The following is a 288358-nucleotide window of genomic DNA, read 5'->3' on the forward strand; positions in this document are numbered from 1 at the left end:
GTGTGTGTGCTTGAGGACATTGGCTCACACTACTTATGATGTATAGCCATGTTACCTGAAGCAGTACTACTGAGCTTAGAGTATTGAGCTTGTAAATATTTGTAATAAGCTTATAACTTTTGTTTGATAAGCATTGGGGTGAATGCTCTGAGGCCCCCTTTCATTGTACCATGATTTGAATGTTCCTTCTAAAATTCGGGTTTAATTGCCATTGTAACAGTAGTATGAAGTGGGACTTTTAAGAGGTAATTAGGTCATGAGGGCAGAATAGATAAATGTCATTTACTTGGAAGTGGGCTCATTATGGAGAGTGAATTTCTTATGAACGCTGGCTTGACCTCTCTCATTTCCCCCCATATTCTTTGGCCCTTCTGTCCTTCTGCTGCAGAATGAGCCAGCAAGAAGACCTGTGCCAGGTGTGGGTCCCTCGACCTTGGACTTCTGAGCTTCCAGAACGGAGAGAAGTAAATCTCTGTTCTTTATAAATTACTTACTTTGTGACATTCTGTTACAAATACAGAAACTCAAAATGAACAAAGACACAGATAACCTAAAAGCAAAATGGTGGAGAAAGCACTCATCCCACCCAGCTCTGACCTTTGGGGGCAACCATTATCTAGTAACCCTACCTGAGTTATTTGTTCAAGGTGGGTCTCACTTGTCACTGGAGGGGAATATACTGTAAACTTTAGACCATGTCAGTGGTATATTTATGTCACTCATAATCCTTCTGGCAGCAGAGACATTGAGGATTTTGGTCTTAGAAGAATCCAAGAGGATGATAGTCCTCAAAGGGGAACATTACTTATGTGGAGCCAGAAGGATCCTTGTCAGCACCTAAACATTTCAGAACCCAGACATATGTTTGAGAAAATGGAAATGTGGAATTAACTTTAACACGAGTAGTTCTGCTCCTAACCTTTGTGGGGCCCACATAATGCACGTCTGAATATCTACCAGTTAGAAACTAAGCTAAGGACCTTTGAAATGAAATTATTGTATGTGTTCCTTCTACCTTGACAAATGGACCTTCGCAGCAATCGAAAGACTTTGGACTCTGGAGTCTTGAAGGTGGGGTGGTGGTTGTGTGAACTCTCCTTCTGCCTGGCTCCATCTCTCAATCACAAAGGGTCTTATGTGAGTGTGGACACTCCAGGCAGAGATTTCAAAGTTTACTTTTCCTTCAAATGTTATATGAAGCCTGGGGCCATTAGCTCTGGGCCAGAAATATTTGTTCTTGCTTTTTGCCCAAACTGGTCAAACCAGGCAGCTTGCCATCAAAATGAAAGTCATCCAGCCTCCAATTTCAGAATGAGATTGAGAAGGGAAATACATTTGGAAAACAAAATAGATTTCATTCAGAAACAATTCAATTCATTTCTTGAATGATTGATACAAACTGACCAAGAGTTATTCCATAAGAAAACAAGAGCTTGAAATGTATAACCCTAACAAACGATATTTCTTTGGGAAGTTAAAACCAAGGAAGTTTTAAATATGAAATCATATTTGATTATATTTGACTCTGATTAAATCCAAAACATGAAGGAGAAATAATCATCCTGGAGAAAGAAACTAGAATTCCTGGGGAATGGGGAATAGGGGATGTTTGGACATTATTGGCTCTCTACTGGGGTACACAGAGAATGTTTGGGAAGGGACAGTGGGTTGTGAGAGCAGGCGTCCATGATCCTGAAATTCTTGCTACTTAATATTTTGCTTGAACAAGTTCTTGTAGGCTGCACTGAATCTCCTGTTTTGTTTTGTTTTGTTTTGCATTTTGCTTTTTTGAGAATTTATTAAGAATACCAAATAGTGTCACTATTTTACAACACCATAATTTTTGATAATGTATTTGTATTTTCCTTATGCTTTCTGTGCGAATTAACATAGGTTTCCTACGCAAACTTTGATGTCCAAAGTAGCCTTTTATAAATTGTAAAGTAACGAGCATATACTTTATCTCATTTAATCCTTACAATTTTTAATTTCCATATGATAAAAATAAGAACATTTACTGAACACATTTCCCATTTTATCTTTAATTAATATTGTTCCAATTTTGTAGATAGAAAAAAAATTTTTGCCAAGTTGAGTAATTCTCAGCTGGTTTTAGACAAAATATCCCATGATTATGTTGCTGATATAGTTGGAGTTGAGATTCTTTCTCAGGTTTAGTTGTGATTTTTAAGTGTCCCCCCCAAAATTATGTCCAGATTCAAGAGTGAGGAGACAGGTCAAGACCATTAGGACTGTTGGTCATCCGTTTCCAGGCTGTAAAAGCTGCATAGTTTGAGGAGTCTGGGAGTGGAGCCTCTAAGAAGGGAGATATGGATGGCTGTAGCTTGTTTTCTGTTTGTATGCTGGAGGGTGGGGAGTGGTTTCTTCTTACTTCAAGCCAAATGAGAGGATCATTCAGAAAATATGCTATTCAATCGACCTTTTGAACCCACTGGCTCTGCATCAATAGAGTTAGCCAACTTCAGATAAAATATAAATGGAGGGGCTGAGGTTGTGGCTCAGTTGTAGAGTGCTTGCCTAGCATGTGTGAGGCATTGGGTTTGATTCTCAGCACCACATGTAAATAAATGAATAAAATAAAGGTCTATTAACATCTAAGAAAAATTTTAAAAAATTAAATAAATGGAAAAATTGTATCTGTGTTGAGCATTTTTTCTTGTCTTTATTCTCTAAACAATATAGTGTGATAACTATTCACATTGTTTTAGTCAGCTTTTTTTTCTGCAGCTGCAACTAAAGACCTGACAAGAACAATTTTAGAAGAGAAAAAGTTTACTTGGGGCTCATGGTTTCAGAGATCTCCGTCCACAGACAACTGGCTCCATTCCTCCATGCTCAAGGTGAGGCAAAACATTATGGTGGAAGAGTGTAACAGAAGGAAGCAGCTCATATGATGATCAGAAAGCAGAGAAAGACTCCAGTCACCAGATACAAAATATATACCCCAAAGGTACACCCCCAATGACCAACCTCCTCCAGCCACACCCTACCTGTCTTCAGTTACTATTCAATCCTATCAGGAATTAATTCACTGGGTTAAGATTCTCATAACCCATTCATTTGCCCTCTAGACCTTCTTGCATTGTCTCACATGTGAGCTTTTGGGAGACACCTCATATCCAAACCATAACACATATAGTATTTATATTGTATTAGGTATTATAAGCAATCTACAGATGATTGAAAATAAGTAGGACATGAGCACCCTCAGATTTTGGTATTCAAATGGATTCAGGAACCAACCCACCAAGGATACTGGCATAACTGTATAGACTATAGTTCCCAGGACAAAGAGGACCTGACTTTTGACATGTGGCTTTAAATAAATAGAAAGCCAGTGGTTCTGTCTCAAGCAACAGAAAGAAGGAAGAGTTATATTAGAAACAACTTACATGTGGGTCAGATGTGTTCCCATGGGCCACGTATGACCAGCCTGGTCCCACAAAATGCTCTGCCCAACAGGATTGCCTGGAGGGCTTAAGGGACCAAGCAAAATGGCAGGCTGCCAGGTCCAATTGGAAGCTGAAGAGATAAGAGCAATCCAATGGAGAAAGGGCATTGCCTGCAGGGCTATGAGATAGATGAGTTGGCACACGAGTTCTTATCTGCCTTGATCTGGAAGTGACATTTTATTATCTGAAATGAATTACATGACCCCAAACTGGCAGCAAAAGAAGTGGGGAAACAACGTAGTTCCCGGAAGGAAGAGGAAACAGCATAGTAAACACACAGCAAGACCTTTGCAAATGGTTCCTTACCTCTCTCTCCTCCCCGTGCCCTGCTCTAGCACGGGAGGATTTTCCAAATCCTAGCTTAGAGACTGTCTTTTATAATCATGCAAAATCTTGATTGCTTTAGTAAGAACCAGCTTTAGAACTCAAAATGAAAGCAGATTGTGACAATGACCTTGGGCAGCTTGATTTTTGTTGATTAGCAGCAATTCATGCTCATTAAAGGCCACGGCCTAGAATCTGTTTGGATTTTTCCCAGGATCTGTGTATCTTCATACTGTAAGAACCTGCTTGCTCTAAAAAGCACTGATGGCATCTGCTGCTAATTTTGATTGAGGGTATCATGAAGGTACTCCCTTGATATTTTCTTTTTCAGGCAGGATTTGCTGCTTGGTCCTATACAGCACTGAGTCCTAACTGTACATCCTTTAGACCCCTATGGCCATCAGCAGCCTGCTAAGTGTTCTTGCCCATCAGCTTCCGCTCCTGCATATATGGACCAGGGGCGTGTCAGCTTTGTGTAACTGCAGACAACCCTGGAACACTTGTACCTACTTGGCTTCCCACATGGTGATTACATTTTCTTCCAGCAGTATGTCTCTTTGCTCTTGTCACTCCAATTCCTATTAATTTTTTTTTATTTCTATTGTTTTATTTTGGGGGGGAGGGTACCAGGGTTTGAACCCAGGGGCACTTAATCACTGAGCCACATCCCCAGCACTTTTTGTTTTCAGTATTGAGACAGGGTTTTACTAAGTTGCTTAGGGCCTTGCTAAGTTGCTGAGGCTGGCTTTGAATTTGTGATCCTCCTACCTCAGCCTCCTGAGCCACTGGGATTACAGAAGTGCATCACTGAGCCCAGCCCCATTCCTATTTATTGATAAAGATTTCAGATTAAGAATATTTATGAGTGGGGGAGGACAAACTCATCAATACATATTAAATCCCTTTTGGATTTTCTCTCCTGATTGGTTTCCAGTAGAAGCTGGAAGATCCTCAGCACCCCCTTCTAGGGACTTGGGTCATTCCTGATTTTACTTCCATTGCTTTGCTTTCTGGCCTCCTTTTCTTGGCCAGGGTGAGGCTGGATTTTATTTACAAAACTCTTGCTAAGTCTATGAGTGTCTGAATCACAGTTGTTTGTAAGGTATAAAATAGCTCAGTGGTACAGCACTGGCTTAGCATGTGTGAGGCTCTAGGTTCAATCATAGCACTACAAAACATGCACACACACACAAACACACACACACACACACACACACACACACAACTGGTTACTTCTTTGTTCTCTTCTTTGTGTCTAGTTGGCGATTCTGAGATATGAAGAAGTCCCAGTCGGCCTCTTGAATCACAGCTACACCTGTTTTTGCTTCATGGAATTAGATCTGGGGAAACGTTGCAAGCAGTGATGAGGGAATTTGAGCTTGTGCATTCTGAAGTCTTGTCTTTGAGAAGAAACCTTTAAAAAAGCAACAGCTCTCAGTTATTCAGGACTGACTGGATGAGAGCACGTGCTGAGAACTTTATGCCAATATCTCATTTCATCCTTAGGGTAAACTTGGAAGGTAGCTTCCATTTTTTTGAATTTTACAGACAATGAAATAGATATTTAGTAAGATTGAGTAAACTCCAAGAGGATTTGAAGCTACTAAGTTCCCACTTTCAAGTCATGTCTTGGGGACACCCTAACCAAGCTCTTAAACACCATACTGCTGAACAATTCCAGTGTGACTCATTTATAAAAAGAGATGAAGCTATATTAACTCATAACAGCACAGAAAAAAACCCTCTCACATCTCTTCTCTTCACTGGGAATTCCCATCCTCCCATTAAGATTATTCTATTATTAAGAAGACAAATTTCATCTTAGTTATGAGACTGCATCCATCAAAAATTCAAATGATATGAGAAAACATTTATCCCTAATATTTAAAATAAAATGAATCCATACCTACTTAGAAAATTAAGGGAAACTTTAATCAATTCTAAATTAACCCCAAAATGAACTTTTCTCCTGGGATAGCTGATGATTTAATTAATTCCATTTTAGAAAGTAGGATGAATCATTATTATTGGGTTGAAAAAATAAGCTTTTTTTTGGTTAAGCATTTTAAATGATTCAGCATATGAATGTGTCATTTTTAAAATATATTTTTCATTTTTATCTTCATTTATATTAAATTGACACAGAAAAATCATGAAATTGTATACATCAACAGGATAGCATGTGATATTTTGATGAATGTATATATTGTATAAGGTTTAAATCAAGTAAAACATAACATACTGAGTCCCTCAAACATTTGCCATTTCTTTATGGGAACAATTTTCAAAATTCTTTCTTCTAGCTTTTTGAAATATACAACAAAATAGTGTAACCTATCAGCCTACTATGCAGCAGCATGTTGGAACTTCTTGCTCCTATCTTACTGTAACTTTGTATCTATGGACCAAGCTCTCCCCATTCTTCCTGCCCCACCCCACTCTCTCCAGCCTCTGGTAACTACCATTCTACTCTCAATTTTTTTTTTATTATTTATCTACTTTTTAATTTTTTACAGACTGCATTTTGATTCATTGTACACGAATGGGGTACCTCATTCCATTTCTATGGTTGTGCACGATGTAGATTCATACCATTTGTGTAATCATACATGTACATAGGGTGATGATGTCTGTCTCATCCCACCATCTTTCATACCGGCCTCCCTCTCATTTTTGAGATCAACTTTTTTAGATTCTACAGGAGAGTGACATGGTGGAGCCCTCCTCTTTCTCTGCCTGACTGGTTCCACTTAATGTAATCATCTCCAGTTCCATCCATGTTGTCACAAATGAAAGATGTCATTATTTTCATGTGGATGTCATTTTCATCCTGCCTGGGTCATTTGGTTGAAGAGGTGCTCTTTCAGTAAGGGACTAAAGGATGACTCTCACTTTCAGAAAATAGATGTCATGTCCCAAGAGAATTTAAAAAAAAAATTTTTCTTTTTAGTTATATATAACACTAGGATTCATTTTGACATAATTACAAAGGCATGAAATAAAATTTGCTCTGATTTAGTCCCTGATATTTCTTCTTTCCCTCTTCACCTCCCTCCCCATGTTCCTTGCCCTCTACTCTACTAATCTTTCTGCTATTTACTTTTAGTTTTTTGTTTGTTTTTAGTGTCTTGTGGATATACATGATGATGAGATCCACTGTGGTATATTTGTATATGTATATAGGAAAGTCAGGTCAGATTCAATCCACTGTCTTTCCCTTACCCAATCCCTTCTCCCTTTGCCTCACTCCTCTTCATCTAGTCCTCTGATTTTTCTTCTATTTTGCTGGAATTTCCCCATTTCTTCTCTCTCTCTCTCTCTCTCTCTCTCTCTCTCTCTCTCTCTCTCTCCCCTACCCACCTTATTTTGGAATAGCTTCCACGTTTCAGAGAAAACATTCAACCTTTGCCTTTCTGAGTCTGACTGATTTCACTTAGCATGATATTCACCAGTTCCATTCATTTATCAGTAAATGCCATAATTTCATTTTTTTTTATGGCTGGGTAAAACTCCATTGTGTCTATATACCACATTTTCTTTTTCCAATTCATCTGTTGAACTGCACCTTGGCTGGTTCTATAACTTGGTTATTGTGAATTGTGCTGCTATAAACATTGATGTGCCTATATCTCTATAGTATGCTGATTTTAGATCTTTTATATATAAATTGAGGACTGAGATATCTGGGTCATATGGTGGTTCTATTCCTAGTGTTTTGAGAAAGAAGTTTATATGAAACATTTGTTATTCATTTGAATTGTAGTGGCACCATGAATAATACATAGTTCAAAAAGAAAAACACCAGGAACAACACATAAAATTGCATCTCTAGGTTGAACTGCTCTAAGGTGAATATGCAAAGGCATGCAGGAAGAGGGCAGAGTTGCAGAAACAGATCAGTCTTTCTTGTTGGCAGTGTAAATGGTAATTCATAAGTCTTATAGGCTTTTAGTTGGCTCTTGAACTCCACCCATTTAGCAATGATGTGCTGAGTGTCTACCCTATGCCATGCTAGGGACTAGGGATAAACTGGTAGTTCACAACACAAACATGGACCTGCTGAGGGAGCTCAGGAACTCTCAAAGAGAGACACCCATATGGGTACCAAAAGCTGAACCACAATAAAAGATAAGGGGAACTAGACAAGAGGTCATGGTATATAGGGGATATGGACAGAATGACCAGGAAGTTGGGATACTGAGATGAGCCCTTGGAGGGAACCATGGGACACTGGGCTCTTCCTCTCTCTCTTTGCTTCCCAGCCAGCACAAAGTGAACAGGCCTCTTCCATGACATGCTCCCGCTATGATATACTGTGCTGCTACAGGTCCAAAGCAACAGGACCAAGTGACTAAAGACTGAAATCTCTGAACTGTGAGCCAAAAGAAACCTTTCCTCCTTACAAGTAGATTCTCTCAGGTACAAGTGATGGAGAACTAACTAACGAGGTAATTGAGACAAAAGAATTTCAGGGTTTGGAGACTAGAGAGCAAGAAGGAGGTGCAAGAAAAGAAGTGGAAACGAAATAAAACCCATCTGGATGGGTCAGTCACATCTTTGCTATTTTAATTGTTATTCTATTTTCATGTGTTTCCATGTATTTGGGTTCTACTTTCTTCATCTGTAAATAGAGATTACAACCAACTCTCTTGTGAGGCTAAATGTGATAATTTATTGGTGTCTGACACAGAATAGGATATAAAAAAAAATGTTCACTCTTGTATTCCCCTATGCTAGCAAGGAACAATCTGCAAAGGAGATTAAAAAATAATAATTCCATGTACAATAGCATCAAAAAGAATAAGATGCTTAGAAATAAATCTAACCAAAGAAGCATAAAACTTGTATGATGAAAATTATAAAATATTGCTTAACAAAGTTAAAAAACTAAATAAATATAAAGACATTCTGTGCTCATGGATTGGAAGATTTTATATTGTTAAGATGGCAGTACTTCCTAATGTGGTCTACAGATTCAGTGTGATCACTGTTAAAATCCCAGTGGACTTTTCTTGTAGAAATAGAAAAGACAATTCCAAAATTCACAAGGAATTGCAAGGGGATCCAAATAGCTAAAATGATCTTGAAAAAGAAGATGTTGGAGGACTCAACTTCCATACTTCCCAAGTTACTACAAAACCACAGAATTTTGAATCAGTATTGCACTGGCATACAGGCAGTCAGATAGATCAACATAATAAAGTTCAAAGTCTAAGAAATGTAATCATACACACATGGTTAGTTTATTTATTTATTTATTTATTTGCAGTGCTGGGGATTGAACATAGGACCTTGTGCTTGTGAGGCAAGCACTCTACCAACTGAGCTCTATCCCCAGCCCTGGTTAGTTGATTTTTAACAATGGTCATTTAATGGGAAAATGTATGATTTCTTCAACAAATGATGCTGGAATAGCTGGGTTTTCACATGCAAAAGAATGAAAGTGGACCTTACCTTGTACTACATCAAAAGTCAACTCAAAATAGTTCAAAGAAATAAAAATCAGAGTTAAAACTTTAAATTCAAAGAAGAAAACTACTAAAATTTTCATAACCTTGAATTTGGGTTGGAATAATTTCTTTTTTATCATTCCAAATACAAGGAACAACAACAGCTAAACAAAAACAGCTGAATTGGGCTTCATCAAAATAAAAGAAACAGTTTTGTATAAAACCAGAGTATTAAAAGAGAAAAGATCATTCACAGAGAGGGAACATACCTGCATGGCACATGTAATGGAAGTCATCTCCTGATAAAAGTTTGCTATCCAAACTTTGTAAAGAATTCCTATAAATAAGCAAGAATAAATGACCCAATTAAACATGGGCAAAGGACTTGAGTAGACACTGCTTCAAAGAGAATATACAAATGATCATTAAGCACATGACACTAATCATTAGGGACATACAAATAAAAATAAAATGAGATACCACTTCATACCTATTAGAATGGCTATCATTGAAGAAAAAAGGAAAATAGGTGTTAGTGAAGGGAGGAGAAACTGTAACTCTCAAATTACTGATGGGAATGTAAGATGGTACGACTTCTGCAGCAGTTTGATGGTTCCTCAAAAGGTTAAACAGAATTATGTGATACAGTGGTTCCATCCTTAGGAATATGCCCCAAAGAATTGAAAAGTGGTGATAAAAAAAAATTGTACAGGAGAGTTCATAGCAGCCCTGTTTACAATAGCCAAGAGGTAAAAACAATTTACATATTTATCATTCAATAAGTAGATAAGCAAAATATGATATGCCCGTACAATGGAATATCATTTAGCCATACAATTAATAACAGTGACACATGCTAAATCAAGGACAAAACCTGAAAACATATGCTAAATGAAAGAAGCCAGATAAAGAAGGGCTGAAATCATATGATTCCACTGATGAAATACTTAGAATAGTTAAATCCATGGAGACAGAGAACAAAATTACTAGATTAGTGGTTGACAGGGGCTGAGGGAGGGAGGAGAGGAGGGTGGTTTGATGGGTTAATGGGTGTAGGGTTTTTGTTTGGGATGATGAAAATATCCTGGAATTAGATAGTAGTATACAATGTTGTAAATGTGCTTAATGCTACTGAATTACACACTTTAAAATGGATAAAATGGCAAATTGATGTTATGTGTATTTTACCACAATTAAAAAAAATGCAAAAAAGGGTTGGATAGGACTTCATAAATATTGTCCCCCTATGTTTCCCGATGAACTAGCATTTGGATTAGCAGGATAATGCTTCCCTATGACTGCATGAAAGCATCTAGGATTTCTCTATTAGCCTTGCTTTTTAAAAATTGGCATTATTTTAAATTGACAAAATATTTTGCATACATTTAGGGGATAAAAAGTGTGTGTGTGTGTGTGTGTGTGTGTGTACACAAGCTAATTTGTTTATCACCTCATGGCTTATTATGTATTTGATGTGAGACATTTGAAATCTGTTCTCCAAGTTATTTTGAACATATAATACATTATTATTGACTATAGTCATCCTGCTGTTCGACAAATCTCAAAATTCATTCCTCCTGTCTATCTGAAACTTTGCACCCTTTGATAAATGATTCCCATTACCTCACTCCCCAACCAAACCTCTGGTAACCATCATTTACTCTTTAATTTGGTGAATTCAACCTTCTTCGAGTCCATGTATTGGTGAAATCATGTAGTATTTGTCACTCTGTTCCTGCTTATTTCATTTAGTATAATGTCCTCCAGGATCATCTGTGTTTTACAAATGACAGAATTCCATGCCTGTTAAAGAATGAATAATATTTTATGAAGCATGCAGAAGAGAGAAATTGGGTCCTTGTCTCATGCAGTATGATAAAAATCAACTCAAAATGGATTAAAGATTTTAACATAGGACCTGAAACTATAAAATTACTAGGAGGAAACAGGAGAAAAGCTCATAACATCGATCTGGTCAATGATTTTTTTTTTTTGGATCTGACCTCAACACAGACAACAAAAGCAAAAATAGACCAGTGAGACTGCATCAAATTAAAAACCTTCTGCAGAGCAGAAGAAATAACCAACAAAGTACAGAGACAACCTGCAGAAGAGAGAAAAAATAGTTATGAGTCATTCATCTGATAAGGGGTCAATATCCATAAGGAACTGTAACAACTCAAGAGCAAGAAAACAACTCAATTAAAAAAAATTAACAGAGACCTTAACAGAGGTTTCTCAAAAAAAAAAAAAAAAAAGATACTAAAAATGGCCAACAGATTCATTAAAAAATGCAGTAGAATAATGCAAATTAAAATTATGAGATATCACCTCCCACTTATTAGAATGGCTTCTATCAAAAAGATGAAATATCATGTGTTAGGAAGACATGGAGAAAAGGGAGCCCTGTATTTTTTTGATGGGAATGTAAATTAATATAGCCATACTGGAAAGCAGTGTAGAGATTTCTCTAAAAATTAAAAATAGAACTACATATCCAGCACATAATCCAGCAATTCCACTTCTGGGCATGTATCCAAAAGAGTTGAAATCGATTCATTGCAGTGTTATTCAAGGTGGCCCTGCTTTTTGTATGGATTTAAAGACAAGGATGGGCAGAAGTAGTGTGAGTAGAAGTACACATAATGCCCAAGAAAAAAACAGCTACTTTTCCTGGCACCTACACCTTGTTCACAGGGGTGGGGAGTGAGGGAGTGGCGAGCCGGATTCCATGTGAACAGCAGGCTTCAGCATGTTCCAGGACTCTCGGCTGCATCATCAAGATTTGGACAAACACCCAGATTCTGGCTTCAAATATTATTCCTATATTGAGCCAGGGGTACTTTCTGAGGAAATGTCTTATTCTGGGGCTAGGGCAGGGAAAGCACAAGAATGAATTTGGAACATCTAATTGGGTCAGAAAATAAATACTCTAAAAGTGATGGTGATATTTAAGAATGATGCAGAAGTCACCTTGAAGAGACCCCCACTGGCCAAATCTAGAATGGTTTGAACACCAAAATAAATCATGATAGGAGTCCACAGTCCACATTGATACTGAGTAACTAAAACAGTTATAAAATAAATAAGTTCCTAATGGAGGGATCCTGGAAAACTTGCATAGAGTATGTGTGTTAGTAAGTTTTTTGTTACTGTAACAAAATATCTGAGATAATCAACTTAAAAAGAGGAAAAGTTTATTTTGGTTCACAGTGTTGGAGATTTCAGTCTCCCAGTGGTGGGCCACATTGCTTTTGGGCTTGTGGTGAGCCACTGCAAAATGGCAGGAGTATATGGCAGAGGAACCAGCTTACCTCATAGCAGCTGAGAAACAAAGAAAGAGGAAGGTCCAGGGTCCCAATACCCCCTTTGAGTGCATGCCTCCATATGACCACACAACTTCCAAGTAGGCCCTACCTCTTAAAAGTCCACCATGGGATGGGGATCAAGCCTTTAACATGTGGGCCTTTGGTGAAATCTTGCCAAACCACAAGAGAATCAAATACCAATTCATACAGAAAGAATAATAAAGTAAGAAAATCACCGTTTTAAAATCGATTCTGACAAATATCATCAATGGATGTCAACACTTTTGTGTAGAAGTTTAATGGGGAATAGAATATTTATACAGTCTCAAAATATCTCTCCACAGATTACTCATTAATTTCCAAGGGGAAAAATGGTAATTTTATGTAGGAGAGATTTCACATTAAGAAGTAAATAAAGTTACCCTTCTCTGCAGTTATGGGACAAAGTGGCATCAAGTGCTGCATCCTGATGTTATAACTTTAATAATGTCGATGTCCTAAAAGACAAAGAAATCAGAGAAAGAAACACACCCACCAAATACAAAGCCTGAGCCTCCGTTAGATTTGAAGGACACGTGCAATAAAGGATATGAGTTAGTTGAGTTTATGTGCTTACTGAAGGGGACTAAGGGATGGCTGGACACCTGGCACATATATTTTTCCTGGGAGTGTCTGAAGAGAACAGCACTGAAGTGCAGCTGGGTAAGTCTGCTTTCACCCAAGTGGGCAGGCATGATCCTGTTCCTGGAGGCTACAGAACAGAATAAAAGAGGAAAGGCAAATTCACTCTGAGCTGGGACATTCATCTTCTCCTGCCTTTGGACATTATAGCTTTGGTTCTTAGGCCTTCAGATTCAGACCAAGATTGCACAAGTGCTTGCCTCTCCCGTGCTCCCAACCTTCCCTGCCCAGGTCTTTGTACTTTGTGGACTGAATTAACCACCAATTTTCTTGGTCCCTTGTGTGAGAATTTCTGACCTCTCTAATCCTGTGAACCAATGTTTTTGATGAATTTATTTTTCTATCTCTTTCTCCCACTGCTCCCTCTATATCTGAGGCTGAAACTAGTGGTATGTCAAGGCTAAATTTTCTGAATTTTCTCATTTCCCTGTGTCTGTAAAATAATGCTTTTTTTCTTAGGAGATGCATGCAGAAGTACTTTGGGATTGTTAGGGAAAAAAGATTATGATGTCTGTAATGTGATTTCAAGTAATTTAGTAAGATTATTATTCTAGATATCTCTATCTATACACCTATATATCCATATTAGCAAATGGTGAATTTATGTAAAAAAAATATATAGTTGTGTTTGTAACTCTCCTTTGAGTTCCAACATTTTCCCCATACGGTTAAGTAAAAACTTTATACCCCCACTCACTCTCAATGTACAATTTTCCCTTCTAAAATTCACTTTTGGGAAGATGTGGCAGGGTGAATAAGTTATGAGATCATCTCCAAAGTACCTTCCAACCATAGGACTTTTGATTTCCATGTGTCTGCATCTCCCCACAAGGATGACACTGGTCCTGATCCAATGAAATGAACAGGCAAAATAAATAAATAAATAAAACAAATAAGGAAACATAAACAGCCTGAAACCCCATGTACAAACCCCTAAAGAGGTCACCAGACGGACAGGCCAAGGCAAAGGAGCAGTCTGTGGCAGACTAGTAATGACGGAGATGATGATTTTACTTTCAGTTGGAAATATTGTCGATGATTCCATTCTGATACTCATGGCTGGGGCCTGCCCATTTGAGCTGGAAGCTCCACATCCTGAAGGAGAGAGAGAGAGAAAACAGATAATGTGGTGCCAGTTCTCACAGTTGTGGCTGACATCCCCTGACATGCTTGTCACTAACAGAGTCAGATGCTGCGAACTCAGTGAGGAGGGGTACTTTTCTGGTATAGCCAGACTCATAAGCTGGAAAGTACCATTCTGAGCTGCTGATTACTGTGACCAAATGTACATTAGCAGGAGGCTTCTGCAAAGACACAGATCCAAACAGCGATTAATGAAATTTGCTTGGCTCTGTGTGCACTGTCAGTCAGCTGGGTGTCAGCTGTCCAAATTTATGTCAAGGAAAGCCAAATTCCATTAATATGTAGTATAACTTTGCCCTTAGAAATTATAGAAAAGTCTCAAAACAGATTAATGTTTTTTACATGCGAGATTTATATTTTAGACAACTTCATTTATCCTGGGGAATTCATGTTTCTTTGACACTTGAGGTAAGAGGAGAGAAAACAAGAGAATTATGCTGAGAGTGGGAGATTGAATAATTCACTTGACTGAGTCACCCTGCCCTCCGAATTTGACTTCACTAGGTATTCATGTTTCCTTCTCTTTGAAAATAATGTGTATCTTAAAGTATAACTAATAATTAAGATTTCTATGGGAGCATTGATTGGCTCGCTGAAATCTGTTTCTCCCAGCTTGAGATCGAAAAGGTTGTAGCCAGGACTGGTGGTGTGCTGCTCTTCTTGTTCCAGTTTCCCAGGAGGCTGAGGCAGGAAGGTTGCTTGAGTTCAGAAGTTTGGGGCTGGTGTACACTAGCTGATCAGGTGTGCACACTAAGTTGGACATCAATATGGTGGCCTCCTGGGAGCAGGGGTACAACCAGGTCAGATGTGCTGGTCAGTAGGGGGACAGTGTCTTGAATAGGCACAGCATTCCAGCTTGGGCAATGTTGTGAGACCCTATCTCTTAAGAAAAGAAGATTGAAAAGGTTTTTCTCCATGGTACTCTGGTTCCTGCTTAATTTGAACATACAGCATGTGAGTGTATGACATTCACTGATGACTTCAAACAGAAGAGTTAAGCTGAGTGACTGATGTTGTTCATGGATGTTGAAGTAAATATTCAGGTTTAATACTGTTGTATGTGTCCCCATCATTCCAATCAAACGTCAGAAATGAAAAAAGGTCACTAGGGCAAAGCATGCATTTATTATCACCCAAGCCTTACCTATTATCTGTTCCTAATAGGAAGAAATTTGGCATTTTGGGTTTTTTTTTTTTTTTTTTTTTTGTACTAGGAATTGAACCCAGGGGTATATAACCCACATCCCCAGCTCAGTTTTTTCATTTTTGTGTTTTGAAACAGGTTCTCGCTAAGTGACTTAGCGTCTTACTAAGTTGCAAAATCTGGCATTTTTAAATGCCACCTCAATGAGCTGTTTAACTGATTCCCAAGTTTTCAATTCTGTGACTATTGCAACAAAATTGACACAGGTGCATTAAATAAGTTGGAAATCATAATCTACAGCTATGTATCCTTTATTCAGATATTTTCATAAATACGTAAACATGTACATACATTTTCAAATATTCTAATTCCTTACCTATTATGTTTCTCAGAAGAATAGAACTCTAAAAAACACAGTATTTATTTAAAAAGTTATAAAAAGTGGTCTATTTGTTACTCAATTTAGGTTGCAATAAGTGTCCCACTTCTGAGATGATGGGACTTAACAGGTTAAAATATAGGAGGGTTTTGCAGTCAGTGCTTCTAAATACCACTGGAGAAACTTCCCTCAGGTATTGGGTATCAGTGAACGTGGGAGCAGCAGAGCCTGGTGGTTGCTTGCTACCGGTCTCTGGAATGTCTTTTAGTGAATCTAGATAGAGCACCCCTGAGAGGCCTCCAGTCTTAAGATCATTGGTTCACACATGCATACACCAAGACATTCCAAACAAAACATTCAGGCCAGGAAAACTGAATCCAGGAGGACTTTTGACCTCAATCACATTTTGAAAAGAATCAATCCTTCTTCTCCACATTCTCGGGTCTTGTGATGAGGCAGGACATTTCTGTAAGGCAGAATTAAAGGGTGGAAAACTGCTTGGCTCTTGCCCTGAGCTCTTAGCCCCATTACACTGATAGCCTCAATACAGATGCGGTGAGAATGTTTACACCATGGGAATCAGCAAACACCACGATGAGGCCCTCACACTGCTCAGAGCCGGGTGTTAATTTTTCCCAACACACCACTAGACCCACTGCTGAAGATGTTCCCAAGCAGAAAACCCAACTTTGGCATTTCCTGCATAAACCAAATTAAACCAAAGCACATTTTCCTCATATGTTTCTTCTCTTTACTTTGCCTGATGTCTTGCCCAGTGTCCTCTTGCAATATCTACCCAAAAGCATTAGGTTCATAGTGCTTTCTTCTTTTACTATTAAACCTGGGGTCTGGTGTGGTGTCTCAGTTTACCTTGTTTGATGTCTTGGCAGGGTTTTATTGGTGATGGCCATAATGCTGGTTAATTTTCATCCAAATTTATGCCTGCCTGTCATATTATGCTTATGGTATAAAATCACATAATGACCAGATAATTTTATCTTACTGAAGTCAGATAGAGTAAACTGGCCAATCTGTTTTCCACTATTGGTGTATCTGTGCCCCTCCAAAGATCTGCTTATCTTTACTTTTGTTTACATGCTTCTACAGCAATATGATTTGAATTATGTATCTCAATTTAATCTCCACCCCCTTTTCAAAACTAAATTTTCTTTCCTTGGGTCTTCACAATACTTAATAATGAATTCTTCCTGAAGGATTTAGTCATATAATATATAATTATATTTTTGACTCCTGCTGTTCCATTCTTCTTTGCCTAGGATTAAATCAAAGGCATATTTGCTGGTCATTCTAGTCTCTTCCAGCAAATGGAAAGAGCCTTGATTCAATGACTATGATGTCTAGTGTCACATGCTACACACAAAGGGGTCTGTCCCATAAGGGCAAATCTTCTTACTTCCCCACCTTAGACTTGGTGCATAAGCAAGATTGCCAGGTGGACAGGAGACACAATTAACTTTTCTTTTTCTCCACTTGGCTTCTGCTGCAACATGAAGCATACATGGGGTTGCATGTAAGGAAAAAGTTGAGAAAAGGAAAAAGAAACTTCTTTTGTGGCCATCTCATGAGCTAGCATTGGCACTTTATACACGTGGTAGATGGTCAAAGCCAAGGCATCTAGCCCTCTTGGACAAGATTGCATGATGATTCTCCCATGGGTGCCCACCTCCATTCCTCCCCAACTCAAACACACTTTCTATGCCTTGAAACTTAACAAGTCCCTTTTTCTTGACTTGAAGTAAAGAGGAAGTATATCATTCTCTTCCCTTTTAGGGTAAAGTTCTCCTCAAAAGTCCTCTGTTTCCAAAAACACCTATAAAAACAAAAAGCCAAACATTTTCAGTATGCAAAATTTAATTTTTGGCATAATAAATGTGAGTAGGAGCAAAGCTTGAAAATGGTTTCCAGTTATCTTTTTTTGTGTGTGATTTCTGCATATGGTCTTGAACTTCCTTGGGAATTCGTTGCTTGGTTCTTGAGTAAGGCTGATGTATAACATGCTGTTACACTGCAAGGATGTTAGTAAGTAATATGAGTAACTGAAATGTGCATGTTTAATTTTATATAAAAATTGGCATGATCTGAGAGTCATGATATTTATTAGAACTATGCCAACTGTTCTCTATCAATTTTTTATGTGAATTCAACTTAAAATGCTCTGAAAGTTCTACTCTAGGCATCCTGATGGTACTGACCAAACCTAAGTGTTCCAAGTTCATTAAACTAACCCATGTTGTTATGTAAATAATTTTCATGTAATCTAAATTCATGTGATAACTTCCAAATTCCAATTCCATTCACATATGTCAAAATCTGGTCTTTAAGATAGAAGAACGATTGAGGGGAAGGGAGGAGGGATAGGAAAGAGAAGGAAATGCAGAATGAATTTCACAGAATTATACTATGTGCATGTGTAAATATACCACAGTAGATTCAATCCTTATGCATACCTATAAAGAACCAATAAATATAAATAAATGAACCAGGCATGGTGGTGCACACCTATAATCCTTGTGGTTGGGGAGGCTGAGGCAGAAGGGTCATGAATTCAAAGTCAGCCTTGGGAACGACAAGGTACTAAACAACTAAGTGAGACCCTGTCTCTAAATAAAATACAAAATAGGACTGGGGATGTGGCTCAGTGGTTGAGTGCCCCAGAGTTCAATCCCCATACCAAAAATAAATAAATAAATAAATAAATAAGAGGAAGACCAGTGGAGTAGAGGAGGGAGAATAGGAGGAGAGAGAGGGGAAGAGGAGGAGAGGTAACGGGGGCGGAGACTGAAACGGAGTAAATCAAATTCCATTCATGTATGACATTGTAAAAATGAACTGAACAATTATGTATAACTATAATGTACTAATAAAAGAAAAATATAGTCTTAGGAATTCATTCTTAGAGGTAATGTTTTTACAAATTTTAATAACTGCATCAGGCTGCCACAGAGTGGGAATTAGTTGTTTTTACAGATAAATACCATTTCAAACTTAGAGCATGAACTTAGGAAGCAAGAAACATACAAACTAATAATTTAAAAATTTAAATAAAATGTTCAAATAAGAAGACCTTGTAAAAAGAATAGGATTTATAGTACGATGATATTAGGAGGAATAGTATAACAATTGAAAGGAAATAAACATTGTAGAAGTTCGAGGTTCTTATCCTGGGTGCCATAGAAAAGCTGAGGGTGAGTTTGTAGGCTTTCAGGAATCTGTGAACTTCCTGAAATTGTGGTGAGTATCTGTGTTAATGTGCATTTTTCATAAGGAGTGTTCTTAGCCTTCATTACATTCTTGAATTGTACCCCAATGACCTCCATGTAAAGAACCATGACTTACTACATGACCTCATGAAATCCAGACTTATAAATTATTCTTTCAAGAAGTAGGCACACAAAATCGAACTAGTCACTTTAACTTCTTGAGCAAATGTGTTTTCACGTATGCCTCTGCATGAGCTCTAAGTGACTGGTCCTCTGCCACGCACAGGGAGAGATCTAAGTATTGCTATTCTTTCCCTCCAGAATTTGGAATTGTATGAAAAGTAAAACATGTGAGTAAAACAGATGGAGAACAAATTTCAATTTTAAAAACCTAAACTGGGAAATATTGTTTAGATCTGCAGCCAAATGTACTTCCTTATACTTCATTCTGCTACTTTTCTGCTGGCTACATTAATATATCCACCAGAACAGAAAATTTATCACTCAATAAATTTACTATCTGGAGGAACAGAGAATATATTCATCCCAAGGATGTGTTTTTCCACAAAAAAAAAAAAAAGATCCAGAAAGTACTGAACCAAGTGTTTTCAAGTCCTTTTCTCCCCAATCATGCCAAAAAAGATAAATGAGAGAGTTGACAGAGACTATTCCATTCCTCAGCAGTGAACTTTATGAGGCAGAGTAGGAATGTTGGAAAGTATGGAAAAACACTACCCTGCAGACTGATGCAACTTGACCATACAGAACCCAAACTATGTGTAACAAATGACTTGAAAAAGTTATTAGGGGTGGATAGATGTGCGATATTTCAGTAAGTCTAAGAAAATTTAATTCAATCAACCATGATTAAGTCTTGAAATAAAACTTGATGTAATAAATTGTGTGTTCGGTAGACATCTAGCCCTCATTATCTGCAGGAGATCTTTTGAGGATCCCTGTGGATGCCAAAATTCAAGAATGCTCAATCCCTTCTACAGAATGGGGTTGCATTTTTCATGACCTATGCAGTCCTCCTGTATGCTTTAAATCATCTCTAGGTTACTTACAATACCTAATACAATATAAATGCTATGTGAATAGCCACCATACTGTATTGTTTAGGAAATAAGGACAAGAAAAAAATACTAGGCACATGTTCAGCACCCACACAATTGTTGAAGAATGTTTTGAAACTGTAGATGTGGAAGGCAACTATACAATGTACTAATATGGTAGAAATGGAAAGAGAAAAACATGAACCAGAAAGTCATTATAAAAACCATGGTGTTAGGTGATAAGTTTCTAAATTGTTGGCAGTAGAAATTAAGATAAACAACTGTTGTAGTGATTCGTTCAATGCTGGGAATAGGAGGGTTACGGAATGAAAACAAGTGTTTCTAAAGGGTCAGTCTTTAGAAAATGGGGTTGGAATGAATAAGAAAGAAATAATTTTGAGATTAGGTTTTATTTTTCTATTTTTAGTGAAATTTGGTGAATTCTGTCAAGTAATACATATTCTGCCAGTAATAAAACTGAGACAAACATTAGTTATTATGTACGCAAAGTTATAGCTTTACTGGGGCTTTCCAAGTTATCTCAGGGCTACATGATTGTTTTGGTGTTATTATTTATAGAGACATTTTTAGTTTTATGATAATTTATTAGGTATTATATCCCACCAATGTATTGCCACAGCTCCACGTTCACCCTTCATTATCTGCTCACCATAATGAAGCATTTCTTCTTTATGGCAATTCAATATTGAGATTTGCCAATAGGGGGAGCTGAAGAGACACTGTAGGAGGAAGGGGACATCTTTCTTCTCAAGTTGCTCCCTTGAGTAGAACACCAGTTGGGATCTGCACTACTCCTTCCTATTTATTTCAACATCCATAATAACTATTCCTATCTCTCGTCACCTTAATAAAAACTCCAAATATTGAGTCTGAATTAGTGTAGTGCTTTATAATATTAAGAAACAGATGAGGTTGGGCCTGGTGGTGCATGCCTATAATCCCGGTAGTTTGGGAGACTGAGGCAGGAGGATTGCAAATTCAAAGCCAGCCTCAGCAATTTAGCGAGGTCCTAAGCAACTTAGTGAGAGACCTGTCTCAAAAAAAAAAAAAAAAAAAAAAAAAAAAAGGAAAGGAAAAAAAAGAGAAAGAAACGGATGACCACTATTGAGTACCCATTTCTATACCACTTCATGGGAGTTTTTTATCCAAACTAATTTTACTTAATACAAGTTAGTAAGGGAAAAAACAAATAGATATTTTTGAGAAGGGGACCTGATTATATTTTTTGCTCAACCCAACTGTCTTCTTTATGTCCACGTTAGATTTCTGGGACATCAGAATAGAGAGACAACAAACAGAAAGGAAAATATTTGCATATTACATCTTCACATAGAGCCAATGTCCAGAATATATAAAGAACTCCAAAAACGCAATAGCAAACAACAACCACGACAACAACCACAATCAAGAATCTGGTTAAAAAGTGGGCAATAAACAAAAATTGACATTTCTCAAAAGAGGACATAAAAATGGCCAACCCATTCATGAAACAATGCTCAACATCACTATTCATTAGGGAAATGCAAATCAAAACCACAACAAGATATCACTCTGTTCCAGTGAGAACGGCTATTGTCAAAAAGACTAATGATAAAAAGTGCTAGTGAGGATGTGGATAAAAGGCAGCACTTAAACCCTGGTGATGGGAATGTAAACTAGTACAGTCACTGTGGAAAAGAGTGTGGAGGTTCCTCAAAAGTGAAAAATAGAACTACCATTTGACCCAGCAAGCCCACTCCTGGGGACACAACCAAAGGAAATCTAAGAGACATCTGCACTCTCATGTTCATTGCCATTCTATTAAAAGTAGTAAAGAATTGGAAACTGAAGTGTCCATCAGCAGACAAATGGACATAGAAAATGCATATCTGGACAAAGGGATATAGAAAATACATACCATAGAATACTGTTCAGAAATAAGAAGAAGGCAATCCTGTCATTTGCAACACCTGGGATGGATGTAACTGGAGACCATTACCTTAAGTGAAATAAACCAGGCACAAAAAGACAAGTAATGCCTGAGCTCACTCATATGCAGAATCTAAAAATCAATTTCACAGCAGTTGAGAGTAGAATAGTGGAGACCAGAGGATAGGGAGAGTGAAGGGGAGGGAGGCATGCAGAAAAGTTGATCAATGGGCACTAAGTTACACTTAGGAGAAAGAAGCCCTGGAGTGCCACTGCACAGCAGGGTGACTGCAGAGAGTACTTGTGTACTGCACTTTTCAAAAAGCTAGAAGAAGGGATTCTGAATGTTTCCACCGTAAAGAAATGACAGATATTTGAGAAGATAGACATACTTAACCTGAGTACTAATCAAAATAAACATACATGAAACATCACATTATATTCCGTTAGTATACACAATTTTGCAGAGCACAGTGGCACATTCCTGTAATCCCAGTTGACTCAGGAGGCTGAGGCAGAAGGATCACAAGTTTGAAACCAGTCTCAGCAATGTAGGGAGACCCTGCATCAAAATAAAAAATAAAAAGAACTTGGGATGTAGCTCAGCAATAAAGCACTGCAAGGTTTGTATTTATCAATTAAATAAAGAGTAAAGAAAATTTAAATCCATGAAAATTACTGGTAATTAGCTTAGAGCTGCAAGTCACTAAAGCCTTATTAGTTACCCTAATAAATAAATGATATTATGTTCCTTTGGGGTCATGTAACCATGTAAGACCAAAGAATCATGCTAGATTTGGCAAAATGAATACTAGAAATTATGATTTCTAAGCATCTTCTGTGCATTTACCTCTGACAAACATTGTTTCTAAGGATGTCATATCTCCTGTGAGGTTGGTAGATTCAAGTAATTGTTTCTCTTCTCTATATACAATGAAGTACTCAAAGAGTTAACTAAGTTGCTGAAGATCATAGTTCATCTCAGCATCAAAAATGATTAGAATTTTGAGTCTTTTTGATCACAATCCTTTCTATCCCAGGATTGTACTTTTTTTTTTCCTAAATGCCTGACCCATTTTAAACTTGCAGGTTGGACTTGTGAACTGAGGAAGGTGATAATTTGCAGGGAAAGATTTCAAATTCCTATTGATAAGATGAACTGCCTGAAAGTGACATAAAATATCTCAAGAGGGTTTCAAAGTCACATCACAAGGCTCTTTGAGCCTTCTGAACATCAAATGATTTTCACAAAAAGAACAGACTTCTAATCTGAAGGTTAAAGAAAGGAGGGTGAGAACTGAGGAATATTGGCAGATCCAATTCTAAAAAGTGAGGAAGAACACATAAGCAGAAGAATGAATTCATTCAGAATGTTTTCATCTATGTTTTGAATAATTGCATGGTGATATGTCTCCATATACTGATTTGAAATCAACCAGTATCTGATTTCTGCTACATATTTGTGGCTTAGAAGAGCGGTGTTTATTGAAAAACAGAAATAGTGTTCTAGCACCAGTTGCATTTATCAGATTTTTCTTTTAAAAATTCATTCTGACGAGATTGTGCAGAATGGAAGATAAGCTGAGCTTTTTTCAGGCACAGATAAATAAGAAATAGCCATTTATCCCTTTAATTGTTTGTATATTAATCCTGGAAATATCCTGTACACATAGAAGAAAAGTGATCACATAATTCATTTTATCTGTCTTCTTTCTTAATTTTATATGGATGCATGTATGCATGTGTATATGTATTTTATACTTTTTCCTTCAAGATGTATATATTGTTTTAGACAAATATGCACCTATATCTATAATTGTGAGAATAACAAAGATCCAGAAAAATTTACAATTTTAACCTTAGCAGGGTGGTTATACCAAGGTGAATGCCCTTATTTAGAAGAAGCAGAACACTAAGACTGGAGATCAATATATTCCAGTTGATGTACTCAAATGTCTTAAATTACAGTTTCTCAGGCCCTCTGGGCCTGCAGAAGTAAGGACCATAACAGTTTCCAGTTGAACACTGATTCTCCCACCTGGCTTGTAGATGACGTGGACTTCCATCTGAAAGATCACTCACATCCCTTCAGAATCTACTCACTCTTTCCCTCCTGGTCAGCAATAACAAGAAACACTCAAAAACATGGAACCATGGAGTTTCTATGAGTTCTTCCTAAGTGAAGATCATTGTTCCCACTTTGTTCACAGGTGAAGCAGAGTCTATGCTGCAAATCATCCCTCCCCCCCAACAAAGTTATCCCAATATTGCTTCTCAACCACTGGACACACTGCTGGGCTCCAGTAACAACACACCATGCAGCTGGGGAAGTGATGGGCCTGCTAGGGGCAGAAATGTGCTATTCACCAAAACAACTGCAGTGATCAACATGTCCCAGCATGAGCAGAAACAGGATATTTGGATCTGGATCCTTAGGAAGTTGGGTCATGGGGGACAGAGCACAAGTTGGTTAAGAGAAATATCAATATGGGCACATGTTTCAATGATACAGGAGTTAACACCCTTGCAAGGACCTTCTATTTAGAAACTTGAAATAAACAATAGACCATTCTAAGAGCAATACAAAATGACAGAAATGCTATGGGGGGAAAAAAAAAGAAAATGAAAGAATGCTATGGAAAACACAGAAAAAGGGATCATCCTAAGGCCCAAAGAAGGCTTGCTAGAATGGATCTACTACATAAAGCCAAAAACCTAACTAGTCAGTTGTTTTCCATGAGAACACACAGCACATATTCTGCTCACCAGAACAATAAGAAACGTGTCAGTGGGGATGTACTGGGGATGTACCAACATGATTACTTGGTTCTCTTTTGTAGACCAAGACTGACACATGCCATCTTATAGTACTAGAATCTCTAATAGAACTAGATATGAGCGATTCCAAAGTCTCAGAGACTAGGTTATCATAATGAACCATCAGAAACAAGATGGGCACAATTAACAGAATGACCAAGAAGTTAGGAGTGTTAGATAGGGAATTCAAACAATGGAAAGCTGCAGTCTGTCCTGACATAGTCTAAAGAGATCCAGACCAGAGCAAGGTGAACATATTGCAGTACATTATGTTCCTTGATGGCATCATGCAAGCCACAATATTACCAGATTAATTCTAAGTATTAAGTACTTTGGAGGGCTTTCTTTCCACAGAATGGGAGATAAACCCAACAGAAAATTAGGGAGGAACTTAACACATCACTAAAAATTTTAGGAATCCAGTGGTCTGGCTATGAAAAAAAATTCTCTTCCAAAAATAAAGAACCAAATAAATAAATCATTGCATTTTGCACTCCCAGGTCTGTTAAGATTTGTGTGTGTGTAGTGTGTGTGTGGTGTGTGTGTGTGTGTGTGTGTGTGTGTGTGTGTGTGTGTGTGTTTTCATTCTGGAGACAACAAAGACCATACTTTGAAATACAGTCTTAATTAATTTGCCAAGTTACAAGGAAGACGTTCAGTTGAGCTTCAGTACATTCTCAATCAGAAAAGAGATCTGTATCAGGTTCAGGCTGCCAGGCCAGCGGTGCTTTTCCTTAGGTCACATGATCAGACATTAGAATTTTGGTGGAAAAAAGACATCGTGTGGAGTTTATAGAAAATGTGATGTGGAAGTTTAATAAGGAAGACACCTACAGTTGTAGAGCAATTCACAGTGTTTGCTTTGAAGAGCTATAACAATTGCTAGACATTTCGTGGAGTGTTATTTAGCCATTCTGAATATCAGAGTGGAGCACCTGACCTGGGTACCAGTGGCCATGAATCTGGAGCTGCCCATCATGAACTGGGTTCTGTCAGATGGGCTCAATGGCAATTCATTACTGGAAGGAAATGGTATGCTAGGATCTGGCATGAGCAGTGCCAGAGTGAACCTTATATTCTGTTTGGTTGAGGTGGATACTTTCTTAAAGGTAGAACTGAGAAAATACTGGTGGATGCAGAAGAGTTTTTAAATTGTAAACCCAAGGAACTCAAGGAAAGGAATGGAATGATCTGCTCAGATATTCCTTCATGAAGGAGGCAAATTTTCTTCTAGCTGCTGCCTATGTTGGCATTACATTGTGTTAAAATTCCTTTGAATAGTTTATACAGTACCTGGAGCATCTTTTTCTGGAAGTCTGAAAGAACTAGCAAGTATACCAGTATGCGACTAGAGTCATTTTTAGAAAAAAGGTTGATGTATACTGTAAACAGAATAAGTCACCTGAAAACTATTCTTGTGATATAAAATAATTTGATATTGCAAAAAAGGGACCAAAAGAATCCAATGGAATGGACATAATTGTTCCAAAAATTGAGAAAGTTTGCTTTATGGAATACAATCTAATTTTACTTGAGAAATCTGTTTAATATATTTTCTTCTTGAGTCAAATTTGATAATGTATTTTTCTATTTTGTTAAGTTCTAGTAGCTAGTGATAAAAGGAATAATTAATACTATACTAATTCTTGAATATCTTTTATCTCGCTTTTTTGAAAATTTCTTTTATTTGTTGTAGATGGACCCAATACTTTTATTTTATTTATTTATTATTATGTGGTGCTGAGGATGGAAACCTGTGCCTCACACATGCTAAGCAAGTGCTTTACCACTGAGCTACAGCCACAGCCCCATGTTTTATTTCAATTTCTAATTGCATTTATTTGGGTTGTGATTTTATTTTTCCTTGATCATATTAGCTAATGCTTTGTCTGTTTTAGTTTTTCCTATCTCACCTCCCTTCACTGCACACTAACCTCAATTTCCCTGATTGATCTACTGATTATTATATTTTTGTCTTTTAAATTATTTCTTATCTTTTATTTTTATTTAGCTAATGCATATGATGGTTTTCTCTGTGCTGGGCATGGTGACAGGAGTTTTGCTTTTGTCACATTCATTCATTTCTATATATCAGTTTCATTGGGCATACTTTGCTTTTGCTTTCTTCTTTCTAAATTCTAGAGTTAAATATTTATTTAAGATGGCATCACCTCAAAATGTTATTCTTTAGTAAAATTACATTATGAAATACAATAATATAGATTTTAAGTGGAAATTATTGTTTGCAGCAATAATTATATCTATGTCTCTGTAAACATTAGATCTAGTGAGGAGTGGACCAGCTAATTTAATATTTAAAAATCTCCCCTCCAGAAGACTTCAAGAGAAGATAAACAAATTCAGGAAAGTAGCAGGATGGAAGATTAAACATTTATGAATCAATTGCTTTCTTATATTCTAATAATGAATCTGCTGAGAAAGAAATCAGGAAAACTATACCCTTCACAATAACCTCAAAAATATAAAACGCTTATAGTAAAACTATAAAACACTAAAGAAAGAAATTAAAGAAGGCCTTAGAAGATGAAAAGACCTCATGTTCTTGCATAGGCAGAATTAATATTGTCACAATGGCTATAGTACCAAAATCATCATAAAAAGAATGCAAGCCCCATCAAAATACCAATGACACTATTGACAGAACTACAAAAAATAGTCCTAAAATTCATTTGGAAGAATGAAAAATGCAGGATAGCCAAAGCAATTCTGTGGAAGAAAAGTGATGCAAGAGGCATCGTAATACCAGATCTCAAATTATACTACAGATCTATAATAACAAAAGCAGCATGATATTGGCATCAAAACAGATATAAAGACCAATGGAATAGAATAGAAGACACAGAGTCAAATCCACATAGATAGCAGTCATCAGTTACTCGACAAAGCTGCCAAAAACTTATGTTGGAAAAAAGATATACTTTTTAACAAATAGTACTGGGAAAACTGGAGATCCATATGTAGAAGAATGAAGACCCTTGAAGCTCAAGAAATAAAACCAAGAACCAACAAGTGAAATAGCCTTGAAATTAAAAGGTTATTTCAAATTAAAAAGCCTCTACACAGGAAAGAAAATGAGCTTTAAGAGGGAGTCTGCAGAATGGGAGATCTGTGCCACCTGCTCCTCTGATAGGGGATCAATATTCAGAATATATAAAGAACTCGAAAAACTTAACATTGAAAACCCCCAAATAACCCAATGAATAAATGGGCATAAAAACTAAACAGACACTTTTCAAAAGAAGAAATACCAATAGCCGATGAATATATGAAAAAGTGTCACACATCTGTAGCAATCAGGGAAATGCTAATCAAAACTATACTGAGATTTCATTCCACTTCAGTTAGAATGCAATCATTGAGAATACAAATAATAATAAATGTCAGTGAGGGTATGGAGAAAAAGGTACACTTACACCTTGGTGGAACTGAAAATTAGTACAACCACTATGGAAAACCATATAGAGATTCCTCAAAAAACTGGAAACAGAACCATCATATGACCCAGCTATCCAACTCCTCAGCATTTATCAAAAAGAACTCAAATCATCATACTATAGTGATATAGGCCCATCAGTGTTTAAAGCAGTGAAATTCACATTGACCAAGTTATGGAACTAGCTCAGGTGGATAAAGAAAATGTACACAACAGAGTCTTACTTAGCCATAGAGAAGAACAAGATTATGGCAGTTGCTGGTAAATGGATGGAACTGGAGACTATCATGCTAAAGTAAAGTTAGTCAGACTGAGAAAGTCAAAGATTGAATGTTTTCTTTCCTATGTGGAAGCTTGAGCAAAATAAGGGGAGTGGTGTGGGGGAATCTCATGAAAATAGAAGAGGGATCAGGGGAATACAGGGAGGGGATAGAAAGAGAGGGAGGAGGGATGAGAAAAGGGAGGAGTGGAGGAATGAAAGTGACTAAATTGTGCTACGTTCATATATGAATATACCACAGTGAAATTTTCCTGTATGTATATCAATAAAGCACTAATTAAAAAAAAAAACTATAATATAAGACCTTTAAAGTACCGGAAGGGACACAGGCTAAAGGAGGAGAGGAGAGAATGAGGAAGTCCTGGGAACCCAAGTGGAACAAATTATATCCCATATATATATGATTATGTCAAAATAAACCCCATCGTAATGTATAATAATAATGCACTATAAAATTTATTTTAAAAACTCTTTTTAAGAATAATTCTAAATACAATTTGCACTCAATCACCAAATTTATGAGAGTAGTTTCTGTAACTGGAGCTGATGTGAAGAACTCAGAGCTCTGACCATCAGTCTTGTTTTTCACTTCATCGTTTTCATGTAAAAAACAATGTTTTGCTTAATGCTTTTTAGGATATAGTGTGATCTTTTCACTTGTTTTACTTTATAGACATGAAATGGGGATCCAAATGTTTTCTTTCTTATCAAATGCTAATTACTGCATATCATTGCTTAATCTGACTCCTTGTTATCTTCTTCCTTGTATATTTTCTTATACAGTTATGCATGGCAAAATATTTTGGTCAATGATGGACTGCATATACAGCGGTGGTCCCATAGGATTGTATTACCTAGAGTTGTCCTAGGAGTCTCAGCTTGTGATACACACTCCATAATGTTCACACATGACAAGATCACCTAATAATGCATTTCTCAGGGTGTGTCTCTGTTGCAAGGCAATGAATGATGATGTGATAAAATGTCTGAGGAGCTTCCAGACAAATATTTGGTTGTCTGGTTTGGGAACTTTAGAGAGGTTATTGTTCCTTAAAATTTTGCTTATAATTCCTCAAAGAGATTGCATTAATTTGTCACTTAGAATGCAAAATATTCTTTTTCATGATATCTTCCTTGAATATATTTTGACCACAAGCCAAAATTCTATTTCCACAAAAATTAGAGATGGTAACTTGCAAATATTTGCATTTAGGAAGACCATGTAATTATTATTATCGCTGTCACTGTTTTCACGATTACTACGTTAGTAACTTTAATAAGCTGGAGTTCTATGTGTTTTCTATTCAAAGTCACATTCAGAGGAACACTGTCCAACATTCAAAAGTAATTAAAGCAAATGTCAGTATTTATTTGCATTTCTTGACTGTCATTAAACAGTATTCAATCTACAACCCACAGGACCGTAAATCTCAACAAATTTCAAAAACTCCTTTCCTGTTGTAAAATATCAAGTACCCCACATGCTCTGGAGTCTCTCACACAACTTCCTTCCATATTTTTCTGAAGTCTGTGTAGGGTTTGTCTATTTTGCTCCTACTTTCCTGTACCATTATTACCCTCTACCTTTCTGTCTCTATCATTCTTCTGAATATATGTCATCAAATCCTGAGATTGGAGGAAGCAGAGATGTAACACTTTCAAGGCTAGAAGGAGGAAGAAAAGAAATGAAATGAAAAGAAAGCAAAGAAAAGGGGAAAAAAGAGAAAAAATTTCCTTTTCTTCTATAGCATTGGGAGGGAGAGAAGCATGGTAAAACTCATGCAAAAATACTTTTTGCCTTTGTCTTTTAAGCAGTGACAGTAATGTGCTGCATGAGGATGTTTTCATTAATTATGGACTGTATATGTGATGGTAGCCCCAGAATACTATAATGGAGTTGAAGAATTTCTATTGCCTAGTGCCATTATAGTCATTATAGCATCACAGTACAATGTATTACATGTGTGTGTGTGTGTGTGTGTGTGTGTGTAGATGCTGGTGTAAATAAACCTAGTGCCTGATGATCAAATAAAAGTATAGCACATAGAATTGTGTCCAGTACATAACACTGTATAATAATAATCAATAACTATGCTAATAGTTTATGCACTCACTTTATTTTTTATTATTAATGTAGAGTATAGTCCTATTTATAAAGAAAGTTTACTAGAAAATCATATAGCATGGTATACAAGCAGCGGCCATATAAATCTTTGTGTTAACATCTCTTGATTGCATCAAGAGGCTTATGGAATAATTGACGGACACCATCTAGAGTTGTGTAAGTACACTCTAGGATGTTCACACAATAACAAAATAACTGAATGACACATTTCTTAGAACCTATCCCTGTCATTAAGCAGCACATTACTGTCACACACACACAAACACATACAAGCTCATTTAATCCTCCTGGTCACTGGAAGAAGTAAATGTTGCTACTTAGATTTCTATTTTGAGGCTGGGGTAACTAGGATTCAGAGAATTTAGAGATATGAAGTAATCTATTCAGGTCACCTGGCTATTAAGTGATAGAACGAAGCTTCTGATTTTAAACAAATTGCTGCAATATTTTACAAAGTTTATAGATTCCTTGTTTAATTCAGATTTTTTGTTGCTGTGACTAGAAGACCTGACAATAACGATTTTAGAGGAAAAGTTTATTTGGGTCTCAGTTTCAGAGGTCTCAGTTCACCTCTGTTCTTGAGGTGAGGCAAACATCAGGGTAGGTGGATGTGAGGGAGGAAACCAGCTCGGGACAAGAAAATCATGAAGCAGAGAGAGCTCATACTTACCAGGGACAAAGTATAAACCCCAAAGATATGCCCCACCCAATGACTCACCTTCTCCAGTCACACCCTACCTAACCACTGCAGTTACCACCAAGTTCATCCCATCAGATGATTGATTAATGCACTGATTAGGCTAAAACTATCAGGACTCAGTCATTTCACCCCTACACTTTCTTGCAATGTCTCAAACATGCGTATTTTGGGGCACACTGCATATCTAAGCTAAAACACTATAAAACAATTATTTTCCAATTAAAATATATTGTTCTGCATCCGACCCATTTTCCTCTCCATTTCTAGATTTTTAGAAGCATTTGCTTCTAAGTGTATGTTTAAAATGATTCTTCATCAGTTTACTTAGATTTACACATTAAACCATTCTGATGACTTCTTACTTTTGGAACTTTCTTTCTATAAAAATTCTGACCTACTTACTCTAAAGACTTAAAATACATTTTTACAGAAGGGTAGAACTGATTCTTCTTGTCACCACTAGGATATATATATATATATATTTAAATTGATTCTGGTAAATTAGAGAAAAAAGGTATCCTTGGACAGATAAGATTAGTAGGAGAGATCCTAGAGGGCATCAGGGTAAGAGTGCACTCTTCCACCTCTGTAAATCTCAAGCTTCTCTACCACCATTTCTCCTCACCACTCTGCCTGTGCCATTACTCTGAATCTGTATCTAAAAACTTGAGAATAAAGGAAGCAAACACAGAAGACTTGGGGAGGGAACAACGAAGATGTTTTCTTGCCATGGTAAGAGATAAGAAAATGTATAATTTTTTAAAGAGAGGAAATTACAATTCTAACCTCTGGCACGAAGAAGGAAGAAGTGTAATCATTGTGGACACCTGAACAACATCAAAGTGTTCTCTGGGTGGCATTGCTATGTTGATTGTATAATAGACATTGTACATCACTGTCGTTCCGCCTAACGTCTAGTAGGTCTAGTACTTGGTTTGTGATTTAGGGAAGTTCTATGCAAGTATGCCTGAAAATGTAGAAGGTACAAAAAGAAACATTACTTGCTTCCATCTTCTCTTAGGACCTGGAAATTCACGATGAAATGCTTTGAAGGATGAGGACAATTGCAAGCACTCAGTAGCCCAATCAATTCTCTACCCGATTTCATAACAAAGCTAGACTAATGACTCCCATGAATATAGGCAGACAAATGGGAAAATAAATTTTGAAGGGTAAGTGTATGATACCTTTACATCTAAGAAGGCACAGAGTTTTCAGCAGAACTGTTAGTTGTTGCTTCTAAAAGTTATAGGCTCTGTGTTCTGACCATAATGAGGATTCTTCATGTTCTCTACACAATCAGCATGTCTACATTTATAATTCAGAAGGATAAAGAGCATGTGTACTTCTGGTTTTAGGTAAGTGTCTAACACGGGGTACACAGTATTTTGGTCACCCCCTACCTCTGTACAGCTGACTTTTTAAGCTGTGATGGAAATGAAAGAGGCAGGTATTTAATATCTGGTAGTTGCTATGTCCAGTCCTATACAGTGCTTTATATGCCGGACCTCATTTATTTTCATAAGAACTGTAATACCTACAGTCCCTATGTCCCAGATGAAGAAACAAAGGAGTTTAAAGAATATAGTAAGGACCAATGGAACAGAATGCAAGACACAGAGACAAACTCACATAAATACAGTTCTCTCATACTGAACAAAGGTGCCATAAACATACATTGGAGAAAAGATAGCCTCTTCAACAAATGGTGTTGGGAAAACTGGAAATCCATATGTAGCAGAATGAAATTTAACCCCTATCTTTCACCCTGCACAAAACTCAACTCAAAGTGGATCAAAGACCTAGACATTAGACCAGAAACCCTACATCTTCTAGAAGAAAATATAGGCCCAACACTCCATCATGTCAGTTTAGGAACCGACTTCCTCAATAGGACTCCCAAAGCACAAGAAGTAAAATCAAGAATCAGTAAATGGGATGGCATCAAGCTTAAAAGCTTCTTCTCAGCAAAGGAAACAATCAAGAATATGAACAGAGAACCTACAGAATGAGAGAAAATCTTTGCCACCTGCACCTCAGATACAGCATTAATCTCCATGATATATGAAGAACTCAAAAAACTTAATGCCAAAAAAAAATTTAAAGGGCAAGGGAACTGAACAGACACTTCACAGAAGAAGAAATATGAATGGTCAACAAGTATATGAAATAATGCTAAACATCTTTAGCAATCAGAGAAATGCATATTAAAACTACACTGAGATTTCATCTACCTCAAGTCAGAATGGCAACCGTCAAGAATATAAGTAACAATAAATGTTGGTGAGGATGTGGAGAAAAGGTACACTCATATATTGCGGGTGGGATTGCAAATTGGTGCAACCACTCTGGAAAGTGGTGTGGAAATTCCTCAGAAACCTGGGAATGGAACCACCGTTTGACCCAGTTATACCACTCCTCAGCATATACCTAAAGGACTTAAAGTCAACCTACCACAGTGATGCAGCCACATTAATGTTTATGGAACCAACCATTCAACAGGTGAATGGTTAAAGAAAATGTGGTATGTATACACAATGGAATATTACTCAGCCATGAAAAGAATGACTTTATGACATTTGTCAGAAAATGGATGAATCTGCAGACTATACTGCTAAGCGAAATAAGTCAATCCCAAAAACCAAAGATGGAATGTTCTCTCTGAAATGTGGCAGGAGAGGGAAAAATAGAAGTTTATTAGATTAGACAAAGGGGAATGAAGGGAAGTGGGTGAGGATAGGAATGGGGAAGACAGTAGAATGATTCTGGCTTAACTTTCCTATGTACAAATGTGAATACACCACAATTACTCCCTACATCATGTACAATCACAAGACTGGGATCCTAATTAGAATAATATGTACTCCATATTTGTATCGAGAAGCTAAATTATACTCTATCATCAGATATAATTAAAAAGAGCAAAAATTAAAAAAAATTAGAAAAAGAAATAATGAGAATTTATTAGGAATTATTTTTGTCAGAGTTAGAACTAGCCACATTCATATTTGGCTTGCCTTTATTGAATAACTCCTTTAATACCCATGTTGGGGGTCTTATTTATTTTACTCAAGACTTAAAATAGTGAGCAACCCTAACACCCAGATCTTAGTTTCTAATGATGTTCTCAATAAGAGGAACCAGGAATTCTGGGAGAAATGAGGATTAGGAATTATATAAGATAAGACATCTTTATAGCATCAGAAAGTAAGGAAATACTTAAATTCACTTTGATGGGACACAGGAGTCAACTGAAAGTGTGACTGGTGACCACACTGGAACAATTTGAGCAACAAAATGAACCAACAAAGTAGAACTGGATTCTAAGCCAACTTTAATATAAATACCCACAAGTCCTTACTGACATACACAAATGATTTAATTAAAAAATACATGGGAGAAGGGACAAATGTCCCCCAGGGAAAAGTTCCCCAATAACCAATGTACATACCATGTACATACCCAGCCCTTAAGAAGGTCAAACATTACTGCCCATGCTTGAAGTGTGGGCTATGTGCAGAAGCATTTTTCTAAAGTGAATTGTATGGGCTGTGGGGAAAAAGTTTACCTTTATGGTATAGAACCCTGACAAGCACTACCTTTGTCAGGTGACTTCGGTCAAGTGAACATAAAAATCACATTACTAGTAGCTGCTCTTGGCAGGATATGATGAAACTGATGCTTTACCTCTATAATGTTCCTCCTGAAAAACCATAACCCAAGTCTAATCATGAGAAAAATATCAGACAATTCTCAATCAAAGGGCATTTTGCAAAATACCTGACCAGTACCCCTTAACACTGTTCAAGATCATTAGGAACAAGAAAAGTCTGAGACTACCACAGTTAAGAGGAGCTTAGGTGGCAAATAAATGTAATAAGCCTGGAACAGAAAAAAAAAAAAAAAAAAAAAAAAAAAAAAAAAAAAAAAAAAACAACTTTAGGCAAAAACCAAGGATACAGGAATAAAGCTTGAAATTCAGTTAAAAATAATGCATCAATATTGGTATTAAATGTAACATGGATTATACTGATGTCAGATAGTAATAGAGGAACTGAGTATGGGTTACATAGAAAGTGTGCCATCTTCACAATTTTTCTGTGAATCTAAAACTCTTAAAAATGTTTATTATTTAAAAAAATCATGGTGAAGGAAGTGATTTTTCCTATGAAAAGCAAACAGCTTCAGAGAGTTTGAACAACTTGTCCCAAGTCAGGCACTCAAACCATGAGTGATGGATTGGGAGTCTGACCCGTATCTGTATTGTTACACCCTCACACCTTGCCCTAATCCACTTGGTGTCTTTCACCCACTATTGGAATTTCTCTTCCTTCTCACAGAGCTTCCAATGTTTTCATGAGCCGTAGACCATTCTGCTATGAAGGAATAGCAGAAAATGTAAGAATCTGTTTAGTTGAATTTGGGTTGCCTTGAAAGTAATTTTTAAGACAAGAATGTAAATTTGAGAAGTTTATTTGGAAAATGATCCCGGGAGTATAAGGGAGGAAGTGGAACAGGAAAATGAAAATACACTAATGCATGATGTATAATGAGCAGTTTTGCTTTAGGCGACTGGAGCTCAGTTTACATGGGATCCTCCCACAGATCAGGTGGAACATTTTTGAGAATCATCCCCCTGGAATAGGGAGACAGTCTTTTATCCACTTTCATCTTCCAATGATTGAAATTTGCTCAGTAAGGATTAACATCCCCATACTTAGATTTCTGAGTTCTGGAGGAAACTCTCATTCAGGAGTAGAGAGATTTAGACTTTTGAAGTAGGATGCTATCTACCTACTAGCAATGAAGTAGCTCTAGGAGAATTCAGGTTGAAGGGATAAGGATGGAGTCTGCTATACCACACTGAAGTTTGGATGTGTGGCTTTTTATAGACACAGTTCAATTCTAAACAAAGGACAATTTTTGATGCAAAGACATGGGAAGCTAATTTCAAACTCACATCTATGTAGAGTAGTTGTTGATAAACCATGGGTGAGGTGAGCCAAATCTTGAACATTATCCATTCTCATAAAGTTTCATGGTAATGCAATGAAGTTTCAACAATTTATGGTGACATTTGTTTCCCTGTTATTCATGACTACCATTGCACTACAATGGCTTAGCTGAGTTCTATGGTGTAACATAGACTATTTGAGCACACAGTCTAATAAATTTACTATCTGTCCCTTAATGGAAAAAAAAAATTGCTGACCTCTGCTACAGAGCCTAAATGGGAAGATTGTTAGAGAAGGAAGTCCTCCTTCTACTGCACCAAATTTTGTACTGTAGGTAATGATAACTTGCACTTTTGGTAAGATAATTGATGGTATGTAGGATCTTTTGAGCTCTATTACATTGTTGATAGAAAGTTCCCTAATGCTAGTTTGGGCAGTTTTCCCTGAAATGATGATAGATTAAAGATCTCTTGAGGTCCTTTTCAGTGTAAACTTTGATTTGGAGGAAATATACAGTGTTTGCAATGTGAAATGACAGCATACTTCTGCAAGATTTGTTACCAATCTATACATACTTCTTCATATTAGGCAGCTGCTGCATTCTGTGCGAGTAGGGGTGGCTACTCTTCATCCAGCTTAGAATGCATTTGGGAGTTGAGGAATTCATTTTACTCATAAGGAGATATCAAAAGAACCCGCTATAGAGAATAGATCACAATTTATGGGCCATTCCTCCCTGTACCACACAAAGAGAGACAATTTCTAACACTTTACTACTAGTTCTTATTATCTTCAATTTATTGGAGAGGCCTAAGTGCTGTGCAAATACGTAGGAACATCCTTTAGCAGGATGATACATTTATAGCAATGCTGTTATTGAGGGACTCCCACGACATTAGCTAAATTCAGCCCAGTCCAATAGATGCACAGTGGATATGTTAAACCCACATTTTTCAAATCAGGAAATATTCTGCTACCTAATTTGTCAAAGCAGAAACAGAAAATTCATACATCAGTTGCATTATGTCAAGCAAAACTAATGGAGTTGCTTCCAAAATATATTTCTAACTCTTTGGAAAGGCAGTATCAAACTAGAGTCAAGGCACAGTAAGATTAAAGGGAAAAAGAGTAATTCAGTAAGGTTGCATTCTCATATAATGAAATTTTAATTTGGAGGTTTTGATCAGTCATCAACATTTACCAAGAGTGAGGGGTCAAACCAATATGCAGGTTTTCAGAAGCAGTGTTTTAGAATGCATTCCATGACTTTAGCATTGCATCTGTAGTAAGAGCATAAGAGAGTAGCCTTCTTAATGAAGGCAGAGGATTTAGTCGAGAAGGCTCAAGAGAAATTCGCTGCTTTGCCAGGCAGAAAGTAAAACTGATTATCAGGGGCTATCAGGGAAGGATGAATGGGAGTAACTGTTTAATGTGCACAAGGTTTTTGTTTGGGATGATGAGAAAGTGCTAGGAATGGATAGTGGTGGGGTTGCACAGAATAATTAACACCCATGAACTGTGTACTTAAAAATGGTTAAGTGGCCAATTTTATGTTATATATTTTATCAAAATGTTAAACAAGCAAAAGCTGTTTTTGTGATGTGGATTCTCCACTCTAAATGGAAGAAATGGAGGCATGTTTTCTTCCAAGCACTATGAGAGGATATTTAAAGGAACTATTGAAAAGTTTGGTATTTATCACCTTCAACCACCTCTGCCTCCACATATTGGTATGCTAGAGAACATGGTACTTGACTTAAACCCAAGAAAAAGAAAATAGTCTTTGGAAATATGAAGGGGCCTAAAATGAAAATAAATACTGTGAATTACAATAGATACGAGCTTGAATTACTTGCATGAATTCATTTGACCCAGCTCTCCCATTCCTGAGTTTATACCCAAAGGACTTAAAATCAGCATATTTATAGTGACACAGCCAGATCAATGTATAGCAGCTCAACTCACAATAGCTAAACTCTGGAACCAACCTAGGTGCCCTTCAACAGATGAAAGGATAAGGAAAATGTGATACATGTACAAAATGGAATATTACTCAGTCTTAAAGAAGAATGAAATTATGGCATTTGATGGCAAATGGATGAAGCTGGAGAATATCATGATAAGCGAAATAAGTCAGTCTCCAAAAACCAGAGCTGGATGTTTTCTCTGATATGTGAATGCTAATTCACCATTCTGGGAGGCGGCTAGGGAAGAATGGAGTTACTTTAGATTAGGTAGAGGGAAGTGAAGGAAGGGGAGGGGGCATTGTAGTAGGAAGAATAGAATAATAGTAGAATGAATCAGACATTATTACCTTATTTACATATATAACTATATGACTAGAGGGATTCTGCATCATATACAACCAGAAGAATAAGAAATTATATTCCATCTATGTTTGATGTATCAAAGTGCATTCTACTGTCTTGTATATCTAATTAGAACAAATAAAAAATAGTGAGAAAATGCAGCTCTTGTGAATTCATGATTGGAATGTGAGCTCACAATCAGTTGGAAAACCACTTGGCAGTATCAACTAAAAGTGCACATGGCCACACCCAACAATGCAGAAATTCCACTCTTAGATGTACTTCTAATAGCATGACTCTATGCAAAGTGATAAACATACAAAAGAGTGTGCATAGCAGCTCTATTTACAATACCTTCCAAATGGATTCAACAAACAAGCCAATGTAGAGTAAGCACATAAAGCATATTTACACAGTGACATATTATATCACAATGAACTCTATCAACTAACTACAGCCATACAAACACCATGGATGAATCCCTTACCAAATAATGTTGAGTAAAAGAGGATGATACAAAGAAATAGTTGCTATAAGAATCGATTTCATATTTTCTTCTTATTATTTTAATGTCTATAGGAATTGCAGATTTCTCTTCTCTTTTATTCTTTTTTTTTTTGTAACCAAGGATTGAACCCAGGACACTCAACAATGAGCCACATCCCTTGCCCTTTTCATTTTTTATTTGAGACAAGGTCTTGCTAAGTTGCCTAGGGCCTCACTAAGTTGCTGAGGTGGTTTTGAACTTGTGATCCTGCTGCCGAGGGCTCCCAAGTTGCTGGGATTCTGTCATACTTGATATGTGTAACATGGATCTTTCTCCTTTTGTGGCACCCTGGATCCAGAAATTTTAATTTTACTACTATTAAGTAGGCCCAGATTTTGGATCTTCCAATTCTTTCTTTTCTTTTTGGGTTTGCTTTCAATTTAATTGATCTAATTTATGTCTGACATTTATTATTGCCTTCCTTTTGATAGCTTTGGGTTTGATTTGCTCTTCTTTCCTTTCTTTCTCTTCTGCCTTTTAAAGGTAGAAGTTTACTTATGTAAGACCTTTCTTCTTTGCAATATAAACATCTATTGCTACAAATTTCCTTCTAAGACCTAAAATAGGTCTAAAACAGCTAAAACAGCTGCATTTCATAATTTTTATATGTTGTGGTTTCATTCTAATTCTATTAAAAACATTTTCTACTTACCTTTATGATTTTCTCTTTGATGTGGTTATTTAGAAATATATTACTCAATTTCCAAATATTTGAGATTTTTTCAGATAACATTGTTATTTATATCTAGTTTGATTCCATTTGATCAAACACAATCTATATGATTTCAACTGCTTTAAATTGCTTGATGCTTGGTTTCTGGTCCTCAGTGTGATCTCTAAGTGCATTTGAAAACTTTGCATTTTGTTGTTTTGACATGGAATAGTCTGGAAATACCAATTAGGTTAAGTTGGTTGATAACATTATTCATGTCTTCTCTATCCTCATCTATTATCTACATGTTCTTTAATTGTAGATTTGTATATTTTCATCTTCAGTTTTCTTGAGTTTTGGTTCCTGTATCTTGAAGATCTGTTATTAAGTGCATACAAATTTAGAATTATTATTGTATCTTCTTTATGATCAGCCCCCTTGCCATTATGTAATTTTTTTTGGTAATGTCCTTCTTATCCCTTACAATATTTCTCTTTTCGAAACACACTTCTTTTGGTATTAATAGTCACCCCAGCTTCCTTGTAATTAGCATTTACATGATATATGTTTTTCCATTATTTTACTTTTAATTTATGCCTATATTATATAATAACATATATATATGTTCTAATTAGTTATACATAATGGAATGCATTTTGACACTTCATCCATAAATGGAGTATAGCTTCTCATTTGTCTTGTACATGATGTAGCGTTACACAGGTCATGCAATCATATCTACACATAGGGTAATAATGTCAGATTCATTCTAATATCATTCCTACCTTCATGCCCCCTCCCCTCCCTCCACTCCCCTCTGTCTAGTCAAAATCACCTCCATTCTTCCCTGCCCCTTATTGTGAATTAACATCTGCATATCAGAGAAAACATTCGACCTTTGGTTATGCCTACATTCTTAAAAATGAATTTCTTACAAATAACATGAAATTTGGTCCTAATTTTTAATCCTATATGATAATTTAAAAAATTTTATTGGCTTACTTTTATAATTTATAATTAACATAATCTTTGAAATGGATGGGTTTAATTTATCAGGTTATAGTTGATTTTGATTGCATGTTGGACAATGTGTATAGGACAGGAGAGCTTGGGGTGTTCATGCCTAGCAATGGCCTGCCTCTTCTTCCACCAGGCCGTTTGTGTCAAAAGTTGAGCTGGGTTTAGCTTTTCTCTGCCATCATTATCTTCAATACCCCATTAGTTTCAAATTCTTTTGTGTTACTCTGTCCTTAGGTTGGGGGCTGCTAGGTGATTCTTCCTCAATATTTCTGCTCCATTCTCCATTCTTTGTTCATCTGCAACTTGAAGGTGGTTTCTCTTCATCTTTAGAAGACATACTCCATCATTTATGCAATGTTCTGTGGTTACCTAGATCATGCTTATTCAGTGTGGTTGGAGGTGGGTACACAGACATGCATATCGTGTGAAAAGGATAATTGGGCGTCATCTTGGAAGCTGCCTACCAGAAGACTTGAAAAGACTGATTGAACATCTTGATCACTCTACTCCCCATTTTAAAACAAATTAATCTTCATTCTTTTCCAAAATTAAGACTTCAATCAAGATATAAAATTATCTTTTGAATATCAGGTTTTGAACATCATTGGAGCAAAATACTATTCTTTTAACTTAATGGTATTGTTGCTATAATTTCTCCTTATTTGCCAAGTTTTTTTTTTTTTAGGTCTATGAGAAAGGAAAGGAAATATTAGAACTTTTCTCTCCTTTGAGTTTGTACACTGGGTTTGTATCCTAGCTATTTCCATAACCCATCATGAGTAACTTTAGGAATTCATACTTACTAAAGAGCATTACATTATACAATTATTGAACTCTTTATGCCTACCAAGGCACTGTGTTCGAGGAGACAAGTGGATATATAGCTAAGGACATCCTAGGGTTACCTCTAAGCCCCAGAATATTCCTTGCTTGAGTTTTTTTTTTTTTTCTGTAACAGGTTTATGACTTGTTCTTCTTTCTCTATCAAAATTGCCATTATCTATTTCCCTAAGTTCTTCCTGTCCCAATAGAAAATGCTTTCTACATTTTTTCTTTTATCTTGACATGAGCAACTTGAATCTATTTAATTTTTTTCAATATCTAATTGTTATATAATAGTTTCAGGTACCAACAATTAAATGTAAATCACAAAATTAAATTCTGCAACTATAATCCCCAGCTCTTCTTTAATAGGTTTACTTTCAACTGACATGAGAAGTCAATGAAAAATAGTTTCAGATTCCATGCTGAGCTAACTGATGATGGAATCAAAGGTCTGCGTGGTCTCTACTGAGATTCAATTTTTGCTTTGCTTCTTTGTCTGTGCAGTTATTTATTTCTTTTACCTTTATTGATAGTTGTTTGTGTGTTTTGTCTAGAAATCCAGGATTTTTAAGAGAAAGCCTGCATATGCAGTAATTCTTACAGGTTCCATACAATTATGCAAAGATGTTTTGGTAATAGTTTTCAAAAAACCAAGCCATGTATTTATTCATTTATTCATCAGTTAGTCAATAAACATGTGTGATTTGTCAAGCACCTTCTTAAATGCAAGAGATACTGCAAGTGGGACTTTGAGCTGAAGTCAAAGACAATTCAAAAGGAAAGGAAGATTCAAAAGGAAAAAAAAAATAACTTACATCATCTGCTGCAGATATTACACATTTTTATGGATCCTTCCTCTCTTTTTACTTTCTTCTCTCCATCCTCACTCTGTTTCTCTCACACATGCAGACATCCACAGAAATTTTCATATGGAGCAGCATAACTTGAATGTTTCTTAGTAAAATCCAAAGTCAGTCTGTGACTTGCTAGAAGAGATTTCAAACTGGGTTAATAGAGTCTGATATGGAAATATTGGAGGTGGTAAAAATCAGATCTGGGCTTTGCTAGAAATAATGAAAACATGGAAAGTAATATTTATATTTTAGATCCTCATTAGCAAATCTGCTCTTTTTTAGATAACAAAATGGAAACATTAGCAGACTTTCAAAGCAAAACTTAGTAAGAACAGTGTTGGGAGAAAAGTGACCATGGAGATAGCTTAGTTAGCTCTCTTACTCTACAGAGGATTGAGTTGAATCCAGGAGAGAAGTGTGGAGTCTATATTATAATTCAATTCTCTCTGTTGTTCAGTCTGATATGCTTTTGCCAATGACTCCTCCTTGCTACTGCTCTTTAGAAAAATCAAGAGATTAACCCAACACTGTAATACCTTCTGAGTGCCTACTGCGACAGGTGTCCGGTGGGTATGAAGGTATAAGTCCTGTTCCTTGCCATCATGCACAAGCCTGAGGATGCAATAGGCAACAAGTTAAGTGCTATTAGTTTCCCTGTAGGGGGTTCCAGAAAAAAAAATTTGAGATTAGATTACTAAATGGTTTCAAAAACATGGCTGTGTTTTATTTAGTTTCTAGCAGAAAAATGACGCAGCATGGACTTTGCTGCTCTGTGCGACTTGGCTGGCTCAGCTGAAAAGACAACAGTCCTCATGGGCACGTGCCCAGTAATGAGTTTAGTGACCTGAGCCAAGTTTTTATAACAGTTGCTTCACACTGTCATCCATGCAATAATTAGAAGCTCTTCTTTGCTATTGCTGGCATGGCCAGGTCTTGGGTATCAAACAACTCTATTGAGTTTCTCTAAGGGCTCTGAAGGGCAGCAGAGAAAATCATCACAGATGATAACACATCTCAGACATCTTGAGCTGAACACAGAAGAGCATGGGACACAAGCTCAAACAAAGCTTTTTTTTTTTCTCTTTTTTACTTGACATTTTGGTCAGTTAACAAGTGTGAGGTAAAATTATTGCTCTTGATCTCTAGTTAACCTCATTGAATTCAGTTTTTTCCTCTTTTTTTTTTTTTTTTTTTTTCTCTTAATTGCTTCACAGCACAGAAGTTGGGGAATGTTAATTTTGAGAAGTAGCAGACTTTACTCTCCTGCCTTTAATGAGTTTAATTTAAACTATCCCTAATGTTTTCCATTTTTGATGAGCTAATACTACTTGCCTGGGTTTTGGTAGAGCAATGAGACTCCTATTCTTTACTTGTTAGTAAATATAAACAATATTATACTTAGGAGACACATTAAATATTTTGATTTTTCTTTATGTGTGTATTCAAACACAGCTTCTGTTCCAGATTTTTACCTGCTGCACCCATGTGGTGGCAGTTGTGTGAAGCATATGGAATAAAAGTAATAGTAATAAATAGTGAACGAACATGCAGTTGCCATGATCTGAGCCACCCAAACATGAGGAAGATGTGCAGGAATGCCTGCTGACTGCCCTCAACTCACTCCCATCCTGTCCTCTAATGTTGCTACAGGTGGCCCCAGTGAGCATTTCAGGAGGCAGCTGCTCAAGGCCCAAGCTCATGCAGATTTCTGCTAGTAGGGAAAGGACACTAAATTTCAGGGAAACCATCTATGTTTGCTTTGCCGATAGAAATATAACGCAAGCCACATATGCATGATTAAACACTTTTATTAATCTTACTAAAACATAAAATGATATAGATAAAATTAATAAGATATTTGAACCCAAGATATCCAAACACATCATAATAACGTGTAATCTATATAAAATTAAACAGCTTTTTACATTATTTTAAAAAACATTTTATTTTTGATTACCGTGTTAATTATACATATTACTGAAGTTAGGTGATAGTCCCACACATGCATACAAGGTGCACTGATCAAATCCAGCCTCCCTTCATCCACCCCTTCCAAAACTTTCCCAACCTCTGGTAATCACTATTCTATACCACTGCTTTTTAACTTCCACAAATGAGAAAGAACTCGCAGTAATTGTCTTTCTGTGTCTGATTTATTTCCTTTAACATAATGTCCTCCATTTTGCTGCACATGACAGGATTTTATTCTTTATGACTGAACAATATTCTGTTGTAAATATATACCACATTTTCTTTATCCATTCAACTGTGGATGGACATCTAGGCTAATTCCGTATACTAGCTAATATAAACAGCGCTGTAACAAACATGGCTATGCGGGTATCTCTTTTGTATTTTGATATATGGTAGATCTATTTGTAGATTTTAAAGGGCCCTCTATTATGTTTTGGATGTGAGGTGTTCCCCCAAAGCTTATCTGTGAAACAATGCAAGAAGGTTCAGAGGAGAAGTGATTGGGGTTATTGGCCTAACCCGATTAGTGAATTAATCCCTGATGTGATTAACTGAGTGGTAACTGGAGGCAGGTGGGGTGTGACTGGAGGAAGTGGTTAATTGGGGGGTTGGCTATGGAATATATATTTTGTATGTGGAAAGTAGAGTCTTTCTCTCTGCTTCCTGATCATCACGTGAGCTGCTTCCCTTTGCCACACTCTTCCCCCATGATGTTCTGCCTCACCTTGAGCTCTGAAGAACAGAGCTGCCCTTCTATGAACTAAGACCTCTGAAACAGTGAGCCCTCAAAAATAAACCTTTTCTCCTCCACAATTGTGCTGGTCAGGTCCTTAAGTCACAGTGATTGAAAATCTTACTAAAACACCCTCTATACTGTTTTCCATAGTGGCCATATTAATTTACATTCCAATATTCACAATAGTGTAAGAGAGTTCTTTTTTCACCTCATCCTTACCAGCATGTGCTTTGGTTTTTTGATAGTTGCCATTTTAACTGGTGTGAGTTGGTATCTCATTATAGTTCTGATTTGCATTTCCTTGAGGGCTAAGACTGATGATCATTTTGTTCATGTATTTGTTGGTTATTTGTATTTCTTCTTTTGAGAAGGATATATTCAGATCATTTGCTCATTTTTATTTGGTATATTTATTTTGCTGTTGCTGTACGTTCTTTAATACCAGGTCTTTGAAATTTGCTGTTTTTGCACCTACTATACATCTCAGTTCAGATGACAGTGCACTTAAGTGCTAGTCTTCAAGGCTTGAGTGGTGTGGGAACTTTCTGGGGCTTGAGTGAGGGTCCTAAGGTCAAGCAAATGATGAGGTAGCATAAGGTAACATATGTCTCGTTAGATCTGTTTTCATTTTCAACAATTAACTTAGTCCATTTGGGCATGCCTCTTCTTTCTCCTCACTATCTTCTTTGTCTTCCTACTTTTAAATTCTGTCCACCTTTGTCTTTTGCAAAGTCACGCCCTGGAGTTTGACAGACTTGGGTCAAATTACTCACAAATGGTGTGACATCAGTTATTTAACATTTATCCTGCACTGGTTTTGCTTATAAAAGGAAAGTTATAAAAAATACTATACTTTTGAGGAGTTCAGAGTTACATAATATATGCAAAGTACATATCAAAGTACCTGGTACATATTAAGGGTTCAATTAATAAGTTATTGTTATTACATTTGATATGAAAAAGCATCATCATAAATAGGCTTTTATGGGAGTAGGGTTTGGTGGTTGGTAGATTGGGCTTATAGTTATTCAAGTCTATTTTTAGAAAACCTTGTACCTTTGAAGCAGTTCCCAATTTCCTTAATACAGAAAGTATTTTATCACAAACCCTTTATCATTCTGAAATAAAATTCAAAGATGATATAGTTTGCCCACACCTAAAATATTTTTTAAAACCCAATGTAATGTTGCAGTTTAATGGGCAAATATCAGGGAAGACATCTATAATAAAATTTGTATTTTAATATGTTTGCATAGGCACTTCTGCTCCAGAAAGCATAGTGCAGTAATCAGATGGTGGGACCCATACCTGGAGTCACTGTAAGAGAGTCACAGAGCAAGACTGACAGTATTGATTCAAATATTAGAGGTAGCATCATTAGGTAATAGGATAATCTGAAATAGTAACTCTTGGTAATGTCTTCATATGCCAAAGTAACACTTTTCCTTATTTTGTTGCTATATCCCTGCATAATTTGTTTATATTAAGATTGCAAAAATGCTTTATATTTATTTGTTAGGTGGATTTGGACTCTAGACCAGATACTTAGATGTCTCATTCCTACTAATTGTTCTGTGGGATATTCAGGAGTGGCACGGGACATGGGATATTCTTACGTTGTGCAGTGTCTTCTTTGTATGGCATGTCACAGGGCATCCTTGCCCTATTCCTCTGCCCTGCATCTTCACCACCAAATGCCATCCTATCCTCAGACTTTAGTGACAGTCAAAAACAGGTGTATGAATTTTTCAAATGTCCATTAGGGGGTGGCATAACTCTAGTTGAAAAGCAATACTCTACCACTTTCTAGTCTTTTGTTAAGGTCACCTTGTTTTGGAACATGCCTGAGGAAAGCAGCACTTGCCCATTCTTTTGAACTATGGACACCGAAATGTTTACACTACATCAAACACTAAGCCTTTCCTGGGAATACTAAGAGAAATGGGGTGCCTTGCTCAAATCAAACCTCAGAGTTATTTTAAAGGCAGCTCGAATGATAGAGTTGATGTCGTTGCCAGGTCGCGCCCCGGTGAATTAAAATCTTCCTTTTGACTAGATTAGCGCAGACCCAACTCCAGCGTGAAGGGAGGGTGAGACCATCGTCAGTTCTGGACTGAGTTAGGGAAGCACGGTTGCTCACATAGCGGGTCCACCCACGGCCAACACAGTTAAACTGTGCCAATATGAAAAGATGGAAAAGCTCCACCTGTTGCAAAAGCAGCACAAAATCAGTTCCAAAATTCCAGGAAGGCAAATATGCCCAGGGCTGAAGGAAGAATAAATAGACTTAAGGGTGCTGCCATGTTGGTCTTCCACTTTTGTGACCTCTAGAAATACCGCCACCTCCAAACTCCCGAGGGGATGACTGGGGTTACTACTCGGGCTCAAAGAAAACAGTTATGTTTATAAATTCTCTGGGTTATAATCCCTGACCTAATCCTTCCCATCTACCCAGCACACCGGTCCACCATGGAAAGCAAATGTAGGTTAGTACAAATGTAGGTGACTTCATAGCCATGTTGCTGAATCTATCACAAGAGAAAAACAAAAAAAAAAAAAAACAAAAAAAAACACAAAGCACAATTGTCCAGATCAGCCCCATTAGGCAAATCCCACTGCTATCTTTCAGCATTAATTAGAGGGGCAGAAACGTTATTGACCACTAAAGCAACCAAGGCCAGAATGGATGTCCTAAAGGATCGTGTAAAGGAAGATAAAAGAAAACTTGTCAAAAATTGTAGTAGCATTGAGATTGAAGTTTGGGTTAAAGGATATTATATAAACCTGAACCATTTGGTACAGTTCTGTAGAGATGGTGCGTGCCAGCCAGGAAATGTGAGAGGCTATAGACTTTAAAGAGACCAGGTCACTGAAACAGAAGGAAGAGCAAAATAACATTGAAGTATCCATATTCTCATCATAAATATGCTGAATCCCCTCAGTGTTGTGGGGAATAATTGTGAGAAAAATTATTTAAAGTGCTTACTAACCATTGTATAATTTTCTTATTCACTGAAAATATATTTAGAATTTAAAATATTTTTTTCACCTTGTTTTCTGGTAATATGGCTTAGGTCAAGGGTTTTAAAATAGGGATATGCATGGCAAAATTTAAAACATAGGTTCTGGGGGGGTCAATCCCAGGCCTCTGAATCAGAAATCTCAAGAAGAAAGGCCTGGAAATCTGCATTCTAAAACCTCTGAAAATTCCTTTGGTGGTTCTAATGTAGCATTAGTTTTTGCAAATATGATCTTAGGTGACATCCTTACCAGAGCCTAGTATAATTTTGTTTTAGATGGGATTCTGTTGCCCTTTCAGTTACATTCTCAAAGTCAGGATAATTTTTGAAAATTATAACCTTCTCCTACCTACAATTCTTCATTCATTACTAATGTCACTTGGGATAAAATTTAAGTTTCAAAAGTTCAGGCCTGGGGCTACTTCTCCAATGTCTTTCACCTTTTCTTCTTGTTTTAGTTCTTTCCTGCTGTAAGAAAGCACCTTAAACTGAATAATTTGTAAACAACAGAAATTTATTTCTTACAGTTCTGGTGCCTAGAAGTCTAAGATCAAGACTCCAGCAGAATTAGTGTCTGGTGAAGACTCATTCTCTGCTTCAAAAATGGTGCTTTCTTGATTGTGACCTCACAAGGTGGAAGTTTCTCTTAGGCCTCTTTCATATGGTCATGAATCCCATTCAGGAAGATTTTGTCTTTCTGACCTAATCACCACCTAAGGCCTTCCCTCTTCCAAATGCCATCCCTTTTGGGGTTAAGATACATCTCAAAGGACTAACACCATAAAACATTATTTTACCACTATGTTATCAAAATAAGAAACAGTAACTAAACGTCAAGAACACATGTACAAAAATGCATGGTTCAAAGAAATCATTACAACTATTAGAAAATACTAGTAACTGAATGTAAGCACTTGAAATGTATCATCATTTTTGAAATACGGAATTTAGAAATACGAAACCTCAAACCTTGTATCTGAAAAGAAGGATGGCTGAGCTAAGCATCTGTCCTAAGAAGTTTGAATAAGGATAGCAATGTAAACCTAAGGAAGTGGGAAATTACTTGTCATTACAGAACTGCTTATTAAGATTCTTAAATCCCTGAGTTTTTAGGATAATTGACAAAAAAAGAATAGAATGGGATGAGCAGAAGCTTAAGCAGTTCGGAAATGAGAGGTAATAAAGATTCTCTAGCAAGTAAGAAATTCAGCATGTATCATGGGCTTCTCAGCAATCTTTGGTAACAGTAAACCCTTCAACAAGCTTAACATTCTGGAAAAAAATCATTTGTTATTTAGCCAAACTATAAATTGCATCAAATAAGCTTCCATCTACTATGGTTAAAGTGTCAAGGAAAGGGAATGGAAGACTACTTCTGTCCTAAATCCATTCGCCTCATCATTATGAGCATTGTTTTTCTTTTCCCTTGTCCTGCTATCATGTGTATCCTCTGACTGAGTAAAACTGCTTTTGTCTGACAGTGGGATTTTTTAGGCTAAAGCAATCATTTCCAGAGTTCAGAATTGCATAGCACAATATAAATATGTATATGTGTGTGTATGTTTAATTGAGGATTAACATAGGTATGTGTATGCACATATATTGTTTTGCTAGGAAAGAGCATCCTCATTTTGCTTAAAAATGGATATTTCAATTTAACAAAGAAGAACAGTTAAAACCCTGAAGTTGACAAGAAGTGCAGCCTTGCCTTTGTTCTATAATTTGCCATTGCCTGCTGATAATCTTATTTTGGAGGTATACCAGTTGGCAGAGCAGCGTTTGAGACATGCCAAGCAAGAGAGGTTGATGCTTGTTACTGATGTTTGAATTACTATAAGGAAACATCAACTTAAATTAGGAAACTCAGATAGTTTCCTGGGGGTCATATAGTGACCTTGCAATTGCAGCTCTGTTTCAACTTTCTCTACCTCCAAGGAGGATTTGACCTCGGCCATCTCTTCCATCCTTGGTATAAGTATGTATCTTCTTCACACTCTTCAGGTTTGTTTTCTGCAGGTTACCCCTCAGCTCTCTTTGCTGATTCCTCTTCTTCTTCCCAATGCTTTAATTTTGGAGCGTCCCAGCATTCAGTTTTTGTTCTCTCTTTTTTGCATACATTCACTAGATGATTGATCTCATTCACATCCATAGCTATAAATGCTATCTAACTTCTCTTCTGAACTCAGACTTGAATATTCCATCACCCACCTGAACTCTGCATTTGTAGATTTCAAGTCTAATGTATCCATAAGTGTGTTTCTGTTTTTCCTTGTGTAGCAGAGACCTCCGTGGCTGCAGCGCATCCCGTCTGCCCACCGTAGATTCCACCTTCAGCTGCAGCGGACATTTTTATGTGAACTCAAGCTCACTTTGTGCTCACAGTGGCCCATCTCAAGTAAGCACCACATCTTTTCTCAGTTCCCCCTTTTCCAAGGCAACAGTAACTTGTTTTTTCTGTCCTCTGGAGGATTCCAGAAGTGAATGATCCAAACATCAACCTTCAACTCTCAGAGTCTAGGAGTTTGTGGCTAAATATTTCCATATTCCAGAAGGAATGCCTCTGGGAGACATTCAGTGTGCACTGAGAGATAGCACTTGGGATCAAAGCTCATTACCTGTCTCACACTCTATTCCCTCATTCTTGCTTCCATGTATCACCTTCCATATAAATATACATACCCAAAGGTTTAAGGGGAACCCAAAGGGATACAGATTTGTGCCATCTGCTGCCTTCCTTATCTCAGTCAACACCTCCATTCTCTTCTATCCTTAGTTTACAAAACTTGGAATCAACTCAAATCATCTCATATCCAAACCCAATCTGTCAGCAAATCCTGTTTGCTCTACCCTCAACATGTTTTAAAAAACTGCCACCTCTAACCACATTTACTGTTAACTATTGATCTCACTTACACCATTAACCTAGAATACATATTTCCGTTTTTGTTCTTCCTGGTCTGTTCTCAACAAAGCAATCATAATCATCCCAGGCCCAGGTACCTGCCAACTTGGGCTAGCCCCTGCACTCTGAAGCCCACTGAAATTATCCAAACTAGACAATCCAAATCATTGAAGTCATAGATTTTATTAAGTCTCATCAATGATGCCTCAGGATGCCTCTTAAGGAAGTGACTCTGTGGGAGAAAATGAGATCTATGTATAAAAATCTTAATGTGGAGTTTATCTTAGTGAACTTTTTAAAGACTTCATTGCTTTATAACTACACTTAAAACCTCACAAGGCAAAGCAGGTAACTGCTTGTCATAGTCAGTTATTATAATATGGAATTTGTTCTCAGGACTTGATCTTTTTGACTTAATTCAACTTCTAAGTCATAAAACACAAACTTTCATACAGAGGATAAATTACCAGTTGCAAAATGATCCTTAGCATCCTATACTCTAGGATGATGTGTTAATTTACGGAAATTATATTTAAGTCTACATCCCTTAGACGTTTATTCAAGTTCCTTCCTGATATATTATCAAGTTAAATTTCAATAATCTTTTAAGAATATAACAACTTCCTTGGTATGTACAGTCTCAGTCTGAGATTGTATTACTTATGATTTTCTGAATATTGCCTTTACTTTAAGGTGTCTAACCTTAACTAAAGCTCTCCTGGCAGTCTGAGAGATCTCCTTCTTCCTTTTTATTAGCTGAAAATACCCATCCTTAATCTGACTTAACAGACTTCCCTCCTTGAAGTCTTTCCTGACCTTTAATCATTGGACTGAACAACTCTTCCTCCTCATTCCCATAAACATTGCTTCTAGATAGCACTTCTGTTTCTCTGTCTCCCTAGTTCATGCTAACCTTCTTCTGGTTAAACTCTGAGTACATTGAGGCAGAAACTTGATCTTCATCTTCTGGGTTTCCTTTCTTCTGGGGTATCAATCATTGCCTTGGAAGATGTCTGTGAATGAGCTGCCTCATTTTGCAGTGGAGAAGCAATGAGCTTGAGGACAAAGTTAAAGTAACTTCAGGTACAGGGAATTAATCTGCACAGCATATCTGAACATTATTAATGCAATTTTAAATTGATTCTAATTGGTTACTTTTCCAAAGCAAGGAACAATTTGTATTAAGTGGCAAAGAGAATTTTTTTTCTATTTTATTACTAACACACCGCTTAAGGGTCAGGCAGATGAAATCAGAGCAAAGACTATGTCTGATAATTCCATAACTGGGTTGCCAATTTGGAATTTATAGTTAGTCACGTGTGGCTGAACAAGGATTTCATCCTTGTGCAAACATCATGGAGTATGCTGACACACACCTTCATGGTAGAACCCACTGCACATGGAGTCTGTATGGTACAGCTTACTTAAAATTGATTAAAATTTTTAATTTTATTATTTTTGGATTTTTTTTGTTGAAAACTAAGACACAAACACACACATAGTCTAGGCCTACAAAGTCATGATCATCAACATCACTCTGCTCCACAAAGTCATGATCATCAACATCACTCTTTCAGCTCCACATCTTGTCATACAGGAAGGTCTTCAGGGGCAATAACATGAGTGAATTGTCATCTCCTATAATGGTGATGCCTTCTTCTTGAATCCCTTCTGTGACACTGCCTGAGACTCTTTTAACACAGATAATTTTTTTTAATAAGTAGGAATATATTGTATGATGATGATAGAAAGTATAGAATAGTAAACACATAAACACCATTAACAGTTTTCATCAAGTTTACAAAGTGTTATGCACCATGAATTTATTTATATGTGTTAACTTCTATATGACTGACAGTGAAGTAAGTTTGTTTCCACCAGCGTCACCACAACACCACATGGCACCATAACACGTGATTGATGAAACAATAGGGGTTTCCACTCCATTATGATATGGTGGAACTGCCATCATATGATGTACCAGGCTGACCAAAATGTCAAATGGCACATGACTATTGGTTCATATTTACATGTCATGAAAAGATTTAGCTCTGAAATGGAATGACTAAGAATTGTGTGCTGAGTTGGTATTTAAAAAAATGGTCTCAGCAGATATTCCTTATTCTCCCATATTGGAATAGGAGCTCCAATCTCCTTGTGATTTATCTTGATTTACATAGTTGTTGGAGGTGGCTATTACTAATTATTTTGACCTGCCAACTAACCAGCAGGTTCCCAAACTATATACACCAGTTTGTCTTGAATTATACATTATAAAATCTCACCCCAGGGACATTTGAACAACTCTCTCCTTCAAGTTCTAAAGAAATTTCTTGTATATTGAATTTCCAAAAGCAAAATGAATGTAAATGCTAATCATTTTTGAATTATATTTACAATATACTCATTATATAATTTGAAGTCACTTTAAGGCATTCATCCTCAGAATGGCTAGGCTGGGCTATTTACTCCTTCATACAGGAAATAAATAAAAATAATTAGAGCATGAATAAAATAAATCTCACAAGTTCCCACTTATTTTTATTAGCATATGCTCCATAAAGCAAAGGATGAATCTGCCTGGATGAAAATGCAAATCAAAAAAATGGCTGATATACCAGATCGAAACATTAATTTTCAGAACTCAATTTTTTTTTTGCATTTTTTGTTTGTTCTTTATAGTTATACATGACAGTACAGTGTATTTTGACATATGCATTCATGGAATATAACTTATTCTAATTAGAGTCCCATCCTTGTGGATATATGTGATATGCAGTTACACTGGTCAAGTGTTCATATAGGGACATAGGAAAGTTATGTCTGATCTATTCTACTGTTTTTCCTATTCCTATCCTCCCTCCCTTCCCTTCATTTCCCTTTATCCAATCCACTGACATTCTATCCCACCCCCCTTATTGTGTGTTAGCATCTGCATATCAGAGAGAACATTGGGCCTTTGGCAGAACTCAACTTTAGAGCAAAGTAATGAGCAAACTCTGGAACTGAAATCCAGGCCTCGGTGCCTCCCCTTCTCTCAGGATGGAATGCTTCTCCATAGTTATTTTTCCTGCCAGTTGAATTCCTACTTAAACTTCAGGACTGACTTCACATGCAATCCTTCTCTGAAACCAATACAACTAATTACTCATTAATCTGTATTCCATTAAAAGGATTGATTTTCTCCTTCAGGGCTTTCATGAATGATAGGCCTGGGCTTTCTCATGGCGGACCAGACAGACGAATTTGCTCCAGTTCAATGTGAAGCACACCTCTTTACTAATACGTATCTGGTGAACAAGAAATCCCAGATCCTAACATCAATCTACGCAACTCATCTGTCCAAGTCACATCCAAGTGACCATTGTAGACTCAAAGTTCCTTTAACCACCCAATCCTACTAAGTTTTGCCTTCATGGCTCTTCATATTTTGGGACCAATCAAGTGTCCTGATGAAATATTAAACTTTGTCTCCGTTGCTGTCTGAGACTTCCCTCCTTCTAGCTCTTTCCTTCCTTTATTTTCACAACATATGCACCTTGTCATCTTTGAATTTTGCTCACTGAATTCACCACTCTTTTCCTGTTTTCACTTCCTTAATGAATAAAAAAATTCTATGGTTATTTGCAATGTCTCCTCTCTGCCAAGTCCCTTGCATACACACATCCTTGTTCTTTATCCATATCCAGTGAGTTCGCCTACTGGCTGTCATACCAGGTTTGCCAGTCAATTATGGAGAAAAAACTCTACACAAGAATGGGCACTAAACACAGCTGGGCCCTCAGTATGAAAATCAACAATTGTTGAACATATTCCTAGTTATCCTATTTCTTGTTTCCCTTAGACTTATTCCCATCCTTCTGGTCAGTTCCCCTCTTGCCTAGTATATGACTCTCCTTTTCCTAGAAAATTAATTTTGGGGCTATGGCAGAAGCTATACTTCTCATACATCTCATGAAGTTATATTATTCATTTTTTAATTGAAAGAATATAATTGAATATTAAATGACATGAACAGAATCTCCTATCTACCATAGATTAACACTATTTTTCCCCTGGTAAATCAGTGCTATTTTTCTTTCGATTCTCTTAAATGTATTTTGTGCATACATAAGCATAGATATGTACTGCCTGTATTCCGTCTTCATAAATTGCAACTTCCTCTATAATGTAACACACTCTGGACATGGAATTGCTTGTAGTTTTCTAAGCGACATCAGAGCTAATGCCTTCAGAACCTTGTGTATCACATTCTTTTTTGCTGTAATACTTTCCTGCCTTTTTATCCTTTCCATTCTCTCTTTTCCTGGGCAAATCTGCCCTCATATGATAGCATTGCTGAGCATATTACCTGACATAAATGAAACATTCCACACACGTTACACTGATATTATTTTCATTATTATTTGTAGGGGATTAGTATTATTTATCTTCAGTTCTTCATTGGTAGAATTAAGCACTTTTTTTTTCTTGATTAAGCAGCTGCTCTGCAGGCTCTACTGAATAATAGTTAAGAAATTTCCAACAGGATTATATGAAGTATGGAGATATGCCAAGAGATCATTTTGCACAATTGAGGGGAAAAGAGAATATGAAAAAAGAGAACAAAAGAGTAGAACTCCAGGAAACAATGTATAACATCACTTCACTATGAAGAGATTCCAATTTAGGAAATATTTCTGAATTTGGAGTTGGTCATATTGGAGCTCCAGCTGTGTTTTGTTCCTGAATATTCTGGTGAGATTTCAAAATTCTTTAATCAGAAACAAGACTTGACTCTCCTCTGTTCCCCTATGTAGCTGGTACCTTACAAATCCTTCCAGTGAACATGATGTTAGAAAATGATAAATTATATTCCTGGGTTAGCAAGAGTGGTAGTAGCTTTGGAATAGCTATTTAGAAGTATTTGAGGGACAATTTGCTTGGAAGCACAGGTAGCAAGTCTTGTTAAAAGTTATATTTATATAGGAAACATATTGTTTCTATGTTGTGTGGTGATGTTAAGAAGCTAATGACTTACCCGTATCTTAGTCATTCTTTATAACTCCCCAGTTGTCCAAAATCAAGTCATAAAATCTGTTCCTCACTCCAGTTCTGAATTGTGTATGTATATGCGTTCTACAAATCTGAGTGAAAGTTATTTACTAGAATAGTAATTAAAACAGGAAGAAAAATTCTGGAGGGATCATAACCAGAGAAAAAGGTTCCCTTATTTTCTTGTATTATTTTATTTAGAATGTAGTTATGATACAGCTCAATTTTTTTCTTGAGTTTTTATTTTTATTTTTGGTCACCACAGTTAGAAGGAAATATTCATGGATTAGACCTAGTGAATTTTTCTCTCATCCTACAAACACATGCAATCTGTGGGATTCAAAGTTTACAACTTAAAATTAATCTCTCCAAAATACATCTGTACTATAACTAATAGCTTTATTAATAATGAAAGCCATATATCGCTTTGCCACAAAGCAAATTGAACAATGGAACAAAAATCTTTGGGACTTCTGACCTTGAATGTCAAGGTTAGGAACAGCAGCTGCCAGAATGATATTTTCTCCCCACTGAGAGGCACATCCAAAGACCCGCTCCTCAAAGTCCTTGGTAACTGTCTGCTTCTGACACTGTTTGCATCAAATGTACTCCTACCTGAAAACTTTCGATTTTAGGTCAATAAATATACCTGCACATGAAACATGCCACTCACTAAAGACATGTCTGACAAAAATAAACATTTTCAACCCAAAGAGTAAAATATAGCAAACAAAAAAGCATTGAAAATAGTTTGAAGTTATTTCCTTTAATTTCCTGAAAGTCGTATTTTGACAATTTTTTATAAAATAGGCTTTGCATTAAGTGATTTTGCCTAACTGTAGGCTTATGTGAGTGATCCGAGCGTGTTTGAGGTCCTGTGGCACTCTGTGACATTTGGTAGTTCAGGTGCATGAACTGCATTTTCAACTTATGACATTTCTAAATTGCAGCAGGTTTATCAGGGTGCAACACCATCATAAGTCACAGAGTATCTGTGCACTCAAATATATGCTATTTGGGAAAAAAGCGAAGCCGAGTAAAATTCAATCTTCAGCCACTTCCTTATTTGTTAGATATAATTTTTTTCAAAGCCATTTCATCTAATCATAAAAAAAATCACATGGAATTGCTTTCAGGAACACCAAACAAACTCTTTTTCATTAGAAGTAAATACTTTGGTTGTTGAAGGCATTAGTTTATTTAACTCAAATAACTGACTGTTCAAATGTTGCCAATGTATGGGCAGATGATCCTTAAAAAGCCACTTCACCTGTAGGTTTTTGGGAACATTGTCATCAATTGTGATTGGGTTTTTATAAAAGGTCAGGCTATGTGAGGTGAATGAGTATCCTTCAGATTCTGTCTGGCATCTGGGCTCAGGTGTGGAGGGTGAGCTGGGCCTCATGAGTAAGACAGTACACAGGGGCATATAGCAAATGAGCAAAACCAGTAGCTCACTGTTTAATATTATGTTTTTCTATTAAATATAATGTTAATCATAATTTGCAATTAGGCAATGTATTTTTAAAAGAATGATATTAGAGCAATAATATTTAATGTTCTCAGTTACTCTTTTCTTACTTTTTAAAAAAATTCTAATTAGTTATACATGACAGTAGAATGCGCTTTGACATATCACATATAAATGGAGTATAATTTCTCGTTCTTCAGGTCATATATGATGTAGAATTATACCAATCGTGTAATCAAATGCATATAGGGTAATACATTCCACTGTCCTTCCTACTCCCATATCCCCTCTCCTCCCTTCACTTCCCTTTGTCTAATCCAAAGTACCTCTATTCTTCCCTAGCTCCCCTGTTTATTGTGAATTAGCATCCACACATCAGAGATAACATTCAACTTTTGGTTCTTTGGAATTGGCTTATTTCGATTAGCATGAAATTCTCTAGCTCCATCCATTTACTGGCAAATGCCATAATTTCATTCTTCTTCAAGGTTGAGTAATAGTCCATTGTGTGTATATACCACATTTTCTTCATCCACTCATCTGTTGAAAGGCATCTAGGTTGGTTCCACAGTTTAGCTATTTTGAATTGATCTTCTATAAACATTTAAACATTGATGTAACTGCATCATTGTAGTATGCTGCTTTTAAATCCTTTGGGTATAAATGGAGGAGTGGTATAACTGGGTCAAATGGTTTCAGTCCAAGATTTCTGAGGAATCTCCATACTGATTTCTATAGTGGTTGAACCAATTTGAAGTCCCACCAGCAATGTATGAGTGTACCATTTTCCCCACATCCTTGCTAATGTTTATTGTTGCGTGTATTCTTGATAATTGCTGTTCTGACTGGAGTGAGATGAAATCTTAGGGTAGTTTTGATTTTCATTTCTCTAATTGCTAAAGATGTTGAGCATTTTTTCATATATTTGTTGATAGAATCAATTTCTTCTGTGAAATGTCTGTTCAGTTCCTTTGCCCATTTATTGATGGGATTATTTGGTTGTTTTTTTTTTAATTTTTATTTTTTGGTGTTTTTTGAGTTCTTTATATATCTTACAGGTCAATGCTTTATCTTAGGTGCATGTGGTAAAAATTTTCTCCCATTCTGTAGGCTCTCTCTTCACATTATTTATTGTTTCTTTTCCTGAGAAGAATCTGCATCCCATTTATCGGTTCTTGACTTTACTTATTGTGCTTTAGGGGTCTTGTTAAGGAACTCAGTTCCTAAGCTAACATGGAGGAGATTTGAGCCTTCTTTTTTTTCCATTAGGCATAGGGTCTCTGTTCTAGTCCCTAAGTCCTGATCCACTTTGAGTTATGTGCAGCATGAGAGAGATGGGTTTAGTTTCATTTTGCTGCTTATGGATTTCCAGTTTTCCCAGCACCTTTTGTTGAAGAGGCCCTCTTTTCTCCAGTATATGTTTTTGGTGTCTCTGCCTAGTATGAGATAACTGTATTTATGTAGGTTTGTCTCTGTGTCTTTTATTCTGTACCAATAGTCTATGTGTCTGTTTGGTGCCAAAACTATGCTGTTTTTCTTTCTTTCTTTCTTTTTTACTATGGCTCTGTAGTTCTTTAACTGACTTAAAACAGCCTGAGATGACCATGAAAATAGATGTTAGAAGTGTGTTTGTAGATAGAGGTTTAGGGACCTTCTAAACTAATGATAATTTTCAAACCATCCCTCACAGTATTAGTGGCAACTAGGCTTGATCCTTTCCCAACCAAACTCAACCAGGCTATTTCTAAAACCAAAATACAGAGAGCTTACAAAATTAAATTGTCTTTCAGTTGTTGGGCTACTATATCTTAGCCCCAGGATTCCTACCAAGAAATTTTGCCTTTAGATTTCATAGACTTCACCACCTTTTTCTGTATTTAAATCCTTCTGGGTTCTGTCTCTATCTTTCAACAGATTCATTGACTATGAAGTCACTGTGATACCTTGGTTTCTTTTAAAATTTTTTTTTAACTATGATTTCATTGGCCCCAGAAAGGCAGTCCACAGTCTGCTTTCTTGCTATTTTCAGGGAAATCTTTGAAGGCTTGTTTTTATACACTCTTTTTCAACTCAATGCACGCTCTGAGCATGCCAGGATTCTATATATTTCCCTCTAAAGAGTAAAAAGCAGAGGAGGGACCATTGTAGCTCTTCACATTTTCCACAGGATTCCTTGGGCAGGGGAGCTGGGGGTGGTCTTCTATCCTCAAAAGTCTTTTCCCTGACTGGCTGAACTCTCTCCTGACTCTTTGCCCTTCCCAGCTTTGAGCCAGGATGGTTCTCCTTGCCATTCATGGCTGTGCTCTCTCATTTACACCCACAGCTTGGTTTTGAACAAAAGCAGTCACTTTCAAAGGGATCTTAAAGCCTTTCCCAGAATGTCTCATTTTGAAAAATTTTCCCTTTCAAAATTAATTTGTGCAATCATTTATTGACCAAGTAATAGATTTACATGTTTCACAATTCCATGGATAATGGAACTGGAAGGTCTTCCCCCACTCATGTTCACAGCTGATTACTTTCACCGACCCAGGACATCCAAAGGAATGAATATGTAATAAAACATATCCAGTTTGCCTGTGACATCTGTACCAATCAAATTCACATTCTTTCCGTGACTACTAAGCTTCTACATACCCACACCTGACTGCTTTCCTTTGACTTTGTCATGATTAATTTTGTTCATTGGATGGAACAGATCAAGTAAACAATGTGAATAATTGCAAAAGCAGAATACTCTGTAATAAAAGACAATTGGAAAACATTTGGGACTCTAAGGTGCCAGATGAAAGTTTTAATAATAACAATGACTCATTCAGGTGAAGTTGAAACAGAGTAGACAAAAGCACAATAATTTTAAACTGTATACGGAATATATTCTTGTTCTGCCCGCCCCCAACTCACTGTCTCACCTCCCTTCTAATCCACCATCAGCCTGAATGCAAGAGATTTGGTGAGATACAAAGCCAAGCAAACAAACAAAAAACCCACATCAACAATGACAAAAAATACCAGGCTTTTTTCACTTGGTTTGCTGCTCATCTGCTATTCCTCTTCTTCAGTTCTCACGGTTCTCAAATAAACAGACCTTTTGTTACCATCCTAAATAGGATGCTGTAAATATGTTTGCCCCTTAGTGTCCACACAAATTTTGGGATAGTATGTAATAGAAAATTTTGTATCTGAAGGCCTCAGTAAATTCAAGTCCTCACATATTAATGTGATTCAGGGCAATTTATCTTATCTTGTGAAATGCCAGTTTATTTATTCAAGGGTGCTAATGCAAGTATCCATTATATTTGAAAAAAATAATGAATGTAAAATGCCAAGAATATGTTAGGACCAATATATGGCAGTTTCTTTTATACATGGCGATTTCAATTTCAAAAAATTATAGCAATATTTGTTTATGGAAGAACTATAGATACTTTAAATTGAGAAATAATACATATACCATTAAATTCCTATTTTTAAAGTCTGATGGTTTTCTAGCATATTCATGAAGTCTGTAGTAATCAACACAATCTAATTTCAGAATATTTTATCACCTCAAAAGATCCCCATATCATTAAGCTGTCACTCTCTATTTCTCCTTTCTCAAACCAGTCCCTGGCAACTACTAAAGTGCTTTCTGTCACCATGGATTTACCTATTTTAGATATTTCATATAAATGGGATCACACAACATGCGACCGTTGTATCTGACTTCTTTAATTTACCATAAATGTTTTCAAGGTTCATCCATGTACCTTGTAGTATGTATGAGTATTGTAGTATGTATCAGTACCTCATTCTTTTGTGTGGCTGAATAATATCCCTCATGTGGCTATGTCACAGAAGGATATTTGAGTTTCCACTTGCTGGCTATTATGAAAATGCTCCTATAAACATTCATGTACACATTTTGCCTGGATACATGTTCTTGTTTATTTTGGGTAAATATTTGGGAGTGGAATTATTGGATCTTATTGTAACTCAATGATTAACCTTTTGAGGATTTAAGTAAACACTTGAAAGTATAAAACTCCTGGAAGAAAAATGTAAGAGAAAATCTTTATAACATTAGTCTAGACAATGATTTGAATGTGACACCAAAAGCGCAGGAAGCAAAAGTAAAATGAGACAAAAGGAATTATATCCAAGTAAAAGACTTCTGCACAGCCATAGAAAAAATAAAGAATAATTGAGAACGATGTATATGACAAGGGGCCGACTTCCAAAATGTATAAAGAACTCTTATAACTCAATAGCAAAAACAAAAAGAATAACAAAAAATACTAAAAAGTGTGCAAAGAACTTGAGTAGATATTTAAAGGAGGCACGCGAATGGCCATTAAGTATATGGAAAGATACTCAACATCACTAATCCTCAGGAAAATGAAAATCAAGACCACAGTAAGTTATTTCAAACATGGAAGGATGGCAGAATGAGAGAGAGAGAGAGAGAGAGAGAGAGATGACAAGAGTTGAGAAGGATGTGGAAAAATTAGACCTCCTGCTCACTGCTGGTGGAGAGGTAGAATGGAGAAGCATGGCTGCTATGGTCCTCAAAAACTAAAGCTTATAATTGCCATATGACCTAGCACCTCTGATTCTTGGTATTTATCCAAAAGAATTAAAATTGGGAGGGACCTAGAAGAGGCATTTGCTCTCCTATGTTTATTAGAGCACTTTTCACAGTGGCCAATATGTATAAACAACTTCAATGTTCACTGATGGAATAACGGATAAAGAAAATGTGGCATAGACATACAGTAGACTATTTTTTTTTTTAATCCTTAAAAAGGAAAGAACTCTTCCTGTCGGGGTTTCGGCCAGACCCCTGGCCCTAGGTGTGGCAAGGCTAAGATGGCGCCTGGCAGTGAGCCAGAGCAGTTAACTTTTGCACAAACAACTGACATTATTTTGAGGAAGTTCCAGGGATTGGCTAAGCTCCCTGATGGACAGTACAGGTCCACTATATGCCTGCCTTCGCTGCCTGTATCTGTTAATGCTCTCCCCTCGTGCGAAAATGCTGATTGGTTACAAGTACTGTATATATTGGAGTGTAAGTTCCTCAAAGAGAGGAACAAAGGAAGAACTGGGAGGATGGGGGTGCGCGCAATAAAAGGGCCGAAAAGAACCAGGTGTCGTGTCTCTCTGCGGGCAGGGAGCGCGACATCTTCCCATATGCAAAAACATGGATCTGTTTGAGGTCGTTGTGTTAAATCAAGTAAGACATGACAGAAGGTGAAATACTGTATGATTCCATTTATATGAAGTACTTATTCAGCATCATCAAGGAAAAAAATCACAATGGTGGTTTTCAGGGCCCAAGACAATGAAGATAGTTTGTCGTTTAATAAGTACAGAGTTCCAGGCTATTTTGTCAGATATTAGTATAGCTGCTGAAGCCCTCTTTCCAAATACTTTTCTGTCCTTTTACTTACAACCTATTTGTCTCAAATCTAAAGTGAATTTCTTGTAGACAACAAGTTTTTAAATTTGCTCTTTTTCATTATACATGACAGTAGAATGTATTTTGACATGTCATACATACACGGAGTACAACTTCCCATTCTTGTGGTTGAACATGATGAGGAGTTACACTGGTCGTGTCTTCATCGATGAACATAAGAAAGTTATGTCTGATTCCTCCCTGTAGACGACATTTAAAAAAAAAAAAACAGCTATTTTCATTCTGATTGTAGGGTTTAATCTATTTGCATTTAATAATTACTGATCAGATGGGACTTTTGCCTGTCATTTGCTCTTTGTTGTTTAATGCCTTTCTTTATGTTCCTTTGTTTCTTCATAATTTTATTCTTTTGAATACTAATTATTTCTTGTGTCATTTAGTTCCCTGTTATGCTGGTTGTGTTGGGGATTACAATTAACATGTTATATTCTAACATCATAGTTCAGATTAATATCAACTGAACTTCAATAATTACATTGATGACACTATACCGTTCCTCTAACCCTAAATCTCTCCATGTATAAAAAAATGGGAAGCAGAGCAATACATATCAGTAATAATATCAGGTTCATACTTGCTTAAGAATTTGAGCAAGACAGAAAAGGTGAAGCATTATATGCTAACTATTCATTCTAGTATTCTTTTTCAAATTCAAGATAATATTTAGGAATTCAAGTTTTAAATAGACTTAGATTTTAAATTTAACACTTTGGTTTGAGTTAATTTTGCTTCACACATTCTGTGTTGCTCTCTGTCCTTCTGATTGGTCTTATTCTCTCTGAGTGATTTCTCAACTTCTCACTATCTCCATGGACAGTGTTAATCTCCTTCCTTTTCAAATATGGCTTTTCCCCTCTGTTACCATGGCTTACAACAGGCAGCTTCCAGTTTTCTGAGTGAAGTGGAGGCTGATCCACACTAATGGAGGAAAATGACCAGTGGACAATCCTTTAGGTAAATTTGTAGTTCATGACAATAATGAACACAAAACTACCAACTCACTACCATTTCAGTGATTGTTTTATTCACCCAATATGCATTTATCTTGATCAAAGTTAGATACTTTATATTTCACATTCTTTTTAGAAAGAAGTAAATTATTGCAGGATAATTCACTTCCTTCCTAAGAGACTCTACCTAAATCAATTTATTGTGACTCTGTAATGGGATTTAAGTTAAAATAGTGATGTATCATCCTGAGATTTCAAGGTGAATGGCTAACAACTAGACCTAGTGAAGCTTCTTTAGAAAACAGTGTTAAGTGTAGCATGTGACTCCATCAAGCTATGAAAACACAGAAATGAAAGAGAAAGAAATAGTATGAGGCATAATTCAGGAAAAGGGGCAATTAAAGTTGTAAAAATTATTTAAAGAGAATTGGCAATATGAAGTGTTTCTTCCTCAAAGGATTACTCCTACACATGAGTAGACTCAATGGTTCTTTGAAGTCACTCAAGTTATTCCTTGCTTCTTGCCTCTGAGAAGACATTCCTGCCTCCCCTGAATATAAAAAGAATGGGTGTATAGAAATATCACTGATGAACTTATTTGGGGTAGTTTCTCTTTTTTGGATGGGCAAAGTCTGTTTCATCAACTAGAATTAGGAAGGCATAAACCCCACCTAAGTTAAAATACAAGATCCCACAGATTTGTAAAAAAATTCTAGGATTTTGTGTGTGTAAGGAAGGGAAGAGGGAAGAGAACACACAGGGAAAAGGGCAGTAATGATTGTAAGTGGCTCTACTTTTCTAATAACCTCCTCATAAAGGAAACTGTCTGAAAGCTGGCCCTGACCTTGATGTGTGGTCTGACACCTCTCCCCCATCCAACAAAGCTGTCTCACACGTGAAATGATTTATAATCATGCTGGAGTACTTTAGGCCAGTATCAATGTAAGTGGAAATATTTGAGTCCTTTCAGCCACTAATTTCTAATTAGATTCTGGCTGACACTCTGGAACAGGAGTGTCATTGTTTTTGCTTTTGTGCTGTCCAGCCTAATTAATGAACAGACTCTTTCATAAGTAGATTAATGGAAGTTGTCTCATTATCCAAAGTTATTTCAGGCATGACTATATTGCACCTCATTAGAGAAGCATGAATTGAGGCAGCTTTCAATTAGAAGACAAAACCTATGTACAGTGTGGGTCTCATTTTTTAAGAATGGCTTATTTTTCTTGCATTTCCAGAAAAGATTCTTAGCTTTTGTTCCTCTGCCCATTTTCTCATCTGGGATGAAAGAGCTTTTCAATAAAATTGGTGTTGATTTTTTACTGGATTTGTAATCAGAAGTTTTTGGCAGCCCCAGATGTGTCCCTTGATAAATATATGATCTTAGTGAAATTACTTAGAGTATGTGAATACTACTTTTTCACTTGTCAAATTGTACACAATACCTTGGTACCTTATTAACGTGATTGGGTTGAGTGGATGTGAATAAAAGCACTTAATAATCTTCCTCTTCTTCCTCTTTCACATGAGCATATCCCTTCTTCCTGATACTTCCTTTTAGCTCCTATGGTAGCTTTCTGTTCAGGTCCTCCTTTCTTCTATTTGTTCTTTTCTAACTTCAGTATTTAAATCAATGATGCATCTTGACTCTTTCAACACCAGTGAGGTGCATCTCCAACTTCACCTCTTGGCCATGGTCACATACTAAACTTATCATCTGCATAAATGTCTCCAGTGAAAATCTTACCCTTCCTTATTCCAACTTCTGATTATAAACTCCTATTTTATCCTATTTTTAAGTTTCCAGTGCTTCATTTTTTAATCAGGTCATTTAAAATTCTTTGATTTCATGTATTGATTAATGAAGAGCTGATCTTTTCTCTAACACCCTCACTTGAGAGCTGGATGTTCAGATAAGGCTGATAAAAGAGGATTCTGTTTTTAAAAAAATCAAGCAAATAATCTGAGAAATATCATTCCAGCATATCTACTTTGTAGCATTCACTCTGTGGCATTTGGGTGGATTCCAGGATAACTGCTTCTCCTTGCAGGATTTTGGTAACGTGCATTCTTTGACTCCATATTATTATATTTGTTTTGACTCTTTTTTGGTTGTATTATTTCTTACTATTAATGTAATAAAAAATTGAACAGTAGCAAAGGAATTTATGATGGGTAGAATTTATGATAGGCTAGCATGATCACTGTGCTATGGTATTATTACCATGACTTCATTACTTTTATGGCAAAATAGAAATTATCCTGGTGGGCCTAGTCTGATCACATAAGCCTTTTTAGAGAGGATAAAGGTCTAAAGATTTGAAGAATAAGAAGAATTCAACATGCTGACTTGAGGATGGAGGGGGTGTTGTGACAGGGAATGCAGGTGGCCTCTAGAAGCTGAAAGCAGTCTCCAGCTGACAACTGGCAAGGACCTCAATCCCCAAAACAAAAGGAGGTCAATTCTGCCAAAACAGTGAGCTTGAAAGAGGAACCTAATCTCACATGAGAGCCACAAGTCTGGTCAACAACCTTTGATTTCAGCTCAGTGAGACTTTGAGCAGAGACCCTAGTCATACCACGCCCAGACTACTGACCTGCAGAGCAGTGAGCACGTCTTCAACGGGTGGTGTTTTGTACCACCAGGTTTGTAGTGATCTGTAACAGCAGCAAAAGAAAACTAGTAGAAGACTCTAATGAGGAAAGGCAGCTCTCCTCTGCTGTCACTAGTCTTTCTCCTCAAAGTGAACACTTTAAACTTTTCTGGGCATCAGATTTCACATATTTATTCCTACTGGTATATTTTATTTGACCTTAATACACCATGCTTTTGGCACTATTTCTAAATTTTCCTAATTTAGACATTGTCATTTTTTTTAAAATTGCGATTTTTTTTTTTTTTTTTTTTTTTTTTGGTCATAACAGGTTGCATTTAGTGGTTGTTTTATGTACAATAAAAGTAAATTTTTTTCCCATTTTTTTAAAACCATCTTTTATCTCTTTTTAAAATTACTTTAAAGCTTTCCCTCCACCCCCAAAAAGTACATTTTTGTCAATTTTTAAAAAAATCTCCCACATTTTTTTTTTTTTTTTTTTTTGCGGTGCTGGGGATCGAACCCAGGGCCTTGTGCTTGCAAGGCAAGCACTCTATCGACTGAGCTATCTCCCCAGCCCCCACATTTTATAAAGACTCTCAAATACACTGTATGGAGTATCTGCTCTGTGCTCTGTACCCAGCGGGCACTGCCCTGCCCCACTCACCAGGATAGGCCCAGGAGTCCACGGCTGGGCCTGGGGTTGTCTGGGCAGCCCCACTCCACGTAAATCTAGGGTTAGCGTGAGCTCCTCTCAACCGAGATCACAGCGCTGGAGCACTGAGTCCGCACCTTGAGTCTTCCTGCGCCAGCCACCCCCACCTCTGGAGAGCTGCTTCCTCAGCTTAAAGAACTTTAAAAAATAAAGCTACAAATATAAATATCTTTCTTTCTCAAAAAATAGCAATTTTTTTGCTTTTTTGTTGTCGTTGTTGGTTTTTCAGTTTTTCTTTTCTTTTTCTTTTTCTTTCTTACTTTTTTTTTTTTTTTTCCCCTGTTTTTCCTTTTGGTCTGTCTCACCTCCTTCAGTCCTTGGGGCTGACTCGGGCCCCAGGATGAAGGCAGCCTGGGCAGCTGGGAATGTGGTAAGAATATTTAACATGGGATTCAGCCTGTTAAAATTTTAAGTGTAGAATATGATATTATCAACTCTAGGTCCAGTGTTGTATAGCAGATCTCTAGGACTTATTATCTTTCATAACTGAAACGTTTTACTCATCAATTAGCAATACTTTCCCTCCCCTCAGTCCTTGGCTATTGCCATTTCACTCTCTGCTTTTGAATTTGATTATTTTAGATAACTTATATAAGTGGAAGCATGCAGTATTTGCTCATTTATACCTGGCTTGTGTCACATGATGTTTTCCAGATTCAGTCACATAGCATGTATCAAAATTCAGCCCCCCACCTTTTAAAATTTTGGCACTGGGAATTGAACCCTGGAGCACACAATCACTAAGTTACACCCATAACCCTTTTTATTTTGTTTTGAAACAGGTTTCCCTAAGTTGCTGGCTTTGAATTTACAATCCTCCTGACTTAGCCGCCTGAGTTGCTGAGATTGCAGATGTGTGCCACCGTACCTGGCAATTCCAGTCCTCTTTAAACTGGAGCAGTACTACTGTATACATAAACATAAACCACATTTTGTTTATCTGTTCACTCAGTAATGGGCATTTAAGTTCCTTCAACAGAGCTGGCTGTTTGCCTGCAGACTGCCTATGGATTACCCACACAGTGCCTGCGACCCATTGCTGCCTGAAAGTCTATTGGCAAGATACCCCACATTTCGTGACAAGTAGCTATGGCCATCTTGGGACACTGACCAGGACTTAGGAGTCTGGGGCCAAAGGGCCTGCAACTTTGCTGCATCTAGGGGCATGGCTGCCTCAGTCACAGGCCAGGGCCTGGAGATCTATTGTTGGGGTGCCTACAGTTCTGGTTACAACTGAGGTCTTTCTGCTGGATGTGCTAGTGCCTGTCATTTGGTGGCCTCTTTGCAGGGACACTCTGCTGTGTGAGCACAGCCCAGGTGATCTCTCTGCATGTTGAAAGGGCATTGAGATCTTGGGACTGCAGCAAGGCAGAGGTTGGGAAGGCTGAAACCAATGTTCATCAGACTGCAGCTGAGTTTGCATGGGCCATTCTGGGTTTGGTGAGTCTGTGGAAAGCCAGAGACAGCGGGCAGTTCCCCAAGGGGGAGCATAATTTGGAAAAACTAGAGAAAACTGGGCTCTCTCTAGCTCAGTGTGTGAGGACAGGAGTTGGCTACACTGGGTGGGAAGACTGGACCAGGGTATGTGGGCATGAGGGCATCTTGCCATCAACTCACCCAGTGACTGGATCCAGTGCCCACTGGACTGGATCTACCATTAAACTTCAGACGATCCTACCTATTGGTGAAAAAGGGAAGCTGAGAAAAATATTTGAAAGTCACTGGAAGCAATCGACCAATTTTCCATAGAGACTTTCCTTTTTTTCCCCTCTCTCTCACATCTCTACCATCTCTGAATTCAAATATTTTTGTGAATCAATTTATTGAATAGTGGAATGTCTGAATAGTGTTCTAAAGTTTGATTGTATACTCTTGTATTTTTACTTTAAAAAATGTATAATTTTTTTCTTGTACCTATCGGTCTCCCTGGATTGTCTTTCTCACTCCCCTCATGCTAACAGTCAGCCTCTATTAATTCCTCCTTCACTCTTACTATAAGTTTTTACCTCTATCTTCTTTCCTTCTACCTCATAAACATCACATCCTATACTACTTCTGTCCCCTCTTTGTCCATCATTTGAAATTTTAAACCCTTTAGCAAATATACAGTTTATATTGCAGACAATAATTGAACACATCATTTCTGTTTATTGCAATAAAACTGTAGATGACTTAATTGGAGCTATTTGGTTTGAGTTTGTATATTGGCTGCTGTTAATATTGATCTCCCCCTTAGAGGTGAGGTACTGGAAGTCTTCAAGGACATGATAAAACTACATGGTAGAAACTATACAGCCTCAGATCCACACCGCTAGATGGGAAGATACACAAACAACATGAAAAAACAAGGGAACAAAGCATCTCAAACAAACCAAGATATAGCAATAATAGAATCTATAGACAACACAGTAGAAGAAATGTCAGAGAAGGAGTTGAGAAGGTACATAGTTAGACTGATCTTTGAGATAAAAAATGGTTTCAGAGAGAAAATACAGCAAGTGAAAGATCATGTCAATAAAGAGGCAGGGATTATAAAAAGAAATCAAGCAGAAATCCTCAAAATGAAGGAAACAATAAACCAAATTAAAAATTCAGTGGAAAATATCACAAACAGACTAGACCACTTGGAAGAGAAAACCTCAGGCAATGAAGACAAAATGTATACTCTTTTTTTTTTTTTTTTTTTTTATTGTGAACAAATGGGATACATGTTCTTTCACTGTTTGTACATAGAGTAAAGGTATACCATTTGTGTAATCATACGTTTACATAGGGTGATGTTGGTTGATTCATTCTGTTATTTTTTTCCCCTTCCCCCCACCCCTCCCATCCCTCTTTTCCCTCTATACAGTCCTTCCTTCCCCCATTCTTGCCCCCCTCCCTAACCCTCACTCTAACCCTAAAACTAACCCCTCCCACACCCCATTATGTATCATCATCCACTTATCAGCGAGATCATTCTTCCTTTGGTTTTTTGAGATTGGCTTATCTCACTTAGCATGATATTCTCCAATTTCGTCCATTTGCTTGCAAATGCCATAATTTTATCATTCTTTATGGCTGAGTAATATTCCATTGTATATATATGCCACAGTTTCTTTATCCATTCATCAACTGAAGGGCATCTAGGTTGGTTCCACAATCTGGCTATGGTGAATTGAGCAGCAATGAACATTGATGTGGCTGTATCTCTGTAGTATGCTGATTTTAAGTCCTTTGGGTATAGGCCAAGGAGTGGGATAGCTGGGTCAAATGGTAGTTCCATTCCAAGTTTTTTAAGGAATCTCCATACTGCCTTCCAGAGTGGTTGCACTAATTTGCAACCCCACCAGCAATGTATGAGTGTACCTTTTTCCCCACATCCTCGCCAACACCTGTTGTTGCTTGTGTTCTTGATAATCGCCATTCTGATTGGGGTGAGATGGAATCTTAGGGTGGTTTTGATTTGCATTTCTTTTATTACTAGAGATGTTGAACATTTTTCCATATGTTTGTTAATTGTTTGTAGGTCTTCTTCTGTGAAGTGTCTGTTCATTTCCTTAGACCATTTGTCGATTGGATTATTTGTAGTCTTGGTGTTGAGTTTTTTGAGTTCTTTATAGATTCTGGAGATTAGTGCTCTATCTGAAGTATGATTGGCAAAGATTTTCTCCCACTCTGTAGGCTCTTTCTTCACATTGCTGATAGTTTCCTTTGCTGAGAGAAAGCTTTTTAGTTTGAATCTATCCCAGTTGTTGATTCTTACTTTATTTCTTGTGCTATGGGAGTCCTGTTGAGAAAGTCTGGTCCTAAGCCGACATGTTGAAGATCTGGACCTACATTTTCTTCTATAAGATGCAGGGTCTCTGGTCTGATTCCGAGGTCCTTAATCCATTTTGAGTTTAGTTTTGTGCACGGTGAGAGATATGGGTTTATTTTCATTTTGTTGCATATGGATTTCCAATTCTCCCAGCACCATTTGTTGAAGAGGCTATCTTTTCTCCATTGCATATTTTTGGCCCCTTTGTCTAGTATGAGGAAATTATATTTGTTTGGGTTTGTGTCCGTGTCTTCTATTCTGTACCATTGATCTACCTGTCTATTTTGGTACCAATACCATGCCGTTTTTGTTACTATTGCTTTGTAGTAAAGTTGAAGTTCAGGTATTGCAATACCCCCTGCTTCATTTTTCCTGCGAAGGATTGCTTTAGCAATTCTGGGTTTCTTATTCTTCCAGATGAATTTCATAATTGCTTGCTCTATTTCTGCAAGGTACATCATTGGGATTTTAATTGGAATTGCATTGAATCTGTATAGCACTTTTGGTAGTATGGCCATTTTGACAATATTAATTCTGCCTATCCAGGAACATGGGAGATCTTTCCATCTTCTAAGGTGTTCTTTAATTTCTTTCTTTAGTGTTCTGTAGTTCTCATTGTAGAGGTCTTTCACCTCTTTTGTGAGATTGATTCCCAAGTATTTTATTTTTTTTGAGGCTATTGTGAATGGAGTAGTTTTCCTAACTTCTCTTTCTGAAGATTCATCACTTATGTATAAAAATGCATTGGATTTATGAGCATTGATCTTGTATCCTGCTACTTTACTGAATTCACTTATGAGTTCTAAGAGTTTTCTGGTGGAATTTCCTGGTTCCTCTAAGTATATAATCATATCATCAGCAAATAGGGATAGTTTGAGTTCTTCTTTTCCAATTCGTATCCCTTTAATTTCTTTGGTCTGTCTAATTGCTCTGGCTAGAGTTTCAAGGACGATATTGAATAGGAGTGGTGAGAGAGGGCATCCCTGCCTTGTTCCAGATTTTAGGGGGAATGCTTTCAGTTTTTCACCATTAAGAATAATATTAGCCATGGGCTTAGCATAGATGGCCTTTACAATGTTAAGGAACGTTCCCACTATCCCTATTTTTTCTAGTGTTTTGAGCATGAAGGGGTGCTGTATTTTATCAAATGCTTTTTCTGCATCTATTGAAATAATCATGTGGTTCTTGACTTTAAGTCTGTTGATATGGTGAATTACATTTATTGATTTCCTGATGTTGAACCAACCTTGCATCCCTGGGATGAAACCCACTTGATCATGGTGCACTATCTTTTTAATACATTTTTGTATGCGATTTGCTAAAATTTTGTTGAGAATTTTTGCGTCGATGTTCATTAAGGAAATTGGTCTGAAATTTTCTTTCCTCGATGTGTCTCTGTCTGGTTTAGGTATCAGGGTGATATTGGCTTCGTAGAATGAGTTTGGGAGGGTTCCCTCCTCTTCTATTTCATGGAATACTTTGAAAAGTATTGGAATGAGCTCTTCTTTAAAGGTTTTGTAGAACTCGGCTGAGAAACCATCAGGTCCTGGACTTTTCTTTGTTGGTAGGCTTTTGATGACTTCTTCTATTTCATTACTTGAAATTGGTCTATTTAAATTGTGCATGTCCTCCTCGTTTAGTTTAGGCAATTCATAGGTCTCTAGAAACTTGTTGATATCTTCGAAATTTTCTATTTTGTTGGAATATAGATTTTCAAAATAGTTTCTAATTATGTTTTGTATTTCAGTCGTGTCTGTTGTGATACTTCCTTGTTCATTCCGAATTTTGGTGATTTGGGTTTTCTCTCGTCTTCTCTTTGTTAGTGTGGCTAAAGGTTTATCAATTTTGTTTATTTTTTCGAAGAACCAACTATTTATTTTGTCAATTTTTTGTATTGTTTCTTTCGTTTCAATTTCGTTGATTTCAGCTCTGAGTTTAACTATTTCCTGTCTTCTACTACTTCTGGTGTTGGTCTGTTCTTCTTTTTCTAGGGCTTTGAGCTGTAGTGTTAGTTCATTTATTTTTTGAGTTTTTACTTCTTTTATTAAATGCGCTCCATGAAATAAATCTTCCTCTAAGTACGGCTTTCATAGTGTCCCAGAGATTTTGATACGATGTTTCTTTGTTCTCGTTTACCTCTAAGAATTTTTTAATTTCCTTCCTAATATCTTCTGTTATCCATTCCTCATATAATAGCATATTGTTTAATCTCCAGGTGTTGGAGTAATTTCTGTTTTTTGCTCTTTCATTTATTTCTAGTTTCAATCCATTATGGTCTGATAAAATACAAGGAAGTGTCTCTATCTTCTTGTATTTGCTAACATTAGCTTTGTGGCATAATATATGGTCTATTTTAGAGAAGGATCCATGTGCTGCTGAGAAGAAAGTGTATTCACTCTTCGTTGGATGGTATATTCTATAAATGTCTGTTAAGTCTAAATTATTGATTGTGTTATTGAGATCTAAGGTTTCTTTATTCAATTTTTGTTTGGAAGATCTGTCCAGTGGAGAGAGAGGCGTGTTAAAATCACCTAGTATTATTGTATTGTGGTCTATTTGGTTTCTGAGATTGAGAAGGATTTGTTTGACATACATGGGTGAGCCACTGTTTGGGGCATAGATATTTATGATTGTTATGTCTTGCTGATTTATGGTTCCCTTAAGCATTATGAAATGTCCTTCTTTATCCCTTCTGATTAACTTTGGCTTGAAGTCCACTTTATCTGAAATGAGGATGGATACCCCAGCTTTTTTGCTGGGTCCATGTGCATGGTAAGTTTTTTCCCATCCTTTCACCTTTAGTCTTTGGGTATCTCTTTCTAAGAGATGAGTCTCTTGCAGGCAACATATTGTTGGATCTTTCTTTTTTATCCAATCTGCCAGTCTGTCTTTTGATTGATGAATTCAGGCCGTTAATATTCAGGGTAATTATTGAGATATGATTTGTATTCCCGGTCATTTGACTCATTTTATTCATTTATTTGCTTATTTTTGACACGACTTGGTTCCTCTTTATTTGAGAGTTCCTTTAGGATATCTCCTCCCTTTGCTGATTTGCTTCTTTGTTTTTCATTTCTTCTTCATGGAATATTTTGCTGAGAATGTTCTGTAATGCTGGCTTTCTTTTTGTATATTCTTTTAGCTTTTGTTTATCATGGAAGGATTTTATTTCGTTGTCAAATCTGAAGGTAAGTTTTGCTGGGTATAAGATTCTTGGTTGGCATCCATTTTCTTTTAGGGCTTGAAAAACGTTATTCCAGGCACTTCTAGCTTTTAGGGTCTGGATTGAAAAATCTGCTGATATCCGTATTGGCTTCCCCCTGAATGTAATTTGGTTCTTTTCTCTCACAGCCTTTAAGATTCTGTCTTTATTTTGTATGTTAGGTATTTTCATTATAATGTGCCTTGGTGTGGGTCTGTTGTAATTTTGTGTATTTGGAGTCCTGTAAGCCTCTTGAACTTGATTTTCCATTTCGTTCTTCAGATTTGGGAAATTTTCTGAAATTATCTCATTGAATAGGTTGTTCATTCCTTTGGTTTGTTTCTCTAAGCCTTCCTCAATCCCAATAATTCTCAAATTTGGCCTTTTCATGATATCCCATAGTTCTTGGAGATTCTGTTCATGATTTCTTACCATCTTCTCTGTTTGTTCGACTTTGTTTTCGAGGTTAAATATTTTGTCTTCAATATCTGAGGTTCTGTCTTCCAGGTGTTCTATCCTATTGGTTGTGCTTTCTATGGAGTTCTTAATTTGGTTTATTGTTTCCTTCATTTCAAGGATTTCTGTTTGGTTTTTTTTCAATATCTCTAACTCTTTATTGAAATGGTCTTTTGCTTCCTGTATTTGCTCTTTTAACTGTCTATTGGTGCGTTCATTCAATGCCTGCATTTGCTCTTTCATTTCATCGTTTGCTTCCCTTATCATGTTGATTATGTACATTCTGAACTCCCTTTCTGACATTTCTTCTGCCATGCTGTCATTGGATTTTATTGATATAACATCCAGATTTGTTTGAGGCATTTTCTTCCCTTGTTTTCTCATATTGTTCAGGTATCAGTGGACTGCAGAGATGTTGCAGATTTCCTCTATTGACTTATAATGTCCCTGAAGATTGCTAGTGTATCCCCTCTTATCCTTCAGTAGCCTGAAGTCTTAGAGGAAGTTGATACTTCGGTGTTCCCCTAGGTAGCTGCCTCTCTAGGGGTGGTGGTCTTCAGGTGGGGTATATTCCCTGCTAGAGGGCAGAGGTGCCTCTACTTGTTGACCAATGGTCATCCAAAGGGGAGCTAGACTGCGGGCTAAGGCAATGCCTGTTTGGGCCTGTGTCTCTGGTTTTACTGTCTTTGTGGGAAAACCTCACTCTGCGGGGAAGACCCACCCGGTGGGGAGGTCTCACTAGTCCGTTCCCCTCCTAGAGGTTCTCCTCAGTCCACAACTACCGCCTGTGCAGGGCAGCCTTCCCAAGCAGCGTTTCCAGGGGCCTGGACCTACCTCCTGGGCTTGGGAGCCCTGCCCTTCGCAGACGAGTCTCCTTTGGTGGCCCCTCCTCAGAGAAGCTGCCCACAGTCCTGGAACCTTCGCTCCACCCCTCAGCTGGTCTCTGTGTAGCTCTTTCAAGAAAAGGTGCTTAGATCCCCGGCTCGGACCGTGCTTTGCACCTAATCACTTGGCTATGCGACCCCTCCTCTGAAGAGTCACTTGGAGCCTCGTACATATGCTCCAAGCCCCAGTGACCCGTCACTCGTCTCTTCCTCCAGGCAGGTGTTCTGTGTGGGCGCTTGGAGACCAAGCCACTCACTGCGCACCTCCACCTCCTCAGGACAGCCCCCTCCCCGTTGTTCAGGTAGTTGCTGAATCCAAATAGTTCGCCACCCAACTCTTTCTCTGGCAGCCCCCGGAGCCCTGGCAGATTGGTCCAAAAAAACCAAAAAACCAAGCGGTGTGCTGCTCGGCCTCCTCTGCAAGGTCTCCCACTTTCCGAGCTCACTGTTCCAATGAGGGTAGATGTGTCTTGCTGCCTGGGCAGGGCAGCCTTCCCAGGGGCCCAGACCTACCTCCTGGGCCTGGGAGCCTCACCCTTCGTAGACGAGTCTCCTTAGGTTGTCCCTTCTCAGAGACGCTGCCTGAAGTCCTGGAACCTTCACTTCGCCCCTCAGCTTGTCTCTGTGTAGTTCATTCAAGAAAAGGTGCCTAGGTCCCTGGACCGGACCTTGCTATGCACCTAATCGCCTGGCTATGCGACCCGCCCTCTGAGCAGTCACTTGGAGCCTCGTACATATGCTCCAAGCCCCAGTGACCTGTCGCTCGTCTCTTCCTCCAGGTGTGGGCGCTTGGAGACCAAGGCACTCACTGCGTACCTCCACCTCCTCTGGGCAGCCCCCTCCCCGTTGCTCAGGCGGTTGCTGGATCCAAACAACTCGCCGCCCCACTCTTTCTCTGGCAGCCGCTGGAGCCCTGGCAGATCGCTTCAAAACCAAGCAGTGTGTCGCACAACCTCCCTTGCAAGTTCCCCGCTTTCCGAGTTCACTGCTCCAGCAGGGGAGGTGTGTCTTGCCGCCTGGGCAGGGGCAGCCTTTGCAGGCAACGTTCCCAGGGGCCCGGACCTCCCTCCTGGGCTTGAGAGCCTCACCCTTCGCAGACGAGTCTCCTTAGGTTAGAGAATCTGCCCGCGGTCCTGGAAACTTCAATCCGCCATTTTTCGCTCCGCTTCGTTGTCCGTTTTTACCGCTCCGGCAGGGGAGGGGCGACCCGCCGAGTCACTGTACTTCACAAAGTTCTCTGCGTTCCAGGGCTACTGCCCCTTCGGGGACGCCTCCCCTATGGGAGAAACTCCCCGGGCGGCTTTGAGTTGGTCCCAAGTCACTATCTCCTCTTTTGAATCTTGAGTCCTGGAGCAACATGAAATGCAGCCGCCCTCTAGTCCGCCATCTTGAACCTCCCAAAATGTATACTCTTGAAAATAAAGTCAACCCTGCAGAGAAGATGGTAAGAAACCATGAACAAAATACCAAGAAATATGGGATAACACAAAAAGACCAAATTTAAGATTTATTGGAACATATGAAAGTGTGAATATACAAACCAAAGGATGCACAATCTTTTCAATGATACAATATCAGAATATTTTCCAAATCTAAAGAATAAAATGGAAAATCAACTACAAGAGGCTCACAGGACCCCAAATGTACAAAATTACAACAGATTCCCACCAAGTCACATTATAATGAGAATGACTAACATACAGAATAAGGGTAGAATTTTAAAGCCTCTGAGAGAAAAATATCAGATTGGATAGAGGGGAAAATCAATTCGATCTCAGCTGATTTCTCAGTACCAAGAGGTTCTGAAGTGACATATCTCAAGCTCTGAAAGAAAATGGATGCCAACCAGAATTTATATCCACCAAAAGCAAGCTTCAATAAAAACCTTCCGTGATAAACAAAAGTTAAAAGAATTCACAAATAGAAAGCTGGCACTACAGAACATTCTTAGCAAAATATTCCACAAGAAGAAAACGAAACAATGAAAACCAGCAAAGGGAGGAACTACACTAAAGGAAAGATCAATCAAAGAAGAAACAAAGTCAAGTTAAAAACCAAAAATAAACCAAAATGACTGGGAATACAAATCATTTCTCAATAATAACCCTGAATGTTGAAGTCCTAAAATCATCAACAAAAGACTGGCAGATTGGATTTTTTTTAAATAAAAGACTATGCTGTCTCCAAGAGAACCACCTCATAGGAAAAGACATCCACAGACTGAAGGTGAAAGTTTGGGAAAAAACATATCACTCACATGGACTGCATAAACAAGCAGGGGTTTCCATCCTCATGTCAGATAAAGTAGACTTCAAGTCAAAGTTAGTCAGAAGGAATAAAGAAGGACATGTCATACTGCTTAAGGGAATCATACATTAATAAGACATAACAATAACAATAACATATATATATGTGTGTGTGTGTATATATATATATATATATATATATATATATATATATGTATATGCCCCAATGGAGTATCTACATACATCAAACAAACCATTCTCAATTTCAAAAATCAAATAGACCACAACACAATAATACTGAGATACTGAGTGACTTTAACATACCTCTATCACCACTGGATAGATCCTCCAAACAAAAACTAAACAGAGAAACTAGAACTAAATAATACAATCAGTAATTTAGACTTAACAGACATATATAAAGAATTTCATCCATCATCTAGTGAATATACCTTCTTCTTAGCAGCACATGGATTCTTTAAAATAGACCCTATGTTATGCCACAAAACAACTCTTAGCAAATACAAAAAAATAGAATTACTACCCTGCATTCTATCAGATATAATGGAATGAAACTAGAGATCAATGATAAATTAAAAATTGAAGCTACTCCAACACCTGGAGACTAAATAACATGCTAATGAATGATGAACAGATAGCAGAAGAAATCAGAGAGAAATTAAAAAATACTTAGAGGTAAATGAGATAACCAATACAACATATTAAAATATCTGGGACATTATGAAGGCAGTGCTAAGAGGAAAGTTCATTGCATTGAGCTCATTCATTAAAAAAATTAAACAGTCAACAAATAAATGACCTAACATTAAATCCCAAAGCCCTAGAAAAAAAGAACAAACCAACACCAAATGCAGTAGAAAACAGGAACTGATTAAAATTGGAGCTGAAATCAAAGATATTGAAAGAAAAGAAAGAATTCAAAAAAATTGACAAAACAAAAAGTTGGTGTTTTGAAAAAAATAAGTAAAATTGATAAAATCTTAGCTATACTAATAAAAAGAAAGTGAAAGAAAATGCAAATTACTAAAATTTGTGATGAAAAAAGGAAATATCACAATGAACACTACTGAAATACAGAAGATAATTAGAAACTATTTTGAAATTTATACTCCAATAAAATAGAAAATCTTGAAGACATTGACAAATTTCTAGAGACATATGAACTACCCAGACCGAATCAAGTGGACATACACAATTTAAACAGATCAATTTCAAACAGTGAAATAGAAGATACCATCAAAAGTCTACCAACTGAGAAAAGCCCAGGACCAGCAGGATTCTCTTCCAAGTTCTACAAGAACTTCAAAGAAGAATTATTTCATAAAATAATCAAATTATTCAAATTATTTCAAATTATTTCATAAAATCAAATTATTTCATCTAATTATTTCATAAAATAGAAAAGGAGGGAATCCTTCCTAACTCATTCTGTGAGGCTTGCATCACCCTGATACCAAAACAAATCAAGGAAAGAAAACATTAGACCAATATCTCTGATGAATATGAACATAAAATTCTCACTGAAATTCTGGTAAATCGCATACAGAAATGTATTAAAAGATAGTGCAACATGACCAAGTGGGGTTCATCCCAGGGATTCAAGGTTGTTTCAACATGAGGAAATCAATAAAGGTAGTTAGTTCATCACATCAATAGACTTAAAGACAAGAATCATATGATCATCTAAATAGATACATACAAAGCATTGGACAAAATACAGTACCTCTTCATGTTCAAAACACTAGAAAAGCTGAGAATAGTAGGAACATACCTCAACATTATAAAAGTTATCTATGTTAAACTCAAGGTCAACATCATTCTAAATGGAGAAAAATTAAAAGCATTCCCTCTAAAAACTGGAACAAGGCAGGGATGCTCTCTTTCACCACTTCTTATTCAACATAGTCCTTGAAACTCTAGCCAGAGCAATCAGACAGATGAAATAAATTAAAGGGATATGGATAGGAAAAGAAGAACTGAAGTTGTCACTATTTGCCAGTGACATGATTCTATATTTAGATGATCCAAAAAACTCCACCAGAAAACTTCTAGAACTAATAAATGAATTAAACAGGGTAGCAGGATATAAAATCAACACCCATACGTCTAATGCATTTCTATACATCAGTGATAAATCCTCTGAAAAAGAAATTAGGAAAACTATTCACAATAGCCTCAAAAAAATACTTGGGAATCAATCTAATGAAAGAGGTAAAAGACCTCTACAATGAAAAGTACAGAATACTAAGGAAAGAAATTGAAGAAGACCTTAGAAGATGGAAAGATCTCCCATGCTCTTGGATAGGCAGAATTAATATTGCCAAAATGGCCATACTACCAAAACCTTTATACAGATTTAATGTAATTCCTATTAAAATCCTGATGCCATTCTTCATAGAACTAGAAAAAGCAATCATGAAATTCATTTGGAAAAATAAGAGACCCAGAATAGCCAAAGCAATATTTAGCAAGAAAAGTGAAGCAGGAGGTATTAGTTTACCAGACTATAACTATGCTACAGAGCAATAGTAACCAAAATGGCAAGGTATTAAACCAAAATACACATGTAGGCCAATGGTACAGAATAGAAGACATAGAGACAAACCTACATAAATACATTTATCTCATACTAGACAAAGGTGCCAAAAACATACATTGGAGAAAAGATAGCCTATTCAACAAATGGTGCTGGAAAAATTGGAAATTCACATGTAACAAAATGAAATTATCTCTCACCCTGCACAAAAACTCAACTCAAAGTGGATCAAAGACTTAGTCAGTAGAATAGAGACCCTGTGACTAGTAGAAGAAAAAGTAGGACCAAATCTATCATGTTGACTCAGGAACTGATGTCCTTAACCAGACTCCTAAAGCACAAGAGGTAAAATCAAGAATCAATAAATGGGATGGATTCAAACTAAAAAGCTTCTTTACAGCAAATGAAACCATCAATAATGTGAACAGCGAGCCTATAGAGTGGGGAATAATTTTTACCACACACACCTTGGATAGAGCACTAATCTCCAGGATATATAAAGAACTTAAAAAACTCGACACCAAAAAAACAAATAACCCAATCAATACATGGGCTAAGGAACTGAAGAGACACTTCACAGAAGAAATACAATCAATCAACAAACATGAAAAATGTTTATCGTATCTAGTGATTAGAGAAATGCAGATCAAAAGTACTCTATGATATCATCTCACTCCAGTCAGAATGGCTATTATCGAGAATACAAGCAGCAATAATTGCTAACATGGATGTGGGGAACATGGTACACTCATATATTACTGGTGGGACTGCAAAATGGAAAACAGTATGGCGATTCCTCAGAAAACTTGTAATGGAATTACCATTTGACCCAGCTATCCCACTGCTTGGTTTATACCCAAAGGATTTAAAATCAGCATACTACAGTGATGCAGCCACATCAATGTTTATAGCAGCTCAACTCACAATAGCTCAACTATGGAACCAACCTAAATGCCCTTGAACAGATGAATGGATAAAGAAAATGTGGTACATATACACAATGGAATATTACTCAGCCTTAAAGAACAATGAAATTATGGCATTTTCAGGTAAATGGATAAAACTGGAGAATATCATGCTAAGTGAAATAAGTCAATCCCCAAAAACCAAAGGCCTAATGTCTTCTCTGATAAGTGGAGGCTGATCCATAGTCCAGGAAGGGGAGAATGAAGGAACCTTGGATTGTGCAGAGGTGAGTGAGGGGAGAATAAGGGGTGTGGGGATGGGAAGGATGGTGGAATGAGATGGACATTATTACCCCATATTCATGTATGGTACACTACACATGTTACTCTGCACTATGTTCAGCCAGAGGAAGAAGTTGTGCTCCATTTGTATACAATGTGTTAAAATGCATTCTATTGTCTTGTATAATTGATTAGAAAAAAAAAAAAACCTAGAGAAAATACTAAAAGAGAAAAAATATTTTTTGCATTCTAAAAAGAGAGAGAGAGTATACACCAATAACTTATTGAAACATTTTCCACAATTTTCTCCTGCCTTTCCATTTCCTTAGCCACAAAGACTCCTTGAAAAGTATTAGAGATCTTATCAGAGGAGACAAGGAGGTGAGAAAGTAAATCTACAGTTGCCCCTAATTAAAAACATTTTCTTTAGGGAACTTGAGGGTACTTGTGTGCACACACACACATGCACAAACACACAGTTTTGTTTAGACTCTGTGCAAATACATCAACTCTGGTATTTGGAAAAGCACTCTGAATTCTTCTGAAATATGTGAGACATTTCTTTTGAAAATTACAGTCCCCCCAAAATGTTGGTTTCATTCTAGAATATTCTCTCCCAGTCTTTTATCAATAATTACATAATTAAATCATATTATTTTTCCATATCAAATAATGTGGAGGAGTCAAGCTTGACTACTGCAACATTTTAAACATAAAACCCAATGTATGTTACCACCAACTTGTTCTGGCCTGATAAAAAAATCAAATAGGCCTTTAAGAGTTTTTCACTTGCTAGGTGTAGAGGTATACACCTGTAATCCCAGTGGCTCAGGAGGCTGAGGCTGGAGAATTTCAAGTTTAAAGCCAGCCTCAACAACTTAATGAGGCCCTAAGCAACTCAATGAGACCCTGTCTAAATATTTTTTTTTTCATTTTAAAAAATTTGTTCTAATTAGTGATACATGACAGTAGCATTCACTTTGACACATCATACATAAATGGAGTAAAATTTCTCTTTCTTTTGGTTGTACATGATGTAGATTCACACTGGTCCTATAGTCATATATGTACATAGGGAATGTCTGATTCATTCTATTCTTTCTACCCCCATACTTCACTCCCCTCTACCTAATCCAAACTAACTCTATTCTTCCCTAGCCCATGCCACCCACCTTATTGTGAGTTAGCATCTGCATATCAGAGAAAACATTTGACCTTTGGTTCTTTGCGATTGGTTTATTTGTTTAGCATGATATTTTCCAGCTCCATCCGTTTACTGGCAAATGCCATCATTTCATTCTTCTTTAAGGCTGAGTAATATTCCATTGTGTATATATACCACATTTCCTTTATCCATTCATCTGTTGAAAGGCACCTAGTTTGGTTCCTTAGCTTGGCTCTTGTGAATTGAGCTGCTATAAACATTGACGTGGAGCCAGGTGCAGTGGCACAAACCTATAATCCCAGTGGCTCCGGAGGCTGAGGTGGGAGGATCCCAAGTTCAAAGCCAGTCTCAGCAAAAGTGAGGTGCTAAGCGACTCAGTGAGAACTGGTCTCTAAATAAAATACAAAACAGGGCTGGGGATGTGGCTCATTGGTTGAGTGCCCCTGAGTTCCTTCCCTGGAATCCAAAAAACAAAAAACAAAAACATTGATGTGGCTACATCACTGCTGTATGTTCATTTTAAGTCCTTTGGGTATAAACTGAGGAGTGGAATAGCTGGATTAAATGGTGGTTCCATTCCAAGTTTTCTAAGGAATCTCTGTACCACTTTCCATAATGGTTGCACCACTTTGCAGTCCCACCAGCATGATGTATGAGTGAACCTTTTCCCCCACATCCTTGCCAACATTATTGTTGCTTGTATTCTTGATCATTGCCATTCTGACTGGAGCATGATGAAATCTTAGAGTAGTTTTGATTTGCATTTCTCTAATTGCTAGAGATATTGAGCAGTTTTTCATGTATTTGGTTTTTTTTTTCTTTTTCTTTTTTTAATTGTAAACAAATGGGATACATTTTGATTCTCTGTACATGGAGTAAAGGCATACCATTTGTGTAATCATAAATTTACACAGGGCAATGTTGTTTGATTCATTCTGCCATTTTTCCCCCTTCCCCTCACCCCACTCACCCCTCTTTTCCCTCTATACAGTCCTTCCTTCCTCCATTCTTTCCCCCCTCCCTAACCCTAACACTAAACCTAACCCTAACACTAACGCTAATCCCTCCTACTCCCCATTAATGTCATCATCCGCTTATCAGCGAGATCATTTGTCCTTTGGTTTTTTGAGATTGGTTTATCTCACTTAGCATGATGTTCTCCAATTTCATCCATTTGCCTGCAAATGCCATAATTTTATCATTCTTTATGGCTGAGTAATATTCCATTGTGTATATATATATATGCCACAGTTTCTTTATCCATTCATCAACTGAAGGGCATCTAGGTTGGTTCCATAATCTGGCTATTGTGAATTGAGCAGCAGTGAACATTGATGTGGCTGTATCTCTGTAGTATGATGATTTTAAGTCCTTTGGGTATAGGCCAAGGAGTGGGATAGCTGAGTCAAATGGTGGTTCCATTCCAAGCTTTCTGAGGAATCTCCATACTGCTTTCCAGAGTGGCTGCACTAATTTGCAACCCCACCAGCAATGTATGAATCCCAATGACATACCTTACAGAAATAGAGCAAGCAATTATGACATTCATCTGGAAGAAAAAGAAACCCAGAATTGCTAAAGCAATCCTCAGTAGAAAGAGCAAAGCAGAGGGTATCGCAATACCAGATCTTCAACTCTACTACAAAGCAATAGTAACAAAAACGGCATGGTATTGGTACCAAAATAGACAGGTAGATCAATGGTACAGAATAGAGGACATGGACACAAACCCAAATAAATACAATTTTCTCATACTAGACAAAGGTTCCAAAAATATGCAATGGAGAAAAGATAGCCTCTTCAACAAATGGTGCTGGGAAAACTGGAAAACCATATGCAATAGAATGAAATTAAACCCCTATCTCTCACCCTACACAAAACTCAACTCAAAATGGATCAAGGACCTCGGAATCAGACCAGAGACCCTGCATCTTATAGAAGAAAAAGGAGGTCCAAATCTTCAACTTGTTGGCTTAGGATCAGACTTCCTTAACAGGACTCCCATAGCACAAGAAATAAAAGCAAGAATCAACAACTGGGATAGATTCAAACTAAAAAGCTTTCTCTCAGCAAAGGAAACTATCAGCAATGTGAAGAGAGAGCCTACAGAGTGGGAGAATATCTTTGCCAACCATACTTCAGATAGAGCGCTAATTTCCAGAATCTATAAAGAACTCAAAAAACTACACGAAGAATACAAATAATCCAATCAACAAATGGGCTAAGGAAATGAACAGACACTTCACAGAAGAAGATGTACAAGTAATCAACAGATATATGAAAAAATGTTCAACATCCCTAGTAATAAGGGAAATGCAAATCAAAACTACCCTAAGATTCCATCTCACCCCAATTAGAATGGTGATTATCAAGAACACAAGCAACAATAGGTGTTGGCGAGGATGTGAAAAAAAAAGGTACACTCATAAATAAAATTTTTAAAAAAGGACTGGAAATGTTGCTCAGTGATTAAGTGCCCCTGAGTTCAATCCTCCTCAATATCAAAAAATAAATAAATTAAAAAAAATAAAGAAAGAAAGAAGAAAAAAACGAAAAATGTTTTTCACTTAGATGGTTTAAGCATAGGAAATATCCACTAATTTCAAATCTTTGCCCTTTACCTACAGTATCCCATTCGACTTACGCATATTCTAAATCAGCAATCCTCTTTTTAAGTATTCATTAACTTGTACCCAGAAGTTTTCATCACCTAATTATTTATAATTTGAGTTTCTTGTAGAAATATTTTTGTCTAATCCTCACTGCAAGCTGCAGTATTTAGAATAACATTACATGGGTTGTAAAGTCAGGACTCTGGATAGCACAGGACAGCTCTGGGTCCTCACTCAAGAGCCTTCTGAGGTAAAAATTTCTCTGAATGCTGCAAAATGTGATTGTAAAGTGAAACCATTGCTCAAGTTTTGCATCATAGACCAGATCAAATGTTCCAGCTCTTATCTTCTGGCCTTTCAAAACTACTTTCTTCTTATTATTCATTAAAATCTTCTCAAATTTCACCAAGACAAATGGCTATACTCAGATTTTCACACACAGAAATACCAGCTGTTAGTGATGACTGATAAGAAAGTAATCACACTGAAACAGGCATAAACTTCAATTTACAAATAACCATTACTGTGACATTTAAAAAGTATTTTTAATTTTAATTATTTTTAAAGAACAAGACCAAATTAGCCTATAATAATTGACTTTATTGCAGCAGGAAGGCATAGCAAGTGACTCAATTTGGATAAGTAAGTTGAAATACCTTATTTTTACTATTACTTTATTTCGGGAGCAATGTCCACCTGTTAAGGGTTATATGCTAGGACTTTGGAATAAATACAACACAAAATAGTGTTGAGTATAATCTTTTAAGCTGTGATTATAGTAAATATCTAGGATTATGGAGTGATTACCAGAAATTATAAAATATTTACTGTAATACTATAAAAATGTAGTTTCACATTGAGTGTTTAGAAAAACATTGTGAAGATTAGAAAAGGATCTTCACTAGGGAGTTGATGGCACAATAGAAAAGATAGTTCTAAATTACTCCTTAAATAACATGAATATAGGGCTGGGGTTGTAGCTCAGTGGTAGACTGCTTGCCTAGCACTTGTGAGGCATTGGGTTCAATCCTCAGCACCACATAAAAAATAAATAAAATAGAGGTATTATGTCCATCTACAACTAAAAATATTTTAAAAATAACGTGAATATATCTAGAGGTGTTTATGTGGTGGGCATGAGATGCTCAGCTGACTATTTTATAGATTTTTCTAAACACAAGACAGATCAGACACTTAAAATGGCATCAAAACACTGGAAGTTATAAAGAAAATGATAAATGAAAAATTCAAAAGTAAGAGAAGTGAGATATTTTCTAAGAAAAAAGCAAAGTCAGTGAAAAGTGCTTCTGACATTCAGAACGTGTTATAGCAAGTATTCTCCCATATCGCACACACCAAGTCCCCAAAACACTCTTCTGAGGAATGAGATGCATTTTCACAAAAGCATTTTCGTCCCAGAAGTCAGGTGCTGCTTAGGCACCAAGAGGGCAGATGTGAGCCATTTGCCCAGAAAGGTACCCGGATGCATGCACACTCAACATTTGCATGTAATTAACTCCCTTTGGCCTCTCTGTGGTCTCCGTTTGACTCCCCAGCGGAGAGGAATACCTCTTGGGAACTTTGAGAACCACCTGTGGAAAGCAAGCATCTGATGAGCACAAACGCAGGGACTTAACAACCCAAGTTCACAGGCCTGGCTTCTCCAAATAAAGACATAATGGAAAACACCCACTGGCCTAGGCCAAGGTGTCACAGATTAAAGAGCCATCCTAAGGAGACCAGCTGTGGCACCACATTGTGGGTAGGCTCATAAGTATTCACAGAGGATGATTGATGGAGGAATTACTCTTTCAGGAAGTAATGTTTAGATTTGACTTTGTAGGCACTGGACAAGTCCGGTAGGAGGAAACCAAATTAGCTTTAATTGACTCATCATTTTTGACCTCCTCTCAGGCTTTTTGAAACATAAACCAACCCTTAGCACATTAATCAAGTTTGAGACACTCATTTCAAGAAACATTCATCAAAAGTAATTTCTTTAATACTTCTAAAATTACATAAATTAAGTTAGGATGTTGAGAGACCTGGGAAATAATAATTTGCATTCATTTACATTCTTTAGTTGAACATTTTATGACTATTTATATGTTATCTCCTTATATACTTTTTTTAACTGCAGTGCTGGGGATGGAATATAGGGATTTGAGCCCACCAGACAAATTTTCTGCCCCTGAGCTTTACTTCCAGTTCTTCATATAGTCTAATACTATAATCTCATACTAATTCTATAAATAATGTAGTGGAGACCATTTATCAATTGCCATAAAAAGAAAACTAAGACATAGAGATGTTAAATGATCTGTCCTTGGTTACAGTATGGGGGAAGAGCTGGGATGATTAACCAGATCTTCCTTTTCTTTCTCTTAGACATCAAGATCACTGCATACATCAAGTTAAGCAGCCACAGTGATATATATCAGGTAACCAAAAAGCTCTTATAGAAAATATCTACTCTATGGAAAGTAAATGGGCCTATTGTTTGTGCTGGTCTTCTCCTCACCTATTTAAGGAATGCTTCAGCAAACCAAAAATCCATAATATCCATGGAAGACAATATCACTGTGAGCTCAGTTTTCTGACTATGCTTCTTGTGGTTATGTTCTGGCTCTAATGGAAATGAGAAATAAATGGTGATTTCACAGAAATGTACTGTGTGCTATCTGTGATGAATATTTCAGGTTCATGGAAAAGTATCCAGGAACTCTCAACCCCTACACAAGCCTCTATGTTTATTGTAAATTATATTTTAGACCTCCATGATGCTTTTATTTTGCAATCATACTTTATCAGTTTGTGTAATAGAAAATTCCATTCCATAAATTGTATTTACTTCCTACAAGCAGGCTTCATCAACTAGAAAATGAGCTAGTTCAGGAAGCATAGAATCAGAATTCAGATAATTGTGAAAACTAAATCCTTTCCTTTTTTTTCACTTTATAAAGTTCATGAGGAACTGTACCAATAGTTCAGGGCAAAAAAATATGTTTTGTACTGTATTTATTAAAGTGCTTTTTAAAAGTATACATTTACTTAGTATACAACATATCAAAAATTTTTGGGGAACACTCCACATCTGGTATATTCTGAGTATGATATAGGGAGTAGGGTTTTCTCTAGAAGTATAGAGTATAAGTCATTCCAGAAAGATCCTCTGAGCTTGCATAGATAAAAAAAAAAAAGAAATCAAGTTCATGTTCAATAATTAGAAAATAATTCTTTGTGTCACAAGTTTGGCCACCATTATAAATAATAAGTTAAGAAAGAGTCAGTGTGTGTTGTCCTTGCTGGGATGGTACCTTTTAAGCAATGGATCTTGAGGTCACCTCTGACAATGGGTAGCTTTTGATGCTGAGATGAAGCGGGGAACATGTTCAGATGAACCCTCTTCTCTGGTCATGTGCTCATAGAAGTAGGTTTGGAATAGTCCAGTGTAACCAGAGAGGGAGAGCCAGTCACCTCTGATACAATGATAGGTTGGTCTGGGTGTAATAATCTGAAGTTAATCAGGAACAATTTGAGGTTGTAAAAGTGTGGTTTTACAACACTTTGAAATTTTAAAAAATATTTGAGAATACAGATAGTGTATTCTTTTTGAAAGAAAGTCTTCCTTAGGTAAACTTCAAATTATTCTGGAGAAAGTTGTTTCAACAGTTCCTACACAGAAAGTGTTGATCCCTGTGGAGGTCACCACTGGTTGACAGGACAAAGAGAAATCATAAGGGAAATCATCATTGCATCGCAGAAAGAGAATTGTACTGTTTGCATTAAGTATGGTACAACTTGGTAAGTGCTACCAGTGTACCAGGAACAAAAGTATTGTGGGCACACAGAAGGCAAAGTGACAAAGTTCTTAGGGGCTGTATGTAGAAGAAAGCTTTGTTTGTGAATGTGGACAGTGTTTGTCAGTATAGAAGGTGCAAAAGGATTTGAGGGAGAGAGGAAATAGCATATGCAAAGACATAGAGGTATGAGAAAGCTTACTGGATTTGGGGAAAATTTTATTTAAAGTCCTGTAATAAGGTGTCCTGGGGAAGAGAGACTGAACGCTTGCAAAATATGCCTGGAACAGAGTGTGTAGAACCTTGTATGCCACTCTAAGGAATTTATCCCACAGGCAATGGAAACTGAGGAAAGTTGGGAAGGAACAAAATGAGATGGTTCTGAGACTGGGGAAAATCAACTCTGCTAGAGTGGAAGACAGATTGTTAAGGGAAAATCTGGAGAGAAAGTGAGATTCGATGGGACTTACTTGAACCATTCAACCGAGATGTAAGGGCTTTAAGGAAGACATTAGCAGTGAAAGAAGGAAAGAGAGATGGATTTCAGAGACGTGGTCACCAACTGAGCTTGGAAACTCAAAAATGTACAGAGAGGTTGTATTGGAATTTTTGTCATTGACATGGTGTGGGCAATAGTTATTCTCTCTTGAATTAGTCAGTCAAAATTTTAATTTAAAACTAGCTATAAAAGATTTATTATGTCTCTATTAATAATCATTCAGATTATTCACATGACTAAGATATAAAGTTAATTCAAGTCACAATCTAGCTATTGATATTTTTAGGTAGATGAAATCAACTCTAATGTTAGAATGACATAAAAATAACTGAAATCACATGTAAAAGTTGATATTTCTGGAAATTTCATCATTCCACAGTGGCTTTATAATTTCTAACACCTTTAAAATTATTACCCTAGCATTTACAAACATAGAAGCTTTATGATTTCATCATTTCCTCACAATATTCCACAAATTGGGGGAGAATCCACAATGAATTCCACTGTCAACCTATGAGAAGGTTGTAGATACTTATGACTGCAAATGTTTTATTTTTATGGGGTTTGGGAGATGATTTATTTAGATTGCTCATCTAGTAAACATCATGAAATATGAATCTCATTTACATGTATGTTTTAAAGATTAGCATTTATTTTTTTCTTGACAGAGGTCAGATGTTATGGTTTCACAGATTAGTAATGATTTTATTAAAAACAGTAGGCACGATTATAATTACTCAAGTGCCATTACTTATGTGAGAGATGTTAGTACTGTCCTATTGTTAGTGTAATCATATGCTAATGGGAGACTGTAAACCACAGAAAACCGTGATATGTTATCACTGGAGAAATCATATTTAATAAGAGATATTAAAAAAGATGCAAATGTAATTTTGTAAATTTGATGGATACCCAGAATGGCTTTTGTGTGGTACTGACTTTTTAAAAAACTATTAGAGTGCATAAAATGAAGGCTCAGTATCCTGTGGTGTCAATTTATGAGAATTGCCATATTATCCACAAGAATTTATATTTAATCACATAAAATTAGAATCTGATTCAAAGTTATTCAATCAAGTTCAGCTTTAACTTTTAAGATTGTTTTCTTTTTTTCACTGTGAATAGGGGATGGATAAGTCAGGATTTTCTAGAGAAGGAGGGCTAATACAACTAATTATATAACACGTATGACAACCAAATATTTATTAGTGGTGGAGGCTGGCAAAACTGAAATCATTAGAGCAGGTCATAGACTAGAAATTCAGGTTGAATTGATATTTCTGTTTTGACTCTGAAATCTGCAGGTTCGAAACTCAAATGGATTTTCATGTTGCAGTTCTGAGGCAGAATTTCTTCTTCAGAAAACCTTTTGCACTTAAGGTCTTCACATGAATGGATGATTCAACACATATTATGGAGGGTAATCTGCCTTATTCAAAGTCTGTTTATTTAAATGTTAATCACATCTGAAAAATACTTCACAGCAACATCTAGACAGGTGTTAGATTAAACATCTGATTTCTAGAGCCCTAGCCAAACTGACACAAAAATGAACCATCACAATAGATATAATGAAGAAAAGAAAATTTCTTATTTGGCAAATAGCAAAGAGAGTTTTACTTGAAGGTTCATCATAAGGACTTGTGAGGTTTAGTTTGTCACAGGAACATTCCATTTAAATTCTATTTGAATGGTTTGAATCATTCAAATTTGACTTGAAAGAAACATCTAAAATTTATTTTTTCAAGTCAGAAAAAGTATCATTTCTGTAGACTTTTGTAGACTCTCTTTGATATTTGTATAGCTTTTAGGATGTAAATGTGATTGCTCATTTAGTTACCAGGTATCACCTGTAATCATTTCAGTGATAATTTCAGGTTCTAATGGGTTGATATAACCACTCCATACATATGATATGTGACATTCACCTTCAAAGTTAATGATTCACTTTATTCAAAGTTAATGATGTTGTGTTTATAAATGATAGCACATAAAAACAACCTTTCCAGATACATGCTTCATTACTGGAGGAGAAATAGAATTTCTGTTTCTATATGATTGGCATATACAGATTCACATTGCTCTTAAATTCATTACACTATACCTATGTCCATCTTACAGATGGAGAAACTGAGACAGATTGAACAATCTAATCACATCACAGCTCTGATAAATGGTTGAATGGAATTCAAACCGGCAAGGTACCACAGAAGACAGACTCTCAAAGGGTAAGTCCTACATTTACTTTTTAAAAAATATGAAATTAAAGTTCACAGTTTCTAATTTCCATATTCCTGATTTTTCAGAAAAATTTGAAATGGATGAGAACACATGAATATAAGGAAAAGAATAGTGTTGTTATTACCTCATGCTCCCCTTCCACTTCTGCAGAGTCTGTGCCACCTTCAGAGAAAGGTGCCCACAGTCCACACTGGCCACAGTGGTATGCAGGTGATCAAATGGACCCTCACACTAGGATGGGTAATATGGAGCTGAGGAGGTGGAGCCAGTTAAACTCAAAAGTTACTTTTTGTTCAATAGATGTCTTACCCATTAGTCTTTGTCCATCCATTTCAACTTCTATCTCAATCCCCTCCTTCTCCATAAAGTTCTTTATTAGGAAGACTGATTTCAGTTGCAAAAATGTATGTTCCCCCTTTATTGAAGGGGTCTAAGTTCCAAGATTTCCAGTGGATGCCTGAAACTGAATAGTATCAAAGCTACTTAGACTATTTTTCCTACACACACATACATATGAAGTTTTATTTATAATTAGGCACAGTAAGATATTAACAACAACCATAATAGAATAGAACGATTACTGCAGTAAGCAGTATAACCCTCTGGGTGCAAGATGGCTATCAGTGGCAGCTGGTACTACAAAATTCCTTCTTATGTGCAAAGGCAAAGAAACTTCTTTCTAGCATAATTGAGTTAAAAAAAAGTTTTAAGTTTCTTCCATCTTTTATACAATGTAACATTAACACTAGTTTATCTTCTTGTTTTATACATTTATTATAAAAGTCATGTATATATACTGAAAGGTATATGGCAAATATATAAAGTATAAATAGAATGCACATTTTCAGTTTCAATGCCTAGACTGAGAGTAGAACTTTACTTACATCTTCAAAGCCTGTGGTGCGTCTCTTCACTATTTGAATATTCCCCCTCCATTCATAAGTAATCACAACCTAGGATTTATTTTTATTATTCTTTTGATAGTATTTATAGTTTTTCTATATATTTAACATATCCTAAACCATATGATCATTTTATAACTTACATAAACATATACTGGTGGGCTTAGTTGTGTGTGACTTTTTTCCTCTTAATATTCTCCTGGTGATATTCATTTATATTGATACATGTAGCTACATTTGTTCCTGCTTACTAATTTATAGTACTTCCTTGTATGACTATATTATATGTTTTTGGATAGCCATTCTACTGATGAAGGACATTGGGGTTATCTCCTATTTTCAGCTATTTTAAACAATGCTGCCATGGACCTCATAACCATTTTTCCTGGTAAACATATGTGAGATCTTATCTAGAGTATAAACATCAAAAAATTGAATTGCTGTATCCTATGGAATATACATCTTCAACTTAATGAGTTCTGAGTAAACTGTCTTGTCCACTGGATTTTTCCAGTTTACAGCAGTTATAAGAATCCCCTTTGCTACATCACTGATATTATCATACTTAAAAAGTTTATTTTTAAGTTTTCCTTATGTGGGTTTAATATGGTATCTCATTTTCCATAATTACACCTAAGAGTAAACAAAATTTTCGTTGTTGTTTTGGGGCATTTACATTTCTATGGAATGCCTGTTTTTTTTTTCTAATTTTTCTCATTGCCTTCACTCTATATATTATGAATAATCACTTTTTTTCTGATTAGTATAGGATATTTTCTAGCATTTGTTTGGTTCTGGAAGCTTTTAAATACTGTCTCAATAACTAAGTTTTAAAATTATTATGTAGCTGAATTTGACCATTTTTAAAAAAATTTGTGCCTTTTATATATTAAGAAAACTTTTAATAATTCCAATTTAAAGGAAACAGTTTTACTTTTTCCTATGTATTTTAAATCCTGCTTTTCACAAAATATAATCCACCTGAAATCTGTGTCTATGTAAAATTTTTTATTCCCATTGTCCATATGGACACTGTCTTGCCCCATACCATTTAAGAAATATCCTTATTTCCCCCAGATCCATTATGATGGTACTGAAATATAATAGGTTTTAATTTATGCATGGTTCTAATTTTAGACTCTATTCTGTACAGTGGGTCATTTGTCTACTTCTACACTTATACCACATTGTTATAAAAAGTATCAATTTATGGTAGGCAAGTATCTCTACACTTATAATGAACTAGCTAAGAAAAAACCCAGGAAAATGATCCCATTCACAATGGTTTCAAAACAATTAAAATAAAATACCTAGGAATAAACATAGTCAAGGAGAGGAAAGACCTCTGTAAGAAAAATTATAGGACACTGAAAAAAGAAATAGGATACACTAGAAAATGGAAAGAGCTCCTCTATTCATGGATTGGCAGATTTAACATTATTAAACTGGCTGTATTATCAAAAGCAATCTACAGATTCAATGCAATCCCCATTAAAATGCCAATGATATTCTTCACAGAACTAGAAAAAGCAATCCTAAAATTCATATGGAAGACCAAAAGTCCGAGAATAGCTAAAGCAAAAAGCAAAATACTAGAGGCATCCTAACACTCGATTTCAAATTACAGTACAGAGCCATAGTAACAAAAATAGCATGGTACTGGCATCAAAACAGATATATAAACCAGGGGAATAGAAGACATAGGGACAAACCCACATAGTTACAGTCATTTGATTCTTGACAAAGGTGCCAAAAGCATATGTTGGAGAAAACTGGATATCCATATGTAGAAGAATCCATATGTGGAAGAATAAAACTAGATCCCTATCTTTCATCCCGTACAAGTGTCAACTCAAAATGTATGAAAGACTTACATAAAAGAGCAGAAACTTTGCAACTGCCAGAGGAAAAAATATGGGAGACATTTCAAAATATAGGCACAGTCATTGATGTTTTTGAATCTGTTAATAACATATCTTAAACTTCATATCTGCTAATTCAAGTAACTGGGTCCTATGTATGTATTTTGTTGCATGACTTTGAGTTTTGCTTCTTGATAGTCCCGTAATTTGTGGCTGAATGTTGGATATTGTATTTGATAAATCATTGTGTACCTAGGTGATGTTATCGTCTTCCGGGAAGTAACACCACAGATTACTTAGTATGATTAGAAGTTCAGCTAATTTTAATTGTGCTAAAGTTTTTTTAAAGGCTTTGTTGATTAGTGGTTCATGTTTTCTATTAGGTTGTAGTTTTCTAAGCTTTGAAGCATAGATCTGGACTTGTTTATCAGATCTATTTCTTCTTGCAAGACCTTGAATTTTGTCTCTTGTAGAAAACACCACCCTGCCATTAATCAGTTTCCTACCTAGTTTCATCCTGCTTTGAGCATTAGAACATCAAGATCATTTTCCTACACATTCTTTCTACAAGAGTTCAACACCCTACGTAGCTGCTTTGGCAGCTCTGATCTCTAATCATTATCTCTTTAGCCAACTGAGTTTGCCAAAATTTCTGTTGACTTTTCTGCTCCCTATTAGTGTTTCCTGACTGAAACCTGTGCTTGGATTCATGCAAAGGATTGGTAAATACCCTGAAGTAAAATGACTGCAAGATATCAGCTTATCTGTGTGCTTCCTTTCTCCACATGATACTGCTTTCTAAAGTTCTATTCACCTTGGATGTTCTCCAATGCTTTCAAGCAGATTTTAATTTTTTTGGTTCTTTTTTTGTTTTGTTTTGCATTTTATTTGGTTTTCTTAGTTATTCTCTGAATGAAAACTGATCCTGCTGCAAGATATTTTATTCTACAAAGATATATTACTTGCAGTTAATTTAAAATATTTTCATTTTAAAGTAAAATATAAATACAGAAAAAAACCACATTAGAACAAAATTGTAGAGTTTGGTGGATTATAAGAAGGCAAACCCCTGTAACCTTTTGGTAAAGAAATTGGTATTTTCCAGGTGAATGCACTTCATATGTCCCATTCCAATCAGAGCCTCATCAAATTCTTCTCCCAAATAACCATTATCCTTTTTGTTTCTTTAGGAAAATTTTCACCCAAATGTAAAGTCCTTGTTATAATAGTTTGGTCTTATCCATGTTTTGAGCATAGTTTAAATATCTTTTAATGTCCAAATTCCACCTCTCTCCCCCTTTTTACCTTACAATGTATCTTTTGAAAAACTTGAACTATTTGACCCTTAGTGTTTCCTGAATTCTGGATGCTACTGAACAATGGTTCTGTAAATATCAGTTAGTTGATGGTGTTGTTTTATATCTTTGTTGAATTTCTGTTCACTGATTCTATTACTAAGAAAGGAATATGACCTCCAATTGTAATACTTGATTTTTACTTTCTACTTTGTTTTTGTTCAATTTGGCTACATGCATTTGAAATCTGTTATTAGGGCAATATGCGTTTAGATTGGTATGTTTTCTTGATGGTGGGATACATGTACCTAACATTTACCATTTTAACCACTTTGAGGTGTAGAATTTAGTAGTTAAGAACATTCACATTTCTGTATGACTGTTGCTGTTATCCATCTCTAGAATTTTTCATCATCCTACATGAAAACTCTGTACCCATTAAACAGCTCTCTATTCTCCTTTTTCCCCACCCCCAATAACACTTATTTACTTTCTGTTTCTATGAATTCAGCTATTCTAGGTAATTTATACACATGGAATTACAGAGTTATCCTTTTGTGTTTGGCTTGTTTAATTTAGAGTGATATTTTTGAGATGCAGTTAAGTTATAGACTGTTTAAAAATTCCATTCTTCTTTAAAGTTGAGTAATGTTCCATTATAGACATATAGCTACATTTTGCTTATCTATTCATCTGGTGATGTACAGTTAGTTTGTTTCTACATTTTGGTTATCATGAGTAATACTGCTATGTGTATCATTTTACAAACAGATAATCAAATTACTGCCTTTCAATATTTTGCTAAACATGTAGAAATAGAATTGCTGGATTGTAGTTAAATTAAGGAATTATTGAATTTCACATTTAACTTTTTGAAAAACCATCATGCAATCTTCCATAGTGGCTGCACTATTTTACTTCATTATCAGCAGTACACAAAAGTTTCAAATGTTCCAGTCTTGCCAATTACAGTTGATTTCTGCTGGGTTCTGTTAGTTTTTCTTTGGATTATAGTCATCCTGTGTCATGGGTGTTAAGTGATATCTCTTTATGGATTTAACTTAGGTTACTTAATGACTAGTGACAGTGAATATATTTTCATATGCTTATGGGCCATTTTTATATATTCTTTGAAGAAACGTATTCAAATATTTTGTCCATTTTAATTATAATTTTTATTGTTGATAGAAGTACTTTATTATTCCTGGATATTATTCCCTCATCAGGCATATGCTCTAAAAAATATTTTCCCCAATTCTGTGACCTGTATTTTTACTCTGATGATATTGCATTTTGATACAGAAAAGTTTTTAATTTTGATGAAATCCAATTAGTCTTTTCCCCCCCTCTTTTTGTGCTATGCTTTCAGTGTTGTAGCCAAGAAATAAAAGCTAAATCCAATGTCATAAAACATTTACCCTATGTTTTCGTCTAAGAATTCTATAGTTGCCACTCTTATATTTAAGTCTTGGTTCTCTTTGAGTTAATTTTATACATGGTGTATGAAAGGGTCCAGTTTCATTCTTTTGCATAGGGATATTTAGTTTTCCAAAGCTAATTTGTTTAAAAGACTGTTATTTCTTCATTGAATGATTTAGCATCCTTGTCAAAAATCAATTAATCATATTTACAAGGCTTTTTTTTTTTGGATTTGTGTTCTATTTCTGGTTTATATATCTGTGTCTTAGTGAGTGTGGGATGTTATCAACAAAGTGTCACACTTCTGGAAGCTGGAGGTTTGATATCAGATTACCTGCACAGTCAGATTCTGGTGAGAGGCCTCTTCTGGGTTGTATATACTTGCAAGACTAAAAGAGGACTTAGGAGTTCTCTAGGGTCTCTTTTATAAAAGCATTTATCACAGTTGGATAGCTCCATCCAGTTGACCTACTTATCCCCTAACGTTCTTATCTAATCCAATCACAATGGGAGTTCAGTTTTCAACAGAGGAATTTTGGGAGGACACAAATGTTCAGTCCATAATAATCTGTCCTTATTTTTGTACCACACTGTTTTGCTTTGTCTCATAGTAAAATTTACAAGTAGGAAGGCTGAATTTTCCAAAACTGTTCTTTTGCAAAACTGTTTTGGCTATTCAAGGTTCATTTTCATAACATATGAATTTTAGACTGGGTTTTTCTATGAATGCAAATATCACAGGATTTTGATAGGGATTAAATTAAATCCATAAATTTCTTTGGGTAGTATTGTCCTGTTAACAATATTAGACCTCTCACATTTTGTGAACATGAAATGTCTTTTATTTGTATCTTTAATTTCTTTCAGTAAGATTTATGGTTTTCAGCATACAAGTCCTTTGCCATCCTATTTGTATTAATTCCTGATTTTGTTTTTTTTTGGTGTATGATATTCTAGATGGAATTGCTTTCTTAATTTCTTTTGTCATTGTATATTGTTAGTATACACAAATGCAACTGATTAGTATGTGTTAATTTTATCTTCAGACATTGTTAAATTCATGTGTTAGGATTCATGTATCCTAGTTTGTATATCTTTTATTCATCTTTTCTTCCTTCATTACTCTCACTAGGATTTTCAATATTATATTGAATAGAAGTGGTGACAGCAGGTGTCCTTGTTTGATTTCTGATCTTAAGACAGAAACTTTCGGGCTTTCACCAATGAGTATAATATTAGCTGTGGGTTTCCAATATATGACTCTTCGTCATGTTTTATAAGTTCCATCTGGTCCTATTTTATTTTTTGTTTTATAAAATGGAGACAGAATACTAAATTTTGTAAATTTTTTTTTGCATTCTGTAAACATTGTGTTTTATACTGATTGTTCTTACATGTTGAAACAACCGTATATTCCAGGAATTAATTCCACTTAATCATGATGCACAGTCTTTTTTTACACGTTGATGAATTAAGTTTGCTAGTATTTTCTTGAGGATTTTTATGTCAATATTCATGAGGAACATTTGTCACTTTCTTTTCTTGTCTTTGTTCAACTTTGTTGTCAGGGAATGCTGGCCTGATAGAATGAGTCAGAAAGTTTTAATTCTATTAAAAACTTGGGGAGAGCTTGAGGATTGGAGCTGATTCTACTTAAATATTTGATCTATGTTTTTTAACATTTTATTTTTGCTTAGGTATATCTAACCACATTTTACCAAAAAATTCAAGATGGCATAAACCTATATCCAAAATTATAGAATACGGGATGAGGTAAGACATGAAAAGGTTGGAAAAATCACAACAGGGAGTGGTAATATAAGTGCCATAACAGCAGCTTATATATATGTATATATATACATATATATATATCTTTAACGATATACATAACAGTAGAGTGTATTTTGATATATTATAATACATGGAGTATAACTTATTCTAATTAGGATCCCATTCTTTGTGGATGTACATGATGTTAAGATTCACTGTGGTATATTCAAATACAAACATAGGAAAGTTATGTCCAATTTATTCCACCATCTTTCCTATTCCTACCCCTCTCCCTTCCCTTTGTACCCCTTTGTCTAACCCACTGAACTTCTTTTCTCCCCCACCCTCTTGTTGTGTATTAACACCTATATATAAGAAATATGGTGTTTGGGGTTTGGCTTATTTCACTTAATCTCCAGATGCATCCATTTCCCAGCAAGTCCTAAAGTCATTGTTTTATATGGCTGAGAATATTTCATTGTGTATGTATATCACATTTTCTTTATCCATTCATCTGTTGAATGGCACCTTGGTTGGTTCCATAGCTTAGTTATTCTGAGTTGCAAAGACACAGAATCAAACTTACAGAAATATAGTTATCTCATACTAGACAAAGGCACCATAAACATACATTGGAGAAGAATTAGCCTCTTCAACAAATGGTGTGGAAAATTGGAAATTCATATATAACCCCTATCTCTCACCCTGCACAAAACTCAATTCAAAGTGAATCAAAGACCTAGAAATTAGACCAGAAACCCAGCACCTGCTAGAAGAAAGTGTAGGCCCAACTCTCCATCATGTTGGTTTAGGAATTGACTTCCTCAACAAGACTCCAAAAGCTCAAGAAGTAAAATTAAGAATCAATAAATGAGATGGTATCAAACTTAAAAGCTTCTTCTCAGCAACGGAAACAAGAGCGCGAAGAGAGAGCCTACAGAATGGGAGAAAATCTTAACCACCTGCATCTCAGATAGAGCATTAATCTCCTGGATATACAAAGACCTCAAAAATATTAACACCAAAAAAACAATTAACCCAATCGATAAATGGGCAAAGGAACTGAACAGACACTTCATAGAAGAAGAAATTTGAATGGTCAACAAATATATGAAAAAATATTCAACATCACTAGCAATGAGAGCAATGCAAATCAAAACTACTCTAAGATTTCATCTGAGTTCAATCAGAATGGCAATTATCAAGAATACAAGTAACAATAAATGTTGGTGAGGAAGTAGGGAAAAACATTCACTCATACATTACTGGTGGGACTGCAAATTGGTGCAACCACTCTGGAAAACAATATGGAGATTCCTTAGAAAACTTGAAATGAAACCACCCGTTGACCCAGTTATTCCACTTTTTGGTATATACCCAAAGGAGTTAAAATCAGCCTACTATAGTGATGTGACTGAATCAATGTTTATTTAATATACTTCATTAGTGAAGGAAGCCAGATGGACCCGATTTCAACCTGCAGGATTCTGGTCAGCATTTGTTGCAGGGCAGAGTTGGAGGTCAAAACTGTGAGCATTTGTTTATCTGGGAATGTATTAATTTCTTCCTCACATTTGAAGTACAGTTCTTCCAGATACATGATTCTTAGTTGATAGGCTTTTCTTTTAGTACATTAACTACATCAGTTCCTGGTCTTTGAGTTCCAATGTTTCTGATGAGAAATTGGTTGGAAGTCTTAAAGAGGATCCTTTGTGTATGATGACTTTCTTTTTACTTGACGCTTTCAATGCCTTTGTCTGTCTGTTTATTGGACTAAGATAGAGCCCAGGGGTGCTCAATCACTGAGCTATACTCCAAGTCATTTTGATTTTTTATTTGGAGTTAGGATTCCTTTAAGTTATTCAGGTTGGCCTCAAACTTGTGATACTCCTGCCTCAGCCTCACAAGCAGCTGGTATTACAGGCACACACCAACTGTTTTGTCATTTGACAGTTTCATTATAACACATTTTTAGTACAGGTCAATTTTTTCATTCCTGTAGTATGTGTCTATGGTTTGAATCAATCCTTTTTGGGATTTTGTTGCATTTCTTTCATTTATTGATTCACATGTGACATCAAATTTGTGAAGTTCTTAGTCATTCTTCTTCACATAATCTTTCCCTCTTCTTCTGGAACTCCATAATTTACACCTTCATCTACTTGATGATATTCCATGAGTCTCAGGTTTTTTCACTTTTTCTTCATTTTTTTTCTTTCAGGTTCTTAGACTTTGTAATTTTAAATTTCCTATCTTCAATTTTGCTTATTTTCTATTCTGTTTGCTCACATCTGCTGTTGAACATCCATAATTAAATTTTCATTTTGATTATTATACTTTTCAGTTCCAGAATTTGTTGGTTCTTTTAATGATTTCTACTTCTTTGTGCATATTACATGTTTTTCTGTTATTTTTCATTCTGTGTCCATGTTTTCCCTTAGATTTTTGAGCCTATTTAAGACAATTGTTTTAAAGTCATTTTATAGTAAGTCTGAGGTCTGGGATGGTTTGTGTTCATTTATTTTGTTTTTCGGATTGAAACGTAGTTTTCTGTTTCTTTGAATGCCATGTCACTTTTTGTCATGAAAACTTGGCATTTGACTATTATAATGTGGTAGCCTAGAAATCATCCTTCTCATTCCCCAGAATTTGCTGTTTGGTTTTGATTGTTCAGTGCTTCAGTAGTACATTTTTTTTGAGACTTTTCCTAAATACAACAGGAAGATGATTGCTGATAATATGTAATCACTAAAGATATTGATTCTTTGGCTTGTGTTCAACTAATATTTTGACAAAATTTATTCAATGTCAGGCCATGAAATAAGCAAATAATAGGCAATATGAGACAGAGAGAGAGAGAGAGAGAGAAAGAGAGAGACAGAGAGAGACAGAGAGACAGAGACAGGAGAATTTTTGTAATTTAGCTCTGGGCTGGGGCACTTTAACACCAGACTTCTTTGTTCTGAGCTATGGATCAGCCCAATATGAAACTTAAAGTCTCCCAAGACTTCTTGTGAACATGCATCTCACTTAGGTATGTGTGTGACTTTAAAAATTTCCCTCATACACCCTGCCGCTTTCAAATGTCTTAATTTCCTAAATAGTTTCACTTCAACTTTTCCTTCAGTATGTCCTCCAGGCCTTAGATCCTTTCTTATTCTAACTTCTTGCCCCAGGGATTTGTTCATTTTAGTCTGGCTTTTGTGAGTAGTTCTTGCTACTACTTCTCTTGCTTGATTTCCAAGGTATAAAAAATGAGTGCCTTGCTTCAATCCTTCAGGTACCCCCAACAGGTAAGAAGTGATGTACACAATAACTTGCTAAGAAGGTCTGCTTTGCAATCTTTGGTTTGGGGGAATAAGCTCTAGTCTGCCATTTGTACAAAACCAGTTCTGCCACCATGCCACGGAGGAGGGCACAAAAGAGCAAGTAGGAGTCTCACAAGCCTTTCCTTCCATCATGAAGATGGCTTTTTCTTGATTGAACATTTGTTTGGTTGAAGAAACTTTGATTACTCTCTAGAAATCCTACAAAGTTTGTTTAGAAAGCTTCCGGCTATTCTTTCAATGTTTCTATGGAGGAATAAGAATTTGGAATCTCCTATTCCATGCTTTTGCCAATATCAATGCTTTGATTAGTGTTTGCATGGTATATTTTGTCCATACTTTAAAGGGCTCATATTTCAAGTCAGTTTCTTGTAAACATCGTATAGATGGGTCATATCTTAAAAATCTATTTCTATAACCCATGTCTTTGAAATGGTGATTATGTTTAAATTTGGGTCTGCCATTTTATTGTGTTTTTTTAATTCCTATTCTCTATCTCCAAATGTCTTTTGGGGTTATTTAAAACTTTTTAAAGTATTCCATTTTAATATTGATATGTTAAATGTAATATGTGTGTGTGTGCACATACACATACACACAAACACATATGTTTGACTGCACTTCTTTGGTTTGCATAGAAGTTGTTTCAAAGATTACAATATACATGCTTAACTTTTCACAGTTTATTTAGAATTGGTAGTTTACCTCTTAAGTTGAATATAGAAACATTATTAAATATAGTTTTCCTTATTCTAGGTCATATATTATTACTTATATACATTAAAGACTATAATAGAAATGTTTTATTTTTGTTTCATTTGTCAAATATATTTTAATGAATGGAAGGGGAGGAAAAATAATCTTTTATATTTAACCAGATATTTATGGCTTTTGTTTCTAGTCCTTTATTTCAGATATTCCATATTTTCTTTTGGTGTCATTTATCTTCTGTCAGAAGAACTTCTTTTAGCACACAGATCTAGCAATGAATTATCTTACTTTCCTGTTATTTCATTATGTCTGTTTTATAGTTTGAATTGTGGACCTCACAGAAGATATATTGGAGCCTAACCTCTAGAAATTCAGATGTGGCCTTATTGGAAGACAAGTGTTTTTGTAGATATAATCAAGTTGAACTGAGAATATTATGACTGGCCCTACTTGAACGTGACTGGTGATAAAAATAGGAAAAAAAGGACAAATAGGCAGATATACTGAAATGACATGAAGACTCACAGGAAGGAGTCATCTACAGACCAGAGAAGCCTGAAACAGAGCTCTCCTTCACACTCTCAGAAGGAACCTACCTGGTGAGACCTTGATTTCAGACTTCTAGTCTACAGAACTGTGAGGCAATAAATTTCAGTTACTTAATCCATTTGGTTCATGGTACTTGTTATGGCAGCCCTAGCAAACAAATAAATTCATTATTTCACCTTTATTTCAGAAGGTTATTTACCCAAGAAATAGAATGTGGGTTGATAATTTTCTTTCAAACTTAAAAAAGTGCTAAGCAAGTTCCTGCAGCTTTCATAATTTTCTTATGAGTAATCCATAGTAATTAAAGTCATTGTCCCTCTAAAGGTAAATGTGTTAATTGTCTCTGACTTCTTTCACTGTTTTTAGTTTTCAAAAGTTTAACTGTGATTTGTCCGTCTTGGTATTTTTTTTATCTTATTCTGTTTAGGCTTACTGAATTTCTTGAACATATTGGGTTTGGTTGCTCTCCATACTTCAGATGCTTTCAATCATCATTTCTTATATATCTTTTTAAACACCCGGTTTTCCCTTTTCCTTAAGGAATTCTGATGACTTGTTTATTAGATTAGAATATTACTGCTTACAGGTCTAATCAATCTCTCTCTCTCTCTCTCTCTCTCTCTCTCTCTCTCTCTCTCTCTCTTTCTCAAATTGAATAATTTCTTTGACATGTCTTTAAGTGCATTGACTTCTCTGTCATTTCCAGTCTTCTCTTGAGCCCATTCAGTTAGTGTTTTGGTTACTATATTTTTCAGTTTCTATTATTATTTTTTTCCTGTATCTTTTATTTATTTCCCTGGACTTTCTAGTTTTGCATTTATCTCAAGTGTTGCTATGGTTTGGGTAGGAAGTGTCCCCCCAAAGTTCCCATTAATGCAGGAATATTCTGTGACAAAATGATTGGATTATGAGAGCTGTAACCTAAATAGTCCATCCTATTCAAATGAACTGACTGGGTGGTAACTGTAGGCAGGTGTGGCATGATTGGAAGAGGTGGGTCACTCGGGGCATGCCCTGAAAAGGCTGTTCTTCTGTTCTTCTTACTGTCTCTGATTCCTAATCCCACCATAAATTGAGCAGCTTTTCTGTGCTGGGCCCTGTTGCCATGATGTGATGCCTTATCTTGGGCCAAGTGCAATGGAGTTGGTTGTCTGTGAACTGAGACCTCTGAAACAGTGAGCCCCAAATAAACTTTTCCTCCTCAAACTTATGTTGGATGTTTTGGTCACAGCAACAAAAACATAATTAAAACAGAAATTGGTACTTTACTGTGACTAATATATGTGAATAAGAAGCCTATGGAGCTGATTGACAGGAGGAATTTTGAAAAGTTTAGAGTTGCTTAATCCGTGATTCTGGTGGGATCGCCGGGAACACAGACAGGAATGCAGACCATGCTCTTGAGGTTTCAGAGGGAAATGCGTGTTCCGTTGGGAATTTGACTAGAGTCACATGTTATATTCTGGCAAAGAACTTGGTTACATTTTACTCATGTCCTGAGACTTTGTGAGATTGAATTTAGGTGATGGACTAACTAATCTGGTAGAGGAAATTTCAAGACAGCACAGCATTCAGACAGTGGCATGGATATTGCCACCAATTTTTAGCCAGGTTTACTGTAAGAATAAAGAGCAGAAAGCAGAGTTGACAGACTTTAAAACTTGAAGTTTGACTAGCAAAGTGCATGTAAAACAAGGGTCAAAAGTGGTGTGCTTGTTGAATAAATTACTGGCCCTAAAGTACTTTGCACAAAGATAATAGAAAAGATGACCTGAGTTCATCTCAGGAATTTATAAGACCACAACCATTACAGGTCCAAGGGTGTAGAATGGAACATTTCTTTGACAAGAGATCACGGGGGCACCCTGCTTCTGTGGGGGCGGGGTGGTGGACACTGTTTCTAGAAAGTAGTTTCACCATGCTGAGATGCATAGTCACTCAGAATCTGCCAGAGCCATGATTCCAGGGAGCCCAGCTATTGCATGAGCTGAAGGCAGACCTTGGAGTTGTCCACATGGCACTGGTTCTGCAGAAATACAGGATGCTAAAATTAAGGTCGGGCAAAGTGTAGCAGTGTTGGAGTCCCTGTGGGGTACCCCGGAGAGGGTGATGCACAAAGCTGTGAAGGTGGAGCTGAAGCTGGAATGAAGACCCCAGGAATTAAGAAATACCAGTAATGTTGACTGCTGAGAAAAACCTACAGAGAGAGGTAGGTTAAAGAGAGCCATGTGCAATTCAACACTAAGGTCAAATGGGATGGGGGCTCCCCTAGCTCTTTGGCCACTATGTGTCCTAGATGCTGTATGTGGAGTTACGGGTAGAGTTATTGAGCTTGTTTCTCTAGCTGGGTTTAGTCTTACTTTGACCCATCCCTTCTTTCTATGTTCCTATTCCTCCCTCTTGGAATAGGAATGTTTACTCTGTGCCTCTGTATATTGCATATAAGTAACTTAATTTTAAAAAATTTTTACAGGGGCTCACAGCCAAGATTTTGCCTCATAAGTCTTAGAGGAGACTTTGGACATGGGCAATGCTGTAACTATTAAGACTGTGGGACTCTTGGAGATGGGCTAAATGCATTTTGCATTGTGAGGTGGTTATGAACTTTTGGAGTCAGGGCAGAGTGTAAGGTCCTGTTACTGCAAGGATACTCAGGTAAAATGATTGGATTTTGAGAGCTGCAACCTAATTAATCCATTCCACTTTGAATGGACTGACTGGGTAGTAACCATGGGGCATGACTGGACAAGGGGTGTCACTGGGAGCATGTCCTGGAAGGGTTGTTCTTCCTGTGACTCCTTCCTCTCTTGCTCTCCCTCTCTCTGCTTCCTGACTCCAACATAAGCTAAGCAACTTTCCTGCTCTGGGCCTTTCCTCCCTTATGTGGTGAGTCATTTTGGTCTCTGAGTCATCTATGAACTGAGACCTTTGAAACCATGAACCCCAAATAAACTTTTCCTCCTTTAAATTGTTCTTGTTAGGTACTTTGGTCACAGCAATGAAAAAGTAACTAAAACAAGTGTTTATGATTTCTTGTTGGTGCATTTGTACAGTAGTTCTTGTAAAGTATTTGCAGGGTAATTTCAACATCAATGTCATATCAGTTTTGGTTTTTGTTGATTATTTTCTTCTAGGTGAATTTAGATTTTTCTTGTTATTCATATTTCAAGTAAATTTAATTTCACTCAAGCCACTTGAATATTATGAGCTGTTGGTTCTTATATGCATTCTATGGCACATGATAATTCTTAGTGAGAAATCAGTTTCATTAGATTTATACCACAAGTTCCTATCTTTTTTGGTGTTGTTGTTCAATGTCAATTCAGTCTTGAAAACATTTGCAGTGCTGTTGGAATCTGTCCCATGTGTGTGCCACCTAATGGCACTTAGGAACAATGTTCAAAGACTGGTATGCTGACCTACCATCAAATCTATTCACTCATAGCTTATTTTAAGAACAGGAGTTCATAAACAATTTTGTGATGTTGCTTTTGAAAATTTTTTGCCCTTCTGAATTTTTCTGGTTTCCTGAGGTTTTCCTTTTCAGTCTTGTGGTCAGAAACCTGGGGCTATTGTTATTCTGCTTTTACATGCAAATTTGTGAGTTCCCAAGTGACAAGAACACAAGAAATGGGAGCACAGAGATAGGAAGAAATAATAATGGTTTGCCTGCCATCTCGGGATCATAACTCCCCCTATAAGAAAAGGTTTCTCTTCAATTCAAAGTCTTGTTTTCACACTTCAATTGGGAATGCTGCTACCACTTGCAAGAGGATTGTGTAGGGGCTGGAGGAAAAGAAAAGAAATGAAGGAAAATAATGGAGGAAAGGAAAAGAAAATCAACCCAAGGATATTTTAACTGTTTTTCCTATACTTTGAACTTGAACTTGAAGTCCTCCCTTTCCTCTACTTGTATTCAGCTAACTTCCACTTTCTTTCTTTTTTCATTTTAAAAATGTTTTATTTGTTCTTTTTAGATTTACATAGATATTAGAATATTTTTTGACATATTATAGATACATGGAGTATAACTTCCATACTTCTGGCTGTGCCTATGGAGTTTCACTGGTAGTATATTCATATATGAACACAGGAAAGTTATGTCCAATTCATTCTACTGTCTTTCTTTTTTTTTTTTATTATTGTATACAAATGGGATACATGTTGTTTCTCTATTTGTACATAGAGTCAAGGCATACCATTTGTGTAATCATACGTTTACATAGGGCAATGATGTCTGATTATTTTTTTTTCCTTCCCCCCCACCCCTCCCACCCCTCTTTTCCCTCTATACAGTCCTTCTTTCCTTCATTCTTACCGCTCTCCTTATCCCTAACCCTAAACCTAACCCTAAACCTAAGGCTAACCCCTCCCACCCCCCTTTATATGTCCTCATCCACTTATCAGCGAGATCATTTGTCCTTTAGTTTTTTGAGATTGGCTTATCTCACTTAGCATGATATTCTCCAATTTCATCCATTTGCCTGTAAATGCCATAATTTTATCATTCTTTATAGCTGAGTAATATTCCATTGTATATATATGCCACAGTTTCTTTATCCATTCATCAACTGAAGGGCATCTAGGTTGGTTCCACACTCTGGCTATGGTGAATTGAGCAGCAATGAATATTGATGTGGCTGTATCTCTGTAGTATGATGATTTTAAGTCCTTTGGGTATAGGCCAAGGAGTGGGATAGCTGGGTCAAATGGTGTTTCCAGTCCAAGCTTTCTGAGGAATCTCCACACTGCTTTCCAGAGTGGCTGCACTAATTTGCAACCCCACCACCAATGTATGAGTGTTGCTTTTTCACCACATCCTCGCCAACACATATTGTTGCTTGTGTTCTTGATAATCACCATTCTAATTGGGGTGGGATGAAATCTTAGGGTAGTTTTGATTTGCATTTCCCTTATTACTAGGGATGTTGAACATTTTTTCATATATCTGGTGATTACTTGTACATCTTCTTCTGTGAAGTGTCTGTTCATTTCCTTAGCCCATTTGTTGATTGGATTATTTGTATTCTTGGTGTAGAGTTTTTTGAGTTCTTTATAGAGTCTGGAAATTAGCGCTCTATCTGAAGTATGGTTGGCAAAGATATTCTCCCACTCTGTAGGTTCTCTCTTCACATTGCTGATAGTTTCCTTTGCTGAGAGAAAGCTTTTTAGTTTGAATCTATCCCAGTTGTTGATTCTTGCTTTTATTTCTTGTGCTATGGGAGTCCTGTTAAGGAAGTCTGATCCTAAGCCAACAAGTTGAAGATTTGGGCCTCCTTTTTCTTCTATAAGATGCAGGGTCTCTGGTCTGATTCCGAGGTCCTTGATCCATTTTGAGTTGAGTTTTGTGTAGGGTGAGAGATAGGGGTTTAATTTCATTCTATTGCATATGGTTTTCCAGTTTTCCCAGCACCATTTGTTGAAGAGGCTATCTTTTCTCCATTGCATATTTTTGGAACCTTTCTCTAGTATGAGAAAATTGTATTTATTTGGGTTTGTGTCCGTGTCCTCTATTTTGTACCATTGATCTACCTGTCTATTTTGGTACCAATACCATGCCGTTTTTGTTACTATTGCTTTGTAGTAGAGTTGAAGATCTGGTATTGCAATACCCCCTGCTTCGCTCTTGCTACTGAGGATTGCTTTAGCTATTCTAGGTTTTTTATTCTTCCAGATGAATTTCATAATTGCTTGCTCTATTTCTGCAAGGTACATCATTGGGATTTTAATTGGAATTGCATTGAATCTGTAAAGCACTTTAGGTAGTATAGCCATTTTGACAATATTAATTCTGCCTATCCAGGAACATGGGAGATCTTTCCATCTTCTAAGGTTTTCTTTAATTTCTTTCTTTAGTGTTCTGTAGTTCTCATTGTAGAGGTCTTTCACCTCTTTTGTGAGATTGATTCCCAAGTACTTTATTTTTTTCGATGCTATTGTGAATGGGGTAGTTTTCCTAATTTCTCTTTCTGAAGATTCATCACTTATGTATAAAAATGCATTGGATTTATGAGCATTGATCTTGTAACCTGCTACTTTACTGAATTCACTTATGAGTTCTAAAAGTTTTCTGGTGGAATTTCCAGGTTCCTCTAAATATATAATCATGTCATCAGCGAACAGGGATAGTTTGAGTTCTTCTTTTCCTATTCGTATCCCTTTAATTTCTTTGGTTTGTCTGATTGCTCTGGCTAGAGTCTCAAGGATGATGTTGAATAGAAGTGGTGAAAGAGAGCATCCCTGCCTTGTTCCAGTTTTTAGGGGGAATGCTTTCAGTTTTTCACCATTTAGAATGATATTAGCCATGGGCTTAGCGTAGATGGCCTTTATAATGTTAAGGAATGTTCCCACTACCCCAATTTTTTCTAGTGTTTTGAACATGAAGGGATGCTGTATTTTATCGAATGCTTTTTCTGCATCTATTGAAATAATCATGTGATTCTTAACTTTAAGTCTGTTGATATGGTGAATGACATTTATTGATTTCCGAATGTTGAACCAACCTTGCATCCCTGGGATAAAACCCACTTGATCGTGGTGCACTATCTTTTTAATATATATTTGTATGCGATTTGCTAAAATTTTGTTGAGTATTTTTGCGTCGATGTTCATTAAGGATATTGGTCTGAAATTTTCTTTCCTCGATGTGTCTGTGTCTGGTTTAGGTATCAGGATGATATTGGCTTCATAGAACGAGTTTGGGAGGGTTCCCTCCTCTTCTATTTCATGGAATAGTTTGAGGAGTATTGGAATGAGCTCTTCTTTAAAGGTTATATAGAACTCGGCTGAGAACCCATCTGGTCCTGGACTTTTCTTTGTTGGTAGGTTTTTGATGACCTCTTCTATTTCATTGCTTGAAATTGGTTTATTTAAGTTGTGTATGTCCTCCTCGTTCAGTTTAGGTAGTTCATATGTCTCTAGAAATTTGTTGATGTCTTTGAGGTTTTCTATTTTGTTGGAGTATAGATTTTCGAAATAGCTTCTAATTATGTTTTGTATTTCACTCGTGTCTCTTGTGATGTTTCCTTGTTCATTCTGAACTTTAGTAATTTGAGTTTTCTCCCTCTTTCTCTTTGTTAGTGTGGCTAAGGGTTTATCAATTTTATTTATTTTTTCAAAGAACCAACTATTTATTTTGTTAATTTTTCCAATTGTTTCTTTTGTTTTGATTTCGTTGATTTCGGCTCTGAATTTAACTATTTCCTGTCTTCTACTACTTTGGGTATTGGTCTGCTCTTCTTTTTCTAGCGCTTTGAGCTGTAGTGTTAAGTTGTTTATTTGTTGATTTCTACTTCTTTTTTTGAATGAGCCCCATGAAATAAATCTTCCTCTAAGTACTGCTTTCATAGTGTCCCAGAGATTTTGATATGATGTGTCTTTGTTCTCGTTTACTTCTAAGAATTTTTTTATTTCCCTCCTGATGTCTTCTGTTATCCATTCATCATATAATAGTGTATTATTTAATCTCCAGGTATTGGAGAAGTTTTTGTTTTTTATTCTGTCATTTATTTCTAATTTCAATCCATTATGATCTGATAGAGTACAAGGTAGTATCTCTATCTTCTTGTATTTGCTAACAGTAGCTTTGTGGCATAAAATATGGTCTATTTTAGAGAAGAATCCATGTGCTGCTGAGAAGAAAGTGTATTCATTCTTTGTTGGATGGTATATTCTATATATGTCCGTTAATTCTAAATTGTTGATTGTGTTGTTGAGATCTATAGTTTCTTTATTCAATTTTTGTTTGGACGATCTATCCAGTGGTGAGAGAGGTGTGTTAAAATCGCCTAGTATTATTGTGTTGTGGTCTATTTGATTTCTGGAATTGAGAAGGATTTGTTTGACGTACGTGGATGAGCCAATGTTCGGGGCATAGATATTTATGATTGTTATGTCTTGCTGATTTATGCTTCCCTTAAGCAGCATGTAATGTCCTTCTTTATCCCTTCTGACTAGTTTTGGTTTGCAGTCCACATTATCTGAAATGAGGATGGATACTCCAGCTTTTTTGCTGTGTCCGTGTGCATGGTATGTTTTTCCCCATCCTTTCACCTTTAGTCTATGGGTGTCTTTTTCTATGAGATGAGTCTCTTGCAGGCAGCATATTGTTGGATTTTTCTTTTTAATCCAATCTGCCAGTCTATGTCTTTTTATTGATGAGTTCAGGCCATTAACATTCAGGGTTATTATTGTGATATGATTTGTATTCCCAGTCAATTGACTCATATTTGTTTTTGACATGATTTGGTTTCTCCTTTACTTGGCTATTCCTTTAGGCTATCGCCTCCTGTTGCTGATTTGCATCGTTTTTCATCTCTTCCTCATGGAATATTTTGCTGAGAATGTTCTGTAATGCTGGCTTTCTTTTTGTAATTTCCTTTAGCTTTTGTTTATCATGGAAGGATCTTATTTCATCGTCAAATTTGAAGGTAAGTTTTGCTGGGTATAAGATTCTTGGTTGGCATCCATTTTCTTTCAGGGCTTGGTATATGTTGTTCCAGGCCCTTCTAGCTTTTAGGGTCTGGATTGAAAATTCTGCTGATATTCTTATTGGTTTCCCTCTGAATGTAATTTGATTCTTTTCTCTCGCGGCCTTTAAAATTCTGTCTTTATTTTGTATGTTAGGTATTTTCATAATAATGTGCCTTGGTGTGGGTCTGTTGTAATTTTGTATGTTTGGAGTTCTATAAGCCTCTTGTACTTGGTTTTCCATTTCATTCTTCAGATTTGGGAAATTTTCTGATATTATTTCATTGAATAGATTGTTCATTCCTTTGGTTTGTTTCTCTAAGCCTTCCTCAATCCCAATAATTCTTAAATTTGGCCTTTTCATGATATCCCATAATTCTTGTAGATTCTGTTCATGATTTCTTACCATCTTCTCTGTTTGGCCAACTTTGTTTTCAAGATTAAATAATTTGTCTTCAATGTGTGAGGTTCTGTCTTCCAGGTGTTCTATCCTATTGGTTATGCTTTCTATGGATTTTTTAACTTGGTTTATTGTTTCCTTCATTTCAAGTATTTCAGTTTGCTTTTTTTTCAGTATCTCTAACTCTTTATTGAAATGATCTCTTGCTTCCCGTATTTGGTCTTTTAACTGTTGATTGGTGCGATCATTTAATGCCTGCATTTGCTCTTTCATCTCCTCCTTCAATGCCTGCATTTGCTCTTTCATCTCCTCATTTGCTTCCCTGATCGTTTTAATTACGTACATTCTGAACTCCTTTTCTGACATTTCTTCTGCTGTGCTGTCATTGGGTTTTATTGATGTGATATCTAGGTTTGTTTGGGACATTTTCTTCCCTTGGTTTCTCATATTGGACAGATGTCAGTGGGACCCTGAGATATTGCAGATTTCCGCTATTGGCTTATAGTGTCCTGGTAGATTTCCAGTGTATCACCTCCCAGCCTTCAGTAGCCTGATGTCTTGGAGAAATTTGATAATGCAGTGCATCCAAAGAAAGCTGCCCCTAGCCCCCTACTGGTTCCATTGTTTGGAGCTGGCTCTGTGCGGAAAGGCTCTGACTGTGGGCCTGCACCGTGCAGCTGGCCGTGTGGGAGGAGCCCACCGCAGGAGTGTGGAAGGCTACCTGGGGAAGACTCTAGCTGCTCTGCCCTGCTCTGATAAGCCACCTCTATCTGGGTCTGCCACCCGGGCTAAGCTTTACCCAGTGGGCAGACTCACCCATGGCTCTATTTCAGTCCGAGTCTCTCAATGCCTCCCCTTCTTAACTCCTGGGTTCTGGAGCGACTGGGGATGCAGTCACCCTCTAGGCCGCCTTCTTGGATCACCTGGTGGAAAGAGTCTGCGGCCGGAGTCGGCAGAGCCGCCTGATGAGGTCTCTGGTTGCCCTGCCCTGATCCCAGAGGCTGCTTGCGGATCGAAGCTCTCCGTTGGTTTGGGGACTTGTGGCTGGTTCTATGTAGAAAGCCTCTCACTGGGCGGTCTGCTCCGAGAAGCTAGCCTTGAAAGGCACCTCCCACCGCAGGGGTCCAGGCTGCTTGGGGAAGTCTCTGGCTGCCCTATCCTGGTCCCTGAAGCTGCTTGCATGCCGGAGTACGCTGGGAGTACGCTGCGCTGGCTCCGGGACTTGGAGCTTGTTCTGGTCAGAAAGGCTCTCACTAGGGGGCCTGCTCCGAGAACCTGGAGAAGCTGGCTGTGTGGGCGGGGCCCACCGCCGGAGTGCGCAGGGCTGCCTGTGGAAGACTCTAGCTGCCCTGCCCGGCTCCGATAAGCCACCCCTATCTGGGCCTGCCACCCCGGCCGAGCTTTACCCAGTGGGCAGACTCACCCGTGGCTCTATTTCAGTCCGAGTCTCTCAATGCCTCCCCTTCTTAACTCCTGGGTTCTGGAGCGACTGGGGGTGCAGTCACCCTCTAGGCCGCCATCTTGGATCGCAACTGTCTTTCTTATTTCCATCCCCGCTCCCTTCCTTTCATTCCCCTTCGTCTATTCCAATGAACTTCTATTCTTCCCTCTCCACTGCCTTGTTTTGTGTTAGCATATACAAATCAGTGAGAACATTTCGACCTTTGGTTTTTTGGAATTGTCTTATTCCTCTTAGCATGATAGCCTCAAGATCCATCCAATTACCAGCAAAATCATTCTTTTTTATGGCTTAGCAATATTCCATTGTGTATATATACCACATTTAAGAAACAATAAATGTTAGTGAGGATGTGGGAGAAAAGGTATACACATGCATTGCTGGTAGGACTGCAAATTGGCAAAACCAGTCTGGAAAGCAGTATGAAGATGCCTCAGAAAACTTGGAATGGAACCATTATTTGAGTCAGTAATCCCACTCCTTGGTGTATACCCCAAAGAGTTAAAATCAGCATACTGCAGGGACACAGCCACATCTTTGTTTACAGCAATTCAATTCACAGTAGCTAAGTTGTAGAACCAACCTAGATGCCCTTCACCTGATGAATGGATAAGTAACTCCCACTTTCAAGTTTTAGTCCTTGATGAAGGTAGGCTGGATGACACCAGAGGAAAGAACACAGTAAACTCACTGCTGGTTCAGTGTAATTCAAATTCTAGTTTTCTTCCCATATTTGCCTGCTAGCATTTAATTTTCAAAGTCCTCAAGTAGCAGCTGCATGGCAGAGTGTCCAGTTTTCACAGGTGCATTCGGAGTTAAAGACAGATTGCCTTCTCTTCTTACTCAGAACTGGAATTAAATATTTATCTATTCTCCACTTCATTCCTGGAAGTTGATTCTTTCTGTCCATCTTTCAGTGTAGGCAGAAGTTAACAAGTTATATTTATTGTTTCAAATAATCATCTTTTTGTTTCATTAATTTTTCGTTTTATTTCATTGATTTTTGTTTTTATATGTATTATTGCTTATATTGGTTTTAATTTGTTTCTCTTTTGCTTTCTCAATTCTTGGGTTGGATGCTTAGTTCATTAATGGTTCAACAAGTGTATCATGATGATGAAGTTCTAATTTTGTGACTTTTTAAAATAAACAACATTTGCTGTTATTTATGTGTCTCTTAGCAAAGCTTTATCTGCATCACACAAACTTTGCTCATTTATTTTTATTAAATTTAAAATATTTTATAAATATCCACAGGATTTCTTTTTTAAACTATGAGTAACTTGGAAGAGTGTTGTTTAATATTAAATATCTGAACATTTTAGAACTTTAATTGTTTTAATTTGTGATCTGAGAACATTCATTGATTAGCTCAGTCTTTTTGAACTTAATTTTCATTTATACTTTTAAACTTTATGTGTTTTCTGTTATGTACATCACTTGTAAATAGGTGAATTAATGTTTCTAAATCAGTGAAAATGTCTCTCTATCATGTGATTTATTTGAATTTGCAATGCCTTTGAATAGTTAAGAATGTAACAATCCTACTTTCATTTTTATATTTAAAATTTATTTTTTTAGATTCCAATAACTTTCTTCCTATAGTTCACTATGACTCCTTTTTTCAGTGAGTAGATAGCCATTATTTTCTCTCTTACACAAGAGAGAAATCTAGTGTCCATCTAGATTTACTTATGCACAAATAGGAATACACAGTTTTAATTTTATCCTTATACACGTTTGCATAACATATATTTGTTGTATTTCACTTTTACAAAAAAATCTTTAAGCACTCTCCATATCAGTATATATGAAACTTCATTTCTATTGCTACTGCATAAAATTTATTTTATTGTATAAACTATATTTATTATGACCCCTGCTTACAAATATCCAATTTTTTCCTATTTTGTCATCAGGTAATGCAGAAATGGAAACTATTATGTTTATTCATTTTGTACATGGGCAAATATATTTATTTAATAAATTCTCAGGGTAATACTAGACTTAAAAATTATATCATTTTAAATACTGATAACTTTGTCAAGTTTTCCTCCAGAGAAATAGTATCAGTTTATATTTTTATAGGTAATGTATAAGAATGCCAGCTTTTGCCTAAATGCATAATGGGGATATATTAACAAACTTTTGTGTATTTATTGGGTGGCTGAAAAATTATATTGCAATATGGTTTTCATTTTTCACTTTAAAAGTCATTATATAGTGAGTATTTATGACATCTCAGGGCATTTATGACATTTCCTTTCTTATTAACTAAACTTTCATATCTTTGGTTCAATTTTCAATTAGTATTCTCATCCATTTCTTATTATTTCAGAGAAACTATATATATTATAAATAATTGCCCTCCTTTGTTTCTGATAATATCTTCACATATATTTTCCTAACGCTTCATCTATATTTTGATCTATGACATTTTTTCACCATGCCCCATTTTATATTTATGGAATCCATTTTATCTGACTTTTAAAAAATGCTTTTGTATCCATTTCCTACTTTGGTTAAGTTCAAAGTCCTTTCTCTATCTAAAATTGATAGAAAATTGTCCTTTATCTTCCAGAATTTTTATGGTTTTGTTTTTATATTTGAATTTTTAATCTAGTTGGAATTTATGCTGAGCATAAGAATTCAGTGCTATATTTCTCTATCATTTTTAAGTTCTCAACATCATTAATTTCGTAGTTCATCTTTCTTTGAAGTTTTAAAGTTACTATGCTGTATCATATACTTAATTGTTTTATGTATTTAGGTTTATATCTCATCTCTATGTTCTACTTATCACCCACTTCTTTACTTACTGTTACCACAGTACATGGTTAAAAACATACTACAATGACATAGAGGTCCAGAGCCCTCTCTTTCTGCTCACCCCCATCCCTAGTGCAGAATTGTATATCTCTAGTGTATACCTCTAGTGTACAGTTGTTGTTGTCTAGTATGTAAGGTCTATCTTGCCTTTTTCACAAACCTCGGAATACTGACTTAATTCTCATTATTTTATCCAGTCATGAATGTTTATATCTACCACATGACCAAACTTATTTTTTTTTGCTTTTTGTACCTTGTTCAAAAGGTACAACCATAAAGTCCAACCATCTTGATTCAAATCTTGTAAAGTTCCACTGTTACTTCCTAACTTTTTTTTTCTTTTATAACTTTTTTTTAATTGTAAACAAATGGGATACATGTTGTTTCTCTATTTGTACATGGAGTCAAGGCATACCATTTGTGTAATCATAAATTTACACAGGGCAATGTTGTTTGATTCATTCTGTTATTTTTTTCCCTTTCCCCCACCCCTCCCACCCTTCTTTTCCCTCTATACAGTCCTTCCTTCCTCCATTCTTACCACCCTCCTTATCCCTAACCCTAAACCTAACCCTAACCCTAACGCTAACCTCTCCCACCCCCATTATATGTCCTCATCTGCTTATCAGCGAGATCATTCATCCTTTAGTTTTTTGAGATTGGCTTATCTCACTTAGCATGATATTCTCCAATTTCATCCATTTGCCTGCAAATGCCATAATTTTATCATTCTTCATGGCGGAGTAATATTCCATTGTATATATATGCCAGTTTCTTTATCCATTCATCAACTGAAGGGCATCTAGGTTGGTTCCACAATCTGGCTACGGTGAATTGAGCAGCAATGAATATTGATGTGGCTGTATCTCTGTAGTATGCTGATTTTAAGTCCTTTGGTTATAGGCCAAGGAGTGGGATAGCTGGGTCAAATGGTGGTTCCATTCCAAGCTTTCTGAGGAGTCTCCACACTGCTTTCCAGAGTGGCTGCACTAATTTGCAGTCCCACCAGCAATGTAGGAGTGTACCTTTTTCCCCACATCCTCGCCAACACCTATTGTTGCTTGTGTTCTTGATAATTGCCATTCTAATTTTCAGTGCTTCAGTTACCTCATCTGTAAAATATGGGTAGAAAATCATAACTTACAGGGTAGCTCTGATATTAAATGAGTTAATACAATCATATATGAGTTCCTAAGGATAGGCATAATGATTAAATCACAGAAAATTGCAGAGAGCAAACCTGCAAACTGCTGACAGAAGATGAAATGGGAGCTTACTTCAATAAGTACGATGACAAAAATTTTAATAGCAAACACTTATATACACTTCTTCTAGGTGCCAGGTGCAATTCCAAATGTCTTATACGTAGTCATGTGTCACTTAACAATAGGGTAATTTCTGAAAAATGCATCCTTAGGTTATTCTGATGATGTGCAAACATCACAGAATGTACTTACACAAACCTAGCTGGGGCAGGTCAATCATTCCACGTGGCCAATGTACACTCAAGAAGGACAAAGTGGATGTGGGCATAACACAGCACACTGTTTCATAGTAAACTTTTATAAGTACAAGAAGTTAACTCTAAATGATGATAAAAGTATATTATAGTAAATACACAAACAAGTATCTTAGCGTTATTATCACTGTCAAGTCCTATGTATTGTATATAATTGATTGCCATATACTTTTACATAACTGGAAATGCAGTAGGTATGTTTACAACAGCATCACCACATATACATGAGTAATGGATTTCTTTAAAATATTACAATGATTATGACATTATTAGGTGATAGGAGTTTTCCAGCTGCCTTGTATCTTATGGAGCCAGTCTTACATGCAGTTATCAATGACATAGTGTTATTATGTGGAACCTGGTTGTATTAACCTATTTAATATCAGAACCACCTAGAAGTAAGATATTATTTTCTACCCATAGTCTACAGATGATATAACTGAAGTACAGAAAATCCTGAAAAAACTAGAAAACTGTAGTGGAATATTCTAAGATTTGATTCAAGGCAGTTGGACTTGGAGGTCTCTACTTTGGCCCCTTGCTAAACTGCAAGAAGCAAAGCATGCACAAGGCACAGGGATCTACAGACTTTATTTACTTATGCAATTGCAGGGAAAAGATTCTTCACGCTTCTCATGATTGCATCCCACACACCTTCTATCCATTGCCTCACTCCTGGCACATGTTGGTTGAGATGAATTTTCTTGGACTGTCTCAAGTAGTGGGATTTTAGAACACTGGAAGAAATAGAAACAACAGTGGTTGTCTATCTCTCTGGAGCAGACAAGGTGAAATTAAAGGCAGTCCTCAAGTGTTCTGTTCTATTGTTTACAGATCCAGAAGGACTGACTATAGAGACAAAAACAGCATGGTATTAGCATCAAAAGAGACAGGAAGACCAATGAAATAGAATAGAAGAAATAGAGACAAACCCACATAGATACAGTCATCTGATCCTTGACTTCATTGCCAAAAATATACATTGGAGAAAAGATAGACTTTTAAACAAATGGTGCTGGGAAAACTGGATATTCATATGTAGAAGAATATCTAGATCCCTAACTCTCACCCTGCAGAAAAGCCAACTCAAAGTGGATCAAAAACCCAGGAATTAGACCAGAAACTTTTCAACTGCTAAAGAAAATTTAGGGTTAAAACTCTGATTCATTGTTACAGGTGCCAACTTCCTTAACAAGACTGCTAAAACTGTATATGTATATGTATACATATAAATATATACATCAATACAAAATACATATCAATAAAAAAATCTATAAACAAATAGATGGAAGACAAATAGAGGAAAGGGAATGGGGAGGGAAGAAGTGAGGGAAAGGGAAGGACTAGGGATTGAATTGGAGCAAATTGTATTCCATGCTTGTATGATTATGTCAAAATAAGTTCCAATATTAGGTATAATTCTAATGGACTAAAAAAAACTAAAGCCAAGAATCAACAAATGGAACAGCATAAAATTGAAAAGCTTCTGCACAGCAAAGGAAACAATTAAGAATATAAAAAGAGAATCTACAGAATGGGAGAAAAATCTTTGCCAGTTACTATCCCACAGAAGATTAAAATCCATAATACATACAGGACTTCACCTCCCCCCCCCAAAAAAAAAACAACTTAACCCTCCCCAAAAAAACATAATCAATTGGGCAAAAAAATTCAATAACCACTTCCAAATGAAGAAATACAAATGGCCAATAAATACATGAAAATGTTCAACATTCCAAGCAATCAGGGAAACAAATATCAAAGCAACACTGAAATTTTAATTCATTCCACTTAGAATGACAATCATCAAGAATACAAATAATAGTAAATGCTGGTGACGATGTGCAGGAAAAGGCACATCCATACATTGTTGGTGGGACTGCAAATTAGTGCTATGGTTCTTGAAACCAGCATGAAACTGAGCTCTAAAAACTCAGAATGGACCTACCATAAGACCCAGACATCCCACTCCTTGTTTTGCATCCAAAAGAACTTGAATCACATATTATAGTGATAAAAGCAGCAAAATGCACAATAACCAATTTATAGAACCAGTCCAGGAACCCTCAGAAGATGAATGGATAAAGAAAAAATATAGTTTATGTACACAATGGTGTTTTATTCAGTCATAAAGAAGAACCAAATTATGTCATTTGCTGGTAAATGAATGGAACTGGAGAACATCATGCTAAGTGAAACAAACCAGATACAGAAAGTCAGAGATTAAATGTTCCATTCCATATGTAGAAGATAGAAATAAAGAATTAAAAGGTATGTGTGTGAGGTGGGCAGATATCATGGAAACAGAAGGGAGAACAGTGGAGTAAAGTAATAGAGGGGAAGGGAAGAGGGACAGGAAAATGGAGGAACTGTGGAATGAAATTGAACAAATTATGCTACATACCTATATGAGAGTACCACAGTGAACTTCACTTTGATGCATGTCTTTAAAGCACTGATGAAATTTTTTATATAAATAGAAGAAAGACCAGTAGAGCAGTGGAAGGGGGATAGGGGAGGGAGTGGGGGAGGAAAAGGGGAAATAGGACTGACGTAGAGCAAATTATATTCCATGTATGTATTGCTATGTCAAAATCCTACTATCATGTATAACTGTAATGCACCAATAATAACATTTGAAACAAAAAGAGTATCTGAGAAACTGTCTGTGCAAATCCCAAAAGACCACTTACCACCTAATGACACTTTAAAGATACCCTGTAAGATCTCTGCTCCCTGAAGTCCACTGTGGCCCCCCCAGTATGCCCAGACTTCCTGAATTTCTCATTTTAGGAAGATATATTCAAAGTTCTTATAAAATGTTACTTTGTCCAGAGGATAGACATTTAGTTGTAACTAACAAACACCATTTCTCTAATTTCTCTCCAGCTTGTTTATCACAGCTTCAGGACATATCATTAGACATGGACTGAGGAAAAGGAACCTTACCATAAAAAGATCAAAGAATGCATGTCACTGTTCTTGGGTAGCAGGAAGACATTTTTGTCAACCTCAGAGCCCTGATGGGAGCAAACTTAGGAGAATGCTGCAAAGATGGAGACAAAGTCCTCGCCAGCGACGTGAGTCTACACCACCACTGCCACTGTGTTTCACACACCTTTGCTGCTTTAGCCCAGCCAAAACTCCAGCTGTCACTGGGGATTTGCGATTTTACTCTGGAGAAGATTATGGGTTTATAAAGCAATTAATGATTTCCACTAATCCATAGCCATTTTTAAACCATGACATGAACTAGAGCTAATTACCTTTATTGAATAAGATATCCCGAATAATTTAGTGTTATATTATATTCGAATTCATTAAATTTGAAATGAATTAATTTAATCTGACCATAGTATATTTTATAAGATGCAGTTTTACATAAGAAATTCCAGACTGCACAACATAAATAAAATGCCATGATTTAAACAGACACTAAACTTTCTTAAATTTTTCCTCAAGGATTCTACGACTGGTGAGTCTTCAATTTCCTGTCTTTGCTGGCAATGTGTCCTTGAATTAAAGACTTTCCAAACTTAGACTAATTTTTCACGAACCTTGACTTCTATCATCAGCCGTGCTGGTTACATCTTTGTCACATGTGCGTGTCATGTCTGCCTATTTTTCACCACTTTACCTTCAAGTTTTAACAGATAAGACTGTATTGAGGTTTCTGTTCACTGCAACTCAAGGTCCTTGAGTAGTAGGACTATATGGTTCTCTATCCTTACCAAGTCTACTACGTGTGCCCCAGTAATAGTATTGGAATGAACATTTTTGAAATTCTATTTGCGATTTCATCTTGCCTGAAAACCCTGTTATGACTTTACTTGCGATATAATTTTTATCTGTCCTTTAATTTCAAGACTTTTTATGATAACTTCTTGATATCAGCATATCACTTTCCAAAGTGTGTCTCAAGAAACATGACTTCTGGGAGATGTGATGGAGGTATTGCAGACAGAGAGATCTGTGACTGAAGGAGTTTGGGAAATATTTTATTAAATGGGATCCTATCTGCAGACTTTATCAAAATCTTTTTTTATTCCATGGGTATTTTGTTACTTTCCAAGAAATGAATGAGAATACTATATTTCCCAAGATTTTTGATGAGAGATCTTTTTCCCTACACAGCACCAATCAGTAATATTGTTCTTTGGAATAAATTAGGAAATTTGCTTATTATTTATTTCTTACTCTTCTGAGCTCTTAAAGAAATTATGGTCTATAATACTCTATTTAGCCCTTACTGAGTTACTGAATATATTGCCCTACCTATTTCCAAAAGGATTTGTAATGCCTTATTGATTAAATCACATTACAAAATAAAACATTTTATATGGATCTAACTGAAGTGAATTGAAAGAAGTAGGAAATTTTAGTGACTCTAATCAAACAGATTATATTACTTGGATGATATAATTGCCTATATTTTTCTGGAAATACATGTGAAAATTAATGTGTCATAGAGTTGTTAATTTCCGACAAAACTTATAGCAGGTAAACTTAAAATGCTTCCTAAAACCAAAATCAAGCAAAGAATATGACATAAATATTCTCATATAAAGGAGGTTGAAAAATAAACTATAGAATCTCTTTGCTCACCACATTTTACTAGTTTAGAGAAGCAAGATTTAAAGTAATAGGCTGAGGGGAAAATGCATGAGAAAAATAATATTAAACTGTGAATTAGTGAAGGAATTTGTGAGAAGTTGAGGAGACAACCAGAAGACAAGATACACACTCAGCTTTAAGAATCAAAATTAAACTTTACTTCTCATAAGCAAAGTTTTTATTTCTCTTTTACCTATTGGCTTAGGGGAACAAATCCTAGGGCTGCTCCTGGTTCCTCACCCTAAGGCTGTCTTTGGATTGCCTTTATCTTTTTGTCTCACATCTGGGGTATTGTCCTTGTTGTCACCATTCAAGATGGTTTAGTCCTCACATTCTCCACCCATTCTGGAAGAAGAGTGTGGGAACTACTACACCTTCCTTCTGTTCACATCCATTGCTTTCTCAAGAAAGAAAATCACAATGGAAAAGCATTGGTGCAAGGCATATATAATTGAGTCAAGAGAATTGTTAAAATAGGTCTCAGACACTTGCACAGCTGAACCTTGAACAGGCTACAGACATGCTTACGTTGGGCCCTCCTCCTGTGAGCTGACCTTTGGACTGGGCCTAATTGAAATTTCCTGAAATATTGTTTGTTGACCTCTGCTGTCTATGCAATGGATTCCTTCCTCTAAACTACCCAAAGATTGAGGTTTTGCCCAATCCCTTTCTTATAAAACAGTTTAACCTTTGCCAGCATCGGTCAAAATTCCCAATATATGAACAGTTGCCATTTTGAAAAACCTTAGAGCATATTTTCAAGACTGCTTAAATCTGTGTTTTTCCAGACTGTAATCCTATTTAGTCCCAGGTATTGTAATTTTCTTTGTTCTCAACTAGGTTGATTTTATTCTCAGCTGACAGCTGTATACATAATCATATAGCAAGATCTAGCAGCAATGGAGATTAAAAGAGACTGGTTTTATTCTGGTGATCTTGTGTCTGGTGAAATAAGGAGTCTTTTATTCGGTGAAATAAGGAGTCTCAGATAAAAGAAGGCAAAATTAATATCAGAATGAAATTACTAATCTCTGCCATAGGCTAGTTTCCAGCTTTCTTTCCTGATGTCTAAAATAGCATGGAAGAAGTAATACATACTTTACAGTATTTCTTTTTTTATTTTTTTAAGAGAGGAAAATGTGCTTTATTAGTTATACTAGTTACAGAATGAACAGCATATTGCATGTGCTGTGTTAGAGGTATGTTATGAATAACAAAAGCCCTGGAGTATTTACATATTTGTTTTCAGCAATCCTGGCAGTTGGATCTCACCATTCTATACAGCATTTCTTGAAATGTCCTAGATGAGATCTGAACAGACAGGATGTTTATTTTAAATTGAATTTGCATGAACTGAAGTTAATGTGAATATTTTATGTTGCTTGATAAAGTTAAATTCCTCAACATTCCATCCCAGAGGTGATGGGGAGAGAATAAGCACTCTGTCTTGAAAGTGACACATGCCCTTCTCTGAATAGCAAGCCACACTGGCATTGACACAAAGTTAGAGAAGGTAGAGAGCTGCTATAGGAAAGGTCTTGGATCCATTTCAATTTTTTCCCTATTCTGGAGACCAAAACCCCCCAATTCTAGGCCATCTGTATATGATGGTACTTGACATTCCAGAGATATCACTTTGGCCTTTGCATCAGTTAACCAGCATCTCAGTAATGCAGCATTACAACCCACTTCAAAACTTAATGGCTCAAAACAACAACCACTTATTTATCTTACAGTTCTGTGAGTCATAAGTGTTGGCTGACTCTCTCTGTAGCAGCAGTTGGATGTGGGTCTGGTACACTATCCTTTCACTCTTGGCTAGGTTCACTTCTATGCTTGCCCTTGGCTGGGAGAACTAGGTGACTTGGCTCCATTCTCCATGGTTTCTCACCCTTGGCAGGCTAACTAACTGGGCAGAGGCAGGGCTCCAAGTGAGAGAGAGGATGCCTACAAGGGCTGGAACAGTTGCTTCTGGCCTGTTCTAGCAGCAGGAGTGAATTATAGGGGTTAAGGTGCAGGAACCAGAGTCCACTTCTTGATTGATCTCAGGGATTGCAAAGTTACCTGGAAAAGGCCCCGATATAGGGAAGAGTACAGATCTCCTTATCTATCTACTACCCGTTTTTAGTTCTGTAAATAGAATTGCTTTAGAAGATTTAAAGCTATTTTAACTAAGTAAATGATTTCTAGATTTTTTTTTTTTCCAGAAAGCATGAGGACTTCATGTGCATGGAGATGTTCACTGTCACCTTTGATTTATACTGAAAGGTGGGGATATATAATGAGAAACTACTGTTGCTTAAAATATAATCTACAGGGTTCCAATTCTTGCTCTAGATCATCTCTGTTAAGTGCTATGTAGTATAGGCGAGGAGGAAACCAATTTACTCTAATATTATTGGTGATTTGTGCACATTTTTTTACGTTATGAAGAAAGTATCATGCAAAAATATTACATTATGGGGATTACAAGACTCTGAAATTAAAGTACTTGTTATTGAATCCTCAGTCTGCTCCTTAAGGAAAATCAAATGGGTAAAGATTTATGATATTGAGTACATTTCTACTGAGTACTCTGAGCTTTAGTTTCCACATCTGAAAAATAAAGGGGTAACAATTACATCATTCTCATAGGATTGTTCTAGGGCTTAAATAAGATAGTGAATGCAGTGTTCTGAAGACAGTCCCTGGCCAGTAGTAATGTGCAACAATAACAGATTTTTATTATTATCACTAACATCATTCAACTAACAGTTGAATAATTTGACTTCACTGTGAATTCAGACATATGTAAAATTGAAAGCATTAGGACCTTCAGCAGAGCCAGCAGAATGATAGCTACAGTAAAAAGAGAGCCATTGTTTTGGAAGCTGAGAAGCTGATGGGAAAATTAATAACTGGATTCATGTTCACAGAAAGCTGACACAAGATTAAAAGTGCAAGGAAGCCTAGGAAGGCTGATTGGGAATTAGACACATGGGCTCTTCCTGAAACTGTAGACATGTATGTATGCAGGATAGAGAATGAATTGGTAGTTCATAAGATGCAGAGAAAAACTCTCCACTCAAAACTGGAGATTATGAGATGTTCAGCATCTTGAGACTCAGGCAGAGCTAATATTTGCATAGCTGAAAATGTGGATCAGCATAAGTTGATAACTGAGAGATAAGATGCCTATGCTCTTCCACTTGGATCCAAGAAGAACACAGAAAGATCACCAAAAATTTGAAGGACTCTGTAAAAAAGGACAGGGATATTGATAAAACAAGAGATTCAGAAGCAACAGAAACAATACAAGAGACAAATGGAATTGTCACAAAAGGATGTAACTCAGATTCTCAGAAAGTTAACAGAAGACATTAGGAAAAACCAGAACAGAACACAGAAGAGGAACATTCAGAGAACAAAATAGTAGCTCCTAGAAATTAAGTAAAAATAGAGAAAAGTTGAGTAAGAGGGTTAGAAGGTAAAATTGAGGAAATCTGCCAGACAGTAAAACAAAGATACCCAATGGATAGCAGAGAGACAAGAGGAAGAAATCAGATGAATGCTTCATAAATTCTGTTTTCAATTAACTGAGATCCAGGGAAAGAGTATCTAGAAACAGTAGGAGGAATAAAGAAAAAGTCTAAGAGAATTTTTCACATTGAGGGACATGTGTCTGGCTTGGAAAGGCTCACAGTCCTTCAGCACGATGGATGCTTGTTGTTTTTATCTGATTTACATAGAATGTTGTGACATTCTAAAACTGTACAAGTGTATCATTAAATATAAAACATTAGAAAGAAAACCATTAGTATATTGGAAAAAATACAAACAAATTCTTAAAGGCTACACTGCTATATCGATTTTAGGTGGAAGAAAGGTACAAGGTCTTATGCCTACAACAAATGAAGCAAAATTGTGGAGAGGATCGTACATTCACTAGTTCCAGATGGTGTTAAATAGGACATAGGAGAGGAAATATGCTGACTTAAACTAGATGTGAATCTGGGACAGACCTAGAGACCTGAGAAGGGAGAAGTGTGCATTGAAAGACTTAAGAAAAATAAGCCTGAATGTGAATGAGTTAGAGCCAAGAAAGTAAGAAGAGTCACCAAACCAAAATCCAAAGTCATAGCAAAAATCAGGAATACCTTGTAATATATCAGGTTATAATGCAGGAAGGGACTTGGTAAAATGCTCAAATTTTACCTTCTGGGTCATGTCCATGAAGCATGGGGTTTAAGAGTGTATATTTTGAAGCATGATAGGTCTCAGTTTGAATCTGGACACATTCTCTTACTAGCTGTGTGACCTTGAGTAAGTTGATTGAACTCTCTCAGCCTTGATTAAAAAGTTATTTTGAAGTGTTATCTAAAATACTTAAGCCAGAGTCCAGAATGAAGTAAGTGATCAGTACATGATAACTATTTTTATGGTCATTGTTATTATTTACTTAATATTAATTAGATTTGATGGCTTCTGATGTGTTAAATATATTCACAATTTATGCATCCATTTCCTCATCTATAAAATAAGAATCATATGAGTATTTCATGAAGTTATGAATATATAGATGAGCTAATACATGTACTGATCATATCACTTTGTAAATGCTCTACCAAAATGTTCATGATAGAGACATTACTGTTAAATGGTTAAGAATCATGTTTTGGGGTGTATTTTAGTTGAGAATTTCTGTTGAAGCACAATGAAGCATTTTGGCTCCTAGTGTGTGGTCTCTTTCATTGATCAGTCTATCATTTGTAGCTTTTCCAGTAGTCAGGCAATATAACCTCCTTTCAGAGAACAGAATATTATGAACAAATTCTGTCAAAAATGTTTAACTAGAGGGAGATTTTTACGATTATATAAAATGTATAATACATTAAATATGGAATATGAAAATAGAAAAAATAGTACATGTAAAAAATATAACCCCACCATCTGAGTATAATCACTACCTTTGGTGATGTTTGGTGTGATAGCCACAAAAATTTATTGTTTATTTACGTGAGTATGAGGAAGAGGTCTATGTTTCCTTTTTTTTTGTTCCCTGAGGTAGAGATAATATTATGGGGTATTTCTGTATTCTAAATAGCATTTATAAAGCCTGCCTAACATGGACCATTTTTTACTGCTTTTTCTGTTGATATTTTTTTGTTTTTCTGTCTTGTAATTTTTGATTGAAAGCTAAGCAATTAATGAAGACAATAGTGGAAATGGGCACACTTTTTTTCTTCTGCTAGATGTGGGAGGTTAAGTCCATCAGCTGAATTAAATTTGTTTGTGTAAGTTGCTATAGTTACTTTCAGTGCACTCTAGATTTAAATCCCTCCAGTTTTGGGAGCTCCAATTTCATAAACCAAGGAGGATGAGCAGGCATCTTTCAGGTAGTACCTGAAAGATAGCCTACACATCTGAAAAACAAGAAAGATCTCTCTATATGCTCTTACCCTTGTCCCAGAATTAACTGTTATTCAGTACTCAGCTTTTAGGGGGACAGGGGAAGTCCTTGGTTTTCCTGGTCTAGCTCCAGTTTTGGGGAGGTCATGTACAACTTAATGTTAGAGGTGAGACTTTCTCAACTTTCTTGTCACTTTCCTTCCCTGTCAAAGAAATTATGCTGCTATCTATAAAGGTCCTGGGTGGGAGAAAGTTCTCTGCACCTTAAACAGCAGCAGCCGGGTCACTGCTTGGCATAGGTTTGAGATCTGAAACTAAGAGGCTTCTTACCCCTCCTCCAGAGGCTTCTACCTCTGTCAGAAGCTGTGGACCTTTGCCTGGGACCTGAATATAGGAATGTTTTTTACTCTTTTCTAGTGGCCTTGAAGTTTTGCTTCTTAGGTTTGGCTGGTCTGGGATATCAGCATGATTCCATGTGCATCACTGAGAAGAGTTCCCTTTTTCTCCTTCCCTGCTTCCTGTCTTCAAGAACAACCAGTAGAAGCTGGTGGAAAAGAGCATGTAAGAACAAAGGATTCTTTTCCTTACCCTCTGAAGGTTCCGTTGTACTGGAATAAACTGACAATAAATTAGCAGGGGAAAAATTATGAGTTTATTATGTGCAAGGAGGACTCACAGAGTGAAATTCAGACATGTACACAGATTCAGAAACGTGTATCCTGTTCTGTGGGGGAAAGAAAAGTGGGAGTATAGGCAATTTAGAGGGGACTTACATGACTTTTGGGGGCAATGTATGGGCCCAAAGGACAGAAAATTACCTGGAACAATGTCCCTGTGAGCTCTGGAGAAGATGGCTACAAGCCACAGGAAGGTGAGGGGTGGGAACAAAAGTTGTCTTATTATACAGATAAAATCTCTCAGGTATATTCCCTTGGAGCTGCCTTCATTATAATAGGTGAAAAATCTGTGTGGGGTGATTCTCTTCCCTGTGATTAATGTTCTCTGGTTAATGAGATTTTTAGGGAGGGAGTCAAAGACAATTGCATTTCTTTTGAAAGAATTTCCTTCATTTGAATAAAAGAATTCCAGAGAGAGACTTTCCCTTTGCTGGAGTTGAGAGGGTGGGGAGGACAAGGGAAGGTTAGAAAGACCTTGATTCTAAGGTTTTCCCATTTCCCTTAATTCAAAGTACTTAGCCTGTAAAAGCACCATACTTTGAAGTATCATTTTCTAAGTCCCCAAAAGGGAAGACCTTCCTTGTGTCAGGGATTCTTAATCATACTGAACTATCATGTGAGTCCACACTAGGCATTAAAAACTAGTTCACTAACTCCTTTCCCTTACCTACTGGTAAGGTGGCCATGTCTTCTAGCCATGTCCTGCCAAAGATGAACATTTTTGTGTGTCTCAACACTCTTGGCTAAGTTTATCACTTTCTAGAATTCAGTTCATTTGTTTTCCTTGTGACTTCAGGCCTCTGAAAGCCTCAGGGGAAGGTATGGTTTAGAGCGTAACAGACATTCTCTTGCAGTTTTTGCATCCTAAGTAGAAGCAGAACTCTCAATGTTAGAGATTGGATTTCTGTGAGACATGGAAGTTGTTTTTGCCTCTTTGTTTCTGTAATTGATTCTCTGAGGATCATCTACATAATTCTTTATTGTTTATCAAGTTAATTCTTAGGCATAAAATATTCAAGGGGGGATCCTTGGCACTGTGGTGATGAGTATTGGGATATGTCGCCCACCATATTATACTTCAAGATGATTGCACTCTTACATCAGTAATGGATAAAAGTTTGTGCTTGAACCTTTTCTTACATGGTTTATCATAATTAAATTTTGTTTTGCGTAACAGGTAAAGAATAACAAAGATATTTGCAATGGTTTGAATATGACAAAACTCATGTTGAAAGTTAATTGCCAATGTAAGGTTTGGAGAGATGGTGAGGCCTTTAAGAGGTGTTAGTTTGAGGTTAGACCCTTATAAAGGGATTAATGCAGTTCCCATAAGAGGGTGTTGGCTGTCCTAAGAGAAGGTTGTTATAAAGCTGGACTGGCATCTCCCCTCACTCTGGCACATTGTACTTCTCTTACATGCACCCATTCTTCCTTCCATTTTTCTACCATGAGGTGAAGATGCATGTGGACTAACCAGATGTAGCTGCCTGATTTTGAACTTTTCAGCCTCCAAAACCATGAGCAAAAATAAACCTCCCTTCTTTATTAATTACCCAGTCTCAGGTATTTCATTATAACAACAAAAGACAAAGGCAATATAATTGTGTTAACATTAAATTTTTCTGATTTCTTGTGACAATGAATTTTTACCAGACTGTCATTAACTTCCCTTCTGTCTCTTTCTGTTGCTTTGTGCATCATTGCTCTATGCTTCCTTGTTGATTTATTATTAATAGGCACCCTTATAACAGGGGTACCAGAAAACTGTTGTGAATTTCGCCTTCAAAGAAATATTATTTACAAAAATAAATAAGAATAGCAACACATATTGAATTCATCTATAAAACCATGTCCCCTTAAGGGACCTTTGAAGTATCTTCTCCAGGGGCCCTTGGGTCAGGTGTGTGGAGGGTGGATACCCAGGTTTTGGTTCTCTGCACCACTGCTTCCCCACAGTGCTAAGAATCTTTCTGAAGGACCCCATACCATAGTGGCTCTCAAGCAGATGTGCATCTACCTATGGATTTGGTTGTCCTCAGCTTATATGGGATAAGATAGACCATTTATTTGACTCCTATAAGGATGCTCAGCATCCTTCCTCCTTCTTCCATCTGCCTTTAGGCTCCACCTAACATTATTACAGCCTGTCTAGTTTTCTTCATTCTTGGGTCCATGCTGGTGTAATTTTAAATAACCCAAATCATATTTTTTTCCTTTTAATTCTGATGGATAACTGTGTGAGCTATAAGCAAATTTCTTCTAGGTAGCATCCTCATTATTAAATGTTTCGTTACTACAATATTTGAATAGTACATTTTAATCCCTTTTATTACACTGTTTTTTCCTATAGTTCATTCATAACATTAGTAGGGAAACAGCCTGAGAGTAGGGGAAAGGCTGAGGAACAACTTTTGTCAGGAGAGGATGTTGATATAAATGTTTATTGCTACTGTTTAGTACTTCTTGTTTTCTTTTGAGAGATTATTCTGATTCATTTTTTCATTTTTATTTTTTTTTATTTTTATATTTGGTACAGGCGATTGAACCCAGGACACTTAATCACTGAGCTACATTCCTGGCCCTTTTTAGTTTTTGTTTTGAGATAGGTTCTCACTATGTTGCTTAGGGCCTCTCTAAATTGCTGAGGCTGATCTTGAACTTGTGACCCTCCTGCCTTAGCCTTCCAAGTTGCTTGGATTATAGGTATGTGCTACCATGCCCAGCCTTTCTCAGTTTTTAATATTTGTCTTTATATGATAGTCTCAAATAAAATAGCATATGGTATATCATAACATTCTATTGTAATGCAAGCATAATACATTAGAAAACAATAACTTCATTATTATTTTAATTGTACAATTATAATATATGTATTTAGATAATATCAAGCATAGAAATACACATTGATGGGAAATCCTTCCTAGTTTTTTTCTCTTTTAAAATAAGCATATTCCAGAAATTTCCAAACAAAAGTTAACTTATCTTTTCTTTTGGTGAATACTACTTTGCTAATCTAAATCTTCCCATTCTAAATTAAGATCCACTTTACAAATATAACAGGGACTAAAGAACATAACACATTCTATGTGGGTGATTTAATATTTCTTTTGCTTTTTTTGCATTGAAATTATTAATGAAATGTTGAGCTAATGCTTCTGCATTCAGGTTCTTTAGAGGTTTATTTTTAAATGAGAAGGTGGGAAGAACAGAGCCTGTACCTAGCTATCCACCTCTGCAGCAAGGGCGCAGCATGAAACCACAGCTACTTAACTATCAAAGGTACTCTTTTTAAAACCTACAGTCAGAGAAATAATTATGTAACTCAAAATGTACATGGGAATTTCAAATTTCATTAACAGTTACATGTCTGAAACACACAAGACAATTGTTTTTCTTATGTCTCCTTAAAAAATTCATATGACTTCAATCACCTATGGCATCATGGTAGGGACATAACTAAACTTCAAAGCACTACCTCATTGCAAATATATCAGCATTTGCACTGAAGTTAGAGTTTATTATAGCTTGTTAATTCCTACCCTGAAAAAAGTGAGAGAAATTGCTTATTGAGGAGAAAATGTTTCTCTGGAATGATTTTTCTTAAATATTTCAGATCAATTGAAATAATTTAAAATTGTTTCAACCAGCTTTTTTGTTGTTGTGATCAAAAGACCTGACAAGAACAATTTAATGAGGAAAAGTTTATTTGATGCCCGCAGTTTTAGAGGTCTCAGTCCATAGATAGCCGGCTCCGTTCCTTAGGACTTGAGTGAGGCAGAACATCATGGCAGAAGAGTGGGGCAAAAGAAATTGGCTCAGGACATGGCACCAGGAAACAGAGAGTGAGAACTCCCCTTACCATGGACAAAGTTTAAATCCCAAGGGCACACCCCATCTACCCACCTCTTCCAACCTATAGTTACCAATCATTTAATCCTTATCAGGGAATTAATGTACTGATTAGAATAAGGTTCTCACAACTCAATCATTTCACCTCTAAACTTTCTTGCCTGGTCTCACATATGAGCTTATGGGGGACACCTAATATCTAAACCATTGCCAAAATTATATGAAGATTTTAATTTTCATTCCTGGATTATGTTAGCTTCCTGTTACAGTAACAAAATGCCTGAGACAAACTGCTTATAAAGAGGAAATGTCACTTTGACCTACAGTTTTGAAAGATTTAGTACACAGTTGGTTACCCTATTGCATTTTGGCCTGTGGAAAGGGAGCACACTGTGGAATGAAATGTATGGGGAACAAAAAGCCTCTGATTCATATCTGGGGGGAGAGAAAGAAGAATGGGGTACAAGTGGAAATTTCCCATTAAGCTCCTACTCTTAAGTGTTCCACAACCATTCAATAGTGTCATGGGCTGGGGACCAAGCCTTAAACACAGAGGTCTTTGGGTGACACTTTCCTGAACCACAGCATGCATGAAGAATTGTGTGATGGTTCATTAGGATCATAAATTTGTCACAAATGCTGGTTTTTGCAGGTTGCCTTCTCATACAAAGCACATTCAAATAGGTCATAACTTACGACAGTATTGTCACATTTTATATTTCTACAAGAGCTGATGCTGTATTTTGCTCACAACAAAGGAAGAAAAACTTGGAGGTTGAAATCAATTAATGAAAAGAACCTCAATCAGGAAAAGGCTCTCTCATAACATTGCAATACTAACATGGATTCAAAAGTAGTTAATATCACTTTAAGCTGGATTTTCTTCAGAACAAAGACATGGTACTTTCTGTTTTGAAAATTATGAATATGGCTTTTTTCATTTGGTGATTTTATTCAATAAACTTTTATTCGATTGGTTTTGTTTAGTTGAAGATGTTGGTTCCTTTGAAATACTGGCCATTTCTGTCACTATGGAGACTTGCACTACTTATCCACAGTGGTAGGTAATTGGCAAGGAAGAATAATTTTTGAAAGGCAGGAAAATGGACCTCATTAGTGCATGCCACAGGCTGCACAAAAGATACGTATGGAGTGTCACCTTTTAGATAAACGAAGAATTGAGCTAATTTTACTTATAAGGTGAAGAGTTCTTTTTCTGTTTTTTGTTGTGTTTTATTTTAAGCTACATGTGTGCATAGAAAACTCTTTGTCTCCTATAATATGATGAACAATGATACACACAGGGGGTGTAGTATTATGTATGTACACTCAGTCCTTTGTATCTCAGTCAATGCATTGACAATTACCTTGAGTGTGACATTTCCTTAGCAAATATAGATAAGGTAACACCCATAGTCTTACTTAGATACAGAAACCTGCTGAGTAATCTATAAAAATGCCTACTATTAGTTGGGGCAGTCACATTATACACAGTCCCTCCCAAATGTTCATAAGAAATGTTCAAGGCAATATACGTATTTTTTCTTTACAGATAACAAAAGTGACATTCAGAGAGGGTTAGCTATTTGTCCAAGTAAGTGACCAGGTAAGTACTTGATCTTAGATCAGATCTTGAGACTCAAGATATATAGGAAAGGCAGATTTCTCAGCTTCTAAGTAAATGCATTTAACATTGGTCTGGCTGTCCTCTGACTTTATAAAAGCTGGACACTGAAATGATGTTATATAAGGTAGGAATTAATGTCTTAATTATTTTAAGATATTTGCACTTATTGCTACATGTTACACGGTGAATTGTGTCCTTCTAAAATCCATGTGCTGAAGTACTAATCCCTCCAGTATCTCAGAATATAACTATATTTGGAAATAAGGTCTTTAAAAAAAAAGATAACTAAGTTAATCTGAGGGACCAGGGACTGATGTCTTTATAAGAAAAGGAAGAGACATCAGGGATTGTCACACATAGAAAAACAGTCATGTGAGGACGTACTGAGAAGACAACCACCTGCCAGTTGAGGAGAGAGGGCTGAGGAGAAGCCACTCCTACCAGCACCCTTGATCTTGAACTTCTAACCTCCACACTGTAAGAAAACAAATTCTATTGTTCAAGTAAACAGGAGACTATGGCATTTTTCTACTGCAACCCTTGAAAACTAATACATTGTGTACTATTTATAAATATTCCTGGTATCCTTTTAGCAGAAGGACAAGAGTGGGATCTCAGTTCCAAGGGGTGTTTGGTATCTTTTGATTCAGCCTTTCATTCTTGAAGAATGGTACTGTACATAAACTATTCTAGAAAAAGAAAAAGAAAGAATCCAACGAGTCTCACACACTTGTTAAATATGAAAAATACCTTAAAAAGCACAAATTCCAGCTGGGTGCAGTGGCACACGCCTGCAATCCCAGTGACTCAGGAGGCTGAGGCAGAAGGATCACAAGTTCAAAGTCAACCTCAGAAACTTAACAAGACCCTGTCTCAAAATAAAAAATAAAAAGGACTGGGGATGTGGCTCAGTGGTTAAGCGCCCCTGGGTTCAATTCCCAGTACCCCACTCACCCCAAAAGGGAAAAAATTCTAAATAAAGAACCAAGGATTCATAAGCTATTACTTTCCTGAAAAACTAATGATTTACCTATTAGTTTTTGATATAAATAACATGACTAACACAGAAGATTGGTGACTTTTAGTATAAAAGGGGGAAAACACTGCCATATTTGTTGTTATTTTACTTGCTTTTCACCCTTGATGCATACCCAAATTTTGTCTTTATCCATGTTTGCATCTTGATGGATTTTTTTTTCAGACTACATTCTGCTAGGGAAACCATCTTTCTGAAGGTAAAGGGTAACTTCACAATGCTGAACCTTTTAGTCAAGCATCTTGCACATTTTGTTGTTGGTATATGCCTCAATTCAGTAATGTGCCAAATGCAAGCTCTCTCCAGACTGTGGTAGGAGGCTGTAGGCAAGAGTGGGTACTTGCACATCCCACCCAGCATCCTTTATTCTGTGTAGCTAATGTATACTGCTGTTCTACTCAGATCCCCATTATTCACAAGAAGCTTTCAAAAAACCCAAGTACTCAGAGGCAAACCACAACCCAAATTGGAAAAGAACAACTGTTTCAGAATGGTTAGATTCATGCTAGTTCCTCCTTTTTTGCTTATGGGGCTAATCTACCTGCCAGGTTTGTGGAAGCCTAGACTGCTGAGATACACCTTCACAGTTCCCCGCCTTTCCATATTGTAACAGAGAAGGGGAAGGGGCAATAGAGGAGGAGGAGAAATTCCACTGAGAAAATTCTTAATCTCCTCTTTCAGGCCTGGAGAAGCACAAACTATCTTCTCCAGGATGCAAGCTCCAGGATGCAAGTTCCAGGCTGCCAGCTGGAAATAATTATTTTCCTCTCCTGGATTACCACATCCCTCAAAGTACAAACTCACTCATGGCCTTATCACTCTGTTTTGCTGTATGACAGCCTGGAGTGCCACTTAGTGAGCTAGAGTTTTTCAGTTCCAAGTCCTTCAGTCCTTCAGAACTCTGCTTTGTGATGCTGACTGAGCTGCCACCCTGCAAGCCATAGCTCCCCTTTGCCAGTGGCTCCCTCTCAGCCTGTCTGAAGAGGAAAAAATAGTAGGAGACAATAAGACAAAGGAGGGAGAAGAGAATTGCTCCTTCCTGTCAGTTCCTGGTCTGCTTCTGGCAGCAGGGAGCTATAGGCATTGGAATTTTGCAACTCTTGAATCTGCTTTGCAGTTTTCCCAAAATTTGCAGAGACAGCTTTATCATACCCATGTTAGAGATGTCAGTCACGCAGCATTCTCTTCTCAGAGGTCTGACTTTGGTTTCTCTAGCCTCTCCTTCCTCCAACTTTCCAAATTTTAGCCATTCTATCTTCTTTGCTTGTTTACATTATCCTCTTCCTGCTTCCTGCAACTACTTACTTTGTGGTACCCTGGTGTTCTCTCTTTCCCTTTTCTGTCCTTGTGTCTTTTAAAGCAATTTCTCCCTGCTAAAATAACAAATTAATTTCTGTCTCCCAAAGGGAAACATGTTTTCTTCTCTTCTGATCCACAAGTTCGTTAACCAGGCCAAACAATACTGTAAATGATGTTATCATTGTCTGATGAGCAATTATGTGCCTGGCTCTGAATTAAAACTTTAAATGTCTTATTTATTCTTCACAAATTTATAAAACGATTTTATTAGCCCCTTCTCACAGATAAAGAAACCAAGACTCAGAGAATTAAAAATGAAGGGAGTTAAATAGTTGCCTGATGTCAGAAGCTGGAATTGAACAATCTCTTAAGCCCAAGTTATTGAGCATTCTGTTAAGTTGTCTCCTTCATATTTGTATTGCTCCTTGTTCCTATTAGATACCTAGTATAGTGCATTTCCAAAATAGGCATGCTGGAAAAAGACTGCTAAATATTGACTAATTGAACTGGTTAGGCTTATGGTGAAGTCATCCAAGAAAATAAAGTGTATATACACACGCACACATACACACATACACACGCACTTGTGATAAATAAAATTGCGAGGTCTAAAAGATTCTAGAAGAATTAAATCTTATGGTCTAGACCTTGAGCAGTAAGGAAAGTGAGATAGACCTATTCATTTCCTTCATCTCCACACATTTACTTGTATAAATGAATTTGGTTTCCAGGATCTTTAAGCCATCTCCAGATATATCATTTTATTTTATTTTTCTGTCATCTTGGGAATGAAAAGAGGAGGAATCTTGTCACTTAGACTATGCTAATAGGTGAAAACAATTTGAAATAATAGTTGCAAATTATATACTATAAAATAACCTAGGTACCATGAAATTGGTTGGAATGAAATGTTTCTGTTCAGTTTGCCAACTTTGGCACCAAAACACTCCAAAGTTTAATGGCTCCCAAATAACTTGAGGATCTTCTGAACTGCAGAGTCTGATACAGAAATTCTAGGACACAGTCTGAAAGTCTGCCTTCTTCAAAAGTCTTTCAGTAGTAAAAATGGTGGTATCACTTATCAATAGCTTACTATGTGCAAACTGCCTTATCCCTAATCTTTATAAGAATCCCACCTACTATTATTATTAATTATTAATTATTATTATGCTTTTATAAATAAAGAACTAAGATTGGGAAAAGGTTCAGTAATTTGACCATGGTCATATTAGCTGTGGAATGAAAGAACTCTAATTGAACCCACATCTCCAGACTTCAAAATATTTTGTAATATTTACTTATCAATAGTGCAATATTATAACCAGGAGAGTTGTTTAAAACTAGAACATGAGGCTTATATCTATAAAATCAGTACTGTAAAATATCAGGGTAGTAGTTACTGTTCAATAAATACTTTGATACTTTGAAGTTAATCTGTTTTGAAGGGTTCTCTGGAATACATTATTTGAAATTTAAACACTAGTATAAACTGTGTCTAAAAATACCATAATCATTTCTGGAGAGTTATATAGTCGAGGCTATTAATTATAACTGGACAATTATTGGAATAAAACTGTGGTATATAGAGAGAACTAATATTTCCCTGTTAAATTAAAAAAAAATTGTGGTTGATTGGGAATCGGATGCATTAGCGTACTGTACTAAGTAAAGGGCAAATCCAGAATAACATCAATGACTTTTAACTATGCCATCATTCATGGTTTACAGATTGAAACCAGATTAAGGGAAAAGAAATTATGTCACCAGCAGCCCCCAAAGATTTCACCTATAGATGTAGATAATGAGTGTTGCCATGGATACAGTATAATTATATCACCTGAATAAAATCTAGGGGAATTGGAAAACAAGAGACAAAGAAATAAGCTTAATTATTCATGTTTTTGAAAAATCTCTACAGGCAATTTAACAGTAAAGTAGGGTGACTAAGGAACACATACATTTCATGCCCATATGCCCCAGAAATAACTAATTAGGCACAATGTGCCAGTCCTAATTATAGAAATGATTGCTGGAAGAAGGAAGGCTGAATATAGAGTAGCTGGCAACTTGATGGTCCTCCTGCTATGGAGAGTGTGCTGAGTGTTGCAAGCTGCTGATTGGTTGTTTTCATTTTTGCATGAGAATTGGATTGTAACTGCTTTAATTTTTTTTGTAACTTCCTGATTACTGAAGAGGATGCTGAGGCGAAGACAGCAGCATAAGCCTCTGAGGATGGAGAAAAGAGTGGGACAAATGTGACTTGCTAATTCTCATCTAGAAAAAAATGCTCCTGTGTGATTTCTTTGTTCAGGTGTAAGAACCCTCCTTTCTAGGAGACAAGGGTGGTGTGAAAAATGGCGCCAACTTTGACTTGTAATTTTAATGTAAGTTCTACTTACCGGCTCACCTATCTTTCAATATTTCCAAAACACTGACTGAAATTCTCCTAGGGGATCATTTTCACTTAATGAACAGATATTACTGAAGGCCAAGATAAGTTGTTATTCACACTTTAGTCTGAATTGAATAAAGTTGCATTCCCAAAACTTGATTGAGAGAGAAGAAATTCATAGGTGGAGAGTAGGTGGGAGGTGGAACCCTCTGATGACCCAAGATTTCCTGTTCCCTGGTTAGTTCCTGTTCCTAAGCTTATTACCCAGGACTTTATTTCTGTGTTAGGTTATATTATTTATGACACTGTTGGTCATAAGTTAGGGAGATTACCCAAGTAGACCAGACCTCACCACAGGACCTGAGGTAAGAGATGGAGATTCAATGCACAAGAAAGACCTGGAGATGAAGGGGACTGAGTGGCCAGGATGCCAGTGACTTTGAAGAACTGAGAGTAACCACTGCCTGACAGACAGCCAGGCAACATTGACCTTGGGTCTTATAATTGCAAAGGACCGATTTCTGCCTAAACCAAGAATCAGCTTGGAAACCTTTTCCTCCAGGTTCTTCCAGATGAGAACTTAGTCTGACTGACACCCTGATTTCAGCTTTGTGATTCCTGAGCAATCCCAGAGAACACAGTCATGCCATGTTTGACTTCTGATCCACAGAACCACAAACTAAAAAAGTGGGTGTTGTTTTAAGGCATGGGGTTTTTAGCAATGTGTAGCAAAGCAATAGGAAAGTAGTAAAAGGGGTTGGAAGTGGGATGAACGAGAAGGGTCCCGTGGGTTACAGAACAGGGGAAGTCAGGTGGAACGAAGCGGGATCGTGGGGATCTTGGGGGATGGCCGGGGGACAGAACAGTGTTAATGGGTGAGACAAGGGCTCTTAAGTGAGCTGAGTCCATGGAGGGAGGAAATGAAAGTTCCTTTTGACTCTTCCTTCTGTCATTCCCCACATCCAGTGAGTCCAAGAAGCCAGTTACTTCTATTATCCCAGGACCTCATTCATTTATTTCCACTCTTAAACCCTTGATACCTCATTTTTGCAATCTGTACTCTAAGTGGGTTATAGTTCTGATTTACAATTATTAGTTGGTTGAACTTGGAAAAATCACTGTACCCAAATAGACCTTACTTTTTAATTTTTAAAATAAATCAATGGACTAGCAAGGATTTCTCAAGTCCCTTTCCGCAGTAACAATTTAATCAGAGACTACCACTGTCCTCCACTGGCCTTTCTGCCTCTAGGCGCTCTTTCAACTTGATTATCTAGGTCTGACTACCTCAAACAATCAAGGTTTAAACTCCTTAGTATGTCACTCAGTAACATTTAATTTTGGGACATTAAAGAGGTTATTTAGTGTCATAGACTACCACTCATCCTCAAAGCACTTTCGGTTTCAGGTGGTCAGGATTTTCACTGTTGCTAAACATAATTCCAGGTTCCCTGTCCAAGTGCTCCACTCATGGTTCTCTTAGTATGAAATGTCCCTTCATCTGAATCTGGCAATCAGGCTCAACACATCTATTAAGATCTGGCTCAAACAATACCTCTTCCAAGTATTTCCATTCCCTCCAATTGAATATAATAGCCACCCTTTCTGAGTATCATTTGTTTTTAGCTTGTAATCTTATTTTGTATTATTCATTCTTTATGATAGTATTAAGTGGCAAATATATGTATATGTGCCTATATAGAATGCATATATATGCTGACCTCTTTTCATCTTAAATTAACCATAAAGTCCTTGAAAACTGGAAATTTTGCTTGTTTACCTTATCTTTGTGTTTTCAATAGCATTTCATGACAGTACCTTCCTCCATCAAGTGTTAAGAAATATTCATCATTTGCACCTGTGCTGCATCTGGCCTGTTATTCTGATCCCTATGATGCATTTAAAGGGTAAAACATCTTTTTATCTACTCGGAGGTAGTCCTATTAAATTAGAGATTTATGCAAATAACTTGGATTTCCCCTCTTTAGTATTTTATGTGTGTGTGATAGATAGAAGTTTGTGTACATATATGTGTGTCCCTAATAAGTCAGAGTTCAGCTTTTGTCTTTATTGTTCCTGGATATTTTAGATATCAAGTATCTTAGATTTTTTGCTCCTTATGGAAAGAAAGACTCCATTTTATTCATTTTAAAGTCATTTCTTTCCAACTGTCCCAGCATCCTGTATCACAAACTTCACAATAGAAATTGTCATCATATCTCTCTGCTTCTGAGGCTGCCCAAGAGCATGAAAATCTTCTCAGTCTGTACTTACAGGAGAAAGCTTCTTCCTCACCCATGACCATCCCATTTTTCTTTTTCTGATCCTTTTCTAGTTCCATATATAGTTTGCTCTAGAGTTGACACAGGTATGATTTTTTACAAATATCCACTCATGGTTATGAAACTGTTTTTTTTTTTTTTTTTGTCAGGGGCCATTAGAGTCATTCCACAAATGCATGTTGAACATCCTGTAAAATTTTCACGGCATTGAATAAACATTTCAAAGAGACACGAAAATGCCCAGCTTTCAGGAGATCCAGTCAGTCCATCAATAACTTCTGCATATGACACACCAATAAACAGCTTGAAAGCTGGCAACACAGCTGTCTGTAGCGGATGCCAAGGAAACAGATGGTGGTAATGCAGGAAGAATGCTTCCCATCACTTGGCATTAAGCTCTTTTGAGAATGCACCTAAATGGAGAAGGAATTGACAGCCGTCAGGGAGCCTCAAGCAGCCTTTCACACCACCACTTGTCAGGTGAGATATTTTAAACTCACCCACAAAGAACATTTTGGACTCACTCCTCTTCTCCTAGCATCACAAAGGACTTTTCCAGAAAAAAAAAAAAAAACCTGCCTGATTGACAAACGGAAAATCTAAAGTCTTGAGTGAAAGATGACTAAAAATGATTGACTCTAGATCAAATATTGAATCACTTCCAATATCAGCTCTAGAAGCTGTGTTCTTTGTGTCCTTTCTTCATTCTAATCCATTCACAGAAACAGTCACACAATAGCATCATGTATTCTCTGTTGTACTTCTCATATCAATGCCTTTTGGCTTTTATCTTGTTTTTAAAGAAAGAAACCATGCAGAAAAGTAAAGCAATAGTACTAGCAGATGCTACAAGAGGGAGATGTGTTCTTTAGGGTATAGAAATCTATCTGTGATTGCTTTCAAACTATTTCAATGCATCTGAGTCACTCAATTATCAACTCAACTAGCTGAGTTGTAAGAAGAATGAAGTGGTATTGCAAGACAGAGGAGATTTCACACTAGAATACTTGCATATTTGTAGGTTTTCATACTACTACAAAATTCCTGAGCCTGGATACTTATAAGGAATACTTATTTAGCTTACAGTTTGGGAAATGGAAAAATCTAAACAGCATACCGCCAGTTTTGGGGAGGGTCCCCTTGGCTGCATTGCTTCATGGTAGATGCCCACGATGGCAGATGCACATGGTTGGACAATAGCCAGAGCAAGGAAGTAACTTTTCTCCTTTTATAACAATCCTTCTGTGATAACTAAGCAAAGATCCCATGTGAACTACCTTAATCTCTTCCAAGGAGAGTCCCCAGTGATTTACTAGTAGGTTCCGTATCTTAAAGGTTTCCCACTTCCCAACATTGCCTCACTGAGGAACAAGATGCCAACACATGCAACTTTGGGGGACAAACCACCCACAGCCATCTGCCTATGGCAACAGATTCTATACCTTAATCCCTCCCATGTGGGATGAACTGTGTGTCTACAACTCTTCAGTCTAATACCTAGAGAATTGAAGGGATAATTCATTTTCAGTACATTTGGCTTAACATTCTAATGTTTACTGTCATGATTTTACAATGAAAATGAAAATAGTCTAAATTATTGTTAGAGAATTAACTTAATTCTGTAGCATTTCAGGTGAGGAAGGAGGAATTAGTAGTGAGCTCACTTTGTTATTGGTTGGTTCCCAAGCCTGTCCTTCTCTACTCTTCTATGTGACCTATGACACTGAGGATGGCCTCTGCTATTTCCTGAGCACCCTTACCACCTGACTTTGGGTTAGTTTCTGTCAAAAGAAGGTACTGTTGGAGGAGAGTCAAAGGGGCAGGAGTAGAGAATGGGTATCATCCTGTCTTTCCCTGTCCCATAAGTGACTCTCAAGCAGTGACAGTTGGCTCTGTGGACTGACAATTGCAGCTATTTGGACTTAGTGCTCTCATATTTCTCCCCTTCAGAAGTATGGTTCAATCTGTAAGTGACCCTTTTCTATGACCTGAGCATCAGAATTATTAAGCTCCTCCTGTGGACTCCAAAGTTCTTGAGATCCCTCCTCCTTCCTTCTGCTCTCATAAAACACCCATGTCACCAACTCACTATAGGAAAAAGTTGCATCCCTGTATGTTGAATGAGAAGGTGGCAAGAAGGATTAACTTGGAACAGAACTCACAGGGAAGTTCAAGCAACAGATTTTGACTCAATGTAAGAGAAGACTGACTTTCTTACTGTAGTAGTTGTCCATTCATGATGGAAAGAGCTCTCTGTAGCTGGAAGCATTGAGTAGGAACTAGGTGATTTTTATCAGAACTGATGTAGCATGTGTGTGTGTTTGTGTATGTGTGTGTGTGTGTGTGTGTGTGTGTGTGTGTGTGTGTGTGTGTATTAGATATATTTTGCCCAGGAGACTGGCAAAGATTTAAAATATTGGAAACTTAGTATAGAAATGAATATGCATACATCATTTATCTGGAGTCTAAACTGGTACTACTTTCCTGAAAGGGAATTTGGCAATATATACTCAATTACTATTTAATTCTAGAAAAGTGCATGAAAATAAATGTAATATTAACATATCTTATGTCTGGTATGATAAGCAATAATAAGAAAAATGAGTAGAATGAGTAAAAACCATTACATTCACAATAATATTTAAAAAAAGAAATAAATGGAAATTAATCTAACTAAGAAGGTGAATGATCCCTTCATGAAAACTATAGAACACTGAAGATTTTAGAAGATGAAAGGACCTTGTATGTTCTTGGATAGGCAGAATTAATATTGTCAAAATGGTCATACTAAAAAGCAATATAAAGATTCAATGCAATTCCCAACAAAATATCAGTGATGTTTTTTATGGAACTAGAAAAGTCCTCAAATTTATTTGGAATAATAAAAAAAAAAACCCAGAACAGCCAAAAAAATACTGAGCAAGAAGAGCAATGAGGAGACATCACAATATCTGATTTCAAATTATGCTACAAAGTTATAGTAACAAAAATAGCATGGTACTGGCATCAAAATAGACATGAAGACCATGGGACTAGAATACAAGAAACAGAAACAAACCCACATCCTTGTAGTCATATGATACTGGACAAAGGTGCCAAAAATATAGTGGGAGAAAAGATAACCTTTTAAACAAATGGTGGGGTGAAAATGGAACATCCATATGTAGAATAATGAAATTAGTTCCCTATCATTCACCCTGCACAAAAGTCAGACCAAAGTGGATCAAAGAATTACAAATTAGACCAAAAATTTTGCAATTACTAGAAGAAAACATATGGTCAACACTCCATCATGTTGGTGCAGGCACTAACTTAACAACACCCCTACAGCTTAAGAAATGAAACCACGAATCAATAAGTGGGATACCATTAAATTAAAAAGCTTCTGCATAGCAAAGGAAAGTATTAAAGAGAATAAAGAGAGATCCTACAGAATGCTAGAAAATCTTTGCCAGCTAGCTACTCCTCTGACAGGCAATTAATATCCAGAATATATAAAGAATTCAAAAAGTTTAACATTAAAACCAAATAACCCAATCAAGAAATGGGAGAAAGAATGGACATTTTAAAAAGAAGAAATATGAATGGTCAACAAGTACATGAAAAAATGTTCAATATCCCTACTAACCAGTGAAAAGAAAGCCAAAACTACATTGATATTTCATCTTGTTCCAGTTAGAATGGCAACCATTAACAATACAAATAATAATAAATACCAGTGGTGGAACTGGTGCAGTTGGTGGAACAGCAAATTAGGATAACCACTCTGAAAAGCAGTATGGAGATTCCTCAGAAAACTAGAAATGGAACCACCTTATGACCCAGCTTTCCCACTTTTTTGGTACTTACTCGAAAGAACTACAATCAGCATGCTAGAGAGATACAGTACATCAATGTTTATAGTGGCACAATTCACAATAGCTAAATTATGGAACCAACCCAGATGCCTATCAATAGATGAATGGATAAGGAAACTGTTGTATGTATACACAATAGCGTTTTACTCACTCATACAGAAGAGCGGAATAATGGCATTTGCTGGTAAACGGATGGAAATGGAGAACATCGTACTAAGTTAAATAAGCCAAACTCAGAAAAATCAAAGGTTGAATGTTTTCTCTCATATGCAGAAGATATAGGAAAAAGAGAAAAAATGGGAAGGGGGTTGATCACATATTATAAAGATCTAGGGAAGATCAGTGAAGTAGAAGAAGGAAATAGTGGGGAAAAGAGGGTTTGGAAAGTGGAGGAGATATGGAATGAATTTAACAAAATCATATTATGTACATTTATAAATATACAGGGAATTCCACTTTTATGTATATGCAGAAAGCACCAGTCAAAAATAAATAAAGGAGTGAAAGGAAGATTAGCAGAGTAGAGGAAGGAGAATGTGGACTAAAACGGAGCAAATCAAATTCCATGCATGTATTATTTAGTCAAAATAACCCAAGTACTATATATAACTATAATGCTGTAAGAGAGAGAGAGAGAGAGAGAGAGAGAGAGAGAGAGAGAGAGAGAGAGACAGAGAGAGAGACAGAGAGAGAGACAGAGAGAGAGAGAAACAGAGAACATGGAGGTTGAGTTGTAGGACTGATGGGAAAGGAAATTCATTCCAGAACCAGGACATTTGAGCAGGGCATGTGAAGAGCTTGATAAGTAGGGATAGGGGGAAGAACTTTCTAGGCAGAGCAGAACCAGGACATTTGAGCAGGGCATGTGAAGAGCTTGATAAGTAGGGATAGGGGGAAGAACTTTCTAGGCAGAGCAGAACCAGGACATTTGAGCAGGGCATGTGAAGAGCTTGGTAAGTGGGGATAGGGGGAAGAACTTTCTAGGCAGAGCAAAAACTGAGACTCAAGGAAGATCAGGAAATGAGGAAAGAATGGAAGGAGCTGAAATCCCAGAAATGTCAATGACCAGGTCATATGAGAAACCATGGGTAAGGGTGAGAACATTCCATATTTTTCTGAGTAACATTGGAAGCCATGAGACCATATTTGAGCAAAGAATCTGATGTGTGTTGTCAGATTCTAAAGTGTATTTTCAACCTTTGACCTAGTAACTCTACTTTTAAGTGTTGTTTTAAGGGAATTATCAAACAAAATAATGGTGAGGATGTACGTACGAGCAAGAATGTCTACTAGGAGCATTTGGTATTTTTTCTTAAGCAGTTCCCACATGCCAGACGTTATTCTGTGTAGTTTATGAATATTAATTCAACTTATTTCATAATATTTCCATGAAAGGGATTTGATCCTTATTTTGCAGAGGAGGAAACTGAGGCACAGAGAGTTTAGTTTTCTTGACCTAGTCATTAAGTAGCAGAGCCCAGATTTTAATTCAGGAAATTTGACTCTAAGTTTCAAAAACTTAACCACTTGGTTATAAACAGAAATATGCCCACATTATAACATCCAGGGGAAAAAGAGAGACAATCTAATTGTGTGTTGATGCTTTCACTATAAAGGTAATAATATATCTTTAGATTTACATATGCACATGGTAAAGTGTGTATAGTGTCTATTTCTTCTTTCTATGCCTTGCATTTCCTCCTTTATTTTTGAGCAGTTCCTGGGCTTTATTTAGAGAACAGTTCTATCCTTTACTTTGCATTATGCCTGTAAAGGAGGGTTCCACTCAGGGTACCTGGCTGCAGCTCTTGATTCACTGGCCCCAGAGATGGGCCCTTGACTAAGGCAAGGTTACACTGTACTTCCCTCTCCAGGACTTTCCCCACCTTTCTGGCCCAAGCTGATTCATCAAGCCAAGATCATCTGGCTCCTGATGGCCAAACTCACTCTCCAGAAACTGAACCTGAGTGCCAACCCCAAGCCTGGAAGTTGGAATTGAGTCACAATAAAGGCAGCTGGACCCCAGAGAGTCCAAATTCTCTGGCTGCTGAGATTCAAGCTATTTTGGTGCCTGATTCACTGATGCCTAGAAGCTCAGCTTTCCTTTCTCTCAGTGATTCTAGCACCTGTCTAGGAAATCCTGGACTTTCTATATAAACAAGGATTGTTGCTGCTACTTACAAACCAAAGACTTTTTCTGACCTGGTCTGCAATGATGAATGTCAAAATGTCAACAATGAATGAAATAATTCTACATGATTATTGTCTTTACTATGTATGATGAATACTCAGATGTGAGATTAAAATGCCTACATTGATTTTACTGCCTATTTTTTTCAAAGTATGACATAAAATTCTCTGAGGTTTAATTGTGGCCAACAGATCCTACAGCCTCCATGGGCCAGATTTAAGAGGTTATAGTAGAGGTAATAAATGATATTGAACAATCATAAAAAATTAAGTCATAGAAATGCCTGGGATAAAAACTTGGAATATTTCAGACCAGAAGGTAGAACAGACAGTGGAGGGTGGAGGTGGATGTGGGAAGGGGACTCATGACAAATCATGTTTTAAAATCCTGGTACTAACATGTGAGCCATGGCTGTTGGGATAAGCATTCATAGAACTTTGTGATTTACTTATCTAAAATGTATTACTAATGCCAAATAGTTTTCAAGATCTGTGTTGTTAGAGACATGGAAATTTGTTATGCTTTGCCAATGTTGAAACAATATTGGTTGTTAGCGTGCCCAGATCCTAAAGGGCTTGCATATCAGAAAATAAAAAATCAAACCTAGGATGTGAATGAGTTATAAATAAAAAAAAAATTAGCTTATGGAAATCAGTGAACAAAATATATATTTCATTTATTTCTGAGCAATGGCCTATTACAATTAACTGCCTATTTAGTTAGGCATTCAGAGAACTCCTAAGATCCATTCATAGTTTCCATTCCTGCTGAGTTTCCCCAGTTTGTCTCAAATTACTTCCACAAATAATTAGTAGGTGCTCATACTGTATGGGCCTGGGAGTAGGCGGTGAGGATATAGAATCATTTGAGAATCAGTCCCTGCTCTCTGCATGTTCATATTAGGATGGGGGAGACATGGGAGATAAATTTCAATGTCTCCAAAATTTGAAATGCCTGAAATCCAGGACTATATGACAGTTATAATTATGCTACCTGATTTTTCTTTACTATGTTGAGTCCCTGTGTCAATACTGTTCACATTTTCACAGAAATTTTTAGTAGCAGGCACTAACATTATCATCTTCACTTTATGGATAAGAAATTAGGTTCAGAGAATTAAGTAACTTGCCTTAGGTTACCATACTCAAATACAGTGGACTCAGGATTACACACACATGCATGTGCACATGCACTCACACACACACACACACACACACACACACACACACACACACACCATGTGTCCAAAACTTTTTACCACTTTCTACAGTGCTTCCTAATTGATACTTTGATGAAGAGAGATTATTTTCATCTGAAGGAATGGGAATTCAGGATCTGTTGCTACATAAATGGTCTCATACCCCAAAATTTGTAATTGAAGCCTTAGCCCCAGATGTGATGACATTTGGAGATAGTTCTGTTGGGAGGTGATCAGGGTAATAAGGGCGTGATCCACATGATGGATTAGTGCACCATAAGAGACACCAGAGAGCTCATTCCTTCTCTCTCCACAGGTATGCACCGAGAAAAGGCCATGTGAACAAATAGGAAGGAGATAGCTATCTACAAACCAGGAAGAGCCCTCACCAGCTCCTGATCACACTGGCACCCTGATCTTGGAGTTCTAGCACCCAGACCTTGTTAAAACCACATAGTCTGTGGTATTCCATTAGAGGAGCCAAAGCAGACTAAGAATTGTATTCTGATAAAGAGACGAGGGCACAGATGCTCTTTCCCTGGCATGGAGCCCTCATGTCTTATCAATGGCCAGTTCTCTTGGAGTCAGGAGGTTTACTGGGAGTGTTCTTGCGATCAGTTCCTATGGGGAAATTTGGGGAGCAGGACTGAACTGAGATACATTGCCATCAAAGACCTCAGTGAGCCTCTGCAGAGTCCTGGGGCTAGGAGGCTTCTCCTAATAAGGAGGCAGCTCTCACCCAGCATAAGTCCCCAAAGTTTTAGCTGACGGCTGTGTGTGTCCACACTACCTACCAGCTCTGGAAGAATGAGGGCAACTACCCTGGAAAGGGTTTTGGCAGACCAGTCCAGCATATAACCTCTGTCCTCCATCTCTCAGACCCTCCAGGTCTCCGTGATTTAAGACCAAATCCAACCATAAATGGCATCTGTGTGCACTTTCCTGAGTGATTGGATTATTCCAATTTTAAAGTAAAATTTTAAGTAACCTCGCTGAATGTTTAACGACTCACAGAAACTTGGGCTTAAGTTTCATTGTTTTCCCCACTGCTCTCTCAACTTCCACTTTCAGAAAGAAAAATAAGATTGGCTTCTCTGCATGATTTTGTATCAGCAGACCACCACTATGAGGCAAAGCAGTCTGGGACTTTCAAAAATCTGGTAAGGCTGGTGTCTACAAACTCAAGGCCAGATTCCCAGGACTTAAATAAATAAATGATGAATAAATGGTGCCAATATTCTCTCATTTATACTACTGTACAAATTAGGTCTCTGCCTTTTCGTTCTTTAATACTGTGATGTATCTTCTTGACATTTAGCATGAGAGAAGCATTCTTCTGCCAACTTTTCTGGCATAATTCAAATTCACATTGATCATACTTAAAGAGGGCTGTATTTATTCCCATCCCAATCTTCTTTTTTATTTTGATGAGAATTACTTAAAAACCTATATCACACACACACACACACACACACACACACACACACACACACGGTATGTTATTTTATTTTGGATACTGAATTGAAATTTTAATTCCAGATACCACTCTCAAGATAAATGTATTTAAAATCTCTAATTAATATAAATATCAATCCTGGTGTGGTGGGGCACACCTGTAATCCCAGCCACTTGGGAGGCTGAGGCAGGAAGATTGTCCAAATCTAACCTCAGCAACTTAGTGAGGCCCTAAGCAAATCAGCAAGACTCTGTCTCTAATAAAATATTTAAAAGGGCTGGGGATGTTGCTCAGTGGTTAAGTGCCCCTGGGTTCAATCTCTGGTACCAAAATAATAATAATAATAACAACAATATAAATATCAAGCAATAACATTTTTGATAACACTTTGGTGATGGTGAAGTCTGCAATAGAGGCGTTATGGAGGTATATCTGCATAATGTTTTGGGATATCCCTCCAGAGTGATGTTACCTGCATGGGGTTAATTTAGGGTGATTGGAGGGGCAGCCTATGCACATGACCTGGCTGAGCAGTCAGGAAGCAGCCTGGGCCTCAACTATACTGCAAGTCAGTACAAATCTACTGTCAAGGTCTTAATGGAGTCTCCTTTTGCTAAGGGCGGAACAAGAAAATTTTCATCAAAGTTCAGACCCACATTTGACATTTGGTCCTCTTGTCATTAGAGTCTGAAAATAGAGACATTCATGTTTGTTTTGGCTTGTAGTTGACCAAATTCACTATATGAAAATCAATAGAGTCTGGAATAGAAATAAGTATTCTGATATATTAGTCTGAAACAAGAAACATAATTGCCAGGTGATTAGAGAGCTGAGCTAACTTATCCCTAATACTTCCCCCTATAGGAGAATGTATCATTATAACTCAACATTATTCTGAATGATGAGCTAACTTTAATATCTAGCTCGGAACCTTTTAACATTTATACCTAACAAACAGAAACTATGTCAGCCAATTGATTTTGGGTTCTCTTGAAGGGCCCAAGACCAGTTCTTCCTATTTGACTCATCTTACCTAGCCTCCATTCAAAACACATCTCTTTTCCCAAACTACATAAAAAATTAGAGTAGAAGACATTGATATGGTAATTGCCTCTTTTTACATTCCAAAATATGTTTCCAAAACTGTACCAAACAATAAAATAAAGCAAGAAACAAAAAAGAAGAGTCATAAAATAAGATACATAATTCACAACATAGTAGATTTATGTAATTTTTTTTTTTTTTTGGTCAGGAGAATAATAAAGTACATAACCTAAATAGAGGTAGAAATATTTTTGACATCTTAAATAATGCTACAGTTTATATGCTGAATGTTCCTTGAAGACCCATGCATTAAAGCTTTGTTCCCTAGGTGGAACTATTGGGAGGGGGTAAAACCTTTAAGATATGGGGCCTAGTGAAAGGACCTTAGGTCACTGGGGATGTATCTTCCTTTTAGGGGATGGTGGGAGTCCTGCTCTTCCTCTCTCAGTTCTGCTCTGCAGTCTATTCCTGCCATGATGTGCTGCCTCACTGTTTTTATTTTATTTCATATCCACAGTGCCTAGTCATGTGGCAGCCTCACATCAGATATTCATTAAATGTTCTAATGGAGAGCCAATTGAATAATTAAAAGGGATATTGTTCAAGGCCACAAATCAGATCTACTGGAACTTTTAGTCCTGTATAGGACTGCCTTTTTCCCCTCGGATTGTCTCCCTAGGACCTAAGAAGCTTCTGGAATTTCTGTCTTTGCCTGTACCCCGGACCATGTCAGAGACTTTGAGTGTCCTCTGGCAAGGTAGACCCCATGATCTGCCCTGTGTCTGGGGCATACTGATTAAAGTGCTGATCTGACACACATCTTCCACCCAAGTGACACCAGAAATATCGCAAGAACAGAAGGGTGAGTTCTGCCTGTTGCCAAATTTATTTTGTATTTTCTTCATGTTAAAAATGAAAACCCACGCATGTAAGAGAACTCATTCTTCTGACAGGAAGTGATTAGAAAGGAAGAGGCTCATGTAGGGGAACAAAATGTTTTAAAAACCCAAAGAAGATCACTAAGGTTTGGCATCATCCTTAGTTTCTGGCAAAAGAAGTGCCTACCTTAAACCCTGGCTTTAAGGGGCCTCACTCTGGGTCTCCACCAGCTGCAATCTCAGTATGGGACAGGGAGTCTATAGGGCCAGGAGTTGTTTCTACAACTTGCCTTTGTTCCCTCCCTTGACGGCACCTATGTTCTTGCCTACCCAACATCCTACCCCACTTCCAGGGCCTGCACACTAGCTCAGCAGGCTCCATCTTCTTAAAGGAGGCCAGGCTGGGGTGTTCATGCACCGGTCTCGGCAGTGGCTGAGGGTAGCTATTTGCACTGATGAGAACTAGGCAAGGGTGCCAGTGGGGTGCCCATGTCCGCTGCAAGGCCCTCATGCTCTAGGAGACCGCCCACCTGCAATGTGGTGGGGCAGGATACTGCCAATGTGGGGAGAACTGCTTGTCTGGCTGTTTTCTGGCTCCCATAATGCTGCTATATTCCCAAGTGGGACTCCAAGGACTTAAAATTGAGGACATGGTCTTCTATAGATCATTATGAAGGCATTATTTTTTCATGCTATAAATATTGAACAATTTTAACAGTTGGCTAGCCTCAAAAACATGACAACCAGCATGGTGTTCCTTATTCTCTTATCTATATTCATTCTAAATATATAAGAATATTAGAACCAAAAATAAAAAGCTGGTTTAAGTTACCATATCTGTCACTCAGTGATTGTTTCCATGATCATTCTTGCAGAATCACACTAAGATGTGACCAGTTGTACCTCCACCATCCCTTCCATGGATGAAGGTTCAGTGTAGCCACTGTTCAGAGTAAACTTATCCAGTACATGGCCAGAGGGTCCCAAACTTACTTGGTTCCCAGTAAGTTTCCATAGTTTTTCAGTGGATTCCCCCAGGTCAAAAGAAATTCTCAACAGTTCCACTAAGTAATTACTTAGGTCCAATAACTTCAGTATACTTTATGTCTTGATGAAAAATCTAATGGAAATAAATAATATATAATTTTAAAAATTCTTCAATGACTGCAGTTACTTGCTGGTGAAATCCTGGTTACCTCTTGAGCAAGCTCCATGGAGCTTCTCAAACCTTGAAAAATCTAGTTTGGCAAAGTTGGATGTGATTTAAAAGAATGTAGCGTGATCTCATATTGGAATTGTGAACTACTTTAGTAGTTTCCATAGAGGTTCAATAGTTGTTGAATATTGCATTTCCCTCAAAAAAGAATAACATCACATAGCACTTTTGTGAATCCATCATGATGGATGCCTTGGTGGGGAAATCACAAATGTAAACATTTATAGACTCAGCAGGACAGAATCACTAGAGAATGATGAGTGATCATTTTTCCTGTCCGCTAGAGCACGCTATGCCCAAAACATTTTATTACTGTTTTCAATAAATATTAAGGTAAATATTTCAAGAAGACATTTAAAAATTATTATTTTAAGGATGGCCTGCTTTTGGAAAAAATACTTTAAGAAATCAATATGTAGTGATGACTACAATCCAGCACTTCCACACTACTTGAAGTTTATCAAAACTTATGCTATACAGATGATCCTTAATGTTCAATGGAGCTACATCTTGACAAACCCATTGTAAATTAAAAAGTGTTTTAAGTCAAAATGCACTTCTCGCATCTTACCTGCCGAACATCACCACTTAGCAGCACAGCACACTGCAGAGTAACAATTGTCTCCTCCTCATGATGGTGGCTCAGTGTCACTGCTCAGTTGCAAGAGGATCATTCTGCTTATAACTAACCTGGGGAAAGATAAAAATACAAAATTCAAAACATGGTTTCTGCTGAATGTGTACCACCTTCATGCCATTGTAAAGTTGAAAAAAAATTTAAGTTGAATCATCTTTTTTGATTTTTAAAAAAAGTTGGTGCATTATAATTATACATACTAGTGGAATTTGTGATGTCACATTTGTATATGAGTGGAAGGTGAATTGATCCACCGTATTCCACAATACATTCCCTTTCCCTTCCCTCCTCCTTCCCCCTGCTTGGCTTGTCTGTTGACATTACAAATAGCAACATTAATTTATTAATAAATCAACCTATTATTAATAACATTAACAGATCAATGTTAATCCATTGTTAATAAATATTAATTTGTTAATATTTATTTGGCTCACTATAATTCCAGGGACCATCTGTATTTTGCTGTTACAGGAAGGCAAATGAGCCCAGAGAGGGACCACATCTTCCTTCAAGCCCTTGAAATCCTATCGACCTCAACCACTGCTGTGAGCTTTCGCTGACACACATGCGATCATCCTCTCTCTCTTCTCTAAATATCTATAGTTGTTTCCTTGTAATTTCCCTGGGGAACTTTAAATTTTCTGCCTTGGGTTTTAGCGAATTTTATTACTTCCAGGATAACACTTCTTGGGTCATAAGCACAATTTCATTGTTACAACTCATGTCTAATTCTTTTTAATTTCCTCCAATCAACTTGATCTAGAGCATCATTAACTCACAAAAACTATTGTCGAATAAGTGAATGAACACTTACGGGGATAAAGAATTCCTCTGGGTCTTTCACCAAAGGGACAGATATTTGCACTAATCTGGGCTGAAATGAGAAATAGTTTTAATTTCATCAGTTTTAGACTTATGTTCCAAGGGCTACTTAGCCTCTTTTAGGAAAGAATAAAGGAAGAAAAACCCACTAAGAACATTGCTAATTCAGTGTAAATAAACTTATAGCTTTCTCAAGCCTGCAAAGCCAGTAGGAGTGTGTCTTTAAAGCAAGGACAGATTTTTAGCAAATCTGAAGGAGGGAGCATCACCTGGAAAGTGTTTTTTTCAATATAAGCTTAATGTGGAGAATTGGATTCACTCTTTCTCTGAGCACTCAAAGATTTTTTTGCTATTTGGAAAATAGCAATAGTCAGTGTGAATGAATAAATTCTTATCGATTGCAAAGCTAAACCACCAAGAAATTAAATATGTTGGTCTTAATAACAAAGTTACTTTCAAACGCAAGAATCAAATTCAGGCTTTCCATCTTTCAGTGCACTTCACAGACCACTTTGAATAACATCAAACAAATATTACTTTCCAGTTGCTATTAATACAATCCAGCTGAGCATGATACTTATGGCAGCCAAAATTTAATGTTTTGTATCTATATTCACACCATAAAACAGTCAATTGTCGGCTGAGATGCTTTTAAAATCAAAATATTTAATTATTACCCCTGACTGAGGAGTGTATCAACCTTGCAGGTAAATCTCTGCTGGTGCTTTGTGTTTATCTGAAAGATGAATCACTTGTACTGAAGAGCAGGAAGAAATACTAAAGAGGCAATTAAATGAACCCTTGTTTTAGTTCTTGTATTAGAGGTCACTGTTCGCATTTGTTTATAAAATGGTATGGATTTCTGTGATTCTAAATAAATTAGTATGAAAAGGTAATTAAAAATATATTCCAAAATCAAATAAAAATGACTTGGGTTTAGATCTCTCTCATCAATTGGGGTCCCACAGTGAACAGAAATGTTCACCTCAGATGTTTCAGTAAGAAATTTAGTAAAACTATTGCTTTCAAAGCTGTAGGCAAGATAAAGGGATGATGGACCCATAGGAACTACCAAGCCAGAAAGCTGTTACCCTTCCCAAGCAACAATTGGAACTGGGTAATGGGAGCTGATTATGGGAGCCCAAGGGATCAATGTAACTACTGGGAAATTTGTAACACCAAGCAGGGTAACAATTTGGAAAGCAATCCATTTTCTCTCTCCAAGACATCTGTTGTTTGCTGCTGTCTCTTATTGGCCCATCTCAAATGAAAGCAGATAGAAAAAGGGTCTCTGAAGATATAATGTACCAGAATTTTGCCATCTAGGCACAGAGAAAGATGTCCAACGGCGAGAGGTTAAGAAAGTTCCTTCGATTCCTATTTGCCCAAACTGAGGATGGGTGTTGAATTTTTCAAATTCTTTCTCTGCATATATTAAAGTGATCACATGGTTTCATTTTTAGTCTCTTAATTTGGAGACTGCAATGTTGGATTTTTCATGCATTAACCCATCGTTTTGTTCCTAGAATAAAACCTATACGATCACAATTTCTCTCCTTTATAAATTGCTTCATTTACCCTACTAATATCTTGTTGAAGAGTTTTGTGTTTATAGTCAAGACACATGTTCACTTGTACCTTTCTTTTCTTGTCATATATTTTTCTGGTTTTGGTGTCTGGATAATGCTAGCTTAGACAATATTTTGGAAACATTTTTTCTTGTGTTTTTTGACATCTTCTGGGCAAAACTGGCATATATATTTCTTTATTACTTGTCAGAATTCATGAATGAGGGCATGAGATTGTGCGTCTACCCCATCCCCAGGAAGATTTTTGAAATTGTCATTTTTTTTTCAATAGATATGGTATATTTAGATTTCCTACTTCTTTCTGTATCATTTTTTAAATTTTTTATTACTGCACTGAAGCTCTACATAATAGTGGTTCATTTTGGTGTATTCGTACATACATGGAAGATAGTGTGCTCCATTTCAATCCCCAGCTCTTCCACTTTACCACTCCTCCTCCCTTTCCCTGCTCCCCTTCATTTACTCTATTTATCTTCCTTCTGTTCATTTATTGATTTAAAAAATTTATTTGTTCTTTTTAGGTACACATGACAGTAGAGTGTATTTTGACACATCATACATAGATGAAGTAGAACTTCTCATTCTTGTGGTTGCATGTGATATGGAGTTTTACTGATCATGTTTTCATGTATGAACATAGGAAAGTTATGTCCAATGCATTCTACTGTCTCCTATTCCCATAACCCTCCCTTCCCTTTATTCCCCTTTGTCCAATCCAATGAACTTCTGTTCTTCCTTCCTGCCCCACCTCCCTTGTTGTGTATTATCATCCACATATCAGAGAGAACATTGACCTTCAGTTTTATTGGGATTGGTTTATTTCACTTAGCACAATAATCTCAATTTCCATCTATTTACCAACAAATGCCATAATTTTATTTTTTTTATTTTTAAAATTGGTGCTTTATAGACATACAGAAAGATGGAATTCACTCTAGTATACTTACATATGTACCCAACATGATTTAGCCAATTTTATTCCCCAGTTCCTTCCTTTTCCTGTCCCTCCTCTCCACCCCTCAGTCCCCTTCTCTTATTCTATTGTTCTCCCTTCTATTGTTCTCCCTTCTATTTTCATAGGCTTTCCCCCATCTTTTTTCTGAGTCTGACTTATTTCACTCAGCATGGTATTCTTCACTTTCATCCATTTACCAGCAAATGCCATTATTTCATTCTTCTTTATGGCTGAGTGAAACTCTATTGTGCATACATACCATATTTTCTTTATCCATTCACCTATTGATGGGTACCTAGACTAATTCCATAATTTGGCTATTGTGAATTGTGCTGCTATAAATATGGATATTCATGCATCACAGTAGCATGCTGATTTTAGTTCTTTTGGATAAATACCAAGGAGTGGGATTGCTGAGTCATTTGGTGATTAGGCAGGAGATAGATTTCCTATAGGCAGATAGAAATGTGAACCCCAGAGAATGGGATCACACCACCCCAGATTCAAACACTAAGTTAAAACTTACTGTCTTGATTGTTTTTGGCTGCCTGACTGGAAGGCCCCACTCATGTTATTGCCCTAGAAAGGCAAGGCCAAAGTGGTAATGATGTTTCTTTGATTATCCTAATATTAGTTAACCCCAGAGAACTGCTGTTCTGAGCCCAAGCAATTCTTTTGTTTTAAGCAACAAGTACTGGACAAATTCAGGGCAACAAAGACATGAAGCCATCCCATTTTGGGAATGAAATTAAAATTATACACTTTGAATTGAGTCAGAAAAAGAGAACAATTAAGAGAGACTTTCCAATGCAAGGTCAGTTCCTCATCAAAACCATATAAAAACCTCTAAACAGAGAGCCACCACAGGCCCCCTCTTTGGGACATGTCCTTGCTGTGGAAGCTTTTCTTGTTTATTTCTAATAAAACTGCTACTGAATTCTCACCCTCCATCATCTGCATACTTCGTTCTTTTGGTGTGTGAGACAAGAACCCTCTAGTGCTCACATTCATAGTCTTTTGGGGAAATCTCCATATGGCTTTCCAAAGTGGTTCTATTTACAGTCTTGCCATCAATGTATAAGAGTGCCTTTTACTTTACATCCTTACCAGAATTTATTATTTGTGTTCATGACTAAAGTGAGATGATTTCTTGGTGTAGCTTTGATTTATATTCCCCTGATTGCTAGGGATGGTGAAGGTGAACATTTTTTCAGATATTTGTTGGCCATCTGTGTTTCTTCTTTTCAGAAATATCTGTTTAGTTCATTCCCTATTTGTTGATTGGGTTGTTTATTTATTTATTGGTGTTAAGTTTGTTGAGTTCTTTCCATATTCTGGATATTAATCCCCTGTTGGACCTGACAAAGCTTTTCTCCCATTCTGTAGGTTCTCTCTTCATGTTTTTTACTTCGTTTGTTGTGTAGAAGCTTTTTAACTTGATGGTATCCCACTTATTGATTCTCAGTTTTATTTCTTGAGCTTTAGGTGTCCTGTTAGGGAAGTTGTTAACTGCACCCCTCGTTTAGAGTGTTGACCTATGCTTTCTTCTATCAGTTTCACTGTTTTTGGTATCATTCCTAGGTCTTTGATCCACTTTGAGTTGACTTTTGTGCAGGATAAGAGGTGAGGATCCAGTTTAATCCTTCTACATAAGGCTATCCGGTTTTCCCAGTACCATTTGTTTAAAAGGTGATCTTTTCTCCAATGTGTGTTTTTGTTACCTTTGTCAAGTATCAGAGGACTCTATCTATGTGGACTTGTCTCTGTGTCTCCTATCCTATTCCAGTGGCCTTCAAGTCTGTTTTATGCCAATATTATATTGTTTTTGTTACTGTAGCTTGATAGTGTAGTGATGCCTCCTATGTGGTGCTTCTAGCTTAGGATTGCTTTGGCTATTCTGGGTCTTATATTCTTCCATATGAATTTAAGGACAGTTTTTTTCTAGTTATGTGAATATATTTTTTAGGGAATCACAGTGAATCTGTGTATTGCTTTTGGTAGTATGACCATTTTGACAATATTAATTCTATCTATCTAAACATGGAAGTTCTTTCCATCTTCTAAGGTCTTCAGTTTCTTTCTTCAGTGTTTGGTTGTAGAGGTTTTTCTCCTCCTTGTGTTAGATTTATTCCCAAGTATTGTATCTGAGGTTATTCTGAACAGAATAATTTTCTGAGTTTCTTTCTTAGTAGACTCATTTTTGGAAAGGTATTGATATTTTTATGTTGACCTAATACACTGTTACTTTGCAGAATTTCTTATCAGCTCTTGAAGTCTTCTGGTGGAGCTTTTTGGGTCTTCTACATAGAATCATGTCATTGGCAAACAGATAGTATGACTTCTTCTTTTCTTATTTATATTTCTTTAATTTCCTTCTCCTGCCTGATTGCTCTGGTTAGAATTTCAAGACCTATATGGAATAGGAGTGGTGAGAATGGATATACTGGTCCTGTTCCTGATTTTAGAGGAAATGCTTTCAGCTTTTCTCCAGTTAGAATGAATTTGGTTTGGGGATCAATTTTGACGATTGCACACACTTAGAAATTAAGGTAAAGAAATTAAGGTTAATTATAAAAGAAATAGTTTTCAATCTAATGTTGCAAAATTTAAGCCTACCATGTATATGAGTGTATCTTGTTGTGAAAATGAGTGAAAACAAAATAAGAATCCAAGTGAGAACAAGTTATTTATTGAAAGATTATACTAAGGAAGTCAGTCAGTCTCACTTGCTTTTAGAAGGCACTAGCAAAAGTTATTGACTTTCCTCGTCTTAACAGCACACTGAAAAAAGGCAGAATGGAGATCTGTTACAGTAAAGTTACTGCTATGAGGGATAATTGATGACAAGATGGCATTTGGGTTTGACATCGCTGGGAAGCAAAGGATAACAATTTTGTTGATGGCCCTGAGACCTGAGAGTGGTGGTGGGGAACTCACCTGTTTGTCTTATATGCTGGCAGGATAGGAATGTTACAGGGTAGTACAGAGAATGAGAAGACCTTTGCAATAAAATCTGTCAGTTGAAAGCCTTTGAGTCCTTTCTCTGCTTCTGGCTTCAAAGAATATTAGGAAGTTTAGAATCTGCTCAAACTTTAATATGTTCTGCTCACGTTTTTAATTCTGTGCCAGTGATATTTTCAGCCCAGAGAGTGTCAAGCATGGTATCAAGAGCTGCATCTAGAGCATGCATCAAATATAATAGATAAGGAGGAAGATGATCCAGAGAAGACATGATTTGGCTTTGACCATAGAAGATCTGAAATACCCTCTCCTGTACATTTAATATTACATCTCCATTGCAAAGTAAGTTCCTATTACATTTGCAGAGGTGATATCATGGATCATGAAGAAAGGTTTTTAGTCAAATACCCAAGGGTTACAATTAAGGGCCTGGGGACAAAAAATATATGGGTTATTTGGAATATCTATTGCCTGTGTTGTATATTAATTCTAAGGAGGAGTAAGGAGACAGATCAAAGGTGGCAGGGTTTTTTAAAATTTTGGTTCAGTATACACAAATGGGGTACAACTTTCGTTTCTCTGGTGGTACACGAAGTAGAGTCACACCATTTGCATAATCATACTTGTACATAGGATAACAATGTTTGCCTCATTCTATTATCTTTCTTTCCCCCAACCCCTCTCCACCCCTCATTTTCCTCTATACAATCCATCCTTCCTCCATTATTGCCTCACCCCATCCACCTTATGTATCATCATAAACTTATCAGAGAAATCATTCAGCCTTTGGTTTTGGGATTGGTTTATTTCACTTAGCATGATATTCTCCAACTCCATTCATTTACCAGCAAATGGGTGGTAGGGTTTTTTACAGAAAAAAACAGGGCTCTTCCCTACCAGGAATTGATAAGGGTTGCCACCTATTTTTACTGCAGGATTTTTCTATGTCTTGGATTTTCTTTTGTAATATGAGACAGTCTTTTTTCCAGTGTCCTTCCTGTTGATAAATATTTTCAAGAGTCCTTTTTGGGGGCCTATCTCATTTTTGTTCAAAATCAATTTCAAAATATTCTGATAGATTTTGTAGTCCATATAAAGGTTGTATGTCCCATTCAAATTTCAGCTTTTGAGTTAGGTCTTCAATTTCAGATTTAAATTCACTGACAAATGGGCTACTATTACATCAGAACCTTAATTAAGTTGAAACTGTCATGAGAAGGTATTTTTTTAGCCTTTCCCCAAAATCTCCTTTAGTTTCATCTTTTCTTTGCAGAGAAAAATTATGGCACAACTGATTTTTATTAAAATATGAGGGGGAAGCACTGGAGGGGTGATATTGTCCAGATTACATTGTTATATTGTGTGCATGCATGAATATGTAACAAAAAATCTTATCATTATGTGCAATTGCACATAATGCACATTATTAGTGCATGAATAAAAATATGGAAAGAGAAAAAATGTTTGGGGCATAGTTTTTTTAGGAAACTTTGTACTACCTTTGACTCTCAGATTTACTGTGGAAAGGAGGATCCACTGGATCCCTTTCCAGATCATTCTAATCAGCTTTTGCCATTCAGACTTTATCATCTGATATTGTAGCAGACATGTACACAGTTGCTACAACCAGGTGACCCTGTATTACCCACAATTCTAAATTATTATATAAATAGTTGCTAGTCTTGTTTCAGTTTAGGAAGATCCTTATTTACAGTTTGTATTTCTGCTTGGGTCCCAGGTTTAAATTCTAAAGTTTCCTCTATAATTGGCTCATAGAAAAGATGGATCCTTAAGAGGCAATTTCCATTTTGGAATATTAGAAGAATGTTGGGAAAAGATAACCAGCGTTGGTGACTGTCAGTCGGAATGTAATGGTTAGGATCTTAAGTATGACAGTGGTCCACCTCCAAACAAGGACCTAACAATTTGTATCATTAGGGGCCAGAAAACCTGAGAACATCCTCAATGAATCAAAGCCATGATCTCAGGAAAACAAAATCAAAATAGAAGTTCTCACTGGGTCCAGTAGTGCACACCTGAAATCCCAGCAGCTTGGGAGGGAGACTGAGGCAGGAGAATTGCAAGTTCAAAGTCAGCCTCAGCAACTTAGCAAGGCCCTAAGCAACTTAGTGAGATCCCTATCTCAAAAATAAATAAATAAATAGGACTGGAGATGTGGTTCAGTGGTTAAGCTCCCCTTGGTTCAATCCCCAGTACAATAGATAGGTAGATAGATAGATAGATAGATAGATAGATAGATAGATAGATAGATAGATAGATAGATAGTCTCCTTTGACTTTGTTGGTGACCAAAATATTTCCAGGCAGATGCTGGTTCCATAAGAATTGCAAACTTGCCAGTCTGTGAAGTTGGCTCTAAGGACAGTCTCTGTGGTATATGCTTGTGATCTACCCTATGAGTCTTACAACCAAAGACACTTTTAAATTGTACAATACAAAACAGTAGCAAAGAAGAGAGCAAATAAAGGATGAAAAGGACATCCTGATTCAACCAAGAATGCCCAACAAATGAGAATCACTAACAAAACACCTAGTGCCAAACAGAATAAATGGCTATGGGGTGCAACGCAAAGGGAGTGGAGTTCAGATCCACTGCTGACTCACTAAATGGACTCGGCCATGAAAAACAGCAATTTATATGGAAACCCTCTATGTAACTCACCTTGTCAAAGGCTGGGGTCAATTGGGTAGAGCAGACTGTCTTGGTGAAACTTTCAGGGAACTGTATAAACTTGTGAGGACCATCTATATGGGAGCAAATGGAAGTTATCTATTGAGTACTTGGTGCAGAAAGGAAATCAGCTATTATTGCTTGGGTTTCACAGGTATTCAGGGGGATGGAAAAACTTATGGTGGAAGAAAAGGAAGGCTTCAGGCACTCCAGGATTGGAGGCTGTTGGCATGGAGAAGCTAGGGTCAGTTGTGAACATTTTCTGTGAATGATTGGGGGAACATATTTGATTCTGTGTGATCCTGATTTGGAAGGATGGATGGAAAAAAATAGGAAAGCTAGCAATCATTGACAAAATACCAATTGTTCTGTCTGTAGAAGCTGTGGGTCAGAGTTCTAGTGTTACATAGGGTCAGGTCATTGTTCATTTTGTATATTCAGTTTCTTAAAGTTATGTGCAGTGCCCCTGGGTTCAAATCCAGTACCAAAAGATAGATATCATTTTATTTTCATCATGTACTATTGAGGTACACTTTTGTTGTCATGATTAAGATGATGCCAATGATGACAAACTTATTTGCTTCACATAGATAAACAAGTATGTACTATATTTTAGCTCAAAATTTGCTGATGCTTTTCAATTAATACAAGAAGAGTAACCCAAATAAATGTTCAGTCTAAACATAACATTCTCCTAGAAATTCTTTAAGAAAATTCATTCTTATCTCCCAAATATCCTACAACATCATCTTTGCAAAACCTATTGCCATTTCTTCTGAGACCATTTTAAAGTGTTTCCAGGTGATATAGTTTGGATCTGGAATGTCCCCTAAGGGTTCCTGTGTTGAGAGCTTAGTCTTCTGCTGGTGGCAATATTGGGATGAAGTCAAACTTAGGAAGTGGGCTTTGTTAGAATAGATGTGCATCTGGGGACATGCTTTGAAGTTATATTTTGTCCCCAGCTCCAGTGGCATCCTGGCTACCACGAGGTAAGCAGTTCTGCCCCACCATGATCTTCCAGTCATTATGTTTGAAGGTTCAAAACAACAGGACCAAGTGACCATGGACTCATACCTCTGAAACTGTGAGCCAAAATAAACCTTTCCTCCTTTAAGTTGATTTTCTCAGGTATTTTGTCACAGTGACAAAATGCTGACTAACACACCAGGTGTGAACTAAAACTCCTTACATGGAGGAGAGTGACCTATTTTAGACTTTCACACCCCTTAAAAGTGTTGTACTGTGTGACTAAGTAGCCAGGAAACCAGACATCTAAAACTTAGAAAAAACCTTTGGATTATTCACTTCTTTCCCTCAGCCAGTCAACTGAATTTTTAAACTGTGTGAAATGTTAGCACCCTCAATATTCTGACTGACAATGTGTGGCTTCTTCACTCAGTGCCAGGAGAAGCCTATCAGAGCACCAGAGCAACCAGGAACAAGCTGTACTACTTTAGTTGTTGCTTTCAGCAGTCTCTGCCCTCCTTCCTCCACCTCTTGTGAGTCTTTCACACACACCTCCTCTAACACCTCCATTATCATTTAAATTTCTCCAGGGCAATGCAAATCAAGATTTTTATCCCCCTGAGCTTGACACAGAAAAAGATAAAGTTCACCTTATGTGGTTCCTAGAGTACCATGACTGACTAGTTTTACATTTCCTGCCTTTGACTTCTTAAAAAAGAAGTTCATCATAAAAAGCAAGAGTTATCTCATGTGAAAGTCCATCTTAAACACTAAACAAGCCCCAAGTGATACTAGTTTTTGAGTCTTATATTTGACTTGGAAAGACATTTCTTTTAAAATAAAATATGGAAGAATTGAGAGTGAAGTTGAACAAATGGTGCTTTGTGTATATAACATAATGCATTCCTCTTTTATATACAGCTATAATGTACAAATTAAAAATAGATAAATAAACAGGAGCATTACCAATGGAGTAGAGGAAGGGAGAGAAAGGGAGGGAGGAAGGGAGGGGAAAAAAGGAAGTGCCAGGGATTGAATTGGAGCAAACTATGTTATTTCTGCAGGCATGCACACCTTTGAAATGCCCTAACCACATATAATTGAAATTACAGTCATCCCTTCCATCAGAGATGTATACCAAGGTTGCATGCAGTTATTGTTGTCATTTGTAGGTTCTGGAACCTCTCTGTCTCATGCAAATGGGAAAAATCTTCTTGCGATCTGATTACCTACGTGGAACAAAAAGTGCCATCACTGCAAACAATTCAATACACAATGATCAAGAAAGATCAGTGCAACAGAAAGTATTAAAAACTCCCACTTAATTTGTTCCTCATGGAACATGATTTCTGGTTTGGGTTTTAAAATACTGCAGGAAACAAAATGAGGAAAAGAGATGTAAGAAGACTGACACGTGTCAATATTGCTGAACTAGGCAAAAAAGTATTATGATTTCTTCTACTTTTGAATATGCATAAACTTTTTCACAAAGAAGGTTGAAAAACACCTCTCTCTCTGGAAAGACAACAAACAGGGACTCTGATCTAATCTGCTTCTTACCCCAGCATCTATTCACATTTCTTCATTTGTCCCCATGTCTTATAGATATCCTCCCCTCCCCCCAGATCAGATTCTAATCAAAATTCACTCATTGCATTTAGATACACCTTTTGATATAAAATAGTTACCTCCATTGTTTCAGGACATTATGTTATGTGTTGAAAACAATTGCCATACATAACAATGTTACTTAAATTACAAGTTCATAAAGTGTTACAAATCCAGTAAGGGAGATTTTTTTTTCATTGACTTAGTATTGCTATAGAGACCACATCACCAGAACCAAATAGCATGTGCATTGATATGATATAGTTGATTTGGATTCCTAGTCTGGCTCCTAGTCTTACTGCAGACTTATAATAAATTAGTTACAACAAATTAGACCAGTACTTGTCTGTGACCCCTGCTCTAGGAGGCACTGTCATAGAATGGGTGCCATATTGGATTTGAATACTTGATTCTATTGGTGTCTTTTAACTTTTTCTTTCTTCTGGATTTCCTATAAACTAGAAGTTGGATATCAGGCAGCACTCTCTGGAACAAGTATAATGTAAGACACAAATAGAAGCCACATGTGTGATTTTTAGATGTTCTAGTTGCCACAGTACAAATGAAAAATAAACAGGTACAATTAATTTTAATAATACATTTGACATAACTCAATAGATCCAAACTATAATTGTTTTGAAGTGGAATTAATATAATAATTATTAATGGGCTATATTACTTTACTTTTTATTTCTAAGTCTCCAAAAATGCAGTGTATATTTTATGCTCATATCACATCTCAATTTGGACTGGGAACATTTCAATTGCTTACTAGATACACATGGCTAGCAGCTACCATATTGGACAGCATGGATCTAAGATCTTGATTGCATTCAAAATGAACATTTTTGGAAACAATTATTTATAGCTGGTGCTAGATTTCTCACATCATGTTGTATCAGATGGCGCATAATGTTAACTTACCCTTTCATCTAAGTTAATAGAAAAATCATTTTCTTAATAAAGAACTCTTTGCTACTAACTGCCTTTTAAAGTAAAATAGAATACCCTGTGTCAACTACAAATGCCTGTAGGAAAACCTTTCAATTGGTTGTAATGGAGCAGTGGGGAAAGAGACAAGAAGTCAAAGAGGACTGACTTAGATGACAAATTTCTTTACAGACATTGGGAAGTTAGAGAAATTTTAAAATACGATGACATGGGATAGAACATTCCTGTTCTATGATTGCAGGTGTCCATTAGAGATATTTAATGAAATTGATGAGTTGCTATGCAAAATACAATAGGGTACACTCTGGCAATGCTAACAAGATTTAACGTTCCCATAGGAACAAGTCTTATGTTCAGAAGAACTTATCTGTTTCCTTAGTACCTGCATTAAAAACAACAATGAAAAACTTTTACAACACAACAGTTTTTTTTTTGTTTTTTTTTTTTGTTTTTTTTTTTTATTTATTTATTTATTTTTTTTTACGTTTACATAGGGTAATGATGTTTATTATATTTTTCCCACCCCTCCCACCCCTCTTTTCCCTCTACACAGTCCTTCTTTCCTTCATTCTTACTGCTCTCCTTAGCCTAACTCTAAACCTAACCCTAAACCTAATGCTAGCCCATCCCACCCCCCATTATATGTCCTCATCCACTTATCAGCGAGATCATTCGTCCTTTAGTTTTTGAGATTGGCTTATCTCACTTAGCATGATATTCTCCAATTTCGACCATTTGCCTACAAATGCCATAATTTTATCATTCTTCATTGCGGAGTAATATTCCATTGTATAAATATGCCACAGTTTCTTTATCCATTCATCAACTGAAGGGCATCTAGGTTGGTTCCACAATCTGGCTATGGTGAATTGAGCAGCAATGAACATTGATGTGGCTGTATCTCTGTAGTATGCTGATTTTAAGTCCTTTGGGTATAGGCCAAGGAGTGGGATAGCTGGGTCAAATGGTGTTTCCATTCCAAGCTTTCTGAGGAATCTCCACACTGCTTTCCAGAGTGGTTGCACTAATTTGCAACCCCACCAGCAATGTATGAGTGTTCCTTTTTCACCACATCCTCGCCAACACCTATTGTTGCTTGTATTCTTGATAATCGCCATTCTAATTGGGGTGAGATGAAATCTTAGGGTAGTTTTGATTTGCATTTCCCTTATTACTAGGGATGTTGAACATTTTTCATATATCTGGTGATTACTTGTACATCTTCTTCTGTGAAGTGTCTGTTCATTTCCTTAGCCCATTTGTTGATTGGATTATTTGTATTCTTCGTGTAGAGTTTTTTGAGTTCTTTATAGATTCTGGAAATTAGCGCTCTATCTGAGGTATGGTTGGCAAAGATATTCTCCCACTCTGTAGGCTCTCTCTTCACATTGCTGATAGTTTCCTTTGCTGAGAGAAAGCTTTTAGTTTGAATCTATCCCAGTTGTTGATTCTTGCTTTTATTTCTTGTGCTATGGGAGTCCTGTTAAGGAAATCTGATCCTAAGCCAACAAGTTGAAGATTTGGACCTACTTTTTCTTCTATAAGATGCAGGGTCTCTGGTCTGATTCCGAGGTCCTTGATCCATTTTGAGTTGAGTTTTGTGTAGGGTGAGAGATAGGGGTTTAGTTTCATTCTATTGCATATAGTTTTCCAGTTTTCCCAGCACCATTTGTTGAAGAGGCTATCTTTTCCTCCATTGCATATTGTTGGAACCTTTGTCTAGTATGAGAAAATTGTATTTATTTGGGTTTGTGTCCATGTCCTCTATTCTGTACCATTGATCTACCTGTCTATTTTGGTACCAATACCATGCCGTTTTTGTTACTATTGCTTTGTAGTAGAGTTGAAGATCTGGTATTGCAATACCCCCTGCTTCGCTCTTGCTACTGAGGATTGCTTTAGCTATTCTAGGTTTTTTATTCTTCCAGATGAATTTCATAATTGCTTGCTCTATTTCTGCGAGGTACATCATTGGGATTTTAATTGGAATTGCATTGAATCTGTATAGAACTTTAGGTAGTATAGCCATTTTGACGATATTAATTCTGCCTATCCAGGAACATGGGAGATCTTTCCATCTTCTAAGGTTTTCTTGAATTTCTTTCTTTAGTGTTCTGTAGTTCTCATTGTAGAGGTCTTTCACCTCTTTTGTGAGATTGATTCCCAAGTATTTTATTTTTTTCGATGCTATTGTGAATGGGGTAGTTTTCCTAATTTCTCTTTCTGAAGATTCATCACTTATGTATAAAAATGCATTGGATTTATGAGCATTGATCTTGTAACCTGCTACTTTACTGAATTCACTTATGAGTTCTAAAAGTTTTCTGGTGGAATTTCCAGGTTCCTCTAAATATATAATCATGTCATCAGCGAACAGGGATAGTTTGAGTTCTTCTTTTCCTATTCGTATCCCTTTAATTTCTTTGGTTTGTCTGATTGCTCTGGCTAGAGTCTCAAGGACGATGTTGAATAGAAGCGGTGAAAGAGGGCATCCCTGCCTTGTTCCAGTTTTTAGGGGGAACGCTTTCAGTTTTTCACCATTTAGAATGATATTAGCCATGGGCTTAGCGTAGATGGCCTTTATAATGTTTAGGAATGTTCCCATTACCCCAATTTTTCTAGTGTTTTGAGCATGAAGGGATGCTGTATTTTATCAAATGCTTTTTCTGCATCTATTGAAATAATCATGTGATTCTTAACTTTAAGTCTGTTGATATGGTGAATGACATTTATTGATTTCCGAATGTTGAACCAACCTTGCATCCCTGGGATAAAACCCACTTGATCGTGGTGCACTATCTTTTTAATATATATTTGTATGCGATTTGCTAAAATTTTGTTGAGAATTTTTGCATCGATGTTCATTAAGGATATTGGTCTGAAATTTTCTTTCCTTGATGTGTCTCTGTCTGGTTTAGGTATCAGGGTGATATTGGCTTCATAGAACGAGTTTGGTAGGGTTCCCTCCTCTTCTATTTCATGGAATAGTTTGAGGAGTATTGGAATGAGCTCTTCTTTAAAGGTTTTGTAGAACTCAGCTGAGAACCCATCTGGTCCTGGACTTTTCTTTGTTGGTAGGCTTTTGATGACCTCTTCTATTTCATTGCTTGAAATTGGTTTATTTAAGTTGTGTATGTCCTCCTCGTTCAGTTTAGGTAGTTCATATGTCTCTAGAAATTTGTTGATGTCTTCAAGGTTTTCTGTTTTGTTGGAGTATAGATTTTCAAAATAGCTTCTAATTATGTTTTGTATTTCACTCGTGTCTGTTGTGATGTTTCCTTGTTCATTCCGAATTTTAGTAATTTGAGTTTTCTCCCTCTTTCTCTTTGTTAGTGTGGCTAAGGGTTTATCAATTTTATTTATTTTTTCAAAGAACCAACTATTTATTTTATTAATTTTTCCGATTGTTTCTTTTGTTTCGATTTCGTTGATTTCGGCTCTGATTTTAACTATTTCCTGTCTTCTACTACTTTTGGTATTGGTCTGCTCTTCTTTTTCTAGTGCTTTGAGCTGTAGTGTTAACTCGTTTATTTGTTGATTTCTACTTCTTTTTTTGAATGCACCCCATGAAATAAATCTTCCTCTAAGTACTGCTTTCATAGTGTCCCAGAGATTTTGATATGATGTGTCTTTGTTCTCGTTTACTTCTAAGAATTTTTTTATTTCCCTCCTGATGTCTTCTGTTATCCATTCATCATATAATAGTGTATTATTTAGTCTCCAGGTATTGGAGAAGTTTCTGTTTTTTATTCTGTCATTTATTTCTAGTTTCAATCCATTATGATCTGATAGAGTACAAGGTAGTATCTCTATCTTCTTGTATTTACTAACAGTAGCTTTGTGGCATAAAATATGGTCTATTTTAGAGAAGGATCCATGTGCTGCTGAGAAGAAAGTGTATTCATTCTTTGTTGGATGGTATATTCTATATATGTCCGTTAAGTCTAAATTGCTGATTGTGTTGTTGAGATCTATAGTTTCTTTATTCAATTTTTGTTTGGACGATCTATCCAGTGGTGAGAGAGGTGTGTTAAAATCGCCTAGTATTATTGTGTTGTGGTCTATTTGATTTCTGGAATTGAGAAGGATTTGTTTGACGTACGTGGATGAGCCAATGTTCGGGGCATAGATATTTATGATTGTTATGTCTTGCTGATTTATGCTTCCCTTAAGCAGCATGTAATGTCCTTCTTTATCCCTTCTGACTAGTTTTGGTTTGAAGTCCACATTATCTGAGATGAGGATGGATACTCCAGCTTTTTTGCTGTGTCCGTGTGCATGGTATGTTTGTCCCCATCCTTTCACCTTTAGTCTATGGGTGTCTCTTTCTATGAGATGAGTCTCTTGCAGGCAGCATATTGTTGGATTTTTCTTTTTAATCCAATCTGCCAGTCTGTGTCTTTTGATTGATGAATTCAGGCCATTAACATTCAGGGTTATTATTGTGATATGATTTGTATTCCCAGTCAATTGACTCATATTTGTTTTTGACATGATTTGGTTTCTCCTTTATTTGGCTATTCCTTTAGGCTAGCGCCTCCTGTTGCTGATTTGCATCGTTGTTTTTCATCTCTTCCTCATGGAATATTTTGCTGAGAATGTTCTGTAATGCTGGCTTTCTTTTTGTAAATTCCTTTAGCTTTTGTTTATCATGGAAGGATCTTATTTCATCGTCAAATTTGAAGGTAAGTTTTGCTGGGTATAAGATTCTTGGTTGGCATCCATTTTCTTTCAGGGCTTGGTATATGTTGTTCCAGGCCCTTCTAGCTTTTAGGGTCTGGATTGAAAAATCTGCTGATATTCTTATTGGTTTCCCTCTGAATGTAATTTGATTCTTTTCTCTCGCGGCCTTTAAAATTCTGTCTTTATTTTGTATGTTAGGTATTTTCATAATAATGTGCCTTGGTGTGGTTCTGTTGTAATTTTGTATGTTTGGAGTTCTATAAGCCTCTTGTACTTGGTTTTCCATTTCGTTCTTCAGATTTGGGAAATTTTCTGTTATTATTTCATTAAATAGATTGTTCATTCCTTTGGTTTGTTTCTCTAAGCCTTCCTCAATCCCAATAATTCTCAAATTTGGCCTTTTCATGATATCCCATAGTTCTTGGAGATTCTGTTCATGATTTCTTACCATCTTCTCTGTTTGTTCAACTTTGTTTTCAAGGTTAAATATTTTGTCTTCAATGTCTGAGGTTCTGTCTTCCAGGTGTTCTATCCTATTGGTTATGCTTTCTATGGAGTTTTTAACTTGGTTTATTGTTTCCTTCATTTCAAGGATTTCAGTTTGGTTTTTTTTCAGTATCTCTAACTCTTTATTGAAATGATCTCTTGCTTCCCGTATTTGGTCTTTTAACTGTTGATTGGTGCGATCATTTAATGCCTGCATTTGCTCTTTCATCTCCTCCTTCAATGCCTGCATTTGCTCTTTCATCTCCTCATTAGCTTCCCTGATCGTTTTAATTACGTACATTCTGAACTCCCTTTCTGACATTTCTTCTGCTCTGCTGTCATTGGGTTTTATTGATGTAGTATCTAGGTTTGTTTGGGACATTTTCTTCCCTTGTTTTCTCATAATGGTCAGTTGTCAGTGGGACCCTGAGATATTGCAGTTTTCCACTATTGGCTTATAGTGTCCCAGTAGATTTCCAGTGTATCACCTCCCAGCCTTCAGTAGCCTGATGTCTTGGTGGAATCTGATAAAGCAGCTCATTCGAAGAATACTGCCCCTAGCCCCCTACTGGTTCCACGTTTTGGAACTGGCTCTGTGCGGAAATGCTCTCACTGTGGGCCTGCACCGTGCAGCTGGCCGTGTGGGAAGAGCCCACTGCCGGAGTGTGGAAGACTACCTTGGGAAGACTCAAGCTGCCCTGCCCGGCTCTGCTAAGCCACCTCTATCTGGGACTGCCACCCGGGCCGAGCTTTACCCAGTGGGCAGACTCACCCGTGGCTCCACTTCAGTCCGAGTCTCTCAATGCCTCCCCTTCTTAACTCCTGGGTTGTGGAGCGACTGGAAGTGCAGTCTCCCTCTAGGCCGCCATCTTGGATCGCCCCGTGAAGAGAGCCCGCAGCCGGAGTGGGCAGAGCCGCCTGAAGAGGTCTCCGGCTGCCCTGCCCTTATCCCTGAGGCTGATTGCAGATCGAGGCACTCCGCTGGTTCTTTGCAGGAGTACACTGCACTGCAGCGGCTCCGGGACTCGGAGCCTGCTCTGTTCAGACAGGCTCTCACTAGCGGGCCAGTTCCGTTCCGAGAACCTGGAGAAGCTGGCTGTGTGGGCGGGGCCCACCGCCGGAGTGCGCAGGACTGCCTGTGGATGACTCTAGCTGCCCTGCCCGGCTCCGATAAGCCACCTCTATCTGGGCCTGCCACCCGGGTCGAGCTTTACCCAGTGGGCAGACTCACCCGTGGTTCCACTTCAGTCCGAGTCTCTCAGTGCCTCCCCTTCTTAACTCCTGGGTTGTGGAGCGACTGGGGGTGCAGTCTCCCTCTAGGCCGCCATCTTGGATCGCCCCGTGAAGAGAGCCCGCAGCCGGAGTGGGCAGAGCCGCCTGAAGAGGTCTCCGGCTGCCCTGCCCTTATCCCTGAGGCTGATTGCAGATCGAGACTCTCCGCTGGTTCTTTGCAGGAGTACACTGCACTGCAGCGGCTCCGGGACTCGGAGCCTGCTCTGTTCAGACAGGTTCTCACTAGCGGGCCAGTTCCGTTCCGAGAACCTGGAGAAGCTGGCTGTGTGGGCGGGGCCCACCGCCGGAGTGCGCAGGACTGCCTGTGGATGACTCTAGCTGCCCTGCCCGGCTCCGATAAGCCACCTCTATCTGGGCCTGCCACCCGGGCCGAGCTTTACCCAGTGGGCAGACTCACCTGTGGCTCCACTTCAGTCCGAGTCTCTCAATGCCTCCCCTTCTTAACTCCTGGGTTGTGGAGCGACTGGAAGTGCAGTCTCCCTCTAGGCCGCCATCTTGGATCGCCAACACAACAGTTTTAAAGAACATCTCAATAAAACTGATGGGTGATTTAGCTACATATTGCCTTTCAAAAAAAACAATAGATTATGTTTTCTTTAATGGGTATATTCACTATCTAAGGATATAACAAGTACAAGTGTTTTGATAACAAATTTGTTAATAAATTATGCATTAGGCATGTACCATGGGGCCAAGTCAGATTACCTTAGTTCCTGGCATGAAGTTGGTTCCCGTTGTATTTGAAAAGGGACTGATTGAAATTAAGCACATCCCTTTTCTCAAGCTCACACTGACTGGAACTGACTTACTGCTTCTGTCTGGAGATGCCTTTCTTCTTCTGGGCACCCATGCCCTGGGCCTTAGAATGTGCAGCTATAACATCAGGGCCTTTGACCAAATGGCTTTCCTCAATAAAAGAAGAAAGAAAACCCAAGAAAAGACAGCCTGGAAGGAGACCTCTGCTTCCCATCTCAATTTTCTCCAGCCGCTAGAGATGAGGCCATTTTGGAGAGTCCAAAAGAAGGCATTAATTAATTTCCTGTTTTTGTCCAGACATAATGGATACATATATAGACACACTTCTTCTATAGAAGAAATCAAAGTTCAGTAATCAAAACTTATTAAGCTTTGGGGTTGGTAGGACTCTCTGAGCACCAGTGGTTGGTCAAGATTTTACTGGAAGCCTGAGAACCATAGGTGAGAAATTGCTCTCTGCCATTGTTGAGTTCTCTACCTAAAAAGCAGGAATCGAAACAACTTTTGTTGTTGAAAACTTTTAAATTCTTAGCTAAAATTTCATATCTAATAATAAAATGTTACTTTGCCCTCTTTTTGCAGTTTTGAGAGTAGATTTAGTCCCATAGCATGAATTGCCACCAAAATAATGAAGAAATGATATCTATATCATTCAGATACAGACTCTGCCATATAACCAGGTAGGGTCTTCACTTCACATCACTTCTATTTTCCCAGTATAGAGCAGCTGCTGTAGAGGCAAATGAAAATCAGATGGAACCAAAAAAATTAGAGGTTACTTTTTAATTGTTACATATTGTCAGTGAGCTCATCACTGTGTGAAAACTGTTCTGAGCAAATATATATAATATAACATATGTAGTATTATGTAGTAATATATTATATATAATATATACATTATATATTTGCATATATAATATATTACATAATGTCCTTTAACTTACATGAATACTTTTCTTCCATGGGATAACATATATAATCTGGACTTATATTAGAGAAAGGTGTAACTGGATATAGTAGAATGGGACAAAGCACTTAACACTTCTCATGTTTGAGTTAATAGCATGTGACTCAAAGAGAAGCAGTGTAGTGTAGTGGAGAGAGTGGGGCTTTGACTTAAAAGGTAACTTTCCTAACTCAGCCTCTTTAAGAGGGAAGAAATTGGGTAAATGTAAACCTCTATGAGTGACAGTTTCATCCTCTGTGAAATGGTAAGGATGCTTTTCTAGTGGCAAAGTGAGCAACATTAAACAAAATGATGCACTACTTCTCTCACTTGACTCAGTATCCCTCCAAGGCACGTACTCAATAATACTGTTAAGATTTAGAATGTGAGGCATCCACCAAAGGTTCATGTCTGAGACAATGCAAGAAAGTTTAGAGGTGAAATTATTGGATTATGAGAGCCTTAAATTTGTCAGTGGATTAATCTACCGACTGGATTAACTGGGTGGTAACTATAGGCATGTAGGATGCCACTGCAGGCAGTAGGTCACTGGAGGTGTGCCTATGGGATATATATTTTATCCCTGGTGAGTGGAGCTCTCTGCTTACTTCCTGATTGTTTTGCCCTGAACTGCTTTCCTCTGCCATGCACTTCCACCATGATGTTCTGCCTTACTTTGGGCCAAGAGCAATGGAGTCAGTCATCTATTGACTGAGATCTCCAAAGCCATGAGGACCAAATAAATTTTCCTCCTCTAAAATTGTTCTTGTTATGACTTTTGGTTACAGTGGCCAAAAATTTGTGTAAATCAAATGCCCAGTTTGACATCAGCCTTATTTCTCAATGCCTGTTCTCAGCTGAGAAGTCCTACTGGAGACGACATCACATCCACATGTTAGTGCCTCTATCAGTTCTTGTCCTCCGAACTAAGCCAGCTGCCTGGATTATGTGGCAATTCTTCTGCTTTCCCAGTCAATCTTTTCTCCTTTCTCTGCCCATGTTATTTTTAAAAAATTAATTCCTTCCAACTCTATATGCTATGATCTAATTCTAACTCTCAGAAGATGACTTTGCTCCTTGCTGTACTGATAAAAGAAAGAGGAAAAGAACAAGAGTGGGAAGTGTTCGCTGCTTTGCTCTTGAGCTTATCAGCCTTCCTGATCATCCTGTCCCCCTTCTCTCTTTTCTTTGTGGGAGAATGGATTCCTCCTATTTATTGCTAATCCTCCTTCTTAAGCTCTGGACCCCATTCACTTTCACTTCCGTAGAACGTGGTCTGTTCATCATTAATTCTCTTCATTCTGGGTTCACCATTCCTGTCGTAAATGGTGACACCTATTTACGCACAGTATCTCCATGTTAAGGAAAGAAACCCTCTATAGTCCTGGGTTCCTCCATGGCTGGTGGCCCTTGTCCTTTGTTTCTCTTTCCCACCAAGCATCTCAGAAAAGCCTGCCTCCTACTTCACTTTGATTAACTCCACATCCCACTGGAATTTGACATCTGCTCTACATCTTCAAGGAATCTAGCTTTCTCCCCAAGATCATCTCTGATTATCTTATTCTAAAATCATTTCCAGGTCTGTTCCCAGTTTAACTTCTCTGTGCTCATGAATATTTCCACCTATTTTAAAGTCTTCTCCCTCATATCCTGAGACTTCACACCCTTTTGGATTTCCTTTTATCTCTTTGCCTAAACATTCTTATCCTCTTGGCCCCTTCCCAGTTATTTTCCTAGAATGTGGTATCTCCCAGGGTTCTGTCTGAGAATTTTGTCCCTTCTCAGTTCTACGCCATCTTCCTGGGTGATGGCACCAGCCTCCATGTTTCAGCTAGGAATAATGAGATTTCAGCCATGACTCCAGTTCAGCATTGACTCTGAGTTCTAAACCTCTACACACTGGGTAAAAGCCCAATAGACAGCACACTCAAGTGTTTCCTCAGCTTTTCAAGCTCAATGTGTGTTCTTATAAAATTCTCATTTCTCCAAACTATTTTCTTCCTATTTGTCCTATCCCAGTGAGGGGCTTTATCTTCCACTCCGTTTTCAAAACCAACAAAATGGAGGTTGTCTCAGATTCAACTTAGGATCTTCCTTTCCCTGTGTATTTTAAATCATCATCTCTAGATGACTTTTAATACCTAATAAAATGTAAATGATATGTAAATAGTTGTTGCATTGTGTTGGTGTTTTAGTCAGCTTTATTGCTGACTAAAATACCTGACAAGAAAACATGAAGGAGGAAAAGTTTATTTTGCCCTTCATGTTTAGAGGTCTCAGTCCATAGATGGCCAACTCCACAACTCAGGGCCTGAGATGATACAGAACATTGTAGCAGAAGGACATGGCAAAGGAAAGTAGCTCAGGCATGGCAAGCAAGAAGCAGGGAGAGCTTTGCTCAACAGGAAGAAAATATATAAATTCCAAAGATATAGCCCAGGGACCTACATCCTCAATTCACAACCTACTTGCCTTTAGTTACCACCCAGTTAATCTAGATCAGTGGCATAATGCATAGATTAGGTTAAAGATCTCATAATCTAATCATTTTAAATCTTGCATTGTCTCACACATGACCTCACATTCAACCATGATAGTTGTTTAGGGAATAATAACAAGTAAGATAGTCTGTACACGCTTAGTACAGACACAATTTCAAATATTTTTGATCCATAGTTGGTTGAATCTGGATGAAGAGTCCACATATATGGAAGGCCAAGTCTATATAGACAAGTTTTTTTTTTTTTTTGGTTGGGGGGTTGTGACCAGGAATTGAACCCAGAGGTGCTTAATCACTGAGTCACATCTCCAGCCCTTTTTATTTTTATTTTGAGACAAGATCTTGCTAAGTTGCTTAGGGCCTCACTAAGTGGCTGAGACTGGCTTTGAACTTGAAATCCTTCTGTCTCAGCCTCCTGAGCCACTGGGATTACAGGCATGTGCCACCACATCCAGCTTGACAAGCTTTTTAATCTCCCAGATGCTGAACATTAATCTTAGAGAACAAAGACATTTCCTTTGCAATATAAACATTCATGAGAATAAATTAGTATCTACCATCACTGTCATTCTATGAGAATAGAAGATATGTGCTCAAATGTATGGCACTTAATAGTGGTATGGGTATTCTAATTTAGAGGGGTCTTATGAATGGGTAAAAATTCCTTTTTTGGTGATTGCAAGTAATGCTAATGGAAGAAGAGGGTAAAGCAAGTGCTAAGTCAGAGAAAACTCAAATTTAAATCCTGCAAACCATCAAAATTGTTCTGGCTCCATCAAAGACTTAATATTCACAAAGCTAAATACTTTTTAAAAATATATACTGTTAGTCAGGTTATGCATTCCAGTGACCTTGATTTATATGGAATGTGTTTCCACTATTTTTGAGGTCAAATGCTTGTGGACACTAATTTTTACCTAAAATTTGTATCTTTTCCTTCTGAGAAAAATGTGAAACTTCATTAGATTAACACTACATAATATGCTTTTCAAGTTGTCAGGACTGTAACTATTCAAATGAGAGAAGTCATTGTACTTTAGAGGCATGTGCACCCTTAGTTCTGGCTAATGAGCACAAATATAAAGCCCTAATTATCACTGCTGTTTTGCACTCCATGGTGTTGACAGCATGTAAGACACCTTATAGAGTATAGGGAAAAATACAATCTCTGACCTGAATGAAGATTGGTAGTCCTTACAAAGGATTGATTTTTAATTTTTCATCAAATATGTCATTATATTCACTACAATTTTTTTAAAAGAACAACACTTGTCATTATATTTACTATTATTAATAATAGTAAATAATTTATATGATAGGTTTCATGATATCAGATTAATCTTTAGTGTTAACACATATTAAAATAGGCACTATTTATGGGATATTATTTAATCATTTATTTTGTACATAGAAATATGTGGTCAATGTGCTAGATTAGGGTGCACAGTCGTCTGAACTGTTCCAAAGTAAGATTCGGTAGTGGCTGTAAAGATGCACTTGTAAATCTGATCATCTGCTGGAGTTACCATGACTGAGTCTCTGCCTCATCACATTTCTCAAAAGTCCTACATTACCCACGTCTATAGACAAGCTCCAACACTGGTCTGATCACCTTCCAGAGAATAGGTGATTCTAGGGAGGTAGGTGACTTAGGATGAAAAATATTCCTGGGCAGAGAGTAGCAGATAATAGACCACCACCATTAGCCCGGTAAGTGGAAAATAGTGGCAGAAAACAGATCATGAAGAATGTCATGCACAAAGTTACCTAATAATTTACTGTCTAAACTGGAGCACTTTTGATAGTGAAAGGGAGTTAGTTAATAATTATGCAGGATTAAGAGCTGATTATCAAATAAACAGAGACAAATGATCACCTTACTCATCTACCACTTTTGGAATAGTTGAATGGTTTTAAGGTTGGAAAGTGACATGAATACATTTACATTCTTAAAGCTCATTTTTTTTTTTGGTGGTGATGTGGCAGATAACTAGGAAGTGAAAGAGTGTGAGAACAGAGAGATCATTAGAATAAGAAAACCATCCCCCAGGTGAGAGCTAAGAGCCTCAGCTAAGTAGGGATGGAGAGAAAACAAAACAAACTGTGGAACTGAACAATACATGAAGTCAAGAGTCAGGAGGACTGGTGAGTAGCTTTGGAGTATTAAGAAGAAGAGGAGTTTTAGGAATACTGCAGAGTTTCTGGGCAGGATGACAGCGTTAAGGACAATGCAACAAATTATAATAAAAAGCTCAAGAAGTTTAGTAGGTACTGATAGAGGGAGAGCATCAGAGCAATTTTAGAAGACCAAGCTTGATATGTTTGTGGGAAATAGCCTGAGGAATGAGAAGTAGCTGGTTGGAAAGATGGACCTTCAGGTGTTCAGAGGAAACATCAAGGACTACCATAAATACATGACACTATTTTAATTACAGCACTCCCTGCTTTCAATGGAATGCTTCTACTGTCAATATTTGTTGAATGCCTGGAAGAGCCTCCTTTATTTTTCAATGTTAATTCTTTTAACATTAATGTGTCCAATTTGAAATACAACTCTAACAGTATTTTCTATTGCATTCTTCTTCTTCTATTTTTTTTTAATGATAAATATCTTTTTTTCCTAACTATCTAGTTGGAGAATATTTGTTTTCACAGTTTTACTTCAACATATTTTGCACAGGTTGTTTCCAAAACAACCACATATGGAACTTGTAGGATTGTGGCATCCTACTGACAGATGTTGAATAATGCTATTTAGAAGCATCATGCCTGAGGGTCTGACCCACACTCCATATTCCTCTCTCATTTCATTGATCCTTGTCATTGAGGCATATTTAGTCCCACTGTAAATGAAACAGTCCAACTAGGACAAACACTAGCTCCAAAATGCAGGCACACACTCACTGTTCAGCAGTTATTAAAGTCCTGCTATGTTCTCAGCACTGTAAAAGGTGAGAAGATGCAGTAGACACGAGGGCTATCCAGATGCTAACACAGCTGTGCTGTTCAGCCCAGTGAAGCAGATGTAAGGTCGTCCTGCATGATTCTTTGACCTTTCACCTCTGACCTCACTAGGGAGACAGGGTGGAAGAAATAAAAACATAGGTAGAAAAGAAGCAAAGGGAAGAACAAGGGACTATAACTTGAAACTGAAATTCCACAAGTTTCTTCTCAAATTTCTGGGAAACCTGCAAATCTTAACTATTCTAAGTTCACTCACTTATCAAAATTATCTGATACATTGTAAATTAACTCCAGCAATATATAGATTAGGCAAAAAGAGTTGCAACATTTCAAGAATCCTTTAATTTAGGGAATTTTCCAACATTATCTATTGATCAGATAATGAAGACCAAGTTAGCCTAAGGATCCTGAGAATTGCCAGGACACCGTAAACCACCTGGTGATCATCTGTCTGATGTTATCCCTGCATACCTTCCCGTGCCTACTCCTCACCAAGCTTCTTCAATCCTAAAAGCTTCTCTTGCTTGAGAGATGGCCAACATTCATTCTTCCTGCATTCCTTGTTGTACCCCAAAGTTGTGTCTTTTGAGATAGCCCACATTCTCCCTTAAATGTGCATCTGTTTTCCTAACTAAATCTCTGTCTCTGACTGATAGGTACCGAAATTCTTTTCCCTCATGTATGCCAAAGGTCCTACTTGTCCTGAGTTGAGGTCCTACTCCTGGGAACTCCTTGGACATCTCCCAGTGACACTATGAAGCCATGTTTCTGGTCCTCCCCACCCCGGGGTTACAACCTTCCCAAGTTTGAGGAGTATGAAGTTTAATTAGTGGGCACATTTTTAAGTAGGAAATCATTTAGTAATAAGTTTGAGCTTATCACTCTCCCACCTCAACTTTTTCAATGGTTCCCAGTCCCTCTTCAAATAAAATCTAAACTCTTTGGCATGTTATATAAGGCCAGTCATGACACATCCTGGGCCTGCCTAACTTCTTTGACTTCTCTTGCTCAGACATCTTTCTGTCCAATTCTATGGGCCTCTATACTTACCTTATCCACTATAGTTCATTTCATCTGCCCTTCTGAATTATGCTTTATTTCTTCTCCCTCAATTGCTCTTACCTTTTTCTTGACTCAAATAACTCTTGTCTTTTGATTTCCTTTAAGGTATTATTTCTTCTGAGAAACATTTGTTCCCCCAGGACTGAGTTAGGGGCATTTGCTAGAGTCTTCCAGGGAATATAAAGAAGTGACCTTCCTGGAAGTTCTATCTCAGGACACACCTTTATACCCTAAGGGCTTTGGTTTCTTATCAGTAAATCAAAGACCTGAATACTTTACTTTCTATCTCATGAGGCAATTTAGAAGCTCCCATGTTTTCAAGGGTTATGAAATGTTGAGCCCTATAATTGATAGTGAATATTCTAATGTGCTATATTTGGGTGATAAGTATTCCAAATCTTCAAGGAAAAGTCTCCTTGATTCCAAACCACATAATTCCAGAGGCAGGAGAGAGTTGGAGAGTCAGGACTTTCAAAGATTAACTTCTGTCTGGGTCATGACTTTTGTCTTCAGGAAGTAAGAAAGGGACCTGGGACCCAAAGAATTCACCCACCATGGTAAGTCAAAAAGCTGCTCGGTGAGCACTAGTATTTAAATCATACAGCAGCACAACTGAAAGGAGGAAGGAAAACAATCACAGACAAATAAAACTGTTAAAAAAAATCATGTCAGGAAGAAGCAGTAGCAAAAAGAACTGGGACTTGCAAAGGAGTTAAGAGAATAACTGCAAAGGGCATTCTTGTTTATGTCAGTGTGCTGGTTCTCTATGACTACATGCAAACAGACTTCAGTCACCTGTTTATTATCTCACAGTTTCGGTGGCTTAACTGGGCCCTCTGCAACATCTCACAAAACTGCAACTGAGGGGCTAACCTGGGCTGCAATCCCATGGAGGCAGGGGTCATCTTCCAGTTTCCTAAGAGTATCAGAAGAGTTCATTTCCTCGCAGCGGCAGAACTCATGGTGGTTTGCTTTGTCAGGGCCACTGGGAGAGAGGAACTCTGCTGCTTTGAGTCTCTCAGGTTAGGGAAGGCCTAAATCTTCTTTAAAGTGCCCTGTGGATCAGATCAGGCCTACCAGGGTCTATCTCCCTTTCCATTAACTCAAAGTTAGCTAATTAGGGACTTTAATTATGTTTTGCCATGTAAAATAACATTCACATCTATGCCATCTCGTCACTATTGCTATTGGAATCAGGTTACAGTTTCTAGCCACTCTCAAGGGGATGGGTGACCCACTGGGAATCACCACAGGACGTGTTTGCCATACTGAAGACCTGGTTCTGTTACCAGCTGTGTTTTGAGAGTCACATTGTATTTCTCAGTCTTTTTTTTTTTTTTCTTTTTCAAAGAAAATTTCAGGCAAGGCGTGAAACTACTGAAAGTATAGAGAATTTATTAGAAAAGAAAGGGGGGTCATTGCTAGGAGGAGATAATATCATGCCCCCTCTGTTCCCCAGTTTTATTGGGGTTCTTAGAGAAGTTTCTAGAGAGTTCCTTCCAGGTACCTCTCAATGGTTTACTGAAAGTAGGACTGAATCAAGTTTCTTAACATTCTTTTTTCTTTTCCCACAGTGCTGGGGATTGAACCCCAGACCTCGTGAATGCTAGGCAAGCACTCTACCACTGAGCCACATCCCCAATTTGCATTGAATTTTTTAAATCCCTACCATGCATGAGCTTACCAACAAGGTACCAAAGTGGAATCCATGGGAAGTAATCAAGGAGGGGTGATTTTATTATTATAAGATTAAAATGATGTGCTAAAGACCCAAAGGCGCTCTTGGTCTCCTTGGCACATGCTGAGTTGTCTAATTGGAACTTGTTTTTTACAGATCATGGTCAATATTATCCTGTTTTCCTGGGTTTTAGATTTTTTTCATCTGCACAAAGATTAAAAAAGACCCCCTTTTCAAGGGCAATTTGTATGCTTACTGGCAGGAAGGAGTCTTAAATCCTTGGTTCAGAAAACAGCCCCAAGAAAAACAGGTTGCCTGTCAAGGAATGTAATACTCCATTGACTGACTTCAGAACAGGGTCAGAATGGCCTGAGGTAGATTGCTTTTTAAAGAAAGCCTATCAAAGGTCAGCTTGCAGACCCTAGAATTGTCTCCTTAGCTTCATGTTCCTATTGCTCACATCTATCTGCCTATCAGCTCCATTTAGTAAACACTCCAGCTGGCAGGCTGTACTGGGAGCCGTGGCAGGCAGAGGAATACTGGAAGAAGTAGGTCGCTCTCCCTTCCTTCTTGAGATAGCTCACAAGTGCAACGAGACAACAAGGCTTGGGGAGAGCTCAGCGGTAGAGCACTTGCTCTGGGTTCAATCCCCCAGAATCTCCCTCCCCCCCAAAAAAGTACAAGACAGAGGCCAGAGATTTGGGGCCAATGAAGAGAAAACATATCACAATCTCTTATTTTCTTTCTCATATATTATGAAAACACTAGACGAATCATCCCCAAACCGAAAGGAACAGACAAAGAGAAGGGAAAGAAGAGCTAGGTGAATAAAGGAATCCTGAAGAACCTCTTAACTAACCTGAATACATTTATGACTATTCATCTCATAAATATCATTGAAGATAAGAGAGGTAAAAAATTAGGATGTGCGATGGCTGTCAGTGACCTTTGAGCAATGAGGTGTGCTGAAACACCAGGTTAGGAAATACTCTGATGAAAATGTACACGTTCGACATGGTTAGGAAGGACACTAGGTGTAGACTTCACTCTCAAACTGAAGCACACCATTCCCCTGGGTGGTCCAGGAAATCCTGAGGAACGGCTCATTTATCTCTTATGCCAGCTTTACAGACCTAGATATGCTGCTTAAGTGGACCAGGTCCCTCACACACTGAGGGAATTCAGGCAGTCCCCAGAGAGAATTTGGAAGAATGTAATTATACTCCTTGCTGCCATTTAAGCATAAAGCACAACTGGAAATGAGTTTAGGTTCCAGTAAACCTGAATCACTTCATGGATGCTTATACTGTGAACTAATACATCTTTTTCATTTCTGGTACTTTTGATGCTGGGAAAGTTAAGGATGAGAGAAAGAAGGGGGGGAGCTGGTGGGGGAGGGAGAGGGAGAGAGGTATTAAAAACTGAAAAGCTTTATGCATATGACCAAATTTTGGAACCCGATTTTATGTGCTGCTGTCTTCCTAAGCCATAGACATTTTCAGACCCTGAACTGCTAGGTTTGCATTTCCCCAAGAATAACCCACCAGAACACTCAAGATCGTTCCTCAAAGGCTAAGGACCTAAAATATCTGCCGCGTGTTCTTCCATCTCTATTCCCCGAGCAATCAGGGATCATTCTTCAGAGTCCAGAAGAGTGTTTTTTCTTTGTCACTGCTTCGCAGGATACAAATGCGGCACAGCTGTGCCCGCACTTGGCCTCTGCGCGGATCCACCTGACTTCCTGGCTGGCGCAGAGCTCCGGTGCACCAGGGTTCCACAATTGAGAGAGTGCGTTTCAATTGGTGGGATTTGCAGCAATGCGTCCCTTGAGTGTCCTTGTCCAAAATGATTCTTCTCCTCTTATACCCTCTCTGAGTCAGCTCCCTTTAGACTTGAAATGGATGATGGTATACAGCACGGAGGCGTGACTGTGCTCTGAGGCCACACACACTTCAGAGGTCCCCTAGGCCACAGGGGAAGTGGGGATAGGCCAGACATGGGCCCCTAGGGGTGCACAATATTTGGGCTCCGTTCCAAGTTATGCATCCCCTTCTTCAACTATCTCAACTTCCCCAAACCTCCAGTACTTTCTCTCCTCTCTGCTCTAATGCTTATGTTAGATGAACACAGTATGCTTTCCTGTCTGTCTTTAAGCACAATGATAAATGGAGATATGATTGATTTTACACCCCAATCCTTAGCACAGTGCTTTTTTATAGCAATAGTCATCTCTTAAATGAATGATGAATAACGTTGACTCCATGCAAAAAGAGATACATGAGGGCTGAGATGGAAGGAAAGTTCCTAATCTTACACAAAATATTTTTCTTTATAGTATTTGTAGATATACATATATATATATACATATATATACACACACACAAACACACACACACACACACACATATATATATATATATATATATATATACTATACAAGTATATCTATACAAGTATATACTATACAAGTATATGTATAGGTGTATACGGATGTGTATAAATATATGTATAAATATAGTCTTCATGCCATAGTATGTGGTATGATGGACTCCATAAACTGGTAAACATTGCTTAGAAAAGCAAACCTCAAAAGACTTATTGTATTTTACCAGTACTGACTCCAAGACTGTGGTATGTTCTTGAGGCATGAAATGGATCTTTCTTTTTTATTTGTTCTAATTAGTTATATATGACAGTAGAATGTATTTTGACATGTCATACATAAATGGAGTATAACTTCTCATTTGTCTGGTTGTACATGATGTAGAGTTACACAGGTCATATAATCATTTATGCACATAATAGGGTAATAATGTCCTATTTGTTCTATCATTCCTACCCCCATGTCCCTCCCCTCCCTCCACTCCCCTATGAAATGGATCTTATCTTACTACTTTAAAAGTTACCTACTGTGAATTCTTGAAAAGAAAAATTGGTCCAGTAGGTATGACTGCAAGAGGGTCCAGAACCAATCTATAGCCAACACAGCAGAAAATGTGGAGCCAATAATGTTTTTAGAAAGGAACTGAGACAATGAAAATTTTGTTTATGACAAATTATTTAAGAAGGGACTTTGAAAAGGGTTCTGCCCCTTCTTTCCTGCTGAGCCGGAAATTTCTTCCACTTTATTCCTGATGTAGGACTTTTCAGCTTCTACTTGAATGATTCTAGTTGTATGATTTACCTTCTTTTTAAAGTCATCTTCCTTCTTGGCAAAATACACTGGTTAAACATGTAGACTGTTACCAATGAACTCTCACTAAGTCCTCTTTGAAACCTGCACCCCCAACTGAGCACCTTCTGAATTGTAGCAAATAAAATAAAACTCTTAGTACTTTTGACTTGTTTCTATTATTTATTGGGATACTTTTATGTTTTGTTTGCATTTATTATTTCTGGGATTCATAAAAATATCCAGAATTAAAATTTGAACTGGTGCTCAACTAGGACTCACCAGACCTCCATGAGTGCATACGAATTCAGAATTATAACTTCATCCATTCTGTTAGTTTCACTGTCACTATCCTGTCTATCAAAAAATTTTTGAAACTTGATTCTGTCAGCATTCATAAATAACTATGCATGCTAGCTTTCTTTGATACATAGATTTGGTAAAAATACTTTCTATTTAAATGTCATCATGCAAGTTCATTAACCAAGCATTTTAAAACAGTATATTTGCTCAAAAAATGAAGAAATGAAAAGTAAGTGGGAGGTTCCAAATATTTCTGCTCACAAGGAGTGTGAAATGCCCAGGAGAGATTAGTTATTTACATAAATAACCACCACCCATTGTGCTATATGGATACCTCAATGGAGCCTGAAGGAGGTCTAAGGGAGTGAAGGAGAAAAAGAACTTCATTTCCTCTTGGGGTCAGGGAAGGTACAGTGGAGAGGGTGACCTTTGATATTAAAAGTCATGAATGCTAAAAAGCATTTCATCAATATATAAATGATGCTACAGGTCACAGGAACATCATGTAGCAATGATGGATAAATTCAGTGTTTCTTTGTTTTTTGAGGGGACTAAGAGGTACAAACTAGCTTAGAGCTCATGGATAGAACAAAGCAGAAAATAAGAGAGACATGAACTACAGCCATGCTGATGGGCTCTTGAAAGCATGCCAAGGAACTTAGGGTGATTCTATGTCTAGGAAGCCAAGGAAGACTTTGGAGCAGGAAAGTGATGTGCTTACATTTGAGTTGTAGAAAGAACCATTAGCTCTGTATACATACACTGGAGAAGGTAGAAAAGGAAGAGAGATGAGTTTAGAGGCGATAGCAATTATAATTATAATACAGTAAAAGTGACTGCAAATAATACTGGAATGATATTTATAATTCATATGGTACTCCCATATATGTTATATCATGTCCCATCAAGGTCTGTGTGAACTGGAACTGCACTAATAGGTATGAAAAGTAGAAAATGTATTTGAAGTTGTGGAAGGCTACAGAGAACAGAGCTTGGCAACTAATTATATGTGGAATACAAAGAAGAAAGCAAGTTGTGCTTTACTTTGGGGTTTCTAAACAAGTAGCCTAGGAGAACAATCACATTAGCTGGGGGTTTGGCAGAAAGTGGTTCAAACACTCAAATAGAATCTGAGAAGAGTTTACTGAAGGGCCTTTTACAAAAATGAGGGCTGGGATAAGCAGGGACTACAGAAGATACAGCTGTTTGCTGGAGACACTACCAGCCTAGACCTGAGCAGCCAAAGCAATGGACTGGTTTCCTGAGCTAGTAGCACCCACAGTCCCACCTTCCAAGCAGTGGAGTTCAGTAGAAGAAGGCAGTCAGCCCAGGTTCACCCCAAGACAGAGATGGAGGGAAATGAACACCCTAACTCCACCCTTGCCCAACTGCCCATCATTGACTGATACCAACCAGAAGCCAGAGAGCAAGGAGGTTCACTGACCAGGCCAAAGTCAGTGCCTCAGGGGTCAAAGTGATGTGAAGAAAAAAAGCTGGAAAGCAGTGGTTGTTTGGAGGGACAAACCTCCAGCACATTCTTGCTGCCATCAATCATTTCATCAAAGGGTTAGTAAGAAACTGCTGACTGAACTGGGTGTTGGGACCTGTTTGATATTGAATGCTCATCCACAGGGACATGAAGTTGTATCATGTGCTGACTACATTTTGTGGTCCTAACTGCATTCCGTTCCTTCTCCAAAGAGACTTGTTTGCAGGATTTGTTGAAGTCAACATGGCAACATGCCCATGGTCCATAATGTTCCTAAAACCAAGTAAATTTGTAGGAAAAAAAAAATGCGAAATGTTTGATCTGACCCAATGTGAACTTAGGGAATGTTCGTAATCTTCTGACTTTTTTAACCCTGGCTTTACTCATGTTCATAAGCACTCTGTTTAATTTTAGTTTAGCTAATTTGGGGTAGGAGGCAATAACAACCGGTCAATCGTAGATTTTCTGTCTTTTCATTTTATAACAACAGAAAGAGACAGAGACAGACTGATAAGCACATACATATCACATGCAAAAGGAAGAAATTTAAAATTAATGTTCAGAAGATGTAAATTGGTCAAAGACATCTGTCAGGCTTTTGAACCATTCATTACTCTAACCTATTTGGAAGCCCCTTGATTTAATTGGTGCAACGCATGGGTGTGAATCCTGTGAGAATTCACCATTCTCTAACAAAACCTCCAAAGAAAGTACTGGTACAAGTAGTGTAGTTACTGCTGCTTTAGTTTTTTGACATCCTATTGGTTTCCTGATCTATATTATACCTTTGTAAAAAAATAGATGATGTCCTGGTGACTTCGGATTGATGTTGAATAAATGAATATTGCATAGATGGACACTTGAATGAATGAATGAGTAAACAGATGAAGGAGTGGGGGACGTGGTGGAGTGGTAGAGGAAATGGTAGAAAATGATTTTGCCTTTGTTTCTCTGTGTATCCTTGGAACCAATTTCCTTCTTCCATTTATAATAATGCTACACACTTTCATCTGTCATTCACATCTTTTCATAGCTACTCTGTGGTAAATGAGATTTTCTTAGAGGCCATAAAACAGTTGAAATCTGCAATTTCATTAGGCATTCAACTTCCACTATAAAACCTAATGACTAAGCAGATCAACATAGAGATGATTTTGTAAGAATAAAGCTCACAGATATACACATCATAATTGCAAGGCTACTGTACGGCTTAAGCAATTCAGACAAGCCAGCTGCTCCAAAAAGAAACAAGTATGCCTTCCTGACAGCCTTTATCAGCTAAATTGTGTTCACAACTCTCTTTCAATGCATACTGATTTTGATTGGGATATTCTGAATATACCATGTGGTAAAATCACATGGCCCCATAGCATTCTATCTTTTCAAAAAAACCTCTAGGCTTGACTTGTAGATTAGTCCAATTACCTGTCCTCTCTCTCACCCACAAATTTATCTCCATTTCACAGATGGAGAAACTAAGTCAAAGTCAATAATAAGTAATAAGACAAGTTGGCACCATAACCAGGATTGCAACTGATAAAAGATGCATTTATGCTATATCCTAGTTAAATGCTGATAATAGTTCTTATGAATGTATCATGGGGAAGATAGTTTCATAAAGTGCGGGTGCAAGTATGAACAGGTGTAATTTTTCTGAAAAATCACTCAACATTGTGTGCTGAGAACAAGAAAAATGTTCATATACTTCAACAATGTAGAGTTTTAGAAACACGTGAGTATGTGTTCAAGATTTGTGCATAGACAGCATCAATAACTACATGTATTACGCACATAGCATAACTTCAGGTAGAAAACAAACACATTATTTCATCTCATTAGTCTGCATCACTCCTACATGAGGGAGGAGTTATTCTCCTTATCATTCATAAAAAGCAAGAGAGTCTTAAAAAGAGATGAAGTGACAATAGATAAAAGGGTGATGTGATAATCCATGGCCATCTGGCTGGTGGAGAGAATTAGAACATACTATTATTTGTTATGCAAAATTTAGAAACTAACTAAATTCTCAATAATAAAGATAGATACAAAAATTTTAGAATGACATGATAGAAAATTATCAAGGATTGAAATTACATTTTGAATGATTTCAATGGTAGTTATATATACCTAAAAATATCTAATGTGAAGCATTACTGGATGACCATTTTCTAGATTCACAGGATACACATGGAAAAATCTGGAGAATAGGCAAGAGGTCAGAGTTAGAGATTAAATACTTTGTAGTCATCAACATGGTACATAAAACCTGAGGCATTGAGTGTAATCCAGGAGGAACTTAGCGGGATGAAGAAAAAGCTCAGAGTTGACCCCTGAGAACTTCAACATTTAAAAAGTTTAAGGAAAAGATGGAAATCAGAAAAAGAGACTAAGAAGTGGCAGTTACTGAGGTGGGATGACAATGTGCCATCTGGGAAGTCAAGCAAAGAAAATATTTCAAGAAGTAGGGCACGGTCGGCCATCAAACATTGTTTAGCTGTGAGTAAGATATGGATTGAAACTTGGATCTGGCAACATAGAGATCATTGCTAAACTTATAATGATTTTGCTGAGAGTTATGATCACAAAGCACTACTGGAGTGGCTCAGGGAGGAAAAGTAAGCTGAAATATCGGAGATGACATGTATGAATATCTCCTTCTATGAGTTTTATTTTAAATGGGACTACTGGGTGTTAAGATAATGATAGGGCAAGGAGAGACTTTTGGTCATTTATGAAGGAAGACATTGAGCCTGCCAATTGATCTGATGAGTCAAGGGAGGGAAAATAATATTTCTATAAAGAGATGTTAGTTCCAAAAGTGATGTCCTGGGTAGGTGAGAGGAGATGGGCATAGCCTAAGTGTTAACCTTAGATTGGATCCTATACAATTAGCCTGTTGTAGCAGAAAGAGAGTACACAGGTTCATATGGTCGGTAGGTTTTATAATGGGCAAAGGATGATTAGTCCTTCTGTCTGTTTCTATTTTCTTGTGTGATTAAAAAATAAAATAAGGTTATCAGTTCTGTCAGAAGGATGGGGGTGGTACAGATGAGAGGTTAGATGCTTAATAGTTTCCTAGAGAGTGGAATTATGGATTGATAATTGAAGGATAGATAAAACATTCACTTATTCAATAAATAACTTGAAATATGGAGGGCTGGGTGGTAGAACTTAATGACAAAAGGCTTAAAAGGAGATAAAATTTTCTTTTAAGGGAATGAAGAAGAAAAATGACCTGGATGTAGCTTTGAGAACCCAAAAGTCTGGTACCATGCAGGATAAGGCAGAAAAAGAAATAGCTTTGGGAAAGTAATGTCCTCAGAGGTGAGCACAGGTTGAATTAAAGAAAGAAGTTTAGGAGAACATTGTGGGGAGAATAGGATGGGGTATAAGGTATTTGGATGGTAACAGGCTGCAAGATCCAGAATTGATAGGAAAATGTATAAAGTGGATTGAGGCAAGTGACCAGAAATGAGGTTTGGGCTTCTTGAGGTACCTAAAGTTAGTAGGGATACAAGGAATACCATGGTGTGTGTTAAGGCTCAGGACATGATGCCCCCAAGTATGATGCCTTGGCATGCAGAGTGTTTTTGAGTTGAAAGACATAGTAGGACCTCAGAAGCAAGAGGTCTCTCTGATCTCCCATCCCCTGTGCCTTTTTCTCCCCAAAAGTGAGCTATAAAATCCAAAATGGTAACTCTCTGATCTACCTCCCATGGGAGTGGATCATAACACCCTGGTGTGACAAGTCTCCTGCTCTATTCCAAAAATAAGGAAGCAAGTAGAGAAGCCAAGAAGAATCTGACCAAACAGACCTGGCTAAGTTCCACTCAACTTATCACCACTAGGTTACATCCACTGTTACAGTTTGATCTAGACTATTCCCTAAAGGCTTATGTGTTGAAGGCTTGGTCCCCAACTGGTGGCACTATTGAAGGTGGTGAAGGCTTTTGGAGGTGGAGACTAGCTTGAGGAGGCAGTCACTGTGGCATGTCCTTAAAGAGTGTATTTTGTCCACAGCTCCTCCCACCACTGCTTTCTGGCTGCTATGAGGTGAGCAGTTTTCTTCCACCATGTTAATCTGCCTCCCCTCAGTTCCCACCAATGGAGTTGGCCAACTCTGGACTGAAACTTCTAAAACTATGAGCTGAAATAAATTTTTACTCCTTTAAATTGCTTTTCCCACCAGGTGTGGTGTTGCACACCTGCAATCCCAGCAACTCAGGAGCCTGAGACAGGAGGTATGCAAGTTCAAAGCCAGCCTTGGCAATTTAGTGAGACCCTCAGCAACTTAGTGAAATCCTGTCTCAAAATAAAAACTAAAAAGGGCTGGAGATGTGGCTCAGTGATAAAGCACCCCTGGGTTAGATTCCCCAATACCAAATAAATAAATAAATAATAAATAAATGGCTTTTCTCAAATGTTTTGTCACAGCAACAGAAAGCTAATATACCCTTTTTTGTCCAGTCTATTTCTCTCCACAATTATCTACTTCTTTCATCAAATTACTTAGCATAAAAGTACAATTTTCCCTCAGTCTCTGGGTCTTCATTTCTGAAGACTCCTATGTTATATAAAAATCCGATTAAATTTAATGAATTAATTATACTTTTCTCTTGTTAATCTGTATTTTGTGGTAGAGGTATCACCCTTGAACCTTGTACTAGATCAGGAAAACATCTTTCTTTCACCTTTACATATGTTCTGTTAGTTTCTCATAGATTGGCAGTCTATTTGCTGGGCTGAATTCCTGGTCAATCAATTTTTAAATTTTTATTTTTAGTTGACAAATAATAAGTGTATATATTTATGGAATGAAATGTGATGTTTTGATATGTGTTTAAATACAGAATGATTAAATCAGACTAACAAATCCATCGCTTAACGTATTTATCATCTTTGCAGTGATAATATTTTAAAACTATTAACAATTTTGAAATACGCAATGCATTATTATTTATTATAGTCATTATTCTGTGCAATAGAGCACTAAAGATGATTTCTACTAACTGAAACTGTATTTCTTGATCAAAATCTTCCCTTTATCCATTAATCCCCTTTCCCCAGCCTCTGGTGACTAACCATATTCTTTTTACTTCTACAAGTTCAGTTTTTAACACTCCACATATAGGAGATCATGCAGTATTTGATCTTCTGCCCCTGGCTTATTTCACTTAGCATAATGTCCTCAAGGGTCATTAATGTTGTTGTACATGACAGGATTACTCCCCCTTCTGAGGCTGACTAATATTCCATTGCATACATAACACTTAGGTTAAGAGACACTTCATTCATTCCTCTTTTGATGGATGCTTAGGTAGGTTCCATATCTTCTTTCTTTTCTTTGGTACCAGGAATTGAACCCAGGGGCACTTAACCACTGAACCACATTCCCATCCCTTTTTTATACTTTATTGAGAGACAGGGTCTCACTTAGAGTCTCACTAAATTGTTGAGACTGGCTTTGATTTCGTCATCCTCCTGCCTCAGTCTCCTGAGCCATTGGGATTGTAGGCCTGTGCCACCGTGCCTGGCAGCTTCCATATCTTATATGTTACCTAAACTGAAAAATGAACATGGAAGTTCAGACATCTCTTTGGCACACTGATTTCAATTCCTTTAAATCTATGCCCAGAAGTGGAATTGTTGGGTAGTCAATTGATTTTGACAAATTGGGAAGTATACATGGAGAATGGAGCAGTAATCTCACTAGAAATGTGTGAAGCATTACCATCACCACTGTCTGAGCTCAGAGGAAGAAAAGGTGTGTTGGTAGTGGAAACTCTTTTGGTATAAATGATTATTCTAATTTAATAATAAATACAATATCAGATAGCAAAATGGAGTAACCAGAATAAACCTTAGGAAATCTAAATAATATAATTTCTTTTAGTTATGACATTGTGTTGATCATGCAGGCATAATTTTTCCCCTAACTCATATTTTTCAACACTGGGCATGTTTGTATTTATCATCAGTAAAATCATTTCTCAATTATTTATGTGCATATAACTATTCATACATTTATTATTTCTGCCTTTCCAATTATGTACTCATAATTGGGCTATCACAAAGCAAAGAAAATTAAAGCAAAAGGAAAGGGAATGGATTAATGGTAGCATAAAAAGAAATAAAAGGCTGAATATATTCAATTGTATGGGTGTTACACAACTTGTTCATGCATTTGTCTGCTAATGGATATTGGATTATTTCCAGTTTAGGGCTATTATGAATGAAATTGCTACAAATAATTACATTTAAATCTTCATGAGGATATCAGATAGCAAAATCCAGTAACCAGAATAAACCTTAGGAAATCTAAATTATAGTGTTTTCTTTTAGATACGACATTGTGTTGATCATGCAGGCATAATTTTTTATTTCTCTGGAGTAAATACCTAAGAATAGAATGACTACATCATATGGTAGAGAATATTTAATTTTTTAATGAATCAACAAAATACTCTCAAGTGGTTGCAACAATTTGAATCCTGAACAGCAGTGTATGCAGTATAAAGGGTTCCAGTTATTCCCCCTCCTCACCAAGTCTTGGTATTTTTATTACTTTAACCTCAGGCATTCTGCTGTGTGTGTAATGGTGTCTTGGTATGGTTTTAATTTCCATGATTCTAATGACTAATTTTGAGTGCATCATCATGTAATTATTTGTCATCTCTATTTCTTTACTGTTCACATCTTTGAATATTTCAAGGTACTTTTCAAATTACTAAGAATGGTGTTTTTGTATAGTTCCTCCTTGGATATATTTTAGAAATATATTCTCCCAATCTGTGTCTTACCTTTTCATTTTCATAACAGTGCCTTTAAAGAAGAATTTTTTTTGACATTTGGTAAAATACAAATTACTGATTTTTTTCTTTTAGAATTTGTATTTCTTAATTCCTCTCTTAGAAATGTTTGATGAATCTAAGTTTATTAATATTTAGGTCCTGTTTTCTTCTAGGAGTTTTATAGTTTAGATTTCTTTGATTTTGAGTTAATTTTTGTACATGATATAAGATTCAGTTTTCTTATTTTTTGATAATTCAATTGCTTCTGCATCATTTGTTGAAAAGATAATAATCTTTTTCCATTTAATTTTATTGCCATTTTTGTCAAAAAAAAAAAAAAAAAGTCAGTTGAACATATCTGTGCCAGTCTATTTCTGGACTTTCTTTTCTGTTTTGTTGACTTATTTGTCTATATTTATGCTGAACTGTAGTGTATTGACTACCGTAGCTTAATGTAAATTCTCATAATCATGTGGCATAACCCTCCAACTTCATCCTTCTTTTTTAATGTTTTGGTCTATTATCAAGTGACAGTATTGCTTTGGGCCTCTGATGAGGCAGCACATCACAGTGGAGCGTGAGACAGAGTAAGACTGTTTACATTAAGAGGCAGAGAATCAAGAAGAGAGACTGGATGTGTCAGTCCCAAAATTCCCATTGTGCACATACCCCGATGACCTAAGGACCTCCTGTTGGTTTCTTCCTTCTAAAGGTTTAGTCATCTCTCAAGAGAGCTGTGCTGGTGACCAAGCCTTTAACACATGGACCTTTAGGGGACACATTTCTAGACTGTAGCACTTCTTATCTGTTTCCACCCTCTCTGTACTACCTGATAGTCAATTCCTGAAAATCATTCTTTATAAAAATTTTATCTTTTTGTTGCTGTTTAAGCTGAAAGAGTAACAGCAGTCCATCCATCTTGATCAGAAGCAGAACTCCTCTTTGCTCATTCTGTAATACCCATTTGAGCATCATCCCCTCTCTGAGAAAAATTATTTGATAACTCCTGTGGTAGATAAAATATGTTCCCCTAAGGATGACCATGTCTTTATTCTTGGAACCTGTGAGTTTGTTACTTCACAACAGGAAAGAGAACTTATCATATTTAAGAAGGTTAAGAAACTCAAAAGGTGAAGATAATGCTGGGTGATTCAGGGTGATCACAATTAAATTATGATTAAATCCTTAGAACTAAAGGATCTTTTCCAGCTGCCAAGCCTGGGAGGTGGTAGAGCAAGAAGGAATTGATTTGTGCTTGCTGCTCTCATTTTGGAGATAGAAGAAGAAACCCATAAAACAGCACAGGTGACTTCTAGGATGGAGAAAAGGGCAGGAGATCAATGCTCCCCGAGTTTCCAGAAAAGAACACAGCTCTGTGACACTTTGATTCATCCCAGTAAGACCTGTGTCAGATTTCTTACCTGTAGAACTGAATGATAATGAGCTTATGTTGGCTTAAGCTTCAGAGTGTGTGGTGCTTTGCTGTAATAAACAACAACAGAAAACTAACGCACCCCCAGACAATTTTAAAATCTAAAATGGACAAACTTCAAAACTAGATAATAGATGGGCTATATTTTTCTGTGTGGATAATCCACCTCATACTGTCACTCTTTCAATATCCATTTGCTGTAACAGTCTCGTCAGTTTTTTTTTTTTTTTTTTCCCCAACTGAGACTTCAAAATCTCTAGTTCCAGGCTGGCATTTTGTAGATGGTGTTCTAGTTTTACTGGTTGCTCAGTCGTTTGTCATTTATTTACCAGTCATCTTATCTGCTTGGTGACAAGCATGGTATATGAGATATCATTCTGTCTCTTCCACTTTATCACCATGATAATAGATTTTACTTAGTAGGATACATTGTGTCAAAAAAAAAATGAGACTGATATAGTCATTAGAGTTTCAGGAAGGCAGTCCTGATTTTAGTGTTGTATGACATGAGCAGTTTCACAGTGTACTAGAGAGTTCATGGTGATCTGTCTGCAGGCAGCGGTGTTTGGTCTTGCTCAGCAGCCCTATAGCAGGTAGAGGCAGAGAGGGGATTCAAAATTATTTCAGAGCTGTATTGTTTCTGCTTTTATTTGTGATGAGGAAGAATGGATCAGGGAATAGAAGCTTTACTGAAAGAAACAGAAATTTGGACTTGGATCGTAGTTCAGTGGTAGAGTGCTTGCCTAGCACATGTGAGGCACTCTCAGCACCAAATAAAATAAATAAATAAAATAAAGGTATTATATCCATCTACAACTAAAAAATATTTAAAAAAGAAAACAGAAATTTTAATGTAAGTCAATATAGAAAACAATGGTATAGGTAAAGAATACTTTTGAAAATGAGATAAATTTTAGCAATGGGGAAGTGCCAGATTCAATTGTATAATTTATGAAGTTTGGTTCACTATCTGTATCTGTGTAAGTAGTACTTCTATCAAGATGTAGACAGCCGCATGCCCAAAGAAAGGTGTGCCTACACATCTATTTCAAGAACAGGCCAAACTAAGCCATTGTGAGAAAATCAGAAAAATGTTTGGTCATGAAGAGGTAGGGATAGTCACACACACACACACACACACACACACTCATCCATATATACACTTAGAGTCGTCTGTTGGTATGCACAGAGGTTGGTTACAGCATACCCCATGGTTATCAAAATCCACAGATGCTCATGCCCCTTATGTAAAATGGTACAAAGTATTTTCATATAACCTATGCACATTCTCCTGTAAACATTAAATCATCTTTAGATTATTTACAATACAGAATACAATGCTAATGCTATCTAAATAGTTGTTATGCTATGCTTTTTAGAAAAAAATGACAAGAAAGAAAGCCTTATGAGTCTAGTTGAGAAGCAACTTTTTAAAAATTTATTTTTGATCCACAGTTGGTTGAGTTCAAAACCAACTGATAGAGTTGATACAGATGGTAAAAAAGAGCACACACACACAAACATGCAGACATACGTATATGGAATCATGCAGATGCAAAGTATAATCTTTTGTGCATGACTTCTTTAATAAAGCATAATATTTTAAGATTTATCAATGTTCATGATGTTGTACATATCAATAATTCACTTTAAATTATTTTAAAAAAATATATACTACATTTTTTTTTCTTTTTTCTATTTTACAGTGCTGAGGACCTCATGCATGCTAGGCAATTACTCTCCCACTGAGTCAGACTACAGCCCATAATATTTTTATTTTCACTAAAATGAAAAAATAAATTTTAATATTCATTTTTAAGGTATTTAATGTGATGTTATTTATTGAACATGACGTTATGAGATGATTATAGCTAGTGAAAAGTTTACTACATATCCATCTTCTCAGTTTCCCATATTTTTGTTTTGGGGTCAAGAATAGTTAATGTCTGCTCATTTAACCTGAATCCCAAATACAATACGATATGTTAGCTGTAGTCCTCATTTTGGGCACTAGATTTCTAGATTTTTTTCATCCTTTAATTCTGCTACCTCACACCTACCAAAATCACTTCATTTCCTCCCACAGTACTCTAGTGCCCTGCTCCTGGTAACTATGGTTTTATTCTTTATTTCTGCATATTTGAATAACATTCTGAGCTCTTGGTGTGATATCCATAGTATAATTGCCAAAACCAATATCCCCAAGTTTCCCTGTATGTTCTATTCTAGAAGTTTTCCCCCATATTCCCTTCCAGGAGTTCTTTTCTAATTTCTGGTCTTATATCTTTTATACATTTAGGTTTAATTTTTGTGTATGGTTTGTGATAGGGTTCCAATTTAGTTATTTCACAGGTGAAAATTTGATATTCCTTGAACCATTTATTGAAGGGAGATCCTTTTCCCATTGCATCGTCTTATGCTTTGTCAAAAATGATTTAACTGTATATACTTGGATTTATTTGGGGACTTTCTATTCTTTTCCACTGGTCTATGTGTCTGTTTTTATGTGAGTACCATACTGTTTGGATTATTATAGCTTTTGTTTTAGTCTGCTTTTTTACTGATGAAACCAAAAGACCTAATAAGGATAGAGAAGAACAAATTTATTTGGGGGTCGTGGTTTCAGAGGTCTGAGTTCATAGGAGGCTAACTCCATTCCTTGGGTTTCCAGGTAAGGCAGACCATCATGACAGAAGAGAGTGGTGGAGAAAAATGCTTCAAGACATTACACCAGGAAGCAGAGAGGGAGTCTAAGCTCATCTCACAAAATATGTACTCCAAAGGCATGTCCCCAGGGACCCACCTCCTCCAGCCACATCCTACCTGCCTACAGTCACCACTCAGTAAATCCCTATCAGGAGATTTATTCACTGATTGTGTTTAGGCTCTTATAACCCAATTATTTCACCTCTGAACCTTCTTGCACTGTCTCACACATGAGCTACTGGGAAATAATATTGAAACTCTGACAGCTTTGTAATATAATTTTGAGATTAGAAGTGTTATATTTCCAAATTCATTTTTCTTTCTCAGAACTGTTTAAGATATTCAGGGTCCTTTAGGTTTCTGTATGAGTGACAGGATTGCTCTTTCTATTTCTGTGAATAGTTCCATAGAGATTTTCATTGAAATTGCATCAAATCTTCATATTACTTTTGGGTAGTACAGACATTTTAACAATATATTTTTGTTGAGGTAGCTTTTCATTTATCTGTGTTTTCAATTAATGTTTTGTAGTTTTCAGTGTACTGATCTTTCACCTCCTTGGTAAAATTTATTTTTAATTATTTAATTTTATTTTTGTGATGCTATTCTAAATGGATTGTTTTCATCAGTACTTTTTCAGTTGGGACATATTTGCATATAAAAATGTTACTGACTTTTTAAAATTTTTAAAAAAATTTGTTCTAATTAGTTATACATGAAAGTAGAGTGTTACTGATTTTTATGAGTTCATTTTGTATCCTATAATTTTATTGAACTCATTAGTTCTAACAGGTGTGTGTAGGTGTGTGCACATACACACATGTAATGTGTGCACACTGTCTGGGCTTTTTTATACATAGGATCATGTCATCTATAGTTAGAGGTAGGCATCTGTTGGTTGTAGTTACTTTCATTTGTTATTGTATTAATTTGAGTTTTCTCTCCTTTTTTCATAGACTGCTATGGGTTTGTTGATTTTGTTTATTTTTTTAAAAGTAGCTCTTCGATTTACTGATTCTATGGTTTTTCTGATCTCCATTTAATTTATTTCTGTTTTGATTTTGTTATTTTCTCCATCTAAAAATTTGGGGTTTTATTGGTTCCATTTTAGTCCCTTGAGGCATAATCTTGGACCACTTATTTGAAATCTTTCTTATTTTTTAGAATAAGTCTTTATTGCTATAATATTCCCTCTTAGAATGGCTTTTGCTGCATCTCAGCTTTTGACAGGTTGTGCTTTAAATGTTGTTTGTCTCAAGATTTTTTTTTAAATTTCTCTTCTCATTTCTTCTTTGACATGTTTGTTGTTCAGAAGCATGTTGTTTATTTCCACATATTTGTGAATTTTCAATTAATTCTTCTGTTATTGATTTATATTTCTATATTGTGTTCTGAAATGAAACTAGATGTGATTTCAATCTTCTTAAAAATTTTGAAGACTCACTTTTGTGAACTAATTTATGGTCTATCCTAGAGAATGTTCCATGCACATTGGAGAAAATTTGTGCTGTGCTGCTATTCGATAGAAAGTCCTGTATATCTGTCAAGTCCATTTGGTGAAAAGTGCAAGTTGAGTCAAGTTTTCTTTATTTTCTGTTCGATTGATCAATCTCATTAATCAATTAAAAGTGAGGTATTGAAGACACATACCATTAGTGTTGCTATCCATCTCTTTATGTTAATTAAATTTTGCTCATGAATTAAATTGATTTGATTTTGGGTAAATAGATATAATTGTTCTGTTCTCTTGATCAATTAACCTATTATCATTAAATAATGGCTTTCTTTGTGTCTTATGACTGTTTTTGACTTAAAGTCTATGTTCTCTTATTTGCATGAATATTTTCTTCCATTCCTTAGTTTTCAGTCTATGTGTCCTTCAGCTCAATTAGGTCTGCTATAGGCAGCATAGAGTTGGATTTGTTTATTCATTCAGTCACTTTATGTCTTTCAAATAGAAAATTTACATTCAAGGTTATTATTGATAAACAAGGACTTCCTACAACCATTTTATTTTTGCTTTCTGGTTGTTTTGTAGTTCCTTTTTCCTCTTTGTGATTTAATAATTTTCTATAGTTATAAATTTTGATTTCTTTCTTTTTATCTTTTGTATTTCTGCTATCATTTTTTGGGGGGGCACCAGGCATTGAACTCAGGGTGCTTAACCACCGAGTCACAACCCCAGCCCTTTTTAATATTTTAGTTAGAGACAGGGTCTCACTGAGTTGCTTAGGGTCTCACTAAATTGTTGAGGCTGGCTTTGAACTCACTACTCTCTTGCTTCAGCCTCCCAAGCTGCTGGAGATACCAGCATGCTCTACCACACCTGACTTCTATCATTTTTCTTGTAGTTACCATTATGCTTATTTGACACTTATGGCCAACTATTTTAAGCCAATGGAAAGTGAATTTCTACTATATATAAAATCTCAATAATTTACACACACACAATTTATGTTTTTTACATTATCATTTATAAGTTTTAGTATTTGTAGTTTTACAACTTATTTACCTTTGTTATTTTTGACCATTTTTACTTAACTATTATACTAGAGATATATATATGATTATACCACCATTACAGTGTAAAGCATTTGAATTTGACTATGTATTTATCTCTACCAGTGAATTTCTTATTTTTATGCATTTAATAGTATTTATCCTTTCTTTGTTTCCACTTGAACAACTCCCTTAAGACATTCTTGTAAAGCAGTTGTATTGGGGATGGATTTCTTCAGAATTTGCTAATCTGGGAAATAATTTGTTTTTTTTTCATTTCTGAGCTCAGTATTCTTGAATGGAAGTTTGCCTTCTGTCACTTCAAATGTATAATTCAATTCTCCCTTGACCTGCAAGTTTTCTTTTGAGAAATGCTGCTGATAGTCTAATGATGATTTCTTTATTTGCGATTTACTGCTTTTCTCTTGTTGCTTTAAAAAATATTGTATTGACTTTTGGCAGTTGATTGTAACAGGCCTGGGAGAAGACTCCTTTGGGTTGTATCTGTTGGAGAACCTTTGAATGTCCCTATCTTCTAAGATTTGGAAGTTTTTCAGAAATTGTTTCATTAAATAAGCTTTATGTCTCTTTATTTGCCTTTTTTCCTTTTACAACTTCCATAGTATGAGCATTTTGTTCACTTAATGGTGCCCAAGAAGTCCCATAGGTCGTCTTCATTCTTTGTTTTTTTTCTTTTTTCTCCTCTTAGTCATTTCCAAAGACCTAAAGACCTATTTTCAACTTTACAGATGTTTTCTTCTGCTTAATCTATTTTGCAGTTGAAGTTGTCCCTTGTATTTTTTATTTCATAGATTGAATTCTTCAACTCCAGAAGTGTTATTTGGTTCATTTTATGATACATATTTATGTCAAATTTATGTCAAATTTCTCATTCAGATGATAAATTTTTCCTTATTTCATTAAATTATCATTTGCATTCGCCAGTGTATTGCTGAGTTTCTGTAAGATCATGATTTTGATCTAATATCCAAGAACTTTATAAATGTCCATTCCTTTGACTCAATTCCTGAAGAATTTTTGTGTTTCCATGGTGATGTGATGTTTCTTGTTTTGTCACACTTTCTGTGCCCTGCATTGAAGTTCGTGCATCTGATGTGTGGTCATCTTGCCAAGACTTCTGAGAGCAGCTTTCACAGAAGACGTTCACATGCAGGTGGGCTTGAGGGTGCTGACTGGACAGGGTGCCATAGTTCTGGTTTCATGTGAGCTCAGCATTGTTGTCCCCAAACAGCTTCTTCAGTTGTGACAGATGTCAGTAATGACTATGGGCATTTCAGGGATCTAGACTACAGTAGTCTGTAGCAATGATAGTGGCTGCACAGATTATTAGGGGAAGAGATTTATGAATCCTCCTTTTTAATCTTCCCCATAGTGGAGAGTCACAGCTAAGGGACTTCTCTCTTGTTTTGGGGTATAATGCAGTCACGGATAGAGTTCAGGCACTTGGACAATTTGTGGAGCCATATTCTTGCATTCAGGGTCTTGTGAAACTATTATAGCATCTGGAATTTGAGACACAGATTCATTTTCCAAGATATGAGTGTATACAAATCTCACACAAAATCAAAGTCTGTTGCTCTGAAACATATGTCAACAACTTGGACCATGGAGGCTGGGATATAGGGGTTCTGAATGATGGGCAATGCATATCCTATCACTACTAGAGGAAGAAGTGGTATTCTGGAGGCCTGAACCCTGAGAAGTATGCACAGATATAATTTGGGACCTAGAACCAACAGGGCAAAGAAAAAACTCAGGTATAATCAGTGGTGACTTTGGACCTTGGGGTGGTAGAACACGGCAGTAGCCCAGCCTCTATGAGTCTGGATGTATCAGCAACAAGTTCCCAGAAATGGCAAGGCATCACTGTGGATCAGGTTCCAGGAGGCAAGGAGTAGCATAATAATGACTCTACTTCCTGGAGAGTCAGGGCTTCTCAACAGCTCAGACTGTGGGGAGCTAATTCTGTCCTGGATAGTCAATGCACTATGACTACTTATCTTGGAGGACAGGATGACCCAGCTTGGCCAAGCCTCTGATTCCCTAGGATGCAAGGTGCCAGTTTTGTTTGGCCCCAGTAAGTGTGGCTACCTAGGTGGGTAGAGTCTCCATATCCCTGGGGGAAGGTGCTGTGCCATCTTTGGAGCTGGGAAATGTAACTTCTCTGATTTATAGGAGTCCCAAGGTCCCTAGGGGGACATGGTACCACTTCAGCTTGGCCATAGGAGAAGGTGACCCAGTAACTAGAATTGCGGGAATAGAGCTGCTTGGCAGTAGCTTGATCCTAGGGGCAGGGCATAGCAGATTGGCTTAGGGATTACATGCTACTAGGAGGGCATACTAGAGTGGCAGCAAAGCCATAGGGGTGGAGGGGGGATGGAATGTCTGCTTACCCCTGGAGAAGGACATACATCATTAGTGACTTCTGTGCCAAGATGGTGCAGTATATCACCAGAGGCCATGAGGCGCCTCTGGGATAAGCTCAGTGTGTGGACTCAGGAGAGGACCTTCAGCTTGGCTCAGGGCCTGTGGGCCTACATGAGTCTCTAGCAGTGAAGACTGTAGGTATCTGTGGTGGTGATGTGCTTCTTAAGATCATTTATCTTGCATTTTTCCTACAGGGAGAAGTCCCTGGTTCCATCCTGATCCAAACTATAGATCTCATTTAGTTGTTATGGTTGAAATGTAATTTTTAATTATTTGGGTGTGGGGAGTGGGGGGAGGAGAGTACAGCAGCTTCTAGTTGGTCATCTTGATGATGTCACTTCTCTATTAGTTCATTCTTTCATCCTGTCTGGTTTCTGGGGAGACTTTATAGATATTTCAAAAGGTTGAAGTCAGAACTCAGGATCTTTTCCATTCTGTATTCTCTTTCTTTGTGGAAAAGGAGAGGGATGCAGTTACTTCTTTCCTGTATTAAAACAGAGAGAATCTATTGTTCTCCTTTCCTCGTTTACAAGATGTGAACTACAAGTTGCATAGAAAGTACAGATGTTTGAGATATGGAACTCAAGTAAGCATGCTTGATAATCTAAGGAAACCATATAATCAATCTTTTTGTCCATGTTAATTTGTTACATCAATGGGAGAAAACTAATACCACCCCTCTACAGTTAGTTGCCCTCTGTGTTTGTGTGTGTGTGTGTGTATGTGTGTGTGCGTGTGTGTGTGTGTGTGTGTGTTTGACACTCTTTATGTGAAGCTGGCATAACATTTATCACACAGTCATATAATTTTGGAGGTCATGTCCTTTTGATGTTTGGGATTCAAATTCCATGTTGCCAGTTAGAACCTATGTGTATGGCAAATTAATGAATGAAATTGAAGAGAATATTGTTCATTGATCACCATCATTTTTAAGGTTTGATGTCCACTAGATCTAAGCCACCACAATAGTGACAAATGCCACCCATTCTAGTTACTCTTGATTCTCAACCTCAGGTGCCCTGATTGGCCTCATTTGCAAACTTCTTTGAAACAATGTAGTGAACTGAAAATGTTCTCCACTGGGCAATGTCTTAAAAATGCATGCTACAAGCATTTTATTTTTAAAAATCAGAACTTTTCTGCTACAAAAGTGAGAACCTTCCCTTAATTTTTCACTGGAAGTGAGTTTTTAAATGATTTGAACATTAGGAATTCAAGTACAGTCATGTGTCATTTAAGACAGGGATGCATTCTGAGAAATGCATTGTTAGGCAATTTCATTGGTGTTTGACACCAGTGTTGTATTTACACAAACTGAAGATTAAATGAAGCACAGAGAAAACGATGCAATCAAGGATGTGGTAAACAGGAGACTGTATGAGGGCGCTGCCGATATCAAACAGCATATTGTTTTAGGTAAACTTTTTTCTTATAGTTAGGAGTAGAGTTTAAAATAATATTAAGTGTATTGTAGTAAATACACATAAACACTTCTCTATAGCTGGTGTTGTTGTGGATTTGTTTACACCAGCATCACCAAAAAAACCTGAGTAATGCATGACATAACAACATTACGATTGTTATAACATTACTAGGTGATGGAACTTCCCAGCAACATTATGATCATATGGGATTATTAACCAAAAGTTCATTATGCAGTGCATTATGATATGCATGTTTAAAAATTTAAAGATTATTTAAATTTATAGATAATATAGTTATTTATTGTTCAAAAAGATGATAATTTCACTAAATAGAAAAATTTTCAACAATTATACATTGAAATTATTATTAAAAACATAGCACTCAGGCAGGTGTGGTGGTGCTTGGATCTAATCCCAGAGATTTGGGAGGCTGAGGCAGGAGAATCAGGAGTTCAAAGCCAACTTCATCAACTTAGTGAGGCCCTGAGTAACTTGAAAAGGCTCTGTCTTTAAATACAGTACAGAGAAACAACATGTATCCCATTTGTTTACAATAAAAAAAAAAAAGAAAGAAAAAAAATTTTTAAAAAAAGGCTGGGGATGTGGCTCGGTGGTTAAATGCTCCTGGGTTTGCTCAATCCCTGATACCAAATATTCAGTAGCAGAGAGAGAGGGAGGGAAAGCATTCAGTGTTGACAATGCTGTAGTCAAACTGCAATAGACACACACATTACTGAGGCATTTTTGATTGCCAAGAGACTCATCAATTCAGTACTCCCATGGTAAATAATCTGTAGAAGATTATTCAAAATGTATGTAATTTACACTGAGTGGAGAGGACTCCATAGATAAGATAGGTATTATCTCCTCTTTTTTTTTTTCTGTACCAGGAATTTAACACAGGACCTAGGCAAGGGCTCTACTGCTGAGCTGCATCCCAGCCCCTTTTTAAAAAATCTTATTTGAAACAGTCTTGCTAAGTTTTCCAGGCTGGCCTTGAATTTGCAATCCTTGTGCCTCAGCTTCCCAAGTATCATCTCTACTTATGTACCTTCTATATGCTAGAGAATTTGTTACTTTTTATAGCTGAAGTAGGGTATTTACATATATTTACAGTAAAATATGGACTGCACAATTCACTTTGCATATTGGTGGGATCCACTGATTTTCTTGACTCCATTTTCTTTAACCTTTTTACCTCATTCTTTGTTCAGAATAAATCATTGCTTTCTCCTTGCTTCCATGGTATTTGGCTCATCATAACCCTTCACTAAATATTTTGGCAGACCTGATTGGGTTGTTATATAAAATGATAACTGTAAAGCTATGTAGCAGTTAAGAAAATAAATGTAATATTTTTCTGATTGAAAAGCAAATATTTTCTGTGTACCATTCATGAAAAATATGAACATATTTAACAAAGAGCAGAAGTCATTACACAAAAATAAAATAGTTTTGCCATATTAAAAAAGATTTTACTGCATATGGATTTCCAGTTTTGCCAGCACCATTTGTTGAACAGGCTATCTTTTCTCCATTGTATGTTTTTGGTTCCTTTGTCTAGTATGAGGTGACTATATTTATGTGGTTTTGTCTCTATGTCTTCTATTCTGTACCATTGGTCTGCCTGTCTATTTTGGTGCCAATACCATGCTGTTTTTGTTTCTATTGCTCTGTAGTATAGTTTAATGTCTGGTATTGCGATACCTCCTGTTTCACTTTTTCTATTCAGGATTGTTTTGGTTATTCAAGGTCTCTTGTTCTTCCAGATGAAGTTCATGATTGCTTTCTCTATTTCTATGAGGAATGTCATTGGGATTTTAATTGGAATTGCATTGAATCTGTATAGTGCCTTTGGTAGAATGGCCATTTTGACAATGTTAATTCTGGCCTATCCAAGAACATAGGAGGTCTTTCCATCTTCTAAGGTTTTTCTTCAATTTCTTTCTTTGATGTTCTGTAGTTTTCATTGTACAGGTCTTTCACCTCTTTTGTTAGATTAATTCCCAAGTATTTTATTATTTTTGATGCTACTGTGAATGAAGTGGTTTTCCTAATTTCTCTTTCAGAGGATTCATCACTTACAAATAGAAATGCATTAGACTTACACATATTGATTTTATATCCTGCTACTTTGCTGAATTCATTTATTAGTTCTAGAAGTTTTCTAGTGGAGTTTTTTGGATCTTCTAAATGTAGGATCATGTCATCAGCAAATAGTGACAGATTTAGTTCTTCTTTTCCTATATGTATCCCTTAATTTCTTTGGTCTGTCTAATTGCTCTGGCAAGTGTTTCAAGGACGATGTTGAATAGAAGTGGTGAAGAGGGCATCCCTATCTTGTTCCAATTTTTAGAGGAAATGCGTTCAGTTTTTCTCCATTAAGAATGATGTTGGCTGTGGGTTTAGCATAGATAGCCTTTACAATGTTGAGGTATGTTCCTAGTATTCCTATTTTTTCTAGTGTTTTAAGCATGAAGGGGTGCTGTATTTTATCAAATGCTTTCTCAGCATCAATTGAAATAATCATGTGATCTTTAACTTTAAGTCTATTGATGTGGTGAATTACATTTATTGATTTCCTGATGTTGAACCAACCTTGCATCCCTGGGATAAACCCTACTTGATCATGGTGCACTATCTTTATAATATATTTTTGTATGCAATTTGCAAGTATTTTGTTAAGGATTTTTGCATCCATGTTCATCAGAGATAGTGGTCTAAAGTTTTCTTTCTTTGATGTGTCTTTGTCTGGTTTTTGTATAAGAGTGATACTCGCCACATAGAATGAATTTGGAAGGGTTCCCTCCTTTTCTATTTCCTGAGATACTTTAAGGAGTATTGGTATCTGTATTTCTTTAAGGGTCTTGTAGAATTCAGCTGAGAATCCATCTGGTACTGGGGTTTTCTTTGTTGGTAGGCTTTTGATGGCTTCTTCTATTTCAGTGCTTGAAATTGATCTGTTTAGATTTTGTACGTCTTCCTGATTCAGTTTGGGAAGATCATATGTCTCTAAAAATTTGTTGATGTCTTCGATATTTTCTACTTTGTTGCAGTATAAATTTTCAAAGTAGCTTCTAATTATGTTATGTATTTCAATGTTGTCTGTTGTGATCTTTGCTTTTTCATAAGGAATTTTAGTAATTTGAGTAGTTCTCTCTCCTTCTGTTTGTTAGTGTGGCTAGGGGTTTATCAATTTTGTTTATTTTTTCAAAGAACCAACTTTTTGTTTTGTTAATTTTAAAATTGTTTTTCCTGTTTCAATTTTGTTGATTTCAGTTCTGAGTTTAGGAAAGCAGTATGGAGAATCCTAAGAAAACTTGGAATGGACCCACCTTTTGACCCAGGTATCCCACTCCTCGGTTTATACCCAAAGGACCTAAAATCAGCAAACTACAGTAACACAGCCACATCAATGTTTATAGCAGCTCAGTTCACAATAGCTAGATTGTGGAACCAACCTAGATGCCCTTCAACAGATGAATGGATAAAGAAACTCTACTATATATACACAATGGAATACTATTCAGCCATAAAGAAGAAGAATATTATGGCATTTGGAAATAAATGGATGGAATTGGAGAATATCATGCTAAGTGAAATAAGCCAAGCCCAAAAAACCAAAGGCCAAATGTTTTCCCTGATAAGTGGAGGATGATATATAATGAGGCTGGGGGTTGGGGAATGAGAGAATAATTGGGGAACTTTAGAATATGTAGAAGAAAATGAGAGGGAGGGGAGTATGAAAAATGGTGGAATGAGACAAACATCATTGCATGTATGATTACACAAATGGTATGAATCTGCATTGTGTACAACCATAGAAATGAAATTATGTACTCCATTTGTGTACAATGAATCAAAATACAGTCTGTAAAAAATTAAAAGCCAAATAAAAATAATTTAAAAATAAAAAAAAAATTAATAATCATTGATTGCTACTGCTTTGTTTTAGTCATTATTTTTGCTGTTGTGACTAAAAGATCTGACCAGAACAATTTTAGGGAAGAAAAGTTTACTTAAGGGTTCACAGTTTCAGAGGTCTCAGTCCACATACAATCAACTCCATTTCTAAGGGGCTCTAGGTGAGACTGAACATCATGGTGGGTGAGTGTGATAGAGGGAAGTGGCTCACATAATGATTGGGAACCAGAAAGAGAGGTCTCCTCTTGCCAGATACAAATATATACCCCAATGACCCACCTCATCCAGCCACACCCCACCTGCTTCCAGTTACCATTTGGTTAATCCCATTAGAGGACTAAACACTGATTGGGTTAAGACTTTCACAATATAATCATTTCTCCTCTGAAACCTTCTTGCATTGTGTCACACATGAGCTTTCAGGGGACACCTCACTTCCAAACCATGACAGCATGAAAGCCCTTCAATGGTTTTCACATTTTCAAAGTTGAGCAAAATAAAACAGTCCCTTTATCATGGAAAGTTATCGTAATGAAAACTTGGGACTCTTGGTACAGGCGTGCACAGGGGCTATCAGTTTACCTGAATTGGGGCACTATAGCCTGACTCAGGTCTTAATAGAACTTAACTCTCAGTCTATCTTTCAAAAGTTCTTTGTCAAGTTCTATTAACTGCCAAATACTGTGTTAGGTATTGAGGATATATTGGGGGAACATAGGTGTACTTGGCATTTGATAATTAAGATCCCTGAATTGGACTGGAAAGGGGACAGCTACAGGGAAGTCTTCTTGAGGAAGCTATTCTTGAGCAGAAAGTTAGAGAATGAAGTGAAATTAAGTAGGCATGGACCTGGTGGGGTGAGTCATTCTCATCAAAAAGAGAGATGAGCACATAAGGTCCTTTTGACTTAAGAGAATATGGCACTTTTCAGAAAATGAAAGAAGTCAAGGTAAATGCTGAGAGTGAGAGGAAGAGTGACCGAGGAGAACAAGGGAGGTAGCTTTGGCAGACACTAGAGCTGGAGTCTACTTTGTTTATCTTGAACTCATTCTAAGCGTCCTGGGAAGCATTATCACAGAGAAGCTGTCTGATCAGATTGGCTTTGCTTAAGGCTACTTCAACTGTAGATAAGAGCACTACTACCCCGAATTGTCCATATCCTGGCGCATGTAACAAGAATATTTTTTCTTCCATGTCCTGGTGCAAACAAGAGGGGACTTGAGAGTGTTAGTTGATGAAACAAATAAATGACATGTTCTTGATATAATCATAGTAAGATTGTTACAAAGTGCATGAGAATTACAAACTATCATGCATATTGAGTCAAACTGAAAGGGGGAAAAAAGGATGTTTTAATGAGCATGCCAGGCAAGCAACTGGGAGCAGGCTAATGCCTCAAAGAACTCCCAGCCCCTAAATTTTGGAAGTGCAGAGTTTATAAAAGCAAAATCCGCGAAAACCACAAGGACAATTGAGGCACATGTAGGTCAGAAAAGATCTTGTGGAGACAGGTATTTTTTTTTTTTTTCTTTTTTTTTTTTTGGGTGCTGGGGATCGAACCCAGGGCCTTGTGCTTGCAAGGCAAGCGCTCTACCTACTGAGCTAGGAGACAGGTATTTTGATTAAATGAGAGAATTGTTTTGATCACACATTCAGAGTCATTTTGTTAGACATCAGGGCCATAGTCAGGGACACAGGAAGGTCCTACTGTACTGTCAACACAGATATAGCTTCAGGAGGCTGAAAGGAAAACATTACAAGCAAGCATACAATGGAGATAGGTCAGAACAAAATGGCATTACTTTGGTTCTTTTCCATTTCCAGATGAAATACAAAGCACTAGAAGATATTTGAAAAACTGAATTTGTTGTTTGCAGAATGTTGGATACAATAAAATACAGAAGAAAACCCACTGCTGGCCAGGTGCAGTGGTGCACACCTGTAATCCCAGACTGAGGCAGGAGGATCATGAGTGCAAAGCCAGCCTCAACAACTTATGGAGGCCCTAGGCAACTCAATGAAATCCTGCCTCTAAATAAAATATGAAAAAGGGTTGGGGATGTGGCTCAGTGGTTAAGTACCCCTAAGTTCAATACATGACTAAAAAAAAAAAAAAGAAGAAGAAAAAACAAAAAACCACACTGCTGGCAGTGGCTGCTGTCAGAACTGATCCACTGCAAGCAAATGTAAGCAAAGTGGGGAGAGGGACACTAAGGAGACCCGCATATTAGGTGTCACTGTGCTGTGTCTTGGTACAGAGAAGTCAGAGGTCAAGGACATTGTTAGACTGATCCAGAAGGTGTGCTACATTCTATCCTCATAGGAAAAGAAACAACATGTCTGCGGAGATAGGAACCATCTTTCTGTCACTCGGCTGGTAGCTGTAGAGGCAAGTCTAGGAGATGAAACCTGGGAAATCCGAGCAGGGTCCCAAAAAATAAACTGTCAGACATCCACTACACAGCTCAGAGTGTGCCTAGGGGACCAGGAGAAAATCAGGAGTCAAGAGTGTTTCACCCAGGGTAATACCCGCCATAGAGACCCAATAACGCCTGGTTCCCCCACCCCCTTTGAGTCTGGTGGCTTGCAGGACCTGGGGAGGAGGGGGCAAAACTGTGCAATTGGGAACTGAGTCCAGGAGGCTGGGGAAGACGGGGTCCAGAGGTGATGGAGGGAGTGAGTGATTGGCTCCTCTGCAGCCTGAGTGGAATCCATGGGATTCCTGGGGTGCAGTCTCCCAAGGTGGATTTGCTGCTGCTGGACCCTGTAGGCACACTGATTTAAAAACTTTAGACCAATCACCTTTCAACAAAACACCTGGGGACTAATTAGGAGCTCTGCCTATGGGAACTCCTCTCACAGACCTCTACAGCAAGCCCGCCCTGAGAGTGGAACAGACAACACTCTTCAGTGCACTCTACCTCATGCTGCCAAGAAGGGAAGCTGAGAATTTTTGAACTCCAACTGGAAACTTGAGTAAACACAGAAAGAGGAGGAATTTGATAGCCTGTGGCCACTAATCTTGTGCAACAATATATACCTCAAGAATAAACAGGAAGAAAGACATTTGGGAACAGATAATTTTTATTCCTGCAATGGAAATAATTCCTTACTTGTTCCTTGAGGACCTTTTTTTCCCCTAATTTGTTCTCTTTCTTTGTGTACTGAATGTTTCATGGATATTTATACATATACATATTTGTCCCTCTTTTCTTATTTCTAGCATTTTTGAAGGACTCTGTCTATTAAAAGCTAGGTGTTTTGATTATTATATTTTGGGAATTTTTTTGGCACTACTTTTCACTTGTCTGTATCTCTCAGTTCTCTTTCTTGTTTTTCTTTTGCTAACAATCAAGTTGTATTCTGTTTCACTCTTCCATTAATTTTTTACTTCTATTTTCTCTTCTCATCCCTCATGACTATCACATTTTATATCTCTTCTGCATTCTCCCTGTTTACCTTTTGAAATTGCAAACTCTTTTTTAAACTTACTATTTTTACTTTTGGCAATTGTTAATCATACTATGTCTGTTAATTGTGCCAATTAATATTGTAGATGTCATTGTAGAAGCTAAGCATTTTGCTTGATGCTGTAAATTATTTTCACTGGTTGTGGTTATTATTTGTCTCCTACTAAACCACAAGGTACTGGAAACCTTCAGGGATACTATAACTTCATAGGGTAGAAACTCTGCCACCTCAGATTCTTACTGATAGATGGGCAGACACACAAACAGTTTAAAAAGCAAGGGAACAATCCATCCCAAACAAACCAATAACAGAAACATAACTCTATAACTGAATCCATTGAGACAACAGTGGAGGAAATGTCAGAGAAGAAATTTAGAAAGTTCATAGTTAAACTGATCACAATGTCAGGAGTGAAATTACAGAAAAATACAAGAAATGAAATATCATTTCAATAAGGAAATAGAGATCCTGAAAAAGAATCAATTAGAAATCCTCAAAATGAAGGAATCAATAAACCAAATTAAAATTCAATGGAAAGCATCACTAAAGACTAGACCACTTGGAAGACAGAGTTTCATGAAATGAAGATAACATATATAATCTTGAAAATAAAGTTGACCATGGAGAAAAGATGTTAAGATACCATGAATAGGATTTTCAAGAAATGTGGAATAACATAAAAATACAAAATTTACTGGCATAGAAGAAGGCTCTGAAATATAAACTAAAGGAATGCACAATCTTTTCAAGGAAATAATATCAGAAAATTTCCCAAACCTTAAGAATGAAAAGGAAAATCAAATAAAAGAGGCATACAGGACTGGAAATATACAAAATTACAACAGAGTCACACGAGGCCAAATTACTATGAAAATGCCTAATAAACAGAAAAAAGAGACCATTAAAGGGTAGTAGAGAAAACTGACAGGTTATATTTAGAGGTAAACCAACCACGATTGCAGCTGATTTCTCAACCCAGACACTCAAAGCTAGGTCTTGCTCTGAAAGAAATTGATGCCAACCAAGAACTATTATATCCAGCAAAATTAAGCTTTGGAATTGAAGATGAAAACAAATTGTCCATGATAAACAAAAGTTAAGGGAATTACAACTAAAAGTCTACACTACAAAACATACTCTAAAATATTTTATGATGACAAAGTGAAAAATAAAACTGAAAACCAGCAGAGGGAGAAAATACAACTGGAAGAATAGTCAATCAAAGGAGAAACTAATTCAAATTCAAAATAGAAATGAATCAAAATGACAGTGAATAAAATCATCTTTCAATAATAACACTGAATATAAGTGATCTAAAGTCATCAATCAAAAGACATAAATTGGCAGATTGGATTAAAAAACAAGACCCACAACATACTGTCTCAAGATACTCAACTCATAGGCAAAGACACCCAAAAACTGAAGGTGAAAGGATGGGAAAAAACATATATTCACATGGATCTGCTAAACAAACAGAAGTTTCTATTCTTCCAAACAAAAATGAAATAAAGTATAGAATTTTTAAAAAATGCACTTAATAATTTAGAATTAAAAGACATATGTATAGTATTTTATCTATCAAACTATCAATGACTGAATACACTTTCTTCTGAGCAGACCATGGATCATTTCCCAAAATAGATAGACCATATCTAAGGCCATGAAGCAACTGTTAGGAAATATAAAAAACAGAGAAGAAGCTACTCTAACTCCTGGAGACTAAATAATAAGCTAATGAATGATCAATGGATTGCGGAAGAAATCAGGGATGAAATAAAAAAACAAAAAATGTAGAGATAAATGAGAAAAGTGATACAACATATCAAAAATCACAGGGACACTATGAAGGCAGTTCTAAGAGGAAAGTTCATTGTTTTGAGCTCATTCATTAAAAAAATAGAAAGATACAAATAAATAATCTAACATTAAATCTCAAGTCCCTGGAAAGAGAAGAGCAAATCAACACCTGAAGGAGTAGAAGTCAAGAAATACTTAAAATCAGAGCTGAAATCAATTAAATCATAATAAAAAATTTTTAAAAAATCAACAAGACAAAAAGTTGATTCTTTGAAAAGATAAATAAAACTGATAAACACTTAGTCAATCTAACCTAAAGAGAAAGGAAAAAAAACTCACTGATTAATATTTGTGATGAAAAAGAAAATATCACCATAGGACACTACTGAAATACAGAGGGAAATCGCTATTTTGAAAATTTATACTCCAATAAATTAGAAAATCTTGAAGACATCAACAAGTTTCTAGAGATACATTACTGACCCAAATTGAGTCAGAAAGATATAGAAAATTGAAACAGATCAATTTCAAGTAATGAATTTCAAGATGCCATTAAAAGTATGAACAAAGAAAGGTCCAGGAGCAGATGGATTCTCAGCCAAGTTCTTCCAGACCTTAAAATTAGAACTAATATCAATCCTCAAGTTATTCCACAAAATAGAAAAGTAGGGAACCCTTCCAAACTCATTCTATGAAACTAGTATCAACATGATACCAAAAATAGGCAAAGGCACATGAAGGAAAGAAAACTTCAGACCAATATCCCTGATGAAAATACATGCAAAAATTGTTAATAAAACACTGGCAAATTGCATACAAAAATATATTTAAAAGATAGAGCACCATGATCAAGTGGGTTTCATGCCACAGATGGAAGGTTAGTTCAACATAGAGAAGTCAATAACTGTAACTCACCACATCAATAGACTTAAAGACAAGAAACTCATAATTATCTCAATAGACACAAAGAAAACATTTGGCCAAATACAGCAGCCATTTATGTTTAAAAACTAGAAAAATTAGGGTTAGTAGGAACATACCTCAATATTATAAAAGCTATGTAAGACAAACCCAAGGACAACATCTTTCTAAATAAAGAAAAACTGATAACATTTTCTCTAAAAACTGGAAGAACACAGGGATGATCTCTTTCACTATTTTTATTCAACACAATCCTTGAAACTCTAGCCAGAGCAATTAGGCAAAATAAAAAATTAAAGGGGTACGAATAGGAAAAGAAGAGTTCAAACTATCTCCATTTGCCAGAGGCATTATCCTATATTTAGAAGACCCGAATACTACACCAGAGTAATTCTAGAACTCATAAATGAATTCAGCAAAGTAGTAGGATGCAAAATAAACACCCATAAATCAATTGTATTCCTATAAAGCAATGATGAGTCAGCTGAAAGAGAAATTAGTAAAACTATCACATTCACAATAACTTCAATAAAATAAAATACTTGGGAATTAATCTGACAAAAGAGGTGAAAGACCTCTACAATGAAAATGACAGAACACTAAAGAAAGAAATTAAAGAAGACCTTAGAAGATGAAAAGATTTCCCATGTTCTTGAATAGGCAGAAAATACTGTCAAAATGTCCATACTACCAATGGCACTATACAGATTGGATGCAATTCCTATTAAAATTCCAATAACATTCTTCATAGAAGTGGAAATAGCAATCATGAAATTCATTTGGAAAAATAAGAGGCCAGAATAGCCAAAACAATCCTTAGTGAGAAAGCGAAGCAGGAGGCGTCACAGTACCAGACACTACATTGTACTACAGAGCTATAGTAACAAAAACAGGATGGTATTGGTACCAAAAAAGGCATGGGCACCAATGAAATACAATAGAAAATACAGATACAAGCCCACACAAATACAGTAATCTCATACTAGCTAAGGGCACCAAAAACATACACTGGAGAAAAGACAGGCTCTTCAACAAATGGTGCTGGAAAAACTGGAAGTCCATATGTTATAAAATGAAATTTAACACCCACCTCTCACCTTGCACAAAACTCAAATCAGATGGATCAAAGACATAGGTATTAGACCAGAAGTACTGCACCTACTAGAATTAAATGTAGGCCTGACACTCCAACATGTTGGCTTAGTAACTGACTTTCTTAACAAAACTCCTAAAGTACAAGAAGTAAAATCAAATTCATTAAATTGGGATGGTTTCAAACTAAAAAGCTTCTTCACTACAAAGGAAACAACCAAGAGTGCGAAGAAAGAGCCTACAGAATGGGAGAAAATCTTTGCCACCCGTAACTCAGACAAGACATTAATTCCAAGGATTTCCCAAAACCTCAAAGAATTAACACCAAACACCAAACAACAACAACAGCAAAAAATAACCCTATCAATAAATGGGCAAAGGAACTGAACAGTAACTTCTCAAAAGAAAAGAATATGGTCAACAAATATATGAAAAAATGTCCAACACCTCTAGCAATTACAGAAGTGCAAATTAAAAATATACTGAGATTCCATCTCATTCCAGTCAGAATGATTAAGAATACAAATAACAATAAAAGCTGGCAAGGATGTGGGGAAAAGCTTCACTCATTCATTGTTGTTGGGACTGCAAATTGGTGCAACTACTCTGGAAAGCAGTATGGAGATTCCTCAAAAAACTTGAAATGGAATCACCATACTGAGTTATCCCACTCCTTGGCTTATTCCCAGAGGATTTAAAATCAGAAATTACAGTGATGCAGCCACATCAAAGTTTAAAGCAGCTCAATGCACAATAACAAAGCCCACCTTGGTGCCCTTCAACAGATGACTGAATAAAGAAACTGTGGTATATATACACAATGGAGTATTTCTCAGAATAAAGAACAATGAAATTATGACATTTACCCATAAATGGATGGAGCTGGAGAATATCGTGCTAAGTGAAATAAGCCAGTCCCCAAAAACCAAAAGCCAAATGTTCTCTGTAATATGTGGATGCTAACACACAACAAGGAGTGGAAGAATAGATTCATTGTATTAGACAAAGGGGAATGAAGGGAATGGAGGGGGACTAGGAATATGACTGATGGTGGAATGAATTGGACATAAATTTCCTAAATGCACATATGAATATACCACAATGAATCTCACCTTAGTGTACATCCACAAGATGGGATCCTAATCAGAATAAGATATATTCCATGCTTGTATAAATGTATCAAAATAGATTCCACTGTCATGTATAATTTAAAAGAACAAATAAAAATTTAAAAAATTGAAATTGTAAAATATTTACAACATATCCCTGAGTTTCTAATTTGCAAAATGCACATGGATCAGTGCATTTGTAAGACTGTTTGTCTTGCAGTTTACTTGCACACCAATAAAATGACATGTCAGACAGAAGAAAACACAAGTCTATTTAACCAAGAGATTTGGAGCATGTCCTGAAGTGTACCTGCTGAAGCTTCTGCCTGATTTATTTTCTAGGTCCCACAGACCACACTTGGGGTTGTACACTATGTTCCTTGAGCCCCTCTATCCTGTACATGGCACTGCCTGGGGACTTCTGGATTCAAGATTGAATTGGAGAAACGTCAAATTGGTCATGCAGTAAGTTGTGCGCATGCATCATTTTTGTAGTACACATAGCTAAAGCAGAACAGCAACTTGAATTGACGTGATAGGAGAATAGACACAGAGCTATGGATCTGATAGGTCCTTTGAAGATAAATTTGATCAAATTGATGACAGATGGAAAATCAGGGGTCGAGGGAGAAGGTGTAAAGGATGACTCTAGATGCCTGTCTTGCTAAATTGATGAGAGTACCATTATTTTAGGTGGAGGCACATGAGCAGGTGGGAGGTTTTATTAAATCAGTTTTCAACATGTTACAGACACATGAGCACACAGTATAGGAAATTCTGTTATTACATGTTAGGCACTCTAATCATAGTATCATTTAGCTTTCATTTTATATTTTGTTTTCATTTTTATTATTTTTATTAGTTCATTCTGGTGTTGCATAACAGAATTCATTTTGATATAATTATATAAGTATGGAATATAATTTACTCTAATTCAGTCCCTGATACTTCCCTCTTGCCTCCCCTCCTTCCTCCTCCTAGTCCCTTTCCTCTACACTATTCCTCTTTCCTTTATTTATTTAGAGTTTTTTAACTAGTGCCTTCAAAATAAACATAAAGGTGAGATTCACTGTGATATATTATGATATGTACATATAGTACATATAATATTATATGAAAATTTAATCAGATTTATTGCACTGTTCTTCCCTTTTCTTATTCCTCCTTCCTCCCCCTCAATTCCCTTCCTTTTCTCCAGGGATCTTCTATTTTTATGGAATCCTCTGCCCATAATTTTTCTTTGGAAATTTATTTGGAAGATCAAGAGACCCAGAATAGTCAAAGCAATACTGGAAGCATCACAATACCAGATCTGAAACCATACTACAGAGTTATAGTAACAAAATCAATGTGATATTGGCACCAAGTCAGACATGAAGACCAATGAAATAGAAAAGACAGAGAATAACCTTTGTTTCTAATCGTCGCATCTCTATAAGGTAGATTCTACTATTAAATCTATTTTGCATGTGAATAATTTGATAACTGGAGGGATCAAGTATCTTGCTATCAGCTTGGTTTGGGGCCTAGGCATCCTGATTCTAAATTATACTCTTCTACTTTGCTCATCTGAGACCAACCCAAGCTTGGTTCACACATTGATTTCAGCCCCACTTCTGTACACACCAAAATATACCTTGATTTTTCAAAAATTATTGATATATTTATTGCTCTATGAACTGACTTCCCAAGATAGATGACTACCCCCTCAGACTACCTGAGTTTTCTCTGTTTACTCTGATCTCCATTTATTCTCTAGATTCACCCTGTTTCAGGTCTCCTATTCAAACTGCATTCTTGGGTTTTCTTGGACTGAACTTCCCAGGAATGACCAGTGTGCTCTGAACCTGTACATCAATACCAACTCTCCTGGCTTCCACAGAACACTGACCCTAGCCAAGGCACTGAAACTCTGTAACTGACCAGGGCCCTGAGTCAGTCATCCCTGTTAGAATCTGTAGGTCTGTGTGTGGAGATTTCGGCTCAGAGAGAAATATTTCATCCCATGTCTAGTTGTAGACTATGAAAGGCATTTTGTTTCCCTGAACAACACACAAAACCTGATGCCCTATTCAACATTCCTCCTAATTCCTTTGAACCATTTTCCTGTATTGGACATACTTTTACAGGTACTCCTCTAAAATTTTCCCCATTTCTAGCTCCACGGTATGAAACTTTCCTGGATGCTATGGTCTTAATGTTTGTGTCCCCATCACCACCAAAATTTATATGTTGAAGTCCTAATTCCAAAGTCATAAATTAGAAGGTCAGAACTTTGGGAGAAGATTAGGTCATGAGAATGGAGCCCTCAGAACAGGTTTAGTGCCCTCCTAAAAGAAGACCTAGAAAGCCACCTCACCCCTTCCGCCATGTGAGGACACAGTGGGAATGTACCATCTGTGAACCAGGAAGCAGGCCCTGGTTCAACAGAAACCACATATGCTAGAGCCTTGATCTTGCATTCCACAACGTCTAGAACTGTGAGAAATACGTTTTTGTTGTTTACATTGTGCAGTCTGTATTATTTTGTTATAGCAGCTCAATTGGGCTGATACCAGGTTTCATTTTTTTGTTGTTATTTGTTGTTTTTCCTTTTAGGTATACATGACAGTAGAGTGTATTTTGACATATTATACATACATGGAATATAACTTATTCTAATTAGGATACCATTCTTGCAGTTGTACATGACGTAGAGTTTCATATGTGAACTTAGGAATAAGTTTTGTCCAATTAATTCTACTATCTTTCCTATTCCCATCCCCCATCACTTCCCTTCATTCCCCTTTGTTTAATACAACGAACTTCTATTCTTCACTCCCCGCTCATTGTGTGTTAGCTTCCACATATCAGAGAAAATATTCCACCTTTGGTTTTTTGGGATTGGCTTATTTCACTTAGCATGATCATCTACAGTTCCATCCATTTACCAACAAATACCATAATTTCATTCTTCTTTATGCTGAGTAATACTCCATTGTGTATATGTAACACATTTTCTTTACCCTTTCATCTGTTGAAGGGCACCTAGGTTGATCCCATAGTTTAGCTATTGTGAATTGAGCTGCTATTGATTGTTTTTGCTCTTGATTTTTATGTGCTCATACCATATCAATCTTCCCTCATTTTTCCTTTTGCTCCTCAGTTCTAGAGTTAAGTTCTAATCTTTTCATTTCTATTTCTGTGTGCTATTCTTCCAGGGCTTCATCCCTCCTCTCAACTTCTAATTATAACTTTATGGATGCAAATTTTAAACTCTGATCCTGAACCAGTTCTTTCAAGTTTCCTCAGGCTTTTATCTTGTAAGTTCAACTTTGGACAAACAACTGCACTTGGATGAGTCATTTCTCATATCAGATATTTTTCTCATACCAGAGTATCTCTGTTGCTTCTCCTTGAAAAGGCACCAGCTACTTCCAGGACAACACCACAGACACCTGTCACTTTCCCTGGGAGTGCTCGTCCCTTCCCTGAGCTGCCACTCCTGGCTGACCAGTTATATGCCTGGAGTTCCAGGCTCCCCTACCTCCGCAGATCTTGGATGAAACCACACATTGCAGGTTGTAGCTTCCGGCCTCTGAAGCTTCTGCCTAACAGCCAGATGCTGAGGAAAGTTAATGTCCCTCAGAGTGATTTTTGACTAATAAGAAATAGGAGTCAGAGGGAGCTAGGCAGATTGATGTCTCTTCCTCCGCTCACCCACAGCCTCATCTGGAGTGTAGTTTTCCCTCACAGCATGTGTGGAAAAGTCCTGTAGCTGGATGAATATGCCTGATAAGTCACTGCTATGTCTCTCTCTGGCTTCTTGCAAGATGGCAGACAGTCCAGGAATGAATTGCTCCCTCCCTTGGCAGTATTTCCACCTCCTCTGAAATAATGCATCAACTCTTTAATCATCAGGCTCTGTTTTCTAGACAATCCACGGTAAGAGGACTCTTCAAATCAGTACTTAAAAAAAAAAAAAGAAAAGGAGTATTATTTTTTCTTCACTCAAGTTGACTCCTGTGTCTGTCAAAAATAATACTATTAACCTATCACTCAAGGCAAAAATAAGTTGGTCATTTTGTATTGCTCATTTTTTCCTTTTATTAATAGAACTCAGATTCTCGAAAGCACTGTTGGTTTTCCTTCGCACTGAAGTATCTCTTCAATGCGCACCATGGACACCAATCTGGACCAGGCCTATTCTCACAACTGTGCCTCAATTATTGCATAGGCTTCCCGCTATCCTAACTGGATTCATTGACTTCAGTATCTTTCCTACAATCTTGCACACTTTACCAGTCTACAAGACTATTCTTCTTTCAATATTATTTTTGTATCACTTCTTCAGAAACACATGCATAAAAACACATACAACATAAACTTCAGGGAGACTTCATGACATTAAAAAACTTGAAACTCTTTCTGGATTTGAAGTACTTTCCATTATCCAACACCCAGTCCATTCCTCTCTTCCTGGTACAGTCACAAGCCAGGTTCTTTTTCACTTTGCATCTTTGCTCCTATTATTTCCGTGGCCCACAGCACCTTTTCCTCCTCTCATATAAATCTTTTTTGCCTTCCAAACCTCAGCCTGAAACAATCTCTTTCAAGAGGTTTATCCTAAGAATGCTAGAACACACTGCTGAATACCTTCCTTGAATTCCCTTGGCATTAATCATCTGCAATACTTACTTAAATACAGTTTGATTTATGTTGCTCACAAATTAGTATTTTAGTTCTCTTTTGTAAATTAAGTCACGTTTGTGACCATATAAATGATTTCACTCTTTTTATGTGGTTTTAATTACTTGGGGTGCATAATAGATGTTCAAGACATTTCTTTATTGACTTTATTTGAAAATGAGTAGTCCAGGCACTATAACTAGAAGTGCTTTGGTTAGTTTAAGGATAGGTAACATAGAATAATATTTAATGAGTAGTAGCAGAGATAGCTCAATCTAATGAACAAGGTGACTATCACAGGCCTACAGAATATTCTTGAGACTGTCACTCTCTGAAGATAATCTAATAATGGAGCACATACACCCCTCTTCTCTTTCAGAAATAAATGCACTCTTCCTTCATTCACAGCTGAATGGCAATAGTAAAATTAGGGAAGCAATTGGTTTTCTAAGTCTATACCGCCAATGCCATTTTGGACCCAGATCAAACTTTTACTGGACAAAGAATTAGAATATACTACGCAAGAGGCATGAAAGAGACTGTGACTTTACTGGGGGAGGATATACACACAGGTTGGGAAGAGTATCAATTCATGATAAGGAGTTTGGATTTCACTCTAAAGTTAGAGGTATACCCTCCAAACATTTAAAAAAGAAATCTGACCTCAACTATGTTTTAGATAATTTCTGTAGTAGTATGGCAGAGGGAAAGAACTGGAGATAGAGAAACCAGTTGGCAGGTTCATGGTTGTTTCTGGTTCTCAAACTGCTTTGTGAATACTTAGTCCCTTAGAGATGCTTCATAGGCCATCTCAAAGGACAATGAGGGTGAGTGGGTGGGTGTCTGAGCCTCTAATTCAACTCCAACCTGACATGGCCTACTTATAACTGTCATAAGGGGACTTCTAGATAAAATTTTGGTAAAATATATTGAAGCTTAAAGAAATTGGAAAATACTGTTTGCTTAAACATCAGACTGTGTGGTGATTATTGTACAGATTTCAGAAATCTTTTGGTTGAGATTTAATTGGACTCAAAACATGAGGGCATAGAAGTGATTACATTAGCCCAGGCAGAAATCTCTCCAGGTGGAGCAGATTTATAGAAAGGAAAATTTTCAACACCTCATCCATTGAGTGTCAGGTGCCTCTGGGAATGGGCTGGCCTAAGAGATGATTAGAGAATGGGACGTGGAGATCAAGAGTACAGTCTGGGAGTCATAAGCATTAGATTAACTTTGAAGCTGAGGACATGGATGATGTCATTCAATGAGAAAGTAAACAGCTGAGACCTCAAGACCAAGGTGATATCAAGGCCATGTATGTCATCTAACTGCTAACTCAGATTCTTCAGCCTTGCAGTGTTTTGTATTTTGTTTTAAATGTATTACCAACATTCAAAATTCAGTATTTATGACTTCTCTGGATAAATCAGAGGGTCTGACAGTACTTTGTTCATGCCACCATAGACCAGAGTTGGTGTGGAGTGGTGCTCCCTACAGGCAGGTACATGCTCAGCAGGTAAGTGCCTCCCCTCCCACCAGGCTGTGCCCATGGTTTCCAGTGGGTTCAGTTTTTTCAGGATTTGTTTTTCCAACCCCTGAGGGAGAAGTACACTGGCAATGAGAACCAGGTCCCCAATCCTTATTATGATGTAGAGACAGCAAATGGGTTTAGTGTTGTTGTTTCGGTTTTTTGTTTTCTGTTATTGTCATTGATGTTGTTTTAAAGGCATGAGCCCAAGAATCAAACTGAAGTTATATCTTTAGATTTAGGGAAGATAACAGGACTGATTCAGCCCATCGAAGCTAAATTATAATTATCATTTCTCAATTCTACTACAAGTACCACCATCATAGAAAAATGTAATATTACATAACACATACAGTAAGATGTAGAAATATATTGTTAGCATATTGGTAGAAAACAATCTAAGAAATGAATGTTAGATTTGGAGTTCATTATGATTACATGAATGGTATGAATCTACATTGTGTACAACCATAGAAACAAAATGATGTACCCCATTTATGTACAATGAATCAAAATGCAGTCTGTAAAAAATTTAAAAATAAATAAATAATTTAAAAAAATGACCTAAGAAAACTGCAGATGAAAGAAAACTGACAATAAAAAAAAAAAGAAAAAGATAACAGGGTCAGGGTTAAGCCTATTTTGTTAGGCAAATTTCTGTTACTATAATGGAATTCCTGAAATAATTAACTTTTGAAATTAAAAGGTTTATTTTGGATCTCAGATTTGGAAGTTCAAGTTCATGAGCAGTGGGTTCCATTGCCTTGGGCCTGTGGCAGCACATCATGGTTGGAGCCTGGGGTAGAGTAAAACCACTCATCTTAGCAGAAAGTTAAAGGAGAAAACAGAAGTGGCTGGGGGTTCCACTATCCCCCTCAAGGACACACTTCTCGTGACCTACTCAACCCCCACTAGGCCTAGCCTCTTCTGCCTCTATCACCTCCCAATGGCTCCACCCTGGGGCACAAGCCTTGTACACATGGGCTATTTGGGAATTTTCACCATCCAAACCACAGCAGGTCTGGACCCTGAAGTCAGACATCCTGGGTTCCACTTCTCACTCTGCTGGTTACTACCTGTGTAACCTTGAACAAGGCGTTCCATCTCCCCCTGTAAAAGGCCCTTGTGAAGATAAATTGTGTTACCACAAGGAGAGCCCGTTAGACATTTCAGGCACACATGGAATGAGCATTATAAGCTAATTGTTGTTGTTACTTTATCCAAAGTGGTTTATCCTTACCATCTATAGGCCCGATAAACTTACTGAGTTTTTAAAATCATAAATAAGCAGGTACAAAATAAGTTAGCAGCTAAATTTTAAACCTGACGAATTGTTATTGCAACCATAAATCTTAAATCTCTACTGGAAGCAGCTGAGCACCTTGAGAATGAAATATCTGCTGTCATGAGCATGTGGATGCTGACATACATTTGTGTTTTCTGAGAGGAGGAACTCATTTCTGTTTAGAGACTGTTAATGCAATTCCTGAAATATTATTTATTCTTTGTAAATTTGTGTTATTAATTCAGTATAAAATGATGCATCAGAATTTCGATTACAAGTTCCATCAAGATTTATGGTCAGAAAATTACACAGAATTTACAGGAAAAGGAATTTGTAGAAAGGGTTTTCTCCAGGGTGGGGAGTGCTAAGTGATTCAATTACCCAGTCATAGACATTTATATTCAGCATCTAAATCTGTTATCTAGTTTCATTTAAAAATCAACCTTAAAAATTCCAGAGTTTAATTTGGGGGCCCATATTTCATGCATATTTATCTTAAGAAAATTGATAGAGATGTTAGACATTTTTGCAATAAGATAAATAATTGAGGTGAAATGAGACTTGGGATTAAAAATTTAGAGTTTGCTTAAAAGCATTTGTTCACATCCTCCTTGCATTTCTGAGACTGGGTTTTACTGAAATGAAATGAGGAGAATTTGGGAGGCCATTTAGGTCAAGTCTGCTCTACAGTTGAATGCATCTAAGGTTGGCCCTGTAAAGGGCACATTAAATCATGTTTCCCTGGCTTTAAATATTTAATAACAAATGTTTTCATTTTATGACTCTTTGAATTAGAATCATAGCATTTTAGAAGAGAGGCTACAGATATAATTTAAAATAAGTCTTCAGGTCGTAAAAAGGAAACTGAGACCTGACATTTGGGTTACTATAAGGGTTACTATGAATTGTAAGTATCATCGATTAGTCATAATTAAGCTATTTGTAAGGCAAAGTGTAGTGATTAGTGAGAGTCAGGCAGACAAACTTTGCATAAACCAGTCACATCAATTGGCTATTCATCTAGATATTGGTCTGGAATCTGGCCAATTGCCAGATGTGGCCAGTGGGAAGAATTTAAATAGTGAAATGACTTTTACATTCATTAAACAACCTTATTATTTTATCAGTCTCACTGAAGTAAATAGAGCTGGCGTGTGGAAGCTTGTAGATGAATGCATCCATGTTTGTATATTCTCTGCCCCTCCTACAAAGACTCCTCGTAAGAATACAAATAGAAGGCTAATATACCAAAAATATGGAGAAACTATGACTAGAGAATTACAAGGAAGAATAAAAATAGACTGGGAATAAGAACAAGATTAGGCAGAAGTTACCTTCATGCAACAGAAGTAGTGGTTAAAGTACAAGGATGTTAAGCCATTTGTCAGTTAATAAGTGGCAAAGACAGAAATCTAAGCCAATTTTCCAGACTCTTAGCCTGTCCACTGAGGTATGCCATGCTTCTCAAGCTTAAATGTGCCAACATGTCTCCCAGGGGCCTTGTTAAGTACAGGTTCTCATTGCATAGGTCTGAGGTGGGGCCAAAGATTAGCATTTATGACAAGTGTCCAGGAGATAATGATGCTTCTGGAATAGAGTTCATACTTATGATAGTAAAAGGCATGTCTACATGCTACATCCTATAGAATATTAGAATGTTCACCTGCAGTTCTCAATAAAATGCAAGGTTCCAGTTACAGCAGACTTGGGAAGTTTTCCAGGTTTCATCTTGGTGCCCCAAACTTCACTTTGTGTCTTCCAACTATGTAGGGTCCAATATGAGGGAACCAGTTCTGGCTTCACTTTTTCCTTAGCAAGACCTACCTTTAGGAAAACCGGAAGCTATTTCACATTAAGGAGTGAATGCCTGATTCCCACTTGAATTCAGATGCTGATATTGAATTAGACATGAAAGAGGTTATTGGAGGAATGCCTATGAAAGATGCAATGGTGAAAGCAGGAATATGTAGGGAGAACTATCAGAATGATGTACATCCCATACATGAAAAAGGAAAATGAGAAAGGAAGCAAAATTGAGCTAGGAAGAATATCAGCCTGCAGTGCAGTTTTGAGGAAGTTTCCATCCAGTTCATGGAGAGTCCCCAAGGCAAAGTCACCCATTAAAGAGGTCCCACGTCTAGCAGGCTTAGCATGCATAAGGTGATATATCCAGAGGAGCAGTAGCAACAGAATCAGTGGATCCCAAATCAATACCAAGAATAAGAATCTATCCTTATGATATACTCAGTTTTTGCATCACTGTGACCAAGATACCTGACAAGAATAACTTAGAGGAGAGCAAGTTTATTTGGGACTCAAGGTTTCAGAGGTCTCAGTCCAAATAGGGCTAACTCTATTGCTCTGGGCCCAAAGTGAGGCAGCACATCACAGGGGAAGGGCCCAGCAGAGAAAGCTGCAATTCAGAGAGAGTAGGGGAAGGAGGTCACATGGAAGATGTACCCTTTTGGGGAATGCCCCACATCTTCCAGTCATGCCCTACATGCCTATAGTTACCACCCAGTCAGCACATTGAAGCTAAGATGAACTGAGATTACAGCTCTCATAATCTAACATTTCATCTCTGAATATTCCTGCATTAACAGGAGATTTTGGAGAAAACACTTCATATCCAAATTATAATACTCTATAATCATAAACTACTGGTCCTTCCAAGGTAGAAGGGTTCTCATGTAATCACCTTGCCAGACTCTTCTTCTTAAGGAAGAGAGACATATTGGCTCTCTGCACTGGTTTCTGTTGCAGACAGGTTGGATCTTCAGAGGCAACAACACTTAAGTCAGCCTCGGTAAGTAGTTCATTCGGTAGGCTTCCATCTCTGCCACCATGAACACAATTCCTGTGCCCATTATGGTAATTCAAATGTTTAGCGAACATCAGCTGACTCCAGACGTGTGTCCCTACTTATTTTTTCAAAACCTCTTTTATTTTGAATGGTTTCTGGTGACCCTTTGGACTTTTTAGTATCAATATCAAATTAGACTCTGACTCAATCATGTTTGTAATGTCTGAGTCCTTTACTTCCTCCAGGATAGCCAACCAAAATAATGGCTGTAGGTTTCTTTTGAAAGAAAAAAACAGGGAATCATTAAGGTTTATAATTGCTACAGTTTTACAAATTTCTTTCTCCCAGGAGATTCTGGATCTGAAAAAAGAATTGTGATTATTTTCATGTCATAATGGGACAACTACCCTCCAGCTCTTGGTTCATTGATTCTTGACTTTCCATGACTATGGATATGGGTAGAATCCTTGTTGATTTCCTGTGTGTTCTACTTCTAGGCATACCATGGTATCTTAAGCATCTTTACACTTCTGTGAGTCAATCTATATTGACTATCCTTCTGACTTTTCCAGTCATTTCAGGAGTTTCAGCATCCCAGCTTTTGGTGCATAAGTATATCCACAAGGTCCTCATTGCCTCAAATCTGATGATCCCCTGAGTATGAATGAATTTAATTCTTTAATGAGCCCATCTCCATGACAGCCTCTCTTGCTATCAGCCCTCACCCTTCTTAGTGATACTGGGTGACCTCTCACTAGCCTCCTCCATCAAGTACCTTCAAAGTCCACTCCCAGGGACACTGTTTGGCTATTACTGCTATATGAAAGTTAGCCTTTATAGCTCCTTGCACTATATAATCTGTTTCCTACCTTCTCATGCCTTGCTGGGTTATGTTGAGTTTTAACTCTAGTCATCAACCTGGATCCCAGGAGAGGAGGTAAGACCAGCTCTTGAGAGAGGCCTCACGCCCTCCTGAGGGTTCTGCTCTATCTTCCACATGAAGGAAGTCCTACTCCCTAGATGAGAGGGACAGGTCATGTCTACAAGCTCCAAGGATCCAGATCCATTGAGCCAAACTCCATAGGAATTAAAATGTCTTGTTCCATGTTTCAAGTTGCCACATTTTTTTCAACCATGGCTCCAAACTCGGTAGAATAGACAGCCTTGGATAAGCAGTTAAACTTCTAGCCCTATGTCTCTAACTGTCAGCTGAGTGTGTTCTCAGCTGAGTTAGACCTCTCACTATGGGAGATAAGGGCCTCTTTGAAAGAGACCTTGAAGAACTTCTGGTTCTTACTCTTTCCTTTAATTATTTATTCATGACCCTCAGTTTCTGAACCATTGCCCTTAAGGCATGTCTCCTCCACCAGGACAGTTTTTACAGGTCACTAACAAAGAGTTTGGTAGCCATTGGGCCACCACATATCCTAGGGGCTATGTGCACCACACCCGACTCAGCTTATCCTCCTCCTTGTACTCCAGGCAGCAATTAAGGCAGTCCCAGCATTCTCTTCCATCTCAGTGTTCTTGGACCCATCCTGACACTGTATTTGTCTGCATTTTCTGAAAAGCAGCTACTGGGATGGAACCAGACACCCATGTACTGGAGGAATGTCAGGGAAGGATCGTGGAAGAGTAGAAATGATCAGAGAGAAGCTTAGCTTGACACATATACAAGGAGACGTAGGTGAGGAATAGTGGAGGGGATGGTATAAAGGCAATAGTTTAAGAAAACATTCCTCCCAACTAAAGCAAGGTCCTCAGGAGAAGGCTCTGACAGTAGAACTGTCCTTGCACTGGTACCCACTGTTCAACTGCAGGCTGGGGCAACAAAAGCCTTGGAATTAACACAGTGGGGGCCAGAGGACCAGTGACCAGGAGCCAAATATGCTTCCCACAGTAGAGCTGGGCAGCACTTTTCCATTGCCACCAACAATGACTTTAATTCCCTCTGATTAATAGTTAGCTTTTATTGGGCATTTGTTAAATGCCAGATGCTTGTTTCTAAGAGCTTTTAAGTGCATCTTCCTATTTAATCTTTACAACAAAAATAATGATTTTCCCATTTTTTAAAAACTTGAACACAGACAGGCTAAGCAATTTGTCAAAGGTGAGAGGGAGTTGGTTCTCTTAAGCATTTTATACAATTTCCCATTAAAAAAAAAGAACAGCATGAAGACTATTACCTGCTATAGTTTTGATCTTAAATGAGCCCCAAAGTCCCATGTGGTAAAGGATTAGCCCATAGCCTAGCACTATTGGGAAGTGGTAGAAACTAAAGAAGGGAGACTAGTGGGAGGTTTAGGTCACTAGACATGCCCTCAAAAGGCATTGGGGGATCCTGGTCTCTTACTGTTTCGTTCCTGGACATGAGTGGACAGTTGTGCTCCACCTTGTATTCTGCACTATGATGTTCTGCCTCAACATAGGCCCAGAAACTGCAGAGCCAAGTGACCATGGCTGAAGCCCTTTAAACTGTGAGCCAAAACAAATCTTTCCTCTTTATAATTATCTCAAGTATTTGTTATGGTAACAGAAATCTGACTAACCCATTTCCCAAGACTTGTTCCATTTCTAAAGATTTATCACATTCTTGGATTATAGTAGTGAACCATGTGGTGCAGGGCCTACCAGAGCAGGATTCAAATCTAATGAAAGAAATAGAGGTACAGATACAGAATTATAATATGGCTTGTGAACTGCACAGAAAGACTCTCAAGCTGCCATGAAAGGATGTGATATTTTAACTGTGATCAGAGGGTGGGTAGCATTTTGCCAGGTGACAAAAGGAAAGAAAAAGAGTGCTAAGTAGAGGAAGCAGTATATGAGGATGCCTACAGACCAAAGCAAGCACAGCGCCTTCAACATCTTTAGTGATAACGGACACTATAGCACATGAGAAAGAGCCCCACATTGTTTGTAATTTTAAATTTTGTCCTAAATGGATGTTCACAGAAGCAGAGTAATGAGCAGATGAGAAAGCATCTCATAAGCTCAAAAAGGATGTACTATAGAGCGTAAAAGTTGCCTTGTGGAGGAGAAATACACACTTAAATAAAACTCTGCAGAATTCAATTGCATCATATTTAAATGAATTAAGATTTTAAAACCCTTCCTATTTGATGAATACAAGAATTTCTAGACTGAAATCTTTCCCTTCCAGCTGCCACCTCATGTTCCTACACACTAACATCTCTGAAGCAACACAGGTTTTGTCCTCCAAAACTCAGGATAATACCTTCCTATTCATCTTCACAGGAAATCAGGTTGACAACATAACCTTCAAGATCCTTTATGACAAAGGGACTTCTGTTTAGAGTAACGTGAAGAGGTTCTGCCTCTTCTCTGGACAAAACTGTCAAAAACAACAATTTCAGGGCACTGGAAATTGACAGAAAGGTCAGAAGCAAATGGAAGCATTTATTCTTAACAACAACAACAAAAAGGTAGATCTTTAGGTAAGAATAGGTGACCTTCTTATCTAGAGCAACCTTCCACATCCCCAGCTCCTTGGATAGGGGAAAGGCTTACAAAATGATGCTGGTCACAAAGTCAGCAGCTTTACTGACAGGAGGGATGAAAATCCACTGGGACTAGAGGCAAAAGTCTGTGGATCTGCAAGGTAAAATGAGAAATAGCCTAATCACCAACTGGCCAAATAATAAACAAAACATGGTATGCACAAACAGTGGAATACTATACATATGTATATAAAGGAATGAACTAATATAAAGGAATGAACTGCTGATAAACATGGGGAAAAAGTATTATGCTTAGTAAAGAAACCAATCACAAAAGAACACAATTTATAGACCCATTCATGTAAAATATCCAGAAAAAAAAAAAAAAAAAAAAAACTAGAGGCAGAAAGATCTGATGATTGCCTGTAGTGGGGATGAAGGACTGATTGCAAACAGGCATCAAAGAACATTTGGGGGGCAATGAAAACATTTTAAAGCTGGATTGTGGGAATACTCACATAACTGTATACATTTCCTAAAATGGACCAAATTTTACAACTAAAATGTATGCATCTTACAGTGTGCAAATTATACCTCAAAAAATCCATTTTAAAAAATTCTCCACAATCTTGTTCCCTTGCACCAATCTAATTTCCTGATACCATCACACTGCCTGCCCCACAGAGTCTTTATCCATGCTGATCTCCTCACAGAACTTCTGCTCTTCCTCACTAGCATCTCTAGTCCACAGTTTTTAAGTTTATACCATCAATAGGAGCATGGGTAAGAACAGGCTGATCCAGTAATTTCCACTTTGTCTGCAAGAAGTCCTCTCTTTGTCCCAGTGGGATGAACTGATATTGTCCTTTTTCACATTTCCTGTCTCATGAAAACTTCAGGGAACACAGTCCAAGTCCCACTGTTTTTACTGAGCCTTCTCTAACTAGCCTAGTTCATAGCAATGTACAATTTAATAATAGTTTGTTTTTAATGTTCTTCTCTAACCATTTTATTCAATATTCTTTCTACAGATCTTATGAAAACCCATTATGTACAAGACACTATTAAGGATCAACAGAGAAGGAAAGTTCTTACTTCCATAGAACATATGGTACTGTGTCCATGTAATTAAATTTCTACTAGTTTTGTTGTCCATGTAATTAAATTTCTACTAGCTTTGTTGCACCATTTTTTATAGTCTAATTCATTCTTTGAGCATAGGAATCATATACCTGAAAGGTACCCAGAAACCACTCCGGACACAGGAACTCACACAAGAGATCTTAGTAAGCAGACAGGCAGAGTGTCTGTCCATAGGGTGAGAAAGAGAGAGAATGAAAGAGAGAGAGAGAATGGTGGTGGAGCCATTCTTAAGTAATCGAATTTCGTGAGCTAATAACAATGGACCTATGACTGATGAGGAGGTTTGTGGGCTAATAATCTGGGTTGTAAAGTGGTGTGGGGGAGGGAGAATAATGGCAGCGGCAAAATAGCAGATCTGATGCCAATGTTCCTCCCTCTTTGTTTTTATAGATATCGGGGGTAGAACGATGGTCTTTGTTCTGTAGCTTCTTCCTGCTGGTTAGGGTCGAAGAGTCTCATTCCACCAGTAGAGGGAAAGTTGGACTAGTCTGGCCATGAAGGCTATGAGATCAAAGAAGCCCTCAAAGTGGTAGCACCAAATCCAGTTGAAGAGATAGAGGGTGCGGTGGACACCCAGCACAAACAGGTAGTGGCTCGTGATGGTCTCTGCCTCACTAGTCTTGCTCACCATGAACAGCTGTGGCAAGATGGCCACTGACTCCAGGTAGCTAGAAAAGGTCCAGAGGATCTCCAGAGGGTTGAAGTCATGGTTGACCAGGAATGCCAGGCTGGCTGTGGGAAGACAAGGAACTCCACAGGGTACGTATCATGGTTCCCATTGTAAGGGGCTTTGAACTTACTGTAAATCATCCAGACCTTGGTGAAAGAGCAAGCTATGTGAACCACCATCCTGCATGTGTTGTAAAGTGAGATATAGTTGGTGAAGACGTCCAGGTAGTGGGCAGTGAATACCACAGCAAACAGGACCTGGCTCATTCCTGAAATCCCAGCACACGAGGGGGACTTCCAGATTTTAAGGAGTAGCAAGATGGTTTCTAGGAGGTAGGAGAGGTCTCCCAAGAATCAGAAGAGATTCATGTCTTGGGGGCTTTGGCAGGGCTGAGCTGGAGGGAGGCAGGCTCGCAGGGGCTGCTCCCCGGGGCTGCTGTTCTGGCAGGTGACAGCCAGAGGGGTGGGAGAGGGACCCTTCAGTAGACTCCATTCCAGAGAGGTGGCTCTATGAGGGGGAGCTGAGGTCAGAGCTGGTGGTTTAGCTACAGCGGGGAAAAGGGAGGAGAAGGGATTAAGAGGGGGAGAAGAAGCCAAAAGGTGGTGTTTGGGTTTGTAGGAAGAGCAAAGATCAGGCTTAGTGCGCAAGAAAGAGAAAGCTTGAAGATAAGGAATCCCTTTCTATCTGCCTGCTCACTCAGAGAAGTTTTATGCCATTGTGTGGACATTTTGTATTGATTATCTAAAGGATAAGTTTTGGTGGTTTTAGGCCAGGAGTTAGGTAAAGGGGGTTAAGATTGCCTAGTAGACACCTCAGGGGTGAATCTGATGGAATGGAGGACCCAGATTCCATGGTGGAGACTGATACAGTTGAGTCAGTGTCCAAGGTGTCTCGAGGTATGACAGACTAGTTGACTGGAGATGAGAAGGCAGCACTGCGATGGGGTCATCACCCAACCATCAGTGTGTGCCTGGCAAAAGCCAAGAGAGTTGAGGAACTGACATCAGGATTTTTGAGAGAGAGAGCAAAGAGGAGCCTCAATCATGAAAGAGAATCTCTACCATAAAGATGAGGAACCCATCTGTCAGATAAGGTCAACTAAGGGGGCCAGTCATAACTGTAAAAGTTGTGGCTATGGGAACCCCCACTCCTCAATGGCCTTGAGGGTGCCAGATGATCAATGATCACGTCTCAGATCAGCCAAGGAGTGTTTAAGTCAACCTAGGGGAAAACTCACCAATCTGAAGCTGGTGGTGGATGTGGAGGAGAGCGTCCAGGCAAATGAAAGGTGAGACCAGCGACTTGGGGGGCTCTGGGGCAACAGATGGGATTCCATTCACCTAAGCGGTGGTAGAAGAGCCAATCATAGTCACAACAATACTTCTTTCCATTAGCTCTAACTCCACCCTTAATACTATACACGCAAAATGGTAGTTGCTGAGGAAATATCTGTGTATGACTCAGAAATGAAGCAATAATAACATGTATCAAATACTGAGACTTAATTTTATGCTATGTACTGGCCAGCTTTTCTCACATAGCATCATCTATAATCCTTGCAATGTTTGAAACGTGTATTACCATTTATATTTTGGAGAAGAGAAGACTGAATATGAAAGAAATCAAGCAACTTTCCCAAAGTCATGGATGTAGTCAGTGGTGGAAACATGATTCTATTTCAAGACCATCTCATTCCAAATCATTGCTCTTAACCACACACTCTCTTATTTCTATGATTTCTTGGTAGTCATACAAACACCTTCATTGAAAGCTAGCAACATTCTAGACTGTTAAATGGTAAGTACTTCAATGTTGAAATTAACAGTTTGAGACAATGATTCATGGATCTTTCACATTCCTGCATGTCTTAGAAGAATGGGCAACTTTTGTGAGCTAACTTTCAAGGATTATTGTATAACAAATAGCCTTGTAAATGGAGCAGCTGTCCCTCTCTGAAACAGATGGCAGGTTTGTTTACTATCTAATAACAATAACGTTTCTCTCCAGGAAAAATCTCTAGTCAAGTTTGTTTATAGTCCATTATAAAACATTGGGGTTTCCTAAACTCAGGACTCCTCAGCTGAGACATAGAGCCCAACTTGTCTCCTTCTACATAGTCCCTCTTGGTGATGAGTTCCAAGGGAAAACTAAGGGAACAAGAAGCTCATGCTGCTTATTGTGCCCTGAGAAGAGTCCTTTGTCTCTGACCAAGGAATTGCATGTCTTCTACTAGCATCCCTAAGATACTGTGGCAAACTAACTTATTAAGTTGCCAGTGGGCTAAAACTTCAGACTTTTCACGATTTCTGACATTAACACTTCTTTATCCATGGTTTTTATTATATTTGGCATTGCGCCTTCAATTAACATACTTCTTCTGTTTGTTCTAGATACATTTTGAAATATTTAAACTTTGAACCATTCATTTTGGTATCCTTTTCTTTCTTTTTATTATGCTTCCATTTGCCTTTCAGATTCTTATTGATTCTCTTGCTTTCTTTTCCTCTCCCTACATTTCAGCTGTAGAAATTATTTACATTGTTCACACCTTAGGGTAAAATAGATGTGTTGTCTCTCTTAGAGATATTTGCATTTCCAGTTTAAATTTTATATATAGGAAGAAGATTTTGTCTCTAGAAATAGCATTTATGAATTTTTAATAAGGCAGCAGGGAGAAATTTATTTGTATCAAGTAAGTAAAAAAGGGAGACTTCTTTTTCTCGCAGCTGAAATTAAAACACTCAATGATTTTCAGCTTTGTCTACAAGTCAGGAAAATTATGACTCTACTCCAACTTTCAGTCTATGCCATCAGCCTTCCATACCCATGGATTCCACGTCTGTTGGTTCAACCAAGGATGCACAGAATATATTTAGGGAAAAAATCTGTACTAAACATGGACACACTTTTTTCTTTTCATTATTCCCTAAACAATACAGTGTAGGAACCACTTACAAAGCATTAACATGGTATAAGGTATAAGTAATCTAGAGATGATTTAGAGTATATGTTAGGGGGTATGCAGATTATATGCAAAAATTTTCTGTTTTATATAAGGGACTTGAGCATTGCAGATTTTAGAATCTGGGAATTGTGGTAAGGTTGATCCTGGAAAAATATCCCACAGATACTGAGGGATGACTATATTTGTTAGTTCTAACTGCATTAAAAGTTTTGTTATGCTAAGTAAAGTTAGTTGTAATACAATATTCCGAAATTCAGTAGTTTAGTAAATGTATATTTCCTCTTTAAAATGTTTTACTAATGCATTATGGTCATACATAATAGTGGAGCTCATTTTGACATATTCATGTATTCATGGAATGTAATTTTCTCCATTTTCTCTCAGTACTTCTACTTTTCCTCACCTACATCCCCTCTCCCTTTTCTCCTCCCCCATACCCCCTCTCCCTTTTCTCTACTCTACTGGTCTTCCTTGTATTTATTTACTTTTTTAAATATTTGTTTTTTTATAGACATAAGGGTGGAATTTACTGTGACATATTCATTTATGTACATAGTGTGATTTGAGAAGTATATCTCTTATTCATGTGAAGACCAGTGTGTGCTTGGCAGCAGGTGTACCACATGGTCATTCCTGGACCTTAGTTTACAGACTCCTTCTATTCAGGTATCAGAAGATGAGAGACTTCACAGCAAAGGCATAAAGTCCTGTCAAGCACACGATCTGGAATTGACATGTACTTTTTCCATGTTCTGTTGGCTAAATCTCATTCACGTAACACATCTAAATGCAAGGAGTTCTAGCAAATGTGACTTTGCCATGTGCCCAAGAGGAAAAGGAAACAGGTCTTATTGAACATGTAGCAATCACTGCCTCAGCATTTGTTCCCTTTGTTCTAGAATAGCTCAGTAACCTTGGATATTTCTGACAAATGCTTATGAATAATTCACTTTGACACAGTGGAGAAATGCCATATGCTGCCTATATTTGTGCTCTGTCTTCGATTTGTATCTAGGCTGCTTTCTTTTTCATAGTAAAAATAATAATAGCTTACATTTTCACATTACTTTAAATAAAAATTGTATTTTACAAATGATTTGTACAGTGTGATGCCACTTTTGTAAACTAAGAGTATGTGCACAAAGGATGACTGGAAGGAAAAATATCAAAATGTTAGTGGTTATTTCTTTGAAAATGGAAATAATTTTCATCTGCTTTATGTTTTCTGAAAAATTTTAGTATAAGCAGACAGAGTTGTACAATCAGAAAAATAAAACATTTCTATTTAAAATAATAGTGAGCAACTCACATATGGAGTAGCCAATAGTATATGATGCTTTTGTATGCTTTATTTTATTGTTCTTGTGGGCTAAGCAAGGCAACAATCAACAGTATTATGCCCACTTTGCAGCTGAGGGAACTGAGGCTTAGATGGAGCAAGGGTTTACTTTAGGGCATATAGCCAGAAGTAGCCAATCTGGGATTCAGATCAATATCATATCCTTAGCTGGGTGTGATGGCCCATACCTATAATCCCAGTGACTCAGGATGATGAGACAGAAGGATCACAAGTTCAAGCCCAACCTCAGCAATTTAACAAGAACTTGTCTCAAAATTTAAAAAAAAAAATAGGACTAGAACTGGGGTTGGAGTTTAGTGGTAAAGTGCCCCTGGGTTCAATCCCCAGTTTAAAAAAAAAAAATTTCTAAGTCTGTTTTCTAAGTATGTTTTCCCCATAACATAGAGTTGATTGCAAGATCCTAGAATGATATTGAATGTTCCAGTTCCTCATTTTCAAAAAAGATAATTCACACACTGAAATTTTTCTGGGTGATTCTTCTAGAATCTATTAGAAAGACACATAGGGAGCTTCACTGTGACTTGTCCTACAAAATGACACCGAATCAGGAAAGGGAAGTGTGGAGTGCTTTTAGGTGTTTTTAGATGAGACCCTTTTGACAGAGAAATTGCAGTGTGGAATCCCCTTTATCACCTCAATTCTCTTGGATAGATTTTTACTCTCTGGGCTCTTGGTAGCTCTCTTTGCTTGATCAGGATTGGAAAAGTTGCCAGGCCATCTTTTCTATGCCACATCTGATCCAGATGGCTCTGCACACTCCAATTTTAGTTCCTATTTTGTTTTCACCTCTCAGGGTAAAAAAGAACAGCCTGTAACATTGCTTTGGAGAAATTTCTGGAGCAAACTCTGCACAGTGACTGCACAGAAAAGGCAAGGGTGCCACCGTTCTAGTGGGCTAATTAGCCTCTTTTAATTGTCACAGCCATCAGCATCCCCAACCTGCTGGTTTGTGGGCAGTGGTCTATTTCAGGGGCATCTGGTAGGAACCAGAGAGGATGATTGACGTACAGATGCTTAACAGTGCCACAAGGTTGGAAGTCTCATTAAAAAGACTTACATGCATACTGAAGGGCAGACAGAGAGGGGGAAAAGTACGCCTTCCTAAGGATCAGTGTTTGAAGTGGGCTGGTAAATAGTCATTATGTTACTCAAATGTCATGTCCAACCTGAAGCTAGTGGCAGGTAAGGTTAGTGCCAAATAAGGAAATCCAAAGGCATTACAACCCCAAGCTTCTGCCCCCTCCTCTCTCTCTCCCTTTGACCTTCCCCAACACTGCTACATTATGGCAGGGGGTAGCAGAAAGGATGTTATTTTAGGTGGCAGCATAATTTTGGTCATCAGAGAGCTCTCCAGTGTTTTAGCAGAACTTCCCGAGAGCCTGGACATAATGTACAAGAACAAGGAAATCAGAGCTTGACTTTCATCTGCTCAAATGCAGTCGCTGAGCAGACAGTTGAAGGGGTAAATTCTCTGGATCAAAGGGTTAGTATCTGAGTGTCACCAAGAGCAAATTGAACACATGTCATCTCCTCCACATTAGACACAGTATTTCTGACCTAATCCTGAGTCGTAGCTTGAAAATCGTTGAAGTTACTCCAAACAAAATACTGTTTCCAAGCGAATTAATAGTAAAAAAAGGTAAAGAAGTCACAATGGCAATTTTTCTCCAAATAGGAAATGAAGTAAAACAGACACATGCAAGCCAAGAATGTTTCGGACCCTGTCCCACTAGTCCCTTGAAGTGTTACATAACTTGTTTCCTTAATAATTTGCAGGTTTGTTATTAAGTCCATGTGCGAGGGAAAGAGGAGCCATGGTGTGCTCCAATTTCTGGAAGAGAAATTTAAGGCAGATGTGCACACCAGATGTTTGGAACAGTGGCAGTTTCCATGCATATTTATTTATGTGAGATTGTGAAGTTTTATTAAGGCAGAAACCTCTTCACAGAATGAAAATGATGTGACCTGTCTGAAGTAACAGCATAAGTGGAAAAGAGACTTAGTACTGGAAGGTAGGATGGAGTTTGCCTGGATGGAAAGGGTTATGAAACATTGTCCTTAATCCTTATTTTCAGAAAGCACAAAGAAGATCAGACTTCTTGCTCCAATTCCACCTACTGACAGTTAGATGGCATTTGTAAAGAAAGGGTCCCCAGAGATGAATAAAAACTGATAACCAAATACCACAGAGGAAGGGCACAGGTCGGTCCTCCGAAGACCCAGAGGTCTGTGTCCCTTCAGCTGACAGTCACAAATCCTGGTCTTTTCAGGTTTGCCTTTTAGGGTTTCTGCCTGACCACCATCAAAAATATCTCACAGGATGGCCATGAGGGACATGGAAAGTGCTATGGATGGGAATTCAAAGACCTAGAAGGTCTAGTTCCATGACTCTGGTATAACCTGGCTAAGCTTCACTCTTCGCACTGAACCATGAGTGTTGTAGCCTCAGAACAGGGCATAAGCAGAGAGATCACTGACCTTCTCCTGCCTGGCTCTCCTGGGGTCAATGAAAAGAATTCTTCTTCCCTTAGCTCTGGATACTTTCACATAAAAGGTGTCATGCACCATTGCATGGAGGAGGGGAATAAAGATGAAGAGACATGGAGGCCTTGTGAAATCCCCCCCAGTTTAGTACCATTAAATCACATCCACTTCCATCCAATCCTAATTCTACCTGACTGTCCAAAGTTTCTTCCAACTTTAGCATAAAAATGTGCAGTTTTCCCTGGTGTTTGCATCTTCACTTCCAAAGTCTCCTGTGTTGCATTAAACTTTCGTAAAATAAATATGTTAAACTTTTATCTTATTAATCTGTCTTTGGTTATGGGGATGTTGGTGTTAAACCTTACAATAGGTGAGGAAAAGACAGGACTATTTCTCTTATACACATAGTAATATCTAACTAAATGTGAATTCCATGTATATGCATTAAGTGAAACTTTCTAACATAGGAAGCATTCAATAACATTAAAATGGAAAGTCATTCCATACTTTGGATTTTTCCCAGGATAAAATGATGCAGGTCATCGTCTGTGAATAACACTACCATTGCAAAAATGATTAATATTTTTAAAGTGAGGGAGATTGAATTAGAAGATTTGAAAAATGAATTTCTAGTACTTGCTTCCTAAAGAAACATATTTAGAAACCATATTGCTCAGAATTGCTTCAATGTTTGCTGGTTATATCACATAATAGGTCCTATTTTTCTTGAGAGCTTGGAGGTATTCTTTGTTTTTCTCTTTCTGTAGATTTTCATGTTGTATAAATTACCATCATTAGAGGAAATTTCTAAGTACTAACACACACAGGGGGTATATTAATACTATTTGTGTTGCTATAACAAAATCCTTGAGGCTGTGTAACATATAAAGTCATTTACTTAGTTCACATTTCTGGAGGTGTAAGAGCAAGGTGCTTGCATCTGGTTGACTGTGGGGAGGGCCTCATGACATATCAAAATTCATTGATAGCATCAAGATGGAAACACCTGTGAGAAGAAGAGATCATATGGTGAGACAGGAAACAAGAGATTCAAGGTCAGTTATGCTGTTTTTATAACAGCCCATTCTCTCAGGAACTAATTCACACCTACAAGACCCAGACCAGTCCCTGAGACCAGTATGAGAGTGGAGCCCCATAACCTTGTTAACATTCACTGGGCTTCATCTCTTGGAGGCTACACCACCTTAACAGCACCACACAGGGCTGGAGCTTCCAGCAAACTGACCTTGGGGGACTAACCAGGGCCAACCATACAAGAGATCGTAGCCTAGAGAACATTCATTCATCTGCTGCCAACTCCTTCTACTCAGAGACATTAAGGGCCTATATTAGGAGGGGTGAAGAGGAAAAATGAACTTTGTGGAATGTTTTAGGTTTCAGCAGGATACCCTGAAAAGAACAGCAGCCTGAAGCTCTTGAGGAGTTGAGGAAGGAAGAAGAAAGGAATTTTGGAAGAAAAGATGGTGGGTTTTATCCCAGGGATGCAAGGTTGGTTCAACATTCGGAAATCAATAAATGTCATTCACCATATCAACAGACTTAAAGTTAAGAATCACATGATTATTTCAATAGATGCAGAAAAAGCATTCGATAAAATACAGCATCCCTTCATGCTCAAAACACTAGAAAAAATTGGGGTAGTGGGAACATTCCTAAACATTATAAAGGCAATCTACACTAAGCCCATGGCTAATATCATTCTAAATGGTGAAAACTGAAAGCGTTCCCCCTAAAAACTGGAACAAGGCAGGGATGCCCTCTTTCACCACTTCTATTCAACATCGTCCTTGAGACTCTAGCCAGAGCAATCAGACAAACCAAAGAAATTAAAGGGATACGAATAGGAAAAGAAGAACTCAAACTATCCCTGTTCGCTGATGACATGATTATATATTTAGAGGAACCTGGAAATTCCACCAGAAAACTTTTAGAACTCATAAGTGAATTCAGTAAAGTAGCAGGTTACAAGATCAATGCTCATAAATCCAATGCATTTTTATACATAAGTGATGAATCTTCAGAAAGAGAAATTAGGAAAACTACCCCATTCACAATAGCATCGAAAAAAATAAAATACTTGGGAATCATTCTCACAAAAGAGGTGAAAGACCTCTACAATGAGAACTACAGAACACTAAAGAAAGAAATTCAAGAAAACCTTAGAAGATGGAAAGATCTCCCATGTTCCTGGATAGGCAGAATTAATATCGTCAAAATGGCTATACTACCTAAAGTGCTATACAGATTCAATGCAATTCCAATTAAAATCCCAATGATGTACCTTGCAGAAATAGAGCAAGCAATTATGAAATTCATCTGGAAGAATAAAAAACCTAGAATAGCTAAAGCAATCCTCAGTAGCAAGAGCGAAGCAGGGGGTATTGCAATACCAGATCTTCAACTCTACTACAAAGCAATAGTAACAAAAACGGCATGGTATTGGTACCAAAAGAGACAGGTAGATCAATGGTACAGAATAGAGGACATGGACACAAACCCAAATAAATACAATTTTCTCATACTAGAGAAAGGTTCCAAAAATATGCAATGGAGAAAAGATAGCCTCTTCAACAAATGGTGCTGGGAAAACTGGAAAACCATATGCAATAGAATGAAATTAAACCCCTATCTCTCACCCTACACAAAACTCAACTCAAAATGGATCAAGGACCTTGGAATCAGACCAGAGACCCTGCATCTTATAGAAGAAAAAGTAGGTACAAATCTTCAACTTGTTGGCTTAGGATCAGACTTCCTTAACAGGACTCCCATAGCACAAGAAATAAAAGCAAGAATCAACAACTGGGATAGATTCAAACTAAAAAGCTTTCTCTCAGCAAAGGAAACTATCAGAAATGTGAAGAGAGAGCCTACAGAGTGGGAGAATATTTTTGCCAACCATACCTCAGATAGAGCGCTAATTTCCAGAATCTATAAAGAACTCAAAAAACTCTACACGAAGAATACAAATAATCCAATCAACAAATGGGCTAAGGAAATGAACAGACACTTCACAGAAGAAGATGTACAAGTAATCAACAGATATATGAAAAAATGTTCAACATCCCTAGTAATAAGGGAAATGCAAATCAAAACTACCCTAAGATTTCATCTCACCCCAATTAGAATGGCGATTATCAAGAACACAAGCAACAATAGGTGTTGGCGAGGATGTGGTGAAAAAGGAACACTCATACATTGCTGGTGGGGTTGCAAATTAGTGCAGCCACTCTGGAAAGCAGTGTGGAGATTCCTCAGAAAGCTTGGAATGGAACCACCATTTGACCCAGCTATCCCACTCCTTGGTCTATACCCAAAGGACTTAAATCAGCATACTACAGAGATACAGCCACATCAATGTTCATTGCTGCTCAATTCACCATAGCCAGATTGTGGAACCAACCTAGATGCCCTTCAGTTGATGAATGGATAAAGAAACTGTGGCATATATATACAATGGAATATTACTCCGCAATGAAGAATGATAAAATTATGGCATTTGTAGGCAAATGGTCGAAATTGGAGAATATCATGCTAAGTGAGATAAGCCAATCTCAAAAAACTAAAGGACGAATGATCTCGCTGATAAGCGGATGAGGACATATAATGGGGGTGGGAGGGGTTAGCATTAGGTTTAGGGTTAGGTTTAGAGTTAGGCTAAGGAGAGCGGTAAGAATGAAGGAAAGAAGGACTGTATAAAGGGAAAAGGGTGGGAGGGGTGGGGGGGAAGGGGAAAAAAAAGAAACATCATTACCCTATGTAAACGTAAAAAAATAAATAAAATTAAAAAAAAAAGAAAAGATGGAAAGAAATTTGTGAATCAAGATAAGAAATTACATTTACCTATTTCCTAGGAGCTCTGAATTGCACTAATCCATAAAATTAGGTCCCTAGTTTTATTTTATTCTCATGAATGCTTCTAATCATGCCTTAGGATTTCCAGGCTAACTTTGTTTCTTTTACCTCTAATTGACCTTATTAATTTTTAAGCACAATATTTGTTTTGCTAACTTCTGCAGTTCAGGTACTTCATTAACACCCATTTGTCCTTGACTTTTGTCATGACACCTTCACCTTGATAATAACTTTCTTTCCACATTGTCACTTCTTTTGTTTGTTCCCTCAGAAGTCGTTGACTGAGTATAACTGTGAGTATAACTATTTCCATATTGGTTGGAACATCTTTAGCACCTTAAAATGTACTGAGCTTTTCAGAATGAGAAATCAACACTGACATCTTTGCACCTTCCAGTCTGCCTCCTCATAATTCCTATTTGACTTTTCCCCCTGTGTTCAAAGGAGTCATTGTAAGTTTTGTAATTCCCCCTACAATACTTCACCATTTGCTCCTATATATCTGATCTGTAAGACTTTGTGTGCTTTTCTCTGCTTGGGTTCAACTCTCCTGAAAATGTTCTCTTTACAAACATACCATACAACTCTTTCCCACAGGGAGCAGACAGTGTTGGTACCTTCACAGGGAGACTCTTTCATAACTTTGGAAAGCTGAATCAGATTTGCTACAGTTCAGATGTGAGCTGTCCCCCAAAAGCTCAAGTGTGAGACAATGCAAGAAGGTTCAGAGGAGAAATGATTGGGTTGTGCTCAATTCACCATAGCCAGATTGTGGAACCAACCTAGATGTCCTTCAGATGATGAATGGGTTGTGAGAATCTTAACCCAATCAGTGAATTAATCCACTGATAGAGATTAACTGTGTGGTAACTGAAGTGGTGGGATGTGACCCGAGGAGTTAGAAACTGGGGGGATGGCTTTGGGGTATATATTTGTATTCAGCAAGTGGAGCCTTCTCCCTCTGCTTCCTGATCGTCGTGTGAGCTGCTTCCCTCTGCCACACTCTTCCTGTGCTACTCTTTCTGCTCTACTTCACCTCGAGAACTGAGGAATGGAGCCAGCCTTCTATGGACTAGGATCTCTGAAACTATGAGCCCTCAAATAAACCTTTCCTGTTCTATAATTGTGCTAGTTGGGTCCATTAAGTGATAGTAGTAAAAAAGCTGAACAAAACACAGACCCACTCCCTGGACTCATCGATAAAGCACATATCTTCAGGCTATAATATCTTAGTGCTCTCTGTGTGTCTGACATTATTCTCAGTGTTTTACATGCACTCAAGACAGATGACAACTCTGCAGAATAGATACCATTATACTTGCTAAGTAAAATGTATAAAATGCTATTGGTGAACTAAGTACCTGCACTTGGCCCAATAGAGCAAACCAAAATGGAGTTACTCATGCTAAATTTTATGCCACTCAGCCCAAACTAAGCTATTTATCTGACCTGTCAGGAAATCAGGAGAGAGAGTATGGTCAAACATAATTCACACTGATAACTTTTTGAAAATGTATGCCCTGTACCAGTTTAACACATATTGTCTCCCAATTTACTAAACATTCTTTCTGTTCTATAAGAAGTAAAGCCCTTCTGCTAAGGTTTATCTGGGGAGAGATGTGAATAAAAACATTTGAAATACTCTGACTACCTATTTTTATTTAATGGTGGAGAAAGAAAATATACTGACGTAGGGTTAAATTAAGAAATTATTGTGAAAAATTCCTGAAAATTCAAATAATTAAAAGGTCCATATTTCTCATTATTATTATTAGGCAAGCCAAAACAATCGCTGCCTTCCTTATTTTAACATTTAGCCTCATCATATATTCTTTCATTTGGGAAATTTAACCAGGTTTTTAAAAAATGTTTCTTTTCTATAAAATATAACAGAAGAAACTTGGACATTTTAGTAAAGGTTAAATATTAAATATTCCTTCCTTTAATTATCAACTTTGTGGTCTTGCATAAGTAATTAAACCTCCAACACTCAGTTTACTTATAATAAAATTAAGCTAATAATACTCGTATTTCAAATATTTTGTGGGATATAAGAGATATTACATTATCTGTGTTTCCTGCGTAATATATTAAAAATAAATAGTAACTATGGGAAAAAACGAATAGTCACTAGGGTGGGAAGACCCAGGAAGAACTTTAGGTATTTTAGAGCCTTGCCTGGAATCTGTTTTTTAAAATTATTTATGTATTTATTTTTATTTTTTATAGACTGCATTTTGATTCATTGTACACAAATGGGGTACATCATTTTCGTTTCTATGGTTATATATGGTGTAGATTCACACCATTCATGTAATCATACACGTACATACCCTATGTAATGATGTCTGTCTTATTCCACCATTTTTCATATCCCCCCTCCTTCTACATAATCTAAAGTTTACCTGAAATCTTTAACTGAAAAAAGTGAGTTTTTCTAATTTTATTCCTTCAGGGTGAACAAATCAGTCCTTGGCTAAAACATTGAACAGCTTGACCCTCTGGAATTTGTTTCAATTTTCCTATTATAGGTGAATTTCTTTTCTCCTTTCCTCTGTCCAGTCTCTTTCGTTCAGCTTACATTAATCAAATGAGCTTTTTACAAAAGATTTACTATGTGTTTGGTGCTGCTTTATAATTGGAGGTAGAGCAGTAAGAAAAAGGATAAAGTCCCTCTTTTCATAAACCACATGTCATAGTAGAAAAAAAACAAGGAATAAATCAATAGGAAAATAAAAATTAATGTCAAATATCAAGAAGTGTCATGAAGAAAAATAAACAGAGGACGGGGATTGGGAAGGTTAGTTGAAGGTGTTGGTGCGTATAATGTGGTTGGTTTAGACAACATGGTCCGAGCCTTTGAGGGGGATGTAATGTTAGAACAAGACATGAAAAAGAGGGGGGGAGAGAGAGAGAGAGGGAGACAGAGAGAGGTAGAGAGAAAGAGAAGGAAGGAAGGAAGGAAGGAAGGAAGGAAGGAAGGAAGGAAGGAAGGAAGGAAGGAAGGAATGACAAGCTATGTAAAAGTGTAGGGATATGCTCCAGGTAAAGGATCAGTCGGTTTCAAAGTTCTAAGACAGGAAGAACCCTGGGTTTTTGAGGAAATTCAGAGTTCAGTGTGATTTGAGTGGTGTGTGAAGGAGGCACCAAAGCTCTATGGAAGACAAGCCCACACAGACATAAGATTCCAGATTATGGAGAACCTCATAGGCCATGGAAAAGATTTTAACTTTTCTATGATGTGATCAAAGCAATAGGGATGTCCTGAGCAAGGGAATGGTGTAATGGTTAATTTGAATTGTCAGCTTGATTATATTAAGAGATGCCGATGATTAAGAGGCTTCTGGGTGTGTCCATGAGGGTATGTCTAGGAATGCTTGGAATGTGGGATAATGAACTGAAGTGGGGACCATTCTTAAGCATGTGCAGCACTGCCCAGTAGGATGGTGACTTGGACAGAATAAAAGTTAGAAGAACAAGGAGGCAGATGCAGATGCAAGCTCAACTCTTCTTGAACGGGTTCTTGATTACTGCTTCAATAACCTAAGAATATAGGACTCTTGCTTTTTCACTGTTTTAAAGCAGACTCTGCCAGTGATTCTCCAGGTAGTTTCCAGAAGCCTTGGTGTCAGACTTGGTAGCACCGTTGATCCTTCTTGTTCTGGGACTCCTGCTTCTTAGACTGTGCAGCTGCTGCTCTTCCAACTCTCCAGTTGCAGATGGCCATTGTGGACTATCCAGCTTCCGGTTCTGTAACCCAATCTAATAAATTCCCTTTTTATAATCATATTTGCTGTTGATTCTGTTCCTCTAAAGAACCTGACTAATACAAATGGCATCATTGTATTTGATAAAATCATCACTCTGACTACTCTATGGAGACTTAAACTTTAGGAGATAAAAATGAAATCAGGAACCTATTGTCATGGACCAGGTGAGAGATGACTGTGATTGAAACTAGGATAGCAGTTGAGAGAGGTGGAGAGAAGGAGTAACATCTGGTATATGGTTTGAAGACTGACAACTTACTGATCACTTGAATAAGATTGTGAGATAACGAAGGAAGTCCAAGATAGTTCTTAACACGCTCTGACTTGTAAATATTCACTTGATCAGCTTAATGCAGACCACAAAAGGTAGGACCACACAAACTCTCATGCTTCTTAAGATAGGCAAAGTGTTGATGGACAGTCCAAGATGTTCATAATGGCAAAAGTGTTCAACCAGTCAGGCTAGCATGTTTCCAAACCACATGTATGCAGTCCAGACAAACCATCATTAGTGTCCCAGAGGTCAAGCAACAAACAATAGCTATTACACCTGGCAATTGAAGCAAGGCCCCAAGAGAATCAAGAAGGAGACAACATCCTAAAATGATAGGAGTCAGCCAGAAGTAAGGCCAGGCCAGAGTTCTTTGGGATGACTGACATGAGCAAGAGGATAGCGATATTAAAGGATAGTAATAGTAGGCAAGCCAGCATACTCACAAGAAGCAGACAGACCCAACTTTCCCAGTTGGTAATGGCAATACCTCTACAATAAAAACTATAGAACTCTAAAGAAAGAAATTGAAGAAGAAGATCTTAGAAAATGGAAAGACCTCCCATGTTCTTGGATGGGCAGAATTAATATTATCAAAATGACCATACTGCCAAAAGAACTGTACAGATTTAATGCAATTCCATTAAAATTCCAATGACATTCTTCATAGAAGTAGCAAAAGCATTCATGAAATTCATTTGGAAAAATAAGAGGCTCAGAATAGGCAAAGCAATCCTTAGCAGAAAAATAATGCAGGAGGCATCATGATACCAGACCTTAAATTATATTACACAGCTATAATAATAAAAATGGCATGGTATTGGCACAAAAAATAGAATTGAAGAGCAATGGCACAGAATAGAAGCCACTAAGATCTACCCACATAAAAACAGTTATCTCATGCTAGACAAAGGCACCATAAACATACATTAGAGAAAAGATAGCCTCTTCAACAAATGGTGCTGGGAAGACTGGAAATCCATGTGTAGTAGATTGAAACTGAACCCCCTATATCTCACCATGTACAACACTCAACTCAAAGTGGATCAGGAACCTTGGCATTAGACCAGAGATCCTGCACCTACTTGAAGAAAATGTAGGCCCAACTCTCCACCCTGTTGGCTCAGGAATAGACTTCCTCAATAAGACTCCTAAAGAACAAGCAGTAAAATCAAGAATCAATTAATGAGATGACATCAAACATAAAAGCTCCTTCACAGCAAGGGCCCAATCAAGAACATGAATGGAGAGCCTACAGAATGGGAGAAAATCTTTATCACCTGCACCTCAGATAAAGCATTAATCTCCAGAAAATACAAAGAACTCAAAAAATTAACACCAAAAACCCAATAAATGGGCAAAGGCACTGAACAGGCATTTCACAGAAAAAGAAATATGAATGGTCAACAAATATATGAAAAAATCTTCAATATTTCTAGTAATTAGAGACATGCAAATCAAAACTACACTGAGATTCCATCTCACTTCAGTCAGAATGTCAACAATCAAGAATGCAAGTAGCATGTGTTGATCAATTGCATTTCTTCTTCGATGAAGTGTCTGTTCAGTTTCTTAGCCCATTTATTGATTGAGTTTTTTGTTTTCAGCATCTCTAATGATTAGAGAAATGCAAATTAAACCCACACTGAGATTTCATCTCACTCCAGTCAGAATGGCAATTACCAAGAATACAAACAACAATAAATGTTGGCAAGGATGTGGGGAAAAAGTACACTTATACATTGCTGGTGGGACTGAAAACTGATGTAAACATTCTGGAAAGCAACAGTTACAGAAATCCAACTCAGAAAAGTTGGACTGGAACCACTATTTGACCCAGCTAGCCCAATCCTTGGCTTATACCCAAGGGACTTAAAATCAGCACAATACAGTGATGCAGCCACATCAATGCTTATAGCAGTTCAATTCACAGTAGCTAAACTATGGAACCAACCTAGATGCCCTTCAACAGATGAATGGATAAAGAAAAGTGGTATATACACACAATGGAATATTACTCAACCTTTTTTTTTTTTTTTTTTTTTTTTTTTTTTTTTTTTTCAGGTTGGTCAAAACATGATTCTTTTTTTTTTTTTTTTTTTTTTTTTTTAATTTATTTATTTTTTTTACGTTTACATAGGGTAATGATGTTTATTATATTTTTCCCCTCCCCCCACCCCTCCCACCCCTCCCACCCCTCCCACCCCTCTTTTCCCTCTACACAGTCCTTCTTTCCTTCATTCTTACTGCTCTCCTTAGCCTAACTCTAAACCTAACCCTAAACCTAATGCTAGCCCGTCCCACCCCCCATTATATGTCCTCATCCGCTTATCAGCGAGATCATTCGTCCTTTAGTTTTTTGAGATTGGCTTATCTCACTTAGCATGATATTCTCCAATTTCGACCATTTGCCTACAAATGCCATAATTTTATCATTCTTCATTGCGGAGTAATATTCCATTGTATAAATATGCCACAGTTTCTTTATCCATTCATCAAAGTTTCTTTATCCATTCATCAATCAACCTTAAATAACAATGAAATTATGGCATTTTCCAGTAAATGAACAGAGCTGGAGAATATTACGCTAAGTGAAATAAGGCAGTACCAAAAACCAAAGGTCAAATGTTCTCTCTGAAATGTGAATGCTGACTCATAACAAGGGGAGGGTAAGGATGGGAAATACAGAAGTTCATTGGATTACACAAAGGGGAATGAAGGGAAGGGAGGGAGAATTGGAATAGGAAAGACAGTGGAATGAATCTGACATGACTTTCCTATGTTCATATATGAATGCATGACCAGTGAAACTCCACATCTTGTTCAATCATATGAATGTGAGCAAACTTTTAATATGTTGCACTCATGTATGTATAATATGTCCAAAAACACCCTACTGTCATGGATATCTAAAACACAACAAACTACAAAAAGAAAAGAAAAATGGGGGGGTTGTCCTATACAAGGAAAATCCTAGTTGATGAACCCAATGAGACTGGAATTATCAGGAAAAACCAATGTGACATGGATTACCTGAAAATTGAAGGAGACTCTGTGGCCTGGCAAACAAGATCAGGATCACTACTACTGTTTGGGCAGCACCATGGATAGGACAGGCCCTTGCAATATCCTGCTATGAGAGTAAGAGCACTAAGAAGAGAGAGAACCGGGGAAACTGCTGAATCCCAGTGCTGAGTGTCTCTCGAGTAGAAAAAATGAGGAAGAGGAGGTAAAGAGATCAGCAATCTGCTGCTGGGAAAAGGAGGTCAAATTCCTTTCTCCCTTGGCTTTCCACACCTTGTTTCTGTGTTCCCTCCTCCATCAGGGTCTCTAGTTCTCCCATGAATGACCAGGGTAGCCTAAAATGCTTGCAAATATACCATTCCTACTGTGTGCCCTGCAGAGTTTCACTCAAAATGAACACTCCGTTAAATTTTTTTTCTTCCAGAATAATCAATGCAGTCTGACCAACACCTCACCTCTGATTTTATTTGAGACTTGATAGAAGGTAGTAAACCAAAAGGTATTTTGAAGTTCTCCAAAGTAAAATCCACAGAGTGATTGTGCATTTGATCAAAGGTAAGCTTGTGGGGGCAACTTTCAACTCAAAATTTGAGTATGTCAGTGTTTTCATGTCCTTCAAAAACAAAATCTTATGATCGATTTTAAGTTCCTCTCTTCACTGGTCAGTATTGGGGAGCCAGGATTTTTATTATGTTTAGTGTTCTTTTCACTTGATCTTATAAAATGACTGCATATAATATAATCAATAAAAAGTCCTTGAATTGAAAATATTTCTTAATATTTTGATTCATGGTACACAAATGGGGTACAACTTTCATTTCTCTGGTTGTACAAGAAGTAGAGTCACACCATTTGTGTAATCATATATGAACATAGAGAATAATGTTTGTCTTATTCTATTATCTTTCCTCCCCTCCACCCTGTCCCCACCTTTCATTTTCGTCTATACAATCCATCCTTCCTTCATTCTTTGCCTCTTCTCACCCCCCATTATGTATCAGCATCCACTTATCACAGAAATCATTCAACTTTTGGTTTTTGGGGACTGGCTTATTTCACTTAGCATGATATTCTCCAACCCCATCCATTTACCTGCAAATGCCATAATTTCATTGTTATTTAAGGCTGAGTAATAGTCCATTTTGCATATATGCCACAGTTTCTTTATCCATTCATCTATTGAAGGGCATCTAGGTTGGTTCCACAATCTGGCTATTGTGAATTTGAGCTGCTATAAACATTGATGTAGCCTTATCACTGTAGTATGCTGATTTTAAGTCCTTTGGGCATAGGCCAAGGAGTGGGAGAGCGGGGTCAAATGTTTGCAGTTTTATTTTTATTAATTTATTTTAGCTTGTTTTGAAACAGTGCTGGTAATTTTGATATTTTTTTTCTTTAAGCATGTATTTCCTGATCCCTGAGAGTCATATTATTTGGTGTCTTCCTTTCTTCGTTGTTAGAGAAACTTCAGATGGGATTGGACCTCGATACTTTCCTATTGCTTATTTTTACACAAATTTAAGTTTCCCTAAATATTTAAAAGGAAGTTGGCTCAGCTAACTTTTGCAACTACACAGAGCTCCCCTCCTCTCATATTATCTCTGTGTGATGCTGATCTATGGCAGCTTGCTTTCTTAAATTTCCGGGCTGGCTTAGCTCCCTGGTTTTTTTTTGTGGACAATCTCTTTCCTTTCTCTTTTGCCAATCTGCTACATCTTTCATCACTCCCAACAAGGGCTCTTCTGTGGGAAGAAACTGTCCATTTTGAGAGTTTGTAAAAGGTTAGCGGGCTCCAGTCCTTCAGGCCACGGGGAAAGGAGCAGGTGTCCTTGCGAATTTCCCCACTTTCCTGGCCTTCTCTCTACTTCCCACTTAACTGAGTGAGACGGAAGGTGGGAGGCTGTCTCGGCCCACAAACTGCACATGCTTTTGAGAATTAAAGATACACTAGCAGTCCAATTTAAGTCAGAAGATGGAAAAAAAAAAGGAGTCCCCATGTAGAATCAAAGTTCTCCACTTCACTCGACGTAGTGTCCTTGAACTGATCAGGCCTCCTCTCGATGGGGCTGCAGCTGAGAGATGAGAAGAATGAGAGCATATCACCGAGGTTTCCCCAACACTTTCGCTCTCTCTTTCTTTTGTGTTTCCTGTTATTCTAATGTTTTTTTGATCTGGGCCTGCGGCATTGCCCAGGGTTGTGGCTCTGGCTGTTCCTTTCAAGGGAGTATCGCAGTCTATTATCAGAAGAGATCACAGGCATCTTAGTGGGGCCACTGCTCCTCTCCTTCCATGCAGACTGTGTCTTCTTGACTTTGGACCAAGAAGCCACCCACATGGACCAGTGACATTTAGATAGTTGTACTTACTAGCAGGGTCACTCTAGACACTAGAAGTCACTTCCAACAGTGGCTTCTCTCTCAGCTTATGTCATGGTTACTGCACTGTTCAGTCAAGTGTGTACCAGAATTGTAATTTATTATATTCTTTTATTTGTTCTTTTTAGTTATACATGACAGAGAGAATATTTTGGCATATTTAAACAAACATGGGGTCCTTCTTATTCTGATTAGGATCCTGGTTTTGTGGTTGTACATGATGTGGAAATTCACTGTGATGTATTCCTATGTGTAAATTTATTCCACTGTCTTTTCTATTCCCCCTCCCCTCTCCCTTCCCTTCATTCCCCTTTGTCTAATAGAATGAACTTCTATTCTGTCCTCCCCCTCTTACTGTGTGTTAGCATCCACATATCAAAGAGAACATTTGATCTTTGATGTTTTGTGACTGGCTTATTTCACTCAGCATGATAGTCTCCAGTTCCATCCATTCACCAGCAAATTCCATAATTTCATTCCTCTTTATGGCTGCATAATATTCCATTGTGTATATATACCACATTTTCTTTATCCATTCATCTGTCGAAGGGCACACCAGTTGGCTCCATAATTTAGCTATTGTGAGTTAAGCTGCTATAAACATTGATGGAGCTATGTCACTGTGGTATGCTGATTTTAAGTCCTTTGGGTATAAGCTGAGGAGTGGGAGAGCTGGGTCAAATGGTGGTTCCATTCCAAGTTTTCTGAGGACTCTCCATATTGCTTTCCAGAGTGGTTGTGCCAGTTTGCATTCCCACCAGCAATGTATGAGTGTACCTTTTCCCCCACATCCTCACCAACTTTTGTTGTTGCTTGTATTCTTGATAATTGCCATTCTGACTGGGGTGAGAAATCTCAGTGTAGGTTTAATTTGTATTTCTCTAATTGCTAGAGATGTTGAACATAATTTCATATATTTGTTGGCCATTCATGTTTCTTCTTCTGTGAAGTGTCTGTTTAGTTCCTTTGCCCATGTATTGATTGAACTATTTGGGCTTTTTTGGTGTTAATTTTGGGGAGTTCTTTATAAATTCTGGAGATTAATGCTCTATCTGAGGTGCAGGTAGCAAAGATTTTCTCCTATTCTGTAAACTCTCTTCATGCTTTTGTTTCCTTTGCTGAGAAGAAGCTCTTTGTAGTTTGAGACCATCCCATTTATTGATTCTGGATTTCACTTCTTGTTCTTTAGGAGTCTTGTCGAGGAAGTCGAATCCTAAGCAAACATGGTGGAGTATTGGGCCTACATTTTCTTCTAGTAGGTGCAGGGTTTCTTGTCTAATGCCTAGTAGACCTTTGATCTACTTTGGGTTTTGTGCATGGTGAGAGATAGGGGTTAAATTTCATTCTGCTACATGTGGATTAGAATTGTAAATTTTATACAAAATAAAATTGATCTCAATTTCTCTTTAAATTTCTGAGACATTAAAATCCCTTCTTGTTTCAAATCAGTTTTCTCTTCCCTTACATATCCAAACGAATGAATCTCATTTCCCTTGTTTATGTGTGATGTTTACCTTCATTTGTCAACTTGACTGAGCCACAGTGCTCAGACATTACTGTCAGCAAGGGTGTTTGTGAATTGTTATGGGCCAGGCAATATGGGCAATGACCAAACAGACTCCATTTTACCCTGAGACTCCTCGTCATGTAAGGGAATGCTTCTTCCATGAGAAAATTCCCCCTCTGCCATCCCGATCCTGCTTAGCACACCTTGCTTAGAAATGTAAATGTTTCTGTTCTTCTTATACAATGTAAAATTGTTCTCTTTTTTCTTCCCATTTTTCTTGAATAATGTACCCTGTCAGAGAATGTTTATCTAGATAATTAGTAACGATTCTTTAACTTGTACTCAATTAGGGTCGTTTTAACTTACTTCCTCTTCTGCTTATGATTTTAGATCTCCTGATGTTTGTAGTTTTGAATCACAGCAACAGCCACTTATGATTAATGTACTTAAATGCTGTACTTACGGTAAAAAAAAAAGGTGTACTCTAGCCCTTGGAGGGGGTCGAGGAGTGTAGACCTACAGTCTGCCCTTGTCCCGCCAGCTGGTGGTCCACCAGTTGGTGAATAAAGTTGGTTCTGTCTCCTGCTTTAAGATCGAGTGGGTGATTTATAGCAATCTTGCCATAACAGAATAAGAATAACACTTTACCACTGGAATTTGGGTAAAGCCTATCGCCCTCTCTTACATGCATGGATCACATCATCACCTGAAGGTATGAAGAGGACGAGAGGCTGACACCGGCCAACAGGAGGGAATTGTGCCAGCAAACAGCCTTTGGACTTCACTGGAATCTTTAGCTCTTCTTGGGTTCCAACCTGATTTCTTTTGAACTTGAAATGCAACTTTTACTTGAATCTCCAACCTGTTGGCCTCCTTCATTGTTTTGGTCCATTTGAACTATAATACTAAAATACCAGGTACCGTAAGTAGGTATAGGTAGAAACTAGGTAGCACTTAAGACACATGCAGTAATAGAGATTGGGAAGTCCGAGATAAGGTACCGGCAGATTCAGTTAAGAGTTTATTCTCTGAGACTGGGGAGATAGCTCAGTTGGTAGAGTGCCTGCCTCACAAGCACAAGGCCCTGGGTTCAATCCCCAGCACCGCAAAAAAAAAAAAAAAAAAAAAAAAAAGAGTTTATTCTCTGGTTCACAATGGCACCTTCATGCTCTGTTCTCACATGGGGAAAGGGACTAGCTACCTTCTCTAGGGTCTGTGTTATAAGGGCAGTAATCTCACTCATAAGGGTGGAGCACTACTGGCCAAGTCAATTCTGAATAGCTCCACTTCCCAATACTGTATTAGAATTAGGTTTCAACATATGAATTTGGCATGGCGGGGTACACAAATATTCAGTACACAGCCCTCTTCATATTTGAACATGCTAAGCTTAAACAATGGAGTTAGCAAATCAATTCCTTAATAAAAATCTCTTTGTGCACCTATATATGTATGCACCTATATATATCTATATCACATATATGTATGTGTGTGTGTGTGTATTTCTCTAGAGAACACTGCTTTCTCAGGCTGGTGTATGATTGGAATGTGTCTTTTTGAACATTTCTTGAGTGAGAAATATTTCACTCCAACCTCAAGACTTGCCTATGTTCACGTTTTTCTATAGTTCCAGGAAAGCAAGAGGACATTAAAAAATGTTATACCATTTATTCTACATGCAAAACTTTACAAAACAATCAAATTATTGAAATGCAACACTTTGACGTTTAGCATCCAATTTCCTTCTATTATATATATCACATGAGAGTTTTCGTTCCCCAGAAGCCAATGTAACTTACATTCTAGATGCATATTGTTATTGATGATTATAGAACACATCAGAATGTGTATACAATCTGGAGGAAAATAAAGAGACTTGGGAGCATCTTTGTCAGAATGCCAGATAAATACTGTCTTTTGTCCAAATCAACTTTAGAATTTAACACTTAGTGAGGAGAAATGTTCCATGATCATGTAAATAGCGCTATTAAAAGTTTTGCATCCTGCTGGGGAGGGTGGGGCAGGTGATTTTTCTAGTGTCCGGATTGTCTCTTCTTCTGAAGACTACCAACTAAAATATTCTTGTCTTATAAGAAGTCTTAGAAATTTGTTTGGGAAACCCTCTAGCTTTTGTGCCTTACCTAAAGTCCCTTACTTTTGGAAAATTTTCTATGCAGTCTGGTTTTTCACTCAACACTGCCCCACGTTAGACCCTGAGGATCTAGTACGTGTGCAGTGAGTGAAGCATGGGCCTTAACCAGAGTCTCAGCTCAAGGGTATTCTGCACTATAACAGGTTGCTCTCCAAGACAAGTGCATGCCTGCATGTTTCGCTTTGCACTTCGGATTTCCCATTACCCATAAATCCTTCTCCTCCTTCATCCACAGCTCCATTAACCCACGCCTGCCCTGGTTAGTGTTTCTGTGGCTCTGGATCAGTTATGCTGGAAAGCAGTGTCCCCTTGCTGTAAGTTACTCCCCAAACCTTCATCAACTTTTAAATTCTCTGGGCCTTGGAAATATATACTTTTTCTGATATTGATGCAAATAACTCCTTTGTTATTTCAATTTCTTGAATAAAATGCTATTCCTACAAAATCAACACCAAAATAAGAAAATAAGAGAAGGAAAATCTGGGGTACTGAACAGTGTGTTACTGACACAGCCTTTCACCACAAGACCAAAGGCTTGCTTTCCTGGATGCCTGCTTAAAAGTGAGTATGCATAGCCTCCAGCTGACCTTTCCTGATCACCAAGAGAAATCTCATTCCCTCTTGATGGAATGCAACCTGCCATCACCAGCTGTGCTCACCGCTGAAGCTTGACCTGGTCCCAGACATGAAGTCAATTACCCTGGGCAGTGATCAGGCCTCTTCCAGGTCAAGAGCTTTACTCTCCCAAAGTCTTTTGCCCAGCAGAAATCCATGACCCTCCATAAGCAATACGAAAAAAAGTCCATCAATGACATTTTACTGAGAAGCCTAAGTGCTCCCGTTTTGCATGCTTGTCTTGACTTTTCTGGGCTCTACTTCTGGACACCACAGTATGCAAGAGGGAATCAGAGCATAAGAAAATAAAGGGGGGCAATTCCACAAAAAGTAACAAAGAGTGGATTAAAAGTGACATTGAACTTTCTGGGAGATTTGGTTTTTAATTCTGTTTCACTTTGAAATAAAAATGTCATGATATAAATAAATGTAATTTTGAGATAACACACTTCTCCATGAAGTTTATTCATTGTTCATTTTATGCTTTCAACATATGATATATAAATGATATATGTATATATATATCATGTATATATATGTGTGTTTACATATATGTATCATATATACAGAGTTATGATACATATAGACCATTGCAGTTAGCTTTTTGCAAAATATTTGAACTCTGTATGCATGCAACTTTTAATTTTATATGGCAAATGTATAAGTATCCTCTGTCTGTTGAGAAATAGGTCTATAAATAGGAAAATGATGACGCAAATATGTAAAGGACCAAAAACAAAAGGGTACAACAGACAAAAAACAGTCTTTTCAACAAATAGTACTTGAACAACCAGACATTCACATGTAAAAAATAGAATATAGAAACAAACTTTGTACTTTTCATAAACATTAACTCAAAATGGATCAAAGAACTAAATATGAGTCAAAACTTTGAAACTAGCCAGGCACAGTGGTGCACACCTATAATCCCAGTGGCTTGGGAGGCTGAGGCAGGAAGATGGAAAGTTCAAAGCCAGCTTCAGCAACTTAGCAAGACCTTGTCTCTAAATAAAATATTAAAAAGGGCTGGGGATGTGACTCAGTGATTAAGCACCCCTGGGTTCAATCTCTTGTATCAAAAAGAAAAAAGAAAAAGAAAACTTCAAAACTCTTAGAATATGGCATAGCAGAAAGAAAATCTAAATGACCTTGGGTATGGCAACAACTTTTGATAGAACACCAAAGTTCTGAACTATGGGAAAAATAAGTGATAAACTGGATTGCTATGGTTTGGATGAATGTTCCCAAAGGCCCATCTTTTAAAGACTTTTTCCACATTTCACAGTGCTATTGCAAGTGGGTGGAACCCTTGATAGGTGGGGACTAGGGGCAGTTAGGTTATTGGCAGCATGCCCCTCAAAGGGAATTGTGGGACTCCAGGCTCTTCCTCTTCCTTGTTCCCCTGCATCTCAGCCATAAGGTCAGCAACGCTATGCTCCACCATGCTTTCCACACCATAGCGCACTACCTCGCCACAGGTCCCAAAACAATGAACCATGGAGCACAGCCTCTGAAACTGTGATCCAAAATAAACCTCTTCTTTCATCAAGGTTGACCACCAGGGGTATTTGTTACAGTAACAGATGGCTCATTAACACATGGAATTTATTAAAATTAAAATTTTAACTGCCTACTCTAGAAAATTGACTTCTATTCCAACATGGCTCTCCTGGAAAATAGAGAGAGAAGAAGAGAATGTTGGAGAAAATGGTATAAATATGATGGGAAGCAGGGAGATTGAAAATGACAGTGGCTTTGGAATAAAAGCAGACTTTCTGGTTGAACAAGACCGTCTCTTACTTCACACTTCAGAGTTGGAGAGTGCTGGAAAGTTATTTGTTGGCTAAGACTATAAGCTTATGTGTGCAGAGATCCTTTATCTCCAATAATGCCATAAGCCTCATGACTATGATCTGTATGGTATTATCCACACAGTGAGAAGTGGACCTTCACCACATACTTCCCCCCACTAAATGTTTTAATTTATTTTGCTTCAAACTTTAATGTCTTACTATAATTCAGGGCAAAATTGATAACAGTAGCTTGCAAATTTTCATTTAGAAGAGATTGTTATAAAAGTTCCATTTAGAAGATAATACTTTTGCAATTTTATAAATTCCATTTTGTTACTGTATTTTTAAATTTTAACGATTATTTTAAAGATAACCCTGAATTTGTGTTTTTGGAATTTTACAGTCTTCTAGAATTCAGATAATTGATACTTCTCCACACAGTGGAGTTCTCTGAAAGCATTTATATGAAAGGCACTTGGGCTGTGTGTAAGCTTAGGTTATTTGAGCATGTGTTAGTTATTTGATAGTTTTGTTTGTGTAATCTGTAAAACTAGTTACCAGTTATAATAAATGATAAGGGATTTTTCTGTTTCTATAGTAAAGCAATCTTAGAGACATTTTCCAGGAAATTTGTCTCCTGAATGATTCCCTAGATGGGGCTTAAGAAACTACAGAAGATCCATTGGTTCAATTAGTTTGCTAGGAAGCTGTGCAGCACACTGATTGAAAGAGATAACTATAACCATATAATGTAGCATCCCAAGACTGGCATTTAGTGACAGTTTATTGAGTGATTGGCTTGTGAGAATATTGTACTAAATTCATTAAGAAATGACAGATGAATTAGACTGGGGTCTTATCCTTCTCAAGAAAACAACAGTCCAGTGGGAAAAACTGGAAAGGAAACAAATGTAAAAAGGAGGTGAATGTAGGAGTGAAATTATGAGTAGGAAAAACGAGAAAATAAAAGCAAATACAACATATTCTGACACATAATGTCCTCACAAACCTTCAGCAGACAGGAAGAACACTTTACTAATTTTTATTAGCCCTAAGTTCTAAAAACCTGCTGAATCTGACAATCCCTATGCTTAAAAGTCTTCTAGCAGTGACTTTTAATTTTACAAAGCTTCCATTTGCAAAACTGCCAAATTGGGAACAACCACTCTAGCATCCTGACTAATGGGTAAACTAATCTGACCCCAAACTCCACCTGACCCAGAACTCACTATCTTGCCAGGCAGCACATTTCATTTTCAGAAAACTGATTTTGATGATTCTGTGTGGTTGTTCATCCATGTTATTTCAGTTCCCTGATCCTTGTTTTGCACTTGAAGCCACACTACATAGGTTAGTCCAGAATTCACCAGAGAAATTTTCATTTGTCATGACTGGTCCCATAACAGTATTTTACTTTTTTCAAGTTTTCAGAAGTTTCCAACATGGAAAAGAAACTTGAATTTCGGGGAGGGGGATGAATTATTGATAAGATGTCAACTCAAGTTCTGAGAAAATTCAAGCAATTCTTTTGATGTCAAGTTTCCAAGTAAACAAAAGCATACTTACTACTACTGCCACTGCCACTATCCCTACCAGTTCTACCAATAATAAAAACCAAAGTATAGTAGTTATGGAGATAGGTGCTAGTCACCATGCTATGAAATCTACTGATTTTATCAGGCAGAAACAGTCTTTATTAATGCCCAGATCTTTTACATGTAAACAAGAGTCAACACCTGTGCCTTCTATTTCTAAAACTTCACTCAACTTTGTTCATCTTTTCTACCACCACTCTACCTCAGTCCACTGGGGGGAAACTGTAATGGTCTTCCATCAAGACCATTATTCTTACTTTCTTTCAATTAAGTTGACATGTTGCACTCAGTCTCTTTAAAGAATAGATCTTATTTTTTAGAGTAGATTTAGGCTTATAGTAAAATGAGAGGAAGGTACAGAAATTATCATATACTTCCTACCTGCACAAACCAAAGCTTCCCCCACATTAACATCCTGCACCAGACTGGTACATTTGTTACAGTGGATAAACCTGAACTAACGTATCATTATCAACCAAAGGTCATAGTTTACATTAAAGTTCATTCTTGGTGATGTTCCTCCTATGGGTCTGGACAAGTGTATGATGACATGTAAATAACACTATGGTATAATACAGGATAATTTCACTGTTCTGATTCCATGTGCTCAGGTCCTTGTCCAGGCCCTCACCACCACCCCTGAGAAAATATTCCTTGTGTTCTGCCTATTCATCCCCAATACCCTTCAACTCCTGGCAACCACTAATCTTTTTACTGTAGCCATAGTTTTTGCTTCATCCAGAATGCCATATAGCTTTTTTTTTTACATTTTTATTTGTTCTTTTCAGATTTACATGACAGCAGAGTGTATTTTGACATATTATACATACAAGGAATATTTATTCTAATTAGGATTCCATTCTTGTGGTTGTACATGATGTGAAGTTTCACTGGTTATATATTCATATATGAACATAGGAAAAATATGTTCAATTCACTCTACTGTCTTTCCTTTTCTCATCCCTTTCTTTCCCTTCATTCCCCTTTGTCTAATCCACTGGACTCCTATTCTTCCCTCCCCACCTAATTGTGTGTTAGCATCCATATATCAGAGAGAATATTCATAAAATGCCATACAGTTGTAAACATACAATATATAGCACTTACAGATTGGCTTCTTTCACCTAGTAATAAGTAATATGAATTAAATTTCATCCATGTCTTCTCATGGTTATGGAACTCATTTCTTTTTATCACTAAATAATATTCCATTGTCTGTATATACCAGTTTATTTATCCCATTGGATGAAACCAGAGAAACTTGAGAGCTTAACTCTCATTTCTCCTTCAAGATGAAAGTGTGACTTTACTAATGGTTAAATTAGATTAAGAACCATCAGAGTTTTGTATACTTTGACATACCCTCAAAAAGAAATGCATATACTGAGTACTTTGTCTTTCAGGATGGAAATGTAAATCCTAAGTACAAAAGTGTGATTGTGTAACAAGATTTCAGTGATTTTGTTAGGTCCGTCAGGCTCTTACCTATACTGAGAATGTTCCCTGAAATTTGTTTCATTAGAACAAAACCAGACTGATTGATACTATTGTATTAACTACTATAATGTGTAGCATCTTCTTTTTAAAGTTCTGTAAACTTGGCTAAACAGATCTGACATTGTATAGAGAGCAACTCTTTCAATCTCCATGTAAACTATCTGGGCAGTGGGTCCACTGTACTCTGTCTGTCCTTCACACATGCTTTCTGGTTCTCCTGTTTCTCCTCATCATGTTTCTTGACTGTTGCTCAACAAGTACATAGATAAATACCTGTAGAATTTGGATTTGTATCTGGTATAGTCCTAAACTATATGCACTACTACCACATATCTTTCCTGTGATCTCCAGATGTTATTACAATGGAGAAAAGATGATCCTTCTAAGGATAGGATGCTTTTCCAAGTTCCATTTGGGAGTTACATTTGTCCTATCATCAGGAGGAGTTGTCTCTAATTTGTATTGAATGTTCTGTGGGGAGAAAGCTCTTTACAACATAGGTTGCAAGTAATATATCTGTCTTTGTTTTCTAGGGACTGGATTTTACAGTTCAGGGTTTTCTCCTGGTGTGAATTGATATCTATATGTATCACAGCTCGCAACCCAAATATTTAATGAATGGAGATTTCTATTAGAAAGGTAGTGACATGGGGGCTTGGGTGGCATCACGAATCTTAACACTTTGGAAATTAGAGGACTCAGACATCAGATGGAAAGTGCCAGTGTGGCCAAGCAGGCAAAATACTCTTAAGAGGCAGAAACCAGATAGGGTCAACACCTGAAAACAGTAAAAAGGCTTATCTGTATGCATGGCTGGTGAAACAAATGTCTCCTCCAAATGGATTTCCACTATAGTGCTACCAATAGAACAGACATGAAATATTTAATGTGTAAATGCTCAGCTGAAAGCAGCAAGAGGATTTTGAGAAAAAAAAAAGCCAGGTATCTAGACCATTTATAATTAATCACTGAAAGAGCACCATGAACTTCCCTTTTTTTCATCTATCATTTTTTGGGAGTTTAACAATCGCTGGCTCTCTAAAGTGGTTGGTTGATTATTGGATCAATCTCCTCATTAGGTTTTTTTCATCTGAAATAGGATTCTAGAATGAATATTTTGCTAAACACAAGAAAAAGAAACCATGTCCAAAATATCTATGTTCCTAATATATTCAAAACATGGCAACAACAAATCTTAAAGCATCCTTGAACTATTCTGGTGTGTATATTGTTGTTTGGTACACTTTGCTTGTACTGTTGATGCTTTCCCCTATATTTTATGGAAAATATGGAAGAAATATCCTCTAAAATGTGAGCAAGTATTATTAACTATTACAATGTAATAATTATGATTAAAATGAATACCTGGTAAATGAGATTATCTCAAAGACATTGTTTTAAAAATTAGGATTGTTTCAGTGACTGAAAAGAAGTCTCTAACCTTTCATTCACATCAGTTACCAAATATTTAGAGAGATTAATCAAGTGGGAATTTTTCTTTTCTTATAAAATTGTGGGATTGATTTTGTTTATGTTCAGCAAAGCATAATAATAAAGCTTCCAGAGATTAGAAAAAAAAAAAAGTCTATCAATCTGCTAATGTAAATCTATTTACATATAGATTTCTTTACTTGCCATGTTATTCCTTTTGCTAAACTTGTTTTGCCACATCCTTCATCTTGTATTATCTTGATATAAATGGCACCAGATAGAAGGGTGATTCAAGGCAAGGGGTCTACTCCATTCACACACATTGAACATCCCAGACTATTGCCACAATTTGTCCGTCTTTTCCTATTTTGTTCACTTGGTGACCCAGCTCAAGTCTCACCATTTCTGAAGAACTTGGCTGTACATTATAATTCAGCTTCTAGTCCTATAGCTACTCTCACAATTTTAAAATACAAATTTTTGAAAATACACACTTGAAAAGTTTGAAAAAATAAAATAATACAGACAACATCCATTTACCCTTTGTCATTTGCTCTTTGCTCTCTCTTTTCCTATTTCTATCATCTATCACATACACACCCACCCCACAGAGATTAGAGATGTCCACTTACATAACCACAGTATTATCAACTTCATTAACTTACATGATATAATATTGTGATCTAATCTTATGTCCAGATTCCAATTTGCCAATGCACTTATTAATGTCTGTTACAGGGAAATCGTTCCCTTCCATATAGGATCTAATCTAAAGTAGGGTATTGTTTTTGGGTATCAGGATTCATTAACTGTCTTTAGTCAGAAACATTTCCAGGGCTTTTCTCTCCTCTCATGACATTGATATTTTTGACAAATACATTCTCAACCTCTCCTTTTTATTAATTGAATATTTATCCATTGGTTTTTATGACATGTCCTCATAATTAGATCAATATTATATATTGATGTTCAGAGGTACCCTTGTCAGTATAACAAAGAAAGAAGCTTGTGATATTCATCTACCCTTCACTGGCTCCATGAATTGGTCCAGGTGTGGCCTGATTTCTCTCCTGTATAACAGCAGCTTGGTTTTTCTTCCATTTACAATGAATAAGTAATCCACAGAAAGACTTTTTAAGACTATATGACTGTCTTTCTCCCCAACAAAATTTCTCCCAGATTTAGCATCCACTGGCCGATTCAACATAATCCATCTTTATAATTGCTAAGGGATGATTTCCCAACTCTTACACTCTCTCCACAATTACCCATCAGTTGGAACCCTTTCTTATCTATTTAGTATTGCTAGAGACTCATGAAGTTTATAACTTAGTAAGTCTAATGAAATAGCAATGCTGCTGTGACTCTATTTCCATTAAGCTCCAATTCAAAGGCATTTGGAATCTGAAAATAAAACTACTTTTGATTTTATTTTGTCATCATCAACTTTAACCAACCACCACTTCTTGCATTCCCAAGAGATGAACTCACTTCATCCCTATTAATCAAGGAGCTAGAGAACAAGGTTGTGAAGGACAACACCTCTCCTCATCTTGCACGGAGACATGTATTTATGTCTATTTCTATTTGCACCTATTCTTCTCCACTTTTGTCAAGTCATGATTAAAGAGAAATGCTTTATCTGTGGTATTTTCCCCTTCTCTTTTTTTTTCTTTTTGGATCAAACTTGTATAAAAATTGGTTAATAATGTCCTTGTTACATGAAATATTTTTCTGCAGTGGTCTAAGCATGGCTTCCTTTGATCTTTCTATCAGTATATAGATCTGTTTGTAGCTATTTTTTTAACTGAGATTATAAGCTCCCATGGACCCACTGCCACAGGGACTTGTCAGTTTTCTACCTCTTGGCATTCACCTCTCAGTGGTCAATGGTATCCATTTGGAGAGGGAGCTGATAATAAGTGTTTGTTCCACCTTTAGAAGAAATCGCAACTGAAACCCTTGGCTCTTGACCACTACTTCCTCCCATCTCTTCCAGTCACCTCTTTCCTCCTTTCCAGTATCGACCTCTCCTTTTCAAGTAGTCTTTTCTCTTACCCTAAAAGTGTATTCAGTTTTCTTCCACCTAGGGGGGAAAAAGCCTTTTTTTATTTCTCCTTAAAGCAACTATGGATGTTTTCCTTCACAGCCTCCATCACTGAAATGTAATCAACAGGTCCTCGACGCAGTGAAATCTAATTTCTCATCCCAAGAGTCTTGTGAAATCTTTCTGACAAATCTCACCTATAACTTTCATATTTCTACATCTGCATGACACATTTTAGACTGTTTCCCTAGGACTCACTGCTGTCCTTAACATCTTCAAACATCCCCTTCTCTAAGAGCACACTTCAATTGCCTTCATCATTTCTCAATTCTCCTTGAGTTCTCTTCCATGCCAGTTTATTTATTTGCTGTTATTTCTCCTGTTTGCTTTTGAAAAGTTCTTAAGATTTTGACCCAGAATTAAAGTCCCTCCTTCATTGTCTGATTTCTTGTATCAAATGATAAGTGCATCTTTGTACTTCCATGGATTTAATAGTCATGTGTATGATGAAAACAGTCATGTAGAATGATAACCTCCAAGTCTACAAGCTTGACTTTCCTCTTGAACATTGATCTAAAGAATCAGATATTGACACTGTGTATACTGGAGTTACCTCAAACTCAGCATTCCCTAAATTTCAATACTAATTTTTCTTCTACTTTTATTCTCTCAGAGAAATCCCTTTATCAAACAAAAAGTATATTCCTTTTACTCTATTTCATATCTGTGAATCCAGTCCTCTATCCAGCTAAGTCATCTAGGAAATATTCTATTGGAATGTTGTCCAATAGACATTTCTGTGAAAATTAAATTATTCTTATCTGTGTTTACTATAGTGGCCTCTAGCCACATGTGGCTTTCTGCACACTTGAAATATGGATTTTGTAGCTGAGACCTAAAAATTTTATTTCATTTCATTTAAATTTAAATAATCACATTTGTCTAATGATTACTATATTGAATAGTACTATTCTACCTCATCATGACCCAAAACAGGTGCACTCCATTTGCTGCTGATGTTGACAGGCACTCTGATACAAAAATACTTTATGGGATATAAAGGGGGAAAGGAAGGCAGGAAGGAAAGAAAAAAGGAAGGAGAAAGAAGAAGGCAGGCATTTTGTGGCACATGAGATTGAGAAATACTGTGTTAAACAAACCAAATGATGTGCCTCTTAAGGAATGGAGAGATCACTGCAGATTCTCTGAGCTTTTATCATGCTACATGAAGTACAGAACTCAAGGAAGAGGAAATAGAGTGCAGCATTCTCAAATTTGACTACAGAACACTTTACCTCAGAATATCTGTCAATGCATACTTATAAGTCACTGAAGACAAAGTTGGAGAATAATCCCAAAGTCCTTTCTTTTCTTCACCATCCACCTACTCAATCAACTAGTCTTGCCAATTCTGCCTTTTAAATATTTTTCCACATCTATTTTTTCACTTCACTCCTGACTTGGTATTAACTCGCCAGGACTACCATAACAAAGTCTCACAGACAAGGTGCCTTAGACAACAGAATCTTATTTTGTCATAATTCTGAAGGCTAGAAGTATTTATTTAGTATTTAGATAGTTCTGAAGAGATAATAAGAAAAGTGATGTCCTCTATTCACATTTTAACTGGGTACCAAAAATCTTTTCAACTTGGACTGTTAGTACTTTCAGCATTGAAGGGTTTTCTTTTATTTTACAGACCAGTTAGCAGCAATCTCCACTCATTCTTTTATGCATAATTGCTAATTGCACCAATGGATGGTGTTGTTTATGGATCCCATCCGTTCAGTGAGCATCCGTGAAACACAATGTTCCTAGTACTCAGCAATCAAAACTGAATAAGAAGTGATTTTAACCTTCTAGGAGCTAGAGTCATAAGTATATGCAAATAGGTGAGGAAATAAATTACAGCTCATTGTGAAGATTGTAGATAATAGGCATTTCAGCAACTTCTCTGTTAAGTCAGATGTCTTAAAAGTTTGGCATGTCCAATCATAAGCTTTATGAAACCCCTCTTTTTAAAACTGTTTTTCTTTTCATTTTTTAAATTTGTTCTAATTGGTTATACATAACAGTAGAATACATTTTGACACATTGTACATAAATGGAGCATAACTTCTCATTCCTCTGGCTATACATGGTGCTGAGTCACACCAGAAGTGTAATCATACATGTATACAGGGTAATAATGTCTGTGACATTCTACCATCCTTAGAAATGTCTTTTATGTTATTAATCATTTACTTATACTCCTAGAAACAACTAGGGGGAAAGCACCAAAGGATTATATCATTTTCTTTAAATTTTCTGTATAAAATTTAGAGACAGATCCTTAGATCCAGAATCAAGGACACTGCTCACATTTCTATATTGATGCTTTCAGTTAAGTTATGTGTTTTCTGGGTCTTTCTTTTGTTGTCTCACTTTTGATCTACTGTGTTCCCACGACTCACCTCCACGAAATGTTTACATAAATACTTTTTAAAAACAAGTTTTTTAGATGTTGATAGACCTTTATTGTATTCATTTATTTTTATGTGCTGCTGAGAATCGAACCCAATGCCTCACACATGCCAGGCAAGCGCTCTACCACTGAGCCACAATCCCAGTCCTACATAAATACTTTTTAAATTAAATGTACATTCTCTTTGGGATCCATCATCCTTTTTGGATTTCTTAATTTCTGCCACCCACCCTCCTCTAATTCTTAGTCCTTCTGTTTTATCATCTTCCTGTGTCCAGTCAGAATTAGACCCCATTATTCATTTCTGTTATCAATGCTCCAGTTGAAAATATTTTTCTTTTTTCTACATTCTCCATCTTGAAAATACATCTTCTACTACAAATAGAACTGTATTCTTTATTGTCCTTGGCACTACTGCTTTCTTTCTATAATTATTTGAACATTTTTCTGAGATCCTAAAGGAAGTAGGGCTGTCATCATTTTTTACGTAATTTTCAACCTTATAGGGATTTTTCTCACCTTTATATGTTGCTTTCATGTCTTCTTTCTTCTGAGAAAATTATACCACTGTTGAAAAGTTTAATCACTTTTTGTTTTCCAACCTTAATTCATTCTTGTACCTCAATCCTACCTGATTTACACACTCACCTTTATGTTTTGGTTTTTCGGTATTTGTGGGCTGTATCTTTAAATAAGAATCCATTGACACCTCCATTTCTAAGTGTTTCATATCTTAAAATAAGATCACTGGCATTTATTGTCTCCAATTCACAATGCATTGCCACACATTCCAAGAGTTCTTGTCTTTCAAATATCCAATTTCTGAGTGTGGCAAACACAGTGCACTCTTCCTTAGGGAACTTCTCCTCTGTCTAATTGGTGTGAATGTTCAAAATCAGTACACTTATCAATATTGCTTTTGCTGTTGTTTGGAAATAAATTTGATTTATTTATCTTTTTCTTTTCAAAGCTATGCTTATGTATTTGCTGTGTTCCATTTTTCACACATTTATTGTTTTCACAGCATGCTCCAACTCTTTTCTTTTTCCTCCAGCAACTTATTTAATCTCTATTTCCCTCTGATCCTCACTACAGTAGAGCATGAGTTCCTTTGGCACTAGACATTCTGTTCTCTTGTGATTTCTCGAAGCTCTTTCTCTGTCACATTTGCTTCCTTTTTCTCACAAACTTCAGGTTATACTGTGGGAAGCCATCCTTATCTAGCAGAATCAGACAGTTCTCTGTCTAGTTTCCCTGAGAAAATGACTCCCTTAACTCCACCCTCTTCTGTCCATCACAGAAGAAGCTCCTCCTGCTCTTTCCGTGCTTTACCTGTGTGTCTATAAATAAAAGAGTTGGGCTACTCCATGTTGTTAGAGGTCAGAGTTGGTATGGCCAGACCATCACACCCCCTCTCATATAAAAAGAGTATTGGCTCTTGTGTGTTTATTGATTAGATAAGTTTATGGGTAATTGATTGATTGCCAACATCATCCTCCGGCAGTTAACTCTTTTCTCATCCACTCAGGTTGTGGCTGAGAGACCACTACATTATACTGATTCCTAAATTCACTTTTTACAACATGATATTCCTGTATAACAACAATATCCTCCCTGCTCAGTTCTGGTTAGATTGGGTTTAGCATTACATGTTTCCTTTTTCTTTCCTTTCTTCCACATCAACTACAAAATAAGAAAACATTTCATATTTCTTTCCTGATGGTCTTTCCTGCTGTTACTTTCTAATAGGACTCCAGTAGATTTATCTGCACCTATTTGATCAGACACAGTATGCTAGTAGAAAAAAAAAAAAACCCTAGAATATGACAAGAGGCTGAACTTGAGACCCATATTCACTATGCATCTTGGGAAAGCCACTGTAACCTCTCTAAACCTTACTTTCCTCTTCTGGATAATGAAGAGCTTTTAAAAACTCATGGAATTATTCTTTTTAAAGGAGTTTTGAGAGGATATATGATAAAGTGTTTAGCATAATTCTTTGCATAGAGTAAGCACTAAACACATATTAATTATACCATTTCATCCATGTCATCTTCTTCCCTTTTATTCTGAACTTTTAGGAATCTCTGCTATACCCACCAACACCGTGACTAGTATTGTTATACAGTTGTGATTTTTTAAAATGACAATTTAGAATGATTTTCATGACGAGATTTTACCCACAAATGATTTCTTGAACCACGTCTGCAGCAAGTTTTTAACGGTTTTTGAAACTTCAATTCGTTTCTCATTTCGTGTCAACCAAAGGCAGTCTAGTATATGAAAAAGCCTAGACTTCCGGAGCTCTGGTTCCATTTTAAATGACCAGCAATCTGATCGAACATCAACCCTACGTGCCCACTTTACTGGAACTGCTCATTACTCACTGTGGTGTTGATATGGGGTCACAGAGTTTCCTAAATCCATCCTATGGTTAGGATTTCGAATGTACCCTAATGTTGAAGACCTGGTTCCCAGGTTGGTGCTATTGGAGATAGTGGAAACTTCAGGAGAAAGAGTCTAGTGGAGGAGGTTAGGTAACAGGGTGTACCCTCGAAGGGGATATTGAGAGCCCCAGGAAGGTCCAACCCCATTATTCCTGTCCCAGCTTCCATGAAGTGGCTAGGTCTTCTCTGCCTCAGGCTCTCCACCAAGATATACTGCATCACAAAAGGCCAAAAGCAAGGTGTCCTATTGACCAAGACCTGAAACTGTAAGTTAAAAGAAACTTTGCTTTCTTTTAAGTGTATTTCTCAGGCGTTTTTAAGGTGACAGAATGTTAACTAACACAAGTCCCTACCTCAGTTATGAAGCTAATTGAGCCATCTTTCATTATGGCCTGTGCGTGAAATCAACAATAACATCTTGCAGTTCTTTTTCCTCTATACACAGAAAATCTAGCCTTAATTTAGTAAATGAGTATCTTAAGAAGTGGCAGAAAACCTGATGAATTCTATATTCACATTGACTTTGTATTCTAGTGTGAGAGGAGGGGAAATAAACAACAAATATGGTAATATTTGTAGTACACTAGAAATATGCATGTCACTGTTATGCAAAAAAAAATAGGAGAAAGGGAAGAATAAGATTGGGGGTTGAAGGTCTCAGATTTTTAAATAAGACTGTGAGAACGTGACATTTGATCACAATTTGAAGGACTTGGGGAGTGGATATGTGCATAGCTGGTAGAAGAATGGTTTGGGCAGAGGAAAGAGCTCACAGAAAAGACCAAGTGTGAAAGTTTGACTAAGGGTGGGAAGGGATAGCTAGGAAGTCGTTGTGCCCAGAGTGGATCAGGTGAGGGCAGAAATAGTGACAAATAGGTCCAATCGGTACTGGGAAAGAGACTGTGTCGGGTTTCATAGCCCACTGTGAAATCTTGGGTTTTTACTTTGAGTGAATTTAGAATACTGAAAGACTCTCAGGAGAAAAAAAAATGACATGTTCTGACATAGGTATAGAAAGGATTACTTTGGGTACTGTATTGAGAATAGAAAATCTATTTTTATCCTTTTTACAACCCACACTTCTTTTTTTAACCACAAATGTGATTCCTGTATCTACATCAATTTTAGTAATTAAGTTCTCTACTATTCTGCATCCTGCTAGAAAATCTAAACAAAGACTTACAAGAGGTCACAGTGGGAAGTAGAGTAGCAAGTGCCTGCTAAATTCTTGTTCTTAATAATTAAAGCATATAATTCTGAATTTTTTTAAAAGCAAAGTAATTTGGTATAAAAGAGTTGAAGAATGTACAGGTTTTAAATCATAGAAAACAGATGTATTTAAACCAAACTATAACAAAACATAGGAAAAAGGGCAATTCTAAATCACATAAAAATTAAAAATAAAAATATAAATAATGAGGCCAAGATCTCAAATTAAAAAGTTTCTGCACAGCAAAGGAAACAATTAAGGTTGTAAAGAAAGAGTCTACAAAATGAGAGAAAATCTTTGCCAGTAACTCTTCCAACACAGGATTAATAATGATAATATACAAAGTACTCAATAAACTTAACCTCAGAAACAACAAATAACCAAATCCACAAATGGGCAAATGAACTAAAAAGACATTTCTTAAAAGAAGAAATACACGCAGTCAATAAATATATATATATATATACACACATACATATATACACATGTAATATACACATGTATGTATATGTAATATATATACATATGTATATGTAATATACATATATGTAAATGTTCAACATACATAGGTGTTCAATATCTCTGGCAATCAGGGAAATGAAAATCTAAACTAAACAGATTATATCTCACTCCACTTAGAGTGGCAATCAAAAATATAAATAACATTAAGAGCTGGTGAAGGGGCTGAGACTGCAGCTCAGATGCAGAGCACTTGCCTAGCATATGTGAGGTACTGGGTTCAATCCTTAGCACCACATAAAAATAAACAAATAAAATAAAGGCATGCTCTCCATCTACAACTACAAAAAAAAAATGCTGGTGAAGATGTGGGGGGAAATGTATACTCATATACTATTAGCAGGATTGCAAATTAGTATGGTGACTTTGGAAAGCAGTGTAGAAATTCCCCAAAAATTATGAATGGAACAACCATATGACCCAACTATTCCAATCCTTGACATGTATCCAAAAGAACTAAAACCAGCATACTCTAGTAATATGTGTATACCAATGTTTTATAGCACTGCAATTCACAATAGCCATTATGGAATGAGCTTAGGTGTCCATCAACAGATGAAAGAATGGAGAAAATTTGGTATATACATACAATGGAGTTTTATACAGCCATAAAGAAAAATGAAATTATATCACTTGCTGGTAAAAGAATGGAACTTGAGAACATTATGTTCAACAAAATAAGCCAGACTCAGTGTTGAGGGTCCATGAGAGCATGTGCAGAAACTGGAGAGAAATAATCAATTAATTAATAAAAAAGTATCTCATGAAAATGTAAGGGAGAATAATGTAATAGAAGAAGGGGTCCCTGGGGGAAAGGAGGGAAGGAAAAGTAGAGGGACCAAGGAAGAAAATTGACCAAGTTATGGAATGTACATGTATGACTATGCCACAAAGGATCCCAATTCTATGTGTAACTACAATAAACCAGTTAAAAAACAATAAATGAATAGAAAGAAGATCAATAGAGTGGAGGAAAAAAATGGGGGAGAAGGAAAGTACTGGGTATCGAAATGGAGCGAATTTATGTTATATGCATGGATGAATATGTCAAAATGTATTCTACTATTATAGGTGACTATAATGAACTAATGAAAACATTTTAAAAACATATTCACTTCAAAAAAGAGTGATTAAAGTTGCTCACTATAAGCAAATGAACTCATGTTGAAAATATTTATATAACTTACTACATATGCATTTGATATGAAATGAAGAAAAAAATGTTATACAGTGGAAAAAAGCTCACCAGACAATGAAATGAATAAAAGATGAGAATAAGCGAAGAAAGAAGGGAAGGAGGGAGGAAGGGAGAAAATAAAGAAAAAAGCAATAATAATCCATCAGTCAATGCCTGTTTTTAATACATAAGTGTTAAGCACTTGAAATATAGTAATCAACACAGACAGCTTTTCTATATTTTTTTGATATTTCTTAAGAAATAGGTTTGGATATTTTTAGGGCTGAAAACTCAGCACCATTTAATTCATTTTTTTTGCTACTTTGAAACAACATAGGCAACAAGATGTGGTAAAAATTGAAGGTTTGAGAGGATGGCTGACCTGAAATTCAGTCCAGATTCCCTTGCTTACTGGCTTTGTGACCTTGGGCAAACTTCTTAAACTTCCTAAGTCCTGGGGTCCTCTTTTGTAAATTAATAATATGCAGAATGACTTTGGAGAATTTGGGGGTGGGAAGAGAATAAATGGAATAACAAGTTCAATACCTACAATATAATAGGCATTCAATACATATCTGGTAAAAGAAAAATAATTTATTAATAAATCCAAAATTTTTTTGCTATACTTTCAAATTTCTCAAGGAATATTTAGAATTTGGTGAACTCAGTAGTCAAATTAGCTCTCATTTGTACTTTCTACTCCACTGTACACACATAACAGAATGGACAAGCTAGCAAGTGGCATCTAGTTTCTCTTTTCCACTTCTTTCTCCTTCTTTTCCTTTTGCATGTTTCTTAAAAAAAAAAGAAGAAAAGAAAAGAAAAAAGAAAAAGAAAACTTCCAACATTCTTTCTGTCCCAATTCATTAAAGGAATTTTTCTTTATTTTCTATTATTTTTTTCTTTCTAAACTCCATTTGCACTGGCTGCTAGGTGCTCCTACCCTTGATGGAAGAGAAGCAAACCAGCAGGAGACTCAGCCCATTTGAGCTCACCTGCCATACTCCCTTCCTGGGGCTTACATAAGTTCCTTCTCTAGATATCTTTCTCCAAGTTTTTTTGTCCACAGTGTTCTTAATTGTAAGGCACATTGAATGCAGTATAAAGAAGAAAGTTTGAAAGTTGTGCCATCACAGGTGTGAGAAAATATTATCATCTTAGAGACCTCAGATTATTCTCTCTGAGAATGAGAATGTTTGCTGGAAATAATCACAATCTTTACCAATCTGATAAGGTGTTTGAAAACCCCCCTATCTATAGTAATTTATTATAACTTCTTATTTAATTGTTACAACAATTTTGTGAGGGTACTCCCTCATATCTTTTTACATAAAATAAGATTTTTATCAATGTAAAATAAAATATCTTCATTATGACATATTTAGAGAAAGCAAATAAACTAAAACTTGTGCAATAGAAGATGCAGGAGAAGAGGGCAGAGTAGAGGTAGGTGGTTGCTTTCCAACCTGCTCCATAGTGTGAGACCAGGAAAGTGAATACACAACTTCTCAGTGAGGTTGGTGGTAAGAGGTATTTTACTGGGATTTAATACTGGACTCTGAACAGCTCAAAAGTTTGAACATAATAAAATTAAAGAAATAGAAATGAAATGTACCCCATTTGTGTACAGTGAATCAAAATGCAGTTTGTTAAAAATAAAAAAATGCATGTTAAAGTAAATAATATCTTTTTAAAAACATAACCACATTTTCCAAAAAAATAAAATTATTGAGAAGTGTTAACAAAAGAAGAAGAAAATCCATTGCCAGTGCCAGCAACTGTTGGAGCAGATCCACCAGCAAGCAAATTGGGGAGGGGGACTAGGAGAAGTCACATTTCAGGTGGCACTGTGTTGTGTGCTGACACGGAGAAATCAGAGATCAAAGACACAGTCAATATAAAAACCTTCCATGATAAACAAAATTTAAAAGAATTCATGCCTAGAAAACCTGCAATACAGCCATATGTGGTGCCACATGCCTGTAATCCCAGTGGCTCTGGAGGCTGAGGCAGGCGGATCATGAGTTCAAAGTCAACCTCAGCCACTTAATGAGGCATTTAGCAACTCAGAGAGACCCTGTCTCTACACAAAATATAAAAAAGGGCTGGGCATGTTGCTCAGTGGTTAAGCACCCTGGGTTCAATTCTCTGTTAAAAAAAAAAAAGAAGAAGAAGAAGAAGAAGGAGGAGGAGGAGAAGGAGAAGGAGAAGAAGAAAACCTGCATGACACAGCATACTCAGTAAACTATTTCATGAAGAAGAAATAAAAATTATAAATGAGTATCACAGAGGGAGGAGATAGACTAGAAGAATACTCAGTCAAAGGAAAAACTAATACAAATTAAAAACCAGAAATAAATCAAACTGACAGGAAATTAAAGTCATTTCTCAATAACAAAATTGAATGCAAATGGCCTAAACTCATCAATCAAAAGATATAGACTGGCAGACTGGATTATAAAACAATGCCCAGTAATACGCTGTCTCTAAGACTCACATTATAGGCAAAGATCTACAGATTGAAAGTGAAAAGAGGGGAAAAACATTACTCACATGGACTGCCTAAACAAACAGGGGTTTTCATCCTCATATCAGACAAAGTGGATTTCAAAAAAGTTGGTCAGAAAGGATGAAGAAGTGTATTTCATACTGCTTAAGGGAATCATATATCAACAAGACATAACAATCATAAACATATATGCCCCAAACAATGGAGCATACATACATACATCAAACAAACCCTTCTCAAAATTTCAAGAATTTTAAATTTTAAAGTCACAAAAGAATAAGTTGGTTCTTTGAAAAAAAAATAAAATTGATAAACTCTTAGCCAAACTAATAAAGAAAGACAGAGAGAAAACTTAAATCACTAAAATCTGTGATGAAAAAGGATATATCACCTCAGACACTATTGAAATCAAATATATCACAACACAATAATACTGGGTGACTTTTTTTTTTAAACACACTTCACTCATCACTAGATAGATCTTCCAAACAAAACTAAAGAAACTATAGAATAAAAAACATAATTAATAACTTAGAGTTAACAGACATATATAAAATATTTCATCCATCAATGACTGAATGCACTTTCTTTTCAGTAGCACATGAATAATTTTCTAAAATAGACCATAATTTAGACCACAAAGCAACTCTTGGCAAACACAAAAAATTTGAGATACTACCATGCATTCTATCAGATCTTAATTGAATGAAATTAGAAATCAATGGTAAGATAAAAAATAGAAGTTACTCTAACACCTGGAGAATATATAATAGATTATTGAATTATGAAAGGATAACAAACATATCAGGGATGAAACAAAAAATATTTAGAGGTAAATGAGAATCAAGATACAACATATTAAAATCTCTGGACATTATGGATGCAGCAGTAAGAGGAAAGTTCATAGTATTGAGCTCATTCATTAAAAGAATACAAAGTCACCAAATAAATTATCTAAGATTACATCTCAAGGCCCTTATAAAAGAAGAACAAATCAACATTAAAATCAGTAGAAGATAGGAGAAAATTAAAATTGGAGACAAAAACAATGAAATAGAAACAGCAAAAAAAAATTTTTTAAGTCACAAAAGAATAAGTTGGTTCTTTGAAAAAATAAATAAAATTGATAAACTCTTAGCCAAGCTAATGAAGAAAGACAGAGAGAAAACTTAAATCACTAAAATCTGTGATGAAAAGGATATATCACCTCAGACACTATTGAAATACAGATGATAATCAGAAACTACTTTGAAAATCAATACTCCAATGAAATAAAAAATCATGAAGACATTGACAAATTTCTAGAGACATATGACCTACCAAAATTGAAACAGGAGGATATAGAAAATTTAAACAGATCAATTTCAAGCAATGAAATTAAAGACACTATCAAAAGTGTACCAATGAAGAAAAGCCCAGTACCAAATGGATTCTCAGCTGAGTTCTAAGAGAACTTCAATGAAAAACTTACACCAATAATCCTCAAATCATTCCATGAAACAGCCAAAGAGGGAACCCTTCCAAATTCATTCTATGAAGCTAGTATCATCCTGATAATAAAACCAGACAAAGACACATCATGGAAAGAAAACATTAGACCAATATCCCTGATGAACACAGATGCAAAAATCCTTAATAAAATGCTGACAAATTGCATACAAAAACACATTTAAAAATAGTGCACCATGATCAAGTGGGGTTGATCCCATGGATGTAAGTTTGTTTCAACATACAGAAGACAATAAACGTAATTCATCACGTCGACAGACTTAAAGAAACACATGATTATCTCAATAGATGCAGAAAAAGCATTTTCACAAACACAGCGTCCATTCATGTTAAAAACACTAGAAAAACTAGGAATAGTAGAAAAATACCTCATCATTGTAAATGCTATATATGTCAAACCCAAGACCAACATCATTCTAAACAAAGAAAAACTGAAAACATTTCCTCTAAAAGCTGGAATAAGACAGGGATGCCCTCTTTCACCACTTCTGTCCAACATAGTCCTTGAAACTCTTGCCAGGGCACTAGGCAGAAGAAAGAATTTAAAGGGATACAAATAGAAAAAGAAGAGCTCAAACTATCCCTAATTGCAGATGACAGAACCCTATATTTAGAAGACCCAAAAACTTCACCAGGATACTTCTAGAACTTATAAACGAATTCATCAAAGTATCAGGATATAAACTTAACACCCATAAATCAGTTGCATTCCAATGCACCAATGATGAATAAGCTGAAAGAGAAATTAGGAAAACTTCCCCATTCACAATAGTCTCAAAAAAATAAGATAAAATATTTGCGAATCAATCAAACAAAAGAGGTGAAAGATCTCTACGATGAAAACTACAAAACACTAAAAAAGAAATTGAAGAAGACCTTAGCAGATGGAAAGATCTCCCATGTTCTTGGTTAGGCAGAATTAATATTGACAAAATGGCCATAATCCCCAAAGTACTATATGGATTTAATGTGATTCCTATTAAAATCCCAATGATGTTTTTCACAGAAATACAAACCAGTCATGAAATCATTTGGGAATAAGAGGACCAGAATAGCCAAACCAATCCTTAGAAAAGTAAAGCAAGAGGTATCACAATACCAGAACTTAACTTAGACTACAGAACTATAATAACAAAAACAGTATGGTATTGGCACCAAGGCAGACATCAGCACCAATGGAATACAATAGAAGACACAGAGACAAACCCACATAAATACAGTTATTACATACTAGACAAACGTTCCATAAACATACATTGGAGAAAAGATAGCCTCTTCAACAAATGGTGCTAGAAAAACTGGAAATTCATATGTGGCAGAATTAAATTTAACCCTATCTCTCACCCTGTACACAACTCAACTCAAAGTGGATCACTAAACCAGAAACACTGAACCTACTAGAAGTAAATGTAGGCCCAACACAGCATCATGTCAGCTTAGGAACCAATTTCCTCAAGAAGATTCCTAAAGCACAAGAAGTAAAATCAAGAATTAATAAATGGAATGGCATCAAATTAAAAGGCTTTTTCACAGCAAAGAAAACAATCAGCGTGAAGGAAGAGACTACAGAATGGGAGAAAATCTTTTAACCCACCTCTCAGCTAAGGCTTTAATTTCCAGAATATGCAAAGAACTCAAAAATCCTAACAACAACAACAACAAAAAATAAACCCATCAACAAACGGGCAAAGGAACTAGACATTCATCAAAGGAAGAAATATGAATGGCCAATAAGTACTTGAAAAAAAGTCCAACAGCCCTAGCAATTTAAGAAATGCAATTTAAAACTACACTGAGATTTTACCTTACTCCAGTCAGCATGGCGATTACTAAGAATACAAGTAACAATAAATATTGGTGAAGATGTAGGGAAAAAGATACACTCATACATTGCTGGTACAACTGCAACCACTCTGGAAATCAGTATGGAGATTCCTCAGAAAACTAGGAATGGAACCACCATTTGATCCAGTTATCCTACTCTTTGTTATATATCCAAAGGAATTAAAATCAGCATACTACAGTGACACAGCCCCATCAATGTTTATAGTAGCTCAATTCACAGTAGCTAAGCTATGGAACTAATTTAGATGCACTTCAACAGATGATGTGGTAATATACAAATTGGAATATTACTCAGCCACAAAGAGGAATGACTTTATTATATTTACCAGTAAATGGATGAATTTGGACACTCGCGCGCACACACACACACACACACACACACACACACACATATATATATATAAATACACCATAGTTAATCTTACTATCATGTTCATTCATCAGAATGGGGTCCTAACTATACTAACATATATTCCATGTTTGTACAATTATATCAGAATGAATTCTACTATCATATATGACTAAAAATGACCAACAAAAATAAATAAAATACATGCATTAGAAATAATCCACATTTTCTTTATGAAGAGATGAAAACTCAGGAGTTTAATGTGTCCAAGGTCAATGTTTACATAGACCTTCATGGTACAACAGGGTCTCCTTACATTGCATAGACACTTTGATGGCTTAGATATGAAACATCCCCCAAAAGCTCAAGTGTGAGACAATGCAAGAACATTCAGAAGTGAAAGCATTAGATTGTAAGAGTTGTAACTAATCAGTGGACTGGTCCACCAGTAGGGATTAGCTGGGGGAGAAGTGTAGGGGTAGGGTGTGGCTGCCGGAGTTGTGTCACTGGGGACATGCCTTCGGGGTTTATATTTTTCTCAGTGAGCAGAGCTCACTGTTTCATGAGCGCCATATTCTGAGCTAACTTCCTCCTCGACACCCTTCTGCCATGATGTTCCGCCTCACCTCAGGCCTCCAACAGTGGGGTCAGCCATCTCTGAACTGAGACCTCTGAAACCAGGAGCCCCAAATAAATGTCCCCCCCTCTATGTCGTTCTCTTCGCGTGTTTCGGTCACAGTAGTGAAAACGCTGACTCAAGCAGTTACATCCCTTAAACAGCCTGCCAATCTGGGATTGACTGTTTGCCTGCCCTCTTGAACTGCATGCTATTTATATTCTGAGTTCCCTGCCCTGGGTCCCTCTGCCTTCTGATGATGCCGACATTCTCCCCGTATACATCATTTACAGTGCAGTTCATTTAAGTTTTTAATGACCCTGGGAAATGAGGCAGGGATAGCATATGCTCCCCTTTAATGATCAAGTGACTGAGGTTTGGAGAGTTTAACAGCATTTCTGGGATCATTTACAGATATTTATGCAAGACTGGATGCCAGGCCAATCTTCTTATATTACAGTTTTCCTGCATTTAAAAAACATAAAGTCATTTCTTATAGAATAATACAGGTAAGATAATAGACCAAAAGATAGATATTTTACAGTCTATTCTCATCTAGAAACTCAACTACGAGTGGGTTCTTGGCAAACATATTCCTTTTACTTTTAGTATCTCAAAGTATTGAAAATAAGTGTTAGGGATGTATTCTAAAATGCTGCTTCTGGAACAGAAGATCACAAAGAAAAAAAAATGGAGGTTTTTCAAAAGAAAGTGCACTTGAGGTAAGGATATTAAACTGTGTCATCTCCTTCCATTTAAAGTATTTTCAAGACACACACATTGAGAATGTGAAATAGTTCAGACTTTTTCAAAACATCACACAAATATTTCCCCAAATTGGTTGCAGCCTTGGCAAGTTCAATAACTATTTTCAGCCTTGAATGGACCTTTTGAATTGTCAATTATAGTTCAACTTTCAGAAGGCTGGTCAATAGCAGTGAGGTGCATTTTCGTTGATGATGTTGCTATTTGAAGCTTCGTCTTGAAAAAGTCAATATCTGAGCTGCCATCTCTATCTCATGAATCTATCTAATGAACTCCTACACATTTGCTTTATATATTCTATCTTCATCCATCTAAGTTTGTTTAAATTTTTGAAATATGTATGTATTACTCTGAAAAATTCATTATATACTGACACAAGTAGCCACAGGACAAAATCCAACCAATTTTTTAAAATGCTCTTTTAAAGTATTCACTTCCTCCCAAAGGCAAAATTAGAGAAAAACTAATGGTGTTTGAAAATTACACAGACAGTCTTATTGGAAAATATTAGAATTAACTAAATTTCCTTGAAAGGGACCTATGAATGTGTATGTATATATTTGAATTTATTCATCTTCCAAGCACATTAACACATGTTGGAACATATTTTTCATGTCCTATCATTTCTACTACTCTTCCTTTTATTTTCAAATAATGTTCCCTTATTTCTTTCATTTTTATTATTCCAAACTCCATTATTCCATTCTCTTTTTTCCTTATCATACTTTCCCTGTGTTTTTCCTGTTTCTTATTGTATGTTGGTAATATTTTCTCACAAGTGGATTTAGTTTTCTGGAGTTTCTCTGGCCTAGCAGTTCCTTTACTTAAGTCTTGACTCCTCTGCATGTCTTGGAACTGAAGGGGAAATAGCTCTCCTCACAAGCAGTTTGAAGCTGAAATCATTACCTTTTGTCTTTATTATAATCTCTAATACCCCTCTGCAAAAAGAACATTTCCAATCTGCCAATATCAAAATCTTTCTTCGATTGAAATGGGAACAACTAACACATGAAGAATTGGAGTTACTGGTTAAGTCTAATATTTTAATTTTTCCAACCATTTTTAAAATTATCATATGTATATAAGTAGGTTAGTGTTAAATAGGTTACTTTTAGAGTAGTTTAAGGTTTACAGAGTAAACAGAAAGTATACATTCACATATTCTTATTAACCTAACCACACAGAACATTTCTCCTATTAGTAACATCTTGTATTGGCGAAATCACATTAAAATTGATAAACCAATATCAACACATTATTTTTAAAGTTTACACCATTAGTGTGAACTCTTTGTGTTATTGATGCTATATGGGTTTTGGCAAATGTATACTGCCATGTGTTCACCATTACAGCGTCATACAGAATACTTTCAATTCCATTAAAAATTTCCTGTACTCTGCCAATCAACCCTCCTTTCCACTTCGTGAGCGCTGGGCAATCATTGCTTTTTTAACCTCCATCATTTTTCCCCTTCCTAAATATCATAAAGTTGGAATCATTCATGAAAAAGATCGTAGCATCTTCGGATTGGTTTCATTCACTTAACATTATATGCTTAAGTTTCCCCCATGTCTTTTCATGACTTGATAGGCCATTTATTTGTAATAGCTGAACAACACTCTGTGGCAAGGAGGTACCACAATTTATTCATTTGTCTACTGAAGGACATCTTAGTTGCTTCCAAGTTTCAACAATTTTGAATAAACTGCTATAAACATTCATGTGCAGCTTTTTTGTATGGACATGTATTTTCAATTGTGTAAAAATCAAGGAACTTGATGTCTGGATCATGTAGTAAGTACCTAGTTAGTTTTGTAAGAAACTACTGAACTGTCTCTAAAGTAGTTCTATCATTTTGTATTCTTACCAGCAATGAGCAAGAGTTCCTATGGCTCCACATTCTTCTCAGTATTTTGTCTTGCCTGTGTTTTCAATTTTAGTCATTTGAATAAGTATCTAATGGAATCTAATTGTTGTTTTACTTTTTTCTGATTTTAGTAGAACATAGTTTAATTGAATATATTAGTATTTTTGGAGAGAAAATTAAGTATTATTCAACAGACATGTGATGGAAAAACTTGTGTGTTTATAAACTTTCCTAGAATCTCTCAGATCATGAAACAGTAGCTCCCAGACACTAAAAGTCAGTGTAGTCTATATTATGATATAATTTTAGATCCTAGATATCTACAGACCAAAAACAGGAGGTTCTAAGATAACTGAATATACTCAAATGCGTAGATCATGAAAGTGAGGTGACATCACTAATTCTCACACCATTGACAACAAGGTGTTCTTTACTGGAACTGAGAAAAGCTACATCTTTGACCTCAGAGCCACCCTCAGGTCTGGGACACATACAGCTCCACCATTGTTACTCAAGTTGTTACGGGGCACAACTTAAGAACAGACCGATCACCACTGAGAAATCCAAATTTGAGAGTCTTTATTAAACGGCCAGCTGACTGTCTCACACAATGCCCCCCAAAAATGGCTATTGGAAGAACAGCCCTGACCACAGGCTTGTAGGGGTTCTTATACCAAAAATTCCATTAATCATAAGTGTCTATTGCTATGATTCAAAATGACACATTAATATCATGAGGTCATCGACAGAGGGGGAGGTGGGTCAGAATAACCCTTACCTAGGAACAAACTAAAGAATGGTTCACATGGTACATTGTTTAGGAGCAATAGGGATCAAAAGAGAGCAATGTTTCTTTACATAGGAATTATCATTCTGTACTGTTAAACATGTCACACTAAGTAACTGATGATGGGCACAGAGGCAGGTTGTTCCCATGGGAGAATCTTATTTCCTACATAACATGGAGTCTCAGAGTAAAATGGAGTCTGCTTAGTCATTTCCCTTAGAGTCTGGTCTATATCATTCTCATGGAGCCAGATCTGTCAGCCCATCACAAAGTATTAATACCATTCATTTTTTAAAAATTGTACTCCTCCCTCCAGCTTATCAGGTTATAATTGATAAATAGTCTGTACTTAAAGTATATGACATGATATTTATATATATATATATATATATATATATATATATATATATATATATACCCTGTGAGATGATTAGATCAAGTTAAAACATTTGTTACCTCACATAATTATTATTATTTGTTTATTTTTGTTGGTGAGAAGAGCATTAAGATCTACACTCTTGGCAGTTTTCAAGAATGCAATACATTATTCACTATAGTTACCATGCCAAGCAACAGATAACTAGAATAAGATCTTTTATCTTATTTGTCCCCACCTCAAGTTTTCAGTATTGATTTTTTGTACTGATATTTTAATGTTACCTGAAACCACATGAAAGTCTACTTCTACTAGTCCAAATATGTTTGCTTTTAGCTGGAAGAATTTATAAGGAGTTTTGAGAAGAAACAGATATGTCTTTTGAGAACAGGACCCATGAGATTTTTTTTTCAATAAACGTAGGTATAGGCATGAAAAATTAATAAATGGCAGGTGAAAACACTAGGCAAAATCAATTTATTAAGGCATATAGTTACATTTACAGTGTAGTCAATAAGACCAAAATATTGCAGTTACTGCAAAGACTAATTGTCAGGTACAGGTATTCTGGAAATTCTAAGTTCCAGTGCATATTATGAAAGGATTTCCTGGAAGGTACCTTTACCTAACAAGAAACCGTGATAATTTTAAACTGTGAATGGTTTTAATAATTCAAATTTTAAGAATGTGCTTCCACAAAAATAAAGCATCCATGAACAAGAAAATTTTAGCTCAATAAATAAAAGAGGGAAACTGTTTAAAGTACCTTGATCAACTCTTCAGAGATGATCACAGAAAAAAAGGGAAAAGAAGAGGAAGACACATAATAGAATCCGAATTAAAATATGATTCCATGGGTTCAAATAGAGAAAAATTCAGTAAGCTGTTGTTCTTTTAAATAAAAGAAGAGCATGTTTTGAAACCCTTAAGAATTACTCTAATCTTAGAAAGGGTGCTTTATGGAAGGCTTTGTGCATTATCCCAGATCTACATTAGTGTAGAATTGAATAAGTTATGAAAAGAAATTCACAGAGCAAATGAGGGCAAAGGCTGGTGGAGGCTAACAACTCACACATTCCAAGCAGTGGAACAAATTTTACCTCTTAGGACAACAAAAGTAGAAATAGATGACCTGGGCATCTGGAGAATTAATTAAATCAAACCCATCCTTTCCTACTTTCACCCTTTCTCCTCTAAGAGACACTGTAATTGGGTCTCAAATTAGTTTTCTTTGCCTTCGTCTCTCTGTCCTTTTACTGCCATTTCCTTCACAAATCAATGGTAACCCTTCCCTGGTTATAGATGCTAACTAGAGATTCCCCAATCCAGGAAATGTTTGTTATTAATGGCTGTTACAAATTTGATCTGCAATGTCCCTCAATGGCTCATGTGTTGAAGACTTGGGCCTCAGATGGTATCACTATTGATTGGGTGGTGGTGGACACATTAGGAAGCCCTATTCATTAGGGCCCACTCTTCAGACATGCAGGCAAGAATGGCAGTTTCTGCTCTCAGGTATAAATCACAGTGTAAAGGTTCAGAGGACACATGGAAGAGACACACAAGAAGGGAGAAGCACTCACTACTGCCTAGAAATGTCTACCTGAAGATGTTCTGAGGGTTAAGGATTATGGTATGTGATTCTATATATTCTGGGGAAATTTTTCTGATTTAATAGCTATTTGAAAATTCCTTGGGCTTTGCTGGATATCACTTAGGGAGGAGTGGTGGCCAGTCCTGCAACTGGCATAGGAAAATCAGCAGGTCTCCAGCCACTGAGTAGCAGAGTGGGCATCATGGTATGAAGCAAAGACAGCAGGGGATTGATCCAGGTGTTTATGTGGAGAGATAAGCAGAGAGATTTATACTTCTTCCTGCTCCAGAAGAGAGCCATAGATATGACACTTGGGTGAAAGACCCTAAGCCAATTTCCTGGGTCAGATTTGTGGGCTGCGCTTTGTGGATTTAGACCTCACAAGCAACATTTGTTTGTACCTCAATTTAAATTATCCATAATTAATTACCATGCCTGTTTTAACTGTATCCTCTTCTTTCCCAGGTGTAACTGAACTCACTGGCACTTTTGCTGCCCCTGTGAGGCAGGTGATCAAGAAGTATTTCAGAAACGGGTAAGGAAGACTGGATGAATAGCACTGTCTCAAAGGAGAGAGATGAGGGTGTACAGTATGCCTGGAACAGGCCACTAAATTGCTGCACTTGTGGCAAGCTTTGAGGAAGAACTGCTGGTGATTATGAGTTGAAGGATCCGTAGGCAGTTGGAAGGCTCTGGGAGGAACATAAGGCAATGTGAAAAACTGTGGAATTTATACTTCTAGTTCAAAACCAAATGTCAAGACGAAGAGGAGAAACATTCTGTATATGGTAAGAGTTTGAGGGACCATTGTAGTATACCATCCAACAAGATGCAATGCAGTTTAATGAGTCTAATCAACCATACTGAATCTAGTTGGTGTAGGAGCAATTTATAGCCGAGCATTATTGAACAAACCTGGATTCTGCCTCGTGCTCAGAGATCTATCTAGAGTCTTGCTTTTGTGAAGCTTGCGAAAGAAGTAAAGTAGAGAGGCATTTCCCTGGGACATACTGGGGCTTAAGGAACAAGACAATGAAGTAGAGCTCAGGACAAGTTGTCAGAAGGACAGGAAGAACTAGGAATTAGGTAAGTTGCCTTGGCCTTCCGATATCTCAGTGCTGTTGAGAGGGCTAGAGAGAGGAGGACAGGACAGCTTTCAATTAGTGAGCATAACTTTGAAATACTTACAAAGAGAAATTTGTTATATTTTCCTTGGTGTTGTCAGATAAACTTTAAAACCATTTTTTTTCCAAGTCTACAAGAATACTATCATGATTAACTGAAACCATTATATGAATTTGGGAAATACTAACTTCTCAATAGTAATATATTGAATCTGCATCTTCCAATTAAAGTCTGTAACTTTCTCTTCGTAGGTATTGCAAGTTTTTCTTTTTCTAGGTATTTTATGCATTTTGTGCTTTCACAAATGAAGAAGACTTTTATATTCTAGTTGTTGACATGGGGGAAACCAGTGATTACTTCATTGTATAAGACAGTGATTAGTTCTAAGAGAATTTAAATTGATCTTTTTAACCTTTTAAAGACAGTTGTGCAATAATCTCACTTATCACCATATAAAAATTAGTGAGAATTTTTGCATAGCAAATTTTCATTTTTAGTTTCATTTTTAGTTTTCTGTTCGTTGCTAGGGTTTGCTACTGTAATTTACAGCCAGAAATGCAAACTCTTTCATAAAGTTGGTAATCAGATTTACAGATCATATGGGATGGAAAACTGAAATCCTAGCTATATTTAATTTTCGAACTTTTTTAACCTAGAATTTTGTTTCTTTTCTTAAAAATACATTTTGGTGCCATGGGCACTCAGGATTTCTGTCTGAGAACAAATAGCACAATGATTGTGCTTTTTAGTGTACCGAGGTAAATTTTTATCTTTTATGATCAATAACATTTCATCCAAATGAGTCACTGGAACTTTTTATGAAGAGTTTTATAAGGATGGTAAATGTCATGGTTAAGCCTGCAACATATAAAGTGAAAGTGGGGGATATTTTCAAAAGGACTGTCAGCTGTGTATATTTAAGATGGGGAGTAGAAATTTTTTTTTAAGATCATACCAAAGACAGGTTAGAGATTGGTTTTACTCATCAATAACGGTCAGGTCAGGCAGTCATTTGGCAAGCTGATGGTAAATGGCTTTTCTGGGTTTAGCACTATTGTATATTCTGAGGAAATAATAGACAACTTTCCC

General features: G+C 37.1%; 1 pseudogene; it reads right to left on the reverse strand.

Moving 5' to 3' along the window:
• Positions 1–233117: 233117 nt before the first annotated feature.
• On the reverse strand, positions 233118–233716 carry LOC124965348 (ER lumen protein-retaining receptor 1-like; annotated as a pseudogene).
• Positions 233717–288358: the final 54642 nt, after the last annotated feature.

The sequence above is a fragment of the Sciurus carolinensis genome, chromosome 15 (genome assembly GCF_902686445.1).
Source record: "Sciurus carolinensis chromosome 15, mSciCar1.2, whole genome shotgun sequence".
In the NCBI taxonomy this organism is placed as follows: Eukaryota; Metazoa; Chordata; class Mammalia; order Rodentia; family Sciuridae; genus Sciurus; species Sciurus carolinensis.